General features: G+C 38.6%; 4 protein-coding genes across 5 annotated transcripts; 1 reads left to right on the top strand and 3 right to left on the bottom strand.

Annotated features, from left to right (window-relative positions):
- Positions 1 to 5,124: 5,124 nt before the first annotated feature.
- Positions 5,125 to 10,597, bottom strand: LOC149142970 (uncharacterized). Its single transcript, XM_089451636.1, has 2 exons — positions 9,908 to 10,597; positions 5,125 to 9,261 (listed from the first exon to the last, which is right to left on the bottom strand). Exons 1-2 carry the CDS (start codon positions 10,595 to 10,597, stop codon positions 5,125 to 5,127), a joined length of 4,827 nt encoding a protein of 1,608 aa, XP_089307762.1.
- A 69,582-nt stretch (positions 10,598 to 80,179) lies between these two features.
- On the bottom strand, positions 80,180 to 207,203 carry LOC149142969 (uncharacterized). The gene is made up of 5 exons (XM_089451635.1): positions 207,084 to 207,203; positions 205,947 to 206,000; positions 84,663 to 85,251; positions 82,315 to 84,213; positions 80,180 to 81,897 (listed from the first exon to the last, which is right to left on the bottom strand). The coding sequence occupies exons 1-5, from the start codon at positions 207,201 to 207,203 to the stop codon at positions 80,180 to 80,182; spliced, it is 4,380 nt and encodes a 1,459-aa protein (XP_089307761.1).
- Positions 207,204 to 238,300: 31,097 nt separating this feature from the next.
- LOC149142968 (uncharacterized) lies at positions 238,301 to 238,693 on the bottom strand. The gene has a single exon (XM_089451634.1). The coding sequence runs from the start codon at positions 238,691 to 238,693 to the stop codon at positions 238,301 to 238,303; it is 393 nt and encodes a 130-aa protein (XP_089307760.1).
- Positions 238,694 to 244,716: 6,023 nt separating this feature from the next.
- LOC149142967 (serine/threonine-protein kinase 54-like) lies at positions 244,717 to 273,368 on the top strand. 2 transcript variants are annotated; one of them, XM_089450185.1, is made up of 7 exons: positions 244,717 to 245,208; positions 245,343 to 245,830; positions 247,696 to 247,817; positions 248,091 to 248,299; positions 248,547 to 248,721; positions 272,561 to 272,695; positions 272,809 to 273,368. In XM_089450185.1, the coding sequence occupies exons 2-7, from the start codon at positions 245,515 to 245,517 to the stop codon at positions 273,013 to 273,015; spliced, it is 1,164 nt and encodes a 387-aa protein (XP_089306311.1). In that variant the 5' UTR covers positions 244,717 to 245,208; positions 245,343 to 245,514; the 3' UTR covers positions 273,016 to 273,368. The 2 variants fall into 2 exon arrangements, with proteins under 2 accessions (XP_089306311.1, XP_089306310.1); XM_089450184.1 differs by having other exon boundaries at positions 244,717 to 245,830.
- The last annotated feature ends 14,990 nt before the right edge of the window (positions 273,369 to 288,358 follow it).

Here is a 288,358-nt window from a genome sequence, read left to right as displayed (position 1 = left end):
ACCTTCCATGTGAGAACGACTTACTACTAATTGATCACTAATACTCCAAATTATATGAAATTTATTCTATTCACCCTTAATTTCCTTCAATTAGCCCCAATTGACCCTATTTTTCCTAGTTGACTATCACTTAACATTTATTGACTTCTATTTTTTTCCACAAGTTTTTTCTTACAATTTGTATTTTTAAAAGAGAATGGAAATTACATTCTTCAAGTGCATGTAGCATAACACACATATACATTTTTTAAGTATTCCCAAATATCCAACCATATGTAACCTATTATGGGCCAAAAAAGAATTCAAAGAATCAAGGTTTGAAATGATCCTCAATCTTTCCTCCCCCACTCTCCCCGACTTTTTTTTTTAAATATCCACCCCCTTGATGAAGGAAATATAACTACCTTCTACAAATCAACTTCTAAAGGCCCATTGTTCACTGGAAATGCTTGCTCCTGAAAAATCTGGTTGGGACAATTAACAATGCATGGAAAAGAGCCTACCCAGAGCTCCACCCCGCTCATTAGCCCTCACCCAGTTCATGGCATATCATGATCTATCTAAATGAAAGGAACTAGTGAATGATCCTACCTTGATGAGCAAGAAACTGCTATACCTTAAAGGGGTATTGGAATATATCAAGCAAGTTGGTAACCCAAGTTATGCAAGAAAGAAAAATAGGAATCATTGAAGTAAAGGGTGCACCCAAGGGGTGGTAAAAATTAGTTGAGAAAATGCGTAACTAAGGTCCCACAATTGTTCCCTCTTCACATCATTACACTCAATATGTTGGACCTCCATTAGCTAGTACCAAGACAATGGAATCTTCCATGATGTCCATCTTTCCATGTCCACTTTACTCACATGAACCTATTGATTGGTGGGTCAACCTAATAATTATTCCTCCCTTTAGGGTTAGAAGCACCTAAAATTGCATTGGGATAGCCCTCCCATACCTAAGTGGGGTAACCTATTTAAAAATCATTAGTTAGAGATAAATATGAAGGAAATTCTTGTGTGAAGTACTTTTGTGCCTTTAGCATTAGATATGGTCCATTATGGTTTCATTACCTAATGTTGATAATATCATTTTATTTTTAGGGTATGTCTTAGATGTTTCTTTTTAGGTACATTTTATGTACCTTTAGGGATTTCTTGACACTTCTCCAACATCTTGATGAAGATGTTTTTCCTAACCTGAAAGCACTTATGGGCATTGAATCTACAATGTTGACCACACTAAGATGAACACTAGAGGAATAGTATTGTATGATTCCTTCACACCTGTAGAAGTTGAAACGATGCACAAAGAAGCTAGGATGTTGCTATTATTGATGATGTACTAGAGAGGACCCAAGATGCCCCTATGATGGCCTTACATGTTCTTGATGGCAATTGCCTTGTTCCAAGACCCTATTGAGGATGAAAATGACTTGGGATCCTTTTATAAATATAGTACACTACTTGATGACACTATCATGCCACATGTTTGTAACATCAACCTTGCATGCCCCTTGGGTGATGATGTGGGCTTATTGATGGTGAAATGTGGTAGAGGAGTTGTGTGTTGGGGATGGACATTTTCATGTTGATGAGATGACTTGGAGTGAGTAGCACTCTTAGACCATTTCTAGCACATTTCTTGGTTGAGATACTCACCTTTGGAGGATGACATCTTGATTGGAGAGCCTTTTGACCCACATGTGTGGAGTAAAATTAGGCATTTTATTATGTTTTATTATTTTGAGAGCTATCTTCTAGGTCAACTTGTGACCTATAGAAATTGTGAGCAGTTAAAAGTCATTCTTTTAGGAATTTCATTAAAAAATTAATGGAAATTTGACTTGGTTACCCTCCTATAAATAGAGGGGAATAAAATTCCTTGGATCATTGAGAAACACTCTCATATCTTTCTCTTGCAAAGAGTGCCCACTAGTTCTCTGTCTTTATCTTGAACATAATAGATTACTAAGGTAACACATTTGTTCTGGGGATGATATTTATTGTATGGAGATAATTTTTTGGATTGATGAAGTTATGTTTGGATGAATGGTGTAAGTTTATTGTTATTTGATTCCATTTTTTTATAATTGTTGGGTTAAGGTTTTATTGAGCCTTCTTAATAGATTTCTATATATTTTATGAACTCTAATTCTTTCATATGTAATTTTTTTCATCGAGTATCCATAAAGGAAACCAGATTGCATCCCTTGAAATTAAATCTCCTCTCAATTAAAGTTGCTAGGGTTTGGTGGAAAACTACTTTCTCTCTACGCCTCTCTATCCAAGGTCTTGTACCTTTGACTTCACCCTTTTGACTCCATATGCCCAATTGATTGAAGGCGCTGGTCTATGAGTGTCAATCATAAGAAATTTATTTTATCTTTCTTATCTAATGGTAGACTAAGGTTAGGGTTGGGAAAAATGCATTTAGTAGCTTAAATTAACATATATGTTAATGTCTTAGAAGTAGGGCTTGGATCTATTAATTTTAAAAGGAAAGAATGCATCTTGCACTCATGATTCTAAGGCTGACGCTAAGGTTGTTTTGCTATTTTGTACATTTTCAACCATTAGGAAATTTCTGTTAACCTATCTCTTGTTTACCTTTTCAATTACCTTGGAAATTTCGCTGATAGCATCATTAATATAATATTTTTCAATTGCTATCATAAATATTGCATGCCATAAAAGTGGGACTACCTCAAACCCTAATTTATAACAACAATATTTTAGTTGATGGTGGCATGTAGGAGAAGTGCCTTGAAAATCTATAAGACTTAAATCAGCCTCCTAGGCTATAGCCAGTGGTTTCCTCATATCCATCATCTCATTTTCACCCCGATCCTTTCTTTATTGGATACCTTTATTAGGTGTATAAATTAACAAGAGCCTTAGAGATCATTTGGCTTAGGAATCCTTGATTTATTTATCTTTGATTCTTTTTGGGGAAGCCTCCCTCATGTCGATAACATTCAATAAAAAATAATGGGGTACAATCCACTAAGGTCATAGTGGTGGCTAATCTCCTTGCTTTCATAGGTCAAGAGTGCATAGTGAGGTTCTACACTAGGATACTAGATTTTTTGGTAACATTTTTGGCATCATTGTCGGGGAGGAATTAAGTCCTTCTCTTCATGATTTGAATTCTATGCCTCAAATTAATTGGATGAGATTATCCAAAATCCAAGGTTAAAATTGCTCATCCAATGACTCCATTGGAAGAGAAAAAACCTAGTTCTTCATTGATCTTCAAAGATTTTATGCTTGTAGGTTGAAGCAAGCATCTTTTAAGGAATTTAAATTCATCATGATGACTCCACTAGTGTTATAAAAATTTCAAATGATATAAGATGGATCCTTGGGAGTTGCATGAAATGCACACTACTTTGGATGTTAAGAATATTCTAGAATATCCCAATAATTATGGTACAGATTATATAAGTGATGTTCCAAAATTTGATGGTGATCCTTCTTCATCTATTTTTCATGTGGTAAGATTCCTAAAATACACTTTAGAGATTCATATGATTCATGAATACACACTTATGAGGTTGTTCATTGATTCACTTAAAGGAAATGAGAGGCAATGGATTAAGTATTCTTGTGGTCCAAAAAGCACACCTTCTATTGAAGTGTTTATTGAAAATTTTTCTCAAGATTTGGGGGCCATAATTTCAAAGATATGAAGATACCCTTCAAGACTTAACCAAGGCCCTTCAAGAGGAAGGTTTTATATGCCTTTATAAAGACAAAAAAAGAGGAATTTTATGAAGAAGATTTTTTTTTTAACAACGTCGTCTACTTTTGTATTATAAAACTTGCGATTCGAAAACTATTACAATAAGAGGAAGATTCCAAAAGCTGAGATTCAAAATTGGGCTCGCAGACCCATAGTTCTCGAAGCTCTTCTTAACTATACTTAATACTGAATTTAAACGGCTATATTGCCTTACAAAGGATCCTCCTATCCATTTATAACTACACTGCATGAGTTAGGGGGAGTGTTGGGTAACCGAGTCATCCTGGAGAGGTTCCCTCTTGCTCACTCTTGTTGAAGCTTCTCCTTGCTGGCTTTCAGTTAAGGTGCGGAGGTGATCAATGACTGCCTCCATGTGGATGCAGCGATCCTTAAGTTCTTCAATTTCTTTTTTCCTCTTCTCCAGCTTCTTCCTCTTCGAGTTTCTGTCCGCGTGAAAGTCCTCAGTGAGTTCTTTCACCTGCTTCTTCAGAGCATTGATCATAATGACATGTGCCTTGCACATATGGCAATCTCTGTTGTTGAATATGTTATCCATCGGGTTCCTTGGCTGCTGCTGGTTAGCTTGCTGGTTGTTCTGGTCATCCATCTTGCTGGGAGCGGTGAAGGCTTTGTCAAATGCTGAGGAGTTGGGAGACTTGCCGCTTGTGTAGCCGGATTGCTTTGGTGAGGCAGAGTTGAGGTGAGTGCTCTGTTGATGAGTGAGAGCGGTGCTGGGAGCACAGAACCAACTGTTAGTATTGAAAAGAACACAGATAAAGGGAAGATTGTTTACCCAGGTCAGATGGAGATCTGGTAAGTCCGCCCTCGTGGAGTTTGCTTGCGCTCGATGCCTGGTGCCTCCGTGAACAAAGGAAAGCCAGCTATTGCCGTCCACTAAGAAAATCTCAGAGTGTATTTGGTCTCCGGTGCTAGCCTTGCTACTGCAGAAAAGACCACTTTGTCCCTGCCTCCGATCCAGAAGGGCTCTCCTGCGCGCGCTATGGTTGTGATGAGTAGTGAGGGCCTTAGTGTTCTTGCTGAGTTTATAAAGGATGTAATGGGCGTTCTCCCACTCATGAATGGAGGCGGAGTGACTGGTCTTATCTGTCCTCAAGTGATCTGAGGTGCTCTGTGGCCGTCCTTGTATTCTGTAACAGGTATGGGCGTGATCACGCCTTCCTTTGATTCCGGGAGAGTGTCGAAGAGAAATGCTGTTGTTTTCTTGCATGTTCAGGTCCTGAGACCGATTCCCTGTCCTGTACCCTCCGTTTTGGCAGTCGAGGTGGATTTGTAGAGCAGAAGATCTCATTTTCGCTGGCCTGTTGTCTTGAGTTAGATGCCTGAGGTGACTAACGGTCAGATGCATTGGGATTAAGATATGTCTATGGGATATCATGGTCATATATTTTCTCATTCTCCCTCACCTGGCCCGTGGGTCTTTTAGTGGCCTTGTTGGCCAGCTCGTCAGCTGTCTTATTATGTATTCTGAGGACGTGTTTATAAGTCACGTTGTTCATGCCCCTGGCTTGTTCAAAGATTCTGTCTTTTGTTCTGTTCAGGGCACATTGGTTGAAGTTGTTCCCCTTGTTTAAGGCTGCTATTAGGATTGCTGAGTCTCCCATTACTAGAAGGTCATGAATTCCCCTCCTCCGCGCTATGGAGATCCCCAAAAGGAGGCTATAAGCTTCTGCTTTGTTGTTTGACAAAGTCCCCAAGCTCCATTCATATGTAACCATCGTTTTTCCTTGAGGGTCCTTTAAAACTCCCCCTGCTCCAGCTATGCCTGGATTGTTCTTTGAGGCCCCGTCGAAGTGAAGTGTGTGCCTCTTTTGCCTTTGAATCCAGTTGTTAACTTCCTCTTTTGACCCTCTGATCTTCCATTCGCTCTGTCCAGATCCGTTGATTGTCTTGAATTTTGGATTTGGCTTGCAATTGAATCTTTGTACCCATGCTTTCACTTGCTCAGTTGAGTATTCCGGGTCAGCTTGTTGAATCCCGTTGGCTTCAATAGTCTCAGCTATAAGCGCAACAGTTTTGGCCAGGATATTTGAGATCCTAGGTTTTTTGTCTTTGAAGATGCTTGCGTTTCTGGCGAGCCATATCTGCCAGCAGAGGTTGGAGGGAATGCTGGACCAGAGTCTCTTGGCGAGGGTTGTGTCTTTGGTTGCAAAGGGAGAGAGTTTCCCCCAGCCTTTCTGAAGGAGGGAGACCTGGTTGGGAACCTCCCCTGTCTCTAGAGGGCTGGTTATGAGCTTCCAGCATGTCGATGCTATTGGGCAGTCTATGAAGAGGTGATTGAGGCTTTCTTCCTCTTTTCTGCACATAACACAGATGGAAGGCCCCTGGATCCCCTTTTTTCTCAAATTCTCAGCTGTTAGGAGCTTGCCATGAAGCAAGGTCCAATTAAAGAGTTTTATCTTCGGGATACTTTCGATTTTCCAAGCGTTCTTGTGATATTGCCAGTTATTCAATGCAGCTTGGTTTTGGAGCGCTTTGTAACCTTCCCTAACCGAGTAAGTGCCTCCATTTGGATCCCATATGAAACTGTCCTCTTTCCCCTTGCTTGTGGGAGCTGCTCCTGCTAATGAGAGTTTAAGATTGTTCCATTGCTCCTTTAGTCCATCGGGAAGATGCCTGATTTTCCAGCCTTTCCAGCTGTCATGGTCCCAATTTGAAATGTCGAAGAGAGTTGTGAGATTTTTCTCAGACATCCACTGCTGCAGCTGCCTCAGTTGGGGAAGCTTTTCCTTGGCTTCCTGACCCATTATTTTGTCTTTCCATATGCTGATTTGCTTCCCATTGCCTGGGGCTTTGGAGATATGAGATTTGAGGAGAGTTAAAGATTTTTTGATCAGCTTCCAGACCGGGGTGCATTGTCTTTCTGTGATTGTGTCGGAGAGGATATTGCTGTTGCTTCCACTTAGGTATTTTTTTTTCAAGACCTCTGCCCACCAGGAGTCCTTCTCAGTTAGAATTCTCCATATTAACTTGAATCCCATTGCCAAGTTTGCCAATCTGGGCACTTTGATTCCTAACCCGCCTTTTTCTATGGGGAGGATGACCTTTTCCCACTTTACAAGACTGAATTTCTTCGTTTCTTGCTTTCCACCCTTCCATAGAAAGCTTCTAAGGATGAGCTCCATGTGTTTGTGGATGCTTGAGGGGGCGAGCATTATGGCGAATTGATAAATAGGGATGGCTGATAAGATGGACTTGATAAGGATTGTTCTTCCAGCTAGATTGAGCCAGTGCATCCCCCAACTTTGAAGTTTGCCTCTAAGCTTCTCGATCAAATTAACCCATACTTCGTGTTTGATTGATTCTTTGGCCAGCGGGAGTCCTAAATACATGAAGTGAGACCAACTTGATTGGGCTGGAATTTCCAGAATCATAGCAATCCTTTGAGTTATATGTCTTGGAACATTCCAGGTATATATTTTGCATTTGTTGTTGTTTAGTTTTCCCCCCGATGCTTGAAGGAAGAGATCAAGTGTGGCCTTGAATCTCCTTGCCATAAGGCTTGAAGCTCCACCTATTAGCAGAGTGTCGTCTGCGAATAGGGAGTGATTGATCCCTTTAGCTCCTCTGATTATGTCCACTCCAGTGATTTCCTTCAGCCTTCTCTTGTTTTCTAAATGCAAGCTTAATGTTTCCGCCATTATAATATAGAGAAAGGGGGATAGAGGGCAACCTTGCCTCAATCCACGGGTGCTTATGAAGGCTCTGCAAGGCCTCCCATTGATGAGCGGAGCTGTCCAATTCTGAGAGACACATTCCATGACCTTAATGATGAAATTCCTTGAAACCCCAAACTTTGCAAGCACAGTCTCCAGGAAGGCGTGGTTTACCCTGTCAAAGGCACTAGCCATGTCCAACTTGATTATCATGCCTTTCTCGTTTCTAGCTATACTGCTGTGAATTGCTTCTTGAATCATAATTACATTATCAGTTATGTGCCTCTTGGGAAGGAACCCACCTTGATTGTCAGAGATGATAGAAGGAAGAATTTGTTTCAGCCTATTAGCTAGGATTTTTGAGATAATTTTATATGACACATTGCAAAGGGAGATGGGTCTGAACCTATCAAATGATTGGGGGCTTGGATCCTTTGGGATGAGGGCTAGAAACGAAGATTTGACACTACTTCCCAATTTGCTTTTTAGGTGGAAGTTTCTCACCATTCTGAGGAAATCCTTTTTGATAATATCCCAATGAGTTTTGTAGAAGCTTACCGTGAAGCCGTCCGGGCCTGGAGCTTTGTCCAGGGGCATGCTGTTGATGGACCACTCCACCTCTTCTATAGTGATTTCTTTATCCAGATTGCTGTTTTGAGCTTCAGTAACCTTCCTTTCAATAATGTTGGTGAAGTCCGGGTTTTCTTTGTACTGAGGGTCGGCTGAGAGCAGGGATTGAAAATGATTTGTTGCGGCCTCCTTGATTTCCTCGCTCTCTGTTAACTCTTTCTCATTGAACCTTATCTTACCTATATTATTTCCAGCTCTCCTTAACTTGAGGCAGTTGTGAAAGAAAGAGGTATTTTTATCCCCCGACTTGATCCAGAGGCATCTAGACTTTTGCCTGAGTTCTTCCTCTTCTTTTCGATGCTGGTTGTATAAAGCTTTGTGCATCTCCGCTTCTGTCTTTTGATCTTCTTCTGTTTCTTGAACTGTCTCCCTTTCCTGATTCCATTCCGCCAAGCTTCTTTGCAACTCAGTTTTTGTCCTCCTTTCCTTGTTTGCATGGTTTTTTGCCCAATTTTTTATTGCGATCCTGAGTTGTTTTATCTTGGATTCCCAGACATAATGCGGTGAGCCTGTTATCTCTATCCTCCATGTCTCCTTGATCAGAGTTTTGAAGTCCTCGATGGCATCCCAGGCCTTGTTATATTTGAATGGGAGCGGGCCCAAATTCTCCTCTTTTTCCAAGTGCAGCGCTACAGGTCTATGATCAGAAGTGAAGCCCAATAGGATTGAACTGTGAACCCTTTGAAAGCTGATTGCTACACTCTCCTGAACAAGAATTCGGTCGAGTCTTTCTTTGATATTGTTTCTGCCTATCCTTTTGTTAGACCATGTGAAGCGGCCATTTTGAGGGGGGATGTCTATAAATTTGTGAGCTTGTATGATATCCTCCAATTTGTCTCTGAATGGATCTATGAAGTACTTCCCTCCAAGTTTTTCTTCTGCATTCCTGATTAGATTCAAATCTCCTCCAAGAAAGATCTTCCTCCCTTGTAAGGCCTCTATGTCTGCTTTCAATGATTCCCAGCAAGTGGCTTTGTCCCTGAAGTGGGATGGTGCATACACATTGTAGATTGTGTATTCCTCCCTCAGATCTAGACTTTGCATGTCGATTCTAATCCACCATCTGTTTGGATTGTTGTTTATGAGATTCCATTTGCTTTTCTTCCATAATACACCTATGCCTCCTGATGCTCCTATTGCACTCACGGCTGTTCCTGCATACCTTTTAAACTTTGAGGTGATGATTTGGAATTCTTGTTCACTAATTTTGGTCTCCTGGAGTAGGAGGAAGTCTGGTTGTTCTGAGTTCATGAGATCACGGACTGCGTTTAATTTGAGGGAGGAGCCCATCCCCCTACAGTTCCAAGAGACCAAATTCATCATTTACCTATTTTGTTGTGAGGCCCGATTTTCTCCTTCGTTTTTTCGCCACTTCCCTTGTTCTTGTCAAGATATGTGTCTATTGGTTGCTGTGTTCCTGTGGTCATCTCTTTTGCTGCGTTCTCATCTCTTATTTCCTTATTCGATTTCCTTCCCACTTTCCTTGGTGGATCCGTGGCTGCAATATTTTCCTTTGTTTTGTTCCTTGTTAGGATCCTTTCCACTGTGCGAGGGGGGGAAGCCTGGAGGGGGGAGGAGGGGGGGGTTCTGTTGCCCTTGGGGGATGGAGGGGGGATGAGGGTTCTTCTGAGGCTAGGGTTTCGAAAGGGTTGGAGGATGAGGGAATGGAATGATCCATGCTTGATGGGACAGCGGAGATGGGAGGGATTTCAGAGTGGGGCACCTCTGGATCGGGGGGAGGGTTTGATTTCTTTTTTTTTTTTACTACTTCCCATGTTTCCTCTGGGGGTTCAGAGCTGACATTGACTTCTGTTCTAGCTTTAGAGCACCTATTAGCAAAATGACCATATTCGTGACATACCTTGCATTTGAAGGGAAGTTGCTCGTAATCCACTTGCTGTATGTGTGTCCACTGATCAACTCTGAGCTTGACGGCCTCTGGTAATCCTTTGCCCAAATCCACTTCCACGCAGATCCTCGCACAGGCGTGCATATTCTCTTTTGGCTCCGCTCTGTCCACATATTTCCCTATTCCGTTTCCAATTGCTCTAACTGATTCATCAGCCCAGCAGTGAAGCGGGAGATGCGGAAGGCGAACCCAAACCGGGACTGCATTGGGGACATCCATTTCTGGGTCGAAGTCCGGGGTCCATCGGTTGAGGTAAAGGCCTCTGGTGTCCATGAAGTATGGTCCATTCCTAAAGATTAGGTTACGGTCCTCCACAGTTTCGAAGAGGAAGGTGAAGAAGCCTCTTCCACAGAATCTTATCGCAATTTTCCCCTGAACCATAGCGTTCCAATTTCTTTCCACCCATCGTTGCACAGTTCGGGAGGACGGCCATAACCCCGTGAACTGCCCAACGAGTCCTCGTTCTGCCAAGGCAACGGCGGATCTCCTTGGGAGAGATGGGGGGAGAGGGATCTCCGGTATTTCATCAAGCTTCTTGATAAATTTTGAAGCCGTGGGTCGGATCCGTTCTGGATTGTTCTCTGGGATAAGTGATGCAAAAGACTTCTCCAAGTCGGCCTGTCCTGTATCAGGAGATCCCATCATGCCAGAGGCGATTCTCAGGGGAAGGGAAGAGGCAAAAGGCCCAGCAGAGGGAGCAGCAGGCTGCCCTCGGCCGCAGCACGAGCAGCAGCGGGAGACGGGGCAGAAGGCCCAGGGAGGGGGGAGCAAGCGGAGCAGGAGGCTCGCAGCGGGAGCTGCGATCCAGCAGCAGAGCTGCCGAGCGCAGTCAAGGGCTCGGGGGTTTCACCATCGCCTGAGAGAGATCGCGCTCCGGTCGCATGATTGATTCTTCATTTATGAAGAAGATTACCATGAGTAAAAACAAGAGATCCTTGCTGATCACCAAGAGGAACATATTGAAGAATATCCAAAGGAAGATCATGATATTGATTACGGTTTTATTATTGAAGATTATATCTATGAAAAATATAACAATAAAGATCATGATCTCAATGAAGATTCTAATATTGATGAAGATGATCCTATTAAAAATGATTCCTTTTCCCATAGAGACGAGGTAATATCTATCCCTTACAATGCTTTTGAGTTCAATGATACATATTTTGAAAGCTTGGAAAAGGAAGAAACTATTAAGCCTTTATAAAATGAAAAAAAACATTGATGAATTTCTACATGTGGAAAAAGGGTAAATGGGATGCGAGTATTTATCATTTTGATGGTGATTCAATATATGATATTAATGATGATTCAATAGATTCTTTCCATTTAGGGTACATTCTTCATATGGACATGTCAAAAAGTTTCTTGTGATCTCTTCTAACCATACATTTCTAGTGATGATCAAGGTTTTGGGCATAATAAGATCATTGAATGGCTTGATTCATCCACTAATTGATCTTCAACTATCCACATATTTAGATTCAAGTAATTGTTAGTATGATTTAGTGCACCATTTTGAATATGATATTTGGGAAGTGCAACATGTTTCTCAAAATAGTGTCCTTTAGATATTTCTTCCTTCATTTCATCTTCAACTTGTCCTTAAGGATGCAATTTATAATTGTATATTTGGTATTGAAATGGTTATGGTACAAGGATATGTTCAATTCATAATTTGTTGCACTAATTTCAAGTTTAAAGGAAAGATGCAACAAGCCTTTAAATTTGAGCAATTTTTTTTCTCTTGCGTCTATCCTTCCCCTTTCATCCTCACTTTGTTTGAGAAATTTCACATATTTATTTAGATTCGTAATGATCCCTTCCTAGTCTATTGAAGATGATAACAAGGAAATTCAAATAGGCCATATTGATTACCTTGTTGGCACCATGAGAACCTCACTTGCAAAAAGGGTGAGCCGTTATTGTTTTATTGTAAACCTCCTACAAGCCACCCTTATGGCTTTAGTACTATACTTGAGCATTATGAGATAATGATTTTTGAGTGTGATACTTGTTTTATATCATGGTTAAGAAAAAAGTTATAATGTTTGGTTTCAATGTGATGATATGTTGGCTTCATTGTTTATATGACCATACTTATCCCTTGTTTGGAATTTTAGGTAGGTAGTTAGAGTAGGATTGTGTGCCTTTTGTTTTTGATTTTGCATACTTCCTTTATTGATGTATTCATATTTATTTGACCACATAATTAGATATATTTATGATTTTATTTTAGCTAAAGTTCTTAATAATCTCCTATATCACAAGTGCAATGATAAACACCATGCTCAATTGTTATCAACTAATTTTTTAAAGTGTTATAGGTAACATGTCTATGAGAAAAAGAGATTTTTTGGATTCTTGTGCACTCTTCATTCGAGCATATATATCATGAAATTTATGGTGATCACATGTCCTTGAGTTGGAGCCAGATGTTACCCACCCAAATAGGTTTAAACCCCAAGTAGAAATTTTTTCTTTGATTTTTTCAACTTTCTATCTAGTAGCCCCATGATGATACAAAAATAGTTGTGCCTCATAGTCCTCCACATATTCCCTAGTTAGTGCTTTCCATCATCTAGATTGCTTCTTAAAGGAAGGTGGGTTGTCTATTATAAGATACATTAACCATTTATATAACCATGTGCTTTCATTTAATGTAAATGGAATTCTAGTATGAATCACAAGTTGAGTTAGATAATTAACCTCTCTTGATCATATCCTTGTTCCCACATTTCGCCTTGGTGGTTTATCCCTTACCCCTAGTTTACTATGACCTTCCTTGATGCCTTTCTTTCCATTATTTAAGAGAGGCACATAGAATTGATGGATTGTACCCATGGTAATCCATACTTATCACTTTCCATGTGTCCCTTATATCCACCTCAATCATCTGAGTTGATTATTGATTGTCATTTATCATTGGTACTAGCACCATTTATCCTCATATTTAAGTGAGGGTCTAATTTTTTTTTTGGTTAAGAGGTTGATGCAACTGAAATAAAGTTAAAAGCATATATAGCCACAAAAGAAAGTACATGTAAAATGAAAATGATGGGTGGGATAATTGGAAAATGTGTGGACAAGATCCTAGCTTGAGCTCTAACCCCCTCATTAGTTGTCACCTAAGTCATGGGATATCACGATCTAGCTAAATTAAATGAACTAATAAATTTATTGACCTTGATGAGCAAGAAACCACTACATCTTTAAAGGGGTATTGGAATATATCAAGGTAGTTATTAACCCAAGCTATGCAATAAATAAAAGAAAGGATAATTTAAGTAACTTGGCACACCAAAGAGGTGGTAAAATAAGCCGAGAAAAGTGGTAACTCAAGTCCCATGGTTTCTCCCTCTTCACATTATTACACTCAAGATGTTGACCTCCCTTAGTTGGTACCAAGATAATGGAATCTTCCATGAAGTCCATCCTTTCCATGTCCACTTTACTCACATGCACCTATTGACTAATGGGTCAACCTAGGAAATGTTCCTCCACTTAGGGTTCGAAGCACCTAATAGGGCCTTGGGATAGACATCCCATACCTAAATGTGGTAACTTGTTTACAAATCATCAACTAGAGAGATACTTGAAGTAAATGCTTGTGTGAAGTACTTTCATTCCTTTAGCATTAGGTATGGTACACTACGACACTTTTATGGCTTATTCACCTAATGATGATGATCTCACTTGTCCAACATCTTGATGAGGACATATATCCCAACATGAGAGAACTTATAGGCCTTGAAGCCATAATATTAGCCACATTGAGATGGGAATTGGCCATTGGGGATGACTAGCATTGTATGACACCTTACACACTTGCAGAAGTTGAAACACTATATAAAGAATCTAAGACATTGCTAGGATTAATGATATACTCTAGAGTACCCAAGGCACACCATGATGGCCATAGACCTTCTTGATGGGTGTTTACTTGTTCTAGGACCCTATTGAGGAAGATGACGACTTGTTATCTTTTTAGAGGGATAATACACTCCTTCTTGATATGACATCATGTCATAGGGTTACACTGTCACCCTTGCGTGCCCTTGGGTGATGACATGGGCTTATTGATGGTAACACATGGTTAAGGATTTATGACTTATGGATGCACTTTTTCATGTTGATGAGATTATTTTGAGTGAGAAGCACTCTTGGACGACTTCTAACACATTGCTTGATTGAGATGCTCACCTTTAGAGGATGATGTCATGCTTGGAGAGCCTTTTGTCACACACTTGTGGAGTAAAAGGAGAGATTTTCTTATGTTTTATTATTTTGAGAGATATCTTATTGGTTGGTTTGTGACCTATTGAACTTGTGAACACTAAAATTATTTTTTTTAGTGATTTTATTGTAAATAATGGAAATTTGACTTGGTTACCGTCTTATAAATAGAGGGAAGTCAAACTCCTTGGATCATTGCGACAATCATATTTTTCGCTTGCAAATAGTGTGCACGAGTTATATATTTTTTTCCTGGATGCAATAGATTACTAGGGTAGTGAATTTGTCTTAGGGAGGATATTTATTTCATGGAGATACTTTCTTGGATTGATGAAGTGATGCTTGAATGAATGGTGTAAGTTTATTGTTACTTCCTTCCATTTTCAATAATTGTTGGATTAGGGTTTTATTGGGCATTCTTAATAAATTGATATATCTCTTATGAAATCAAATTATTTCATATGAAAAAATTGTCATCAAGTATCCATCAAGGAAACTAGATTGCATTCCTTGAGGTTAATTCTCCTCCTACTGTAAGTCACTAGGGTTTGGTGGATAGCTAGTTTTTTCTCTCACCCTCTGCATCCTAGGTATTCTACCTTTAATTTTGTCCTTTTGAATCCATGTAAACAATTGATTAAAGGCACCCATCTATGTGTGTCGATCATAATAAATTTATTTTATCTTCCTTATTTTATGGTAGAATAAGGTTAAGGTTTGGGAAAAATTGTATTTACTAGCTTAAATTAGCCTATATGTTATTGTCCTAGAATTAAGGCTTGCATCTATTAATTGTAAAAGGAAAAACATATCATTTGATGCATTTTTCACCCATGATTCTAGGGCTAATTTCTAGGGTTTCATAGTTGTTTTGTGCATTTTTAAACATTAGAAGCTTTGTGTTAAGATATCTCTTATTTACCTTTTAAATAGCCTTGAATATTTTGTTGATAACATCATTAATATGCTATTTTTCATTTGCTATCATAAAATTTTCATGGTGCAAAAGTGAACCTACCTCAAACCATAATTTATAACAACAGCCTTTTAATTGATGGTGGCATGTAGGATATTATCTTGAAAATCTATAAGATCTATATTGGCATCCTAGGCTATAGCTTGTGGTTTGCTCATAGCCATCATCTCATTTTCACCCTGAGGCTTTCTTTATTGAATAATTTTCTTGGGTGTATAAATTAACAAGCTCCTTAGAGGTCATATGGATTATAAATACTTGATTTATTTACCTAAGTTAGGTTGGGGAAGCCTTCCTTGTAGGGATAATATCTAACTACAAAACAATAGTGGAGAAGCCATTAAGGTGACTGATCTCATTGTTTCTATAGACCTATATTGCATAGTGAGGCTTTGCACTAGGTTGCTAGATTTTAAGCTAAAATGTCTCAAAAAATTGTGATAGTCATGCTGACGACATAAACCTACGTAGAGAAAACATGCTAACCCATAGGAACTCCCATATCTACTCATGAACCCTTTTTCTTCACTAAAAAAAGATAACTTATGCTCATAGTTTCTATACCTATAGATACACATCATCTTAGATATTTTAATCAACATAATTCACTAGGTCTTGATATTTATGTTGAAATAAGTTCTCATTGATGTCAAAGGGTGTCCAAATGAAAGAGAAAGTTACATATTCAAATAACACATTTCAAAATATTGTTTTTGGATTTTTGATGCCCCATTTGGATACTCCATCTTTAAATGCATTTTACTCCATTTACCTAGCTTCAATAGAATTATAACATATATGATTGGAAATATTATTTTGATATGTTTCCAATGGTATATGTCACTCCCTTTAATTCTTCACGGTTCAGGAGAAATGATCTTTTGGATTTTTGATGTCCCATTTGGATACCCTATATTTGAATGCATTTTTACTCCATTTACCTAGCTCAAATGGAAGCATAACATATATGGTTTAAAAGTTTATTCTGAGATATTTCCAATAGTATATGGAACTACCTCTATCTCCTCATGGTTGAGGAGAAACTATTTTTTGAATTCACTATACATTTTGCTAGTTGCACAAGCCAATCTAACAGTGGACAAGTCAGCCCAATATAGACCCCAAATGCACTATAAATAGGTGTGAGAAGGATAATTTCAAGTCACTCATTCAAGAAAATTCGTATCTATTGGAACAAGCAAAGAAAATAAGGATTTCTAAGGTTCATACCTCATGAACTATAAGTGAAGAGGAGCTGATTTGGAGAGACATTGTGGGGAAATATTTTTGGTACGTTTTGTAGGGTTTTCACTTATTTTGGAAATGTTTGTTGGCTTATTTTTAAAGTATTTTTGGCACATTTTTTAAAGTTTCAGTCCTGGTGTGAGGTTTATTGAGGCCAAGTTCATGGATCATTTGTTGAGGGAACTTTTGTTGCTATGAAGGTCGTATTTTGGGAAACTGAGTGTTTATGTAAAGGACAGAGGAGCAACTACTAGGAAGTCATACTTTCTTTGAATAATATTGACTCTTGTACAAGATTTTCTGTCGATAAATCAAGGAGTTGGAGTTTTCTTTCAGTTATACTAGGGAGTTGGTGATTCATTTTAGTTGGTGCTAATAAATCAGGGAGTTAGTGCTTCCATTCAGTTGGTGTTGACAAATCATGGATTTGGTGCTGATAAACTAGGGAGTTGGTCCTTCCTTTTAGTTAGTGCTGACAAATTTGAATGTGTATAATTAAGAAAGAATTATGTGGATTTATCCCACATTAGGCTTCCACTGATCCAGATGGATATTGGCAGCCACCCACCTATTCCACTTGGACCCCCACTATTATACCATTATTTATTTCAGTTTCATTAATTGTAGTACAATTTACTATTGTTGGCAATTTTTCGAGTCCTGAACTTTTGGAGTTGTTATGAGACATTAAATGACGCTTTTTTGGAAAATAGGAAAACTTGAGTCTTTAAAAATGTTTGCAGTCGAAAGTTGTAGTCCTCAAATAGATATTTCTAATGATGTATTGTGCACATCAAATAAATGTCGTATGCTAAAGTTACAACCCCCAGAATTTGATGTACCAATTTACCCCAATGGGGCCCATAGTTTTGGCACTTCATCTCATAGGGTTAGGTTTTTGGATGTTTAGGGTTTTCCATTGTTTCTAAATAATAAGTAGGCCCTCAAGCCTCATTGTAACACAATTCAGAAGGGATATAACTGCCCTATCTCTTCTCAAAGATAAGCTACCATCACTTGAGTTAGTTTATTTCCATTTTGCATGTAAACATCAGTTGTTTGTTATTAATGAATTGAAGTTATGTTTTTGATGTATATATGTGTCTCTATTTATATTTGTATTTCATTTCATTCCTGCATAATTCTAGATCTGTGGTATTAGAGTGGTCTTCTCTTTCTCTATTTTCTGTGCATGTCCCCAATGAGGTTGGGGTATAAGGCATTGGGGCTTGAACAGGTTGAACCTTTGCATGATTGGCCTCATTGAATTTGACGATCTCCTGTGCCAGAAGAAAATAAAGACAAGGGAGTAGGAGATCCTTTCAAAATATTTCTCGAAGAAGCCCTCGAGCGACAAAGGAACAACATGATGGAAAACTTTTCCTAGATCCTTCAACTGATGCCCACAGGTGATGCATCTTCATCCAACAACCACCCTGGAGGCACAAATCCCTCTAAGGTACAAGTAAACTTTGAAATTCCCATATTTGAAGGTCGGATAGATGTAGATGTCATAGATAAATGTTAAATATGTTGGAACAATATTTTTATGTTCATGATTTTTCCAATAGGGAAAATATTACTTTTGGACTTCTCAAAGTCACCCCCCACATTAAGGACTAGTGGGAAACCTACTGGAAGCAAAGGGACAAGAGGGAACCCTCACTGTTTTCAGTTGCACCCACTTGGAACTTTTTCCGAGATGTCATTAAGGAACAATATTAACCTACCAAGAGTTGTGAATATAAGTACATAAAGTGGACCAAACTGTGACACAGAAGAGACCAAGACGTGCCGATGTTCACAAATTTTCATACCCTTGACACAAAGTGGGGCATCAAGGATTCTGAATGACATCTGGTACTCAAGTACTATGACTGTGTACACATATACACCTAGGGCAAGATGGAGTTCCTGGACATCTCCTCGCTTGGCGCTGCCTATCGATACATTGTCAATATCGAGCAGAGGTTTAAATAGAATAAGTGAGACTTTGGATCTACGAATTTGAAGTAAGGGAAAGGCACCCCAAAACTGCATAAAAAAGGACAAATCCAAGGTAGGTTGACCCAAGAAAACCCCTTGAAGTTGCAAGCAAATAACAACACCACGAAGACAAAGAAGGACACGTGAAAGTGGTGTGAGTTCCATAAGAGCCCCACTCACAACACAAGTGAGTGTCGAGCCAAGCAGTCATTAGTGGCCGAGCTGAAGGCTTTAGAGTCATATGCATGTTCTGACACTGAATCAAAACCCAACAAGGGGAATGAAAAAGGGAAGCATATTATTGTTGTGAAGCCCAACACCACTCTTGCCACCGCCAAGATCCAAAAGATTGAGCCCGAAGATCCGGAGGAGGGGGAGTGTGTCTTCCACTCTCTAAATGTGTGTGAAGGGTTCACCACTGCAATTCACTGTCAACAAAGACAACCAAAATAACCTCATTTTAGTAAAGTTCATTGATTTGAAATGGGGGTTTAACATCTTATCATACTTACAAGAACCTCCCACTCCGAAGCTTAACAAATTTATCATCTAGCTTAGATAGCAATATAATATAGGATTTCGCCCCGATATCATGGGCTACATCTCCTTGATCTCTAGTCAACTTGGCTAGGCTCTTTGGGATTATGGTAAAACTTCTTTTACAAGTTCCACACTCAACTCCAAAGGTTTACAATTGAACCAATGGGCTTAGAATACCATCTTATCCCTTACTGTCCTTACTCTGCAGATAGATCTAGTATTTTCTGGACTTGATTCCTTCAATTAGTACTCTGAGATGACTTGAGCTTCTGGATGGCACTAACTCCATCAAAATTTTGCTAACTATCTCTGGAACTCCTTCTTTTGTTTTCAACACACATTAGACACTAGCAACAACCTTGATCATTTGATCATTTGTTGTTCTAAAACTTCACTGTAGCATCTTGGCCCTTAGAAGTCTTCATATGCTTAAAAAAATCCCTGCAATGGATTTAGAAGGTCCTTTACAATTAGAATTGATTATTGGATCATTAAGAATGAGCTCCGGTAGCCCCTGCAATTGCCTCCAACCTTTCGTGGCTTCTGAACTCTAGAATCAATCTTATTGGATGGAATTATCCATGAAGATGTCTTCTTCAACTTCTATGGATCATTCCATTAGCTTCAGAAGGTTTTTTTCACTCTCTCTGAGTTAAAACTAACTTGCGGGTTCTGCATTTGTCTCTCTGGACTCTCTGCAAAACTCCTTTGTTTCTCTGGTCTCTAGCTCTCCTGTAAACTACTATGCCTCTGATTTTTATTTGATGCCTTTAACCAAATTTAGCTATCACACTTGACTTCCACTAAACTTAGCACATTCACTAAACTCTATCCGTTCCGCCAAGCTAACCGTCAGAGTTAGCCATTTTTCTTTACCACGACTGTTGGGCGCACATATGTGTGATATATCCCCAACGGTTAGGGACATTCAGCCATTGAAATTTTGCGGTTGGGTTCATCTTGGACCATCAATTTGTCCAGTTCATCTAACGGCTATTGCATCATTCGATGGCTAACTTGCCTGGACAATCTCCGCCGTTGATGTGGCCCGCTCGATCCAATGGACATCATTCATTTCACGTAGATTTCCTACACGAACGATATCTGACCGTGGGCACATGATAAGAGAAGTTTTGCTCCGCTATGTGTCACCTGTTGAATGGAATCGCGTGCTTTGGGCTCATTACTGCTTCTAGCCTTTCACGCACACGATATACCATTTACGCTTTGACCAATACAGCCCACGTGCCTTATTCAAATTTAATGAAAAAGCACTTTATAAAAGGTTTTATGCTTTATCAAGGTTTTGTGCGTTAATAAAGATTTAGTGCTTTACAAATGTTTTTAGCCCTTTAAGGTTAAATGAACCTTTTTAACCCTTTTACCCTTAGGTCTTTAACCTTGGTTCTTCACTGCGGTTGAAGTCCTGGATAATTTTCTAATCACTCCTCCCCATTGAGAATCTTTTGGACCCCAAAAGACTGATACACTGATCTGAATAGTAGATGAGAGTACGACACCCTCTTCCTTTAGCCTCCATACACTTGCCCTGCATGGCTAGTGCCTCTGAACCAAAACTTTTGAAGCTTTCCTTCCTGGATGTGCTTGTTCTCCTGTTAAGAACTATCCTCCTTGAATTCATGCAGAACTTCGGCTGAGAAGGTTACAGAAGTTAGTTTGAACCTCTCTAACTTGACCATTGATCCGAGGTGGATCACACAAATGTGAATTACATCTTCTTAACGGAAATGTACATTTGTACTTGTTACAAGTATGTTCTGTTGACATATTGTTAAAAACAACGTAAATACATAAAACAATTGGATGGCCTAAACTCCTGCGTCATCAATAGAAACAAGTTTTACATCAGGTGAATCATAATCATAGCTTTACATCTTTGTACAAATTATTGACTAGATAATAGTCAACAAAAACATGCCTTTACAACAATTGACCCTTCAAGTCAAGCATGTAGAAAAAAAGAACTTAAGGTTTCTTTTTCACAGATGAAACACTTCATCACTATCTCCCTTTTACATCTTGGAGACGAAATGAACTTTTCCCAAGTCAATATTACATTACATGCATGTTTAAAAACAAAGCAATCAACCCTTCAAGTTAATTACACATACATGTTCAAAATACAAGGAAATCATCAACATCCCTGTGTTCATGCATATCTTTCTCATGCATGCTCTACATCCTTCAACTTTCACTTAAGCACACTGTACTTTCAAAGCTGAAATGAGTATAATGTTTGCAACAATAAAGTGAGTCTACATACTCAACTTTACCATTCACCTTATTGGTAAACCCTGCAACTTGCATCTCATTAGCAAATAAATGCATCAATTCAAAATAAATGCAACCTTTAATTAGTTAAGAACTCTAACCATTTCTTACCAATCCATTTCAAAGGTGCTTCCTTTGTCTGCACATTGACATCACCCTATGAATCATCCTACAACACATCAATTATGGAAACTTCATTTCCATTCTTGCCATTTTCTCTTTCCACCTTCTTCAGATTTTGTGGAAGCATTGTTGGATGTAGAGTCCAACACCTTTTAGCAATGTGTCCTTGCTTATGGCAGCAAGTGCAACACATGTGCATCTTCTTGACAACATGATTTGCCTTGTCCAGTGGACCTTTGGCTTCTTGCCTCCTTTTCTTCAGTAGTTTCCTGTATGTGGCCATTCTCTTCCAACATCTAGAAACACTATGGTTATACAAACCACAAAAGGAACATGCAATTCTTTTCCCATTCTTATGTGGAAATTTTTCATTCTTTACATGATCAAAAGGAATATGATTAAAATCATATTTATACCTTTCTTTTTCACCTTTATTACCTTCATGAGGAGGTGAATCGAATGAAGAAGTGGCTTCCTTTGGAACACCATCAATCTCTTCAATGCTTTCAGAGCTTTCACAATTCTCTGGTTCAAGTGCCTGCTTATGAACACCTTCTTCCTGCAAAGTATGTTTCAGGCTATTGCATTTCCCAAGAATATAATATTTACACTCTTGAGGTAGAAGACTTGACATGAAACTCCTTCTAGGAACTGTTTCAAATGCCTCCATGGCTGCTTTTGAAATTTCTCCATTAGCTTTTCCATAGCCAAGACCCAAATACTTAGGCCTTTCCTCAACCATTATTGGCTCTATAATTCCCTGTGCATGTTTTCCCAATCCTTTTCCTTCATAGCCCATCTTTTACAACAACTTGGACCCTATTCCTTTTGTATGTTTTTCAAAAGAACCAACATTTACATTATCAAAGGAAATTGAAGAAATACTGGAATTATTTACCTCTTCTGCAAGTTGATACTTGACTAAGGCCTCTTTGGCAATAAGGAGTTGCGTCTCCAACTCATGCATCCTTTCCAGGTTCATATTTGCAATATGAAGTTGGCTTTCCACTTCCTGCAATCGGTCAGAAGGCAACTACTTCTCTTCCTTCATGGAATTCAACTGCTCTCGAAGTATGATGCTCTTCCTTCCATCCTCATACATTTATCTCACCATGTTCATCATGATGAACATGTCTTGCTTTAAGTATTCATCAAATAATCTTGTGAAGGAGGAGGATTTTGAGAACTCACTTGAAGAAGTTGTCATTATAACAATGAACAAAAGAACTTCAACAAAAACAAAGAGCTTATTCAAGAAACCTTTAGCAAACAAACCTCTTGTGCTTCAAGGATTTCCCTGAGGTCCTTGGGGTAAGGAGAATGCCTTCAACCCTTCTTCCTTCTTGTCCTCTCCTGGACTTAGCTATCAATAGCTTTCCCTTCACCTTTGCAAACTCAAACAATAGTTAGTTTACAAACAATCAAACAGTCAAATCCTTTGTACTGTTTAACACCTTTCAAGTCAAACAAGAAATCTATTGCTCTGTCTATCAAGAAACTATGCTATGTCAATCAAGCATCTAGCTCTGATACCACCTGATCTGAAATGGGGGTTGAACATCTTGTCATACTTACAAGAACCTCCCACTCCAAAGCTTAACAAATTTATGATCTAGCTTAGATTGACAAATGCGGAATTAAGGACTTGAAATAGGTGTATGTCCTTGTTTATATTGTTTAAGTGCTTATTTGCTTATGCTGATATTAAAGACAAATAATAGTAAAATGCAGCAAATAGACAGTCACACATAACATCAATATAATATAGGATTTCACCCTGATATCATTGGCTACGTCTCCTTGAGCTCTAGTCAACTTGACTAGGCTCTTTGGGATTATGGTAAAACTTCTTTTACAAGTTCCACACTCAACTCCAAAGGTTTACAACTAAACCAATGGGCTTAGAATGCCATCTTGTCACTGGCTATCCTTACTCTATAAACATATCTAGGCTTCTATGGACTTGATTCCTTCAATTAGTACACTGAGTTGACATGAGCTTCTAGATGGCACTAACTCCCTCAGAATTCTGCTAACTGTCTCTGGAACTCCTTCTTCTATCTTCAGCATACATCAGACACCAGTAACAACCTAGATCATTTGATAATTTGTTGTTCTGAAATTTCATTGTAGAATCTTGGCCCTTATAAGTCTTCAGATGCTTCTAAAAATCCCTGCAATGGATTCAAAAGGTACTTTACAGTTAGAATTGATTATTGGATCACTGAGAATGAGCTCTGGTAGCCCCTGCAACTGCCTCCAACCTCTAGTGGCTTCTAAACTCTAGAATCAATCTTCTTGGATGGAATTTTCCATGAAGATGTCTGTTTCATCTTCAATTGATCATTCCATTAGCTTCAGAAGGTTTGTTTCACTCTCTCTAAGTTAAAACTAACTCTTGGGTTCTGCTTATGTCTTTCTGGACTCTATGCAAAGATCCTTTGTTTCTTTGGTCTCTAGCTCTCCTGTAAAATACTCTGTCTTTGCTTTTTATTTGATGTCTTTAACCAAATTTATCTATCGCACCTGACTTCCACTAAACTTAGCACATTCGCTAAACTCTAGCCATTTTTCTAGGCTGACCGTCAGAGGTAGCTGTTTTTCTTTACCGCAACTGTTGGGTGCACATATGTGCGATATATCCTTGGCGGTTAGGGACATTCAACCATTGATATTTTGCGGTCAAGTTCATCCTAGACCGTCAATCTATCCCATTCATCTAATGGCTGTTGCGTCGTCTGATGGCCAACTTGCCCAGACAATCTCTGTCGTTGACGTGACCCCGCTCGATCCAACGGACATCGCTCATATCACATAGATTTCCTGCACGAATGATATCTGACTGAGGGTGCGCGATAAGAGTAGTTTTTCTCCACTACATGTCACCCGCTGAATGGAATCATGTGCTTTGGGCTCATTACTCCTTCCAGCCTTTCACCCACATGATATAACATTTACCGCTTTGGCCAATACATCCCACGTGCCTTATTTAGATTTAATGAAAAAGCACTTTATAAAAGGTTTTTTGCTTTATCAAGGTTTTGCGCGTTAATAAAGGTTTAGCGCTTTAAGGTTAAATGAACCTTTTTAACCCTTTAACCTTTTACGCTTAGGCATTTAACCTTGGTTCTTGACTGCGTTGAAGTCCTGGATCATTTTCTGATCAGTCATGAAGTGGTTGGGCCTACCTATCACACCACACCCGTAGTCTGCATACACCATCGGGTGGATTCACCAAGGATGAGATCTCCACGTCAGCCAATAGTGTTGCCTTTCCTACAACATTAAGCCCTTCATAGATGAGGTACTGTGTGATATTTCTCCTCTTGCAGTTTGTGATGTATTATTAGGCCAACCATACTTATGGAAGTGTCTTTCTCTCTATGAGTTGCTAAAAATAACAACAAGAAATCCTAATTTAATTTGTCCTTGAATTAAATTAGGAATTAAATCAAAATTCTATTCTCATAGCAACTTGTAATAGTTAACTAAGTTAATTTAACTTATTTGGCCATTACACAATATTTTGTCATACCTCTTGTTCACTTCCTATTCCACATCCCAAAGTTCCAAAATGTTGACAATTTTGAAGTGTATTCATCATGAAACACACACTGAAACATCCCTGAAGAATGGAAGAAAAACTACCTTGAGTCAATTGTGGAGAAGGTTGAATAAAATCCTAAATTTCAGGACCATCACTCTTTGTTCCATTGCCTAGCTGTGATGATGGCAGGCTGTAGTTCTTTGACCTAGCACTAGCATGGGTTTTGATGTGAAAAGTCACGCTGAAGCTCTTATGGTAGGTTTTCTCAAAATGGAGGAGAAGCTTCGTATGCTAGAAAATTTGAGAAACAACGAGATGGATGTTGTTGGGTAGAGATATGGTCAAGCTCTCCCATTTGGAGCTCTTGATCCTAACTTTAAGGGCATTCCCCTTGATATGTGGAACTTCCTCCCTCTTTAGTGGATCCATAGCTCCCTCACTCTTCCTATAAATCAAGTCCCTTCGATCCCCAAATGGTTGGTCATTGATTGCTTACATTCCTATGTCGAGATTATGCCTAAATTCCACCCATCTAACTTGGATAAGGAGTGCTTGAAGAGTCTTGGCTTGGACTTGGACATCCACCAAAAGGAGGTCTCCAACATCAAGGCATTCGTTGTATGCTTCCCTTTTTAGTTTATTAATATATACATTTGATGTTCATTTTCCGTAAATGTGTAAATGTTCATGCATTTATCTTGATACTCCTTGATCTATTAAGTAGTTTATGTTTGATATATGCCATGTATTCTCTTGTATCTTATCTCGTCTTTTGATCTCTCTTGCAGATACTCAGACGTAAAGAACAAGCAAGGAGCGAGCCTGGAAGCTAGGAGATCGAAGCCATCACCAAAGGATTGAGAAATTATCATCAGAGCGAGGTAGGTATCACCTTCTCTCTTTATTTTTAAACATAATCTAGGAGAGTCTACATTATTTTGTTCAGTTTGTTGATGGAACCACTCATTGGGCTAGAGAGATCATCTCTGTTCGTAGAGGGGATTTAATTTGTTCAGTTTGTTGATGGAACCACTCATTGGGCTAGAGAGATCGTCTCTGTCCGCAAAGGGGATTTATCTTCACAACAAAATGGCGAATCCGTTGGGGAAGTTATAGCCTCTTCAATCTCATTTATTGATTTGGTCTTTTGATCACTTTGTTGAGTCTTGAAAATGTCATTCATTTCCATTACACTTTCACTATTATGTCCATTATATCACCTCCATTTCACCTCCATTTCACTACTATGTCACCACGTTCATCCCACTTTCATTATCATTGGGCCACATTTATGTTTTTCCAATATTTATTAATTCTAAGCCTTTTAAGTGAATTTGTGGTTAAAAATTAGAAAATAATGTGCATATGCTTATACCTAACAAATGGGTTGAAATTGTTGACATGTGTAGGTTAAAAGAAGGCTTCTAGAAGAGCCTTATGTAGCACTCTAAGGCCAAATTCGAATTTGGGTGGAAAGAATCATGGGATCATGATATGTGTCACATCTTTTAATTATATTGTAACTCTAAGAAGACATGTGTCTTATTAGTTCATATTTTGATTAGGACTCTAGAGGGAGAGATTCATGGACTCTCATTAATGAGATGGCTTCTCATCTTTTTGTATAAATAGGAGATCTCTCTCCTTCATTTGTTAGTCTTTAGCTTGTGAGTTTTAGCTTGGCTTGGCTTTTAGTTCTTTAGCTTGGAGTTTGTAGTTCTTCCTTGATGGCTTTTGAAAGCTTTGGAGAGCTTTGTTGTACTTTGTAATTTTGAAGAATTTGAATAAAGCTTTGATGTTCTCAACATGGAAGGAGATGTGAAGTAGATGTCATGGAGCACATTAGAATGTAAGGTAGAGTAGATTTTATTTTGTAACTTTGCTTTGATTTCATTATGCCATTTGATTGCTTTCAAGTTTGATATATTAGATTTTTCATTCATGCAATTTTAATTCATGTAAGTGTGTTCAACCGGTTGATTGTAGATTAGTTTTTTCTTTACATGTTTTTGCATCAAATAGTGACATGAGATTTACCTCTCTGCTGACTTTGTTTTTTTTAGCTTTTCAATTTCAGTTATGTTTTGATTTCAGTCTTATTCATTTGCTTTGTTAGTTAGTTTAGATATTAATTTGCTCATGTCATTTTCAGTTACCTCCTAAAGCCAAAGCGAGACGAATGGTGAGGGATTGAAGTATGAATGTGTAGTTTGATATTATTTTATTTTTCTGCAAGTTAGTTATTAAATTGCTCATGTCATTTTCAGTTACCTCCTAAAGCCAGAGCAAGACGAATGGCGAGGGATTGAAGTATGGGTATGTAGTTTGATATTAGTTTATTTTTCTGCAAGTTAGTTATTGAATTGCTCATGTCATTTTCAGTTACCTCCTAAAGCCAAAGTGAGACGAATGGTGAGGGATTGGAGTATGAGTGTGTAGTTTAATATTAGTTTCATTTTCTGCAAATTAGATATCAGATTGCTCAATTTGTTTATGATTACCTCCTAAAGCCAGAGCGAGACAAATGGTGAGGGGTAAGAATATGAGTTGATGTAATTTGATTTTAGCTTTGATTTACTTGCAATTTTTGAATTTCTTTGGGTGCAGTAGCTTAGTTCATTTTTTTTGTATTTAGACAAGTAGCAGAGATAGTGAGTTCATGATCAATATTTCATCTTTTGTTTGATTGAAGTAGCTGCATATTTATACTTTTGTTTAAGTACTAATTCCATCAATAACATGTTTTGATATTTTTTGAAGTGCTAAGTTTTGGAAGTTACCATTAGGGACATAGACTTTGTCTTGAAATCTACATCCATACTTGACCTTTAAAAGTATTCTTAAGACCTTAGAATAGGATTTCCATTTGCATTAGATACTTTAGGAAACCAACAAAAACAAAACCCCAAAACAAAATAAAATCTATAAAACAACGAAGTAAGAAAAATGTTAACTAAGCACATATGGTGCACCACACTTCATCAGTTTACGATACCCGGATTGATAATTTATGTAGAGAAATTTAAGACGTTAAATTGACTAAACATTTTGGCACCGTTGCCGGGGAAGTGTAATTAGGAGACCTTATTTCTTACATCTATAAAAAAATTAATAATTCTTGAGTATGCTCTCCTCCTACACTTTGTGTGATCTGGAGGATCGGAAAACGAATTGTTATGTTAAAAAAAAGGGGGAGGAGACAAAATAAACTTCATCATTTCAATTGATTCAAAAAAGAAAAGAAAAAGAGAGTGCAAATTCGACATATCAAATTGCATGGACTATGGTAAAGAAAATAAGATGAGGCCAATTAAAAAAAAAAAAAAACCCTGCAATAGTCTTCTCTAGTTGTTTCCCTGACTTTTGTAATCAACAGTAACATGTCAATGTTAGTAAAAATCTTCAACACTCATCCATATTCCATCCATTATTGAAGTATCATCAACATTGTTACAACTGCTATTTCTCATCTCAATCATTTCTTCCATTTCTCTGTCTTGCTGGAACATCCCAACTGAGACCATAACTATATGGGGATGTCCGCCAAATTTATAAGGAAATCAGTAACTTCTCAATGAGATGCGAGCCATACAATCTCAAGATCATAATATAGGTTTGTTTAAAACTACAATTTGTATCTTGGGTGGTCTTCTTAGTGCCTATCATCTTAGTGGTGGAGAAAATGAAATGGTTAGAGAATGGGGTTCTAGATCTGTGCTTCATGGACCCAAACCTACGGTATATTTAGAAGGAGCTAAGGACCTCGCAAATCGCTTATTGTCTGATTTTACATCTAGTCCAACTGTTATTCCGTTCTCAGATGTTGATCTTCATGAAAGATCTGCAAATCCAACACCAGATGGGTTAAGTAGCACTTCAGAAATCACTTCCGTACAACTAGAATTTTGGTACCTTAGTAAAATTTCTAGTGATCCAAAATATGGTAAAGTGGCAATGAAGGTGCTTGAACACTTTAAGACTCTCCCAAAGGTGGAAGGATTAGTGCCAATTTATATCAGTCCACAATCTGGTCAAGAGCCATTACACAGCAAATGAAATCCAGAAGGCCGAATGCAACAAATTCATAAAATGCAGAACAGTAAAAGACATTAACTCAGAAAAACGTAAACAGAGAAAAACGTCAAACTTTGAGAGCATGATTTGGCCAAACAGAGATGAATATGGAAAAAATAAAACATGGGTTTTTTCTCCAGCAGGGTCAATTAGATAACCCAGAAACCGTTTTAAGAGATTTGTGGCGGTTTGGGAGAAATTCTCGGTTCTTTGGAGCCCATTTTTGCTTGTCGCGTGAGAAAAAACAGTGTTTTTCTGAACAGTTGCGGCCATATTTCGATTTCTTTGAGAAATCCGCTCAGATCTGATTTCCTTGGCTGCCAGGTCATCCACCGTGTCACTAAATGCGTGAGAGGAAAAGATTTTTATTAAATGAATAGGGAATAGTTTGAACACGTCTTCTGCCACCTGTCTTCCCATTTAACAATAAGATGATCAAATACGACACTTCTCCAAGCACCCATCCAACAGCTATTCCTATGACTCGGTGTTTTACTTGCTAAAATATCGGCACAGTGCTAATACTCATGGATCTTGTCTTCATTAACAAGTTTTGTGTACGTGTTTAATTTTATTATGACATGCTTGGCAGTCTGACCATATTTTCAGCCAAAAACTCTGCATTGTTTTTCTATCCACTCTTCGCAGCATCACTCTGTTTTCAATTGGTGATTACGGTAATGGGCGGCGTGGAGATGAAGAGATCCTCTTATAGACCCGAAGGACTCACCCAGATATACTTAGAACCGCCTTATTTCCCCAGCCTCGACAACGCCAAGGCATTTCTGGGGGGACTACCGCAGGGCTAATTACACTGGTTTCTTGTCTCTAACTTCTACTTTGTCTACGTGTGCAATTGCTTACATCCTCCACATTTTTTTTTCTTTTCCACGCACACAGCCACTCCATTTCACAGTATTTTCTACACTCTGTTTTCATTAGCTGCGGAATCCAGCCACTTTCCGCAACTGATTCCACTTTCCGTAGCTGATTCAACTTTCTGCAGCTGGTTCAACTTTCCACAATTGTTTTTGTTAAACTCTAGGTTGTAGGTGTCATCAAGCAAAACAAGCCACATGGGTAGCTGGGGGAATGTCAGTACATGGATGGTGTCCTATTCATTTGATCCAATTCGATGAAAAAGACCCCGGTCAAAGGGAAGTCAAGTTGTGTGTTATCACTAAGTCGCTGCATGTCAAGAAAAAAAAATAATTTTGAATCAATGAAATAAATAAGTTATTTCTTCACTTTTCTGAAGGTATTGATTAATTTTGGACTGATGATGAAAGATGAATGGCTAACTTTGTATTCAAGATTTTTAGCTACAGAAACCGTGCACACTCTACAGCTGAAGTCCAACTCTGTAGACTTAAAAAAACCTCATTGTTCAAATCAGCCTAACTTTTTCATACGAAATCAGATTTTGATGATTTAAGTACCATTGGAAATATTTCAACAATATCTACACAATGAGAAATCCATCATTAGAGTTTTAAATGGCAAATAATGAAATAAATTGCTGAAAATAAGCAACATCAACTTGAGGCACCAATTCCAAATCAGGTATAAATTCTTTTGATTTTTCCTTTGAGAACTTGTTTCATTAATACAAATTATTAGTTTTGTGTATAAATATCATAACTAGAGAGATTGGCCATCTCTCTCCTTTGATAATCTTACATTCTATTGCAGAAGAAGTATTAGTTTTTTTGCAGGCTCCAGGAGGAAGGACAAATGACTACAAGAAAATGGTGTCTCTCTAAGAGACCAATCCGTTTCATAAGAGGATGATTAGCAACAAAGAGGAATTATGTTGATGCAAAATCAGATCCAAACACTTGAAAAACTTTCAGATACTATTGTATCCATCACATCCATACTTCATAATAAACCATTCACTCCATATTTTCCATTTACATTCACATACACTTTCCATCTCTTTTTCTCCATGGACAAATAAAAGCAAGAGGCTCATTCATATGCTTATTTCCCATTGCCATTTCTACTCTCCATTGCCGTCTTCCATTTCCTGTCATTTTCATTCCGCAAATAAGCCCTGCTTCAATGCAAATTATTGAGTCCATAGTCCTTTGAGTCTAAGTTCTTTGTAAAAACACCTTGAGGCTTGCATTCCTTAATGGAAAGTCCTCATGCTGACAAACAATAGGAATACATTAATGTCCCTTGTTCGTTATATCTTCTAGGTGACTCGACATCGGAAAATTCATTCGTACATAGCAAGATGTGTTTGGGCATCTTGACTCTCATTGTCATTAATGGTGAGGGTTCTCATGTTGACTAGTGGCATCCATTAATAGTCACTAAGTCAACAATTTCCTACTATGTTCGACATCAGAACATCTTTTTACATAGTAGGAATTGTGCCAATAAGTTTTGAAGACGTGAAGAATATTATTTTCAGCATTTTGGAGCAGATTCAGCAAGTTTTAGTAGAAGCAATAAAAATTCATCTTATCTCTCTATCCATGACTCCTCTTGTTTAGCCACTTGAAGAATAATATGATCAGAATTTTTCAGCCACCACACATACAACTCATCCATTCCAAAGGGGTAAGTGAAGGTACGTCATTTTCTAACTTTTGACCATAGAATTCCATAAAAAGCTAGAATGATAATTGTTGGAAAAACATTTCTCTTCGTCATTTCATAAAATTGTCAATACCATCAGTTGGGGGGGGAATACATTCATCTTCATATTTTTCCACATCCATATCATATTCAGGAGCCCACATACTTCCAACATATATTAATTAGTACATTGCTATTATGAGCATATAATGGCTTTTGAAAAAGTGCTTAAAGGATAAACTGGATACAAACAAAATCATGGTTGTCACACAAGAACCAACCATCATGCAATCCAATAAAGATATATTTTGCAACAATAATCAAAATATAATTATGCAAAGTTCAAAGATCAAAATAGAATGCAACAACAAAAAAAAAAATGGTTGTAACACAAGAACCAACGATGTTGCAATTCAATTAAAACACTTTGCAAAAATATGAAGTTATCAAATGATATCATGCAAAGTTAAGCCAAAGCTCAAGGATCAAAAGAGTTAATGTAATATATATTGCATGAGGACATGCAATAGCTTCAGTTGGGGGGTATGTTGAGTCTTGAAAATGTCATTCATTTCCATTACACTTTCACTATTATGTCCATTATATCACCTCCATTTCACCTCCACTTCACTACTATGTTACCACATTCATCCCACTTTCATTATCATTGGGCCACATTTATGTTTTTCCAATATTTATTAATTCTAAGCCTTTTAAGTGAATTTGTGGTTAAAAATTAGAAAATAATGTGCATATGCTTATACCTAACAAATGCGTTGAGATTGTTGACATGTGTAGGTTGAAAGAAGGCTTCTAAAAGACCCTTATGTGGCACTCTAAGGCCAAATTCGAATTTGAGTGGAAAGAATCATGATATCATGAGGATATGTGTCACATCTCCTAACTATATTGTAACTCTAAGAAGACATGTGTCTTATCAGTTCCTATTTTGATTAGGACTCTAGAGGGAGAGATTCATGGACTCTCATTAATGAGATGACTTCTCATCCTTTTGTACAAATAGGAGACCTCTCTCCTTCATTTGTTAGTATTTAGCTTGGCTTGGCTTTTAGTTCTTTAGCTTAGAGTTTGTAGTTCTTCCTTGATGGCTTTTGAAAGCTTTGGAGAGCTTTGTTGTACTTTGTAATTTTGAAGAATTTGAATAAAGCTTTGATGTTTTCAACATGGAAGGAGATGTGAAGTAGATGTCATGGAGCACATTAGAATGTAAGGTAGAGTAGATTTCATTTGTAACTTTGCTTTGATTTCATTATGTCATTTGATTGCTTTCAAGTTTGATAGATTAGATTTTCCATTCATGCAATTTTAATTCATGTAAGTGTGTTCAATCAGTTGATTGTAGATTAGTTTTTTCTTTACATGTTTTTGCATCAAATAGTGACATGAGATTTACCTCTCTGCTGACTTTGTTTTTTTTAGATTTTCAATTTCAGTTATGTTTTTATTTCAGTCTTATTCATTTGCTTTGTTAGTTAGTTTAGATATTAAATTTCTCATGTCATTTTCAGTTACCTCCTAAAGCCAGAGCGAGACGAATGGTGAGGGATTGAAGTATGAGTGCGTAGTTTGATATTAGTTTATTTTTCTGCAAGTTAGTTATTGAATTGCTCATGTCATTTTCAGTTACCTCCTAAAGCCAGAGCGAGACGAATGGTGAGGGATTGAAGTATGAGTGCGTAGTTTGATATTAGTTTATTTTTCTACAAGTTAGTTATTGAATTGCTCATGTCATTTTCAGTTACCTCCTAAAGCCAGAGCGAGACGAATGATGAGGGATTGGAGTATGAGTGTGTAGTTTAATATTAGTTTCATTTTCTGCAAATTAGATATCAGATTGCTCAGTTTGTTTATGATTACCTCCTAAAGCCAGAGCGAGAAAAATGGTGAGGGGTCAGAATATGAGTTGATGTAATTTGATTTTAGCTTTACTTGCAATTTTTGGATTTCTTTGAGTGCAGTAGCTTAGTTCATTTCTTTTGTATTTAGACAAGCAGCAGAGACAGTGATTTCATGATCAATATTTCATCTTTTGTTTGATTGAAGTAGCTGCATATTTACACTTTTGTTTAAGTACTAATTCCATCAATAACATGTTTTGAGATCTTTTGAAGTGATAAGTTTTGGAAGTTACCATTAGGGACATAGACTTTGTCTTGAAATCTACATCCATACTTGACCTTTAAAAGTATTCTTAAGGCCTTAGAATAGGATTTCCATTTGCATTAGATACTTTAGGAAACCAACAAAAACAAATCCCCAAAACAAAATAAAATCTATAAAACAACGAAGTAAGAAAAAGGTTAACTAAGCACATATGGTGCACCACACTTCATCAGTTTACGATACACAGATTGATAATTTATGTAGAGAAATTTAAGACGTTAAATTGACTAAACAAACTTTGACTGACCATTGAATTCTCAATTAGTTTGAGCTTGTATAGGTCTGCACATTCACTGATTACTTCCTTAGAGTGCTAAGTCTGGATTATCTTTTGAAATAATTTTTTTTTTATTTCTTCCCATATTCCTCACCTAGCGCGCTTTTTATTTGAATAGTCGAGTTGCCATCATGTTTTTTATTGAAACAATTGCGATGATATCCATTTCATCATGAATTTGGCTATTACAGCTGCATTGATCTCAGAGTTTTGGAAGAAATTAGGGTTTCCCTATCAAAATCCAGCGTGTCTTGGCCCTTGAGATCCTTTTCCTGTATTTTGTGATTGGATTCATTAGTGTTTTGTCTGGTTTTCTTTGTTAATGAGAAAAATTTTGTCTCTTTGGCTTTTCAAGTGCTTGGAGTGAAATTGGATTGATTCTAGGGTTTTTAGATCATTTGATTGTCACTTGCTGCTTGTGAGTGTCACTGATATCTTTATTTGTTGGTTGATTACATCTTGTTTTCTAAAGAAGTCATTCAAAACATCGATTTACATCCGTTTTAGCATTGTCTTTTACAAAGTTGATTTTCGATTTCATTAGGTCATCTTGCGTTTGGAAACCATCTTTTTTGTTTGTCAAGCATAGATTACATTGTTTGATTTACAAGTTGAAAAGAGTGCATTGCTTATTTGTTCAAAAGGGAAAAAGTGAAAGTTATTTTCACTTAAGTGCTTTTGAATTCGTATTGGTGTTGCTTTGATTGATGTGTTCATTGCATTAGAGGCATTTGAATCAAATTTTGATTTTTCTTTAGTTGATGCTTTAGTTGTGTTAGAGCATAAAAATCAAAGAAAAGCATCATTTATATGAGTGCATCCTAGTAAAAGTAAACGTTGAAAAATGGCAACAAGAAATTGCTAAAAATAGAAATGATAAAAACGGCATTGCTAAAATAGCAGTTTGGGCATCAGTGCTGGATTGGGCAACAGGGAATGAAAAATGGAAGTGCTAAAAATAGAAGTTCTATTTTTAGCAGTTCAAGTTGGATTCCTATTTTTAGACGGTCCCTAGTCTAAAATAGGACGTAAAATTCGAATTTGGTCTTACCAGCAGTTTGAATATTAATTAATTAATTCTCCATGAGTTAATTAGTTAGGGAAAATCAAACTTGAAGTCTTTATGAGACTGCAATAATTTCTCCACTGATTGGGGAATGTGTCCTTGATTTGCTCCACTGATTGAGGAATTAAGGATGAGTTCTATATTGAGAGGATCAATTGACATAGTTTAATTTAGTTAAGTTCAGTTAGGTTAATTTAACAAGTTGTTAAATTAATGAGATACAGTTTGTTGATGCTTGCATGCATGTGACAACTGTTATTTTCAAATAACTGAGTATTCTCTCATGGATAACTGATGCATGGTAGTTCAGACAGAGACCCAGTTGAGATCAGAGAAGGGACAATGTACTATCAGTTGGATGAATATTTTTCCTATAAAGGAAGCTCATCCATGATGAGGATTTATCTCCCTTAGGTTTGTGCAGTTATTTCAGAGGTCAGTGTTGTGTGTGAGGTGAGAATCACACAGGTTGCAACTGGAGGACCCAGGAAAAATTGTGCATAGAAATAGGAGGTTTGGAGAGCAGAGGAGAAGGTTTGTGAGAAGCCTTTGACTGTCTATGAGCAGCAGAGAGATTGTACTAAGAGCTGGATAGATTCCGAGCTAAGGCTTTGTGTAATCCGGACATATTTCTACTTGTATGATAATATAGCGATGGGGTTTTAGGCTGGTGCTTTCCCCTAGTTATATCTTCTATGTTATGTGTGTTTGATTTCTCCATATCAATTATATGTGTTATCATTGATGTTGCTCATGTTCGATTAAGCTTCCGCTAAATTGGTTGTAGAAGTAGATCTAGTATTATGCTTTAGTACATTGCATATATCAGCTTGATCTACAGGTGGTGAAATTTCTATATGGTATCTGAGCTAGCTGATTTGTAGAAAAATTCTACATGGTATCAGAGTTAGCTGATGTGTAGAAAAATTCTACAAAATTTCTACATGGTATCGGAGCAAAGGTGATCAAGGAAGAATAGTATATTGAGAGGAGATTTTAATGTTTTGAGTTTTGGGTTGAGAGTTTGCAGAGCAGATCTGAAAATTTATGTACAAAATTTTCAAAAACAAATAGTAGATTTGGATTCCTTGCGGAAAATACCCAAATTCAATAAAAATTCGGTTGAATCAGAGTTCGGATGAAGGAGATATCGTTGATTTAAAATCAACTCTTTTTCTAGAAAATTTCGTGATGACGGGAAAGTGGAAATATATTGGTGTGCTAGCCAAGAACCTATATGCACTTGAGGTACAAGATGCATGCAAAGCCTTGAGGAGCAAGGCAAAGGATAGATACTTGGTGGTTGAGAGGGAGAGTAAATTACCTCTCAACATGCATACCCATAATAAGTCTCAGACAATTGTGGAGGAGCCACAATTGGAGATGTTGAATGGAGATCGAGTAGAGACATCTACTCATGCAGAGACCTCTAGTAGGGGGGGAATTCGAGCCAGGTGGGCAGAGGGATCACATGCAGCCATACCTTCAGGTAGGAGGCGGGACGATGTGGAGTGATTGTCCCAAGGAGGAGGGGTAGGATCCTTGAGGTACCCAACCTCTTTGATTCGACTTTGCTATAGGAGCCCCAATGAGGAGTAGCAGGACTGACTGATTGGGTAGAGACAGATGTGGATGGAGTGGCGGAGAGAGCTACAGTGCAGGGAATCCCAGGACAGCACAGAGCTAGTAGGCTGCAACAATGCGAGAGGCACAAGTGTGTTGCACAGTGTAGAGTAGCACAGAGAGGTGTGCAATGGTGTGAGATGTTGCAGTAGCGCAGAGGTCAGAGAGGGAGAACTTGTCAGCAGCAGGTATCAGAGTATGTTTCTAGCCCAATAGAGAGGTCAGTTGGGTTTTCTTTTTATTTTTCCCGAGAGTTGTTGGAGCAACCACACTTGGTAGATGTGTTGCATGCAAAACATTCGAGAGGTACAAGATCGGGTTCGAGAGGAAGCCTTTCTTGTTGAGAGGGAGTGTTGAAAAATGGCAACAAGAAATTGCTAAAAATAGAAGTGCTAAAAATAGCAATTTGGGCATCAGTGCTCAATTGGGCAACAGGGAATGAAAAATGGAAGTGCTAAAAATATAAGTTCTATTTTTAGCAGTTCAAGTTGGATTCCTATTTTTAGATAGTCCCTGGTCTAAAATAGGAAGTAAAATTTGAATTTGGTCTTACCAATAGTTTGAATATTAATTAATTAATTCTCCATGAGTTAATTAGTTAAGGAAAATCAAATTTGAAGTCTTTGTGAGAACATGTATTAATTTCTCCACTGATTGGGGAATGTGTCCTTGATTTGCTCCATTGATTAAGGAATTAAGGATGAGTTCTATATTGAGAGGATCAGTTGACTTAGTTTAACTTAGTCAAGTTTAGTTAGATTAATTTAACAAGTTGTTAAATTAATGAGATACAGTTTGTTGATGCTTGCATGCATGTGACAACTGTTATTTTCAAATAACTGAGTATTCTCTCATGGATAACTGATGCATGGCAGTTCAGACAGAGACCCAGTTGAGATCAGAGAAGGGACAGTGTACTATCAGTTGGATGAATATTTTTCCTATAAAGGAAGCTCATCCATGATGAGGATTTATCTCCTTTAGGTTTGTGCAGTTATTTCAGAGGTCAGTGTTGTGTGTGAGGTGAGAATCACACAGGTTGCAACTGGAGGACCCAGGAAAAATTGTGCATAGAAATAGGAGGCTTGGAGGGCAGAGGAGAAGGTTTGTGAGAAGCCTTTGACTGTCTATGAGCAGCAGAGGGATTGTACTAAGAGCTGGATAGATTCTGAGCTAAGGCTTTGTGTAATCCGGACATATTTCCACTTGTATGATAATATAGAGATGAGGTTTTAGGCTGGTGATTTCCCCTAGTTATATCTTCTATGTTATGTGTGTTTGATTTCTCCATATCAATTATATGTGTTATCATTGATGTTGCTCATGTTCGATTAAGCTTCCGCTAAATTGGTTGTAGAAGTAGAGCTAGTATTATGCTTTAGTACATTGCATATATCAGCTTGATCTACAGGTGGTGAAATTTCTACATGGTATTTGAGCTAGCTGATTTGTAGAAAAATTCTACATGGTATCAGAGCTAGTTGATGTGTAGAACAATTCTAAAAAATTCTACAGTAAAGATCATTTTTCTTTCGAAAAGTTGCAGTTAGGATTGTGAAAAGTGAATATTTTTTTGCTTTTGATCATTGCATTTGGAAAGAGAGAGTGAAACTTAGTGGAAGGCATGTTGTTTGATGCATTTTGTTTAATTCATTATTGATTGAAATTTCTTCCCTTGAGTAGTCTAGCATTCATCGAAGTGGAAAATTTTCTTTTTTCTCATATAGTTGCATCTTAGGAATTTAGGTGACATCATTTTGAGCCCAAAATTGAAACATAATTCAAGATAAACGTTAAAATTTACTCAATTAACCTAAGGAGAACTTGGAACCTAACACATACATTTAGAGGTCTAGGTTAGAGACGTGTTCCAGTATCTATAAACCTAGAAACTATTGTTATTTTCCAACATTGTATCCTGGGGGTGAAATCCCAATCCACGTATGGAAGTATATAGGATAATTCTTTAGTACTCCCAGGTATATTGGAGGTGCTCCATGTATCGCAAGTATATGGGAACACTCTCTTCGATTGGTTATGCATTAGACAATGCTAACACAAACTTGTGCTCCTTGTATCGTTGCGTATATATTGGGAGACCCCACTAGGTTTCTATCTTTAGCCACAAATAACTGATTTAGTTTCCTTGTAAATGTGATACACTGAATACAATATTCAGGGATATTTTCTGCCATATGTTAAGTCCTTGGTTTCGGCTAAGGTGTATATAGCGGTTCACGGATACTTGGTAAACCCTCTTGCCTAGATGACCCTTTTTTATTTATGTTTTGTTTGAAGTTATACAATTTACTACCCACGATAACATGTGTTACCCATGTAGTTCTCGTTGGCCTCGGTATACCTTATTAATGGTAAATTTTAATTGAATCTCAAATAAATCACCTCCCCTGTTTTTGTTTTTGAGAAAAGGTCACCATGGAAAAACCACCGAGTTCGCCTTATCTATCCCATTCACAATATGACATTGAAGGGTCACCACAAGGAGTCCACCTTGAGATTTGAGAGTCACTTGAAAGTCAAGGATTTGAACTTGGAATTGTCATAAGTATTCAAACCCTTGCTTCTCTTCCTCCACCTCAAGATTCGTTGTCATCATCTCAGGAATCTGACCCAAAAAGTCCTGAGGAACCTCAACGGTTTTTGTTGTTTCCCTCGAATTTGATTTACGCTCCTTTGATAATATCTCCTCAACTCCATATAATTCGTTTGATATTATTGATGTACCTTTGGAGCCCTCTCCTCAATCATCGTAGATTCCCCCTCGCCAAAATTTTCCACCCATGGCATCAAAAGGTGAGATTCCAACCTCTCCTCGAGATCCTCCTCCTAAAGTCTCGGCCACTCATACTCTAGGTCTTGGTGATGAATCTAAATATCACTTTTTGCCTGAAGGATTTCCTTATGTGTCTTCTCCTCACATGGGGAGTGGGTCAACTCCACCACATGAAAGTAGTGAACCCTTATTCCCACCAGGTTATACCTCTCATCTGGTGTTACGCCTACCTCTGATTCGTTTGCTTCGAACGTGGCCTCTCAAATTCCTATTCCAACTGCAGTTTCTTCGGTTCATGTTCAACCTATAGTCATAGTTGGGACAGTTAATGTCCCTATAGGTTCTTCAACTCCTCTTTCGACCTATACAGTGGTTACGCCTAGTCCATTGAGTGGGAAATATGTACCAACCCCTATCCCACCGCATGGGGAGAAACCACCTCGTCCATATGTACCTCCTGTTTCTGGTGGAACCTATGTGAGTGGATCTCAAACTCACATTATGGGAGAAATTCAAATTGTTGGTAATATTCCTTCTGGATTTGGTCAAATTCCTTATCAACAACCTCTTTTGGTTCAGATACCTTACCAACATCCATACCCTCCTTATGGTTCACAACAACCCCAAAATCCACCTTTCAATCCACATGTAGGATCCCAAACGCATTTTGGTCCTAATCTCTAATTTGGGTCATCTGGTCAGTTTCAGTCTGCTTCTAGAACTTATCCTTTAGGAGCTGGTAATCCTTTGTAGCAAGGACCATTGCAACAATAAGGAACCTATCAATATCAACAAGGAACCTATCAAATTCCACAAGGAACCCATCAACAACAAGGACCTTTTGTACAACAAGGAAATTACATGCAACAAGGGTCTTATCAAAAACCATTGCAACAGCAAGGTCAACACTTGTATCAAGAGGTTCAACCATTACAGCAACGAGGTCAACAATTGCAGTAGCAAGGTCAAATGTTATATCAACAAGGTCAACAATTGCATCAACAACCCTATGCTCAATACTCCTCATAGGATTTTTAACCCCCTTATGGTTCTCAATGGCTTGTAGCGGGTCAATATCAACCTTTTCTTGGTCAAAATTCCTCCCAGTAGGGGTAGTGTCGAAATCCTTATGGTCAAAATCCACCACTATGGGGGGAAATCAATACCAACAAGGTTGGAATCCTCAATATAGGACTTATCAAATGCCTTTCCTGCCTTTTAATCCTCAATTTCAATTCTTAACAACTTTGGAGTTACTGGATGTATTGAGGCTCACAAACGACCCAATACTTCATCCATCGTATTGGCCTCCGGTTCCTACCAAAATTCCTGACGATTGTCCAAAATTACTAACGATTATCCAAAATTAAAAGGAAAGTCTGGAGAATACCCCCAAGCTCACGTCATGACCTACCATTTATGGCATTTTTCTGACTCTTGGGTTAATGATTACATTCAATTGCATCTTTTTCAGGGAACTCTAACGGGCACTACTTCCAAATGGTACATCGAGTTAACTCAAGGTGCCTTTCAAGATTTCAACAATTTGACCATGGATTTTCTTACTCACTTCTAGCTACTGATTTGATATGAAATTGTTACCTATATCCTAACGTCTTTGAAACAGAATATTGTTACCCACATCTCCAATCATATCCATGAATGGAGACATCGATGTCTCCTTATAAAGTTTGATATTCCTGATGAAATTTTAACTAAATGGTTTACCAAATGATTCATTAATAAAATTTCCAAGGATACAGCTATGAGTGGTTATGTGATTGAAGATCAAGCCATTTCCCCTTCCTAGTATCTAGATTTGGTATATTCGCAATCTGACATGTTTTATGATGTCTTACTTGATGCTCCAAGACCTTCAACCAATCCGAAATCTTCTAAACTTTTGGAGACCCCACCCATTGATGGTATTATTGGGTCAGTAGCTCAAACTTCTAGTAATGATTATTCTACTTCTATGAAGCAGAAATCTACTTTGGCTACTGTTATAGACATTTTTGTGCCTTACAGCTATAAGCATGAAATGTCCATAATCTAAGGGATCCAAAGTCCCTAAACATGTTGTTCCTACCCCTAGAGGAACAAGGCTAACAAAACACAGCAATTCACAGAAGTTCTCCACCAGAAACTGCTCAAAAACAAGTCAATTCAGGATCAATTCAGAGGCTCCACTAGCTGTCTGCGTTGAAATGCAGAGATTACACTGGCTAGGTGCACTGCAACGCAGGGAGAAGCAGTACCAGGGTGCGCTGAGCGGGAAGTGACAAATGGCAAGTTCATTCAACGAGGTGGAAAGACCCTGGAAGCTTCCAGAATCTTCTCCAATGACACTTGCCTCAATGAATTCGACTAGTGATGAGTAAGAGGCTCTTAGTCTCCAAGTGGAAGCAAGAACTGACAGAGGGAGAGGACACTAGTCAGATCTCAAGCTGAGTCATCCTCTCTCCAAACATCTATATATGGATCTCTCCTCCATGAGATCCTGAAGGCTGGAATTTTGTTATTGCAAAGAATTGTTGTTGGTTTGAGATTGGAATCATTGGGTGCTTAATGCTTTAAAGGGAGGTGAAGATAGGAATTTCATTTGCTGGGAAGGAGATGCTGGATTGGAACTCTCTTGGTTGTATCTCCTCCTGAACCTTGTTATTCATCAATAAAGCTATCTTGGTTTCTCCTATATGTTGATGTGTCTTTGATGTATGATTGCATTAGTGTATTTGGTTTATTTCTAATCCTGAACTAGTTATGAATATGAATCTATGTATTTGTGTAGTGTTCCCTTCTTGTGACCTTGCAGGAACCTGTTGAAGCTGGGCGAGCGAGAAGGCAAGTAGCTGGGAACTCTCAAAGAGAAGAGAAACTGGATCGAGGGACAAACGGAAGACACCGGTTAGTCCGTCCATCTATCTTCATTCTTAATTCATAAAGGAAGAATACTAGAATAGCTGTTTCTGTTTGTTGCTAAGGCACTGTCACACCTTAGGTGGATAGGATCGTCCTGCATAGGCATTTTTCCCCACAACAAATTGGCGACTCCACTGGGGAGATCTGTTTAGTCATTTTATTTGTGTCTCTATCATTGTTTGTTTCATAGACTCAAAAGCAGCAATCGAACTGCATCTGCTATTTTCAGATGCAAAGTAGACAGCTGCTGCTTTGATCCAATCACTGGATTTGTCTATGATCTGAACAATGGACTCACAAATGATTTGATGATCCTCTGTGATAGATCTTAGTCGTCCCTCAAATCATCCCTTTGATTGTACTTTACTTGTTGCTTTTATTTGGCCTGAAACCGTAGATTAATCAGCAAACTGTAACCCAGAACCCAGAAACAACTCTCGTTTCTGCTTCAGCGCAGACTCTGTGAAGAGGTTCTGCATTTCAACGCAGGTCCCGTGAAGGCTACCTGCGTTGAATGTCAAAACCTCTGTGTTAGGAGTGCGCTGATCCAGTTTAGGCCTTGTGCAGCTGGGGTTCTCTGCTCTGTTTTGCCTTGTTTTGATCTCTGATTTCTACAGCCTGTAACCAGCATAGGTACCTGTCTGATAACTCCTTTTCTCTGCTTAGATTCCGCCTCCTTTTGTACAAAAAGACTGTGAGTGTTTTTATGTGTTTGTGGCGTCATTTACAGTTTTCCTTTGCAAGAGTGAAATAGCCCTCCTGTAGCCCTTGATTCAGATCTGTTGATTGTGATCTTAGGAGAGAGTTCATTGGCTGTTTACAGTTGGTTATACATTCATTTTTGCTTTTGGTTTGAGTTTGTCTCTTTTGAGTGTCAAAACAAGTATTCATTTCGAAAATCGTTAAGTGTTGTAATCTCTTCTACCCTTTCTGATTTCGAAAAACTAAACTTGTTTGTATTTGTCATTTAAAAGCAAATTCAAAGTTGTACAAAAAGCTTTCTTTTTAGGCATCAATATTAAGAAAGCGGAAAAACAAACACTTGCATTGTGCATTTGCATCTTGATAGTTTGCATGCTTGATTTAGGAAAAGTGCATTTAGAGTGCGTTGATTTCTCTTTGAGAAAAGATGGTGTCTTTCTTTTCCCTTTGTAGCTAGGATTTTCATTGTTGAAAAGATATAAAAGCTTGCTTATCATCTTTAGACTGCATTTAGGAATTGTATCATACATCTCGTGGTGATCCAAAAAGGCAAACTTCTAAGAAAGATCAACCTAAAATAAATTGAATGAACTTAACAACGCTTTGTAACTTAACGCACAACATAGAGGTCTAGGCTAGAGACGTGTTCCGGCGTCGTAAAGCCTGGTGACTGTCGATCTCGCTGATGGTGGGTGATTCCTCCTGAGGGACGATAGCACCAGTACGGATTGTGCTCCCACGTACCGTCGAGTATATATTGGGAGACCCCTATAGTCATAAAACCTTTATCCTTAGGAAGCCGTGTCGGTCGCCCTACTGATCGCAATGCACTGAACACAGCATTCAGGAAGATTGACCGCCCGTACCTTAAAAAGTATTCTGCGGTTTTGCAAAAAGTTTGGCACACCCTCTACCTAGAACTCTAGAGCAGTTCCTTTTGGCCTTTTTCAGACTCTATAACGGAAAAATTCCATCCGAGCATTTGTCACTTCGGGCTCGTTAAAACATCGAAGGCGACTAGAGTCATCTTTTGCTTTTTCTCGACTCTTTAAAATTGAAAAAGCAAGTTGTGTCAAAGCGTCTAAAATTTATTTTAAACGGAATAATAATCACCATTCCCTCGTTGGTCTTCGAAGTTAGTCTCTTTTCATCGCAAGTTCTTGTAGAATCGCTAGAAAATCTTTTGGATAGACTAAATATGTCTGAACAACCGTCGACATCCAGGACTGTGTCATCCGACGCAATAGCGGCAAAGCCTCCTGCTGCTACTCCAACGATGTTCGCTGGTATACCATCTGTCTCGGCAAATTGTCAACAACAAGCTGGAGTCCAATCAGAGACTGTTTCGACGACATGGTTAGTTCCTATTTCTTCATCCGGATTATCATTTGGTATTTCTTATGTTGAAACTCAACAAATTGATCCAATGTGTCTTCAAAGGCCAATCTACCCTTTAAGTACTGGATTGCCACCATATGGAGGGCAGTATGCCTTTTCAATGTTCCCTCCCGGAGAATAACCATATGGGAGTTTACAACAAAGTTCAGGTCAAACTGGAATTACATCCAGCGGTTGGGTACCAATACTGCCTCAGCAACCAAGGGTTGTATATTCAATGCAACCAGTCCACCCTGTGTCGAATATTCCCACTATACCTGCTATGGTGACTGTGTCGCAAGTACAAGCGCTACCTGTTGTATGTCAACCCCAACAGCCTCAGGTTGCAATACAACAGCCTCTTGTCTCAACGACTCAATCACAACCTCAGGTTAGTGCCTCCTTATCTGGAGCGACTCAGGATCAAACAAGTACTGTGACTCCTCATCTTGGTCAATCATCCAGTATTGGTCAACAACAAATGGTTCAACAACCAGAGCTGGTTCAAACTCAACAACCCCCATTCCAGCAATCATATCAAGGACCTGAGCAACAAGTCTTTGTAAGTAATGGGCAATCGCATTTCCAAAGCGGTTATCAACAACCATATTATAATGGTTATGCCCATCAACCTTGTCAAAGTTGCCAGCATCAAATACATTATGCTAGTATGCAAAGACCCACTGCTCAGGCGATTCCATCTTATCCTGGGTATGCTTCGCCTAACCTGAATCAACAGTTGCCCTTTGTAGCAACTCTAGAATTATCATATCTAAACCGGCTGACGAATGATCCAATTGCTTATGCCCCTTGGTGGTCAGCGATTCTGCATAAACTTCCGTCAGATATTCCTAAATTTAATGGAAATCCGGGTGAAGATTCGTCGAATCATGTGATGACATTTCATCTGTGGTGTTTGTCAAACACCCTAAACGATGATTCGATTAGGCTTCGCCTTTTTCAGAGGACGTTAACTGGTCCAGCGGCAAAATGGTATATTGAATTGCCTAGAGCTTCATTCGACAACTTCAGTACCTTAGCCACGATTTTCTTAACCCATTTTCAATTACCGATAAGGTATGAAACGGGAACGGAACTCTTAACCAACTTCAAACAGACAACGGCCACTCACATATCTGATCATATACATGAGTGGCGACGTCGTCGTAGGATGGTAAAAACGTACGTTCCCGATCAGCTATTAGCTGAATGGTTTATCAAATCCTTACTTCCTACAATCACGGAAGATGTGGCAAAGGGGGGAGTCGTAACGGAAGAGCAAGTCATCGCTCGTGCACAATATCTGGACTTGTTCTATACTCAGTCTGGCACGCTCTACGACAAAATACCTGACGCCTCTAGACCGGAATTCTCAATTCCTCCTCCTCCTAAATCAAACAATGACTCTCATGTCATCGATGGCGTGATTGGCGCGACAGACACGAAATCGACAAAGGCTACATCTAAAAAGGCCCGCAAGATTTCCAATCAAAATGCAAATGAGGAACTTCTTGCCTCGGAAGTAAATGCCGTGTCGACCGACAAGGGCAAACAACTGAAGCAACCAAGGGGCAAGAAGAAAAAGAAAGGGAGAAAAAGGAAACCCCCTGCGGGGTGTCATATATGCGATGAGGATCATTGGACGAGAGATTGTCCACATATAACTGAAGTTAAGAAACTCTTTAAGAGTTCAAAAACCTCAGCAGTATTGATTGATCCGTTTCCAAGCCCGGGTACCAAAATGGTTGCTAATCAAAATGCTTCCCGATCCCAAGTGCTTAGGTTTTCTATCTCAAAGCAGCAAAATGATGCTTTGACAAGGAATAACGATTACGAGAATCCACAGGTGTCGAATAACAAGGCTAATGAACAACCTAGTAGTTCTACAACAACTTTGACTAAAGTTGTGCCACCCATCATTCCTGAACAAATGATAAAGTCGCCAAAGGTAGTAGTACACAAGTTGACGTTTAATCCTCGTGCAAAAATAGCATAGAATTATAATATAATAGAGGACCTGGCCCAATCGTCGTCCGCTATGTCGACGCTTGAGGTACCGCAAAATTGCCTCTCCCAAGAGCAAGCTTTATTATCAGCAATAGGTGGGATTGACCCAATGGATTCCAATCTTGTGGCCTTTAATCATAAAGGATATGACCCTCAGTTACCAGCTCAACTAGCTTTCCTTATTCAAGTGAAAGCCCTCAACAAAACTGTTCATCGAACAATTATTGATGAGGGGGCATCTACATGCATTATGTCGATGAGTTGCTGGAAAACTTTAGGATCTCCAACCTTGTCGCAATCTTCGACGACATTAAAAGCATTTGATGGACGGACATATACCCCATATGGTATTCTAAATAACTTGAAAGTTGAACTAGAAGGGAAAACAGTAGAAATTGATGTTGAAGTAATCGATGGAAACCTTGATTACAACATCCTATTGGGAAGACCCTGGATATATGCCATGGCTGTAGTTGTGTCGACCTACTTCAGGAAGATTGCATTTCCCTTCCAAGGAGGAATTACAATCGTTGACGAACAAACATTTCTCCCCAACAGTTCACAAGTTACGAGAAGCATTCCAATGATCCATGGAAGCAATCATTCGCTCCAAAATATCGGAGTAGGTCTCCTAAAAGACCCTGCCTTAATGGGTACTTTTGCCCTACCGCCTCCGAGTAATCTGGCGGAAGTGGCCACAGTGGAATATGAAACCTTCTATGTCTAATGGATTTGGACTCCGAGGACAGTTCTTATCTCGTGTCAACCTCGTTAAAAAATGAAACAAGGAGTCATGAGGATAGTTATTTTGCTGTGTCAACCTCATTAAAAAATGAAACGACTCCCTTTCCAAGTCGAGTCTTTCAAAGATCTCGGAGGTAAACCTTCATTCCAACCACCAACTTGAATGCAATGAAGCTTGGGGGGCATGCACCTCGATTTGCATTATTATGCTGGGGGCATGCAAACTTATAACGAGCAGTGTTACCGCAGGGTTCAAGCTTGTTAAAAAATAAACCCGTATCGAGCAGTTTTAGCACATAGTTCATGCTCGTTAAAAAATAAACATAAGTTCGAGCAGTTTTAGCACACAGTTCATGCTCGTTAAAAAATAATCGCAAGATCCGAGCAGTTTTAGCACATAGTTCATGCTCGTTAAAAAATAAACATAAGACTGAGCAGTGTTTTTCCACGTTTAAGCTCGTTAAAAAATGAACTATCTTCCGGTAAATAACCACCGTGAATGTAACATTATCAGCCATTAAAGCCTTGGTCGTGTTTGCCCGTCGCCTCCACTTTTCCATTGGCCGATCGTTCACCTCCATATGATTGTTTACCCATTTTGAGGAACAGCTGCGAAGAGTGATTTCACTAGCCATCCTTGTGACAATGTCGTGATTGGAAAATTCCAACGCGTACCTGGAATCAGTTGCTAACCCGTTTTATCACTCGTTCCTCAGAAGACGAGTATTCTTTAAGATCTTTTCATCTGACTCATAAAATATGAAAATATTGCCGATTTTTGGCCTTCCAGCTCGTTAAAGCGACCGGAAGTGCTATCCCTCCTCTAGATTTTAATCTTTTTGGACCTGAGGGATTATTGCACAAAAAGATCGAGCGCTTGTTTTGTTCGGCTCGTTAAAACTATCGAAAACTCATCCCTTCTGTATTGTTTTATACTTTTTCAGATTTAAGGGATTAGATGACGAAAAAGGACTTTCGGAGTTGACTTTATGTACCTTTTCAAACTCTCTAAAAATGAAAAGGATCGAGTTATCTTTGTCGTTAGACTCGTTAAAAACATTAAATAGTGACAAACTTGTCTTTAGACGAGAACGAGTTTCACTATCGCTAGGCTCGTTAAAACATAGCGATGGGCTTGCCCGAAGGGCAAGTTATAGAACAAGCATATGTTATCCTCCTCAAGCTTGACAAAAATAAAGAGGTACTGGTCAGCAATGACTGGGGAAAAATTGGGAGAAACTTAAGAAAACTTTGATGGTAGCAAGTCGCTCTTGAACATGACACTTTTCCTCTGTACCACAGTCGGGTTGGGTTGTTTCATTCACCGGTCACATCACCATGGTCTCGCCATACCATCCATATTTGGGGTAATGCTACCGATCCATCGCATAAGTGTCGCCATATGTTCAAGAGAAGTCGTTCAGAGAAGTCACCCGTGTCCCATCCACTACCATACATTATCCTTCATTCTTTTCATGACCGCCACCCTGAATCATATATCATCAGATCGTTTTCACCTCCATCAAAATCATTTGCTCCGTTCCGTGTCACTGATGTGGGATACATTAAGGCCCTCCTTTGATGGATCACTTCTTGTCGACATCAGCTCATTATCCAAGAAGTTGATCTAGGAACACCCCTTCAGTACTTTGAAGCTTGCATACCTCAATGGCAAGTTTCTCACTTCCGGCGACAGGTATACATCAATGACCTTCGATCGAAAGATTTTGCGTGGTGTTCGACGCCAAGTCCTTTATTCACACCACGTGAATTGTACTGCAGTACCTTGAGGGTCATTATCATTATCGGTGATTCCTCTCGCGCTTGTTAACGGTTTACCTCATTGACCGGTAATCAAGCGATGTCTTTCCATGTTCGACTTCAGAACATTTCTCGCATGGATCGACTTGTACTTAGAGTGAAGATCGGACGAGATTGAAGACCCCGGATCTAGTTTCATCCATCCAGGCTGCGATATATATTCAGGAAAGATAAAGACATTGACATGTACATCATTGCAGCAGATAATCATCCTACAAAAAGGATGATAATTTCATCAAAATTATCAGTCTACCATCAGACGATTGTCTGTTCTATGTACAGAAAAATGAATTTATAAAGCTGAGCATGGGAATGCCCGCCTCAGCTAGATCATGAAAGCAGTATGAAAAATAATGTATTGTATTGTATCTTATTACAGGTCTCCTCCCAGCATTGGATGAACTTCGGATCCTCCTAATAAAGCATTTCACCCGATAAATGGCCTCATACTTTAGGGGGCAACTGTTATAGACATTTTTGTGCCTCACGGCTATAAGCATGAAATGTCCATAATATAAGGGATCCAAAGTCCCTAAACATGTTGTTCCTACCCCTAGAGGAACAAGGCTAACAAACCACAGCAATTCACAGAAGTTCTCCACCAGAAACTGCTCAAAAACAAGTCAATTCAGGATCAATTCAGAGGCTCCACTAGCTGTCTGCGCTGAAATGTAGAGATTACACTGGCTAGGTGCACTGCAACGCAAGTAGAAGCAGTACCAGGGTGCGCTGAGCGGGAAGTGACAAATGGCAAGTTCATTCAACGAGGTGGAAAGACCCTGGAAGCTTCCAGAATCTTCTCCAATGACACTTGCCTCAATGAATTCGACTAGTGATGAGTAAGAGGCTCTTAGTCTCCAAGTGGAAGCAAGAACTGACAGAGGGAGAGGACACTAGTCAGATCTCATGCTGACTCATCCTCTCTCCAAACATCTATATATGAATCTCTCCTCCATGAGATCCTGAAGGCTGGAATTTTGTTATTGCAAAGAATTGTTGTTGGTTTGAGATTGGAATCATTGGGTGCTTAATGCTTTGAAGGGAGGTGAAGATAGGAATTTCATTTGCTGGGAAGGAGATGCTGGATTGGAACTCTCTTGGTTGTATCTCCTCCTGAACCTTGTTATTCATCAATAAAGCTATCTTGGTTTCTCCTATATGCTGATGTGTCTTTGATGTATGATTGCATTAGTGTATTTGGTTTATTTCTAATCCTGAACTAGTTATGAATATGAATCTATGTCTTTGTGTAGTGTTCCCTTCTTGTGATCTTGTAGGAACCTGTTGAAGCTGGGCGAGCAAGAAGGCAATTAGCTGGGAACTTTCAAAGAGAAGAGAAACCGGATCGAGGGACAAACGGAAGACACCGATTAGTCCATCCATCTCTCTTCATTCTTAATTCATAAAGGAAGAATACTAGAATAGCTGTTTCTATTTGTTGCTAAGGCACTGTCACACCTTAGGTGGATAGGATCGTCCTGCATAGGCATTTTTCCCCACAACAGCTACTGCACCTTCTCCTCCTTCGAATTCTCCCAAAAATCCTGGTGAAACTTCCAAGGTGATTGCTATCAAATCTACCATAGTAGATAAAGCCTCGAAAGGAAAGAAGAAGGGTAAAGGTAAGGCTAAATTTGATACCATAAAATAGGATCCTCCTAAACCATCTGTTGATGATGCATCTGAATGCAAGATGAAATATCCTTGTCTTATATGCAATGAAGATCATTATACCAAGGATTGTCCTTGTTACACTGAGGTTAGTCATTTATTAAAAGGTAGCCAAGGGACATCAACTATGTTGAAAGAACCTTTTCCGTCACAACAGAATTCCCTGGTAGATCAACCTCAATCCTCTACATCTTTGGGTTCTCAAGTTTTTATGAGTGGAATGATACTTGTCTCTGTTGCCACTCGATCAAAATATTATTAGACTCCTACCAAATTGGTTGTGGAAAATGATGCCATGATACACCTTCTACTTCCACTCCACCCAATTCTAGTCCTCTTCATATTGAATGACCTAGTAATGATTCCATTATCCCCCCACCTCCAAAAGGTGTTCTTTGGAAGTCATCATATAATCTAAATGATCGAGTTGCTCAACATTATAATATTGTGGAAGATTTAGCTCAAGCACCTTCGATGATGTCAGCTTTGGAAGTCCTCTAGACTTCCCCGTCACAAAGGAAAGCATTACTATCCACATAATTGATCCTACCTATTCGAATCTGATTAATTTTACCTTGAGAACCATGTTCCTCGTCTCCTACATCAACTTTCTTTCTTAATACAAGTTATTATCTCAGGGAAGACTATTCATAGGATTTTTATTAATGAGGGTGTGTCTACTTGTATAATGTCTCTTTCATATTGGAAAGATATTGGCTCTCCACCTCTCAACCAGTCCCCTAATACCTTGGAAGCCTTTGATGGTAGAGTTTCACATCCATATGGTATTCTCAATGACTTTCCGATATCATTGGAAGAAAAAACGTTAACCTAGAAGTAGAAGTTGTCAATGCCAATATGAATTACAATCTTCTACTTGGTCGTAGCTGGACCCATGCAATGTTTTGCATGGTTTCCACTTTATTCTGAGTGCTCCATTTTCCTCATCAAGGGAAAATAGTCATTGTCAATCATCTTATATTTTTCTCTTCTAACTCTTCAAATGGTAATGTACCATATGTTGGGAATATCGATATCCCTTATGAGAGTGTTGGGGCAGGTCTTTTCAAAGACTCTTCCCTTATGGGAACTTTTTCCCTTCCACCTTTGAACGTCACTTCAATTAACATGATCTCGACTTGTCATGATCCTTGGGTCATTCCCCGTCTTGATCAGATTGATAGTTTTGGCGATGTTATGCCACTTAGCCCTATAGAGAAAGCATATCAAGCTGTCGTTTCGACTTCTACGGCAACTTTTGAAATTCATGATCATTTTAGTCTAAGTCTAGATGCATATTTGTAATCTCATTGGCTTGGTTCTTGGGATTCTCTAGATCCTTTGAATGAGACATTTCCAACTGACGAGAGTATCACAAAATTTATGTCTCTTAAGGAAACTCCATGGAATGATGCTCATCATCGTTCTTCATTTTTCCCAAGCCTTAGTGAGATCTCTTCTTATCTAGAAACACTTGTTTCCGTTGTACTAATTCATCCACTCCATACACCTATTTTGGTTCATGAAGTATTTTCCAAATGAAACACGGTGAACATTTCAGCTACAATGCCTATTGACATCTCTGACAAACCAGGGATTGTCGAAAATATCCATGTTGGGGTTTCTTGTTCTCGGGACGAGATCAAGATTTATACTTCCCTCTTCAAATAATTCTGTGATGTATTTTCTTGGTCATACAAAGAGATGCCTAGCATAGATTTGAGTATAGTGGTGCACAAGATTCCTATTTATCCAGATGTGAAGCCTGTTCGTCAACGCCTTGATCATGTGACCCTAGAAAGGCAACTACCATAAAGGGAGAAGTTGAAAAACTTCTTAAAGCAAGTTTCATTTATCTTATTCCCTTGATAGATTGGGTCTCGAATATTGTTCCTGTGACCGAAAAACAAGGAAATATGAGTGTTTGTGTTGACTATTGTGATATAAATTGGGCATGTCCTAAAGATAATTATCTGACTCCCTTTACAGACCAAATCGTCAACGAATGTGTTGGGAGTGAGATTTTTTCCTTTATGGACAATTTTTATAGATACAACCAGATTAACATTCTTCCCGTCGATCAACATAAAATGAATTTCATTTGTCCTTGGGGAACCTTCGCTTACAAAAAAATCCATTTTGGTCTGAAAATGCTAGTGATACCTTCCAACGAGCGATGTATTATGCTTTTCATGATATTAAGCATATCGTTCAACCTTATCTCGATGACTTACCAACACATTTTGCTAAATTTCATGACCATCCTGATCACCTTCAAGAGATATTTTTTTGCTGTTGACACTACAATATTCATTTAAATCCGCATAAGCATATCTTTTGTCATACCTCGTGTTCACTTCCTGTTCTACATCCCGAAGTGCCAAAATTTTGAGAACTGTGAAGTGTATTTATCATAAAACACATACTGAAACATCCCTAAAGAATGGAATAAAAAATGCCCTGAGTCAATTCTGGAGAACATTGACTGAAACCATAAATTTTAGGACCAACGCTCTTTGTTCCACTACCTGTCTATGCTGATGGTAGGCTATAGTTCTTTGATCTAGCGTTGCCAGCATGGGTTTTGATATTAAAAGTCGCTCTGAGCCTCTTATGGCATGTTTTCTCAAAATGGAGGAGAAGCTTCATATGCTGGAAACTTCGAGAAACAATGAGTTGGATGTTGTTGGGTCTCCCATTTGGAGCTCTTGATCCTACCCTTAAGGGCCTTCCCCTTCAGATGTGGACCTTCCTCCCTCTTTAGTGGATCCCTAACTCCCTCTCCCTTCCTATAAATCAAATCCTTTCCATCCCCAAATGGTTGGTCATTGATTACTTGCATTCCTATGCCGAGATTATGCCTAAATACTGCCCATCTGACTTGGAGAAGGAGTGCTTGAAGAGTCTTGGCTTGGACTTGGACATACACCAAAAGGAGGTTTCCAACATCAAGGCATTAGTTGTATGCTTTCCTTTTCAGTTTATTAATATATACATCTGATGTTCACTTTCCATAAATGTGTAAATGTTCATGCATTTATCTTGATACTCCTTGATATATTAAGTAGTTTATGTTTGATATATGTGTTACATGTAAATTTTTCACCACGACAGTTGATCAGTTTATGGGTCTTTTAACCATCCATGAACAAGTTTGAATGAACTCCCTTAGAAGTCAAAAAACCAAAAATATCTTGAAGTAGATGAGAAATTTGGGGAAAATGGTTGTCACACTTTGTTAAGTTTCACCTGCGCTGATTTTCCTGGCTCTTCCTACTTATTCGCTGGAATTAACTCTAGGAACAACATAGAGTTGTGCTTTGCCTGCCATTATAAACCCGCATAGGTGAATTCAAGAAAGTAAAAATAAAAAGTACATTATAGAAACATAGTTGGTCAAATATTTCCCAATTGAAAGCTTCCAGGTGATGACTATTCGAACTATAACCCTCAGATGATGCATCTTAATCCATTTTCTCATGGAAACCTAATCCCTCAATTAAGGAGTCTCATCCTCCTATTTTGGATCTAAAACTTCTTCCTCTTGGCCTATAAAATGACTAGAGGGTGGAGGGATTGAGGAGGCCAGAACTTAGAGAAGATAAACTTATGATGTTAGTTTGAGATTGGAAATCTTGTCATCTAAGGAGTAGATTGAAGGCATTTGGGAGGGACCGCATGGCATCAAGGTGAAGGTTATAAGGCTTCTCTTTATGATTAATACAAATGAACACTTTCTCCCATTGATTTATCTTATTGGAATGATGAATGGTTTATAATTTTTATTAAGGGAAATTCAATTCCTAATTTCCTTGATCATTAGGTTAAGTTTTGTTTGGTTTATTATATCGCATATGCTTTTGATCCTTTTATGGTCTATGATTGCAGGTCTCGTCAGGCATTGAGGAGCTGCCTCAAATCACAACAAGGGATCTTCATCAAGCATTTCATGAAATAGGTAAGAGGATCATCCATTAGCCTTAACTCTTATAATTCAAACAAGTCCAACTTAGGGAAAGAATTAGTTCAATTGTCTTGCTTATTTCTAGTTTTCGTCAAGGATTTAGGGAGATCTCTCTTGTACGCAAGAGGGATTTTTCTAGTGTAACAAATTGGAAACTCTGCAGGGGAATGTCTCTGATATCTTTCTTTTCCTTATTTTTTCTTTCTGATCCTTTTGATTTATCTCGACCTGAGTCTTTATGAATTAATGAACTTTAGATCTGTGTGGTTGATCCCCTGAATTTTTTTTTTTTTTGGATTTATGATACCTGTGCTATTTTCATTCGCTAACAGAGCGAAGTTCTGTGCCAATTTTTCCTTAGCAATCGGGAGCATGCGCTCTATTTTGTATTGTTGACCTGCATAGACCTTAGGAATTTTTGAAATTTGACTTTTGATTCCATCCGAACTCGAGTTTGTTTTTCTAGATCTGTCATTATCTTTGTTTGGACTATTTTATGTCTCTTCTGAACTCATTTGAGTGCTTTGTTAATATTTTTTGAGAATTAGGTCTCTTTGACGAAACTGGTTAGGATTTTGCTTGGCTGGTTTTTCGATTGATCAAAATAAGATGGGTTGTCCTTTTGTTTGTGATATTCTTATTTTCTTCTGTCAAATACACCAGCTAACCTTAATTTTTTACTTATTTGTGATCAAACTCATTTTGAATTGCAAATTAGGGTTTCTTGAGATCTTGTGCTTTTGTGAAGAAATTGTGATCATTTTTGTTTGATAAAGGAAATTTTTGCTTTCAATTTTGGGAAATTGTCACAATTACACTGTTGTTATCATTAAATCAAAGCATTCATAGGGAAAGTGTATTTTTCATCCAACTCTCTTGATTGATTTCTATGTACTTGAAAGTTTTGAGTGATAAAAGATAAAGTGTATTTTGGTTTATTTTATATTTAGGGAAATCTAGAACTTGGTTTGTTTTCTGCATTTTCATTGCATTAAGATGAAATTGGTTGTGTTATCACTCAGATTTTCCTTAGAAGTTATGGGAAGAAGGAAAGGGGTCCGTGGTAACCACAAACTAATCTTTTAAGTACAGAATCTAGCCAATCTGTACTCAGAGAGGGCTCTCTCTTTATGATTTAGCTTTGCTTGAAAAGATTTTAGGCTAGTTATAAATGTTCCAGGTGGTCTTGTTTGAATTCTAAAACAAATGGGAAAACTAGGCTTCAGGCCATCAGGCTATGGAGTCAATCTGGAAGAATTCACTGGATCAAGTCAAATTGCTGAGGTGGGATTTCAACAGGTAGGATAACAGAGTAAAACAAATTCAGGGCTTAAATGGATGATATTTCTGTCCAAAACAAGAGGGCAATTAAGAATAATCAAGTTAGGATTAGAAAGAAGAAAGGAATATAGGTCAACTAACATAAGGCAATTAAGAATCCTATACCAGGGACTTATAAGAAAAAACTACAGGGATAGAGGAGCAAATAAGAATTCCTTTGTCTAAATAGTTTAGAAGAAAACATGTAAATGGTAGACTATTGATAGCAGAGAGATAGAAAGCTAATTCTGATATACTTTGACTATTTTACCATTTAGTTTTAAGATGCATGAAACATTAAAACATGTATAAAACACATAAATCACAAGGATATAATACTTATTTGCAATTATACTGCACATGAATCTGATGAAATGACCTCAACTTTTATTCCTTTTCCAGCAAAAAATCCAAGCTTGAGTACAAAGCTTTCTCCGCTTGATAGTATAGAGTTACATAAATGTTATAGAATCCACCCAAAATACTTCAAATGAAGAAGTATTTATACAAAATTCTAAACTGAAATATCTTGAAAAAATATCAAGATTGGTTTACAAATATCTCAAACTGTTTTACAATAATAGAACTTAAATAAAGGACATTCAAAACTAATGAATCTATTTGGAACTATTTTTATGGATTTATGGTGACAAAGAAGTGAAATTCGAATTTGATAACAACTCTTAAGTGATGATGAGGCATCCCAGTCACTAATTGCATCCTTCCTTTGTGCATTCAGCCCCAGAAATTTTGCAAACTTAGGGTCCAATGATATGCTTGTATATCTCAAAATTGAAAGAGGTTATTGTATATAAGAATGGTTTTGAGATAAACCTCTCTCAGTTTCCCAAACTTCAGCTCCAATTGTTCACAATATTCTCTACAACAAGATGTCAAAAATAGGACTTTGCACAAACTGAAAAATAGGTTGTGAAGACATGTATTTATCTCCCTTTTAGTAATACCCGTGTAAAAAGTGTGAGAGGTTTTTGTAGATTAGCCTTTTAGGAACAAAAACGTCCTCCAAGTTTTCAAAATACATTTTGCATTAGTCACAATATTTTCTTCAAAACTATGACTTAAACAGGAAATTTTTGAAGAATGTACCATTTCTGCTCTGATTTCATCTTTTAACCTTGAACTTATTTTAACTGTTTTTCACTTTTACTTTGTATAAACTTCATTGTTGCTGGTGAATGTGTTTTCATCTCTATTTAATCCTTACTGTATCCATGTTTACTGTTTATTGTTTACTTTTACCACTCTGTTTTTTCATCTGTCTTCACTTTGACATGAATTTGTATGCTCTGTAATTGTCTTCCCTGTTGTTTATCTTCATACTAGCTAATTTACTTGATTTCATCTTCAATCTAATACTCTTTAATCCTGATACACTTTGACTATTCTTTAAAGTGTACTTTTAACTTCACTGTATATTTTAGGTTTTCACTGTCTGTTTCAACAGTAAATCCTTTTAATTCCATGTTTCCCTCTGCTTGTCTTTTAACTGTACGTTTTATTTTCCATCTTTGTTTGTTTAGACCTGATAACAATCTCGGAGTAAAAAGGTCTTATGACTAGTATTAAGACTATTTATCCAAGGCTGCAGTCTTTTGATCGCTTGTCAAACAAAACAAACTGTTAGGAAAACGTTGGGTTGACAGGGAGGGTAATTAATGGCTTTGGTGAATGCTTTGTTGGGTGCGCACAGTAGTCTGCAGTGGCTTGGAGTTCAGTGACTGATGGTGGTTGGTGGTTGGGAGTAAGTTCCTGGTCTGGACGTACTCTGTGCGTGCATGGAAGGCAAAAGTTTCTTTTCTCGGTAAAAAGGGAAAATAATGAGTATTTTTGTTTTATGCACAAAGTCAATGATTTTTGGTGGGTGAATGAAAATGACAGTTGGCGGAAACTGATTGATGGGACCCTTTGTCGTTTAGCGGAGGCGGTAAACGGGAGAGGTAATGGTTTTCGTCGCACTGCCTTTGGAAGTTTAGTGGTTTTGGCGGAGGGTTGTGCGATGCCATAGATCGAGTGACACGTAGCACCTGCGAAAAGTCAAAACCGCTCGTATCGCGCGGTTAATGTTTGGCCCAAAGGTATATGTGATATGGGCGAGAGCTGTTGGATGTGGGGAGGTTGATCGGATGGTAGTCAGCAGCGGGAAGTGACGGGGATTTAATGGAGGGGCTTGATGATAATTAGAATGAATTTAATTACATCGGGGGTGATATGATTGGCGGAGAAGTTATTAATTAATCCAAGTGATTAATTAATCCCTTTTTTAACGTGTCGAGGGGTTTTGGCTCTTAATTAATTACAGTTCGATTAATTAATCCAACTTAATTAACTTTATTTATGGTTTATTTTTCAAACCATCGGGAAGGGATATTTATTTATTTTTGGATTTTTATTAATAATAATACGGGGAAGGGTAATTTGTTTCGGGAGTTAAATAAATTATAAGAATTAAAAGTTAATATGACCATGGGAAAAGAAAATGCGCTAAGTAAATGTTTCCAAAAATACATTCATCATCCAACATTATGACTTAGGCTAAAATGTGTTTGGGGGGGGTTTTATAAAGAACCATTTATTTTTCCCAAGTAAAGAGTGATTTTACCTTGGAAATGGATTTGAAGGGAATGAATGAATTATGGAAGGGGTGAATTTTAATGAAGGGGCTTTAGCACTTAGGCCTTACAAGTTATTGGGCCGAGGGTCCGGTCCCTCCAGAAGTCAGAGAAACGCTCTGAGGCCCTTTAGCTTTCAGGTTGTTGGTGTCTTTAGTACTTATGGGAAATTATTAAAATTTAGGGAAAAGATGAGTGAGGAGGTTAATTAGTTTGACTTTTGTCTATGATGTAAATGTCTTCATTGTCGTCCATATCTTTAATTGCTTTTGATGATGAAAGTATATGACTTGATATCTGGATAATCATTCATCATACATAATTTTGCAACCATTCATCTACTTACCCTACCTACTTATCCTACCATTTTTTCTTCTTTTATTAGGATGCACTTAAACTGGAAAACCCTTATCAAAACCTTTTCTTTTATTTTACAATGGTATTCTAACTAAGTCTAACCTTATTACATCCAAGGGCTCAGATTAAACTGTTGAGCTCCTTTTATTTACTCTACCATATCTACTTATCTGCCAAGATTAAACAGTTGGGTAAGATTTTATTCTCTATCTCTAAGCATGAAATTCAAAACATGGAATAACCAAGATTAAACTATTTGGTTACCATGGATTGTGGCATAAGTAACAAGTTGCAAACAATCATTATTGTACAAAAAGTGAAATACTAGTGGCATTTTGACTTGTACACTTTCATGGTCTTTCTTCTTTTTCTTGGGGTTCATTTTCTTTCATTTTTTGACCTTTTTTTTATTCATTTTGCCCTTTGATTTTTCTTTTTGGGCATACCCTCTTTACATTTTTTAATTTTTTGATTTTTTACAAATATGGAAAACATTTGCAGAAAGCAAAGGTATGTACATATTTCAGAGCTAAACCAAGTCAATCATGATATATGACACCTATTGGTATAGGAACATAACAGGTTGTTTTAAGAAAGTTGGAAAAGTTGTGAGTTCTGCACTTCATTTCAGAAAAAATCAAAGAAACTCTTTTTTTCCTCTAAATAGGATTTCATCGAATTTGAAAATTTCCATTGCATTTTTGAGTGCTTTAAGATTTTGAGTCGTGTCATAACATCATGAGTTTCACCTTCATTACCTATTGAGTAAAGAACAACTTAATAATACAATGTTAATTAAAATTTATCTAGAATTTTACATTTTTAGGGCTCTTTCCACCTATAGTAGCTTAAGTGTAGGGATTCGTAATAGGGAAGGAAGTAAACTTTACAAAGATACAAACAAACAATAGAATCTTGAGTTAGTGAGAGAAAATCCAATTATTTCTGTTTTTCTCTCAGAAGCTCTTCTTGTACATGAGTTAAGCATGAGATCATGTCAAATCTAGTGAAGTGACCGTACCCACTTCATCAGCCTAGATATAGTGATTTGCATGTATTACAATGGTACCAAAAGGTACTTGGGGTCTCTTGAAAGTAAACCTCTGATTGATCATGCGGAGGAACCTTCAAGGGGATTGAGCTTGTTACTCTGCCCTTGTGTGCTTGTTCAATCTGTGACTGTCCTCCGAGATAAAATTGTTGTATTTGGTAAACTTAGTGACTATAATCTTGAGGTTCTACCTAAGGTGATGGTAGAGGGAAGGTCTTCCTGTACCTGGAACAAATTTTGACTAGACTCACTTGGACTTTTTGGAGGGTAATATTTGCTTGAGATAGTTATAACAAAGTTACTTGCACCAGACTGTTTCATTAAGTAGGTTGTCATGGTAACTAGTTACAAACACTCATTTCTATAAAGATTTTCACCTTGGTCACCACGGTGTTGGATTTCATCACCAACTAGTAATTATTGATCTCTGTGAAGAATCAGTTTGTATGGTTTGAACTCCTATATTTTTAGTGTGTGTTACTTTCTGTGTTGTTTTTACTTTTTAGAGACCTTAGGTGTAATTTAGATATTGTGAGATTTATTAATTGAAAAATTTTCATTGTGACAGAATTACCAAGACAATCAAGTAGGATACTCGGGGAACCCCTTAAGTATACACCGAGTCAGTTAGAAAAGAAAAAAGCCTAAAAATATAAATCACCGAGATCCGAAACATAAACAGAAATAGAAACTTCTACTATTATAGACTCTGATGTAAAAGGAACTAAAGTTAAAATATCTTAGGCCTTGAAGTGACAGAAACCGAACTAGATCAAACTCATAAAATAATATCACACTCAGGAGGAATTGATTTGCAAATTATTGAACTCATTCAAACTAAATTAGATACTGGAGACTTTTCAGATACAAATCCCATTTCTAAACCAGATATTGACGAACCTAAGTCTGATATTTCTGAAATTGAATCTTATTCGCCTGCTATAGTGCATCTTCTAGATCCTCCACATTCACCATGTGTGAAACTCATTATTACTGATAGTCTCCCTCCTGGTCTCATTAACATCAAAGAATTTTTTTCCGACAAAGAGGAAGAACCAATAGTTTCTACCACTGACCTTCAGATATTTGAGATCTTTTGCTTAGATCTCTTCTCCTCGACCCTTGGTATTTCACACCCTTGAACTTTTTAGGACAAGGGATTCCACGATACATGACTCCTTACTCTACCGTACCAGGTTTTGACTGGTCTATGATGGCTTCTAGAAGTACCTCATCAGACACATCTATGTTTTCGACTTCTTCGTAGTCAACATTATATGGTGGCTTTCTACTACCTGGATATCACTCTCTCGCTGGAGCTTAGTCAAGACGTTCTTCCTCAAATTCATCTTCAAACATGTCAATTAGTGTAATTAATCCTACCAATGAAGGTTTGACATATGAACAATTTATTAATATGATTTTCGGTCAACCATACCCAGGTCATATGTTTCAAGTACTTATGCAATCGAATTATGGTATTGATCATCCTGGATATCCAGAAGGTATGCATATTCCAATTGCTTAGGCTATTCCATGATATCTTAGGTATTCTCCTCTCGGTATAGGACTCGTTCCTCAGGGTTATCAATATGCACCTTAGGATCCTAATCACCAATTACCTTTCATTACAACTTTGGATTTTTCTGACCTCCCTCGGTTAACTAATGATCCTCTTCTTGATTTATCGTTTTGGCCAGCCATTCCTACTAAGTTTCCTAGTGAAATTCCTAAGGTTGAAGGTAAGTCGGGCGAAGACCCATCAAATCATGTTAGGAATTATCATCTCTGGTGCGCATCCAACTCATTAATCAACAATTCTATTAGATTATGAATTTTTCAATGAACCTTAACTGGTTCGGAAGCCAAATGGTATGTAGAATTGTCACGAGCTTCCTTCAGTACATTTAATGCCCTTGCTACAACTTTTTTGACCCATTTCGAGTTGCTCATTTGATATGATAATGGAACTGAACTTTTAACCTCTTTAAAACAGTCAACATCAACCCATATCTCATATCAAATTCATCAATGGAGAAGAATATTTCATTTGGTTAAAGTTTAAATTCCAGACCAGATTTTGGCGGAATGGTACATAAAATGTCTTTTACCAGAAATAACTGAATATGTTGCCAAAGGAGGTGTTGTAACTGAGGAGAAAGTAATTTCTCGTGCTAAATACCTTGATGTTATTTATACTCAGTCCGATACTTCGTATGAAAATATCCCAGATTTACCCCGCTCTGGTCAAACTAATCAAGCCCTTGCAGGATCACATGTCGCTAATGGTATGATTGGTTATGTGAGCTAGAAATCTAAGAACAAAAAGAAAAATTCTAAGAAAACTCATATTTGGGCTCTATCTGATTCCCCTGAAGAAGATATACCTCCCAAAATTTCTTCGTAGATTAACACTGTAGAATCATCTATTGGAAAAGGTAAGAAATCTGGAAATAAAAAAAATAAAAAAAAAGCTAAACAAGAGACTCATTCTGGATTTAAGACATCTGTGGTTTATATCTTTTGACTTAGTTACCGGAGAATCCACAATACGAACCATTTTTCATCAACGTTTCAAATCCCAACCAGGATCCATCATCAGGACTTTATGAATGATGATATAAGAAGAGCTTATTTGAATGATAAATAGTTATGAGGAGAATAGATTTAAGGATCAGCTGAATGTCGGCTTGATTTTATAATATTTAATTGTAGATTTTTGAATAAATTATTTTTATTTTTACTACTGAGTTTAATATATTAATTTATTAATTTTTACTGATGAGTTAATATATTAATTTAAATTATTATTATTAAAATCCTTAACCTTAATGCTAATAATAATCTTAATAAAAACTCATTTAAGCATTAAATATTTAATATATGTTAATATAATATTATTAATTTTATTTTTGTATGTGGAATGTTTATTTATTTTTAATATATATTAGTATTTAATGAATAGAATTTTTTTTTCAGTATATTGTATTAATATTTAAAATTATTTAAATTTTATTTAAAATTTTTATTTGAAATTATATTAATAATAATAATAATTAATATATTAATTAATTGCTATATTAAAATTAATTAATATAGTAAAATAATTAATATTAATAAATATTAATAATGTTAATAAATCAATATTATTAATGTTAATAAATATTACAAATGTTAATAAATATTAATAATAATTAATTAATAATCACTTAATAATTAATTAACAATAATTAATATTAATTAATATTATGACAACATAATTAATAATTAAAATAGTACCCATTATTGTGAAAATTTATTTATTTTTTTTTTATTTTTTTTTTAACTTAATAATAAAATTTTAATAATAGTTAATGATATTAGTAATAGCTATTATGGTAATTATTGTAAATGTTGTAATTAAAAGTTAATTATTATTACTATTATTATTATTAAATTATTGTTAATTAATTATTAAGTGATTATTAATTAATTATTAATTATTATTATTATTAATACCCAGATGCGGGTGGCATTAATAGTTATTTATGAGGAGCCGCACTACACAGGCAGCTGGCCTGGCAGACGGCAGGTGGATGGCTCTCATGGTACGCGTAGCAGGATGGCAAATGGATTTAAAAGCAGGTGAAATCAATACTGGGCAGTCTCGAATGTTGGTCTTGCAGTCAGGCATTAATGCGAGCATGGTTGATCGGCAGACAGATTGGTTTATAGGTATGGATCTGATCAATACGCCTGTCTCAGTCACTGGTTCTTTTTATGGTGAAGCAGAACCGCTTCAGTACCCCTGTTTGGCATTCCGAATTTGGCTGCTAGCCTGGGTTTGTAAGTTCTCTGAAACTATCTGCGTTCCTCCGGTTATTGGTTTGCTCTGCCTCAATCCCTCTCTCCGTCAATTTGCATTTCTGAATATGCCTCGACGTCGAGGTATCCCTCACAGAGGCAGCCATATTGGGAACAGAGGCCGCCCTTCTCGCCCTATTCCTCAGAATGTTGTCCCTATCGCCTCAGCGTCCCCTTCTTCTCTGCCTCTGGAACAAGCTAGGCCTATACCGAATAATCCATTCCAGACCTCCAGGTTCACTTTTCAAAGCCAGCTCAACAGGCCTGTTTTGACAGCAAGTATCACCATCATTCTCGCGGAGGAAAGTAATCAGGTCATTCCAACTACCCCCTCTCGATCTCAGGGAGACAGTGTGCTTCTAGGGGACATGATAGGGATGGTGTTCCAAGCGGACAACATGCAAGAGGATGCCCATGTCTTGGAAATGCCTCAACAGCCCGTGGATCCGACTCAAAGCGATATTCTGGCCTGTGGCCCGACTCAGAGTGCAGGTGGGATTTTAAATTTGGTGACCACTCCTGATGGTGGCGCACCGGCATTTGATGAAAGCGGTTTTGTGACCTGGGTAGCTTCTTCCAGCCAGGTGGATAGGGATATGCCGGATTCACCAAAGCATGCAGATTAAAACTGTCTCCTCACTGCCGGGTGGCCTATGCAATTTTGGTTTTGTGTCGTCAATTTTGAGGTTAGGTGTCTCTGTCTGGTTCATACTCTGGTTACAGATTGTGGCAAATGCCATTATAGTCTCTGCTTTTTGTTATAAAAATGGCTATGATAGTTGCTTTTCTGTTTTTGTGGTCAATGAAGGGCATGACGAAATCAGTCCTGGTAATCTCTTTCAATGTGTCAAGGCCCGAATACAAAATTTTGTAGTTTGTATTGTAAATTCGGGAGGAAGCCTGAACTGTAATGTCTCTGAGTTTTTGGTTGAGGAATGGCCGCGGCCTCCTCTGAGGTTTTGACCTCATTGTATATACCTTTTTATTTTCTTTAATAGAATTAGCATTTACGAAGAAAAAAAAAATTATTATTATTATTATTATTATTATTATTATTAATAATTAATAATTATTGTTAATAATAATAATAATAATAATAATAATTATTATTATTATTATTATTATTATTAAATTATTGTTAATATTTATTAATATTAATTATTTTAATATATTAATTAATTTTAATATAGCAATTAATTAATATATTAATTAGTATTAATAAAAAAAATTTAACTAATTTTAATTATTAATACAATATACTAATTTTTTTTCTATTCATTAAATACTAATATATATTAAAAATAAATAAACATTTCACATACAAAAATAAAATTAATAATATTATATTAACATATATTAAATATTTAATGCTTAAATGAGTTATTATTAAGATTATTATTAGCATTAAGGTTAAGGATTTTAATAATAATAATTTAAATTAATATATTAAACTCAGCAGTAAAAATAAAAATAATTTATTCAAAGATCTACAATTAAATATTATAAAATCAAGCTGACATTCAGCTGATCCTTAAATCTATTCTCCTCATAGCTATTTATCATTCAAATAAGCTCTTCTTATATCATCATTCATAAAGTCCTAATCATGGATCCCGGTCGGGATTTGAAACGTTGACGAAAAATGGTTCGTACTATGGATTCTCTAGTAACTAAGTCAAAAGAGACTCATTCTAAGGAGAAATAAAACAAGAACGAATTGTCTAATGAAAAGAAGAAGTCTCGTTATCCTTGCCTAAATTTTTATGAATATCATTACACCAAGGAGTGCCCACATCATGCCGAAGTTTCTAAATTTGTCAAAGGTTCACCCAACCCTGCTGTTTTGAAGGACCCATTTCCTCCCAAAGACAACAAAATGGTTTCTCATGACCAATCCTCCTCATCCACATCGACATATATCATGATGATGTCTTCCAAAGTTATGATAGCAATGAGATCTAAAGATTATACATCAAAGAGTCTTGTTGAAGATGGAGATGACTCCAATCCAGTTGGTCAAACTTCCACATCTACTACTCCTTCTTCTGAATCTTACATATTGAAAAACCAAACCTTGATATGATAATTTGTCTGCCTCTTAAGGGTATGCTTTGAAAGTCAACATTTAACCCTCATGTTAGGGCTGCTCAGAACTATAACATCGTTGAAGATTTGGCTATGTCAACTTTGGAAATGTCGGCTCTTGAAGTGTTGCATACTTGTCCAACAGAAAGGAAGTTATTATTATCATCCATTGGAGAAGTAGATCCTTGTTACACATTAATTTTTCACTGGCCTTGCATTCCCTACTCTTGTACAAATGATGGTCTGTGTTACTAGTATCTATGTCATGTTGTCAAACATAAGTCAATTCCTTCCTTATGATCTCAGGAAGAAAATGTTAGTTCATTGTCCCTGAAGAAAACCTCTTTTTGCCTAAGTTTATGGGTTGTCGCAGGTAGCCAGTTATCCTACCCGCAAACATCGTCAAAGATTACACTGACCCAGATGTCAATGCTCTGTCTCTGTGTCCGACTCATGCCGATCCACTTTTGGCAAATTTGTTCAACAAACCGTTGAAGCTTCGACATGAAACTTCTTCAGAAGTGGTTCCTGGGCTAGTTGTTGGGTCAAATATGTTCACTTCTCTCTTTTTGGGTAGTTGTTCCACCTTTTGGGCTAACTCCCTAAGAGATAAGCTCCTCCTCCCATCATTTTTGGAACCTCTCACTCCTATATATATCTCCTCCATGAATGAGATCTGGTAGCTGAAGAATAATCCAGAAGAGAGCTAGTTGTAACTTGATAGCTTCAGAAATCTAAGAGAGGAGTAGAGGTAGAGAGTGTGATTAGAGTGTGGAGATAGCCTCACATGTGTTTGGTTTGAGAAGATGTTTGAGTAGAGTTGGCCTAAGAACCTTTTGGTATCAACCTTTTGATCCAAAGAGAGAGTCATTTGTTCCCCTGGGAGACGGTTCACAAGCGAATGCTTACGGAGACATACCGACGGAACCCTTCAAGGAAACTTACGACGTCAAGGCTCGGTTGTAAGTTTCACTTTGTTTTATATTAATACAAATCAACAGCATGTTTCCTATATTGCATGTTTAATGTCGATAGCTTGAGGTTCCTTGACTCTTCAAGTAGAATGTATGGTTGTTTTTATTTGCGTTTGTGGTGTTTCTCTGCGTGTTAGTTTCAGGTACAAATGATCGAAAGAACAAGAGTTGAAGCGACACGATGAGGACTTCATCAAACGTTGATCTGAAGGTAAGTCTTCATTACACCATCTTTCTAAGGAAATACACTTTGATATTGTCTTGCTATGACTAGACCCACTCTAGGGCTAGAGGGGTTGCCTCTGTCCACAGAGGGAACTTGCCTGTGTCACAAGTTGGTGACCATATTGGGGACTTAGTCTTTTGTCTTCTGTTTCAATCAAGTTTTGTTTGTTTGTCGTATCTCTCATTTTTGGGTAGTAAGATTTGTTCTGGGCTTTGTTTGATTACTCCTGTAGTCTTTCCACCTTAGGGAGTGGTAGATCTGGCCTTCTCTTAGCCAATTTTCCAATTTTTACCTCTATTCTGGGTCGTCGCGTTTTATTGCTTAATAGTCGCGAAGCAGTCACTCTTGAACTGTCTTTTGAGTTGCGTTTTTTACTGTTCGGTGTAACAAAGTTGTCTAACAGTTGCGACGAGGCCTGAAATCAGCTCAGCGTAGTTGTTTGAAGTACTTTCGCGATGACGTCGCGAGGTTCTTAGCTAGCAAGGTGCGACAATTTGCTATCGGTGCAAGTTGCTAATTTCTTACCTGCGACGATTCCTGTAAATTTCAAAATTTGGGATTTGTCTGTGTTTTAGCCAGTGTGTTCTATCCTCTGAGTTTGTTTTCTATCCATTAAATGTTTCAAAAGTGTTGATTGTTCGATATTTTCGTTTTGCATTCCAAATCTGTTGAAATTCTTCGTTTTGGATTATGTGATCGAAATACCTTAGGGTTTCTTGATTGATCAGTTGGTTTGAGTCACTCATTCACTGAGACCTTTAGACTCTGTTTGATCTTATCTCAACTTTCATGTGAGGCTTCTTCCTATCCATTTCATGTCACTTTCTTGATTAGTGTGTGTTATTTGGTCACCCAACTTCCTTGACTCGTTTGGTTTCCATTCATCATTTGGCATAGATTACATTGCCTTTGGTTGGTGAGACAAGCTTTTCACTTTGAAAAAAGAACATCTCTTTAGTTATGATCTTTTGATCCATTTGCATTAAGATTGTTTGTCATATTTTTGAGAAAAAAAAAATTGCATTCATCTTGTATTAGGGCTTGAAAGACATGTTTGCATTAGTAAATTCTTGCAATTAAGATATTGAAAAGCAAAAAATGTGTTTTTTAGTTTCTCATTTGATTGCTTGCAAGTTCTAGGAATAGTTCTTTCATTGCATTGTCTTCTTGTCATTTGATTGTTGTGCACTGAACCTCTTACTCTTCCTTAACTAGCTCTTCATCCAATGAAAATGGTCTTTTCACTCATTTAGCTACATTCTTGGAATTTTGAAGATACATTGATAGGGCCTTGAAACCGAAACTTAATCCAAGATAAATTGTTAAAATATACTGAATTAAATTAAATACGCATTGGAACCTAATGTTGATATATTTAGAGGTATAGGCTAGAGACGTGTTCCGATGTCGTTAAACCTAGTTGATATTATTTTCACTAAGTTTGAGTGATTCCTCCTTTTGTGATTCAATAGGTACTAGTACGGATTTGTGCTCCTCATACCATCGAGTATATATTTGGAGACCCCACTAGGTTATCATCCTATTATCCATAGGAAGTCGAGTCTGAAGCCTTAGAATCGTAACACACCGAACACAGCATTCATGAAGATTGATTGTCGTACGGAAAGTCCTTGGTCATTTCTCTTTCATTTTATTACCAAGGTGTATATGCAGTTTTTCGATTTGTCTGGTAAACCTTTTGTCTAGTACTCCAGAGCAGTCACTTTCATTCCTTTTCGACTCCTTAAAAGAAAAAGGATCATCTGAGCACTTTTCCTTTCAGGCTCATTAAACTTCGAAAGCGATAGAGTCACCTTTCGTCCTTTTCTCGACTCTTAAAACATGAAAAGGTAAAGTTTGGTTTCAGTGTTCTAAAATTAATTTCCCATGAAATATTCTTGTTCAAGTCTATTTGTCTCGTTAATTCTTTAGGGTTGGTCCCAATGGCAACATTTCCAGCATCTACCGGTCAAGGATTCCCCTCGGATGGACATCCTAAGTATTTTCCTTCTTTTGGAAATGTTGGTGCTCCTTACATGGCAACGTTGTCCCTTCTTGGGTTAACCATTGGCTTACCTGTTTGGTTATTTTCAACCTTAGTCATCCCGAGTGTCTCAACTCTTGCCCTGCCATCTCCTTTATTTGAATCATGTCACGATGATTCTAAGGCTAACCCCTTACCTTCTTCCCCTATTTCTTTACCTTCCTCTTCTACCTCGCCTGGTGAAAGTTCCAAACCTAGTAACTAGGAGGCTAAGAGGACGAAGAAGAAGAAGAAGAAGAAGTCAGCTAGGCAAGGAGTTGACCATGCGGCTACTACATCAACTGTACCTCTTGTAGGTGAGCCTTCTGATCCTCCACGGACGGTCGAATTCCCTTGCAAGTTGTGTAAGGGTGACCATCTCCTTCGAGGTTGTCCTAGCATTCCTAGGGTCTTAGAGGTATGGTTTACATGTCTAGATCGACCATCCACATCAACCTCTGTAGATCATGTCGATGATGCACTCTTGACTAGTGATGGTAAGAAGAAAGGGGTGATTCGATTTCCCTGTAGGTTATGTGAAGGAGAGCATCTTCTTCACCTTTTTCCATTTATGGATAAAGCTTCCAAAGTTTTGGAAAACCTTGCAGTTCCTCGACACCACCTTCCTGTTGGTTACTAGAAGCTTTCTTCTAACCCTCTTCTAGTTGTTGAAGAGATTGACTTGGATTCATCTCTTGATCCTCTTTCTCTTTCTGAGCATGTTTCTCTTGTGTCTGTTTTCGACCAACCATTGGTCAAACAGAGTGTCAACTTGACTCCGCCTCCAGTTACTCACTCTGTTTTGAAAGAGCGTAGTGGTCCTGCTGCTCATGTTCTTCTCATCTCATCATATTCTCATGAATTGGAGAGTGACCCTGCCATCCCAGTTGTTTAGGAGAGTGCTTCTTCTATTCCGACAGAGCATGGGGGAAATCATATGATACCCCCACCATGTAGTTCTATAGTATCTTTCGACTGGAGTCACTTGACTGCTTTCTGCCTCCCATCTTATGTGCCTTTCCAAATCCCGGTACAAGCTTATAAGAAGGTGTTTAGTCAATTTAGTGTTGTCTAAATTGCTATCATAAATTTTCAACCAGGAGCTCGTAAGCTGATGAAGTGAAGGTGTACTATATGTACTTAAGCAACCTCTTAGATCTTTTTGTCGTTTGGGGGGTGTTGTTTATGGTCAATTTAACTTCCTAAGATGGAGTGATGATTTTATAAACAGATGAGTGATAGTGTGTGTAAGGTGATTCCTAAATGAGTGAGTGTGTGTAACTGGTGTTTTCTAACTACCTTCTAAACTTTGCAAAGAAAGATATTGAAAGAAATAAATAACTTGAAATGAACTGAAAGCAAAGAACCACTTTCTAATGGCACTAGTCACTACTCATGTTGCTGCAAATAAAAAGGTAAGAAAACCACTTTAAAAACCAATGATAATGTTCATCTCTTCCTAACTCTCTGCTTCCAACATATAGTACTATGTAAAACACGATTAGGAAGTAGTTAGAGATAAGTCTAAAAAGTGATAAAGCTCTAAATGACAAATTATAACACCACTGTGCCTTTCTCCAGCATTCTGCTTCCAACATACATTGTTATGTGTAACAAGTGAAGAAAGAGTTAGTGATATAAGCCAAAAGCTACTCAAAGCAAGCTGTAATTTATTAGTATTCTGATCTCTTAAAGATGAACAACTTATGATAAGGAGACCATCAATGTGTTAGCATACAGCTTGAGAAACTAAACTAGAAATTAAGCTAGAAAAACAGAGTAAAGGCAGCAACTATGAATATGACAACTGAAAATACCATCAGAGATAAAGCAAATACACAAAGACAAACAATCCCGGGTTAAAACCTGCAGAAAACAATACTGATCAGTTTAAAATAAATGTTGGAAATGAAATGACATGAAATCAAATGGTACACTATTATACATGATGAAAGAAATAAAAATTGCTGAAGGCAGGAAAATGAAATCAAACACTATGTACACAGGCTGTCATAGATGGGGGCCCTCCATCCACGCAACCAGCTAAAGATCAGCTACGAAAAGGTGAACAGAAACAGTCTTCTTTTATAAAACCAGCATGTCAAAGTACAGTGAAAAAGTGTCGTAGAAACAGCCTTCTAAAACAGAGTTTTTATAACAAAATAAGCGCAGCACTTACAATATTCAAAAAAACTAATCTATAAGCGTTGGCACACGCTTTATTTATAGGCGCAGGGACAAACTACCCTCTGCGTGAACTAAGCAACTACAACCTAACTAATTAACTACACAGCAACACGCAGTCTTAACTAATTAACTTATGCAGCAACACGCAGGCAACTCCGTGCACATTTGGAGGAAACGGTCATCATGGGAAGTAAATCTATGTTTGGATCCTGTCTTTTGCTGTCTTCGTGGCGTGGAGGAAGTGCCAGCTACGGTTCCGTGTCTCAGCTGCTCACGGCTCCCGTGCCACCGTTTAGAACTTGACCGTTTGACCGAGGGAACACCTGCGTTGACCAAGGGCATACGTGACTGGTTTGGCTCAACCAATAGCATACGATCCATGTGTACATCCATCCCAACGTGCCCATGTGGCCCGTTCCTTGAGAAGACACGTGGAGTATATCAAACAACAAAAAGGCTGCGGAATCTCTGAATAGCTGTGGAATTGCTGAACAGCTGCGGAATTGCTGTATATGTTCCAAAATTCTAATCAAACAGTCAAACATTAGCATAGTTAACAAACCATGATAAAAAGACATGTAATGCAATAATTTGAACAAGTTAATGGAGAAAAAGATGGAAAAAGGAAGAAGTGAATGGGAAAAGGTTGTTGGGAAGATAGCTAAGTGAGTGCAAGGTTGAGGCTCAACATACCCCCACTCTGAGGGTGTTTCATGTCCTCATGCAACCAAAACTTTGCATAATCCTTTAATTCATATGCTCGGATGCCTCTGCCAAGACATCCAACCTTCTTCTCTTCCTCTTTGTTGCCAAACTTGTTCTCGGTTTCTTTACCAAGCACCTGAATTTTAAGTTGATCAATGCCCCGTTCAACTTCTTGCATTTTCTCTTCAACTTTCTGTTCTTTCTTTGCCAAAGGCCCAAATGAAGCATGGTATTGTCGTGGATCATCTTGTCCACGTTACCTTGTTGTTTCAATTTTTCATTTTCATTTTTGATGTGGCGATTTAAGACTTCTAGTTCAAATATTTCTTGCTTCAGAGATTGAACTTGCTGTTCAAGGGGCAAGACTGTGCTAGGACCAGCAACAGATTGCTCCAATGTTTCTAAATATTCATATGCTTCTTGCTGAACAGGGTCAATATCTGGAGTTTGCCTTGGTCTGAATTCAAACCCTTGAAAGTTGCTCTCTCTTTCTTGTTGAAAAGGGCTTTCCTCTCTTGGAGGACTTGAGTCAATGTCTAGCTGAATTTGCCTCTTCTCAGGTGTGCTCAAGTCAACAAAATGGGACTATTTTCCTTTTATTACACTTTTCCTTTCTATGAGCCTTCTACTTCTTCTTACCTATATGCTAGTGCTTTTCTTCTTGGAGATGGCAGTTTCCTGAAGCTGAGCAAGCCTATGAGCTAATGTTTGAGTATCTTCTTCGGTTGAAGGCTCAGGTGAAGGGGATGGTGTTTGTAAAATAGCTTTTCCCTTATCCCTTTTCTGTCTTTTTGTTTTGCTGCCCTTTTCCTTCTCTTTTTGACCAGTTTCCAGGACGGTTTCTTGGGCAATTTCTTGAAGAGTTTCTGCAATGATTTCTTGGACAGTTTCTTCTACATCAGTATCTTGGGCAGCAGTTTCTTTTTCTTTTCTTCTACTTCTCCGGGGCACTTTAGGAGAGCTAATGGAGGCTGGTACTTTAGGAGAGCTGACAGAGGTTTCAGCCGCCTCCTGAAAATGGTTCCTAATAAGGAATTTCTCCCATGTGTCCTTCCTGATTTTTAACTGCTCTTCAATTAATATTTTGATGAGGCCATGGTGGTATAGGTGTGGCTCAATGTTACCCACATGTTTTTGCACAGTAGCACTCATTTTCTTTAAACTAGACAGCAGGAAATAAGGGAGATTGATGGTATGTTCACCCATAAAATGCATCATTATCTTTGTGTGATAAACATACATTGTACCAAATCTGCCTTCACATGTCAAAAATTTCTGCACTAGCAAAAGTAAGGCAGTCCATTCCTTTTTAATGTTACTTACAGGTATTCCTTTGGTGAAGATAGTAGTATCCATACCTGGATTTTTCAATATGTTCTTCCACTCTTGGCTTTCAACAGTTCGATTCTTGAACCATCGTTCTCCAGTACGAGGCAAAGCAGTTGCTTGAGCCAAGCTGCTTTCTGTTACAGTGAATTACAGGTCCCCAATCTCCACAGTGTTTGTTTTCCCATCAAACGACCGAGCAAAGGCCTTGGTAACCTCTTTGTGGTATCCTTTGAATTTCTGAATAAATTTTAACCACTTGGCCTTCTGCAGGGCATTCCTTGTTTGTGGGTAACCGTCTAGAAATTTAGAACCTTCCGGCTCTGCTCTTAATAGCTTGCCCATTTCGGTTACCAACTTCTCTTATTGCTCTGTCAATACTGTTTGGACGCTAGAGGAAAGAGACTTCACGGAAAAACAGTGCTCCTCAGCGTAAATTATGGCTGGAACAGAGAACTACATGGCTACAGTAGAATGGCCGTAATGGAAATTGGGAAAAAAGTGTTCAGTAGTGGGTATTACGGCTACAGTAGAATGGTCGTGATGCAATTGCGAGCCTGTTGGTCAGGGTTTTAAGCGGAGAGATGAGGAGAATGGAGCAGCGTAGGTTTACGGTGAGACAAAGTAGTGAATGAACCGAGAGTGAAATTGATGAAATCGAGGGAGTGAACAGCGATAGGAATGAAGTTATGCATGCGTAGAAAGATATTAAAGGATAGAACGGCCGAATCCCATCGACGTCGGGTAACTGTATACACCTGGCTGCGGAATGATCAGTTGAGGAGCCGTGGTACAACAGGACACGTCATTCTGGTACGAAGAATTAATGCAAGGAAGCGGGCCGTATCAGGTTTGAATCACAACGATTATGGGACCGTTAAAACGGAGGTGAGGTGGACTACGTAGCATAATGGACGAGGAGTGAACGGAGATCTTGTTCAATCATTACACTAGGTGCCTAATACCATAATCCGAAAACCATACATAATGATATAACTGTTAGTTAGAGGTTTAGAACATACCTTTGTGTATTTTGATTCCTTTGCTAATCATGATGCTAACCTTTGATTTATTGCTGCCTTTGTATATGTTGTGTGTCTTCACCCTTTAATGATGCTGGTACTTCTGACGGCAGATTTTTTTCTTTTTGAAACAGAGTTTTTTTTTTTTTTTGTTGCAGGGACAGAGTGTATTAGCTGCGGAATTCGGATATCAGCTGCGAAATTGGCTCCTAGCTATAGAATTTGCAGCAACGTTTTTCTTCTTGCACCAAGAGAATTAAAACAACTTGACTAAATGAAATAGTCCTGATAGGGACTTTATTGATGAGAATGAGATGGAGTGAATGGACTGAAAAAATGGAATGGAATTAAGATGATGAGATGGATGAAATGAATGAGATGGATGAGATGGAAGAAGGGGGATTTTTTTTTTTTTGGAAAATATAAAGTGTCAGGTGACCCTGATTTTCACCTTACATTTTCTGCATAAGACTGCCAATCCAAGATTGGTTTTCAGGCTTATACAAGAGATTTTTTTTTTCTTCTCTTTTTTTTTCTTTTTTGTATTTTTTCTTCTTTTTTTTTTTAACTGAAAGAAACAAAGATTAGGCTGATGGAGGAGAAGAATTCTTCTCCACCAGCCTCATTGCAGAATCTTCTTTGAACAACTTGACAAATTCCTCTTTTGAGAGTGGCTTCTGGTAGATTTTCAGGCGATGGCCATTCACAATAAGAGGAGTATGAAATTCATCAATAGTTTTCACTCGAACTGCTCCATTACTAAAGACTTCATCAATCTCATATGGCCCAAGCCAATGAGTTTGAAATTTCCCTTTGATGTCTTTAAACTTTGAATCAAACAATAGAGCCCAATCTCCTTTCTGAAACTTTCTTTCTTTGATATGACGATCATGCCATTTAGATCTTTGGTGCTGAACTAGATCGGTCCTTAGAATTGCATCTTGTCTTATTTCATCTAGCTCATTTAGCTGGTCCATTCTGTGTTTTTGGGCTTCTAAGAGGCTCATTCCCAATTGGACTGCCATCTTGAAGGTCTTGATTTGGAACTCAATGGGGAGCAGGACTTCCTTCCCATAAACAAGTTCATAGGGAGAATGTCCTGTTGTGTTCCTCCATGTAGTTCTATAGGCCCATAAGGCTTCAGGAAGCCTTTCCGCCCAATCTCTTCTATGAAGATGAACAGTCTTGGTGATAATGCCTTCAAGAACTTTATTGGTAGATTCCACTTGGCCATTTGATTGCAGATGGTATGGAGTAGATGTTCTGTGCTTGATCTTATATTCCTCCATCAGCTTCTCCATCAATTTAGATGTAAATTGGCTGCCCTGATCTGTCACAATTTCCCTTGGGACACCAAAACGAGTGAAAATATCCTCAAAAAGAAATTGAACAACTGAATTTTCAGTGGCAGAAGGCAATGCTTTTGCTTCTACCCACTTAGTAACATAATCAGTACAAACCAGTATATACTTCTTTTGCTTTGATGGTGGATTAATTGGTCCAACGAAATCTAGAGCCCATTTCTCAAAGGGTTCGATGCATACCTGAGGCTGTAGTGGCATTTCATTTGAAGGAGTTGGTCTCGCAACTCTTTGGCAACTGTCACACCTTCTAACATACTGCTTTTCATCTTTAAAGAGAGAAGGCCAATAATATCCTAGAGAAAGGATTTTATAGGTTGTCCTCTTGTCAGCAAAGTGCCCGCCGCATGGTTCATCATGACATGCCTTAAGGATGTCAGGCATTTCATCTTCCTGAACACACCTTCTGATTATACAATCTGGCCCTGTTTTGAACAATTCATTAGAAATCCAAGAATAATGTGAACTCTCCTGAATGATTTTCCTTTTCTCATTAGGAAATAAGTGTAGAGGTAGCTTCCCTGTAACTAGATAATTAGCCATATCTGCATACCAAGGAGTCTTGGTAGTTACTGCAAACAAGTATTCATCTGGAAACTTATCTTCTACTGGAGAATCTTCATTAGTGTTTTGGATTCTAGACAAGAAATCAGCTACTGTGTTTTGCTTTCCAGGTCTATCTAACACAGTAATGTTGAATTCTTGTAAAAATAAAAGCCATCTTGTAACTCTGCCATTAGTAACAGGTTTGTTCATTAAATATCTTATGGCAGAGTGATCAGTATGGACAAAGGTTTCATAGCCGGTTATGTAGTGTCTAAACTTATTGATCGCATGTACCACAGCTAAGAACTCTTTTTCTGTAACAGTATAATTTAACTCAGTGGGAGTCAAATTTTTACTGGTGTAATAAATGGCATAAGGGATCAAATCCTTTTGTCCCAAAACAGCTCCTAGAGCTGTATCTGAAGCGTCAGTAGAAATGTGGAAAGGGAGTTTCCAATTTGGCCCCCTTAAGATGGGTGCTTCAGATATTCTAGTCTTTAAAGCTTCAAAGGCAGATTGACATTCAGGATCCCATTTGAACTCACAGTCTTTGATAAGAAATTTGAAAAGAGGAGATGCTATCTTAGTGAAGTTTTCAATAAACCTTCTGTAATATCCAGTGAACCCAAGAAAACTTCTAACATCTTTCTGGCAATTTGGAACAGGTAACTTAGAGATGAATTCTACTTTGGATCTATCAACCTTAATCCCATCTCCTGAAATATGATGTCCTAAAACAATCCCTTCAGTAAACATCATAAAACACTTTTCATGACTTAAAGAAAGATTTGTTTCCTTACATCTTATCAGTACTTTTTCCAAATTTTCCAAAGCTTCTTCAGATGTATTACCATAAACTGTGAAATCGTCCATGTAAACCTCTACACAATCATGAATTAGATCTGAAAAGATTCCTAATACAGCCCTTTGAAAAGTAGCAGGTGCATTGCATAATCCAAAAGGGAGTACTCGGTAGGCAAAAGTTCCCCAAGGACAAGTAAATGTGGTTTTGTCTTGATCTTCAGGTGCTACCTGAATTTGATTATACCCACCAAAACCATCCAGGAATGAGAAATACTTTTTTCCTGCTAAAGTGTCTAGTACCTGATCAATAAAAGGTAGAGGGAAATGATCCTTTAAGGTTGCCTTCTTCAATTCTCGATAATCAATGCAAACTCTCCATTTACCATTCTTTTTGGGCACTATAACCAAGGGAGAAACCCATTGGCTATCTGAAATGGGGTAAATGAAGTTTACCTTAAGCAATTTCTGGAGTTCTTCTTTCACGATTTCCCTAAGGTTTGGATTCATCCTTCTTTGTGGTTGCCTAATAGGTTTGCTGTTTTCTTCAATATAGATGTGATGAATACAAGTCTTAGGATCGATTCCTTTCATGTCAGTGTATTCCCATGCAAATGCAGTGGAATGTTTTTGCAAAAGTTTGGTTAATTCTTCTTGTTGTGGTCTTTCCAAGTTTCTGTTAATGTTCAATGTTTTTCCTGGAAGGATTTCAACTGTAGAACTACCAAACTCTTCCATTGAGAAGAGAGACATCTGTCTAGAGGAGAGATATTCAATGTCTGCATCTAACTGAAACTGTGTAGAGTCATATTCTAAAGGTATTTCAAAATTTTCTAATGTATTTAGAATTTGACTATCTTCACTGATCTCAGAGATGGTTAGAACAGGTTGAATAGTATCCTCATCATCAACCCACTCATCTTCTCCTATTTCTGTTATTGCCTTTGCTGGAGGATACAAGTTGAATTTCTTGGTGGAATTACCATCTGATATATACATGTCCCCAGACCTACAACTGATAAAAGCATCAGCTGTTGCTAGCCAAGGTCTTCCTAAGATAAGAGGATGTCCTCCTAGATTGTTCTTGGGAGTTAAAATCATAAAATCAACTGGATATTCCCAAGAGTCTAGGGAGGCTGGAATGTCTTCCAATACACCATCAGGTTTAATGATTGATCTATCTGCAAGTTGCAGTAAAGTAGGTGTAAAGAGAAGGTTAGGAAGCTTTAACTGATCCATGGTCTGTCTACTCATGATGTTGATAGCGGCTCCTAAGTCAATCAAAGTATTTGGGATTTCAACCCCATTAATATGAGTCTTGACAATAGGGCTACCGGGATCCACATACTTTTGCATGGTAATCTTACCCATCATAATGTCTCCAATTTTTCCAACTAGATGTATCCTTTTGGTATCTCTAGTTCTCTTTCCTGTTTTCTTCAAACTCAACTCCTTTATTGTCTTTGCTAGAATGGGAATTTCCTTAATGGCTTGTAACAAGGGGATCTTGATACAGACATTCTTCAATTCATCTAGAAAACTATAGTCAGGCAACCAAATTTGCTTTTCCACTCCTTTGTCAATTTGTAATCTTTTAGGAAAAGGAGGCATGGCTGAAGATGTCGGTTGCTCAACTATGGGAGTTGTAGAGGTTGATTCTTTTTCTTTTTCTTTTTGGATATTTTGGTTTTGAAGTGATACTTCAGAACCCTTATTGACTTTGAGAGATTCTTCCTCAGAAATGCTTGGTTGATGAACACTTGTAGAAGGTTGGTCTAGGATTCTACCTGATCTGAGTTGTACTTCATTGAGAGGAACAACCATATAGGTAGGGAATGGTTGACCTTCCATCATGTAAGCATTTTGAGGGTTCCTATTATTTGGATTTGGTAATGGCTGAGAGGGAAGTTGATTTGACTTCTGCTGGGTTTGAAGCAAGAGTTGAGAATTTTGATTTTGTGAAGGAGGTTGTTGTTGTTGAGGGTATGGCAATGATAGTTGTTGACCTTGATTTGGAAGTTGTGGAGCCTGCTGATTCTGAAATGATGGAGGATATTGATAGAATTGAGCAAGTCTCCCATAAGGATTTTGCATGCTTTGCATCCATGCTTGAAAAGAATTTTGAGGTTGAGGCCAAGGTTGTTGCCAAGGATTCCAATTTGGTTGGGATTGAAAATTCATAGAGTTGTTAAACCCTTGATTCTGTTGCCCTTGCCAAGGTCTCCTTGCATTAAAACAGAGAGATTCAAGTGTATTTGGATCCTCTTGAAAGACTGCTTTGAGGCCAGGTATTGAAGGACAATCCTTTTTTTTTTTTTGTAAGTAAGCTTTGGTATTAACAGTAATAACATATAGTACAAAAAGTCTGCCGAAGCAGATGACTGGCCGCTATGAAGCAGGCCTTACCAACAGAAACTATTTGGGGCAAAAGACTAGAAGAATGCTGCCAAGAGGTACTCCCCAAAAAAGACATAGACTGAGAGAAGGACGAGAAACTGCCAAAAAGAACACCACGCAGGGTGATTCAAGCATACAAGACCGAGCCATCATAGGCAAAGCAGAAAGGGACAGAAAACATAAATCCGAGCCGACATAGGCAAGACAGAAGGACGAGGAAGCGAAAACAGAGGAAACTTCGAGGGCAGCTGAGAGTCTCTTTTGGCAGTGGAGCGCAATTTCCTGCTAGGCCTTCGACGGGCCACCCTGCTGAGGCACAGGAGGCTTGCTGTCAGACTGAATGACTTTCTTGAGGAGCTTAATCAGTTCTGTGAGCTTGGTGATGACTGTGCTGACTGTGCCCAGCGGCTGAGGGCACGCCAAGTGTCCCACTGTCCTGTGGATCGGCGGTGGCCTATGTCACCCCGGATCCCGATTCTGTACAAAATTGTGAGAGCTGCAATATCCATTATTGCCCTCAACCACAAGGTCCTTTGAGACTTGCTGTGTAATGAAAGGTCGCGTCCCGTCGTCCTCTCCATATTTTTGAGGGATGGAAAAGGGCGGCCAGTCATTCTGCCGCGTCATCTGCCACCAAGTCCAAGCGTGCGAGGTGAGAGCACCTCTCCTTGAGCTGATTATGCGTGACCTGGTGCCAACAACTGTCCACCATTCCGTTTGGGCTATCAATCCCATGGTTTGCCAGGTGGTCTGCTACCGAGTTTGCTTGCCTTCTTATCGGCTGAAAGACGAGGCCCTTCATTTTCCCAAGCAAATTTCCTATGCTCTCAGTAACCATGGCCAAACGCCAGTGTTTGGTTGCTTTGCTAATCGGTGTGCCTCCATAGATTTTCCTTGCCACCAGAATTGCAATTTCAGAGTCGCCTTCGATGATTGCGTTGTCTGCCTGCTTCCTTTGCAATATTTTTAGACCTTTCTCCATTGCGGCAAATTCCATTTCGTTGTTGGTGGCTTCTCCCAACGCTTGGCTGAAAATGTGGAGAATTTCTCCTCTCTGGTTACGAATGAGGCCTCCGATGCCCGCTGGTCCCGGGTTGCCTCGTGAGGCCCCATCGAAGTTCAGTTTCAGGAATCCATCAGGAGGGCGAGACCATCTATTAGGCGTGTTTCTGGAGTGCGGCTGATTGGCAGGGATTTGATGACTTTGCTCGGAGCGAATGTTGAAAGCGGTCAGAATTCTTTGATCTTCCTCAGAGGGTTTGTTGGATGGGTCGAAATGACTCTTAACTAGAATCAATTGACGAATGTTCTCAATTAGGGTAATTTTCAAATGCTCTAGATCCCTATGATCATTTTGAAATATTCTCCTGTTCCTTTCTTTCCAGATTGTCCATGTGATGAAACCAGGCAAGATTTTCCAAATACTATTGATTTGAGGGTTTTCTGAGTAGTTGCTTGGCCAATTGGTGATGGTGCTTTGTATTGATTCTAAATCCCTGTTCTGTTGCTGCATGATGGCCTCAAACCCTAGCCAAATATGATTTGCCCATTCACATGTATTGAATAAATGATTCATTGTTTCTTCGGCTTGCTTACACATTGGACAGAAGGAGGGGCCCTCAAAGCCTTTTTTCCTCAGGTTCTCCCAGGTGAGAGTCTTTCGCCGCATGAGGAGCCAGAGAAAGGTTTGGATTTTTGGCCAGAATAGGGGATCCCAGACCTTGTTGAGCCACGGGGCTGGCTCCCCCTGCTCTGTGTGTTCTAATTGTTCTCTTGCCTCTTTTAGAGTGAAGTTTCCATTACCCTTCATACCCCATCTCAGCTTGTCTGCCTCTGCGGTTTTCCTGATTTTTCTTTGATGTATAACTTGGAGCAGATCATGAATTCTGTTGTGTTCCTCGTTGGGGTTTCCTGTGTCTGGAAGAGTCCATTCACGCCAGGTTTGGTCGAGACCATTGGGGATCCAATATTGATGTACTGTAAAAAGTCCCCTGTTTTGACAGTGTAATTTGTAATTTTCAAGATTTGGATTTTCAAGCTTTGGGTGCTGTTGCCATGCATCTTCCCAAAAGAGGGCTGATTCCCCATTACGGATCTCCCAGAAACTGTGATCCTGAATGATGTTTCGGTTTCTTTTAGCGAGGTTCCAGATTGGAGATCCTTCTGGCAACTCCTGGAGTCTGATGAGGTCATGGTCCCTGCAGTTGGGGGTGTATTTTTCCTTCCAGTGTCGGGCCCAGGGGAGGCTGGTCTCTTTGAGCCATCGCCACCACAGCTTGGCACCTCCTGTTTTGTTGTTGATATCAGGATCTATTAGGTTTAATCCTCCTGCCCTTTTCGATTGACAGAGCTTATCCCATGCTACGAGGACCCATTTCCTTTTTTCTGTGCTGCCACTCCAGAGGAAGGATCTTTGAATGGATCGGATTTGCTGAAGGATGGCTTTAGGTGTCGGGAGGATAGAGAGCATGTACTGAGGGATAGCCTGGAGGATAGCTTTAGTTAAAACTAAGTGCCCCGCAAATTTTAGGGCCCTGTGGGTCCAATGTTTGCTCCTTTTTTCCAGGTTTGCTATGAGCTTTTCCTAGTGGGTCTTTTGCCACGGCTTGGTGGTGAGCGGAGCTCCCAGATACTTCGAGGGGAGTGAGCCTTTGCGAAATCCTAGGATGCCCGTGAGATGGTTCTGAATGGAAACATGGGTGTTAAAGAAAAAGATAGTTGATTTAGAATGGTTGACTTCCATACCTGATGCTCTGCTGAAAAGAGAGAGAATAGCTTTGACAGCCTTGGCCTCTTTGACTGTGGGAGAGCAATGCAGCATAGTATCATCGGCAAACTGCTGATGAGTAGTTGCAGGGGTGGAAGGGAAAGGGCGCAAACCTTTAATGCTTCCTTCTGTTTTGGCTTTGTGAATATATCTGCTAAGCCCTTCCATGAGAATCACGAAGAGGAAGGGGGATAAGGGGTCACCTTGCCTTATGCCGCGAGATGGCGAGAAGGTTGCTGAGGGGGATCCATTAACCAGAATAGAGAAATTTGTTGACTTGATGAGAGCGAGGATCCAGTTGGTCCACCTGTTGTCAAAACCAAAGGCCTTTAAAGTGGCCTCCAGATAATTCCAATTAACTTTATCAAAAGCTTTTGAAAGATCTAATTGAATCATCATTCCAGGGATTTTTTTTGACTGAAGAGTGTGAATCATCTCCTGTGCCAGGAGGATGTTGTCCAGGATCTGTCTACCTTCCACGAAGCCCGACTGTTCCTCCGAGATGATATTAGGGAGGATAGATTTAAGTCTGTTGGCGATGACCTTAGAGATGATTTTATAAATCACATTGCACAGAGCTATGGGGCGGAACTTTTCAGGAGTTCGGGCTTCCTCCTCTTTGGGGATCAGGGCTAGGAAGGTGGAGTTCAGGCCTTTGAGAATTGAGCCAGAGCGCCTCGAGTCTTCAACAACTTCCCAAATCTCAGTTTTGACAGTTTGCCAACATGCTTTGTAGAAATTTATTGTAAAACCATCTGGGCCAGGGGCTTTATCATTTGGCATGTCTTGAACTGCTTCCTCTACCTCCTCCAGTGAGATCTTTCTTAACAGAGAGGCATTCTGTGCTGGAGTAATGAGTTGGGGAATGGCCTGCGCTATTTCCTCACATGCTGCCACTCGATCTTCTTGAGATTCCTGAGCAATTTGCTTGAAGTGGGTGGTAAGGAGAGATGAGATCTCATTGTGATTCTGAGTGACTTCGCAAGCAGCGTTGGTGAGCTTGAGGATTTTGTTTGCTCCCCTATAATCCATTGTCGATCTATGAAAGAATTTTGTGTTTCGCTCTCCCTCCTTTAACCATTGGATGCGGGATTTTTGCTTCCAAAGGATTTGTTCCTGTTGGCAACGAAGATGCCATTTCTGCATTAGAGTCCTTTCCTGTTCGATGGATCTTTCTTTGTTAATCCCTGAGACCCAATCCTTGTGAATTTCACTTAGTTGGTCCTCTATATTATGTTTATCCTTGAAGATATTGCCAAATTCGGTTGTATTCCATTCCTTTATTTTGAGTTTGATGAACTTCAGTTTGGACTGAAGTTTAAACATTTTGGTCCCTCTGATAGCCCTGGGCTCGTCCCACCATTTTTTTATCAATTCCTGGAAATTTGGGTGAGTGAGCCAGAATTTCTCAAACCTAAAGGGTCTGTTTTTGGGGGTCTCAAGGAACGCAGCTTCCAGGGCAATGGGCCAGTGGTCTGATCCCCCACTGGGGAGAATGTCAGAGGCGACTGTTGTTCCTTCCAGTAAAATGTTTTCTGAAATCAAAAAACGGTCCAGGCGAGAGGCTATCCTGTGCTCTCCTCCTCTTCGGTTGTTCCAAGTGTATAGCCCATTGTTAGGAGGGATGTCAACGAGCTTGGCCGAATCCATGAAGTCGACAAAGAGCTCTGAATCTTTATTGAGGCGTCTGAGACCTCCTTTTTTTTCCAGAAGGGTAGTAATCATATTGAAATCCCCTCCCATAATTATCTTGGAATGCTGGTATCTCTGCTTTAATTTTGTTAACATGCTCAGGAATAATACTTTATCTTCTAAGCGTTGAGGTCCATATACATTTATACAGAGGTAAGTTTCAGAGTTATTTGTTAGTTGGAATTCTGTAGCAATGTATGATCTGGTAGCTTCCATAGAGGTGATTTTGATGGTTCTGGAATCCCAAAGAGTTGCGATGCCTCCTTCCCATCCTTGGCTTGAAATGTCTATGTATTTGACAGAGTTTCCTAGCTTTCTGGATATGTTCTCTAGCTGAGCAGAGGTGCATTTTGTTTCTTGAATGAACATGATGTCTGGCTTTTCTTGTTGTAACTTCCTTTTGAGGAGTCATTGCTTGTTGAGGTTGTTGAGCCCTCTTACATTCCACGAGGTGATTTTCATTGGAAACAAGGAGGTTATTGGGGGGATAGGAAGGAATGCAAGTCCTTCATTTTCCCTGAATTGATCAAGAAAATACCCAAGTCATGGAGGACCTCTCCGTTTGTCCTTCTTCCTCTTCTTTTATTCTGCTTGCGTCCTAATGAGTGAATAAACAGAGTTTTAGGATGGTTACCTGTGCCTTTCATGATTCCCAATCTTTTCTTTTGCTTGTCCAATGCTGCTTGTTGTTTTGCAATGAAGAGATCTCTGATTTTTCTGATTTCTTCCTCGGGGATGTTGTCCAGCCCGTGGGTTTTCCATTGCTTTTCCATAGCTGGTAAATTTACTCCTTCTTTTTCTAGAACTTCGTTGAGTTCCAGGTCTTCACTTCCCCCATCGCTTGTTAGCATGTCTATGTCTTCGTCTCTGTCCTCTGTTGCTTCCTGAGTTTGAGTTTCTGTGTTTTCAGTGAGCTCCTCAGCATCCGTGGTTCCATGGTCGGTATTATTTTGTTGGGGAGCTTCCGGAAGCGTAGTTTCTTTTTGGTTGCCTTCTGAGTCTGCTTCTGAATCTAAAATGATGAACGGATTGAGGGTTCTGCTAGGATCCGTTGCTGCTTTATTATTTCTTTTCCTGAATGCCCTTTGGCGAGGTTTTGGCTTTTTGAAGACCTCTTGGTCCTTTGCTGGCTGCTCAGTTTTGGCCTCTTCTACTGGTTTGTTTAATGGACATTCCCTGATCAGGTGGCCGTGTTCGTGACATTTCTTGCATCGGAAAGGGATCTGTTCGTCTCATGAGTTTCTGAGCAAATTACACATGTTTCTACAACGTGTGCATCCAAGGGACATTCCCTTAAAGCATGTTTCTTTCTACATTTCGGGCAAAAAATGGCCAAAGCCTCAGCTTCTGCTTTTTGTTTATTGTGAATCTTAAGGGTATCTAGTTGTTCACTAAGACTCCCTAAGATGTCGGTTTTGAATTCATCAACCATATTGCCGATTTCAGCCCTACTTACTGATCCTGTTGCAGATTTATTTGCTCTAAGGAGAGAAGGATCTCTAGGCCCTTTTTGAGTTTTTGATTTGCCCCTTGAGAGATGGATACAGAGTTCTGCTATATCATTGAGTGAAAGTTGAGAAATATCCCCTTTCCCCATCATGTTTAAGATATCTATCCATTCATCCCTAATGGCTTTTAATAAGAGGGCTTTTAAGGTCTCTTCATCCAAGCTACTCATTTTTGCTCTTTTCAAGTTATATTGAAATCTTTCAAGTAAATCTTCTAAACTCTCATCTTCTCTTTGTATCATTTTAAATACCTCGTCCTTGTGATTAGTAAGCATACAATAGTCCAAATACCTATCCAAAAATGTCTGTTTCATTTCATCCCAAGACCTAATGGATTGAGTGAGTAACCCCATGAACCATTTCAAAGCTTGATCTTTCAGTGTTGAAGGGAACAATTTGAGTTTCTGAGAGTCATCCAGGTAGTCATAGGTTCGACACACAACTTCAAACTCAAATAAAAATGTTTCAGGGTCCTCAGTTCTTAACCCGTGGAAATTTGGGAGGACAGATGGCGATATGTTTTTCATAGTGGCTCGGGAATCCTCATTAACAATGGGAAACCCAAATGAATTATCCCCATCTCTATTTCCTCCTCCAAGGGGACCTCTACCTCCTCCATTGTTATTGTTATTTCCTCCTCCTCCTCTACCTCTACCTCTACCACCTCCTTCTTCCTCTGCCATGATGGTTCTCCTAGGGATTTCAAAATGTTCTAGTTCCTCTACAAAGGGTGAATGAGAAGAGATTTCTCCTTCTTCTTCAGATGATTCTACTTCCTCAATTACAATTGGTCTTTCTGTAGGAGAAAGAGAAGAGTCTCTTCCTGGTTCAAATTCAATAGAAGGTGTGGGAGAGTCAACTCTTGGCTCTTGAATTCCAGGAATTCTAGGACTAGGAGTGTCGGTTGGAGATAAGGGAGGTGTCTCTTGTCTATCCCTTGAAGCAGATGGACTTGTAAAAATTGAACTTCGAGCTCTAGCTAAAAACCTTCCCCTAGAATCTCTAGCTCTATGCATGTCATTTTTTTTTTATTATTTTTCTTCAAGTCAAGTTAATAGTTCTTTTTCTGATCTTCCAGGTCACTCTAGGTGCAAGAAGAGAGCATACTCAAGAAACTACTAAATCAATAACTTTCTCTTTTCTGATCCTCCAGATCACTTTGAAGTGCAAGAGGAGAGCATACTTTGATAGGTTATCAACTTCTTTCCTTGAAATTTTATGTTTTTTTTTTTTCTCTAAGAATATGGCTACTTAATTTCACTTCCCCGGCAACGGCGCCAAAATGTTTAGTCAATTTATTGTTGTCTAAATTGCTATCATAAATTGTCAACCAGGAGCTCGTAAGCTGATGAAGTGAAGATGTACTATATGTACTTAAGCAACCTCTTAGATCGTTTTGTCGTTTGGGGGGTGTTGTTTATGGTCAATTTAACTTCCTAAGATGGAGTGATGATTTTATAAACAGATGAGTGATAGTGTGTGTAAGGTGATTCCTAAATGAGTGAGTGTGTGTAACTGGTGTTTTCTAACTACCTTCTAAACTTTGCAAAGAAAGAGATTGAAAGAAATAAATAACTTGAAATGAACTAAAAGCAAAGAACCACTTTCTAATGGCACTAGTCACTACTCATGCTGCTGCAAATAAAAAGGTAAGAAAACCACTTTAAAAACCAATGATAATGTTCATCTCTTCCTAACTCTCTGCTTCCAACATATATTACTATATAAAACACGATTAGGAAGTAGTTAGAGATAAGTCTAAAAAGTGATAAAGCTCTAAATGACAAATTATAACACCATTGTGCCTTTCTCCAGCATTCTGCTTCCAACATACATTGTTATGTGTAACAAGTGAAGAAAGAGTTAGTGATATAAGCCAAAAGCTACTCAAAGCAAGCTGTAATTTATTAGTATTCTGATCTCTTAAAGATGAACAACTTATGATAAGGAGACCATCAATGTGTTAGCATACAGCTTGAGAAACTAAACTAGAAATTAAGCTAGAAAAACAGAGTAAAGGCAGCAACTATGAATATGACAACTGAAAATACCATCAGAGATAAAGAAAATACACAAAGACAAACAATCCCAGGTTAAAACATGCAGAAAACAATACTGATCAGTTTAAAATAAATGCTGGAAATGAAATGACATGAAATCAAATGGTACACTATTATACATGATGAAAGAAATAAAAATTGCTGAAGGCAGGAAAATGAAATCAAACACTATGTACACAGGCTGTCATAGATGGGGGCCCTCCATCCACGCAACCAGCTAAAGATCAGCTACGAAAAGGTGAACAGAAACAGTCTTCTTTTATAAAACCAGCATGTCAAAGTACAGTGAAAAAGTGTTGTAGAAACAGCCTTCTAAAACAGAGTTTTTATAACAAAATAAGCGCAGCACTTACAATATTCAAAAAAACAAATCTATAAGCGTTGGCACACGCTTTATTTATAGGTGCAGGGACAAACTACCCTCTGCGTGAACTAAGCAACTACAGCCTAACTAATTAACTACGCAGCAACACGCAGTCTTAACTAATTAACTTATGCAGCAACACGCAGGCAACTCCGTGCACATTTGGAGGAAACGGTCATCATGGGAAGTAAATCTATGTTTGGATCCTGTCTTTTGCTGTCTTTGTGGCGTGGAGGAAGTGCCAGCTACGGTTTCGTGTCTCAGCTGCTCACGGCTCCCGTGCCACCGTTTAAAACTTGACCGTTTGACCGAGGGAACACCTGCGTTGACCAAGGTCATACGTGACTGGTTTGGCTCAACCAATAGCATACGATCCATGTGTACATCCATCCCAATGTGCCCATGTGGCCCGTTCCTTGAGAAGACACGTGGAGTATATCAAACAACAAAAAGGCTGCGGAATCTTTGAATAGCTGCGGAATTGCTGAACAGCTGCGGAATTGTTGTATATGTTCCAAAATTCTAATCAAACAGTCAAACATTAGCATAGTTAACAAACCATGATAAAAAGACATGTAATGCAATAATTTGAACAAGTTAATGGAGAAAAAGATGGAAAAAGGAAGAAGTGAATGGGAAAAGGCTGTTGGGAAGATAGCTAAGTGAGTGCAAGGTTGAGGCTCAACAGAAGGTAGTACCTAGCACTATATTGGATGAAGGTGCATCTATTAGCATCATGACTTCTACAACTTGGCAAGCTTTGGGTTCCCCATAGCTTGTGCCTGTCACTCAGAATCCGTTGGCCTTCAACAGAGGAACCAACCAACCCTTGGGGATCCTTCTGAAGTTGCCCATTACTTTGGGAGGAAAGACCGTCTATATAGACGTGATGGTAGTCTAGGATCCCCTAGATTTTAATCTTCTCCTTGGACGTGACTATGTTTATGTCATGGGCACTCTTGTTTCTTCCCTTTTCCATGTGGTTTGTTTTCCACATGAAGGGAGAATTGTGACTCTTGATCAATTGTCATTCATTGGTCACCAGGCGCCTCCTTTGCAACCATCGTCCCCCAGCAGCTCTTGTTCGCAAGCAACACCTCCCCCGCCATAGGTTAATTATGTGGCTACCCGTTCCATCTCCACCTCTACTGATGATCATGCAGATAGTATAGTATATTATGTACTAGGGGCATTGGAACCCGATCTGTCTTTAGTTCCAAGTGACATGTATTCATCCCAGAGTGTGGTTCTTCTATCTTGTGAAGACATCTTGGAATCCATGTTCTCATATGATCCATGAAACAAACTCATGAGGAAAGTTTGCCTTGTGTCAACCTCGTTAAAAAATGAAACTATGGCGCATGAGGACAGTTCTTTTACTGTGTCAACCTCGTTAAAAAATGTAACAAGGGTCTGGAGCGTAGTTCTTTGTCTTGTGTCAAGCTTGTTAAAAAATGAAACAAGGATCTTGAGGATAGTTCTTTTATTGTGTCAACCTCATTAAAAAATGAAACAACTCCCTTTTCCAAATCAAGTCTTTGATTAAGATCTCGTAAAATCCTAGTCGAGTCTTTCCTGGGTCTCAAAAGTGAACCTTCATTCCATACACCTAGTTGAATGAAATGAAGCTTAGGGGCACGTATCTCGATTTGAGTCATTATGTTAGGGGCATGTGAACTTATAGTTTTTCATTTCAAGCTTGTGAAAACATGAAGCCGAATCCAAGCAGAGTTCTCCATGGTTCAAGCTTGTGTAAAAATGAACCCATGTCCGATTTACATCTTGTGATTTCCATTTTAATCAGCTACTTTATGCTAGATGAGCCTTGGTTGTTTCATTCCATTGCCACCATCTCTCTGGCCGATCATATGCTTTCACTTGGTTGTTTTTCCCTTTCTTGAGGGGCCGCAACAATGAGTGGTTTTGTTAGTCAGCCTCTTGATCGTTACATGTTTTGAGCAGTTCCACCATTATTAGAACCAGTTTCTACCCTTTATACCACTCGTTCCTCTAGGACGAGTCATCTTTAAGCTCTTTTCTGACTCGTAAAAGATGAAAAGATTGCCGAGTATTTTTCCCTTTTTGACTCGTTAAAGAGAATAAAAATGGGGGGGGGCGCCTTTAAGCTATTTTCTGACTCTCAAAACGTGAAAAGATTGTCGAGCTCTTGTCATTTCGAACTCTTTAATGGTTACGAAACATCATCTACCAAATATAAGTTTACCCCTTTTTCGGGCTGGGATAGATTATTTACGAAAAAGGTATATGTTGATCTCTCACGGTCAATAGGTTCCCTTGGAAAAAAAATTCTACCTTTTCAGGTTCAAGGGACAAATTTACTAAAAGGGACCTATGGAGTTTTCTTTTCTTTTTTTTTTCAAACTCTCTAAACGTGAAAAAGACTCCAAGTTTTGCCTATGTCGGACTCGTTAAAACCTGACGACATTGGACTTGTCACCATGACGAGATTGAGCTTCTCCTTCCTAGGGCTCGTTAAACATTACTAGGTCAGATTCATCTGAAGGATGAACTTATATTGCAAGCATATGCTATCCCCTTCAAGCTTGTGTTTAAAAAATAATTGGGGCACTCGCCAGAAATGGTGGGGGAAAATTTGGAAACATTCTGTTGGTTATAACGACAGCTTGTCGCTCTTGGACATCGACACTTTTTTGCTTCGTGTCCGGTTGGGATATCCTCCTTCTGTCATTCAGCCTTCCAGGTTTTGGGTTATTCAATTTGCCTCATTCCATTTGATCCTTGTTGCTTCATTATGACCTTTGATCCCTTGGTACCAAATTGCTGCCAAATTCCGGAGTCGTGTCACCGATATGTTCAAGAGCTTAATCCTTCTGCAGTTTGTGTCATTTCATACCATCCTCTGATTTGTTGTACTATCCACCTCATCTTATTCCTTTATCTCCCGTCGATGATGTGGGAAACATTATGGCCCTCCTTCGACCGGTTGCTTCCTGTCGACTTCAGCTCATTATCCAGGAAGTTGACCTAGAGATTCCTTTCTGGTACCTTGGAGCTTGCATGCCTCAATGGCAAGTTCTTCGCATTCGACGACAGGCTTACATCATTGGTCTTCGATCGGGTGATTCCACGAGTGTTTGACTTCAGCTCATTTTTCACACTTTGTGGATTGTACTAGCAGTACCTTGGGAACCATTGACATTACTGGTGGTCTCTCTAGCACTTGTTAACGGTTTTCCTCATTGACCAGTAATCAAGTGATTTTCTAGTATGCTCGACTTCAGCACATATATTTGCATATTAGAAATTGTACCATGATCATGTCGGGAATTCAAGACCTTGGGCTCAGATTACATAAGTCCAGGTTGCGTGGAATGATTCATATATGAATCTTTTGATTGGATGGCTGCGACAATACCTGAGTTTTTTTTTATTTGTTTTGGATGGCTGCGACAATACCTGAGTCTTTTTCTGATCTGTTTTGGATGGCTGCGACCATACCTGAGTCCTTTTGTGGTCTTTTTGATTGGATGGTTGTGTCCATGCCTCAGACCTTTGTGATTATTTGGATGGCTGTGTCCATACCTTCTACATATATGTATTCATGTATCACAAATATCAGTTGTACTTGCATCTGCAGGTTCTCCGCGAAGATGTTCTATTTCGGTTATGGATTCATAAAGCATTTCACCCCTCCCACTCTCTCAGCCTTCATGCTTTAGGGGGCATCTGTTACACAGTAATTTGTCACCGGCCCTACATTCCCTACTCTTGTACAAATGACGGTCCATGTTACCAGTATCTGTGTCATGTTGCCAAACATGAGTCAATTCCTTCCTTATGATCTCAGGAAGAAAATGTTAGTTCATTGTCCCTGAAGAAAACCTCTTTTTGCCTAAGTTTTTGGGTCGTCGTGAGCAGCCAATTATCATACCCGTGAATATGGTCAAAGATTACACTAACCCCGTGATGTCGGCGCTCTGTCTTTGTGTCCAACTCGCGCCGATCCACTTTTGGCAAGTTTGTTCAACAACTCGTCGAAGCTTCGACATGAAACTTCTTCAGAAGCGGTTCCTGGGCTGGTTGTTGGGTCAAATGTGTTCGCTTCTCTCTTTTTGGGTAGTTGTTCCACCTTTTGGGCTAACTCCTTAAGAGATAAGCTCCTCCTCCCATCATTGTTGGAACCTCTCACTCCTATATATATCTCCTCCATGAATGAGATCTAGTGGCTGAAGAATAATCCAAAAGAGAGCTAGTTGTAACTTGATAGCTTCAGAAATCTGAGAGAGGAGTAGAGGTAAAGAGTGTGATTAGAGTGTGGAGATAGTCTCACATGTGTTTTGTTTGAGAATATGTTTGAGTAGATTTGGCCTAAGAACCTTTTGGTATCAACCTTTTGATCCAAAGAGAGAGTCACTTGTTCCCACGGGAGACAGTTCACAAGCGAATGCTTACTGAGACATACCGATGGGACCCTTCAAGGAAACTTACGATGTCAAGGCACGGTTGTAAGTTGCACTTTGTTTTATCTTAATACAAATCAACAACGTGTTTCCTATATTGCATGTTTAATGTCGATAGCTTGAGGTTCCTTGACTCTTCAAGTAGAATGTATGGTTCTTTCTATTCGCGTTTGTGGTGTTTCTTTGCATGTTAGTTTCAAGTATAAATGATCGGAAGAACAAGAGTTGAAGCGACATGATGAGGACTTCATCAAACGTTGATCTAGAGGTAAGTATTCATTACACCATATTTCTAAGGAAATACACTTTGATATTGTCTTGCTGTGACTAGACCCACTCTAGGGCTAGAGGGGTTGCCTCTGTCCGCAGAGGGAACTTGCCTGTGTCACAATTCTCATGAATCCAATTTGATTGTTTTTTATCTCAAAAATCATGTCCCTTGTCTCCCGCACCAACTGGATTTTCAGATACCATTTCATGTCAAAACTCGACGAGTTTTTCAAACAATGATTGATGAAGGAGCATCAACATATATTATGTCCATTGCATTTTGGAAACCTTTAGGTTCTCCAACAATCAATAGATCTCCCACAAATTTGAAAGCTTTTTATGGAAGAGGTTTTCATCCTTATGGTATTTTAAATTATTTACCAATTGAATTAGAGGGTAAAATGTTTTCAATGGATGTTGAGGTTGCTGATTCTCAACTTGACTATAACCTTTTACTTGGTAGGAGCTAGAATTATGCCATGGTGGGAGTAGTCTCGTCATATTTTAGGATGATAATGTTTCTTCACAAAGGAAGAATTATGAAGGTAGATCAAGTATCCTACTATACCTCATACCCTAATTCCACTGGTAGTGTTCCTTTTGTTGGAAAATCAATGACTCCATATGAAAATGTTGGTGTCAGTCTTCTTAAAGACTAATATTTGATGGGAAATTTCACATTCCCTCCACCCAATTTCCCTAATGATGATGCCCAGATTAACATGATTACATCAAGTACTTTCGAATCGGGAGATCCATGGAAAGTACCTTCAAAGTCAGAAATAGTATTATATGGCAGTGAGATGCCTCGTAGCCCTTTTGAGTTGGATTATAAGGCAATTCGGTCCTTTTCCAACTTATGAACATATGAAAATAATTGAATGAATACGATTATTGATGAATATTCTCATTTTTCACACTTGTAACCAATCTCTATGCCTGATCCTTTTAACACAAATTTCTTAACTGATGAAGGTATTATGGAAGTTATGACCTTAGACAAAATGTCGTTGGATGATACTCATCATCGTTCAACCTTCTTTCCATCTTTTGACAAAATTGAGAATAATTTCTCATCTATGTTTTCATATGAGACTCTTAGTGATCCTCAATGTCCAATATCTACCCTTTCTTCCAATTCTGAACAAAATTTAGGGAACATATCGACAATGATACCCATAGATATCTTAGTGAAACCTGGGATAACTGAAAATATTCATATAGGAGATTCTTGTTATTTAGAAGAGATTCAAACTTATAAAGCCCTATTTTAGGAATTCCAGGACATCTTTACCTAGTCATATGAAGAAATGCCATGAATCGACCCTAGTATAGTTGTACCTGAGATAAAAACTTATCTGGATGCTAAGCCTGTCAAACGACGATTACGTCTTATACAACCATGAAAAGTTGCCGCTATCAAAACTGAGGTTGAAAAATTGTTGAAAGAAGGATTCATTTACCTTGTTCATTTAACTGATTGGGTATCAAAAAGTGTACATGTTAATAAAAAATAAGGAACTATATGAGTATGTGTTGATTACAGAGATATTAATAAAGCTTGTCCCAAGGAAAATTATCCAACCCTGTATATCGACCAAATTGTTGATGACTATGCTCGGAATGAATTTTTTTTCATTCATGGATGGATTTTCTGGCTACAATCAAATAAACATACTCCCTATTTATTAGTACAAAACCATGTTTATATGCCCATGGGGGACTTTTGATTATCGAAAACTCCCATTTGGCTTAGAAAACGATGGTGCAACTTTTCCATGAGAAATGTCTTATGCATTCCATGATATCAAGCATATTGTTAAGCCCTATTTAGATGACTTTCCGACTGATTCAATGAAAAGGCAGGATCACCCATTTCACTTAAAATATTTTTTTATTAGGTGCAGGCATTACAATATTCGCTTGAATTCGCACAAATGTATCTTTTGCGTACAATGAGGTTGGCTTCTAGGTTTCATTGTTTTGAAAGAGGGCATTCGTGTTGACCCCATCAAGGTGGAGGCAATTCTAAATTTTCCTTCTCCTTCTAGCTTTACACAACTCCAAAGTTTGCAAGGGAAAGCAAACTTTTTGTGCAAATTCATTCACAATTATGCCAAACTAACCTAGGGTTTTACTCAACTATTGAAAAAGGGCTTCCCTTTTTTCTGGGATGAGCTTACCGATAAATCTTTTGATGCATTAAAACATGCACTGACCAATGCACCATTATTGCATCCACCTGATTATCATCGAGATTAGTTCCTGTACTTAGCTGCGTCTGATGCGACTATTGGCATGGTGTTGGTCCAAGAGGATGATTCTAGAAGCGAACATGTGATTTATTATTTGAGTAGAAATCTCACTAAAACTAAGATTAAATATGCAAACATTGAGAAGCTAGCCTTGGCAGTTGTTCAAGTTGTTTAATGATTCCATCACTATATACTTCTCTCAAAAAGAACTGTCATTTCATATTGTAACCCTATGATGTATATTATCACTAAGCAATTTCTAGGGGGGAAATACTCCAAATGGATAGCTATATTACAAGAGTTTGATTTATGATTTGAAAAATCTAAATCAAATAAATCTTTGGTTTTTGCTGAACTATTGTGTGAATTTCCTCATACTGATATAGAAATTGTAGCAGAAGATTTCTTTGCTGATGAACCTCTCTTTCTTATTAGTACGTTAGATCCATGGTATGGTGATATCATTATATATCTCCAAACGTAAAAGTTTAGGCTTGATTTATCTAAAACTGATCATTGTCGGATCTGATACCAATCCCAACAATACAATATTATCGGTGACCCTCTTTACTGTAGGTTTTAACCCTGTACAAAAATTACCTGCATACAAATTCTAAAACACAGAAAATAAACAATGCAAGAGCATAACACATAAAACACATATACACAGAGATTTTCTCTTGGATCCCAAAACCGGGACTACCAACTTGATTTTTCATTGAGTTCCTTTCAATGTTATAATAAATATGTATACATGCTGAAGCATCCAATACCATGGACCGAAAACCATTGCGTCCAATACCATGGACCGAAAACCATTGCGTCCAATACCATGGACCGAAAACTATCGCGTCCAAAAACATGTGCGAAAATCATCCACAAAACCATAGGTGGGTCCGCCCATCCTAACATAGGGTCCAAAATTGAAATTTTTAAAGTGGGGTTACGAGTATGCCTCAAACCCCCTGTGACCCCCCCTGCTACACAATCGGCGCAACGAGGGGGGGCTTTGCCCCCCCTCTAACCCCCTGGTTAACTACGTGAGCTAGTCGTGGAAAGAATATAACACAACCCAACATTCTCCCACTTGTTGTTTTCTTTCCACAAGGGGCCACAAGAGAGCTTAGTCATTTTTCCAACCCCGAAACATCCATTGTCTCTCTACACCAAGAGAACTTCTCATAGTTCACAGATTTTGTCAATGCATCTGCAGTATTCTTCAAAGTGTCCACCTTTACCAGAAACACCTTTTTGTCTTCTATCATATCCCTCACAAAGTGATACTGAACATCAATGTGCTTTGTCTTTGAATGATATGTGGGGTTATTTGACAAGAAAATTGCACTTTGGTTGTCACAGTCTATCCTTATAGCTCCCTGTACTAACCCCATACTTGAACACAATCTCTGCAACCAAACTGCTTCCTTGCTTGCATGAGTGGCTGCCATGTATTCTGCCTCTGTAGTTGATAGTGCCACTATAGATTGTTTCTTACTCATCCAACTGACTGCACCTAAAAATAGGTTAGACACATACCCACTTGTAGATCTTCTTTGATCCAAATCTTTAGCCCAGTGTGCATCAATAAAGCCATGAATATCCAACACTCTATCCAATCCTGGTCTTCCTTGGTAGCACAAACCATAATCACTAGTGCCACGCAAATACCTGAAAACCCGCTTCACTGCTGTCCAGTGTTCCTTCCCTGGTTTTGACATAAACCTTCTCAATACTCCCACTCCATGTGCAATGTCTAGTCTAGTACAGACCATTGCATACATCAGGCTACCGACTACACTTGCATATGGAACACGGGACATATCCTCTTCCTCTTCTTGTGTCTTGGGACACTGTTTAGCAGATAACTTTACACCTACAGGAATAGCAACCTTCATCAGTTTACTATCTTGCATATTAAACCTATGTAGTATTGTCTCGACATACTTCCTCTAGTTTAACCAGAGCTTCCTCTTTGCCCGATCTCTTTTAATTTCCATGCCCAAAATATAGTTTGCAACACCAAGATATTTCATGTCAAATTTGGAGGACAATTGGGTCTTCAAATCTTGGACAATTTCTTTGTAATTTCCAACCAGCAACATATCATCCACATACAAGACCAGATAAATAACACGGTCACCAATTAATTTAAAATACACACAGTGATCTGCTTTGCTTCTGGTGAAGCCAAGTCCCCGTATAAATGTATCAAATTTCTGATACCACATCCTTGGTGACTGTTTTAACCCATAAAGGGACTTCTTTAACTTGCATACCAGTTCTTTCTTACCCTTCACCACAAAGCCTTTAGGTTGTTTCATGTATATCTCCTCTTCCAGATCCCCGTGAAGAAATGTTGTCTTCACATTCATCTATTCTACCTCAAAATCAAAAGCAGCAACAACAGATAAAAGTAACCTAATAGAAGTTACCTTGGCAATAGGAGAAAAAATATCACCAAAATCAATTCTCGACACTTGGGAATAACCTTTTGCTACCAACCGAGCTTTGTATTTCTCCACCTTTCCTTCTGCATTTGTCTTCTTCTTGAACACCCATTTGTTGCCAATGGGTTTCCTTCTAGCCGACAACTCCACCAGATCCCAAGCCTCATTTTTGTGCAAAGATGCCATTTCATCAACCATGGCCCCTTTCCAGAGTTTTCCATCCTCTGAATCTACTGCTTCCTTCACAATTATAGGATCATCGCCAGTAATAGATAAAGCAAAATTTGAACAGAAAGTAGATGGACTATACCTTTTTCGTTTCCTTCTTTCTTGAACTGATCTTCTCACACCCAGAGTTTGTGGCTCTTCATCTTTTGATTCCTCCTCTACTGTAGAGTCTGATTCTTCCTCCTTAAGCTCAAACTCTATCTTCTTAGGTTCCTTTGTTTGGACTTCATGTTTAATAACATCTTTTACCTCTCTAAACACCACATCTCGATTGTACACAACCTTTCGTGTGACTGGGTTCCAAACCTTATAACCCTTTAAACCATCCTTATACCTAATAAAGATGCACTTTTCAGATTTACTATCCAACTTGGTTCATTTCTCCTTTGGAACATGTACATATGCATCACATCCAAATACCCTCAGATGTGAAAGAGAGGATTTCTTACTAGTCCATACCTCTTATGGAGTCTTATCCTCCAACGCTGATGAAGGTGACATGTTGACCAGGTAACATGCAGTATCCACCACCTCTGCCTAGAATTATTGTCCTAACCTGACACCACTGAGCATGCTTCTTGCCCTTTCCATCAACGTCTTATTCATTCTTTCTGCAACTCCATTTTGCTGAGGTGTATATGGATTAGTCTTCTGTCGTGCTATACCACACTTCTTACAAAATTCTTCAAATTCCTTGCTACAAAACTCTTCACCATTATCTGTCCTCAACACCTTTATCTTCTTCTCTGTCTAATTTTCCACGAGAGCCTTAAATTCTTTAAACCTGTCAAAGGTTTTATATTTCTTCTTAAGGAAATATATCCATGTATTCCTTGAGAAGTCATCTATAAATGATACATAGTACACAGACTTACCTAGTGATGGAACCTTTACAGGTCAAAACACATCACTATGCACAAGTTCTAATATCTGTTTCGCCCTCTTACTACCAGAGGGGAAACTCACCCAATTCTGCTTCCCATATACACAATTTTCATAGAAATCAAAATTCAGAGAGCTATTACTCATACCTTCTACCATACCTTTACCATGAAGTATTTGAAGGCCCTTCTCTCCAATATGTCAAAGCCTTTGATGCCACAACATGGTCTTCTCTCCAAAGACCTCTAGATTTTCTGCTCCACTTTCAGGAACCACAAAACTGTTGCACCCATCAATAACAGTTCTACCTTACAACTTGTACAGATATCCAATTCGAACTCCCCGCATCAATACCAGTGCTCCCAGAACCATTTTGCAGGTATCCTTCTCGAACACTATTTTTACACCTGCATCATCCAGCTTGCTTACAGAAATCAGATTTCTTGCCAATGTAGGAATATGCAGAACACCCGGAAGTGTTCTAACCCTTCCACCTTGCAACTTCAACTTTACTTTTCCACGACCAATGATTCTAGCCTTCCTATCATCCCCTAAGAATACATCACCACCATCATATTTCTCATACTCGCAGAACCACTCTCTATGGGGAGTGAAGTGAAAGGATGCACCTGAGTCAATCAACCATGCCTCATGATCTACATGTGTACTTGAAGAAGCAAAGTACACATCCCCACCTTCATCTGAGGTGGTTTTCGCCTCTGCAGAAGGAGCATCATCAGATCCCTTTCCTTTATTAGGAGCTTTAGATTTACAGTCCCTTTTGTAGTGCCCTTCATTTCCGCATTTCCATCACACCACCTTTACAAGTTTTCCTGGAGATTTAGATCTCCCACTCGATGACTTATTTTTGTTTTAGTGCTGGGACCATCCTTGTATAGACAAGGCATCACCATTCTGGCTCTCCATATTTTTTCGTCTCATCTCCTCCGTCAGCAAGGATGAGACTATTTCATCAAACTACAAGGCAGTTGCATTGCTACCTATTGCAATAGCCAGACTATCCCACGAATCTGGTAGAGAACACAACAAACTACTGCACTTATCTTCATCTGAAATTTTAATATCAATAGATGCTAACTAACTTACCACAGTATTAAATGCGTTCAAATGCTCTATCACCAAGTCTCCATTTTTCATCCTCAGGTTATATAGATTTTTCTGCAAGAACAGTTTATTCACCAGAGACTTAGATTGGTACAAAGTCCCTAACTTGTCCCACAAAGCCTTCATCGTAGCTTCCCCTGATACATTCAGCAATACTAAATCTGAGACACACAATAGTATTGTGCTTTTTTCCTTCCAATCCAACTTCTTTCATTCGTCATCGGACACTCTCGTTGGTTTAGTACCCGGATCTACCATGATCCACTGATCTTTATCCACCAACAGATCCTCCATGTTGAGTTTCCACAACTCAAAACTCTCTATCTTTCCACTGCTCGCCATCTTCTTTCACCACCAGAATCGATCTCGTAGATCTCCCACTGAACAGGGTCTACCACAGGCCCGAGCGAAACCCCTCAGTAACTAAGGCGTCCCCTTGAAGCCAAAACTACTCCAATACCAAATGTAGGTTTTAACCCTGTACAAAAATTACCTGCATACGAATTCTAAAACGCATAAAATAAACAATGCGAGAGCATAACACATAAAACACATATATACAGAGATTTTCCCCTGGATCCCAAAACCACGACTACCAGCTTGATTTTTCATTATGTTCCTTTCAATGTTATAATACATATTTATACATGCCGAAGAATCCAATACCATGGACCAAAAACCATTGTGTCCAATACCATGGACCGAAAACCATCGCGTCCAAAAACATGTGGGAAAATCATGCACAAAACCATAGGTGGGTCCGCCCATCCTAACATAGGGTCCAAAACCGAAATTTTGCAGGGCGCTACCCCGGACCCCATAAAGTGGGGTTACGGGTATGCCTCAAACCCCTTGTGACCCCCCCCGCTATAGAATTGGTTCAATGAAGGGGGGCTCTGCCCCTCTCTAACCCCCCGGTTAACTACGTGGGCTAGTCGTGGAATGAATATAACACAACCCAACATTTACCATCGCGGTGCTGATTCTATATTTCGACCTTGTTTGATTCTCCAAGAGGTTGAAAAAACATTAAATGAATTCCATTATGGAGCATGTGGCGGTCATATGTCTGGGTATGCTACTACCCAAAAGATATTACGTGCTAGTTATGTTTGGCCTTCAATGTTTAAATATTGCATTACTGTAGTCTAAAAATGCCATAATTTCCAAATCTATGATCAAGAAATACCAACACCTCCATCTCCTCTTAATTCTATCATAGTTGTTGGTCCTTTTCCCAAATGGGGCAGCGATTTCGTCACCTGTAACCCTCACTCAACCGAGGGGCATGGGTATATTATCCTTGCAGTCTATTACTTTATAAAATGGGCCAAGGCGATGCCTACATATAGAGACGTCGGCAAAACTGCAATAGTTTTCATTTTCAATCATGTGATTGCTCGGTTTGGTGTCCCGTAAGCTATTGTTACAGACCATGGTAGTCATTTGCGTAAATTTATGATGGTTGAACTACCCGCACCGCTCTGTCTATGCCTTGATAGATCTACTCTTTACTATCTACAAGCTAATGGTCAGGTCAAAGCTGTCAATAGAGTTTTAACCAATATGATTAAATGGATAGTCAATATTCATAAATGATGTAAGTTTTAACCCTGTACAGAAATTACCTGCATATGAATTCTAAAACACAAAAAATAAACAATGCGAGAGCATAACACATAAAACACATATACATAGAGATTTTTCCCTGGGTCCCAAAATCGGTACTATCAGCTTGATTTTTCATTATGTTCCTTTCAATGTTACAATACATATTTATACATGCCAAAGCATCCAATACCATGGATTGAAAACCATCACATCCAAAACCATGGACCGAAAACCATCGCATCCAAAACCATGTGCGAAAGCCATGCACAAAACCATAGGTAGGTCCGCCCAACCTAATATAGGGTCCAAAAAAAAATTCCTCGCGGTGCTGCCCCGGACCCCGTAGAGGGGGGCTAACCGCCCCCCTCAAACCCACTGTATAGGGGGGGCTGCTGCCCTCACTATGTAGTTGGCACAACGAAGGGGGGGCTGCTGCCCTCACTATGTAGTTGGCACAACGAAGGGGGGGCTCCACCCCCCTTTAACCCCCCGTTAACTAGGTGGGCTAGTCATGGAAAGAATATAACAAAACCCAACATTCTCCCACTTTTTGTTTTCTTTCCACATGGGGCCACAGGAGACCTTAGTCATTTATCCAACCATGAAACACCCATTGTTTCTCTACACCAAGAGAACTTCTCAGAGCTCACAGATTTTGTCAATGCATCTACATTATTCTTCAAAGTGTCCACCTTTACCAGCAACACCTTTTTGTCTTCTATCATATCCCTCACAAAGTGATACTGAACATCAATGTGGTTTGTCTTTGAATGCTAAGCAGGGTTCTTTGACAAGAAAATTGCACTTTGGTTTTCATAGTCTATCCTTATAGCTCCTTATACTAACCCCATACTTGAACACAATCTCTGCAACCAAACTGCTTCCTTGCCTGCATGAGTGGCTGTCATGTATTCTGCCTTTGTAGTTGATAGTGCCACTACAAATTGTTTCTTACTCATCCAACTGATTGCACCTCCAAATAGGTTAAACACATACCCACTTGTAGATCTTCTCTGAACCATATCTCCAACCTAGTCTACATCAATAAAGCCATGAATATCCAACACTTTGTACAATCCTGGTCTCCCTTGGTAGCACAAACCATAATCACTAGTGCCATGCAAATACCTAAAAACCCACTTCACTATTGTCTAGTGCTCCTTCCCTGGTTTTGACATAAACCTGCTCAATACTCCCACTCCATGTGCAATGTCTGGTCTAGTACAGACTATTGCATACATTAGGCTACCGATTGCACTTGCATATGGAACATGGGACATGTCCTCTTCCTCTTCTTTTTCCTTGGGACACTGTTCGACAGATAACTTTACACCTATAGGAATAGGAACCTTCACCGGTTTACTATCCTGCATATTAAACCTCTGCAGTATTGTCTCGACATACTTCCTCTGTTTTAACTAGAGATTCCTCTTTTCCTGATCTCTTTTAATTTCCATGCCCAAAATATAGTTTGCAGCACCAAGATATTTCATGTTGAATTTGGAGGACAATTGGGTCTTCAAATCCTGGATAATTTCTTTGTCATTTCCAACCAACAACATATCATCCACATACAAGACTAGATAAATAACATGGTCACCAGTTAATTTAAAATACACACAATGATCTGCTTTGCTTCTGGTGAATCCAAGTCCCCGTATAAATGTATCAAATTTCTGATACCACATCCTTGGTGATTGTTTTAACCAATACAAAGACTTCTTTAACTTTCATACCAGTTCTTTCTTACCCTTCACCGCAAAGCCTTCAGGTTGCTTTATGTAGATCTCCTCTTCTAGATCCCCGTATGGGTTAAAATAGAGTCTTAAATTCTTTAAACCTATCAAAGACTTCAGATTTCTTCTTAAGGAAATATATCCATGTATTCCTTTAGAAGTCATCTATAAATGATACATAGTACACAGAATTATCCAGCGATGGAACCTTCACAGGTCCAAACACATCACTATGAACAAGTTCTAATATCTGTTTCGCTCTCTTACCACTAGAGGGGAAACTCACTCGATTCTTCTTCCCATATATGCAATTTTCACAAAAATCAAAATCCAGAGAGCTATTACTCATACCTTCGAACATACCTTTAACATGAAGTATTCGAAGGCCCTTCTCTCCAATATGTCCAAGCCTTTGATGCCATAACATGGTCTTCTCTCCAGAGACCACTAGATTTTCTGCTCCACTTTCAAGAACAACAAAACTGTTGCACCCATCAACAACAGTGCTACCTTGCAGCGTGTACAAAGTTCCAATCTGAACTCCCCGCATCAATACTAGTGCTCCCCGAACCATCTTGCAGGTATCCTTCTTGAACACTGTTTTTACGCCTGCATCATCTAGCTTGGTTACGGAAATCAGATTTCTGGCCAATGGAGGAATATGCAGAACACTCGAAAGTGTTATAACCCTTCCACCTTGCAACTTCAACTTAGGGACGAGAAAGTTCGAACCCATGTGGCATGGCCCTTACATCATAAAACATGTATTAGATGAAGGAACCTATGAGCTGGTTGATTACGTTGGTATTCCTTTGGGAAATCCTAGAAGTGGTCTTTACCTAAAGAAATATTATGCATAAAATTTTGGTGGAGATTTGTACATTATTTACCATTTTTTAGGTATGTATGATAGTTAATGTTTTTCAAATTTTCTACTACTTCTCCTGCTTATCTTGTTTTGCACTTGATTTGTAGATTTCGATGTTCCCTCATACTTACATTGGATTTGTTAATGGCGCTAGTCGTAGTACTTGAAATTTATCTTCCGCAACCTGGGTTATCTATTCACCCAACAATGAGCTAGTCTCTATTAATGGGATGTGCCTCGGTCAAACAACAAATAACATAGTAGAATATAGCACAGTCATTGAGTTATTATCTAATGCCATCACATTTGGTATTTGACATTTGAAATTAGGTTAGATTCACAGCTCGTAGTATTACATTTAAACAATGTCTATATAGTAAGAAGTCCAACAATGTTAAAAATGTTTTTTATGGGTTTGTCTTTTGCAAAGGCAAATTGGTTTTATTGAATATCAACACATTCCAATATATTTAAACACATTGAAAGATGCATTGGCTAATCATGTGTTAAAATAAACATTTGCAACATTTGTAAATTAAAAACAATATCCATTCATATATTGATAAAGATGGATTGTAGGTAAAAGTAGTATTTTTTCATTAAAATAGAGTTTGCATAAAAGTGTGTCTACAAAATATGTCATCCAAGGACATAAGGCCTCGTGGCCTTTTATTTTCTGAATATTCTGGAACCAAAAATAAAAAAATGTGGTCCTAGAAACTAGAACAGCTAAGCATGATGATGTTGATGATAGCAAACAATAGCACGAGCAACTCAATGCAATAATTGTCTAAGTGGCCCTGGAACCCCAACTGCATGTCTCTGATATCGGAGAGGAATTTCATCCATCCCAGTCTCTGGGATATCCAAATTCAACCTCTCTAGGTTGTGTTCCATCTCTGTCAAAATATCTTATGTCTTCGGGTTAGCTGCCGCAGCTGCTATAGGCCTCTTGCCTCATCTATCAAACTGCCTCAGCCCTGCTAGTTGATTTGGGCCCACATCTGCACATGCATTTCAGATAATTAGACTTTGAAGAAAAAACACATAAATTTTTTAAAAACTGAAAACATGTTAAAATGAAAAACTTCACCTAGATCACCCCACTAAGTTCTGGTTGGAAGTGGGATATCGGGATCACCGTTGTAATCCATCTTGGCATATGGGAAGTCCTTGATTAGAATATCTGTTGGCATAACCAATAAAAAAAAATCAGGAGTATGCCTCACTATTGGTCCATCGCTTCCATGATGTGACATCAGTGCAACCCACCTCATCATGCGCGGATCCCTATGTTCCCCCTCATCTGCTAGAATCTGTTGTGGCTGGAGAAGAGGAATCCTCTCTAGGGTGAAAGCAATAATAATGGCACCATAACCGAAATTCTTCAGTTTCTCATTCTTGCATCTAGTCAATTGTCCCTTCATGTTTACAACCACTGCCTCACCAATTGAACACCATGGATTCCTAGCATTCCACAGTAGTCTACATCTGTGCGCATATGGCTAAATGAAGGGTGGAACTGCCACACAACTTCCTAACGTTGAAAGTAATGGTCCTTAGGGGCAAGAGCTCGATGGTATGAATATCAATTATGTCATCCTTGGGTGGTGCACCCCTGAAAAAGAGTTGTAGATACCCATCGGTAGTATCTTCTCCTGTCCTCTGTCTAAATAATGAGATATCGGCTCCCCGACGAGAAAGCCTAGTCAAGAAATATATGTCATCGGTGTCAATGGTAACACGATGATCTCCAATCACAAAACACTATTCCTGGACATTCCAAGTTCTTACCAACCATGTCATCAGATCTACCTGATCTTTCATCCCAGGAATGAGCTAGTACTTCAGGAGGCCATAAGTTCTGAGAGCTTGCATGGTAGCTGGATCTGCCAAAGCTACCAAATCATTGGCTTCATGCTCTCTTTCCCTCCACTCCATTTTGAATAATCAATTATCCTAAAATGACCATAGTAAAAATATTAGAATCATTTTTTAGATTAATATCATGTTTTTTAGGGCCCAAATATTTCAAAAAAAAAAAACCCTCACTGCTTGTGATGTCGTCGTTCTATAGGCAGGGCACAACTACACGGATTTTTCCAGAAAAAATTTGTGCAAGCCGCTATTTTCAATGTGGAAAATTTTACGCCACTGCATGGGTCTGAATGAAGGAAATACGCACAGTGCTGAGGGTGCATTTTTTGACATAAACTTGCCCAAAAAAATTAACTGAAAGCTTGAAATGGAAATTTGAACGAATTAAAAGCTAATTTAAGGAGAGATCTTCTACCTGGAAGAAGCGGTTTGTGATTTCGTCCACCGTTTAGCTCGGAATCAGTCCTGGAAGTCTGTGGTAAAACCTCCTCTCTCTGCTCTCAAATGGTAAAAATGCAAATGGTGAAAAATAATTTACTTTTCCCACTTTTATAGGGGTTTTAAGTTTTATTTATTTATTTTTATATTTAAAACCTTTTAGGAGGGAAAATATTATATTTGTGAGTAGTTATAACTATTTATTGAGTTTAAATGTGCAGGATAGGTTACGAAGCGAGGACAAATAATTTTGACTATTTAGCAGACTTTGATCACTTTTCATGCTCTTAAAAGATTACGAAAAGCGAAAATCATAGAGTCCTCTTTTAAGCCCTTTCAGAGTCTTTTAAAAATGAAAAAATTGTCGAGTACTTGCTTGTTAGAACTCGTAAATGTAAATGAACAACCATCCACTCGGTATAAGTTTACCCCTTTTATGGACTGAGTTAGGAGTATTTACGAAAAAGGTATACGTTGATCGAACATCATCAATAGAGTTCTATCTTGTATAATTTTATCCTTTTTCGGACTCGAGGGACTAAAACTTACAAAAAATAACCTGAAGGAGTATACTTATGTTTCTCTTCTAGCTCTCTAAAAATAAAAATCACTGAGCTTTACTTTCTTCGGGCTCATTAAAATTTTACTATAAAAGAACTAAATGAGTTTCCTTTTTGTGTATTTTTCAAACTCTTTAAAAGAAAATGACATCGAGTTACTCCTTTATTGGAATCGTAAAAAATAAATAGTATAGGACCAGTTAAGCATAACAGGATCAAACCATTCCTTCTTAGGGTTCGTTAAAAATACTTCGATGGACTCATCTGAAGGATGAGCTTACAGTCCAAGCATATGTTATCCTCCTCAAGCTTGAAAAAAATAAAGAGGTACTTTCTAGTAATGGTGGAGGAAATTGGGAAAAGGTGTCCATTTTACATTTTCATTTCTAAAGGTAGCATGTCGCTCTTGAACACGACACTCTGTCAAATTTATGTCCAGGTTGGGAAATCCATTTGTCTTACAATTAATTGAACCTCATTGAAAGTCTTCATGGTTTTTGGTATTAACATTAAGTCAAATTGCTCCAAGTAAATTGTCGTGTCGTTATGTGTCCAAGAGAAGTTCAACCTCAGTTAAAGTTCCTTTGAAAATTCTAGCCTTCAATCCTGTTGGCCATCCTTGAGTCAGTCCTTGCATACTATTTTCAAAACTTGACATTTTGTTTCATGTCATAGGATTTCCTACGACGGGTCGCTTGCTATCAACTTCATATTAGTATGTAGGAAGTTGATCTAGAAACCTTCAGTGCCTTTAGACCTACATGCATTAATGGCATGTTTCTCACCTTCGACAATAGGTTCTCATCATTGGCCTTCGATCGAATGATTCTATGATTGTTTGAATTCAGATCACTTATTTGCACTTCATAGATTGTACTGGAAGTACCTTGAGAACCATTTTCATTATTGGTGGTTTCTCTCACACTTGTTAACAGTTCACATCATTGACCGGTAATTAAGTGGTTTCTGCCATGTTCGACTTCGAAACATTCACTCGCATGGTCAAATTCGTACTGTGGATCGAGAGATGGAGATCAAGACCCTGGATCTAGTTTCATCAATCTAAGTTGAGAGGATATTTTATATTCATGATTATGTATACCCATTTATGATAGATGGATCCGTCCATCCTGTGTCTACTATCTATATGATTTTAGTTTTTCCATGCTTGTTCATTGAGTTCCCTTTACTCTGAGTATGGGAATTCCTACCTCAATGTTGATTATTGATATGCATTTGCATTGAAATCCTTGGATGTTCCTTGTAGGTTTCCAACCATTATCTCTAATCCAATCCTTGGAATGATAAAGCACTTCAATCTTTTAAACTTATTTTACAAACTTTGCACTTTAGGGGGCAATATGTTACATGTCAATTTATCTCCATGACACTTGATCAATTTATGGGTCTTTTTATCGTCCTTGAACATGTTTGAATGAACTCCCTTAGACTTCAAACAACCAAAAATATCTTGAAATAGATGACAAATTTGGGGAAAATAACTGTCACAACTTGTTAAGTTTCACCTGCGCTATTTTTCCTAGATCTTACTGTGCATTCTTTGGAATTAACTCTAGGAACAGTACAAAGTAGTGCTCTGTCTGCCACTATAAACCTATGCAGGCGAATTCAAGAAATTAAAAATAAAAAGTACATTCTAGAAACATTTTTGGTCAAATATTTCCCAACTGAAAGCTTCTAGGTAATGACTATTCGAACTATAACCCTTAGATGTGTTAGAAAATTATATATTACAGAGCAATGGAACACATAAAATATTGCAGAAATATAAACACAAAAAAACGCGTAAAACAAGAGAGACACAGATATATGTGGTTCTCCCAGTTTGGGCTACATCCACGGAGAAACAGCCAGTCCTTCTTTTATTATATTATCCAGCAAACAGAAGAGATACAACCTACAACAGTTCCACTGTAACATCCTCTTCGCTCTCAATCTCCTCTCTCTTCCTCACTCAAAATACAGATCTACATAGATGCAATACAATTCCTTCATATATATAGTGAGGGGTTGCCTTCTCGGGAAAAAAACCCTGAATTAAACACAACTTCTATCGTCAGATCTCCGCCTAATGAATGGCCCAGATTGACTAGAAATTACTATATTTTTACAAGGCAATTTTACATCTACTTCCAGGGCATTTCCCCCGAAACCCCCTGCTAGGGGGGATCTCCCCAAAGGTCGCAGCTGCCCCCCCCCCCCCCCCCCCGGACCCCCCCTGCAACGAATATTTTATGGGTGGCAACGAACTGGGGTCCAATGCGGCGATACCTTTGAATTCAAAAGATAATCAGGCTCCACACCCAACAAGATGATGCATCTTAATCCCTTTTCTCATTGAAACCTAATCCCTCAATTAAGGAGTCTCATCCTCCTATTTTGGATCTGAAACTTCTTCCTCTTGGCCTATAAAATGACTAGAGGGTGGAGGGATTGAGGAGGTTAGAACTTAGCGAAGATAAACTTATGATGTTAGTTTGAGATTGGAAAACTTGTCATCTAAGGAGGAGATTGAAGGCATTTGGGAGAGACCTCATGGAATCAAGGTGAAGGTTGTAAGGCTCCTCTTTATCTTTGATTAATACAAATGAACACTTTCTCCCATTGATTTGTCTTAATGAAATGATGAATGGTTTATAATTGTTATTAAGGCAAATTCAATTCCTAATTTCCTTTATCATTAGGTTAAGTTTTGTTTGGATTATTATATCACATATGCTTTTGAACCTTTTATGGTCTATGATTGCAGGTCTTGTCAAGCATTGAGGAGCTACCTCAAATCACAAGAAGGGATCTTCTTCGAGCATTTCATGAAATAGGTAAGACACTCATCCATTAGCCTTAATTCTTATAATCCAAACAAGTCCAACTTAGGGAAAGAGTAAGTTCAAATGTCTTGGTTGTTTCTAGTTTTCGTCACGCATCTAGGGAGATCGCTCTTGTCCTCAAGGGGGATTTCCTAGTGTAACAATATCCATGTATGCTCTTGTATCTTCTATCATCTTTTGATCTCTCTTGTAGGTACTCAGACGTAGAGAACTGATCCGGATCTTGGGGGAGGCCCCCAAGAACTGAAAAAAAATTGAAATTCTAGGAGAAAAGAGGAGAATACACAATAACAAAACCACAAAGAAACTATTTTATTAAAGTAGAGAATAACTATAAAAGCTACATTGTGGTGGACAATCTGTCCTTTTACAAAATGTGACTTGTTACTTATAGTCGTTTTTGGTTATAATACCACAAGTAAATTCCATGGGTGGTAAATACCATGGGTGAATGAATACAATGCGTGCATGTCACAATACCATGGGAAAATACCATGGGTGAATGAATACCATGGGTGGATTTCACTTACAATACCATGGGTGGATGCCACTTACAATACCATGGGTGGATGAAGAACATGGGTGGATTCCATTTTCCATTCGGATCAAGAGCAAACAAGGAGAAAGCTTGGAAGCTAGGAGATCAAAGCCATCACTAAAGGATTGAACAATTAGCATCCAAGCGAGGCAGGTTTATCATTCTCTCTCTATTTTTAAACATAATCTAGGAGAGTCTGCATTATTTTGTTCAGTTTGTTGCTAAACCCACTCATTAGGCTAGAGAGATCGCCTTTGTCTGCAGAGGGGATTTATCTTCACAACATGGCTTAGGAAATTCAAAATTCGAGTTTGAAGTCTATCTAGAGTCATATAGAGTGATCCCTAAATTTTAGGGGCCTAGGTTGAGTTCTTTTGAGTTGTAAATAATTAACTCAGTCTAATTGAGTTATAATCAATTAAACTAGTTCCAACTGTTGGAGGAACTAGTAGGAAGTTTAGTAGAGGGGACGGGAACCAATGTAGCTTCACTACTCCACCAGTTAGCTGAAGATTCACTCATAAATATTTCATGCATGTTAGTTCATAGGAATATCTAGTTGAGATTAGAGTTCAGGGCAGTGTACTATCAGTTGTATAATTTTCCGAGTTGTACAGATGGTGCATGCAATCATGTTAGGGCCTATGGATGGATTTCATAGTTATGGAGAGAGAATTTCCCAATTAAATATGGGCTAATTCTCTCAGGAATTGCACAAGGAAGTAGGGGCTTGGCAGGAAATAGATTTGGCTAAGTGTTGGCTTGAGCTGGTTTGTGAAGTAGAGAGATAGATTATACTTGTGTAGGAATTGTTCGGGTTGAACAAGCATTGTATTTTCTTCTCAGATCTTCTGGTTAATGCAATATAGATAGTTGGGGTTTTGAGCAGTTTCTTTCCCCAGAAAAATATTGTGTTATGTGTGATTGAAATTCTTCCTTTTCTTCTTATTGTTTTCATCGATCAATTTTGGTTTCCGTTGAAGAGTAGAGTAGATTCTTGTCTTGTGTTTTATCATATCACATAAGTTGTTGAATCTATAGTAAAAATCTACATGGTATCAAAGATGAATGCAATAAAGAAGAGGATAATACGAGATTGTTGTGCAGGTGAAATCGAATTTGCAGGTTCATACTTCAGAGTTAGCAATATGTCATTCTACGGTTTGAGACTTGAGTATTCCTTGGAGGGAAACTTGAATTACATAGCTTGGAAGGAAAAGATGGAGGTAATGCTGGAAGAAAATGGGCTCAAGGAATTCATAGATCATGATATTCTGAAACCTCCAGCATATGATGCTAAAGATCTAGAAGAATGGAGAAAGTGTGTGGAAAAACCGAGAAGGATTTCCCTAGAAGGAGATTGAGATCACATTGTCTAAAATCTCCACGGTAAGGAAACTCCATTTGGAATGTGGAAGGCATTGATGAACCTATTTCAAAACAACAGTGACCACACTGAAGGACAAACTCAGAAATATTAAGATGGAGAAGGGTGACTCTACTTTGAAGTACTTGACCAAGTTCACCCAATGTCAGGATGAGCTTGGAAGTGTTGGGATTATTGTTATCAAAGATGATCTGGTGATCCTAGCACTTCTAGGAATTCTCAAGAGCTAGAATAGTTACCAGGACTAAGTTAATGGGGGGGAGAAGCTACCAGAGTGGAAGCAATTGTGGTTCGACTTGGTATAGGAAGAGATTCAATAGAACAACAGAGAAGGATCCTCATCAAAACATGATGATGAGGATAAATGTGCCTTAGCGGGTCAGGAAAAGAAAGGGAAGGGGAAGTCATCCAATTCCATATCAAATCATTGTCATGGTGGTAAGAAGAAGTACATGCCTAAAGTCAAATGCTTTCACTTTCATGGGCTGGGACACTTTGCCACAAAGTGTTTGCTCAAGAAGGCCGATAAGAATCCCTTAGGAGGAGTGGCAAGGTGAATCTCTTGCTTCATAGTTCGAACTGGACTTTATCCTCATCGCTTGTATGGTGTCATCGATGATGGGTAGCATGTGGTACCTGGACAGTGGTGCTTCTTTCCACATGACTGGTAACAAAGAGATCTTTAGTAACTTGGAGGAGAAGGATCTCTGGATGCATATTGAGATGGGGGATGATGGGAGGTATAGCGCTACCAACTCGATGCAATTACCTTTGAGAGGGAGTCAGGTTCTCTGCTCACTTTGCGAGATGTTATGTATGTTCCTGGTTTGAAGAATAACTTGGTATCTATTTCCACGTTGGAGGATAGAGGCTATGATGTGATATTTAGTAAGGGAAAGGTGTTCCTTTATCACATAGCCATAGGAAAGGTGTTCCTTTATCACATATCCATAGGAAAAGTGAAGAGGATAGGGGTTTGAGTAAATATCTATACAAGTTGGAGGTAGAATATTGTGTTGCCTTGAGCACTAAAGCATAGAAGGTGTAGAGCCGAGACATCAATGAGTTGTGGCACATGATATTGGGTCACTTGCATCATGGCATTTTGAAGATCATGTAGAAAATTTCTACCAGTATTCCCAAGGATACACTAGAGCAGGTAGACACATGCAAAGGGTGTACATTGGGAAAGTACACCAAAGCTTCCTTGCATGACAAAGAGAGTCGAGCACAAGAGATCCTCAATCGAGTTCACTCAGATGTGTGTGGACCATTCTCAGCAACATCCATGACAAAATAGAGGTATTATATGATATTTTTTGATGACTTTTCTCGTAAGTGTTGGATATTCTTCATGTAGAATAAATATCATACTTTTGCTAAGTTTTGTGAATTTAAAGCACTTGTGGAGAAAGATATTGGTAGGAAAGTTAAAGCTCTCAGGTGGATATTATGGGTTGAATGAGTTCAAAAACTTTTATGCATCAGAAGGAATTTGGTGGGAGTTGATAGGACCCATAACTTATAGTAGAATGGGGTGGCTAAAAGGAAGAACATGAGTATTGTGGGAGTGGCACGAGCGATGTTGCATGATCAGGGCTTACCATTACACTTGTGGGTTGAAGCATGCAACACAACTGTTTATTTGCAGAACATAATCCCTCATCAAATTCTTGGGATCAGTACATTGGAAGAGGCATTTTCAAGGAAGAAACTAGATGTGGCACACTTCAAGATTTTTGTTTCATCAATCTACTGCCATGTAACTAAAGTTGCATTGAAAAATCTTGAGCCAACAACAAAGTTGGGCATATTTGTGGGGTACACCAATACACCTCACAACTATTGGGTGTACCAACCAACCAATAGGATGACAATTGTTCATAGAGATGTAAAATTTGATGAAGATAAGGCCATGCGATGTTCCCTTGAGACGGAACTTAAACTACATGCAGTTGAGGATATTTTAGCTCCAAAGGAGGAACCTCGGGACGATGTGGATTAACCACATGCAGAGGAGATGGGAGTGGAGACATCCACTTATGTAGAGTCTTCCAGAGATGGGAGAAAGTGCACCATAGAGGATGACAGGTTATTGCATGATGCTAGAGAGAATGTGGGAACACTCACATCACAACGCAGGCATAGGAGGTCACCAGAGAGGTACACAGGTTACATGGATCTGATGAGTGGATGTGTAGAGATTGAGCCATCCTATTTTGAGGAAGGAGTGAAATAACCAGTTTGGGTTGATGCCATGGTTGAGGAGTATGACTCCATCATTAGGAAAAATGTTTGGCATGTGGTCCCAAGACTGACAGACAAGTCAGTGGTGAGTTCTAGATGGCTTTACAAGGTAAAGCAAGCAGTGGATGGTAGTGTGGAGAAACAAAAGGCCAGGTTTGTGGCCATAGGGTTTTCTATGGTGGAGGTGATTGATTACCATCATAATTTTTCTCCTTTAGCAAGGTACTCTTCAATTAGATCCATTCTAGCACCGTCAATGTAGATGAGCTTGAAGATACATCACATGGATGTAAAGAAAACATTCCTCAACGACATGATTGAGGAAGAGGTGTATATTGAGTAGTCTAAAGTATTTTATACCTTAAATAGAGAGTTCATGTGTGCATACTCCAGTGATCCATGTATGGACTAAAATAAACACCCCGTGCTTGGTACACCAGGATCTATAGCTATTTCATCAGGTTGGGCTTCACGAGAAGTGAAGAAGATGCGAAACTTTACCATATTATGGTTGAAGGTAAATTGTTGATTATTGTTTTATATGTCGACGATTTGATTCTGATAGGTGATGATAAGTTGATCAAATCTTACAAAGAGGATCTTGCAAGAGAGTACAAAATGAAGGAATTGGGGCTCATGCACTACTTTCTAGGGATGTAAGTATGGCAAGTAGATGAGGAACTATTTGTCTCTTAGGGAAAGTATGCCAACAAGATAATCAAGAAGTTCCACATGGAGAGCAGTAAACCCAGGGAGACTCGTCTAGCTGGTAACTGGAGGAAGCAGGATGCTACATTCGGTGAATTAGTGGAGGCTACTATTTACAGGAAACTTGTGGGTTCACTCAGTATTTGGTGAACACATGACCGAACATGTGTTATGCAGTTAACCAACTTAGTCAAGAAACAGTTAAGCCGACCAAGTTGTGTTAGAAGATAACCAAACACATGTTGAGATACCTCAGAGGCACTACTCAATATGGTATTTGGTAGAGGCAGATAGAGGGAGTGAACATTCAAGGCTTCACTGAGGTAGATTGGGTAGAGATTCCATCTGACAGGAAGAGCACATTAGGTGGGGTCTTCAGTATTTGGTCAACAACTATTTATTGGTACAACAGGAAATAGAGATCAGTTGCACTGAGTTCAGCAAAAGCAGAGTACATGGCTGCTAGTCAAGCAACTTGTTAAGCTATCTTGATGACGAAGATTCTTGTGGGTTTGTTTGGTCATCATATGGATCAAAGTGTGGTTTATTCTGACAATCACAATTGCATCAAAATTTATGAGAATTCATTTTTTCATTATCTGTCCAAGCATATTGATATCCAGTATCATCATCTTCAAGAATGTGTGTAAAGAGAATTATATTGTTGGAATACATTCGAACGGAGGAGATGAAAATTCAAGTTTCACAGAGGTAGGATCGGGGTAGCAGATAATCCATTTCTTGTTGAGAGGGAGTGTTAAAAATAGCAACAAGAAATCCTAATTTAATTTGTCCTTGAATTAAATTAGGAATTAAATCGAAATTCTATTCTCATAGCAACTTGTAATAGTTAACTAAGTTAATTTGACTTAGTTGGCTTAGGAAATTCGAGTTGGAAGTCCATCTAGATTCATGTAGAGTGATCCCTAAATTTTAGGGTCCTAGGTTGAGTTCTTATGAGTTGTAATTAATTAACTCAGTCTAACTGAGTTATAGTCAGTTAAACTAATTCCAACTATTGGAGGAATTGATAAGAGGTCTAGTAGTAGGGTCGGGCACCAGTGCAACTTCATTGCTCCACTAGTTAACTGAAGATTCACTCATAAATAAGTCATGCATGTCAATTTAGAAGAAGACCTAATTGAGATTAGAGTTCAGGGGCAGTGTACATTAGTTGTACAGATGGTGCATGCAATCAGTTGAGGGCCTATGGATGGATTGCACAATTATAGAGAGAAAATTTCCCAATTAAATATGGGCTAATTCTCTCAGGAATTACACAAGGAAGTAGGGGCTTGGCAAGCATCAGATTTGGCTAAGTGCTGGCTTGAGCTAGTTTGTGAAGCAGAGAGATAGATTGTACTTGTGCAGGAATTGTTCGGGTTGAACAAGCATTGTATTGTCTTCTAAGATATTTTGGTTAATGCAATATAGATAGTTGGGGTTATGAGTAGTTGCTTTCCCCAGAAAAATATTGTGTTATGTGCTATTGATATTCTTGATTTTCTGATTATTATTTTCATCGATCAATTTTGGTTTCTGCTGAAGAGTAGAGTAGATTCTTGTCTTGTGTTTTAGCTTATCACGTAAGTAGTTGAATCTATGGTAAAAATCTACATGAGTAGAGGCCTCACATTATTGTTATTTATTTGGGAAATAATTTATAAAGGATACCAGGGGTAGCTTCGCCTACCCCCATCTCTTTGATATCTACTAAGACATGTAGTAAAATCATCTCCCAGGCTGGGAAATTTGTTTTCTTTCTAATACACTCTCAAAGTAAGGGGAAGATCATGGACACATCCATGACCCCTGAGAAGGGTTCCTCCACACAACATAATCAAGTGAAGTCATGGAACAATATAGGGACATATTCTCCTCATCCACAGGGGTACCCTTGTACTATCACGTCAAGCATTCAATCGATCCAAATCCTGGAGCACCTCTAACCAAAACGTTGATATACCACTGCTCCATTATGGAAAATGAAGAAATCAAGTGACACATCCAAGAATTTCGGCAAAAAGGGCACATCCAACCAAGTTCCTCACCCTGTAGGATCCTGATTGTACTTGTACAGAAAAAGGATGAGGCCTGGAGGCTCTACATTGATTATTGAGCACTAAACAAAATCATTGTCAAGAACAGGTATCTAATCCCACGGATTGATGAGCATCTAGACCAAATCAAGGGAGAAAAGTATTTCAACAAGATCAATCTGATGTCTGGCTATCACCAGGTTCCAATAGATCCCACAGATGTATCGAAGACTACCTTCAAATCCAGGCAAGGCCTTTTTGAATGGTTGATCATGACCTTCAGGTTGAAAAATTCCCCTGCTACCTTTATGAGGTTAATGGATGGCATCTTATGGCCCTTCACCAACACATTCATGGTTTTTTATTTGGATGACATTCTCATCTTCAACAAGATTTGGGAAGAGCACTTGCAACACATTTAATAGGTCCCTCAAACCCTACGACAACACAAACTGTGTGCCAACCTGGAGAAATCCACCTTGGCATAAGCCAGGTCCAATATCTGGGTTACATCATAGATGAGTGAGAAATTCATGTGGATCTAAATAATATCCAAGTCATTTGGGATTGGCCAACCCTGACCACTCTAATAGAGCTTCGCAGTTTTTGGGCCCTGCAAATTTTTATCGGATGTTTGTTTTGGGATTCTCTCATATCACTTGGCCTTTGAGTCATATTACCAAGGGTGGAGTGAAAGAAAATTTTTACTGGTCTGAGTCCCAACAAAAGGTGTTGGTTGAGCTGAAGCAAAACCTTTTCTTTTCACCAATACTCACATTTCTAGACTTGCACCAGCGATTTGAAATTGAGACATACACCTCTGCTATGATATTGGTGTATTCCTCACACAACATGGGCATCTAGTGGCCTATCATAGTGAGACACTTTATGATACAATTTAGAAGTAACCCACCTATGATAAAGAGATGTATTTGATCATGCGAGTGTTTCAACAACGAAAGAAATACATTTTGGGGAAGGAGACGATCACCCTCATTGATCATTGACCTCTTCATTTTATAGAGACACAAAGGAAGTTGCAGAATGATAACCATTAGAAGTTGTCTACATATCTACAACAATTCCACTTGAACATTAAATACAAAAAGGACAACACTAATCATGCTATAGACTTCCTCAGCCGACCTCCAATTGCAGCACTAACTACTATTCTCAACTCTTGTGGCCGCGAGGCCTCTGGATGGGTGAAATTGTACAAAAATGATCCAGAGTTCACCTCCAAATACCAGATGCTAGTGGATGGCAACCAAGTTCCTGATTTCCACATCCATGATGCTTTATTATGCTACTTGGGCCAACCTTTTGTTCCTTCGAGTGAGCGTGCCAAGATGATTTTGGAGGCGCACTACAGTCGGGTCACAAGAGACTTTAGTGTGGATAAAAATATGGTCGTTATACAAAAGTACTTTAATTGGTCAAAACTATGACAAGATGTTGGGAAATATATTAGATCCTACAGTGATTGTGTCATCACCAAGCCAACAATTAAGAACTCTCATTAGCAGAAGATCCCACTATATTGGATTGTCAAATTTGGCCAACTCCTGCACCAAGGCAAGTGGCTTACCAGGGACCAAGTTCAACAAAAGTTTCCCCATCTCATGGAGACACTAAATACGATGGGGACCATTGCTTCCTAAGGGGGCAGGACTAATCCAGGTGGATATTGGTGGCCACTAGCCTATTCCTCTTGGACCCCCACCATTGTACCATTACTTCTTTCAGTTTTTGTAATTGTAGCACAATTTACTATTTTTAGCAGTTTTTTGGGTCCTGAACTTCTGAAGCCGTTTTGAGGCCCTAAACGATATTTTTTAGGAAAATGGATAAACATAAGTTTATAACCAATGTTTGCGATCAATATTTTTAATCCTCAGATATATATTTCTAATGAGGTATTGTGCACATCAAACAAAGATCGTATGCTAAAGTTACAACCCTGGGAAGTTGATGTACTAATTTACCCCAATGGGGCCCACAATTTTGGCGCTTCATCTCCTAGGGTTAGGTTTTTGAATGTTTAGGGTTTTCCATTATTTCTTAATATAAATAGGCCCTCAATCCTCATTGGAACACAATTTAGAAGGAACGTAGCCACCACATCTCTTCTTAGAGATAAGCTACCATCGTATGAGCTAGTTTATTTCCATTCTGCATGTAAACAATTTTCAGTAGTTTGTTATTAATGAACTGAAGTTTTGTTTTCGTTGTATCTCTATGTTTTTGTTTATATATGTACTTCATTTCATTCTTGCATAATTCTGGATCATCCACATAAAAATCTATGTGCTTTGCTTTATATATGTGGATGCATTTACATGCTTTTGAAGTTAAAAATTGTTAAAACTAACTCACCCCCCTCTTAGTATTAATGAATATTCCAACACTTTGATATTTTTAAAACTCTAATATCATCAAAGAATACGAAATCCCCACTCTCGTTGAAAAAATGAAATGCAAGGAAATGAGATAAAATCTTATGATCCCAAGCTCCACATTCATAAGCTACCACTGAAAGAAAATAATATTGAAGCCTACTTCTGCAAATAATTGTATGACATCTAATATATCTTGGTTCTTGTTTTATTTATATTGATGGACAAGGAAAACCTCCAATTTGCTCAAAAAAATGTATAAATAAAGAGACAAAGGAGAGGCTCATAACACATGAATGAGAAATATTTCATTGGTGTGGAGAAGGCTAGAACGACTTAGCCAAGACATGAAAAGGAGTCACAAGAAATCTTAGAAAAGAAGCCATAACAAGTTGATCTATTCAAGAAGGAGCTAAGTTTAGTTATAGGATTAGTCCAATAAGAGGTCGAAGTCAGCAAGGAGAGACAAAGAGATTTGGGATTGACTGAGATTAGTTCAAGTCTATTTGAGGTTGGTCTATGGTAATATTCCAGAACCATAAGTGGGTTTAACGTAGCCAAAAGAGACTACCCACATTCAAAGATCTAAGGTCTTGTTAGGCCTAGATCAGGTGGCCAAGTTGGTTTGATAACACTCTATAGCAAGGAGCCTTGGTTAATACCATCCATAGGATAGAAAAGGTCTAATAAATCCATCCAAAGATTGGTTAAGGTCCACAACCCTAGGCCGAGGAAGAATAGAGCTAGGCCAATATCCTTAGTGCTTGAGTGAATGTCAACAATGGATTGTAGGATAAATTGGAGGTTGGCCAAGAGCATCGGGTGACCTGTTTAGGGCAAAGGCTAAAAGAAAGAGGTCATGGGATGTAGATCTCCTAAGAAGAATGAAAAAGGGGTTAGTATCAATTTTAGGCCCATTTGTAAGATGTTTAGAGAAGGCCATGACTCTATCTAGGATATAAGGGTGTTGTTATTGTAGCACACTAAAGAATAGGGGAAATTGATGTGCTTAGTTCAGTTGAAAAGGAGGCCAAGGGTTTTTTGTAGGATTTTTTAGGTGACTAAAGTTGAAAAACTAGGAAGAGATACAAGTGAAGCCTGCTAAGTCAAAGGAAAAACCTAACAACAGGTGTTCATAAGGTTGGATTCATATAGAGGATTGAAGGACAACCCTTCTGTGAGCAACATGTAGACAAAGGAAAAAATGATTTATTCTCTATATAATATTGGAGGTAAAGGAGAACCAAAAGAGAAGTGGACAAAGAGGAATAAAAGGAATGAGTATGAAGTACTGCCTTCAACAAGTAAGCCAACACTTGTCTCTATATTTTGCTAGGAAGATTGCAGATCTGGTGGGATAAATCGTAAGCCCTAATTGTATACTATGTATTCTAATTGTATCAAGGTTTTATGAAGGGTCATGGTACATAGAAGGGGATCCCTAATGATTATTTATTAATGGACTAATAAAGGTAAATATTGGGCCATATAATAATGTGTACTTTATTGATTTCACTGTTGTGTATTTCCACTATGCAAAGTGATGTTAGTGTTGTGTATCTTCAATGTGTTTATGATCAAGTCTAAACACAGACCAAATCTAGGTTACAAGGAAAATTTCAACATGGTATCACAGGGTATTTGAAGGGAAGCTATATCAAAGTGTGGATAGGGATCAACTCAAGAAGGGAGCTTTGAAATTGTTGCAGAAAGCAGTGTGTTGCCTGGACATGGAGCAATAGGTTCAATAGAGAAGGTGCTCTTGCTTGGACGAGGTAGCTTCATGTGGATGGCTAGTTGATGGTGAGATAATGTCTTCATTGGTTGTGGAGTTTCACGTCTTGCAGAGGATCCATGTGCACATGAGGTATTTGACTTAGGGGGATGAGAACCCATGTAAAATTGAGTTACAATGATCTAGAGTGGATTAGACCTAATGTTCAATCAGAAATCAAGACTGACTTTGGAAGGACACAAGTTCAGTAGCAACAATTTCAAGGAGGGAAAGTAGAGTGAGCTAGTGGAGGTAATGTATGCTCAGAGGGAGTCTAGATTCAAAGGGATATGGTGAAGGAAGTTCAACTGCCCAATGGAAGTATAAATCTTTAGGTTCAAGAGAGAGGAGTTTTCAACCCATTCGAGGACAATCATGAACCATGTGAGGACACTCATGGTCATGCAAGGAAAACTCATGTTGCATGAAAGGAAATTCATGCACCATGTAAGATAAAGCTTGATCAAGTACAAAAGAAGAAGTGGTGCATGCAATGATAGATATGGCTACGCAAGGGAAAGTCATGACTCACGTGAGGACATTGTAACGCCCTCCTCCCACATCTACCAAGTAACCAACCGACCGGGGTAAACATGTGATGAGAAGCTACTATGATGGGATTCAACCTCCTATTTGACCTTAAGGAAGTGGAATCGGCGGAAACATAACATACATAGCTTCCACAATAGCTACAAGACTTCTAGGAACCATCCCAACCTTTCCGACAACTAGCCCCTGGGTCCCACTGAGTTTTTAGACCAATAAACCCCCAGACTCTCCCATGCTATGGGCATGCTAGTGACCATAAGGCTTCAAATTCTCCCACAACATTGCATGACAAACTCCATGGACTATTTTCTTAGTGTTGTGCCAGTGTCCTTGGGATTTGAGCCACTTTTTTAGGCCCAAAGCCGAGTTCATTGTCCAGAATTAAATGACACCTTCAAAACATAAAGATAACAAGGTAATGATGATACAAATGCAATTACTTGAACAAGGGATTGATTGGACACATATTAGACATGACATCCATTTCATCAATCATATCACAAATATGTAATCTACAAGTGTAAACAACAGATTTAAGAATATGGGTCTCATACTTATATGAGAATCGCTAAGAAACATTGTTCTGTTATATCATTAGCTACATTATCACCTATTATGTCGTAGATATATTGTTCATTCATTTACCAATCAAAACATGAGGAAATCCATACATCATCACTGTCATAATACATGCTTATAACCAACATAATAACAATAGAAATATCAAGGATACATCAACTATAAAATCCACATATCAACCAATACATTTATACATAAGATATCAAGCAGTGAACCTCTTATTAATGAATGAAAAATCCAATCCAGGATGGGACTACCACATTCCACTCGACCATAGAATGGTTGAGCCAAATCTCTCTTCAGTCATTCACCTCCTTGCCATATTCCAAGCATGAATGTGGGACTCAAACCAAAAGAACTAACTAGGGAATCCCAAGGCTAAACCACCTCACCCTCATCAATATAAACTAGGCTTTACCATTACCCATCCTAAATCACTAGGCCAACACAATAAATGTGTAATAACATACTTTAACATGATCTCCACCAGATCACTAGGCCAAAAATCATGGATTCCACCAGATTTCTCCACCTACACCATGAGGAATTTTCCCGTCTCTTAGTCTCTCAGGCTTTAATACAATCCACAATCTGATCCAGGGATCACTAGGCCCTAAACTAAGACACCACCCTCTAGGATTTACCGTATATCACGTCATTCATCGGCAAGGATTCATAGGCCTAATCAAGGGCAAACACCTCTTGGCTTTACCATATATCCCTACATTCACCGACAAGGATTCCTAGGCCCATCGAGGAAACACAAAATCTATATTTACTACAACCCACGGTCCAGTTTAGGGGTTACTAGGCCATGTGTTCTATCATTCGGAGATCCACCTCACTTAGCCTCAAATCCATCTAACAATTTAGCTTAACCAAAACATGAGAACCCATCACACCATCGCTATCCGGAAATGGAAAGGCTAGCTTGAAAACACTGTCACACCTAGAAAAACCCATGCCATAACAACAAAAGAACCACCTGCAATACCATGCATGCCAAATCTAGCAAGGAATACACACATGAAAATCGTTACTTACAAAGAATCATGTTGTAGATGCTTGATCATGCTATTCCTTACTTACTGCTTCCTTCCTCTTGCCTTCTTTGCCTTTCTTGATCCAATGCCAAAGTGCTCCGAGAAAACTCTAAGTGTCTAAGAGTGAGAGAGAGAGAGAGAATAATGAGAGAGCTCCAAAGATGAACTAACAAAAGGTTACAAAATGATCCTCAGGAGCCTTTTTAACAATTAGGCCTCTATTTTCTTCATTTTCCATTATTTTCCTTCATTTTCCTCTTCACATGCAACCTGTGACCTTCCACCTTCGTTTTCTCCTAATTTCCATTATTTTCATAAATAAATGTGCCAAAAATGCCATTTTTCCTTTCCAAAGCCTTAGCCATTTCCTTTGCAATTTCCTTAGTCATAATACACCAAATGAACACCCACACTAGGATGTCTTGCCCAATATTCATCTTGGAATAAGTGTCCCATCAACCGTGGTTATTATTTTTACTTTATTTTTTATTACATGGAGTTTTCACTAGGGCTGTTACAGAACCCTCCCCCTTGGGGGACACCATCCTTAGTGTTCAACCACACCTATAACTCAGCAAAACCGCTAAAAGAAAACATACTGCCCATGGAGATTTATAACATAGTTCGACACAATATCTACAATGATCACCTTTCTAAAAAGAAAATCAACATGACAACATAAAAACATAACAATTATAATGACATGACACCCATACCACTTATTGGAGCTGTTATCACCTAAATCTGCCTCAGGCTTAAGGAAGGAAAAAATTAGGGTAACCACAAACCACGCTCAGTCTGGTAGCTATCCCTACTAGAGCAGGAGAGGGCTCTCTCCGAGTCACGCTCAGTGAATGGATAAGCAAAAATGGTCTGAGATGACTTACAATGCAATATTTACCTTAGGCTAGTAAGTGAAAGTGTATACAAGAAACGATTTTTATGAATGACCGAGCTTCTGGGATGTTATGGAACTGGCGCTCAGCAAAGAAACAGAGAACTTAATACAAAGGCACAGATTATTCCGTGAGGCAAGGTAGGCGGAAAATGTAACAATTTAGTTTGAGATACCACGGCATGAATAGATTGCTGAAGAAAGTGAAAAGGGCATAATGACATGAACCCTTTTCAACAGAAGAAGAACACTGGACATGAAATTTTCCCACAGGCAGAGCAATATAAATTGAATTCTACCTAATCTCACTCAGAAAATTTCAGAGGAAATGAGCATGAAATGAATTATGAAACATAAAAAAATACATATGAACACATAAGAAATACATTTGCTACACTCACAACCACAAGAATCTCATGAAACAGAGCCGCTGCCTTTCATTAATTCTCTGTCAAAAATACACAGTGAAGAAACAAAGTTTCTTTCCCATAGTCTCCCAGAAGTTACAAGCCAACCAACCCTTTGCAAATAGCTTGCATACAATATATATAATGTGTGAGGAAGAGATAGAACACCCAAGGGTTGGGGAGTTACTCGAATCATTACAAAATGGAGATGGAGAGCCAACCATCAGCTACAGGTGCAGCGCTGCAAACATGACATTTGGCTTGGGGTGACCATTTGCCTTCTTTCGCCACTTGGATAGAAGCCAATCTGGATAAAGAACACTTTAAATGCCACCTTTGGTGCCAAAAAAACCGAAGTGTAGATGAGCGGGCCCACTTGGAGAAGTCACGAACCGAAATTTCATGAAACGGAAGCAAATTGGCAATTTTTCCTCTGTGCGTCGCGCTACTTTGGGGCCTGTTTTGGGGCACTTGCAGGTGTCCAAAATGTGCCCAAGTGGGCTTGTTGGAAAGCATGTCCTAACTACTTTCTAACCCAACTATAATTTTTTAATTTGGTGCTCATTTTCCCCTCTAAATCTCCATTCTCCCGGGACTACTTTCTGTGTGTCAAAAAAGTGGCAGAGAGGCCATTTTTTGGGTGTTTTTGACCTCTAGGAGGCTCAGATCTTGCCCAAATCTCTTGCCCAGACACCAGTAGTCGTAATTTTCCATGCTAAATCCAAAACTAGAAGCCATTCCTCATTTGGAGCTCTAGAATTTTAGGGTCGCGCCAGTGGCGCGGCGCACAGGGAGAAAATCCTTGTTTTTTGCCCAAAAAATTTCCATGTGACCAAAATTTCCCCAAATTTCTTGAAATTTGGGCTGGAGGTTCTCTATGGGTTGCCATGCTGAGCCAAGGAAGCCTTAGACAAGATTCTAAGCCTATCTTGCTCTTCTGCCTCTTTTTCCCTCCTTGTTGCTTTCCTCAATTTTTCTTTTAAACTCTTTATTCGGGCCTTGGCGCTCATGTTTCGTGCCCTGTAATGAAATGCCATGTGTCTCAACAGAGTAAGGTCTTTGTCGGCCTTATCTAGCAGCCTCTCCAAATGCATGTTGACCCTCTCAAAGTTGGCCTCCCTATCCTCATTGATTTCTTGCTCCAAATATGTGAGCTCAACCCTTCTTCTTTGAGCAGCTTGGCGATGCTCTCGAATGTTTTGCAGCTCCATGATCGCCTGCTGGTCCTCAAGCTGCTTGTTTCTCTGCTCCATGTACTTCATGTTCCACTTGGCCCTCTCCAAGTCAAGGGACAAGGCCTCAATCTCTGATTGTTGTTCTTGGATGACCTCTCTAAGCTCTATTTGTTGGCTCTGTATCGATCTCATCATCGTGAAGGAGAACAAACTCGGTCTATCGTTCACCTAATGACTCTCCTGAAGGCCCCTCATCATGCGCTGGCTCCTTACCTCTGTTTTAGGAGAAAACACAATCCTTCTACCTCTTTGATATGTATTGGTCACCTCAGTCCTAGGTGCCTTGGAACCTCATCATTCTTTCTTGATGACCCAACCTCCATTGACTGTGCTGACATAGTTTGGTGCTGGCTTAGTGAAGTAGTTATATGCATGTTCAAAGCTGCCTCAATGAAAGTTTCCCATGTCATGTTATTTTTTGTCAACTGATGGAGAACCATAAACTTTATAAAGCTATGATTAAATAGACTAGGATAATGCACTTTTCCTTTCAATTTCACCTTTTTAGACATCTTGGTTAAGCTCTTATACAAGTAACTACTCAAATTGAGCGACTTGGTTGCTGTAAAGTGCATGAGCAGCCTTATGTGATATTGATGCAACCTGGAAAATTTTCCCTCACATGTGAAGAATTTCATGACAGCCTTCATTAATGGTGCACATATCTCCAAAAAATATCTGAATGGGAAAACATGTGAGTGATTTTATTTATATTATCATTTCAGTTAGGGTTTGTACTCTTCTAGGTCTAGGTTCATGTCTTTGAACCAATTTTCACCATGGTTTGGCATGCCTGTAGCTCGAGAGATGGAATCTACTGAAAACATGAAATCATTCCCTCAATCGTGATTTTGTCTTCCATCAAGGTGAGGTAAAATATACATCTGAGATGCTCATGGTGAAAAACTTGTTCTTGGCCTTTTTCTTGCCACATGTTCTTCATGGTGCTCAATGTTATCATGGTCCACCAATTCCTTTCCCTTCATCTCTTGTTTCTTGACTTTGAATTGTTCTTTCTCCATAGGTAGATGTTGTGCTTTAAGCTCACTGTTTTCTTGATCAAGGAATGAAATGATAAATTTGGCCCTTATCAAATTGTCCTTGACCTACATGATCTGAGAATAATTCTCATTGATGACTTGTTGTATGGATTTATGCTCATCTTGTGCCTCCAATTCAACTAGGTCAAAATCATGCTCAATGAGCTCCTCATCATGCAAACAAGCCTCATGATGTGATGGTGATCCCTGTTCTTGTTTGCTTTCGCCAACAGCTTCTCTGAGTGGGTGTGGATCCTCTCGAGCCAAATCTCTCAATCAGCCTCTATCTCCTACTGAATAGGTGTCTTCTTGTGGTTGTCTTTATGAAATTTGTTGCATTCAATCATAGGTATATAGCCACCATATCACTCATACAATTTGATAAACAAGTGATGTTATATATCCTACCTTGCAATTTGATGGGTTTCACAAGAAATTTGAGGCAAAATGCCATAATTTCAGGCCTTCTTTTCCCTGTGCGCGCTCTCTATGTGCGTCGCGCTCTTTTCTAGGAAACTTTTGGAGGCCTTCTCGATGTCCAAATTGGGTGCAGGATAGCTCATTGGAACGCTCTTTGAGTCTACTTTCCAACCCAACTTGAATTTTTAATTTGCAGTTCATTTTCCCTGTCAAAAGTTAAATATTCCAAGACTAGTCAAAATCTGCCAAATGAGGCTACCTAAAGGCAGAGTGCTGTTAAAGACAATTTTTGAATGCCTTCCTCAACTCCAAATTAAGATCATGATATCTCATTGGAAAGATCGTTGTATCTAGTTATCATTTGGCTCATCAAGAAAGTCATTTGGCTAACTGAGGTAGGATAAAAATTGATTTTCCCAAGGTCACTTCAGAGGTGCATCAATTCTCCCGAGGCGATTGTATTTTTGACATTTCTCCAAAACCATGACACCTCTGTAAAAAGTGAAGGAGGTTTTTATTCCTTGGCATGTTTTGGACAAAAAAATCTCTCATTTTTCAAAAATTCATCTTTTATTGCTCAGAAAAATCATTTGAGTGAAACCTATCCCGATGTGTGGAACAAGGGATTTGTCGAAATGAAGCGAAATGAAGGGGATAGAGAGCTTCTAAATTCTTGAGGAAATTTTGGGAAGTAGGGAGGGATTTTAGGAAGTAGGGGAAGTTGAATCTCAGAGATTGAGGGAGGGGAAGGGGTCCAAAAAGGCAAAACACGGGTCCAACCTAGAAAATTGCCAGGTTGTAGCAAGAAACTAGGGTTTGTGCGAAAATGAGGAATTTGGGTGATCTCAGTGATGGGAAGTGTTTGATAAGGTACTTTAAGGATAGGGGAAGGTGTATAAACATTAGGATACAAGTTTTGCCAATGATTTGACCGTCCAACAGAAATTGCCTTTCAAAACCCTAAGAGAGGGAAATGACCTTACCTAGGCGCAACTGAAGCATGAACAAGGTGTAAAATGACCCATTAGAACCTGACATGATGATGTCAACCCTCTGAATGATGGTAGACTCAGCTGAATAGTGACATAGACCGACATTTGGACGACTTTGGAAGGAGTGAAAGCAAACCCTAGACCTAATGCCTAGTGATCAAATTTTATTTGAAGACTCACTGAAATGACAAAATTTGACCTTGACACCTTAAAACCACTTTGTAAGAGCATGTTTGATCACTGGAGGAAGGCTGCAAAGACTGACACTAACAGGAGCTTTATAAAATAGCTCATGGTGGTATTTACATCCATATACATATGTGCGTATATCAAAACATCACACCAAAACATATGCCAAAACATATACCAAACATCATACCAAAATTATTTTGCCTCAACCGACAAACTATGAACGATACATATCTTGCATTTGATCCACCATCCCCCATGTAGCTTCATCGAGCCTAAAGTGCTGCCACTGCACTTTAAGTTGTTCGATTTCTCGGTTCCGAAGCATCAACACATTTTTCTGCAATATACACTAAGGCTCCAGCTGGAATTCTCCATCTGGCTCCACCTGCAATACAGACTATTCAATCACATGATCAACATCTTTAACATACTTCTTAAGAAATGACACATAGAAAACATCATGGAATTTCACTGTCATAGGCAGTGCAAGTCGATAGGCTACTCGCCCAATCATCTCAATAATACAGAAGGATCCACAAAACTGGGGTGCCAACTTGACATATGATCCAATCCACAAGGAGCTCTTATTTGGTTTGATGCGCATGTAAACATGTTCCCCAACCTGGAACTCCTTGAACAACATGTTCAGATCTACATATCTTTTCTACTTATCTAGTGTGTCTTTCAAATTCTTCTTGATTGCCTACATCTCCTTTTCTATTTCTGCCAACATGTCCAGCCCAATTAACACCCTATTAACTGGATCACTCCAAGTGATGGGAGTATTGCAACTCTGCCCATACAATGCCTCAAACAAACTCATCTTTAAAGATTCTTGATACCCATTGTTGTAAGCGAACTCTACCAGTGGAAGGTACTCTTCCCACTTTCGCTATTGATGCATCACATACATCCTCAACATGTCCTCCAATATCCTATTGACCCTCTCTATCTGTCCATCTGTCTGTGGATGATAAGTTGTACTAAAGGCCAACTTTGTGCCCAAACCTTCAAATATCTCCCTCCAAAACATGGAAGTGAACTTCGAATCCCCGTCTGACACAATTTTCTTTGGAACACCATGCAATCTAACCACATCTCTAATGAATACATGTGCTACATCGCTAGATAAGAATGTAGACTTCACTGGAATGAAGTGTGCTACCATTTTCAATCTATCCACAACAACCATGATGGAATCATGTTGTCTCACTATCCTTGGAAAACTTGTAATAAAGTCCATGGAAATGACCTCCTATTTCCACTCTGGAATTGCAATCGACTGTAGTAGTCCACCTAGATTCTTACACTCTGCCTTTACTCGATGACAATCAAAATAGCTAGTAACAAAATCTGCTACATCCTTATTCAAATTCGGCCAATAATAAAATTTATTCACTACGGTCAATGTCTTCTAATATCCTGGGTGACGTGAATATGGTTATACATGAAACTCCCTCAAGATCACCTTCTTGGGCTCAATGTTGTCTGACACATATATCCTGCCTCTAAACCTGACCAATCCATTTGTGGTGAGATGATAGTCAAAAAACTGTGCACCTATACTTGCACATGTACCTGTACCTGTACTCTACTGCAACCTGTGCACAATCTCCATATACCTGACATCCTGTTGAGCTACCTACAAGACCTTATCTTGCAGATCTATCCCATAGGAACTCATAGTTGTTGTATGATTTACCTGTATCCACCTGCTAACAGCATCTGTGACCCTTTTCTCCTTTCCTTTGATGTACCTAATCTCGAAGTCAAACTCACTGATCATGTCCAACCATATAGCCTACCTAGTATTTAGATTTGGCTGGTCAAAAAAGTATCTCAACCCACTGTGATTACCCATCAGTACAAACCCCATGCCAAGAAGATAGTGCCTCCACATCTTCAATGCATGTATGATCACTGCTAGCTCAGGATCATGCATTGAATAGTTCTTCTCGTGCTCGTTCATTTTTCGTGATTCAGAGCACACTACATGTCCTTCCTCTATAAGGACTCAACCAAGCCCTCTCGTGCAATCATATGTACATACTAGAAACTCTTTGTCCGGATCTACAATCTTTCACACTAGTGCATGTGTCAACAACTGCTTAAGATGCTCAAAACTGACCTCACACTCCTCTGTCCATTCAAACTTCTTACCTTTCCTTTGTAATGATGTAATAAGATAAGAAATATGTGGGAAATTCATGATGAACCTCCTATAATAGCCTGCCAACACCATGAAATATCTCACCTCATCCACATTCTTGGGGGCTTCCCACTCCATGATAACTCTTATCTTATCTGGATCTACTGTTATTCCCTCCTTGGATACACCATGCCCCAAGTAATGTACCTCGGTTTGAAAGAAATTGCACTTGCTAGGCTTAGCATACAACTGATGCTCTCTCAACAATATCAACGCTATTGCAAAATTCTCAGCATGATCTTCCTCATTTTTAGAATATACCAATATATGATCAATGACAAACAATGAAAAAACTATCCAAATACAAACACGCCGCACTATTCATAAAGCACATAAATGTACCTGGAGCATTAGTCAAACTGAATGGAACTACAAAAAACTCATAATGCCCCTACATGGCTCAGAAAGCTATCTTGTAACTGTCCTCCTCTTTGATGCATACCTAGTGGTATACTGATCTCAAATCAATATTCGAGAACATTGTTTCTCCCTTCAAGTGATCAAACAAGTCATCAATCCTCGACAACTGATACTTGTTCTTGATAGCCACTTTGTTCAAATTCCTATAATCAATGCATAATTTGAGAGTACCATCCTTCTTCTTCACAAATAATATCAGTGCGCTACAAGGTGATACACTTGGCATAATGTATCCCTTGTCCAACATTTCCTTCAACTGCAACTTAAACTCTTCCAACTCATGTGTGCTTGTCCTGTAAGGTGCTTTTGATGTTCGAGCTACCCCTGACACTAACTCAATAGAAAATTCTACCTCCTTGTGAGGTGGAAGCTTTGAAATGTCCTCAGGAAATTCATCCTGAAACTGCTGTAGAACTAGGTAGCTTCTCAAAACATCTGCATCCTCAACTTCCTTACCTTTGTCACTAGAAATGTGCACTGCGAATAACACACCCTTTTTTGTGACTACGTTTTTCCTGTATAGTTGTCACCATCTTAACTAATGTGGCTTTCTTCTTTCCCTGCAAGACTCTTGGTTCCCCATTGTCATCCACACACTCAACTACATTGTCATAACAATCCACCTTGGTTCTATAAAGAGACAACCAATCCATACCCAAGAACATAATGTATGATTCCAATGGTAATACATTCAAATGTGCTGCAGTAGGCATACCATTCAAATCAAATGCACAACTCTTACCCAATGATGAACTCGCTTCTTTGTACCTGTAGCCAACTACACTAACTAAGATTCTGCATGCACTTCTTTATTCAAACAACAGTTATCCACCAAGTCAAGACAAACATAACTATAATTAGATCCAGGGTCAATCAAAATAGGAACAACTTGCTCACAAATCTTACTGTACATCTCAATGATAGATTCCTGACGGTCTGCCTGTTTGTTTTCCAGTGCTACATAGATACGAGGAACACTCGAATGAACATCCCCAACAATATGCGCCTCCTATGCACCATAGATCTGATGCCTACCAAGTTGATTCTATGGATAATCTCTCTTAAGGTCTTCCTTACCGCATGTCCAACACTCCAACCATCCAATACCATCACCTCTATGTATTGTTGTTATCCATGTGCTTGTGTAGCTGCATTGAACTTATTTTGTGGTGCCACATTTTTTTTCTCTTCTGCATTATGAGGCCTTGTTCTTTTTAGCTTCCATTTACCTTTACCTTTATCCATATCTTTCCCTTTCCATCCTTGCTGAGATTCATTATTACGATTTGACTATTCATATAAATGCTTCAATTTCCAAATAAATTCCTCAACTAATTGAGGATCATCATACTCAATCTGATCTCTAAATTCTAATGGAAAACCACCAAAAAATCATTTAACTTTAGCCTTCTCATCTTTAATACATGGTACATACCTCAATAGCTCTAGAAACTTAGTCGTGTACTCTTCATGTGTCATTGATCCCATCTTTAGCTCATAGAATTCTTTGGCCTTACTGTTGTAGTACCTTTCTGACAAGTACTTCTTCCTGAAAAGCCACTTGAACTCATGCCAACTCAAGTCCTCTATCATGATGTATCTGACCCGCTTCACATATTCCCACCATATATCTGACTTACCTTTCAAGCTGAAGATAACAATTTTTTCCTTCATGTTTTTTGTGTACTCATGGAACTCAAAGAACTTGCTCATCCCAAGTATCCGAGCCTTTACATCATTTGGTTTCTTCAAGTCTCCATCAAAAATAGGTGGATTCACTTTCTTAAATTCACCTGGAATGTATCCCCTATCACTCCTCCTGTAAGGATGATAATGATGACGATCATGATGTCTATCAAAACCAAAACTAGAATAATACATGTATCCATCACCTCTCCTATCCGAAGTATCCAACAGTCTACCATCTCTAATCTTGTCATCTCTATACGATGTGTGACCACCATGAGACCTACTTCCATATGTCCCATTAGTTATGTCCTCATGTCCATGGTTGATCCGAAGTGGCCCCTGTCATTGCAATTCTAACAAATTTTGAAGAAGTATTGCATTAACCTTTGCTTGCTTCTCTTATTCCTTCATGATTTTTTCATTGTACGCATTAAAACTCCTTATTTATTTCCTCAAGCTTCTCAATGTGTCTACTAAGTCAGAACAATTCCCAACACCACGTTTCTCATCTAATTCATAGGGAGAATATTTGTAGTCTACCATCTTTCTAGTCATTTTGATCTCTTTCCTGCAAGGAATACTATGTCAGCTAAACCAAATCACAGTAAACCAACATAACTTCGCATAATTTGGGGAGGATATCTCATCTGTAAGATCAACCAATCAACGTAATACATGTATAACATAATCATAACAAAATATAGACATATAACACATAAGCATATAACCATGTAACCATTAGTCTAGCTAGAGTCCAATCATCGATGCATGACGATATAAACTATACATACCATGACCTCATGCATGACAACAACAACCATACCAATGTATACTGAAAATACATAAGCATAAAAATATGTAACCAATCATACACTCATGATGACACACTTCACAAGAACAACAACATCCTCTTCCACACGGAGACACCACTGCAACCATGACCGACACCATGCATATACAACAAGCCTATAGACCACAAGAATGATTAACACTCATGAAAATGACATGAATACATGACCAACAAACACTTCCCATCTAGTCCAAGGGGTGAACCATGCTCTGATACCACTCTGTAAAATCCTCCTACCACATCTACATAAGTATTTGGCCAATCAGGGTAAACATGTGACGAGAGGCTACTATGATGGGATTCAAACTCCAATGTGACCTTAAGGAAGTGGAATCGATGGAAACACAACATATAAACCTTCCACATGAGCTATAGGACTCCCCGGAACCATCCCAACCTTTTCAGAAACCAACCCTTGGTCCCAGTGAGTTTTTAGACCAATAAACCCATGGAATATCCCATGCTATGGGCATGCTAACATCTAAAGGGCTCTGGACGCTCCCACATCATGGCATGCCAACATCCAGGGACTATTTTGCTTAGTGATGTGCCAACATCCTTGGGATTTGAACCACTTTTTGAGGCCCAGAGCTCAGGTCACTGCCCAAAATTAAATGACACCTTCAGAAAATAAAGATAACAAGGTAATGGTGATACAAATGCAATTACTTGAACAAGGGATTGATTGGATCCCTACTATACATGACAGACATTTCGTCAAACATATTACAAATAATGTAATCTATAGGTGTAAACAACACATTTAAGCATAAGGGTCTCATACTTATCTAAGAATCGCTAAGAAACATTGTTCCCTTATATCATTAGATGCATTACATCTATTAAGTCATACATACATTGTTCATTCACTTACCAATCAAATCAAAACATGAGGAAATCCCTACGTCATCACTATCACGATACATGGTTATAACCAACATAACAACAACAAAAATATCAAGGATACATCAGCCATAAAATCCACATATAAACCAATACATTTATACATAAGATATCAAGGAGAGAACAAATTATTAATGAATGCAAAATCCAACCTAGGATGGGACTACCACATTCCACCTGACCATAGAATGGCTGAGCCAAATCTCTCTTTAGCCATTCACCCCTGAGCCATATTCCAAGCATGAATGTGGGACTCAAACCAAAAGAAGCAACCAGGGCATCCTGAGGCTAAACCATGTCACCCTCATCAATAGAACCCAAGCTTTATTGTAACCCATCCCTGATCATTAGGCCAACTCAATAAAGATGTAATAACAAGCTTTACCATGATCTCTACCAGATCACTATGCCAAAACAAGCATGGATTCCACCATATTTTTCCACCTACACCGTGAGGAATTCTCATGTCTCCTAGTCTCTTAGGATTTACCACAATCCACAGACTAATCCAAGGATCACTAGGCCCTAAACCAAGACACTACCCTCTATGATTTACTGTATATCCCACCATTCACCGACAAGGATTCCTAGGCCCATCGAGGCAACAAAAAATATGACTTTACCACAACCCACAGTCCGGTTCAGGGGTTACTAGGTCATGTGTTCTATAATTCAGAGATCCACCTCACTCAGCTTTAAATCCATCCAACAATCTATCTCAACCAAAACATGGAAACCCCATCACACAATGGCTATCCTAAAATGGAAAGGCTAGGATGAAAACATTGTCACACCTGGTAAAACCCATGCCATAACAACAAAAGAACCACATGAAATACTATGCATACTAAATCTAGAAAAGAAAACACACATGCAAATCGATACTTGCAAAGAATCCTATATTAGTTACTTGATCCTGCTCTTTCTTTCTTGCACCTTCCTTCCTCTTGCCTTCTCTTCCTTTTTTGATCCAATGAGAAAGTGGTCCAAAAAAGGTTTAAGTGTCCAAGAGTGAGAGAGAGAGAGAATAATGAGAGAGTTCCAAAACTAAACTGACAAAAGGTTACAAACTGAACCTTAGAAGCCTTTTTATCCATTAGGCCCCTATTTTCTCCATTTTCCATTATTTTCATTCATTTTCCTCCTCAGATGCAACTTGTGACCTTTCAGCTTCCTTTTCTCCTAATTTCTAGTATTTTCATAAACAAATGTGCCAAAAAAGCCATTTTGTCTTTCAAAAGCCTTAGCCATTACCTTTTCCAATTTCCATAGCCATAATAAACCAAATTAACACCAACACTAGGATGTATTTCCCAACATTCAACTTGGAATAAGTGTCCCATCAATTGTGGTTATTATTGTCCCTTTATTAACTTTTATTACATGGAATTTTCACCAAGGCTATTACAACAATCATGGGTATGCAAGGAAAGTCATGGTGTTGGATATTTTAAAGTGTGAAGGAAATACCTTCCTCACTATGAGGGATTTTTTGAGTTTTGGGTAGTTTAGAAGTTATTTTCGAGAAGGGAAAACCCACCCAAAGTAGTTGGTTGGTAGATTTGCAAAATATGGGGCTTTGGAACCAAAGCTATTTGTTTAAGGCCTAAGTAATTAATATTTATTCTAGTTTTTGCTTGATTTGTTAAATGTGGGTTTCTTGAGGGACAAGGAAAACCCCCAATTCACTGAAACAAAAACAAAATAAATATCCAGAGGAGACGATCATAACACATCAATGAGAAGGATTTAATTAGTGTGGAAAATGCTATAAGTACTTAGCCTAGGCATGCAAAGGAGACAAAGACAATATTAGAGAAGAAGTCACAACAAGTTGATCTATTTAAGAAGGAGCCAAGTCTGGTTAGAGGATTGGTCAAGTAAGATGCCAAAGTCTAGCAAGGAGAGGTCGAGAGCTCTGGGATTGATCGAGGGTCAGTTGAAGTCTTTTTTGTTGTAAATAATACTGGGGGGGGTGTATCAATATTAGCAATTTAACAATTTTTTATTTCCATAAACAAATTGATATACGCTACTTATGTTAATTAAACCTACGTATATATGCAACTGTGTTTAGAGAAACCCGTGTATATCTTGTAGACTTATAATTTAGTTAGTTGATCTTAATCTGTGTTTCAGAACCATAAAAACAGTTATCAAGTGCAGTAAATAGTACAGGCAATCACACGCATGAACACAAGATATACGGTGGAAACCCAATGTGGGTGAAAACCACCTGCTGCAATTCGTCTCTATCTTTTTTAATAATAAACTTCTTTTTACAATATTTCTGTACTGGTGCAGCCTTATACTAGTACACAGGCTTCTACCTGCGGAAGGCTACAACCTTCTCTCGTTCTCAGCTTCTCCTAGAAGGGAGCTACAACCCCCTTAGCTCTTGTACTAGTTGATGTACTAGTACGTAGGTGCTGACCTACAGAAGGCTACAACCTTCTCTTTTTCTTCCAGGGACCACGTTTCATAAATTTTCAGATTGGATCCATCAATAACATTAATCAACCATCAAATACATCTGCATCAACCAATCTCCTTTGTACCAACCAAAACTGAATCAAACAATCACTTCTCTAAAAGTTGTAACCAGAATACAGTAATAGCAACCAGAAATCAATCGTGAACCCATAACACTGTAGCAATAAACAGAAGTAGCTAAAACATATTTCAAGAGACGTACACTACTTCAATATGTATAACCTGGGTGCATACGTTGTTATATTAAAGCAAACCTACGTATACGTAGTTTTAGTATACCAAACCAGCGTGCATATGCACCTTTTCTATGCGGAACCTGTTATATACCTAGGGGGGATAACATGGGGTACAAAGGGAGGTATCCAAGGGAATAATATAATAATGGGATGGGCCATAGTAATAAATAAGGTGGTTAACCCATATCATGTAAGGGACCACAAGTAGTTAGTAATAATGTAATGGGCCCATGGTATTAGATAGAAGGTATTGAGGGAACCATGGTAATGACCCATGGTATTATATGTATGAGGCCTATAAAGAGGCTAGAGACTCCACATTAAGGGATGTCAAGGATTATTGTATGAATAGGCATATGGCTTGTGGAGTGTTCTCCTTCCTTAAGGAGTGAATATATGGTGTTGCCCTACCTTAAGGGTTTGATCAATAAAGTGAATCATTTCCATCTATATTCAGATCTTGTTATTTCTTGGGTTTATTTGCATTTTTTTTTCATATCAGATCTATAACAAGTTGTATCATAGCACTTTCTTGGGCAAAAGTGGAGATTTTTTTTTTTTTTTTTGCAAGAATTTTCTGGGGTAGTAAGTTTGCAGATCAGATCTGTACATTTTGGGGGAAAATATACAAAATCTAATTGCAGATCTCGATTCTTTGTGAAAAAATACCCAATTTCAAAAAAACAATTGGCAGAATCGGAGTCCGGATGAGGGAGATATCATTGATCTAAAAATCAATGGTGTTGCAGACAATTTCTTGGGGCAGCGAGTTTGCGGCACAAATCTGGACGTTCTGGTGCAAAATTTGCAAAATCTAATTGCAGATCTAGATTCTTTGTGAAAAAATACCCGATTTCAAAAAAAAAAATTGGCTGAATCGGAGTCCGGATGAGGGAGATATCGCTGATATAAAAATCAGTGGTGTTGCAGACAATTTTTCGGGCAGCGAGTTTGCGGTGCAGATCTGGATGTTCTGGTGAAAAATTTGCAAAATCTAATTGTAGATCTAGATTCTTTGTGAAAAAATACTCAATTTAAAAAAAAAAAACGAACGAACCGGAGTCTGGATGAAGGAGATATTGCTGATCTAAAAATCAGTGGTGTTGTAGACAATTTTTCGGGGCAGCGAGTTTGCGGCATAGATCTGGACATCTTGGTGCAATATCTACAAAATATAATTGCAGATCTGGATTCTTTGTGAAAAAATACCCGATTTCAAAAAAAAAATCAGTTGAATCGGAGTCCAGATAAGGGAGATATCGCTGATTTAAAATCAACTATTTTTAAGCAATTTTTTGTGACGGTGGGACAGTTGCAGCGTGGATCGGCAATTCCAGTGCCTAGATCGGGATTTCTACCACATGGGAAGATGCAGAATGGTTGTTCCATTTCCGAAAATAGCTCATAATAGGGATTCTGAGCAATATTGACAGAATTGTGGCCATTTCAAACTTTCGCCAAGTAAGTGAATTTTTTTCAAAACCCTCTACATGGCGGTTCTATGTTTTATAGGGAAAGATAATGGTCCTACTATTGAAGAATACATAGAGAAAACTAAGTCGGTATGGGCAAGAAATTGGAAGGATTTAGTGTGGCTTAATTTCAAAGATGAGGCTCATAAATGGTATTTCTCACTTGACGACAAGCAGTTGTCCAAACTTTCAGATGCAGAATTTGAAAGAGTCCTTTTAGACAAATGGTCTCGGACTAGAAAAAAGGAGAATGAGACATGTAAGGGGTTATTTTCTAGGGGTGTCTCCTTATTGCAGGTTCATGGATTGATTCAGAAGGAGAAAATCATTGTATCTATAAATCCTAGTTGCAAGCATAATTTTATGAATGTTAATTTGGCAAAAAAATGCAAGTTCCAGCAAAATACATTGAAAAACACAAGTGGATGATGAGGATGTTCAAGTGTATAAGGATTTGAAGATTTCTACGGATAAGTATGTGTGGCATGGTGATTTTTATACTTCAGAGGTGGATAATATGGATGTTTTTTTGGGATATCCTTGGATGGAATCTGTGGGTACTATCAATATTAATGTGCAGAAGAAATTTCTGAAGCTCTGGTATAAAAAGAAGAAAATTACATTACAGGATATTTCTATCAATAAACATGTAGAGTCCATTAAGGTTGGCGCAGAAGATGTTCCAAGGACTAACATATCAGATGATGAGCCATTGATGGTCGACAATCAAACACAAATAGAGGCTGAAGCAGAAAATGATACAAGTGTTGATACATCAAATGAGGGCTCAGTGGTTGAAGTAATATTGGAAGATAAGACACCACAACAGGGTGAATTAAGTAAAAAGACACCATGGGTTAAAAATTCAACATATCATCACCCACATCACCCCGCAAGAAACCAACCAACAAAATGGCAACCAATTAGCGACAAGGACAACAACCCCCGCATGACAGATAGAGAGGAGCGAAGATCCACCTACTACACATCAACACAGAAGCGCTGCCACGGTCAACTTCCATCTCAAGCGAGCGAGGCACCAGCGAGATCAAGGGTTCACCTTTCTCTTGGATGGCTAGATGCACGTGCATGGTACCAATGGACTACTCTTTTGAGTAGATCTTATTATTTGTGTTCTTCTCATGTTTCGGGGACGAAACATGTTAAGGGGGGTGGAATGTTATATACCTAGGGGGGATAACATGGGGTACAAAGGGAGGTACCCAAGGGAATAATATAATAATGGGATGGGCCATAGTAATAAATAAGGTGGTTAACCCATATCATGTAAGGGACCACAAGTAGTTAGTAATAATGTAATGGGCCCATGGTATTAGATAGATGGTATTGAGGGAACCATGGTAATGACCCATGGTATTATATGTATGAGGCCTATAAAGAGGCTAGAGACTCCACATTGAGGGATGTCAAGGATTATTGTATGAATAGGCATATGGCTTGTGGAGTGTTCTCCTTCCTTAAGGAGTGAATATATGGTGTTGCCCTACCTTAAGGGTTTGATCAATAAAGTGAATCATTTCCATCTATATTCAGATCTTGTTATTTCTTGGGTTTATTTGCATTGTTTTTTTCATATCAGATCTATAACAGAACCTGTGTACAAATCTATAAAGATAATTTACCCTTTTTCAAATATTCATACATCAGTTATACCTAGATCATCAGATCTATAGATCAAGTCATGTGCCAAATATAACAGATCAAAGTCACACAAAGATACTTCTCTTCAAGCCTTGAGATCTTGACCCATCAATAGAACTTATCCTTCTTCGAGCGCTCAGGTTCCTCCTTGATTCAGATCCAACTATGCACCATTACCCAATAACTAGTATTCTAGATCTTGTTCTTCATAAGATATCCAATCCTTGAAGCCTTTGCCTAATGATCTTCTTCCCCTTTTATAGTCTTAGGCCTTACTCAAATCCATGGTCCAAAACCATATAGAATCAATACCTTGGACCCAATACCTAGGGTTAATACTTCAGACCAAATACCATAGACCAATACCAAAATACCATGGAGCAAATACCACGGACCAAAACCAAGTTTTCCAAACTGTACGCACTTTTCTGAGCATGAAACTGCGTGTATACACATACGCACCTTTTGGTTTATGAAATCGCATGTATACGCGTCTTTGTTAAAAGGAACTTGCGTATACCTCCTTTTCCTTTATTCTGAGAACTTGAACTATGATTTGTCATTTGAGTGAGTTGCAATCAATGACAACACCTGTGTCATAGTGCCAAACCTGTGTCATAATGCCAACAATCTACCTCTTTGGACTTGATGGCAACCCCAAGTCACTCAAAGTCATTCTCCCCCTTTGTCATCAAGGGCAAAGGGTTATGCTCCCCCTAAGTACCTGCAGAATTCTCTACTCTATTGTGATGTCCATGCTCCCCCTAACTATAGGCAAGGTCTGCAAAAAGATGTTCTACAAGAAGAACATGATTTTATACATCATAAATGACCTTCCTATCACCAAAGAGTCATACATACATCCATCTCCCAACCAAGTGGGGATATACCAAGATTGACTCATCCACCCAACCAAGTGGGAATACACCAAAAGTTTAAGAACATTACATTATCCATCCCAGGCATAGTGGGGAAACAAGATAGGTCGTTACATGACCTTGATAATAAAAGAAATACATGACATAGAGACAAAATATCTAAAACAAGACTGTGATAGTCATCAACAACTATTATCAGCAGCATTTGTCAATCATCATCCAGACCAACAACCATGATCTCCCTCTGCACCTGTTCCACCTGAAACAAAAACAGTTGTGAAATTGAACCAAGATCTTCTAAGATAATGCCAACAATGCATTATTAGAAGTATATGCTCCCCCTGAACCTGTTCCAGATGGTCTCTGTCAGACCCATATCAGACTCTTTTCATCTTGAGTCTGGCCCACTGTTTTTCTTCAAACCAACATATACACGACTATATCCTCTAAAACTTGCTTATGTACGTGAATACTCTTCCTAAAACTCGCGTACACCCACTTTCTTCTGAAAAAGATAAGTGTCAACAACAAGATGATGCATCAACTACTCCCAGCTTCTGTCTAGGGTATTCAAATGTCTCCTTGGGTAGTGATTTGGTGAATATATCAAAAACCTATTCCTTGGAGGGGACATACTCCAATTTGACCTTTTTTTCAAGCACTTGTTCCCGGAGAAAATGATATTTGATAGGAATGTGCTTGGTCTTGGAATGCATGACAGGATTCTTTGAATGTTGATTGCACTTGTATTATCACATAGAATGGAGATGGGTGGAGTACAAGTGATTTGAATGTCTTGCAGTGTTTGCATCATCCAAAGGAGTTGTGTGCAGCGAGATGCAGCAGCCACATATTCTGCTTCAGCTGTAGATAATGCAATTGAACTTTGTTTCTTGCTGAACCAAGATACTAGTCTAGAACCCATAAAGAATGCACCACCATTAGTGCTTTTTCTGTCATCCACGCTTCCTGCTCAATTTGCATCTGTATATGCATGAAGTGTGAGATCTGTGTCTCTAGGATACCATAAGCCATATTTTTGTGTTCCTTGAAGATATTTGAAAATCCTTTTAACTGCCTGAAGGTGTGCTTCTTTTTTATTTTCCTGGAATCTTCCAACTATTCCCATTGCATGCATGATGTCTGGTCGGGTACCTGTTAGATAGAGAAAACTACCAATCATGGATCTATAGGTTGGTTGATGTAATGTTGTCGATTCATCATTGGCACTAAGGCTGCATCCTGTTACCATAGGGGTACATACTAGTTTCAAATCTTCCATGCCATATTTCTTCAAGATTTGCTTGAGGTACTTGGTTTATGATAGAAAGATACCGTCTTTGTTTTGTTGGACTTGTAAACCAAGAAAATATGTGAGCTCGCCAAGTAAGGACATTTCAAATTCTTTCTGCATCACCAAAGCAAAGTTTTGACTCATGGTTTCTTCATTGCTACCAAAGATGATATCATCAACATACACAACAAGTATTAGCAATTTATCATTGTCAATTTTTATATATAGATTGCTATTTGTTGATCCTTTTGAAAAACCTCATTGATGGAGATATTTGTCCAAACGAAAATATGAAACCATTGGAGCCTGTTTAAGGCCATAGAGAGCCTTTTTGAGTCTGCATACAAGTTTTGGATCATTTCCAAGGATGAATCCATCTGGTTGCTCAATGTACACTTTTTCTTCTAAGTCTCCATTTAGAAAGGCAAATTTCACATCCATTTGATATACTTTGAACTCCTGAAAGATAGAAAGAGAAAGGAACATTCTTATGGCATCAAGTCTAGCAACTGGTGCAAAATTTTCTTCAAAGTCTATACCTTCTTATTGAGCATACCCTTTACAAACAAGTCTAGCCTTGTTTCTAATAACATCTCCTTTTTCATTCAACTTGTTTTTGAATATCCATTTTTTCCCTATGACATTCTTATCATTTGGTCTAGAACCAACTCCCAAGTGTTATTCTTTTCAATCTGCTCAAGTTCTTCATTCATGGCCTTGACCCAGCAATCATCTTTGCATGCTTCACTTACATTTCGAGGTTCGATGGAGGAAAGCAATGCTAGATAGCTTGAAGCTTATGAAATAGTTCTTCTTGTTTGTACACCTGCCTCTTTCTGCCCCAAAATTTGAGTCTCTAGATGATTCTTCTGGACGTACCTAGATGGAGTCTTTTCTTCTACCCTTATCTGTTCTTCTGGTGCCTCATAGGTTTCTTCTTCATTATTAGTCTGATTTGATGTTGAAGGATAGTCCTCATCATCTTTGAAATCTTCTGATTTTACCTGTCTTGGATTGTTTCCTGCTTCATCAACCACCACATCAATACTTTCAATACTTTTTCCAAGTCTTTTATTGTAACACTTATATCCTTTACTTCAGGAAGAGTAACCAAGGAGAATGCCTTCATCTACTCTAGGTTCAAACTTGCCAACTTTTTCATCAGTCCTTTTGATGTAACATTTTCTTCCAAAAATTTTGAAGTATTTTACTGTAGGAGTCTTACCATACCAAATTTCATGAGGAGTTTGAGTGTTGTTCACCCGGACGTTTGTTTTGTTGAGAATAGTAATGGCAGCAAATGCAGCTTCACCCCAGAAGGTTGTGAGAGTTCCAGACTCATCAAGCATAGCACAAGCCATTTGTTGAACCGTTCTGTTCATCCTTTCCACTACTCCATTTTGCTGAGGAGTCCGTGCAGTAGAGAATTCCCTTCTTATTCCATGTTCTTCACAAAAGTCAAAAAATTCATCTGAGGTAAATTCCCCTCCTCGATCAAACCTGAAGCATTTGATTCTGCAATCTGATTCATTTTCAACCAAGGCTTTTAAAGCTTTGAACTTTTCGAAAGCTTCGTCTTTATGCTTTAGAAGTCCTATCCAACACATCCTAGAAAAGTCGTCAATGAACAATATAAAGTATTCTTCTCCACGAGGTGACTTTTTCCTTGATGGACCACATAAATCAGTATGGACAAGTTCAAGTGGCTTACTAGCTGAGCCTTCCTTCTCAGGGAAGTGTGTTCTGGTTTGCTTACCAAACTGACATGATTTTCATATTGTATTTTATAGAATTTTGATGTCGGGAAGATCGCAAACAGCCTAATATTTGCATGCTTTCCTTATCTGAGGGAAGCTTAGATGCCCCAATCTTCTGTGCCATAGCAAGTGTTCATCATTCTTGCTTAGATAGCATTTTCATTGTCCTCCCTTGAGTATGTATAAATTATTTGGAGTTCTTATGCCTTTTATCATTGTTTATCCTTTATCAAGCTCACGAAAAATACATCCATTTGATCGAAATATTACCTCATTTCCTTGATCACAAATTTGGCTAACACTCAATAGATTATGCTTTAAGCCATCAACATACATAACATTTCTAGCTTTGACTTTTTCTTTCAAAATAACATAACCTTTACCTTTTATGAGTGCAGGGGTGTCATTTCCAAATGAGACCTTCCTTTCCTTTTCTAAGGCACTATATGACTGAAGTTTTTCTTTATCACCTATCATATGTTTCAAGCATCCACTGTCGATGTACCACTGATTTTCCTGTCCTTCCGCATATAAGGCTATACCACATATTTTTTTATTGTGGTTCTTTCTTTCTCCATGTTTTGGGACCCAACGAAGCTTGCTTCTTCTAAGATGTTTCCCGAAACCTACTCCTGCATTCAGAATCTTCATGACCGAATTTGTTACAAATAGAACATTTTATTTCATTTTCAAGAGCCAAAAAGTTATTGTAGGTCCTTTTTGTGATCCCACTCACACTCCTTTGATTTCGTGCTTCTCTAGTCATGATGGTCTTATAGGCAACACATTGAGCAGCTTTGTGTCCAAAGCTATGACAAGAGAAAGATTGGCCATTGAAGAAATTCCTGCGATTATCAAACCTACCGACCAAATGATTATAGTTTCCATTGACATTCATTCTTGAGGCAAATTGAGAATGATTTACCTGCGGTTGGTTGTAGCTTCTTCTCATCTAAGAAGTAGATTGACCCCAATTTACTTGGTGATCTGCTTTATGCCTTTGCTAACGATTGTCAACCTATTCACTTCTCCTTGCTGCATCAAGATAACTTTTGGAGGTGGATGGCTTTTGTGCTTGATATGCTTCTTCACTATATCCAAGACTTGTCTTGATTAGAGGAGAACATTGTACTTTGATAATTTTATCTAAAGTTTCAGATCCTTTAGTAAATATAAGATTAAGAGCTTTTTTTTTCTCAATATCTTTTCTAAGTCCCACAATTTCACATTCTAACTTTTCATTGTGTTTTTCCCTTTTAACAAGTTGGAATGTCAGAGTATCTATGATCATACTCTTTTCTTCTAAACAGACTTTAAGTTTAAAAATTTCTTTATAGAGATCATCTTCATCTATAGCATCCAAGAAATCATCATCTTCAAAAGCCATCAAAAGTCTATAATCATTACCATGTTCATCTTCATCACTATTTGATAATCCATCGTTGTCTTCATGTGTATAATAGCTCTTCTTACTTATTTTTTGTTTTCTGTTCCATTTAACTGGTTTCTTACCTTTATCAAACTTGTCTTTATGAGGACATTTGGCTGCATAATGACCGACTCTTCCACAAGCAAATCATTCGAAAGGTAGCTTACCTCTGAATCTTCCAGAACCCCGTTGAAGGTTCTTGACAAAGTTTGATTCTTCCTCTCCTTCTAACGTATGTCCTGACTCATTGTATTCTCCTTTTCCTGAAGCTTTCAATACGGCTTCTTTTATGTCTAATGGACCCCTTTTTCTCATTTCGAAAGCAGTTAGGATTCCGTGCAGCTATGACATGGTAATACTCTGTAGATTCTGCTTTTCTTCTATGGCAGAAACTTTTGATTCAAACTTAGAAGACAAAGATCTTAGAACCTTTTCAACCAAAGTAACTTCTTTTATCTCTTCACCCAAGTTTTTCATATGATTAACAATCTCATCTATACGTAAGAAATCATTAGCCACACTTTCATCATTGTGCATTCTGAGAGTTTCATATTGAATTTTGAGAGATTGTAGTTTTGCACGCTTTACCTGATCATCTCCTTTATAGCTCAGAACAATCTTGTCCCATATTTCTTTGGTGGTTTTGAGTTGCATAACCTTAACGAATTCTGATTGAGATATACTCCCTAATAGTGTATCGACAACCTCTGCATTTGTTTCATACTGCTTCTTACCAGCCGTATCTGTAGGAGTTGCTGATGGAAATGTGTATCCTCCTTCCATGATATCCCAAACTTCTGTACCAAGAGATTGAAGATAGGCTGTGATTCTTACCTTCCAATAGACGAAGTTTCTCCCATCAAAGATTGGTGGCCTGATAGATGCCTCTTTTTCGTAGTTTCTCATGATGATAGATCTTCCTTCAAGCGATCAAGCTTCTTCTGAAGGACTTGATCTGATACCAATTGTTGGAGATAATACTGAGAGGGTGGGGGTGAATCATTATTAGCAATTTAACAATTTTTCATTTCCATAAACAAATTGATATACGCTACTTATGTTAATTAAACCTGCGTATATACGCAACTGTGTTTAGAGAAACCCGCGTATATCTTGCAGACTTCTAATTTAGTTAGCTGATCTTAATCTGTGTTTCAGAACCATAAAAACAGTTATCAAGTGCAGTAAATAGTATAGGCAATCACACACATGAACACAAGATATAAGGTGGAAACCCAATGTGGGTGAAAACCACCTGTTGCAATTCGTCTCTATCTTTTTTAATAAGAAACTTATTTTTACAATATTTCTGTACTGGTGCAGTCTTATACTAGTACACAGGCTTCTACCTGCAGAAGGCTACAACCTTCTCTCGTTCTCCAGCTTCTCCTGGAAGGGAGCTACAATCCCCTTAGCTCTTGTACTAGCTGATGTACTAGTATGTAGGTGCTGACCTACAGAAGGCTACAACCTTCTCTTTTTCTTCCAAGGACCACGTTTCATAAATTTTCAGACTGGATCCATCAATAACATTAATCAACCATCAAATACATCTGCATCAACCAATCTCCTTTGTACCAACCAAAACTGAATCAAACAATCACTTCTCTGAAAGCTGTAACTAGAATACAGTAATAGCAACCAGAAACCAATCATGAACCCAGAACATTGTAGCAATAAACAGAAGTAGCTAAAACATATTTCAAGAGATGTATGCTACTTCAATATGTATAACCTACATGCATACGCTGTTATATTAAAGCAAACCTGCGTATACGTAGTTTTGGTATACCGAACCAGCGTGCATACGCACCTTTTCTATGCGGAACCTGCGTACAGATCTATAAAGATAATTTACCCTTTTTCAAATATTCAGACATCAGTTATACCCAGATCATCAGATTTATAGATCAAGTCATGCGCCAAATATAACAGATCAAAATCACACAAAGATACTTCTCTTCAAGCCTTGAGATCTTGACCCATCAATAGAACTTATCCTTCTTCGAGCGCTCAGGTTCCTCCTTGATTCAGATCCAGCTATGCACCATTACCCAATAACCAGTATTCTAGATCTTGTTCTTCATAAGATATCCAATCCTTGAATGCATTTGCCTAATGATCTCCTTCCCCTTTTATAGTCTTAGGCCTTACTCAATACCATGGTCCAAAACCATATAGAATCAATACCTTGGACCCAATACATAGGATCAATACTTTGGACCAAATACCATGGACCAATACCAAAATACCATGGACCAAATATCATGGACCAAAACCAAGTTTTCCAAACTGTATGCGCTTTTCTAAGCATGAAAGTGCGTGTATACGCATATGCGCCTTTTGGTATGTGAAATCGCGTGTATACATGTCTTTGTCAAAGGGAACCTGCGTATACCTCCTTTTCCTTTATTCTGAGAGCTTGAACTGTGATTTCTCATTTGAGTGAGTTTCCATCAAGGACAACACCTATGTCATAGTGCCAAACCTGTGTCATAATGCCAACATGTTTGAGGTTGGTCTATGGTAATAGGCCACAACCATAAGTGGGTTGAAAACAACCAAAAGACACCACCCATAGTTAGAGATCCGAGGTATTTTTAGGCCTAGATCAAGTGGTTGAGGTAGTTAGGCAAACATTTGCAGTAAGGAGCACCGGTTAGGACCATCTAGAAGGTGGACAAGGGTTAAGAAAGTCATCCATATACTAGTTATGGACTAGAACCCTACACCAAGGAAGAATAGAGCTAGGCCGAGAGCCTTAGGGCTTGAGTGAAGGTTAGTCGTGGATTGTAGGATAAACTAGAGGTTGGCCAAGAGAATCAGGTGGTCTGGTTAGGGCCACAAAAGGCTACATGTAGGAGGTCATGGGCTATAGAGTTGCTAAGAATAATGGGCAAAGGGTTAGTAACTTATTTAGGCCCATCTGTAAGTTGTTCAGAGAAGGTTGTAACTCTGCTTAGGTTATAAGGGTGTTTCTATTGTAGCACACTGAAGAATAAGTGTAACTGAAGTGCTCAGATCAGTTGAAAAGGAGGTCGAGGGCTATTTGTAGGTTGTTGTAGACAACTAAAGTTGAAAATCTAGGAATGATTACAAGTGAATCCTGCTAAGTCAAAGGAAAAGCTTAACATTAGGTGTTTAGAAGGTTGGATTGATACAGAGGAATGAAGGACAAACCCTCTGTGATAAGCATGTAGATAAAGGAAAAAAAGAGTTGTTCTTTATCTGATCTTGGAGGCAAAGAACATCTATAACAACAGTGGACAAAGATGACTAAAAGAACTGAGAATGAAGGTCTGCCTTCAACAAGAAATTCAATACGTGTCTCTATATTTTGTTGGGAAGATTGTAGATTTGATGGAATAGATCATAATGCCTAATTGTATAATAATTATATTATGGTTTTATGAAGGACCATGATCCCTGGTACGAAATCCCTAATGATTCTTTATTAATGGACTAATAAAGGTTGATATTTGGACCATTTAAATTTGTGTACTTTATTGATTTCACTATTGTTATTTCCGTTGTGCAAAGTGTTGTTAGTGTTGTGTATCTTTAGTGTGTTTATGATAAAGTTTAGACATAGACTATATCTAAGCTACAAGGGGAATTTCAACACCAATTATTTCCTATTAACCTGTATTATCCCTAATTGACCCTTAATCACTCATAATTCACTAATAAGAACCTATAATTGACCATAAATTAACCAATATTTAACATTTATTAATTATTAATTACCCTTAATTAACCATTAGTTACCATTAAGTACCACTAATTACTCTTATTGACCCTTAATAAGCCCTCATTGATCACAAACTACTAGTAAATACCCTTAATTAACCACCATTTAATATTTATTAACATCTAATTACCAACAATTAACCCCAAATTTCCCTTAACCGCTAACTACATTTAATTGATCATTGTTTATCACTTGTTGACTTCTTCTAATCAATTAACCCTAGTTACCACTAGTTCAGTGTGAATCCCTTCGTAAGGGCCTTAGATAACTTATGCACAAGCATTGACATTTTAATAGAATTTATATTTTTCTTATATATTTTTTTTTGTTTATTGTTTCTCTAAGAAATTCAATACTTCCTATAATAAATTAACTATTATAATATTGTATTACATCGATATCACTTTAGATCATATATATATATAGATATTGCAACCATGTAAACCATCTAAATTAACAATTTATCCATAATATAATTAATAATTTATATAGAACTAAATTAGGGATTGGGAGAGTAAAGTACCTCATTGGCTTATGTCCGATCCTATTGTTTGAACTTTGTCAACTACTTGAAATGGATTTTATCCTCATACCTAGCTAGGTGTAGCCTCATTGGATCCTTAGCTTCCACTAAACCATTGTGGGGTTTCCTGGCCCTCCATGTCCAAATTCTCAAAACCACAATGCAACTATGTCAAGAATACTAGGTCCGCATACCAAGTCAGAAATCCAAAAATATCATACCCTAGTCCTTCTAGATTTTGTTTCTCCTACTATCCAAACCAAAATCCCTTCCTTTCCAAGCTTGGAAGCTTGAATCTCTCAAATCCCCTTCCCGTTGTCCCCCTTCCACCATCTTCCCTAAAAAACATCCCCGCTGGTCAAATCTCTAACCTCATTGATATATATTCAACAACCTATCCTTACTAAATAAAATAATATTTAAGCCATTCGAAGCATAACTTATTTATTTTTAACACAAAAATTTTACACACACACACATTAAAAACTAATAAAGTAATTAAATTAGCAATAACACTAACCTTATTAAATCAATTAAATAACATTATGAAATCAATTAAACTAATAAATCACATTATCTTTAATCGATTTAGTTAAATTAAAATAACACTAAACTTCAATAAATAAATTAACATGATAAATATATTAAGATATGGTACACCCATGAGAACCAAGGGCAAATACTATCATAATATTGTCGGGTAAGTGTTATATTCTTTCCATGACTAGTCTCATTTGTTGTTATGTTACACGAGGTGCAACGAGGGGGTTGCCTCCCCGATTTTTTTACTTATTTACGTGGATGCAATAATGGTTGGGTGGACCCAAGGTTGGTGGGAGAACCCACCCATGGTTTTTGTGCATGGTCTTTGGTATGATGGTTTTTCCCATGGTATTTTGTATATCCAGTCAATGGAACTACGATTATGTTCTCATCTAGGGTTAATGGATTGGGGTTTATGAATGCTCCGACATGTATATAATGTTTTCTAACATTGAAAGGAATATAATGAAAAATCAATTTGGCCTCTTGGTTTTGGGTTCCAGGAGAAAAAATCCCTGTGTATATTTTATGTTCTCACTATTATATATTTTCTGTCTTTTAACAATTCAATTGTAGGTAATTTTTGTACATGGTTAAAACCTACAAATACATCATATTAATACTAGCATACATACATAAGGTATGAAAATGAATACCTAGCACATACATACTTTCTGTGTACAGTAATGACAACAACCATCACACCTAATGCAAGTTTCATGTATGGTCACGACTAAATTTGATAATGAAATAAATCTCATAATCAATTAATCAACTTCATACACCAATCATAATAGTAAAAATTAATTGATCACGATAGTAGAAAATAAATAAGACATTTGTCTATATTATCGTAATTGAATGGGGTATTTAATACAAAAAAGTAGGGAATAAGTTAATCACTACAGTTACATGATTAAAACCCAACAAAACTCTCAACTACTATAAACACCCTACCTCCCTTACCTACTTCCATCTTCTAGATCTTATCCCTCCTTTGCTGGAATATATTGGAGTGTCAAATTTATTGACGTATCTCAAGATAGAACCTATAAGTGAAAGTGTCAACTACCTTGACCAAGATTCCATAATAGGCAATTGACAATCACTATCACATGTCTAGGGGAGCATAACTTAACATCATCTACCACGACTCTAGGTTTCAAAGGATACATGGTGGGTAATGCCTTCGCTCTTCTTAATAGACCTAGGGTAAACACCTTATATGTAACCATATATTATTTTCAAGTGATTCCATTTAAAACGTATCATTAAACCTAATATCCATGTACCAAGATCCTTCCATTAAAACTTGCATCCAAGAAGTAAATCACATAACACTCATAATTGACAACATAACATTAATCATTCAATAATTAACATATATGTAGGTTCACATGTTCGTAATTTGAAGTGCTAATGTTTAATAATATTTCATAGATGATGACCAATGAAAATAAAATTAGACCACTAGTAAGTGCAACTTGCTAGGTCAAAGTGGAACACTACATTGACCATTAATTACACCTTTTTACCCCTCCTTACCCATAATTAACCACTACGTACCACAAATTAATTCTAATTAGCCATTATTTAATACAAGTAAATCCCTAATAGCTCTTAATTATTCACTATTTAACACTTATTAACCTCTAATTACCATTAACTAACCCCTAATTAAACTTACTTAATTGCAAATCTCTTAATTGATCACTATTTTTTCCAAGGAAACCTTTATGGAAAATCCTTTGAGCACTTTCCCATAATCCAAGGATGGTAGATGGAGTAAATTATTACACTAATTATGGATCCCAACCCTGAGGGAATTAAGAAAGTCAAACTTGTGATCTCCTCAACTTTGAGAGATAGGAGGTCTCATGTCTGGTTCAAGACCACTTAAGCTAACCATTAGGGCTCTTTAATTTACCACTATTTATCCTTAAGGAACCCTTAATTACCTTTTGTTGATCATTAATTACCCCTAGTTAACCACTATTTAATACTTATTGACTCCAGATTATGACTAATTAACCTCAAACTACCATAATTTCCCATGATTACCACAAATTACCCTTATTGACCACTAATTATTCCTAATTACCACTACTTACCCTTTATTAGCCCACAAAGATCATTATTTGACATTTATTAACTCATAATCATCCTTCATTACCCCTAACTAACCATTATTTAACACTTATGGTTCCCTTAATATTTCCCCCAATCCCCACCCAACCTCATATTAGGGGTGGGGGTAGATATTAGGGGAAATATATTGTGTTTCCCCTAATATCTTCCTCCTCTCCACCATCTACCTTTGGGGTGGGAGAAGATATTAGGGGAAACATCCCCCCAACCCCACCCTCATATACACCCTCATATGAGGTTGGGGGCGAGGGGATATATTAGGAGAAATATATTAATATAGGGGTGGCAGGAGATAATAGGGGAAACATTGGGATCCCTAATTGTCCTTAATCAACTACTTCCCATAATTGATCACATTTTAACACTTATTGACCCCTAATTACTACTAATTAACTACCAAGTACAATGGATTACCTCTAATCGACCATTATTCGATCATTAGTTAACCCTTAATTAACTCACACATTACCAATGATTAACAACTAATTACCTATAATTAACTTACGATTAAATTAATGTGGTAGTCCCATTTACATGGATTTATTTTTTATAATCATAACATCTGGGTTTAACATGCAGATATAGTTTCTTTTCTCCATGCTTATGGGTTGTCATGATTGTCACACCCTTCACCCGAACTTGGATGTAGTTTTTAATAGAGTTTGCAAGTATTACAACTTGTCATTAAACCACATCTTAATAGAACATTTAGAAGGATACATTTACATGACATGAATTTACATAATAAAATACCATTTACAAAGTTTCATTTACATGACACACTTTTACATCATATATTATAGGATAATTAAAATATCCTTCTTGATGGACTTACTCCTCTTTGAACCTTTGCTTCATAATGAAAACAACATGTTGAAAATATAATGAGTGATTTTATAATGCTCACATGCATCTTTGAGCATTAGGGTTTTTTGGTTTGTTCATTTGAGAATTAGGGTTTGAAGAAATTTAGGGTTTGTTGGTTTGTTCAATGGAGTTCCCCTTCTTCATTTTTGGATTTCAATAGTTGAACTATAAAGAACACTCTAGTTGATGCTCTCACTAGAGAAATGGTCTCTGCCATGATGATTCCAACCCTAGGAAATACATCAAATTGGGATTAGATCCAATGAATTTGGTGATATTTGCAAACATTTAATAGTCACTTATTAGAATTAAACACAAAAACCTATGAAGCTATCATGAATGTATTTTCACTAAATTTTTATTATGCAATAGGGCCTCCTTTTGATATTTATATCAATTTAGGCCAACCCTTCACTATTGTCATCAACCATGGATAATGGGAATGTGATACCAATTTAATAGTATACATTCTTTTGAATATTTGATGCACTCGTATATACATCATTCACAGATTTTTCAATTCCCCATTAATTTAACTTCTTACTATCCAATTTGATAGCTATTTCCCTATCCAACTGGAAAAAAATGGTTAGAAAATAAATGCTCATGCCTAATAAAATTACATGTACCACATGGAATTATTTCAATTCGTCCATTAAACCCAAAGAAAATCCTCCATTTGATAATTTTCAGTCATCACATTCCATGACATAACGAAGTGGAGACATAACCATTAAAGTTTACGAGATGGGATTTGGATGTGTTGGGAAAGGACCACACCCATCTCATCTCCTCCACAATCGAGGATTGAGCACGGATTGAAGATAGAGACGACTGCCTCAACTGAAAGGAGGGTGATATAGAGGAGAAGACAATCAATGGTCAAAGAGCAGTAGATAAAAGGGCAGAGAGTTCTTTCCCGGTCAAGGGTGATAACAAAGTAGAAAGGAAGGTAGGAGAGAGAGAGGAAGTGAAAGGAGGGGAAGAGTGTTTGTTCTCTAAGACATAGTAGAAGCCACATTGGGAGAGGATGAGGTGAGAAGTGCCCTACATAGAGTGGAGAAGCCCCTCATTACTGGAAGCAGAGGGTAAGGAAGCCATGTGAAAAACTCAAAGAAGTAAGTGAGTTTTTGTGGGGTTTTCTTCCAGAGGTTAGAAAATAAACCACTCAGGCAATGGACTCCATATCTTGAGTTTTTATTGAGCCTTGAAGTGAATTTCTGGGAGCAAGCATCCCCTTGGACATTGGGAGCAAGCATCCCCTTGGACATTGGGTCCAAGCGGGGGTGGTCAGTTGCAAGAAAGTTGTAGTGTAGCTAGCCTATGGTTGGGTGGAGAGTGGAAGTCCCTCCTTCAATTCCCAACCACCTCTACATACTCAGATAAGTTAGATTCATTGATATATTGAGTTATGAACTGATATGTTCCATGAATTTCATATATCTCCATGAGCTCTTGTATATTTTTGAATGGTAACCATAATTATTGAATGGTGAACATCATAATTATGTTCATGATTTTCATGATATCTGAGATGTTATGAATTTAATAGATGTTTGGACTATGTTGTCTAATGTTAAGTTCATGATGGATGTGATAAATTGTGTGTTTATGCTCACCTGGATTACTACTAAGGCTTATGAATAGTTATAGTTGAGCATGATTAATGGATTTGTGATGTCTGCTAGATAGACTATATTTATGCTTATGCAGTTATTCAAGTCAATGCTTTTCGTGTTGGAAAATTAGTAGATCCCATGTCTTTAAATGAGTTTACCCAACCCGCTAGAGGTTATTAGAGCTCGAATGATTGGTACCTTACTCAATGTACAACATCTCAAAACTATGAATTTTGGTGTTGGGGCCACACCTTCTTTCTTGTCTCAAATACTTGCAAAATATGGAGTTGTCAACATCTTACTTCTATCACTGGTTATCATGAAAAAGTTGAGGTTTTATGACTTCAAGCTCGTGTATCATAAATGCTCAAAGATAATTAGATCCTTATAGAAGTAATCCTCTCCCTTGAAAAACCCAAAATTATTTGTGATTGGGAAATCATCATGTTGTATGAGAAAACTTATATTGGGCGTCCCTTTGATTGTTGAGACCAACAAGGCTAAAAGGTTTAAAATGCATACCCATGGGATTGATCTGATGTTAAGGAGCAGATGGAGGAACTTTGTTCCAAAATAATCATGCCAAGTGACCTCCACATAGGCCTTCAACTATCATCATGTTGGCCTCAGGCTGAAACATAATTTACATGTGCAAAAATGAAGAGAGTAGGACTATGTCATAACTCTAGTTACTGGAACTATGCCATCGGACCATTAGACCTCAGGGAAAATTGTAAGAGCCAACCTATGGAGAGATTTGATGTTGGTGGTTTGATAGTGGTCCTCGTCCATCAATGTTAAATTTCTTGTATACAAGGAAGCTTGGTGCTGAGATGATGTGGCTTAGGGGTGACATGGCTCAGGGGTTGACCCCACTCTTAGATCTCTGACCTTGACACTTTTACTTGAGACAATTAATGAGGGAGAAAAGGAGGAAAACCTCGATGTCGAGGAGTTAATCTAATGGAGGTTCCAATTGTGGAACCATGAGGTTGATCCATCACCCACCACTAACACCATTATGGCTTAACTCCTCATAAATGGGTGATTTGATGAAGAACTATCTAATTCGACCATAGTTTCAGCCCCTTGAAATCTTGTCACAGGAAGACCACCTACTACTAAAACTTTGACATCTTGTCAAGTTGCGAATGTGAGTGTCGATTCAAGGTTGTCCATATGGTTGTGGTTCCAATGGTAGAACCCTACTTCCAAGAGACTACCTATCACCAAATTTTGTAACTCGTTAGCTTGCAACATGGGAGAACATGAAGGAATGGCCACTTTGACATGACGTGGACCTAGATCTCCACTAGATAAGTACCTGTGGACCTCATTTTAATGACGTGATAGGGTCACAAGAGCTTGGTGGAGGCCACATGGGTACCACATGGGTATCGGGATGACTTGTCATGTTTTAGTAGTAATGAGTTTTGAATCTATAACAGGCCTAGGATGTTGGGACTCGATCAGCAAACGAGTACACCTTGGAGTGTTTTTTTTATTTGGTTAATTATCCCTTCTTTTTTAGAGACAGATAATTTTCTGGGTTTTTTCACTCAATTTTAACCCCAAATAAAGGGTGATGTTTGAAGGTTGAGCCCATAACACATCTTAGTGTCTAGAGTCGATGTATCACTAAGAGTCGATGTATATTACATACTAGATCACACAAAAGAAAACCGTGGAATTTGGCTAGGTCTAAGTAGGATTTTTTAATAATTAAAAATTTCCCGCAAAACAAGATTTTTTTAATTATTTTCTACGTAATGATGTAAATAAGTGGCATTGGGAAACGTCTGAGGCGTGTGACTACTCGAAATTCATCCTCAGAGACCCAGCATTAACCTAGGACCTACTTTGAGGGTCAAAAAATGACTTATAGTCCCTCAACAGCTGATTTTCCTAATGTCAGTGGCAAAAATAAGAAAAAATTAAAAAAAAATGGAAAAAATAATTATTTTTTCCAAAGTCAAAAAAGAGTCAAAGGGTGACATGGAAGTTCATAGGAGAAGTCAAAGTTGATGTGGCAAGTATGTGGGGCCCAAGTCAAAGTCAAATGTGCCAAGTGCCAGGTCAAAGGCAGTCAAATTGTTTTAAGTTGAAGTCATGAAGTATTACGTATGGCTAAAATTTCATTTTGGATTTAATTTAAACATGGTGTAATTAAAGTGCAAGGCATATTATAAAATTGAAACTTTAACAAAGTTAGTGGGGGACAAAAGGTATGAAATGGCAGCCACATTGGAGCTCGAGTTAGCCAAGTCAACAAATCAATGGTATCAACCACTTGTACAAATTCGGTTTTTACATTGGGATGATCACCTTTGCCACTTGTCACTTGGTGTTTCCATTGGGATTTTCTCACGTTTTCCTATTGATATGAGCCTTTGGCTCTCACTTTGAATCATATTGTTACTAGCTATTGTGCTTGCGGAAGCGCTGCTGCCTTGTACACTTTTAGAAATATCAATAAAGACTTTGGGGTTTCATTCATGAGGTGTCCTCATTTTCGAGTGTGATGAATTGTTGATCATTGGTATAATTCCTTTTATTCATGCTTTGATCTAATTTGTTTTCATATGCTCTTGTAGATTTGTTAAATGTAGAGCTATCTTGCATTGACATTTGATTTAGAAGTATGCTCTAGGTATAAAATGCTCTATTTGGTTTCAAATAAATCTCTAGAGTTTCTTATCATTGTTTATTTCTAAATCTATATGGAACTAATTACTGGTTGAAGTTTTGTAGAGGGAACATCTTGTTGCGATCAAAGAAGCAAGCGTGGGGGGAAGTTTTTGGAGAGACCAACCCACTCTTGATACATTCTCAAAGGATCTCTCATTTTTTCTTTGGGCCTTCATAGTCCTATCTTAAAAAGTGGTTTTGCAGGGATTTCGGGCATAGCTTGTACACAAGCCAAGTCAATTTTATTTAAATCATTTATCTCAAACTCTTGTGTTCATACTGATTTTATTTTGCTATTGAAGAGCATGTTGAAAATTAGGCAATAAGTGTCTTGCTCTAACTCCTTGGTCTAATTTTGTAGAATATTTGTAGATATGATTTGCTAACATTTCTTGTTAGGATATTCTGACACATAGGAAATAATTAAGTATAACTTGGTCTACCGTATAGTTAGGTAAAATGTTTTTTTTAGTATGTACTCTTTGTAACTTACAATCCGACGGTCACGATATGTTCTAGACATGAAGTCATCCGACCATTCATTCTCTCCTCAGTATTACCGACATTTGATATGTGGCTTAACACCCTATTGGTCCGTGATCTCTATTTAAAGAGCATGGAGGGTCATTTGTCTCGTGACCGTTCATGAGAGAAGCTTATGTAAATTTTCTTTCTTTTACATTAATAAATTGTCTGAACTGGCCACGTTGGCTCAGGCCGTGGATTGTTTTCCTCTTTAAGGGTTTTAACCACATCAAAAAGACTGGTGTACTAATCTATGATCTATTTTTGAGCGGTGTCCTTTGGTGCTCTATCTAAGGAACTTACCCTGTAAATTCCTACATGGTATTAGAGCTATTCGAGGGCCGCATTCGTTGGTGATCCAAATTCGAAGCTAGTATAACTGCATTTGACTGTCGTTTCCTAGATCTATTGTTTCTGACCGCTTTCGAGCCGAGAGGACTGCTCTATTGTGTTAGGAGCATCTGTTCTAGTGAGGAACCCCTTTCATTTCACGCGAAAAGGTTTCTAGTAACCCTAGCTACATCATTTTCAAGATCTGGAGGTATACAGTCTTTATTTGTAGTTATAGTTATTTATCTCTTTGTTTATTTCGATTTATAGTCCTCTATAAAAAAAAAATATTACCGGATCTATACCTTTGATTTCGATGTATGTTCTTTGCCCTACAACTCTGTGCGATCTGAGCAAACCAGAAACGAAAAGAAAGGTTTTTTCTCATGCATAAGCTCTTTTCCGCTACGATTTAGTGTGATCTCGGAAAATCAGAAACATTGAGGAAAATATCTAGTTTCCGGCCAAATCTAACTTTAAGCCTAAGGCTTGGATACTTTTGCTTGTTCAGTTGGATTGTGTGGTTGTTTTTTTGTTTTGTAGGCAAAAGGGGGTTTTTCAAGTAAGCATGCACCCCAAAACTTCATTGAGCAAAAAAAACCCTTCTTCCTTTCCAACAATTACTAACCTTTTAAACTAGCTCACTTGGTCTAAAGTTACTTTATGAGAATAGAGGCCTTGGGTTCAAGCCTTTCTTTTTGTTGAATTACTTTTTCAAAAAGCACATGTAACTTACGTTTTGAAGTTACTTTATGTAAAAGTGTTCTCACCCATTATAAAGAGTGAGTTACTTATAATTCTAAAGTCACTTTATCTTTTATTTAAGTTACAATTTAGTGGATAGTTCATAAAGTACCATTGTAAAAGTGATTTTTACTTATTTAGAAAAGTGGGTCACATAAAGTAATTTTTTTTTAAAGGTGAGTTGATTAAATTAAGTTTGGAAAATTAGGGATTTTTTTTAAATATAACATTATCATTAACTTCCCAACATTCACGTAGTTTGTTGGCATCTTCAACAACTTTTCTTCAAAAGGCCATAATTTCTTCATCCAGAAGTCGTTTTTAGCGCCGTTTTTTTTAATCAGCCTAATTTTTCAAGAACTTTCCATTGGAACACTTAGTTTCAGCATTTACATCTTCAATTTCTTTTAAAATAGAAATTTCATGAATAGTTATTCTTGACAGCACCAACTACTTCCAATGGCTATCCTACATGGTGGATTTACTTAGAAGTAAAGGTCTTTATAGAATAGCCTCAAGCCAAGAGTCTAAACCTCAAGATGAAGATAATAAGATCAAGAATGTGGGTTGATAGGGATGTTTATTTCTCCAGGCCTTAGATTCCATATCGCAGAAATTGATACCCTCAATAAAAAAGTTTAGTACTATTTTTGGAATTAAAAATGAAATTAGAGCCCATCAACTCGAAAATGAATTGCTTACTTTGGACCCCAATAACTTTTCTTCCATTGGAGATTTTTTGTCCAAGTTCAAGACCCTTAGAATTCTCTTGGAAGGTGTTAAGGTTAAGAAGGAAGATGGTAGCCTTATCTATTCCATTCTTACTAAATTAGGACCAGCCTACTCTGTGTTTGTTTCTACCTTCTATTCCAATAGAGAAGCCTTTATTTCTCAAAGACAAGGCTACAAGTCACCCTCTTTTAATGCCTTTTCTGATTCTTTAATAAGAGAACAAGAAAAATTCTTACATCTTGGTCTTTTTAATACTGGAAACTCTTCTAAGAAATCCTTAGCAGCCCAATAGCAACCAAGTTCAAAGAATCCTAAGAAGCAGCATCCTAAAAAGAATGGTCCTAAACCAAACAAGGGTCCTAAGCCATTTCAGTCTCAAAATGAAAAATCAACTCAACAAAATGATAAGCCAACTAAAAACAAAGGGAAGAGACTGATAGACATTGTAACTTTTGTAATCATGATGGCCACTTAGAATCCAAATGCTTTAAGAAGATAGAATCCTTGGCAGCAGCAATGAAGAAGCATAACATCCATTGGGAGCACTCTTCAACTTCAACTTCATCTTCAGGAATAGCACCCTCTGCATGTGGTTTTCAAGCATCTCGATTTGGTTATGCACTAAATGTATCTTCTTCTTCAAATTCTCATGAGTGGCTCATTGATTCTGGATCTTCTTATCACATGGTCAAAAACAAAGCCATCTTTCCTTCTTTAAATGATTGTACCACTAAAAATATATATGTTGGTGATAATAGATCTCTTAGTTTTGTAAGGACTGGAACTATTCATCTAAAAAATGGTCAATTTAATGATGTATTATGTGTTCCTACCTTATCCTGCAACATTATATCTGTATATCAAATAACTCACTCAGGTGAAGGTAAAACCGTTGAATTTTCACCTCATGATGTTGTAATTAAGGACCTAAGAGATCCTAGATAGATTTTAGCTATTGGCATTGTTGATGATTCTACAAGGTTGTAAAATTTTAACAACTTTGGATCATCAACTCTTCCCTCAGTATTTGTTGTTCATAATGAAGAAGTGAGCAAACTTTGGCATGAGCGATTTGGTCACTTAAACTATCGCTCTCTTCAAAATCTATCTAAAGAAAATATGGTGACAAGTCTTCCTATGGTATCTTGCAAAGATGGTGTTTGTTCTGGATGTGTACTCGGAAAACAGCATCAGGATAGTTTTGAAAAACGTACCTCTTGGCACGCCACAACCCCCTTACATCTTGTGCATAGTGATTTATGTGGTCCACTTCCAGTTGTTTCATTCTCAGGTTACAAGTATTTCTTAACTTTCATTGATGATTTCTCCAAACGCACTTGGGTATACTTCTTAAAACTCAAAAGTGAAGTCTTTAACATGTTCTTGGCCTTTAAGGCCTTTCTTGAGAAGCAATCTCGACATTAAATTCTTAAGCTAAGATCTAATAATGGCAGAGAATATATTAACAACAAATTCATCAACTTTTGCACTGAGCATGGAATTCAATTGCAACATATTGTTCCATATACCCCACAACAAAATGGTGTAGCTGAAAGGAAGAATCGCACCTTAAAGGAAATGGCTAATTGTATGCTTCAATCTAAAGCACTCAAACTTAATTTTTGGGCAAAAGCAATTAACTATGCAAATTAAATAGTAAATCGCACTGCTACTAAGGTTTTAAAGAATATCACTCCAGAAGAAGCATGGAGCTCAATTAAACCAAATGTAATTCACTTTCATGTTTTTGGAAGTGAAGCATGGGCCCATATTCCAGATGAGAAACATAAAGCCTTAGAACTTAAGAGTGAAAAATGTATTTTTGTTGAATATTATGAAGATGTCAAAGGATATAGAATTCTTCAACCTAAATCCAAAGATGTTATCCTAGAAGAGATGTAAAGTTTGATGAAAATATATTGGCCTACAAGCCTAGTTCAGTGGATATGCCACCTCTCTCTATCTCTTCTACTTCTGAAAATATTCCTTCTTCAGATGATGAAAACGATGATGACAATCCTCCCCCACATTCTGGGTAGCTTCCTTAAGCTCCTCAGCTTCCAAAATGGGTTTGCGCTACTCAGGATGCAGCAGGTACTCTTGCAGGTGATCCTACATATCAGCGTCATACACGTTCTTAGTTCGATAGAGAATCTTCTTTACTGGCTCAAGTTTCAGCGAATTATGATCCAGACACCTTTGCAGAAGCTTCAGGCCATCCAAATTGGGACACAGCTATGAATGAAGAATATCGTTCATTATTGGAAAATGATACATGGGACCTTGTTCCTCTTCCAAAGGGACGAAAACTTGTTAGATGCAAATGGGTTTATAGAACCAAGTTTGGACCAGATGGAAAAGTTGATAAACATAAAGCTCATCTTTTTGCTAAGGGTTTTTCATAGGTTAAAGGCATTGACTATACTGAAACCTTCTCCCTTGTTGCTAAAATGAACTCTATCCACCTTGTTCTTTCCCTTGCTGCCTCTTTCAAATGGGAATTCCATTAGATGGATGTTAAATCCGCCTTCTTGCATGGGGACTTGCATGAAGAAATCTATATGGAACAACCTCTTGGCTTTATACAAAAGGACTCTAGCCTTGTATATCGGCTTAAGAAATCCCTTTATGGTATCAAGCAAGCCCCTCAGGGTTGGTATGCCAAAATGGATAGCTTTCTTTTAGGTACTAACTTTTCTAGGTGTCATTCTGACAATATTGTCTACACCAAGAAAGTGGGTAAGTCCCTTATCATTCTCGTTCTTTATGTTGATGATCTTATCCTTACTAGTAGTGATCCCAACCTTATAAACCATGTGAAGTCTAGCCTTAAAAAGAAGTTTGAAATGACAAACTTACGACACTTGCATTATTTTCTTGGTCTTCAAGTCTTGCAATCCAAAGAAGGCATTTCCCTTTCCCAGTCCAAGTATACATGTGATCTTCTACGCCACTTTCACAAGGAAGACTGTAAACCAACCCCTTCTCCCTTTCAGTTTGGAGTCAAACTTTTAGTCACTTGTACTTCCCCTGAAATTGATGCTACCTTATACAGTCAACTTGTTGGAAAACTTTTGTATCTGACCCATACCCATCCTGACCTTTCCTTTGTTGTTGGCCTTGTTGCTCGGTTTATGCACAAACCACATGAAAGTCATTGGAAGGCAGTTAAAAGAATACTTCATTATGTTCAAGGTATAGTTCAGTTTGGGATTCATTACAATGCAAAAGCATCTCCTCTATTGGTTGGTTTCACTGATTCAGATTGGGCTGGTGGGCTTGATCATCGGAAGTCTACTGTAGGTTATGTCTTCACTCTTGGTTCTAGACATACTACATGGGCTTGCAAGAAACAAAGTGTCATTTCTCTTTCTCTAGCAAAAGAAGAGTATCGTGGCGTCGTTGAAGCTAGTAAGAAATCCATGTGGCTTTGTCAGATCCTGTCAGAGTTTGGTTTTCAGCAACAACATCCGACTACACTTTGGTGTGATAATCAACGTGCCATTCAACTATGCAAAGATCTAGTCCAACATCAGCACTGCAAACACATTGAACTACACATGCACTTCATCTGAAAGCTCATTCTTGACCATGTTCTTGAAGTGCAATATTGTTCAACTGATGATCAAGTTGTAGACATCTTTACAAAGACTCTCATAGAGCCGAAGTTTACTAAACTTCGATTTATGGTTGGAGTTCAGAAAGTTGTCACTAAGGGGGGATAGGCTCTAATGCCGCCTTCTTTCTCCTATTGTGTCATCTTTGTACATCCTTCAATCATATCCCAAGTTGTTCTTAAGGGGGGATGTTAGGATATTCTGACACATAGGAAATAATTAAGTATAACTTGGTCTAGTGTATAGTTAGGTAAAGTGTGTTTCTTTAGTATGTACTTTTTGTAACTTACAATCCGACAGTCACGATATGTTCTAGACATGGAGTGATCTGACGGTTCATTCTCTCCTCGATATTAACAACACTTGATCCATGGCTTAACACTCGATTGGTCCATGATCTCTATTTAAAGAGCATGGAGGGTCACTTGTCTGGTGACCGTTCATGAATCTAAATGTTCTTTCTTTTACATTAATAAATTCCCTGAAGTGGCCGCATTAGCTCAAGCAGTGGATTGTTTCGCTCTTTGAGGGTTTTAACCACATCAAGATTACTGGTGTACTGATTTGTGATTTGTTTGTAAGCAATGCCCTTCGGTGTTCTATCTAAGGAAATTACCCTATAAATACTAAAATTTCTCTCTATTTTCCACTAATTTTGACGGCTGGTTTTGCAGAGAAAAATCAGATTATTTTTTTTTACACCCTTTTCTCATCTTTGTTGGCAGTATTGAGGGATTGAATGTTCAAAAATTAGTATCACTTGTTGCAGACCCTTAGTGCTGATTTTGGAGTTATTAAAGATTGATTTTTCTGTTGGTCGTGAGCTAACAAGGGTCAACCTTCATCTCTATTGGGTCCTGGGCATTTGGAAGAAAATTTCACCTTATTTCCCTTGCATAAGGGCTACCATATATCTCTGTTGAAGGGAAGATCATTCGTTGTCCCAAAATTCTGTCATAACAACCATCAAATCTATCTTTTTCTCTTCCTTTTTGGCAGATTTCATCATCTCAAGAGCCTAGATTTCCAAGACACTATTTTGAGGAATTTCTCTTGTATTCCATTGCCAAGGTTTTATGAAATCATGTCATTACTTTCTGAAGAAAGGAGGTCTAGTGTCAAAGTTTCAAGCAATTGTTGTGAAGACTCTCCTTAAAGTTTAGTTGAGGACTTTGAAGAGCCCTCTTCTCATTGTAATATTAATAAAAGATATAATTTGTTTGGGAGAGCTTGGGATTTCTCCCATGGTATCCTATCTCCCCATTTAGAGGAAGGCTTCTCTTGGGTGGATTGACTTTGCATGGTTTAAACTTTCACACTTCATTCATTTGCATGCATCTTTAATGTTCTAAATTGCTCAATGCTCACATTAATTCTTGGGATTAACATATCTTTCTCATTTACTTTTCCATTTGCAAGTGAACTTATTGTTGATTTTGGGTAGCATCGCATGTGCTCTAGCCTTGAAATTGATGGAGAGACTAAGGCACATGAGATCTCCAAGACCCAAAAATCGTTTGGAGAAATTCCACCGGGATGAGGAGTTATTAAAATAATTAATATTTTTTACGGGTTCCTAAGTCTAAACTCGGGAAAATAAAAATATTAATGTGTATTAATAAAATATGCGTGAGAAATTTCTAGGTGACGAGGATCAAGCTAGTTCTAATCTTAGTCGTTGATTAGGAATGTAATCTCAGACGTTGATTCGTCAATAGGAAAAGTATAAGAGGCTTGAGGGTCATTTGGAGACAGATCGAAAAGATCAAAGAGTTCGATTTTTCTCGGGCGAGGTTTGCTGAGGAAATCGAGTTAGTGATCAGAGTTACAGAGAGGGGCAGTTCAACAAAGGATTTTCATCTGAGGCTGAAAAATAATGGTAGAGAGGCAGCGCAGTGCTAGGAGGGACAACGCAGGCCCTAAAAGGATTGATGCAGCGGTTTTAAAGCTGACGCAGAGGACGCAAAGGGCTGACGCAGTGAGACACAAAAGCCGCAGAGGCTTACGGTGAGCCTCAGAGGCAGTGTTGGGGAGATTCTGTGGGACAAACTGGGAGCAAATCAATAGATTTTGAGCCGAGAGAGGGTGACACAGCTCCTGGAGGAGTGACGCAGTTCCAGAGTAGTGCTTGGAGTAGCTTTCACTGTCCAGCATAGGGAATAGTCGGAGTCACTGTGGGGTTTGATCATTCGTTTTTTGATTTCCTAAAAAATTTCTCCAGATAGAGGTACTATTGCCAAGGATATTCTCTGTTGGGTGAGCCATTTCTGGCACCCTAGTTGTATTCATGAAATCTGCTTAATAATACAAACCCTCTATATGCTGCACCAGTTTTACCGAATTGGGTTTTTCCACGGACAATTGTCCAAAAATAATGGTGTCCCTTGTGTTATTATCTTAGTTTATTTCATTACATGATCTGTATATTTGTGAAGGTTGCAATAGTGTTTACTTTGATGTTTATGCAATTAAATAACTTGTTAATGTAAAGAACAAGTAGGAGATTGTAAACCAATAATTACAGTAGGGGTTTCTTGTTGATTTGGGGTAGCATCGGATGTGCTCTAGACATGAAAATTGGTGGAGAGGCTAAAGCACATGAGATCTCCAAGACCCATAAATGGTTTGGGGAAATTATACCTGGTGAAGGAGATGTTAAAATAATTAATATTTTTAATGGGTTCCTAAGCCTAAGCTTAGGAAAATAAAAATATTAATGGGTATTAATATAAAACTGGGTTAGAAGGTTCTAAATGACATGGATCAAGCCAAATCTAATCTTAGCCATTGATTAGAGATGTAATCTCGGCCTTTGAAGAGTCAACATAAAAAGTATAACAGGAGGCTTGAGCATTAGTTGGAGATACACTAGAGTGATAAGTCAATTCGATTTTCTAGAGTGAGGTTTGCTAAGAGAAATCGAACCAGTGATCAGTTGCAGCGAGAGGTAGTGAGTGCACAACAGAGAGGCAGAGATAGTGTCGGAAGACCAACGCAGAGACATAGAGGCAGAAGCAGAGCAAGAAGAAGCCACGGAGAGGCCAGCAGTGACTGTGCAGAGGGATAGAGGGCATGTGTGAGTGACGCGGAGGCTACAGAAGTGACGAAGAGGGCTAGAGAGGTTGCGTAGAGCCTTAGAGAGCTAATGCAGAGGGTTTCAGGTTAACGCAAAGGCTAGGAAGGCTAACGCAGTGCCTCAGAGAAGCATTGGAGAGGGTTTCGTGGAGCAGACTTTCAAAATATCTACTTCTGAAGAGAGGTATTGCTGCCTGATTAACTTCTCTATAGGGTTAGCCAGTTTGGCACCTAGTTGTACTCAGAAAAGCTGCATAATAATAAAACCCCGGAACTGCTGCACCGGTTTTCCCAAGTTGGGTTTTTCTGGGGACGATTGTCCAAAAATAACGGTGTCCCTTGTGTGTTTGTCTATTTCTTTAACTTGTTGATCTGTAGATGGTTGAGACTGCATTATGTTTATTTCAATATTTATATGGTTAAATAACTTGTTCAGTAATTAACAAGTAGGATAAATAAACCAGATAATATAGAAAATTTCTAACGGGTTAGACTTAGAAATTTCAACATGGTATCAGAGCATTATAGATCACAGGAGAGTTGAAGGCACCAGTTGAGTCACAGAATTTGCAGCAAAAACGGCTGTCTCGAGTGAAAGAAATTGTTCCTAAAAAGAAAGCAGCAGAGGGTTGACACAGAGGGCCTACGTCATCAGTTCGAGTCAGAGAAGGGGCCAGTGTAGAAACAGAGAGAGGTAGAAGAGGCTCACGAAGAGCTACGTCATCCTGCTTAGCCAAGCAGGAGTGACACAGTTGGCTAGTGGAACGATTCAGCCACGGTCGGGATTGCACAGAGCCTAGAGGCTCAATTCTTCATTCGTTGGGGCATAGGAAGCTATGGGCAGATTGTGGAGTGTGAAGCTGGTAGGGTGCTTTTGTTGTTGAGGCAGAACAATACCTAACAGGACAAAACCAAGGTAGAAGGGAGTCGCTACCTAGGCGGATTTCTAGCCAAAAAATCTAGATCAGTGTTGCAGGAGCAAAGGAGATCAGAGAGGTGTGATTCGACTGTTGGCAAAAGGATTTCCAGGAGGGAAATCGAGACTCAAAGGGAGTCTAGAAGAGGACTTCCAGGAGGGAAGTAGAGACTCAGAGGGAGTCTAGCAAATAACTTCCAGAAGGGAAGTAGAGCCTCACAAGAGTCGAAAACAAGAGCAGAGATTGCCATGAACGGATTAAGGGATCATGACAGGCTGGACAGGGCATCCAACTTTGTCATATGTAAGGCTAGGATCCTGTATGTTCTAGATAGACATCACATCAAGGCCTTCGCCTTGAACACTGTGGCTATCCCAGTTGACCCAGATGATAACGAAAGGTATAAGGATGCGATGGCCAAGGCTAAGTGCATAATCCTTGATGGGGTCGAGGATCATGTAGTCCAGCATATTGTCGAGAAGAATATGGCAAATGAGATGTGGGACACCTTGATGACATTGTATCAGGGCACTTCCGTGTAGAGGAAGATGCTACTAGAGAATCAGCTATGCTTGTATCAGATGCAGAAGAGGGAGCAGATAGATCACTTCCTCAGCAGGTTGCAGGAGATCCGGGACCAGCTTACTTCCATAGGGGCCATGCCGGATCAAGAATTAATGGTGAAGGCCACCCTAAACGCAGTCTCCGAGGAGTGGGAGACATTTGTCCAAATCATTTTGGGCAGAGCGAATCTTCCAAATTGAGAAGAACTGTGGGCAACTCTTCGTCAAGAAGAGATCAGACGGTTGACCAAGGAGGGTAGCAGTGGCAAAGCAGCCCGAGTCAAGAAATAGGAGGAAGAGGATGCAACTCTAGCATCTGCAAGGTAGTAGGGGAAGAGGATGAAAAAGGACATCTCCATGATAAAGTGGTTCAACTATGAGGAACTGGGCCATTATGAAACCTAGTGTCTAAGGAAGAAGAATAAGGGAGAGGCGTCTGACTCCAAGGCAACACCAGGGAAGGCAAAGAAGGAGGTAGAGGATGATGATGATTGTTCCATGAGTGCTCATGTACCTCTAGAAAAGAGGTGGGGTGACATTGAGCTGTAGTCAGGAGGACTACAGGAGATGAGGGGCAGGATCCTTGAGGTACCTAAACTCTTAGATCATATCTGGATACGGGAGCCTCGAAGTGATAGTAGTTGGATGGCGAATGTCGGTAGTAGCGGATGCGGATGGAGCAGCAGAGAGTGCTAGAGTGCAGTAGTCCTTGGCAAAACAGAGAGGATTGCAGCAGTGCGAGAGGCACAAAGGAGGTTGCAGTAGTGCAAGAAGGCACAAAGGTGTTTGCAGCAGTGCGAGAGGCACAAAGTTGTTGCAACAGCACAGAGGTAGCAGAGGGAGCACAAGATAGTGGCAGAGAGAGCTTCAACATAAAGAGGGTTTCTAGCCTGACAAGGATGTCAATAGTTGGGTAGATCAGTTACCATCATCTCAGTAACTGAGTTGTAGTGCAGCAGTAGCAGTGGTGGTGCTATGGGCAGCACGATGCAACATGATGAGCGAGGGTTGCAGTGCAGATGCAGTGTTGGGAGGAAGGACTAGCAAAAACACGGATGTAGAGGGAGTTGTCATACAGATGTAGCAGTGGCAGTAGTAGAGCCATGGGCAACAGTACAGGATGCAACAATCCAGAGGATGTTGAGTAGGAGGCCAAGAATCAGCATAGGTACCAATGTCGGATGACCAGGGTGATGCTCAATGGTGGAGTATTACTAGAGCACATTCCTTGCTAAGAGGGATTGTTGATTTTTGGTAGCATCGGATGTGATCTAGCCATGAAAATTGGTGGAGAGGCTAAAGCACATGAGATCTCCAAGAACCAGAAATGGTTTGGGGAAATTCTACCCGGTGAAGGAGATATTAAAATAATTAATATTTTTAATGGGTTCCTAAGTCTAAACTTAGGAAAATAAAAATATTAATGGGTATTAATATAAAATTGGGTTAGAAGGTTCTAAATGACATGGATCAAGCCAAATCTAATCTTAGTCATTCATTAGATATGTAATCTTGGTCGTTGAAGGCTCAACAAAAAAAATATAAGAGGAGGCATGAGGGTGAGTTGGAGATACACCAGAGTGATCAGTCAATTCGATTTTCTAGAGCGGGGTTTGTTAGGAGAAATTGAACCAATGATCAGTTGCAGTGAGGGCAGTGAGTGCATAGCAGAGAGGCAGAGATAGTGTCGGAAGACCAGCGCAGAGGCAGAGAGGCAGACACAAAGACAGAGGAAGCCACCCAAAGGCCAGCAGTGACTGCGCAGAGGGCCAGAGGGCCCGTGTGAGTGACGCAGAGGGCCAAAGAGGTTGCGTAGAGCCTCAGAGGGCTGACACAGAGGGTTTCAGGCTGACGCAAAGGCCAGGAAGACTGACGCAGTGCCTCAGAGAAGCGCTGGAGAGGGTTTCATGGAGCATACTTTCAAAATATCTGCTTCCGAAGAGAGGTATTACTGCCAGATTAATTTCTTTGTAGGGTGAGCCAGTTTGGCACCCAATTGTACTCAGAAAAGCTGCATAATAATAAAACCCTTAGAACTGTTGCACCGGTTTTCCCAAGCTGGGTTTTTCTGGGGACGATTGTCCAAAAATTACGGTTTCCCTTGTGTGTTTTTCTATTTATTTCAGTTGTTGAACTGTAGATGGTTGAGACTGCATTGTGTTTATTTCAGTATTTATATGGTTAATAACTTGTTCAATAATTAACAAGTAGGATAATTAAACCAGATAGTGCAGAAAAATTTCTAACAGGTTAGACATAGAAATTTCAACATGGTATCAGAGCATTAGAGATCACAAGAGAGTTAAAGGCACCAGCTCAGTCAGAGAATTTACAGTAGAAACAATTGTCTCGAGTGACAGAGGTTGTTCCTAAGTTGAAAGAAATAGAGAAGGGTTGACGCAAAGGGCCTGTGTCATCAGTTCGAGTCAGAGAAGGGGTCAACATAGAAGCAAAGAGAGGCAGAAGAGGCTCATGAAGAGCCACATCATCCTGCTTAGCCAAGCAGGAGTGACACAGTTGGCTAATGGAACGAATCAGCCACTGCCGAGATTGCGCAAATCCTAGAGGGTCAGTTCTTTAGTTGCTGGGGCATAAGAAGATGTGGGCAGATTGTGGACTGTGAAGCTGGTGGGATGTTGTTGTTGTTGAGGCAGAACAGTACCTAACGGGACAAAACCAAGGTAGAAGGGAATCGCTACCTAGGCGGATTTCAAGCCAAGAAATCCATATCAGTGTTGCAGGAGCAAAGGAGATCAGAGAGGTGTGACTCGACTGTTGGCAGAAGGATTTACAGGAGGGAAATTGAGACTCAGAGGGAGTCTAGAAGAGGACTTCCAAGAGGGAAGTAGAGACTCGAAGGGAGTCTAGCAGAGAACTTCCAGAAGGGAAGTAGAGACTCAGAGGAGTCGAAAATAAGAGAAGAGATGGCCATGAATGGATTGAGGGATCAAGACAGGCTGGACGGGGCGTCTAACTTTGTCATCTGGAATGCCAGGATCATGTCTGTTCTAGATAGACATTGCATCAAGGCCTTCACCTTGAGAACCGTGGCTATCCCAATCAACCCATCTGATAACGAAAGGTATGAGGATGCGATGGCCAAGGCTAAGTACATAATCCTTGATGGGGTCGAGGATCATGTAGTCCATCATATTGTCGAGAAGAATACAGCCAAGGAGATGTGGGACACCTTGACGACATTATATCAAGGCACTTCCGTGTAGAGGAAGATCCTATTGGAGAATCAGTTGTGGTCGTATCAGATGAAGAAGGGGGAGCAGATAGATCACTTCCTCAGCAGGTTGCAGGAGATCAGGGACCAACAGACTTCCATAGGGTCCATGATGGAACAAGAATTAATGGTGAGGAACGCCCTGAATGCAGTCTCCAAGGAGTGGGAGACATTCGTCCAAATAATTTTGGGCAAAGCGAATCTTATAGATTGGCAAGAACTATGGGCAGCTCTTCTCCAAGAAGAGATCAGATGGTTGACCAAGGCGGGAAGTAGTGGCAAAGGAGCGCAGGTCAAGAAAGAGGAGGAAGAGGATGTAGCTCTAGCATTTGCAGGGCAGTATGGGAAATGGAAGAAAAAAGACCTCTCCAAGATAGTGCTTCAACTGTGGGGAATTGGGCCATTATGCAACCTAGGAAGAAGAATAAGGGAGAGGTGTCTGACTCCAAGGCAACGCTAACAAAGGCAGAGAAGGAGGTAGAGGATGATGATGATTGTGCCATAAGTGCTCTAGTACCTCTAGAAAAGAGGTGGGCTGACATTGAGTTGTAGTCAGGAGGACTATAGGAGATGAGGGGCAGTATCCTTAAGGTACCCAAACTCTTGGATCATATCCGGCTACGTGAGCCCCGAAGTGACAGTAGCAGGATGGCAGATGTCAGTAGAAGTGGATGTGGATGGAGCGACAGAGAGTTAGAGAGTGCAGTAGTCCCTGGCAGCGCAGAGAGGATTGCAACAATGTGAGAGGCTAAGAGGATGTTGCAGCAGTGCAGGAAGGCACAAAGGTGTTTGCAACAGTACGAGAGGCACAAAGTTGTTGCAACAGCGCAAAGGTAGCAGAGGGAGCACAAGATAGCGGTAGAGAGAGCTTCAGTATCTAGAGGGTTTCTAGCCTCACAAGTATGTCAGTAGTTGGGTAGATCAGTTATCAACGTCTCAGTAACTGAGTTGTAATGTAGCAGTAGCAATGGTGGTGTTATGGGCAGCACGATGCAGCATGATGAGAGAGGGATGCAGTGCAGATGCAGTGTTGGTAGGAAGGACCAATAGCAACATGGATGCAAAGGGAGATATTGTACAAATGTAGCAGTGGCAGTAGTAAAGCCATGGGCAGCAGTACAGGATGCAGCAGTGTGAAGGATGTTGGGCAGGAAGGCCAAGCATCAGCACATGTACCGGTGCTGAATGATCAGGGTGATGCTCAATGGTGGAGTATTACTAGAGCACATTCCTCGCTAAGAGGGAGTGTTGAGTTGGAGTAGCAGTGGATGTGCTCTAGCCATGAAAATTGGTGGAGAGACTAAAGCACATGAGATCTCCAAGACCCATAAATGGTTTGGGGAAATTCTACCCGGTGAAGGAGATATTAAAATAATTAATATTTTTAATGGGTTCATAAGTCTAAACTTAGGAAAATAAAAATATTAATGGGTATAAATATAAAACTGAGTTAGAAGGTTCTAAATGACATGGATCAAGCCAAATCTAATATTAGCCGTTCATTAGAGATGTAATCTCGTTCGTTGAAGACTCAACAAAAAGAGTATAAGAGAAGGCTTGAGGGTCAGTTGGAGATACACCAGAGTGATCAGTCAATTCGATTTTCTAGAGTGGGGTTTGCTAAGAGAAATCGAGCTAGTGATCAGTTGCAGTGAGGGGCAATGATTTCATAGCAGAGAGGCAGAGATAGTGCCAGAAGACCAGCACAGAGGCAAAGAGGTAGAGGTAGACGCAGAGGCAGAGGAAGCCACACAGAGGCCAACAATGACTGTGTAGAGGGCCAGAGGGCCTATGTGAGTGACACAAAGGTTGCAGAAGTGACGCAGAGGGCTAGAGAGGTTGCGCAAAGCCTCAGAGGGCTGACATAGATGGTTTCAGGTTGGCACAGAGGCTAGGAAGGCTGACGCAGTGCCTCAGAGAAGCGCTGGAGAGGGTTTCGTGGAGCAGACTTTCAAAATATCTGCTTCTAAAGAGAGGTAATACTGCCATATTAATTTCTTTGTAGGGTGAGCCATTTTGGCACCCATTTGTACTCAGAAAAGCTGCATAATAATAAAACCCTCAGAATTGTTGCATTGGTTTTCCCAAGTTGCGTTTTTCCAGGGACGATTGTCTAAAAATAATGTTGTCCCTTGTTTGTTTGTCTATTTCTTTCAATTGTTGATCTGTAGATGGTTGAGACTACATTGTGTTTATTTCATTATTTATATGGTTAACTAACTTGTTCAGTAATTAACAGGTAGGAGAAATGTACCAAATAGTGCAACATAAAATTCTAACGGGTTAGACTTATAAATTTCAACATTTCTAATGTGTTGGATTCAGGAATTTTCACATGGTATCAGAGATTTCAGATCATAGGAGATTGAAGACACTAGCCAAGAAATCTGAAAAATTTCCAGCAGAAAAGCAGTTGTCCCAAGTGACAGTGTTGTTCCAGAGCCAAAGACACAAAAGGAGGAGTCACGAAGTGCAGAAAAGGTGACGCAGAGGCTCACGTAGTGCCTGCGTCAACACTCTGATCCAGGTGAGGGTGACGCAGTAGCTGAGAGGAGTCGACACAGTAGCTTCGTCAGCTACCCAGGCCAGCGTGGAAGCAAAGGGGGGCAGATCAAGCTCAAATAGTGCCATGTCATCTTTCTGAGCTAGGAAGGATTGACACATTGGCCAGGAGGAGATGATCCAACTCACGTAGTGATTGCACAAAGCCAAAAGGGCTCAGATTCTTCAGCGGGGCTAAGGGAGCTGATGAAATTTCGATTTGAGGAGCTGGTGGGATGTTGTTTCTATTGGTGCAGAACAGTGTCTAAGGAGACTAAACCAAGGTAGAGGGAATCACTGCCTTGACAGATTTCTAGCCAAGAAATTTAGATTCGGGTTGCAGCAGCAAAGGAGGATTGGAGAGGAGCGATTCAATAGTTGGCTGGAGGATTTTCGAGAGGGAAATAAGGACTCAAAGGGAGTCTAGAGAGGAACTTGTTCCTTAGAGGGTTTCTTGCGCCCAAGGAATCCAGATCCAAGTCCTGCTAGATTGACGGCAGGAGAGGGAGAAGAGAACCAGTCCTATTTTTTATCAAAGATGGCAATGAATGGGTTGAGGGATCAGGACAGATTGGATGGAGCATCCAATTTTTTCATCTGGAAGGCTAGGATCCTGGCAATCCTAGATAAACATCACATCAAGGATTATGCTTTGAAAGTGGTTGTTGTTCCAATTGACACTGATGCAGCAAAGAAGTACGAGGAGGCCCAGGTGAAGGCAAAGTGCATGATCCTAGACGGGGTCAAAGATCATGTAATACCACACATTGCTGAGAAGGAAATAGCAAGGGGGATGTGGGAGACCCTGACCACCTTGTACCAGGGCTCTTCCATGCAATGGAAGATGCTATTAGAAAATCAGCTAAGACAGTACCAGATGAAGAAGGGAGAGGAGATAGATCCCTTCCTTCTTAGGTTGCAAGGGATTCACCACCAGTTGACTTCCATGGGGTCTACTCCAGATCCTGAGTTCATGGTTAGCACTACCCTAAATGCAGTCACTAAGGATTGGGAGACATTTGTCCAAAATATTTTGGGTAGAGCGACTCTCCCCAGTTGGGAGGAGATGTGGGCAGCTCATCAATAAGAAGAGATTAGGAGATTGACCAAGACAAGGGTAGCAGCAAGGGAGCCCAAGTCAAGAAGGAGGAGGAGGAGGATGCAGCTCTCACATCGTCGGGACAACAAGTGCAGCAGAAGAGGAAAAAGAAGGACATCACCAAGGTCAGATGCTTCAACTATGGGGAACTGGGACATTATGCCACTCAGTGCCCCCGAAAGAAGGGCAAGGGTGAAGCTTCTGAATCAAAGGTTGCTCCAGCGAAAGCGGACAAGGAAGGTGACTATGGCAATTGTGCCATGAGTGCTCATGTGCCTCTAGAGAAGAGATGGGGCGATATGGAGTTATAGTAGAGAGGACTACATCGGGGTAGGATCCTTAAGGTGCCCAACTCTTAGATCACATCTAGCTATGGGAGCCCTTAAATACAGTAGCATGATGACACGTGTCAGGGGGAGCAAGGTCTGATGGAGCGACAAGGCAGTGCTAGAGTGCAGAAGTCTGTAGCAGCGTAGTGGAGGTTGCAACAATGTGAGAGGCACAGAAGAGTTTGCACTAGCGCAGTGGAAGCAGAGGGAGCACAAGATACCAACGGAAGTAGCTTTAGCATCACGAGGCTTCCAAACTAACCAAGATGTCAGTTTTTGGGTGGAGTCAATTACTTACTTCTCGGTAACTGAGTTGTAGTGCGGCAGTTAGTAGTGGCAGTACTATGGGCAGCATGAGGCATCATTTTGAGAAAAAGCTATAGTACAAATGTAGTAGTGGCAGTGCCATGGGCAGCAGTATAGGAAGCATCAATGCAGTGTTTGTGGGGCAGCATGCCAAGCATCAACACAGAGGACCAATGCAGAGGATTAGTGTGATGCTTCTATGGTGAAGCATTGCTAGAGCACATTCCTCACTAAGAGGGAGTGTTGATTTTGGGTAACATCGGATGTGCTCTAGCCTTGAAAATTGGTGGAGAGGCTAAGGCACATGAGATCTCCAAGACCCATAAATTGTTTGGAGACATTCCACCCGGATGAGGAGTTGTTAAAATAATTAATATTTTTAATGGGTTCCTAAGTCTAAACTTAGGAAAATAAATATATTAATGTGTATTAATAAAATATGGGTGAGAAATTTCTAAGTGACGACGATCAAGCTAGTTCTAATTTTAGCTGTTGATTAAGGACTTAATCTCAGTTGTTGATTCGTCAACTGGAAAAGCATAAGAGGAGGCTTGAGGGTCAGTTGGAGACACATCGAAGAGATCAAAGAGTTCGATTTTTCTGGGGCGAGGTTTGCTGAGGAAATCGAGTTAGTGATCAGAGTTGCAACGAGGGGCAATTTAACAAGGGATTTTCATATGAGGCTAAAGAATACATAGCAGAGAGGTAGCGCAGTGCCTATAGAGACAGCGTAGGCCCTAGAGGGGCTAACGCAGAGGACGCAGAGGGCTGACGAAGTGAGACGCAGAAGCCGCAGAGGCTAACGATGGGCCTTAGAGGCAGCACTGGGGAGATTTTGTGGGGCATACTAGGAGAAGATCAGTAGATTCTGAGCCGGAAAAGGGTGATGCAATTCCTGAGCAGTGCTTGGAGCAGCTTTCGGTGCCCATAATAGGGAATAGTCGGAGTCACTATGGGGTTTGATCATCCGTTTGCTGATTTGTTGGAATATCTGTCTCTGAATAGTGGTACTACTGCCAAGGATATTCTCTATTGGGTGAGCCATGTCTGGCAACCTAGTTGTATTCATGAAATCTACTTAATAATACAAACCCTTTATATGTTGCACTGGTTTTCTCGAATTTGGTTTTTCCGGGGACAATTGTCCAAAAATAACAATGTCCCTTGTGTTATTGTCTCAGTTTATTTCAGTGCATGATTTGTATATTTGTGAAGGTTGCAATAGTGTTTACTTTGATGTTTATGCAATTAAATAACTTATTAATGTAAAGAACAAGTAAGAGATTGTAAACCAATAATTGCAGTAGGGGGTTCTGATGTGTTAGATTCAGGAATTTTCACACTTATCTAGTTTGTTATTGCAATTTTCAAGTGCTTGCAATTGTGAAAATTTCAATTTCTTTTTCATTTATATGTAATTTACTTTTGCTCAAGCTATAACTTGCAATATTTGTTTATGAGCAAATTTTCTTTACATGCATTCAAGTTACAAGCAAGTACTTACTTTAATTTACAAGCTTTGATTAGTTCACTTTCTCATTTCCTTCTCTTTACTTGACAAAGTGATTCATAAGTTATTTTGGAGCATGTTTATTTGGAAGCAATATTGCAATTTCACATTTGGTTACTTGCTTTCAAGCATTTTGTGAAGTATACAACTCCATTTAAATTTCTTGTCAAGTATCATTTAGATAATTCCATTCTAATTTTCCTTTGAACTTGCTAATACAAGTTACTTTAAGCATGGTCATTTTACATTTACTCAAGCATCTTACTTAGGCTCATTTTCAAGCATCTCATTAAAATTTTACCTCCAACATAAGTTGGTTGAAGTAGACATCTTAGGGGCCCTCTACTCCTCTATTGACTCCTCACTGTGAGATCCATATTTTTGGGCGAGGGTGAGGTCTGAAGATTTAAGAGTTAAATTGTAATCTTGTTGTAGAGTTTATTAATAAAATTAACCAAGAGCACTTTCCATTACATTTACTTTACTTATTTCTTGATGGTTTGAGTTTTCATATGCAAAGTCTATTCCAAAAGCAAGTATCATAACCCTTTTAAACAAGTGTTTTTTTTCATGCTTCAAGTCTAACTGCGTATTGATGTCTTGGTTTAGCACTTCCTTTCTTTTGCATTTCCAAGTTATTTACTAATTTTTGGGTTTTGGCAAGATATGTTTCACATGTTTTGATCTATTAATTATATATGTCAAAAGCATTTTATATCTTGTGCTAACAATTTTTGTTTACATTTCAGGGTTACTTTGCTTTCTCTTTTGAGAGCATTGTATTTCACTTTGAGCAAATATATATTTAAATTGTTGAGAAAATTCCTTATAAGGCACTGGTTTTATGGTTTTTCTCATATTAATGATTGGCATTGTTATTTCAAGTTGTTTACATCCTATTTGCTCATAAATCCTTAAAAGTAATCCATTTTCACCATAACACTCTCCTAGAAACTCACATCCTTTAACTTAACCTTTCATTAGCGACCACCCCCTTAGCTAACCTAGGAGATGGCTCAAACAGAGAAAGTCGGGATTAGTGTGACAACCCCTTCTCTGAGTTCCCTACCACTAACCACACCTTGTGGGGTTGAAGGTTTTTCCTCACTAACTTGTACGTAAGTGTAGGCAGTAGGTGATAACATTTACAAAGTCAGAGCTCCTGCAAAGAGGGTCCATCTACAACAAGGAAATTGAGACAGAGATTGTTGTCCTGTTGAAGCACAGATGTTTAATGTCGGGGTTGAACAATGAAAGTGTTGAGATTATGGAACTAGGGTTTCAGTTGTAGCTTTTGTACTGACACCCAAAAGTCAAGCAGATGCATCACATCATATTTAGTAGCATTAAAGTGCAACAATAGTGGTAGTGGACAGTGGTAACGGCGAAGTGCAGCGACAGAGGCAGCAGATTGTGACAGCAACAGATGAGGAGCAAATTGTACCTGGGTCATTGTCCTTGGTACGGGAGCCCAAATTTTGTCTTGATCTTGGATCAGGGAAAGGGGATTGAAGACCCCTTAAGATTGGATCTGTAAAACTCTTCAAGACTTAGGGAGCATTAGCTTCCTTCCAGCTCTTGCTAGTAATACCCTTGGGGAGCTTTGATGAAAAGTGTAACTAGGTTCGATCTTCATAATTTCTAATGTAATCATGATTTTATGTATTTGATAAAAACAAATATTATTATTATTATTTTGAAGCATGGGTTTCATGCTCAAGTTCATTTTATTTATAAGTCAAGCACCCATTGAGTGCTTCTAGGGCTTTGTCATAAAGTCTAGGAGTTAATTGAGTCATTGTAATATGTAAGACCCCTTTGGGCATCTTGTATTATGTAAAAGGAATTTATTTGAGTCATAAAAGACCCTCCAAGGCAAGTCAACCTAGTTGCAACAAGTCGGCCTACATGAAAGATCAAGTCGGCCTCATGGAGGCAATTCGTACCCCTAGAAAACATATATATAATAGGCATTCGACCTCATTTTAAACATACATACAAGACATACGAAGAACCAAGAGAAGAAGTTCGATATTAAAAGAAGAATTCCTAAGGCAAGTGAAGTTCAAGAAGGAATCTAGAGTCAAAGTTTTTGGGTCTCTCTCTCTCTCTCTCTCTCAGGTGCAACGAAATTCTGAAACTGTTAGGTCGAAGTTACTAGAGTTGCTGGAATCGAAGTGGCTAGAGAACTTGTTGGGATCAAAGTTGTTGGGATCGAAGTTGTTGGAAAAGTTGTTGGGGTCAAAGTTGCTAGAGATGTTGTTGGAAGGTCGAAGTTTGTTGTTGTAAGTTGTGTAAGGAAAGCTTATCAAGAAGGAAGGTTGACTGATCTTGGAGGGGTCTTTGTCAAGGGTCATGGGTATTGGAATTTGTCATATGAACATTCTATAAGAATAGAAGAACTCCTGTGGGTTTTCCTCTCAAGAGGAGAGGTTTTTGCCCTAGCTAGCAGCCTACCTCTTGTCTCATTGATCATTGATTGGTAGTTGTTTGATGATAGAGAACACAATAATAATCAAGTGAAAGAAAAATTTAATAACAATTACTTCAAGTTAAGTAAAAGAACATCACAAGTAGTTATCAAAGTAAGATAAATCACCTAATCTAGCTGCCCCTAGATTTCTCAACATGGTATCAGGGCTAAGGTGACAAGACAAAAAGAAGCAGCTTGAAGATCATTCAATTGAAGAATGATAAATAAGGGTCGAGCACAACGAGATCATCAAGGAGAACTAAGAAGCATCAAGGAGGACTAACCATCTCATCTCAAGGATCATATCATCTAGAAGGATCAACACTTTGTGGAAGAAGAAGACCTCAAAAACCCTAGCTCATTCAAAGAAGGATTCTACACTTGAAGCATTCTTGGGAAGCTCACACATTCTACAATCATCATCCAAGGAAGCAAAAAAAACCATTGCCATCATCATCAAAGGACTCAAGACCATCTCCCTCACATAGAAGAAAGAATCACATCTCCAGCATCATTGAAGAAAGGCATCTCCAATTATCAATATCATCAAGAAGGCATCAGGTTGAAGATATAATCTTCAAAGGAGCATCTTCACTTGATAAGTAAGTATCTTTATATTTATGTCTAAATCTACTATCAACATGACTTCATTCTACAAGGAAAGCAACAAACTGGTTGGGTCATCAAATTCCTTGCATGGAAGAAGAGGATAGATCTGATCCTCATAGAGAATGAAGTTATTGAATATGTTAGCAGTTGAATCTTCAAACGTTTAAATAGCAATCTCAAGCACTATTGAAGTACATTTAAGGGGAAGTAAGGGCTCAAAGAATCCTTAGAGAATCAATTAAGGACTCACTCATCCTTTATGTAGCTAAGATGGAAACATCAAAAGAAATCTACGAAAAGTTGGTAGAATTGTTTTCTGTAAGAACTGCAGGATAAGTCATGTCATTAAGAACCGAATTGTACAAAATGATGGTATCAAAGGAAGAAGGGGTAGCCTCATACCTTACGAGGGTATCTCAAATAAGAGATCAACTACAATAACTAGGAGAAATAATGTCCGAGGAATACTCGGAGGAAATAAAAGAAATTTCTGTTTGGTTTTTTCGCCCTCCACGGACACAATTCTGTGGCACATGTTAGGGAAACAAATTCATGTGATTCTGCCTCTGATCAACACCTCTTGGCCTCCACATCTGAGGCAATTTTATTCTTCTTCTAAACAAGTGCTGAAGCAGACCTTGACAATGAAATCGGCCTCATCCGAAGCTCTATATTGACACAAAATTATTCCATTGGCTTAATACTTCTTAGTATTGTGGAACAACATATGATTTGTTGATATTCAAAGTTTCTCCTTCAGTTAGGAAATGGTTCTGGTTGTTTTTCATTAAATTTTGGGTTCTGGCTATCGCTACCCTATAAGGGTTTGATCTAATTCAGGAATAGCGATTCTCCAAGATGATTGAGATATATCCTTTGTTCGCTATTGGCATTCGACACTAAGAACAGATCTGCGGCTTATGGCAGAAAATTGGGAGTCATCTAACTGATCTTTTTAGGCATTCATATATCCATGTTTGTGGCCTTCTCTAGAATAGTTTATTGACCTGTAGTAGAAAGTAAATATTAGCACAGAAATGCAAATAGATAGATCTAGAAGCTCTCTCTAATCTCTGGTTTGTATAACAATTTATTTTTTGATGAAGTCTTTGTGTTCTAGGCCTTAGGGCTCTTCCGACATCATCCAAAGGTTTACAATAGCGGATCAAGGCCTTAGCCATGGAAGGATTTGTATTTATGAAGCGTAAAGCAAAATCATATGTGCTAAATGAAAAAATGAATCTGAGGCAGCATTTTGTTTCTAATGGTGGTAATTCTTCAAAGATTTATTTGAATAATCTATTGTGGACTATTATGGTCAAGAGGCAACTCATTTATAAAGAGGACATCATCAAACATATCCAAGTTGAGATACGGATGATTGAGATCTATGGATCTGAAGTGTTATTTTGTATGCTCTCATAGATGCATGATGGATTCACTGATAATATTTGAAGACTGTTGCAGTCCTTGTTCATTCACTGAGTAACGTTATTAAAGACTGTTGTTTCCATTGGTGTGGACATTAAACATTAAGCCGTCATCCCATTGCAATCCAAGCATCTTGTTGAACAGATCTAGCACTAGAATAATTTGTGTTTGTTGAGGCAGTTTCAGTGATGCAACTAGTTGAACTTGCATTGAGAAGTATTCATTGTCTAAGGCTTGTAGAAGATTTACTCCACAATTCTGAAGCTAGACATTGAAACCTGATCAAAAGTTTATATTTGTGGCATCACTTGGAACAGTGGAGTGTGTGTTGGTAACTTTGTGCTTAAATCTGTTGAAAAGTGTAACTAGGTTCAGTCTTCATAATGACATGCAATTATGATTTTATGTAATGAGATGTAAAGAAGAAAAAAAGATTATTATATTGCTTGCTTCATGGGTTTCATGAGCAAGAGGTTTTATTTTTGATTCAAAACTTCCATTGAGAGTCTTTAAGAATTATTTGTCATCTAGTTATAAAATTATAGAGTCATTGTCATGTAATGAAGTCATGTTACACTTTGTAAAAGGTCAAACTTGTCTATGTAAAGTATCCTCCAAGACCTTATCACTTATCCTCTTCAATTCGGCCTACAACGATGGAAGAACTTCCTAGAAGAAGTCGTCCTAACTACTTGTGATCATGTTGGCCTAAAGGACATGTAATGAAGTGTATAAATAGCCACACTCAGCCTCACTTAAAGGGAAGCAACTCGACAAGCATTTGGTGAAGAAGAAGTACGAAGAAGAGGCCACAAAGAAGAAGTGTGAAGAAGTGATAAGAAGGATTCTTCTGGGCGTTGCGAAGGAGAGTTTTCTTCTGGGCATAGCAAAGGAGAAGTTTCTTTTGAGGTTAGTGAAGGAGAGTTTCTTCTCGGGTCAGTGAAGGAAGGATTCTTCTGGGATACTTGTTCTGGGTAACCGAGCTAGAGATCAAGATCATAGAGACCGAGATTCTCTAGGAGAAGTAGAGAAGAAGCAGTGTGAAGGATAGAGGCCGAGTTTCTCTAGAAGGAGCCTAGGAGAGCAGTTCAAGATCAAGAAGAAAGTTGAGAAAGGGTAGAAGAAGAGCATCAAGGTTAGTGACAAGGTTTTTGGGAGGATACTAGAGTCAAGGGTCTTTGTCATGCTCTTGGTACTCATCAATTGAAGATCTAGAAGAAGAATTTTGATCGGGTTTTCCTCTCAAAGAGGTGAGAAGTTTTGGCCCTGGCTAACAAGCCTACATACTATGTCACTTGTCTTCTATTGTGCATATTGGTAATTGTCTTGATGAAAAGAACACAATAATAATATAACGAAGAGAAGACTATAAGCTAAGAAGTAAAAGTATATCACAAGAAATTATCAAGCAAAGAAATCTTTTAACTCCTTATGCCATAAATTTCTCAAGAAATCATCAGTGGGATGTTTAGTAGTAGATTTCTAAAGTCTAAGTGGAAATTGTTTTGATCTGTATAATACTACTTCTCAAGATTCACACTTGGATATATTGTTGGGACAACATTGGATACAGACCATGATGTTCAATGATTGACAATGTTGATATGTTTTGTTATGCTAGGGCTTATTGATGCATTGTCCAACTAGGGTTTCTATATTGAATAGAGAATGATGTCAAGCAATTTCGTGTAAAAGCAGATTGATGACACCAAAATCAGTTTGTGATCAGCATTTTAGGGTTTGACAAAGATAAACAACAGCGATGTATGTGCCAGGTTTTTGCGCGGAAGCGGATTCGTCTGATGTGCAGATTGAGTAAAGGGAAAATCGTGTATGACAATGGATATTGACAACTAGGGTTTGATTTGCAGAGGTAGAGTCAATTGACAGAGTGTGTGTAGCAGTTACTTGTATTGCAGTTTCTTTATATTGATTTTGAGCACAAGTGGATCTAGTCTAAAAATTGTGAAATGTCGTCTATTGGATGATCAGCGTGGAAAGGTGGTGCAAAGCAGGAGAGTGGAGTATCCTTCAGGGTGAAGCCCAACAACACATTGTGGCGGCAACGGTGGTGCTAGGCTGGGTTATAGCCTGCATAAGGCGTTGGATTGCCCGTCCAATAGCAGCTGGTAAACAGGGTGTTGGAGTATCTATCAGGTTGGAGCTTGAAAACTGTTGAAGAATGTAACTAGGTTTGGTCTTCATAATTGTATTTGAGTCATAATGAAATGTATTTATTAAAATAAAGAAAAATAAATTTTATTATTATGACTTATTAAAGCATGGGTTTCATGCTTATGTCATCATGTTATAGGTCAAAGTCCCCATTAAGGACTTCTAGGTTTTGTCTTGAGTCATTAGAGTCATTGTTCATTTTGTGAGACCTTTCTTGGGCTTTTGAATCATGTGAAAAGAATTATTATTGAGTCAAATATGTAATTTTCCACCTCCACACCAAGTCGCCCCTTACCTAATCAAGTCATCCTAAATAAGGGTAATTTGTTAAAATTGGAAACTAGGACCAAACTCCATGTGGGTCATCTTATTTATGGCAACTGATAATTTTCTTGGATTCCTCTCATTGAGAGGTGTAGGATTGATCTAACAATCATCTGATTCCGACATGTATTTATGGATATATGAATTTATTTGTATTTTCTTGACAAAATATCAAGGTCAACTAGCAGTTAAATGTGTGGCACACACCCTCAACGTTTCATATAAATACAAGGGAGGTTGAGGCATTATTCACTCATCTCATCTCTCACATACTTCTCTCCTTAGTTGATTGGTTTTACACACAAGGAGTAGCACACACGTGGGAAGAAGGAGGATGCAAAAGAACGAAGTAAGAGGACGCAGAAGGACATAGATTTGAGGACACAGATCTATTTGACTGCATTGACCAGGGCTGCAAATGTATCTTTGACCAACGCAGGCTTTTCTTGAGTGCAGTTTTGGTGTGGATGTCTCTCCTAGGCAAACCGCAGATTTTGGCATGCAAACAGAGGCATTCTGACCTCAGGTTTGACCAGCGTTGACTGCCCTAATTTCTGGCAGTAGGTTGACTTCAGTTGTCTTCATTTGACTAGGTTTTTCTGACTGTTTAAGGTTTGCCTCTTATTGTTGTTGGAGGTTGAGTTGACTGGGATATTGACCAAGCTAATTGGAGGTCAATTCTATCTTGTTTGACTAGCTTTGACTTTGTTGGTTAGGGTTTGTTGTTGCTATCATAAAATTACACATTTGTATATTTGTACTATTTCTCTCTACTGAACTATTGAAGATAATAGAAGAATTGATCAAAGGGTTTCCCCACATTAGGGTTTGTCCCTGGCTAGCCACCACATCTAGTGTCTCTTGTCTTGGCTTGTTTTCTATCGATCTATTAATGTTCTATCAACATTTTACTTTATGTTAATGTGATTGCTAAATAATGGCTAATAAGAAGAATTTGAAGTAAACTGCTCTAAGCATAGAACATACCATAAATTAACATGGTATTAGAGCTAAGGTGAAGACAAAGTCCAAGCAAGAGCAAGAGCAAGAGCAATCACCGAAGACTGTTGGAAAAAGTCTATAGACTCCATGGGTTCCTCGTCACACTTCCCCGCCGAAGATAAGCTCCGTGAGAAGTCTGACTATCACAGATGGAAGATGTCTCTCGATCTGACATTGGAAGAGCAGGAAGTGTTGAACCATGTGAGAGGCAGAATCATTAAGCCTCCATCAAATGCATCTATTGTTGCAAGGAACAAGTGGACCAAGGGAGAAGTCAAAGCAAAGAAGATCATTTGGAACTCTATCGACAAGCGCCTGGTGGCCTATGTTTCCGAGCTGAACACCTCCAAGGAAATCTATGATATACTGGTAACACTGTTTAAAGTTACTGATGCAAATCAAGTTTTGTTCCTTAAGAATAAGTTGAAGGAAATGAAGAAGGGCAAAGATGAGAATATGCAAGCCTACTTCTTAAGGATCATCGAGATCAAGAATGATCTCCTATCGATTGGGGAAATCATTCCTGACAGGGAATTGGCCATCACAACTCTTGGAGGGCTCCCATCTGAATGGTATGTATTTAGAACCACTCTTCTCAACAATAATGTAATTCCAGGATTTGAGGAATTGATGGCGAGATGCATTCAAGAAGAGACAAGGATGGAAGAGTAGGAAATGCCTGCATTTAGAGGCAATCCCGTTGCTTTCTCCTCTCATGCTAAAAGGAGAAATAATTCTGGGTCAAAATCTAAGGGAAAGGCCAGACCGAAAGGTGGAAGGAAAGGAAGATGTTTCATTTGCAACAAAATTGGCCACTATGCGAGGGAGTGTCCTGATAGAAAGGACACATCTCATGACGATGATCAAAATCACTCCCGAGGCAATTCCAACAACAATCAAAGGAAGGGCAGGTTCAATGGCAAAGGAAAGAGGAATGTCGGAAATCAAGGAAGTGGTCAACCCTCCAAGAAGGCAAGAAACTCCAGGTATGAATCTAACATTGTTAACAATAAGCAAGATGAATATTATTTGATATCAACCCTCTCTACTACTTCTCCTTCGAACTCGTTGGGCAATTGGCTTATTGATAGTGGTGCCTCAAGGCACTTCACTGGTTACAAAGAAGCTCTCTCTAATCTGATAGAGAAGGAGACCAACCTGGAAATTATTCTTGGAGACAACTCCAAATATCCCATGAAAGGTGTAGGGAATGTTTCTCTTCAATTGAATCAGGGTAACACAATTCATTTGCAAGAATTTCTATATGTACCTGATCTCAAGAAGAACCTAGGCAAGGTACATGTATGAAAAATAATTTTAAATATGCTTTCACTCTTGGGTTTCGAGTTGACTCTTTATATCAAGTCGGAGGAAGTCCGTTGGGTGTCATGTCTTGTGACACATCTCTTCAGTTCGAACTATGGCACCAGAGGTTTTCTTACCTTCATTGTAAAGCTCTACCCCATGTGAGACAAATGGTGACAAGGATGCTCGAGTTTAAAGTAGAGAAAGAAGGTGTATGTCTAGGGTGTAACAAAGGAAAACTCAAAAGGGGACCATTCCCCTCAAGCCATAGCAAGATCTCTGGTATATTGCAGTTGGTTCACTCCTACATATTTGGTATGATGCCTGTGAACTCTTTGAGAGGATATTTATATTACCTCATCTTTACATATGATTATTCTAGCAACACTTGGATATACTTCTTGAAAAAGAAGGATGAAGTGTTCTCCTGGTTCCGTCATTTCAAAGCCTCGATCAAGAATCAAACTGAGAAGAAGATCAAGATCTTAAGGACTGATAATGGGACCGAGTATGAATCCAATGAGTTCCATGACTTTTGCAAAGAAGCTAGCATTAACAGGAAGACCACAACACCATACACTGTTGAGTAGAATGGTGTGGCGGAAAGGAAGAACCGTACAATTTTGGAAGTTGTTTGTTCCATGCTCCATCATCAAAGGCTTCCAAAGTTTCTATGTGCCAAAGCTGTGAATACCATTGTATATGTTCAAAACTAATGCCCTCATCAAGCATTGGATTCCAAGACTCCCGAAGAGATGTTCACTGGTAAGAAACTTGATGTATCTCATTTTAGAATTTTTGGAAGTCCTGTTTATTTTCATGTGCAGAAAGAGAAAAGGAATAAACTAGGTGCATCTGGAAAGAAGGGAATCTTCGTGGGCTATAGCGAAAATACTAAGGGCTATAGAATCTATGTGGCTGGTCAAAGGGAAGTCGAGATTAGCCATGATGTCACCTTTAACGAAGATATGGCTCTTAAAAAAGTTGACAATCTTCCCATACTAAGGAAATCTGGAGAAGTTGACACCAGCAAACCGGAGGAAAAGCAAGATGAAATGATGCCCGAAGTAGAAGAACCTATGAACCCTATTGATCCCCCTCTGGCCCTATTGATCCCCCTCCGCAAGAGCCTTCCTCTTCTAGGAAGAGGTCCTCATGGCTTAGGGGGACACTTGATGATGCTGAAGGACACATTGCACCCAGAGGGACTTTTTGGGAAAGTAAGAAGCTGACTAGGTATCATGGATACTTGACCATTATGAGCACGATCATTCAAAATGAGCCTTCATCTTTCGCAGAAGCCGTGAAGTATCAAGTATGGAAGGATGCTATGATTGAGGAATATGAGTCCATCACGAAGAATGATGTTTGGGATGTGATCCCTAGACCCCAGGACAAAACTGCTGTCACTTCGAAATGGCTTTACAAGATAAAGCATGGAGCTGATGGAAGTGCTGAAAAGTATAAGGCTCGTTTTGTCACTTGTGGCTTCTCTCAAAAGGAAGGTATAGACTATGACGAGATATTTTCACCTGCTACTCGATATACCACCATCTGCTCGATCATAGCCCTTACTGCTTCACAAGGATAGAACCTACATCAGATGGATGTCAAGACCGCATTCTTGCATGGTTCGATCAAAGAGGAAGTCTATGTGGAACAACCCGAAGGATTTGAGATTCATGATCGAGAATCTCATGTGTGGAAGTTGAATAAATCCCTCTATGGGCTGAAGCAAGCACCCTGAGCTTGGTATGAGAGGATCGATAGCTACTTGATGAAGCTGGGATTCACTAAGAGTGAAGTTGACTCTAAAATTTACTTTAAGGTTGAAGATGATAAACCTCTCATACTGGTGTTGTACGTTGATGACCTCTTTTTGACATGTGCAGACCCTCTCATTCACAAATGTAAGAGGGAGTTGGATTCTGAGTTTGAGATGAAGGACCTAGGACTGATGCACTATTTCCTAGGACTAGAAGTCTGGTAAAAGCCAGGGGAGATTTTCCTATCTCAAGGAAAATATGTGGTGAAGATATTGGAGAGATTCAGTATGGTGGACTGCAAGCTCGTGACTACCCCGATGGAGCTTGACTTCAAGAAGTTAAGCGGTAGTGCTGCCAGACCTGTTTTACAAAATGCTACAGAGTATCGTCAACTCATAGGAGCATTTATGTTCTTGGTGAACTCCCGTTCGGATATATGTTTTGCAATCAACACATTGAGTCAACATATGGTTGAGCCTTACCACTCACATTGGATTCGTGCCAAGAACCTGTTGAGATATCTTCATGGCACAATCACTCATGGGTTGAGATACACTGGCGGAGATGTGAGCCTACATGGATATACCGATGTTGATTGGGCAGGCAGTGTGGTGGACCGAAAGAGCACTTTCGGGTGTTGTTTCTCTTTGGGGACTGCCTCGATATCCTGGATGACTAGGAAGAAGAAGTCGGTGTATTTGAGCACCGCTGAGGCAGAGTACATTGCTACAAGTATGGTCTCTTGTGAGGCTGTCTGGTTGTGAAAGCTCTTCAATGAGCTATTTGGATTTACATTGGATACTATCGTGATCCTGTGTGACAACTAGAGTGGGATTCGTTTATCAGAGAATCTCGTATTTCATGATCGCTCCAAACATATCGATATTAGGTACCGCTTTATCTGGGATATGGTACAACGGGGAGCAATAAGGCTCCATCATATCGATACAGATGAGCAGGTCACCAACATTTTGACGAAGCCCCTGGGAAAGGTCAAATTCTTGACTTCTTGAGAACGACTTGGAGTCATTGAGAGACCCTCTTATGAGGGTCCTGCATGATGCATGCATTGAGCTCTGGGAGCTTCGAGGGACTTGGGGTACTTCTTGCAGTGACAAGCGACCATAAGGCGACTCACCCTCCCCTAGTGGTGCGTTGTGTACAGGGTGAAAGGTTCAACCTTCCCCTGTGATACCCCGTGGCGACTTATGAACAAGATGAATTGTTCTCTTGTCGAGGCATCCTACCCATGCAGTCTGGGACTCATGGGAAATACCTCTTATCAAGCCAATGAGTAGGGAAATGGGGTTAGGGACCATAGTAGTACTATTGATGGATGAATCGTTGTATCTACCATACTCCCTATGCTAGGATGACCTCCATTGATCTGGGATCAATGAAACTGATCTGGGATTAGTATGAGTGATTTGAGACACTCTCTTCTGGCACTGATCTGGGATCAGTAAGAGTGGTATGACACACTCTCTGAGACTGACTTCGGGTTAGTGGAGGATGGTATGATACATCCTCAATCATTTCTTCTTCTTCATAGTTCAACAGAGCAGTGCAGGGCAGTGCATTTGATGGCAGAGATAGAATTGAAGGTCAAATGGATTAGTAGATGGAGTTCTCCCTAGTTGAGAGGGAGTGTTAAAATTGGCAACTAGGGCCAAACTCCATGTGGTTCATCTTATTTATGGCAGCTGATATTTTTCTTGGATTCCTCTCGTCGAGAGGTGTAGGATTGATCTAACGACCATCCGACCCTGACATGTATTTATGGAGATATGCATTTATTTGTATTTACTTGAAAAATTGTCAAGGTTGGCCAGCAGCTAAATGTGTGGCACACAACCTCAATGTATCATATAAATACAAGTGAGGTTGAGGCATTATTCACTCATCTCATCTCTCACATTCTTCTCTCCTTAGTTGATTGGGTTTACACACAAGGAGTAACACACACGTGGGAAGAAGGAGGATGCAGAAGGACGAAGTAAGAGGACGCAGAAGGACGTAGATTTGAGGACACAGAACTGTTTGACTATGTTGACCAGGGCTGCAGATGTATCTTTGACCAGCGTTGACCAACGTGGGCTTTTCTTGAGTGCGGTTTTGGTGTGGCTGTCTCTCCTAGGCAGGCCACAGATTTTGGCATGCAAACAGAGGCATTCTAACCTCAGGTTTGACCAGTGTTGATTGCCCTAATTGTTGGCAGCAGGTTGACTTCATTTGACTGGGTTTTTCAAACTGTTTATGGGCTACCTCTTATTGCTGTTGGAGGCCGAGTTGACTGGGATATTGACCAAACTAATTGGAGGTCAATTCTATCTTGTTTGACTAGCTTTGACTTTGCTGGTTAGGGTTTGCTACTACTGTCATAAAATTACACATTTGTATATTTGTACTATTTCTCTCTCTGCTAAACTATTGAAGATTATAGAAGAATTGATCAAAGGGTTTCCCCAGATTGGGGTTTGTCCCTGGCTAGCTGCCACATCTAGTGTCTCTTGTCTTGGCTTGTTTTCTGTCGATCTATTAATGTTCTATTAGCATGTTACTTTATGTTAATTTGATTGCTAAACATTGGCTAATAAGAAGAATTTGAAGTAAACTGCTCTAAGCATAGAACATACCATAAATTAACATAATTCAACCCACAGAAAAGGGTATATATAGAAGTGCAGTTTGATTCATTTGGAGTATCACACACAAGTTTGATATCCAAGAGAAGGAAGCAGAAGAATACGAAATTGCAGAAGAAATAGAAGGAGATTTGTTGGAGAAGGAAATCGAAGTTTCTGGGTTGTTTCTCTCTCACACGTGTGAATTTACTAGGCTATTTGCTGAAAGGTCGAAGTGTTGCATCAAGGTCGAGTTTCTGTTGTTGCATCTAGGTCGAAATACTATTGTTGCTCCTAGGTCGAATTATTGTTGCTACTAGGTCAAAGTTGCTACTAGGTCGAAGTTTTTGTTGCTGCTACTGGATCAAAGTTTCTGATGTTGCTACTGGGTATTAGGTGATTTCTCTTCAATTAGTAACTGCTTGTGAGTGAATTTTACTTCTTTAGATTAAGATCTTCTTTTACTTAGGTTATTAGTGTTCTTCTTCATCAAACAGCTACTAATGCATGAACATAAATAGACAAGAGACGTGGAATGTAGGCTTTCAGCCAGGGCCAAACCTCCCACTGTTTGAGAGGAAGACTCGCACAATTCTTCTTATAGAGATTCCAATTGACGAATACCAATTCCACGACCCTTGACCTATTTTCCACTCCAAGACCAAGACACAAGTTCTCTTGACAGTCAACCTTTTGCTCCTTTCCTCTTCTCGATTCCTCTTCCACTTCGACCTTCTTAGCACCGAGACACTATCACCACCGAGATCTTCTTACTGTGGTAGTACTGAGATCTTATTCACTATGGTAGCACAAAGATCCTTTCGCTATGGTAGCACCGAAATCCTCTTGTTGTGGTAGCACTGAAATCCTCTCACTGTAGTAGCTCTGAACCCTTATCACTGTGATAGCACCAAACTTATTTGCTATGGAGGCACCGAGATATAGCACTGAAACATTTATTGTGATATATCACCGAAGTTCTGCCTTCTTGATCTTCACTGTAATCTGCTTTCTATCTCAGAAAATTATGCAAAGAATATCCTTGTGATCTATCCAAACTTCACTCTGAAATTATCCGAAATTCTTTCTGCAATAAGGCCAAGTTTTTGTACCCTTATCCGAGCTCTTTCACTGAATTTTGTCTCTACAATTGTCATCCGAATTTCAGAGGTGATCGAACTACTTGACTGTGGAATAGGCCGAGCTGCCTATTTATAGTAGTCTGTCCATGTATATTAGCCGACATGACCATATGAAGAGTTGTGTCTCCGTATTTCATCTTGAAGCTGACTTGAAGAAGTATAACTTGTGCTTGTCTTGGAGGGCTACTTGACAATCCTATTGACTTATATACATTTGTAACATGCCCAAGAAGGGTTCTTCATACATGACATTGACTCTCTTTGACTTTTATGACTAGATGACAAATCCTAAAGGCTCACAATGGGAGCCATCTAAACATAGAATTCCTTGCTCATGAAACCCATGAGGCAAGCATTACAATAATAATTTCATTTTTCTTATTTACATCGTTTACATAAAATCACAATTACACGTCATTATGAAGACCGAACCTAGTTACTTTCCAACACTCTAGGCAATAGATGAGATAGTACTTGAAAAAGAGCTTGTAAGCACTACACTTCTAGGATTATCAACATCTTGGAGTGGCTTTTCATCAGGTATTAACAGTTGGAAGGAAATTCCTACATTCGAACAATTATGGAATGCATGTAGTCAAGAAGAAGTCAGAATTTCATTAGTAAGCAACAAAGGGAATGATAAGGATAAAATTTCAAATGCCTATTCCGCTCATCACAAGAACAAAGGAACCTTCAAGAAGTCTAAAGGGTCTAGAAAGAAGGTAGACCTATCCAAGATAGAACGTTACAATTGCCACAAGATGGGTCACTATAGAAATGATTGCCGTGACAATCTAAGGAATAAAAAGAGAAACATGGATCAAGCAAATGTTGCCGAAGAAGGATCTCCACAGAAGAAAAAGACTAAAGAATCGGAAATAAAGGACTTATACTACTAAGTCCATCTACTTACGTTTTTGAATTGTTTTCCTTTGTACTTTGATTCTTAGTACTTACAGGTTTAACATGCTTTGGAAAAACATTTTTGAATTGTTTTGTTAAATTTTTAGGTATCCCTCATGATTGGATACGAAGGGAACCCTCACCATTTTTCCAAAGATAAGTATCTTTTATATTTGGTTTTCCTTTTCTTATGTAGATGTGTTTGTACTAGATGTTAATAATGTTTCTTTTCATATTTTCCTTGTTTAGGAAAAGCTTGCTAAATGCTCAAGGGCTATTGAGAAGACCTCACGAGACAAAGCATGATAGAAGTTCTATTGAAATTGATGTCCTATATGGTTTGTCTAACTCAAAGGTATGCCTTAGACCATAAGCTTTGTTCTCTCTGTGATAAAGGTATATTCATTCATTCTAATAAATTTGCTTTACATTACTAACAAGTGTTATGCTTAGGACCTTTGAATCATAAAGATTATTATTTGGGTGATTAATCATTAGATTGAATCTACCCTCATTAAAATCATCATGTTTCTGGAACCCTAAGTAAATAAGGGTTTATAAGCAAAACCCCTATATATCGAGAGTATGCTCCTAAGAATGAAACCCTAGGTGTATGTTTGTCTGTTTGATCAAAACCCTAGCCTAATCAACATTGTTATATGTCTGACATTAAATGTATTGATATTTGTGTCTTGGGCTTACCTTATGGATATTGATATGCTTGTGCATGATTATAAAATCCTAGATATGTGCTAACCTAGTTATCGATGCGAAATGTGACATTCTAGGATATGATTTTTAGCCTTGATGATGAATCTAGGGTTTACAACAAACCCTAGTAGAAGTTGATCATATTAGATTGTGTTTTTATTAGTTTTATTTGTTGACATCTAAGGCTGAGTGTCTCAAAGATGGAATCTAGGAATCCTAGTAGAAGTCTAACGTATAAATTCTAAAAATTGTTAGATGTATTTATTGCTTCTAGGGTTTGCAATATATCATAATAGAATCTTTCATATTTCTAAAAGTAATATTGAGGCCATAGATATAATGAGACTGATATCTTGATTGAGTTACTGATATGATCTCGGGTTTGTGACAAAAAACCCAAGCTAGAGGTTGAAGTATGGAAGTATGTGTTTCTTACTAATTATGAGCCTAACTAAGTTTAGGTATTTGATGCCTAATGCTTCCATTATTATATGATTCTAATATAGTTAACTTCATGCTTCTATTTATGTATTTGGTTGTGTTGATTTCTAGTAGCATCGGATGTGCTCTAAGTCTCAAAATTTGCAAGGAGGCTTAGACACATGCATTCTCTAATACCCAGAAATCATTTTGGGAAATTCCACCCAGAGATAGTTTTATTAAAATAATTAATTATTTTTAATGGGTCCCTAAGTCTAAACTTTGGAAAATAAAATAATTAATGGGTATTAATCTAATTGCAGGTGAAACTTCTAGAAGAAGACGAGGATCGAGCCAAAATGATCTAAGCGATTGATTAGAAGTTAATTTGGATCGTTGGTTGTCCAATAGAAAGATATAAGAAGAGGCTTGAGGGGCACTTGGAGAACACATCGAGCAAAGATCAAAAGATCGATTTTCTGAAGCAGAGCAACTGCTGGAAAGAATCTCGAAGTGATCTTTTGCAGTGAAGGGCAGGGATAGTTTCGGTTGGAGATTTCTCTTAATCCAAGAATACTCAGTAGAGGAGGCAGAGAGAGATTCGGGGAGGCAACGCACAGCCAGAAGAGTATGACGCAAGGCCATGTAGAGGCAGCGCAGAGCTTTGAGGAGGTCCGAAAATTTTCTCGAGGAATCGATTTCAGAGGCCAGAAGCCGGGGTGTGAGACCGGGAGGTGAAAATCGAAATTCCTAAGCAGCAAATCAATCAGCAAAAGGGGTGACGCAGTCCCTAGAGGCTGTGACGCTAGGCTGACGCAATGACAATGCAGAGGCAGCCATGGATCGTTCATTCAATGGCTAAATCAGTTAGATCACTAGCGATAGTGTGAGGTAATCTCACTTATCTCTCTGTCAATGATATTCTTTGTACTGGATACCCAGGAGGGCATCCAGAGATTGTATTCATAAATTTCTACTACATAATAATAAAACCCTCAGCTATTGCACCAGTTATCCCGCATTGGGTTTTTCCGAGGACAATTGTCCAAAAATAACTATGTAGATGTGTTGTGTATTTCTTTCTTGTTCAGTTTCTTGTTTCTGCATTTAATTTAAATGGCGAGGCTGCAGTGTATTAGTGTCGGTGTTTACTATACAAAACAGTAAATAATTTTGTTCAGTAATTAACAAATAGAAGAAACATAATCAGTTGTTGCAGTAGAAATTTGGGCATCCAAATTTTCACAGGTTGTACTTGCGGTTTAAGTTGTGCAGGTACATAATCTTTAAGAGGTTGAAGATATTCGTAAGTAAAGTTGATTTGATTGTTAAGCATGAAGAAGGAAGTTATATGAATGATGATGACCAAGATGACTTTGATAAGAAGGATTGAAGCCATGAAAGATTCTCCGATGCTATGGAAAAGACGTTGATCTCTCTAAGTTAAGAGGGAGCCTGGATAGAGGAAATCTCCCAAGTTGAGAGGGAGGAATATAGTCATGATGGATACCTTAAAGAAGAAATTGGAAAATGTATATTGGGGTGTTGCTAAAACAAGGAAAGCAGGATTCGATTGCAGGATATGTTGTTGCGTGTGAAGCAGGAAAGAAAGTTGTATGGTTGAGGAAACTTCTGTCAAGATTTGTTTGGGAAGCCTCTAAGTCCTATTGTGATAAATTGTGAAGCAACATCAAGATGTTTGAAAACCCCAAAGGTTTGTGTTTACTTATGTGTTTGAAAGTTTTTAACTGATTGGGGTTGTGATTGTTCAGGTAAATCTCTCTGAAGTTTTGGAAGTATGCTTGATGTTACTAATCTATTTGATCGGGAGAGATTTGATGTGTTGAGGCATTATGTGTAATACAAAATGCCAGGAAGGACATTTGGTCGGCCTATTTGTTGATATCTAGTTCCCAAAGTAGGGAGGGTGGCGTTGGACATAGAGCTCCGCCCTTACATTACGCACCTAGTCCCGTGGGTTGGTGGTTAGCAAGTAAGCCAAATGGTACTTAGAGAGGTTGAAAACTTAAGTCCATCTTAGTCCCACCCAGATAGATTGCCCTAGTCAGGAATCTAATCCGTGGCACCATGTGTACCTAAACTCTTCATGGTTCATGTGTTTTGAGATCTTCCATGTACTTTTGTAGGTGTATGTATGAACACCTCCCCAGTTAAGAGGAAGTGTTGAAGAATGTAACTAGGTTTGGTCTTCATAATTGTATTTGATTCATAATGAAATGTATTTATCAAAGAAAAGAAAAAGTTTTTTTTTTATGACTTATTAAAGCATGGGTTTCATGCTTGGGCCATCATGTTATAGGTCAAAGTCCCAATTTAGGACTTTTAGGTTTTGTCTTGAGTCATTAGAGTCATTGTCCATTTTGTGAGACCCTTCTTGGGCTTTTGAATCATGTAAAAAGAATTAATATTGAGTCAAATATGTAACTTGTCACCTCGACACAAAGTCAGCCCTTACCTAATAAAGTCAGCCTACATAAGTTTAATTCAATCCACAAAAAAAGGTATATATAGAAGTGCAGTTTGATTCAATTGGAGTATCAAACACAAGTTCGATATCCAAGAGAAGGAAGTAGAAGAATACGAAATTGCAAAAGAAATAGAAGGAGATTTGCTGCAGAAGGAAATCAAAGTTTATGGGTTGTTTCTATCTCACACGTGTGAATTTATTGGGTTATTTGCTGAAAGGTCGAAGTGTTGCATGAAGGTCAAGTTTCTGCTACTGCTGCTCCTAGGTCAAAGAACTGCTACTAGGTCAAAAAATTTGTTGTTGTTACTGGATTGAAGTTTTTGTTGCTGCTACTAGGTCAAAGATCTACTGCTACATGTAGGTCGAAGTTGTTGTTGGAAGGTTATCATCTGCAGAAGAAGGGAAGGGTTGACTTGGTGGTTCGAGTCTTGGATCATCTCGTGAAACTATTGAAGGAAGAGTTGTTAACTGGGTTTTCCCCTAGATAGGGGTTTTTCCCTAGTTGTCTGCCTACATCTGGTGTCTTTGATATTTGTGTTATGGTTTCGGTAATTGCTTGATGAACTAAGTTAAAAGAAGAACACAAGAAAGTTAATAAGAACATAAAAATATCACAAGTAATTATCAACATAAAGAAAACATTTCTACCTTTTTGATTTTCTAACAAAAACTAGGGTGTTAAAACGTCCTTCTGGTTGTAGTTGATAAACAGTGTGTAGGAGCGTCCTATAAGTTGGAGCCTGTAAATCAAGGGGTTGGAACCTCCTTTAGTTGGAGCTGAAAACTTGATGTAAATCTTTTGAAGACAAATATTAAGAAGAGTTTGATGGTGTTTGTCCCAGAGGGGTTTCCACCTAAAAATCTATGTGTTTACTATCTCTATTGTTATGCATTGTTGAATGGTGTTGATGAATGTTTATGTTTATATGATGCTAATAACAATTAATGCTCTGTGAAATTAAAAATATACTAATTGATAAGAAATACTGATTCACCCCCCTCTTAGTATGTCCAAAACTATCTTTCCCCTTAGGCACTGGGAACACCTAATAAGGTCATTTATTAACCACTCCTAGCTAGGGAGGTAACACTACTTCGAGATCAAAGCCCCAAATTTGGAAGGGAAACCCCATATGAAGTCTCAATGTGCCCTTGATAAACAAGCTTGGTTCACTTAGATGCGCTAATGAATTATTGTACCTGATGGTGAGGATGCAACACTAGAAATTATATCTAATTGGAAAGTGGTTTCATCTAGGGCTAAGCAACTTGATTGGGGCCCAAGTCCACCAGAGGATCATATTGACACCCCCCAGGTGAAGCGTTGACAACTATGGGACTCCCATCATGTGCAGAGCATCATTTCACGCCATGGGCACCTTGAGCACCCTTAGCAGTCTATTCATTGCCCCACATTATTCACGAGATGATGCAATTGGACCAATGTGCCCTAGTGGGCTCAGCATTTACCACGTGGTGTGGCAACTGATCCAAGGCACAAAGGAGGTTTGTCTCACTCCTTGAGACATGCGAGAGCAAGCACCATCGTCAAAGCCCTCAATATTGGAGCATCACAGGCTATTTTATCATCAAGAGACCCATGAGACCAGTTTTTGTGCCCCAAACACAAATGGGGCCCCGCATAATGATTTACTTGGAGAGTTAGGGGTCATCCCCTAGTTCGAGATTTATGGAGCCCTCTCGCACATTTTGGCACCAAGAGAACTCAACGTTGTCTTTCAATGACCTGTCATCAACAAGACTATAGAAAAATTATGATCTGCACCCTTAACCTAGCTTACAAGTTTGCATGTGTTGTTTAGGCCCAACCCACATGTTTTGTCATGTTGATATAAATTTTAGAATGCATTAATTGTAAACACTCAAAGAGTACTTCTACTATTTCTTACTTTTCCTATCAGCTGAAATTAATACAAAATTTAGGCAAGCATTCAAGCATGTGAGACACTCGTTTTTGGTCAAGGTGACCCCGAAAAAACCCCACAGCCTCTTGGGGAAAACTAGTCTTCAAAGGAGGATTTTATTGCTTGAGAAAATTAGTCTAAGTACATAAAATTAAACCCGTGCTTATCTCCCTTAGTGGCAGAAACACTAAATGCAATCTGGAAATTTGTGCCCATTGATAATTTTCAGATTTTGCAAATTTTTCATGTCGAGAATTTTTTGCACTTTCCCACAGCTCAACTCCTCAATTTTTGTGCCCAAAAATCTACCTCGAAATATGTGTTAAAGCAGCCTCGATTTCTATGCCATAACAACCTCAATTTCTCTGCCAAATCTGCCTCAAATTCTATGTTGAAGCAACGTCAAATTATGCGCTGGAAGTGATTGGAAAACCTCAAAATTTGTGCCAGATGATAATAGGGACCCTCCTCGAAAATCACGATACTTATAACAACAAACCAGAGAATTCTGCCTCAATTTTTGGGCCAAGTCAACGCTGTACTAGACCTTGAAATTCATGCCCAACAACCTCAAAATTCATTTTGTTGCCCTCGATTTCTATGCTACTGTTTGCCTCAAAATTCGTGTTGATTGTCTCCTTGATTTCCGTACTCCTTGGAATTTGTGCCTCCTATCGCTGCCTCCCTCCTAGAAAATCGAGCTCTCCTTCACTTGCTGCAAATTCTCCTTGAAGTTCTCATCTCCTCTTCTCCTCATGTTCTCTCAAGTGTTAAGTGAAGAATGAGCCTCCCTTTTCTCCTTTTGTCTCTTAGAAAAGATTGAATCCCTAAACCTAGGATCCAATGGATGAGATTTAATCTCCAAATTTCAAGATGTGTTGTTGAGATCAATTCTCCCAAATGACTCCCTCATACATTGGCCCCATTACTTAAAAGCCTCCTAGTACCTTTTTCAAGTTGTGTACTTTTTTCTTTTTTTCTCATAAAGTGATTCTTCAACTCGCTTTAATATTAGAAAAGTACACTATGTATTTTACACATAAAATCACTTTATAAAATATAAGTGACTTTAATATTAGAAAAAATACATGGTACAACACTTCTAAGTACTTTTTCCACCCATGACATTAAATTAACTCATAAATGTAACACCTCCCCTTGGTACTATTTCCAACAATGACGTTATCATTTCGGTTTGCATTTGGATGGCTAATTCATTTTTTTGGAAAGCTACTTTATCAACTTGTGACCAAGGGATGTATCTTGCCCATTTTTATAATGTTAGGGGGCTAGTAGGCATAACTCGACTTAGTAGGATGCATATAAATAAGAGAAAGATCATTTCTAATCTCTCATCATCATCACTTGGGAATTTCGGCCTCTTAGACTAATTCCCACTTGTTCTTGAATTGGCTATTGGAGTATCTTGGACGCATTTCAATATTTGGAGTTGAATTTTGATCTTCTTTTGGAGCTATCTGTGGATGGATATATTACATGTCATCTTGTAAGTGTCTTTTGTTGAAATTTTGCTCTTAAAATATGTCTAATGTATTGAATTGCTACAACTAGATTAATGCTATATTGTGCCCTAATTTTGTCAAGATAAATTTTGAAAGCTATTTGGTTGACAATTGCATATATTATTCATGGTATGACATGTGATGAATGTTCATAATGGTGAAACACTGTTTTTCTCCATAAAACTCCATAATTATTAAGTGGGTAATTATTGAGGGTTGGTACCTAGGGCATCAATTCTTGACCTCCTTAAGGACAATTTTGGCTAATCTAAAGCATCTAGGACTCCATATGCCCAAAGGACAAGGCATTGGTCCAAGCCTTTGGTGATCAAACTAAAATTTTCTCCATAAATTTCTTCTCCCAAATTTTCGTCCCCTAAAGTAGGATGGCTAGGCTAGGGCATAGAGTCAATTCCATTTAGAGAGTGAATTGGTGAATTCTAGGAGCATAGACACCAAGCCTAGAGTCTTATCTACAAGACTTAAAAGTTTAGTAAGCATCCAATTGGTTTTCATCCATAAAATCTCTTGTACTAGGTGTGTCCTAAGAGGGAAACCCTAGCTTGTATTGCCTTAACTTGGGGACTTCTTTCAAAAATGTTAATTTAGATTTTAAGGAAAGTACTCCATTAGAGACAGGCGAGAAACCATTTGAAAGTGAAAAGGGGAATGGAAGCGATGGAGATTTCAAAATGGGGTTGGGTATCCCTACAACCCTCATAGGGAAAGAAAATGAACACATTATGAATTCCAAAGACAAAGTTGTTACGTGAAGGCCTTATTGACTCTTTTATTATTCCATCCAAATCTAATTAGGAGGAATTTTCTATAAACTGCACCAAACCTAGACAGCACCCAAGGGTGAGGAAGTGATAAAACCAATGGAGATGAGGGTATTGAAGGGGGCTTGGGTTTGGATCCAGTGAGAGATATGTCTTCATCAACTATAGGGAGAAAATATTTTCTCCAACTTGCACAGGAAAAAGCTTTGGAGGAAATTCAACAATGAAAAAAAATCAATTTAAGAGATCCTTAAAGTAGGACAACACCTACTACGATAAATGAATGATTATTTTCTACATTAATATCAAAGGGATGGGCAATCCCTCTCAAAGACTTGTCATTACAAGATTGGTACTATTACATAGACTAGATTTAATCCTGTTATAACAGACAATCGAAGAGGGCCAAAAGATTGATAGGTTTTTGGCTAAGTTGCATGGTATGGGGAAACGGAAATGTGTATATAAAAGGGGAACACACTGGAAATATTACCCCCAAAAAATCATAAAATTATATTGAAACTTAAAAAAAAAATCATCTAACTTTAAACGTTATAGTTTAGAGTACAGATACAAATTCATGAATAAATGAGCAAGTGTTGAGGCCGAAGGCCCAAGAAAATCATGGTGCAACAAATACCTACATATCATCGAAATCATTGCCTATATTGGGATCCTCAAGATCAATATCATCCTTTAACATTAAAATAGGATAGAAAAAGCTTAACATGTCAAATCCAAATTTTTTTTGAGAGATGGGTTCACTTTTACTAAGGTCATGATAGAGGAGTTCAGCGATCAATGCCACTAACATCAAGGTACATATAGGGTTTGGTGCTCTTGATTAAATGCTAGTTCCATACCCTCATACACAACAAAATCTAGTGGAAATATTGCAATTCCCCCAATCCTGAAATCCTAAAATCTGTTATGTTTGTTGGATTTTGAGTGGGATCCATTTTTTTTTCTCCGCATGAAATCCAATGAGCTTGGAACCACTCTCAAACATCCTGAAACAATTAATGGCAATGTTAAAAATTTAAGTAAAAGTGACATTCTCCTCTATCTTTTAGCTTCATCCTTTTGGTGTTTCCATACCGAAATGTGCTTGATACGGGAGGGCATGTTTCCTACAACTTAGTTTTGGTAATGTCCCTTTTCCGAATGGTCGTTGACCCAGCAACGTATTTGATTCCCATAAGTTATAGAGAAAGAAAAGGGACCAATTAATCTAATTGTTTAACTGTCATTCAGGTGAAAAGAGCAACATTTAGCAGTGATAGTGAATAATTAAATAAAAAGGGTGTCATTAAGTGACGACGAAAAAAAATAATAAAAACTTTATAAAGTCACTCTATTAAAAAGGGGGTAAAAAGGAGCCCGTGGTATTTTAATAGCCCGTGACAATGAAAGGAAGACTAGAGCTCTCTCTTGGGCATGAATTGGTTATTGATGTTGATAATTGATTTGAGAGCTCTTGGAGCTTGAAAGTAAGGGTGAAACCCCGAGTAATGATTGATCTTCGGTGATAAGACACTCACCTTAGCTAATTCTAAGATTAGTTTCAGTGGTGAAACCCATCCACCCTAGTTGATCAAGATTGGTTTTGGAAGTGAAATTATCCACCCTAGCCAATTAAATAGGGAGGGATCATCCAAATTCCTCACAGGTGCTCAATTGGAGGAGTTTATTTGCAGGTAATTGTCCAAGCTGGGCGGAGGATTGATCATCACAACAACATCCCCTACTTTATTTTAAGGCCAAGTTAATTTACTAAGAGAATTTATTTGCAAGGGCCAACTTAGCTATGAGGCAGAATTATTTCCTAGGAAGACCGAATTCTCCTGGGAGGCCAAAATATTGCAATAGCTGAATTTATTTGTGGGGAGGGGGGTGTGGGGGGGCTGAGTTATTGTAGCAGCCAAATTTATTTGTGGGGAGGTTGAGTTATTACAGCAGATAAATTTATTTGTGGAGAGGCTGAGTTATTGCAGTAGCTGAATTTATTTGTGGGGAGGTCGAGTTATTGCAGCAGTTGAATTTATTTGTGGAGAGATCAAGTTATTGCAGAGCAGCTGGATTTATTGGGGGAGAGGCCAAGTTATTGCAGTAGCTAAATTTACTGGTGGATAGGTCAAGTTATTGCAGCAGCTAAGTTTATTTGTGGAAAAGTCAACTTATTGCAACAACTGAGTTTATTTGTGGAGAGGTCATGTTATTGCAGTAGTTGATTAAATTTGTGAAGGTCGATTTCCTCTGAGAGGCCGAATTGTTCTGGAGGGGCAAACTCATTATGGAGGCTAAGTATAATTTGTGGGGGCCGTATTCTTCCTAGGGAAACCACATTTTCTCTTGGTATAGCATCAGTAAATTTCCAGAAATTTCTGGGGCTATTTACTTCAACAAAAATCTTCTACCAGTAGTTCCATTTGCAGGAGCAATTCACAGGATCCAAATTTTGTATCCATGAAGTGATTGGCATGTATTTTCATCTTGTCTAAAACTTTCGGATATGAATTGTGTGCAAGTTTTCCCTTATCCGACGTTTCATGTATTTTCATACTCCAAACTAAATAACTAAATCAGTTGAGTTATTGTTGTTCATGTGTTGAGTAAGAATTTCTGATTTGAATGCATGCAAAATGTTTGAATAAATGTCTCTACCACAAAAGTTTTCTTCTTTACATACAAAGTGTTTGAAGAAATGTTTTCATGCAGAGTGTTTGTGAAAATGTATGAAAGAATTTTGAGAATTATTGCATTATTTATTTGCATATTTTGGTTAGGGACACTACAGTTTTTGGAAAAAAATTATGAAGGAATGGAATTTTCTAGATATAAATGCAGTAGGCAATTCGCGAGTGAATCTAACTAGGCGGAAGGGGTCCATACCGTTAATATCTCTTTTCTTGCATTGGGTGTATTTAATAATTTTAATTTCAGGAGATAGGGCAAAAGATCTTTCTAAGCAACTATTATGGTCTCTATGGTGATAGGATATCTTTTTGGGAGGAATTTTTTTCTTTGGACTACAAATAGAATGAAAGAGTGATCATAGGAGGAGATTTAAATTTTATAGTTAATAGATCTTAAGTTGGAGGGATTCAACATAGCTGGATACATTAGCACATTTTTTCGGGTTCAAGATAGAAGAGGCAGGATTTGTAGATATGGATCCCATAAAAATGCCACCTAGCTAATGGAATAATAGATCAGGTGATGCTAGAGTTTCAAAAAGACTTGATAGACTTTTGATAATTGAAACTCTAATGAGTGAATCAAATAGTTGGATCTTGGGTAGAAGTTGGAGGGGCTCAGATCACTTGCCCATTTCAATCCAAACAAAGAAAGAAGACGTGAACCTCGCAAGCCCATTCAAATTTAACCATATTCAGTTAGAAGACAAGGAGTGTCTGAAACTAGTAAAAGATGAATGTGTTGGTTTTGATGATAACTCAAGAGACTCAACAAGATACCATTTTGCAGCAACTTTGAAAAAGGGGAAGAAGGCAACATATGCTTGGGCATCCTATGAAATTCAAAGACTTGGACAAGGAACTAAAATAAGTGAAGGGAAAAATAGTTGAACTGTATGAGGACTCAGAAGTATGGGAGACTTTCAGTGAAGAGGAGAAAACGGACTTAAGGAGTTTAGAAAGCAAAGACACAAACTGTCGGATTGGGAAAAAGTAGAGTGGAGAATGAAGAGTAGGGTAATAAGGCTGGTGAAGGGAGATGAAAATACTAAATATTTTAATAACTATGCAAAGTATAGTAAAAGAATCAATACTATATGGAAAATGCAGAAACCAAATGAAGGTAAAATGGGAAAATTCCATGAAATAGCAGAATTGGGGGTCTTACTCACTTCCAATCTATTTACACAGAAGCAACAAGAGCTAATTTAGCCAAGGATAGCTACTTTCTTTCCAAGATTTGTGACTAAGGAAGCAGATCAAACGTTGATGGAAGAAGTCTCAAAGGAGGAGTTTATATCTATAAATTGTTCAGTGTAAAGATTAAAGCTGAATTAGGGGAAGGAACAAACATGTTGAATTCATGGCCCTGAGATTTCTATTACAATGTGCATTAGAAAAAAATGTCAACAAAATTTAGATCTTTGGGGATTTCATTTTGGTCATTAATTGGATGAAAATAACAATTCAGCTATCCAATATCACTCTCAGGACAATTGGAGATCAACTGAAAGAGGTGGCTAATCCTTTTGAAGTCATATCTTTTACTCATATCTATCAAGAGTTGAATAAGGAGGCAGATGCTTTGTCAATGAAAACTTGGCATATACCAAAAGGTACCTTGATCTTGGAGGAAGTCAGAGAGGACACTTCTGCCATCTCTTCCACAAATAGCTGATATACTCTCTGCTTTGAATGAAGGGTTATAATTTTAAATTCTGTTTCTGGTCCTTTTCTGGTTAATGCCAATTCATAGGTTATGGTGATAGGCTTTTCGGTGATGCATTGTCTTATTATCAGACTGGTTCATGGATCTTTTTTTTAACTAACATATGGACTTTAATGGGACTATTTTATTATTATTTGGCTAAAGATGAAATTCAATAGGACAGATCAAATATCCATGAGAATTAAGTGCAGTGTGCACATAATTAATGTAATTTCCATTAAAAGCGTGAATAGAAATGGCAGCTTTTTCTTTGGAAAAAAAAAGAAATTCATATGACCAATGAGGAAAAAATAGGCTTTGGTACCAACTAATATGAACAATATGAAAGGCATCGTTTCTTCTAACTTGAAAATAGTAGTGACATCTTATAGAAGACTAAAGATATGGACATGATAACCAGAAATCTTCTAACAGCAAAAAACTGGCAGGATTTATCAATATACGTCGAGAAGAAATCTCTTAAACAACTCTACCTTCCCTTAATGATAATTTGGCGGCCTTTTATCACAAAGAGACTCAACTCATGATATGGATATTTTGTTAGCTTTCCAGACTAGGTATTAAAAACACCTTAGCTAGACATAACTACTCCTAACCACGTCAAACTCTATTAAGTGAGATACATAGCCTACTCGAATGTCTAATAATTAATTATTCATAACCATTGAGGACATCTATACATGATTACGTAAAATATCTATTAATCCACATCCAGGACATACAAGCTCATCAAGTAGAGTGCTGCTACAAGCTTCTCCCAAAAATATATGAATGTTTCAAATTCGCAACATAACTTTAGCTACATTCATCAGCACAAATTGCCAGAAAACATTATATGGCCCAATAAAACTCCTGATATGTTCATGTACACGGTATACCCTAAATGATCACTCCACCTTCAAGAATAACATGAAGAGTTGGTACCTTAAAGAATAATTGGAAGAGTAGCTTCCTGCGCAACAGTCATTTGCACATACCCTGCTTCTAAAAGAGCCTGAAGTGAAAGCAATGAGATATTGCACTGGTCGAACCTGCAAACACAACATAGAATGAATTACATTGTATTTGAACTATGTTTATTGAAAAAAGGTATGCTTCAAGATAAATAAGAATTTTATTAATGTCCACAAATGACTAAAATAGGTCAATGAGACTAGAGAGTACAATCATAACACGAACATAGTTGTGCCAAGGCAACTCCCAAGTGCCAAAAGGAAAGAAAGGCGAAAGAAAAATAAAGAAGAGAATTTGAACAGGTATACCAAGAGGCTACACCCGAATAGAGTGAAAGAGACAACACTGTAATCAAGGTTTCCAGCATATAAAGCAAATCAAATTATAGCTTTCTACAGTTGCCACCTAGTATTAATGAATTAAGGACATGTGAACTGAAAAATGCATATATAAGACACTATCATCAACTTATGACTAGCTCTGAGGGTTAGCTCAGTTGGTCGAGTCCCTTTCTAAAAGCACATATCCTATTGCGAGGTCACGGGTTTAATTCTTTCGACATTCTAGGGGTCACGGGTTTAATTCTCTCGACACTCTAGGGGTCAGGTTCTGTAGTTGAGCCACCAACAGGAAGTGATCCTTTCAAGTAGATCTGCATGGTACAATTATTCTGTGGACATAGCAGTCACCGATCTCCAGGGACGGTGAACCACATAGAAAAAAAATCATCAACTTATGACTCTATTTTGAAGGATATGCCTCTACTTTTCATGAAGAGAAACTCACACAAAAATCTTTTCATGACAAAAACCAGTGTTGAAAAGATCAGCATCAGCAAAAAATTGGCAAGGGTCCATAAAACCAGTGTTACAGGAGTCTCCGATCACTCGCGAGTACTCACGATTCCGACTCTGATCTTCAACCAAACGAGCCGATTTGAATCTCGGCGAGTCAAACTCATGTTGACCAAGTTTGACTCATGGTTAACATGAGTTTGACTTGCGATTTCGGTGATTTGTAGAGGACTCAACGAGCCACTCAGATTCATAGGTTAAAAGTCCGCAGGGTTTTATTTTGTGGTTTCAATTTCACTTCTTCTTGCCACCTGTCGCGCTTGGAGGTCACTTTCATTTCTTCTTGTTGCCTGCCTATCCAGATACGTCGTGGATCAAACGACGCCCATCACGTTCTTTCTTCACTAAGTGCAATTTGGCTTCAATAAGCATGAACCCTTTCTCTAATTCATCAAGATCGCAATGGGTTTTGCTGGTCGACTTCATGTATACAATATTAGGCAGACGACTTCATGTATTAGGCAAAAACTTTAGCATTGGTTGGATCGCTCGTCTTACTAGACTACGCTGCTTTCCAGGTTTTCTATGCCTTAGGTCCAGCCACGCCGCCTTCACCCCGCCCAAAGAGTCACCTAAGTGAATTATGGGTCTACTTATCAAACACGACTTACTTGCCTCGATGCTCATGCAAGTAACTATTGACTTGGTTCAATGGTTGGTATACGTACATATTTGTGGCTACTCCCCAATGGTCGAGCAACGTTCTTTTCCTTTAAAAATGTCATTTTGAATAAAAGAAACTAGTTGGAGTATGTTAAAGCTCTATATCATTTTGAATAAAAGCAAATCGTTGCAGAATGTTGGAACTTTACAAGGACCTATAATAATGAAACAATTCCTTAAATTCATTTGTTGTCGTCGAGTGTATAAGTGATCTACCAATGGGTATAATGCACTACCAATGCAAACTTAACCCAATTTAGAAGTCATGCTACTGTAACCCCAAGTAAGATTTTAGTAGGTCCGTGGTGTTGGTTGACAAAAACTTGGAAGTTCCTCGTCTCGTTTGAATCTTTGTACATGTTTTTAAATGTTTTCCAATACTAAATATATTTTATACTTGAAGTATACACATTGCCCTCATGATTTTTTGGACATCTATTGATATTATGCATTGTTTGGACATGGCTTTATTGAATATCAATGAAAAATGTTTTTTTTAATTCAATATATGTGTATATATTTATTTATTGTATCCACCGATTTTTTCCCGATTCTTTCCCGATCCGATTAAAACTCTTCGCTCTTTTGCCTTGCCGATTTATTGCAGATTCCGAGTCTGGTAACATTGCATAAAACATCTTTTGAGAAACATTGACGAACAAATCAGCAAAAATCGGCAAACTGTGGCACATATTAAAAAATACAAAATATATTCATTTTTTCAAAATCAGAAAAAATCGATAAAATTGGAAAAAAATAAAAAAATCGCGATTTTTTGGGACATCGCCGAAAAAATCAGCAATATTATCAACACTGATTAGAACCTTAGAAATTTAAAGGATATACAAGATCCATTGAATAAACTATTGGAAGGAGGATTTTATGAGTTTGAGGGGTTTTTGCATCCTGTCGTCTTTAGGTGCCTTCAAGCAATTTTTATTCCTTGCATGCTTCAGATCCACTAGATCTCTGATCTAGATTTAGCTTCTTAACGTCTTTTAGTGCCATTTCCTGCCAGTGAGACAAGGGACTCATAATGAGCCCTGTTACCACTCCATTTCAGCAAGGGTACCTATAGCAATTTTTTCTTTTTTGGCAACACCATTGTAAGACTAGAGAATGCAAGTCAAAAGCCTTGTAGGCCATGTGATGGTTATGTTTTATGGTATCCTAGGCCTATTGTGGTTGGCCATGCCTAGTTCTTTTCCTCTTAAGTCCTTGTATCCTGGATAGTATTGGAGGTCATAAGATGGACCTACTTGGACACATACTTTAGGGGAGCCATTGGTTTTGTAGGGGTGATTGCACTATTTAGGGCCACTCCAGCCCATGTCTTTAACGCACCTATGCCTTTTCCACATGGTCATATGTTATAGACTCAGAAAGCATTTCTTTGGCTATGGTGTAGTATTCATTTTATAGTTCTTAACATGGCAATCTCACAATTCACAGCATTTCATGTTTCATGAGGCAGTTCACAGCCCCCAATGCATAGGATCTAAGGTCCAAAACTTCAATAGAGGCTCCTAATGTTCGAAATAATATGCATTTGAAATGCCACATACAAATTTTGGCAAAAGGTGAAGGCATCAAGCAAATATTGCAATTCAAAAGTGGTTGTATCCTTTCTTTTTGCACACGTGGATAAAAGTGGGCAAATCAAGGTCCATACTTGACAAGTTGACATGCAGGAGCAAATGTTATGTCAAAAGTTTTGTAAATTTTTATCTGGGCAAATCCCATGTGTCAGTTTCCTCAAATCAGCAAGAGGATTGGATGTCTAGCAAATCAGTCATCCATGCAAGGTGACATCCCACACATGTGAGTCAAAACTAGTTGTCTAAACGGGCAAACTAGCCATTGGGGGCCAAGTGACTATTGAAGATGGTCAAGAACTCAACAAAAGTCAAGTCATCAAGTCAACAAGGTGAAGGCATTAGACATCAAGCCTCATTAAGCAATTCAACCCTCCTCTACTAGCAATTTTCTCCTCCAAGGTGAACATTGGGGTGGTTAGGTTTAACCAAGATCGACATTGGACCTTTGATGGACACAAACTTGCTATTAGAAGCCAAGAAAGACCTCATGGAAGCAAATCGGACCACAAGTGAACCAAATCGAACCAAGTTGAGTCAAATCTGCCTAGCATGTAGCCATTTTTTCTCATACAAGTAATTTGACCCCCTTTTGTCGGCAATTATATGATGTAAAAATTATTTTCTCATGAAGTGACTTAGTCTCTGGGTTGTGTAGGACAAATCAAATAATTATTTCTTGGGAGAGGGTTTTCAACTAGCCATGACAGGAAAAACTATATGGGAAAATCCCATGTGTCAGATTCCTCAAATCAGAAAGAGCATTGGAGATCTAGCAAATCAGTCATCCATGCAAGGTGACATCCCACACATGTGAGTCAAAACTGGTTGTCTAAAAGGGCAAACTAGCCATTGGGGGCCAAGTGACTATTGAAGATGGTCAAGAACTCAACGAAAATCAAGTCATCAAGTCAACAAGGTGAAGGCATTAGACATCAAGCCTCATTAAGCAATTCAACCCTCCTCTACTAGCAATTTTCTCCTCCAAGGTGAAATTTGGGGTGGTTAGGTTTAACAAAGCTCGACGTTGGACCTTTGATGGACACAAACTAGCTATTAGAAGCCAAGAAAGCCCTCACGGAAGCAAATCGGACCACAAGTGAAGCAAATTGAACCAAGTCGAGTCAAATCTACCTAGCATGTAGCCATTTTTCCTCATACAAGTAATTTGACCCCCTTTTGTGGGCAATTACATGATGTAAAAATTATTTTCTTATGAAGTGACTTAGTCTCTGGGTTGTGTAGGACAACTCAAATAATTATTTTTTGGGAGAGGGTTTTCAACTAGCCGTTACAGGAAAAACTATATAAGGTTAGTCCCTCTTCCCATATTAGTTGTTGAACTGTGCAATCATTATGACATAATAGTACTATCATTTTTGGGTGCAAACTTTTTGTGGGTTGATTTTTCTATTGTTTTTGTTTTTAGCTTTTGTTGAGATTGCGCTTCATATGATATTTACAAGTGCATTAAGTCACACAAAGCTTCTTGGGTTAATCCATTGACGGGATACAAGTCACGTGGAAGGGAAGACTATGATGCTAGTCCTCATCTTCTTTGTTGGTTATTGGGGTTATCAAGATTCAAATCCATTTTGCTAAGCAAGCCCTTATTAAGGGTTCCTTCAGTGAGCACAAGATCTCACTTAATACCATGGTTGACCCAATGGACAAAGGTATTTCAAGAGAAATTTCTCCTAGTTGAGTTTGAGGACCCGTACAATTATCCTAGACTAGAGTGGGTGTGATGGTCTTTTCTAATCCAATCTCACTCACTAGTCCAAAATCACAAGGTTGATCTAAAAGGGGTTACAATCACAATATAACACTTTGAAAAGGTAATTTGCAAGGCCAAGATAAGCCTCACCGCAGCAACAAATATATTTAAAATCCAAAACCTTCTTTTATTTTTTTATTTTACAAAAATAAAAATACAAAAAATATCAAGTTCCTAGCTTGTGATTTAAACCTATCTTTTACCTAGTTTAATCGCCTGGGTTTTGCTAGAATCGTATCCATTTGGCCCAAGGAAGGTATGGCTCTCTTGTGTTGTGCAGGGAAACAAATCTAAAGCAATTTTAAAGAGTTGTCCAAGGGTTTTACAGATCTGCCATACAATTTACAGCAGCAATATTTAGGTGGTAAGTGAAACCCTTACTCAGACATTTGATCAAAAAGGTATGTATTCATGAACCCTTGTCTTTTCTTGTAACTTTCCCAACTTCCTATGTCACTTAGCAAAAACTGTAATTTTTTACTCTTTTGAGTTGGTGGCAATTTTGGGTAACAATTTAGGAGCAAAAGGGAGAAATTGCAGCCTCAGTGGAATGTGGGGGCTACTAAGGAAGGGAATTCGCAGTACATGAGGATGGATGCAATTTTGATACGACGTGGGGGCCACCAAGAGGGAAATTTGAACTCCTCAAGGAGGGAAGCAGGCTAGTGGAAGGTGGGGACCACTAGGAGAAGAGGGAGCAGCAATGATAAATGGAACTTGCAGGCCATTGTTTGGGACTTTTTGCCAATTTGACATCTGAACCAGATATCCTCTTGAACTGCGTTGCGCAAAACGATAGTGCTGCTTAGCACAAGGAATTCCAAGCGTAATTCCACCTGTTCCTTCAGAGAACCTTGAGTGCGTCCCCAAGGGAGAAAGTAGGAGTCCATTCCGAGCTTTTTCTGGAGCTGCATATACAAAAATACTTCAGCAGTGTGATTTTTCTGGGCGCAGGAGGCAAATATAATTGCAGAGACTGGGCCGGTGCTGGGGTGAATTGGGTTTGGGAATTTGCAGAAGTTATACTACCATTTGGGCTGAATTTTCATACCATTTGCAGGGCTGGAAAAAAAAGGCTTTGTTGAGGGACAAATTTCTTCATTTTGCCGGTGCGCAGAGGCCACTGGACAATTGTTGCGCAAGGGTAGAGAGAAGGGAGTTTGCTAGAGTCCGGGGCTGGAAGAAGTGAGGTGTTTTGGGAAGGAATTTTGCAGGGGGTCATGAGATCGATCCTGGGTTCCTTTGGAATATAATTCAGTAGCCCATTTCCTGTAGCTCGCTCTGGCAGCTAGTTAGAGCAATTTGCATTGTTTGGGGGTCACCGGAGACCGTTGGATTCTGCCAGACCGTTTCTGGGTTTTTGTGGGGTTATTGAGGGGATGCTCCAGCAAATTTTTGCAGAATTTTCTGAGCACTTTTGAGGGCTGAAACTCCAATTCTACTTCAGCTGCAGAGCCAGAATTTATTGGGCCAACATAGAGATTTCTAGGAGAAGACATTCCAGCACTTGGGCATCACAACACCACCTGGGGTTTTGCGTAGCTTGCAGAAGCAAGCCCAAGTTCTATTTTTCTTGTTATTTGATGTATTCAGTTTTCATGATCAATAAAATGGCTCAGTACTTTGCCCAATTCCCTGTGGTTCACTGATTTTGCTTGTGTGTTAAATTTTAAATTGTTGTAGCTTAGTTCATGGTTTGATATTTGCTGTGAAATTCCTTGTTAGAATATTACATTTATTCACTTCCAGGTTATATTTTATCATTATTTGAGGTGATAAACAATTTTCAACTTGTTGGAAATCAGAAAAACTGCGTAGAAATAAATCTAGGTTTTGACCATAATTGGATTTGACCCCAATTGTTGAGTAAACAATTTCCAGATTGCATTATAACTAGTTTTACTAATTATTTTCAGTGTTGGGATGTTTTTATTATTATTATTTCATTGCCCTGTCTTGACTCTTCCCTACCAATTGATCCAACATTTTAGAGTGTCTCTACACTTGTGGGTGACCCCCAAATGAGGTTTAACTTGTTGTTTTCAATGTTTTTCCATGTTTTTCAGATCTGAAGGTGCAGAACAACAAGTAGCTTTATTATTTACAGTCATTTAGGAAGGTATATAGCAAGGTATTCATCTCCCAATTGGCAGGGCTTCTAACACTCAACTTTGTGCTATTCTAAGAGCTATCTCTTATATTTTGAGTGCCTTTTGCTTGCTGGTTTGCATTTTTCTTCAGTCACATTTCATTTCTAGATTAACAATAAAACAACAATTAACTCCTATCATCCAATGTTTTAAAACTCCGGTTCGGAAACGGCCAAGGGTCAGCTTTGACTTTGACTCCTACTAGGTATCAACTTGGCTGGTTTGATTTCAATGACTTGATTGTCGTAAAAATACATTAAATATTTATATTTTTATAAAAAACAGTTTTAAAGATTTTCATTCATGTTTCCAAACACAAAGCTTTAGAATATAGAGAGAAGACAACATATGATCCAAGTACGCTCATGAATATATCCGTTATATCAAAATGGCACTCAGTGCACTGTCCAATACATACATGAATGATGATATAGAGATCAAAACAAAAACACATAACCAAGGAGGCTAGAAATGGCCTCTACAACAAAAGTAAACTGTGAAACATCACTAGTCACCAGTACTACTGGCTACTGCTAGAGGAGCCAACATCATTTGGCTCAGACTCTAAATCAGAGTCAGACAGGGAAACCCATGGCTCCTCCTCATCATCATCTCCAACTGCAACTATAGAAGTGGTAGCACTAGCAGGTTGTGCAGCAGTTGCACGCTGAGATAGACGAGATATGCGCTTCCATCATGGCTGAACAGAGGAAGCGCTTGCAACTGGAGGACTTGGGGTTGGGCCTGAGGCTGGTACAAGTGGATCTGCATTCAACTGAACATTTTGTTCAAGTAATGCCTCTGTCTGTAAATCCAAATCAAGATCTTCATCAGAATCAAACTCTGCTGGATGACTCTCCACTACAAAATTTGATGTTGAATCAATATCTTCCAACACAATGGGCTTTGAATTAGGTCTTTTGTTTAGCAATTGGTTGTGTCTGAGCCGGAGGTTGTTTTGGACATAGACTAGATCATTTAACTGTTTTTTATCCAAACGGTTTCTCTTCTTCGTGTGAATCCTCTCAAAGACAGACCAATTGCGCTTACACCCAATAGCACTGCAAGTTTGACTCAAAATACAAATTGCAAACTTCTGCAATTGAGGACAATGGCTATTAAAAGCCTCCCACCATTGTGCTGCATAAAACATAGTAGTGTAATGAGTTAGCTCAACAAATTATATCCAACTTCCAAATTATAAACAATTTAACAAAACAAGAATTTGAAAACTGAAATCTTTGTTTACCTGGCTCGTCTGCTTCCCTTGCAATCTTTGCTAGGTTCTTGCCAAAGGTACATGTGGCTTTGCTAAAAGTTGTGACCTATCGATGTATCTCCAGTTGAGCACTCTCCAATGGGATCATGCGATCAATGCAGTCAATCAATCCATCTTTAACCTCCCCACCTAAAGCTCTTGCCTCCATAGCTTTATAATGATACCATGGGTTCAAAAAATAACTAGTTGCATGTATAGGAAGATGGAGTTGATTGTTCCATACTTAGCCACTCTATCCTTGTATGCCCTCTTTCTTTGCTCCTTTGCTTGATCCATAGCCTCATAAATGAAGCCCATAGCCAATCTTTCCCCATCCATCAATTGCAACACCTTAACCAGTGGCTCAACAACCTTCACAATCTCTGTTGCCTTTTTCCAAAATATTTCTTCATTAACTTTTTTTTTAAATCTTTGCCTTCATGTTTGTTAGACAACTGGCTTTGATTCCAATCATCACTGGAAAACATCTTTTGCAAGTTTCTATGTTGGGAAAGCATAGATTGCGATGTCAAATAATGAGTTGCAAATCTAGTGATGGCAAGCCTAATAATATCTCTGTCCCCTATGTGTCTCCTCATCAAGCTCAAAATCCATAAATTATTGTAGATAAATTTTGTTATGCTTTTGGCATGATTTACAATGTTCTTGACCCAATCTAACTTGCCAATATCCTGAAGCATGAGGTCTATGCGATGTGCAGCACATGGGGTCCAAAAGATGGTTTTGTGTTTTTCCTCTAACAGTTTACTAACAAGAACATAGTTAGGGGCATTATTTGTGATGACTTGAAAAACATTAGCCACCCCCACCTCCTCAACAACCTCATCCAATAGCTGAAACAACAATTGTCCATCTTTCATCCTATCAGATGCATCAACTGATTTTAGAAACATGGTTCCCTATGGGCAAAAGATAAGAAAGTTTTTGATGGTACGGTTCCTTTGATCAGTCCATCCATCTGACGTGATGATACATCTTGTTTTTGCCCATGAGCTTTTGAAATCTTTCAAATACTCATTAATGGAGGAAATTTATTTCTGCAAACGAGGCCCCCTTAACTCATGCATAGTAGGGCCTTTGAAGCCCTTTCCAGTAGCAAATATGGCATCAAACATAGGCTCATAATATGGTGAACAAGAAGCATTAAAGGGGATATCAACATCATACCATCATCTAGATATGTAATCACAAGTAGTCTCCCTCAATTCTTTCTTCCAATGGTCATCTAAAGTGGGTTGCAAAGTTCTCCTAACTTGAGGACCATGTGCATCTAATGGAGAGGAGGGTGTGATAGTGAAATAACTTTTGATATTCATATCACCCTCTTTTTCATTTTACCCTTACCCTTTTTTTCTTGCATGGAATCTAAAGAGGGAGGAACATAGCAAAAGGGGTTGGATGCATCAGTGAATCAATGAATTCCTCAATATCGTTGTCAAATCTTTTATCTCTGGAGAATCCCCTGTTCCTTCTCTGATCATTGTAATCCTCAAAATCGTTGCCAAATCTCTGGTCCTTGGCTAGTCCCCTGCTCCTTCTCCGATCACTGGATTTCTCTTTAATGTCGCTAATTTTTCCTTCTCTGTCAAATCCCCTGCTCCTTCTTCGATCACTAGATTGATCCTTATTGTCACTAATTTTTTCTTCTCTGTCAAATCTCCTGCTATTTCTTCCGTCACTGTATTCCTCCTTATCGTCACTAAATTTTTGATCTCTGTCGAATCCCCTGCTCCTTCTCCCATCACTGTATTCCTCCTTATCGTTACTAAATTTTCAGTCTCTGTCAATTCCCCCGCTCCTTTTCTTATCACTGTATTCATCATTATCGCCACTAAATCTTTGCTCCCTCCCAAATTCTCTGCTCCTCCTCTGACCACTGTATTCCTCGTCGCTAAACCTCCTACCTCTGTCCACTCTCGTGCTCCTTCCAGAGCGGGCTGTGAAACCTCTAGAAAATAAAATCGACCCTGAGCCATACTTTCTCTGACTGTCTTTAACGCTCCCCTTCAAAGACTCTTTCTCCTTATTCCATCTATGAACTTCTGTAGTGTTTTCAGCTCCATCGCCATGAGCAGATGGTGGTGGTGGGGATGGATCACTAGTCAGCAGTCCATCGTCTTCATTCCACAGATCTTCGGCACCCATCTTCATAAATCTATCAGAAAGTGCAGCAATTTGATCCTTGGGGGTCATGGGACCATGTGAAGGATCTTGTTTGGCGACGTTAATATTACGAGTGTTATCATCATCGTTTTCGAGTATCTTACCTCTAAGCTGGGACCTGATTCGGGCCAAGTAAACCTGCCTATCTTGCTGCAAGAGCGTTTTTTCTTTCTGTCTGGCCTTCTTCTCGTGCAATCTCTTCCATTGCCATTTGCTGAGCCCTCCCAGGAACGTCCTCGGTCCGCCTCCCATGTTCCGACATTGCTCCAATCGTCCACAAGTCGATGACGGAATACTAGAAGTGGGATAGATGGAGTCGAACCCACGACCAAATCCATGTGCATTTGGGCTTTTTATTAAACTGTGAGTCGATGATAAACGATTTCTAACCAAACATAGTGCCAGAAGACTTCCTGACATTGCAGGATTTCGATGAAATCTGCTGCGAAAATATCAAACCAGAACAAAAATAACCAGGAAGAAGGATTCTATAATCGGGTAGTGGCGGATTTAAAATGTAGGGTTTAGGGTTTAAGAAAGAATGTTGCATGGTGAACAAGAGTAGACATGGTCTGTATTGAGCATTCCGGCTTTTCGATTATTAAGAACACGAGGGGCGGGAACTGATTATAGATTAAACGCAAAAAGAGTTAACATTAAGAGACATATTTATCAAAGCCTTCCATCCTCTCCTTTTGAGGGAGGGGACAACCTTAATTTTGATGGTGTGGCTTCTACTTTGGGCGTTAGTTAATTGTGATGGTGTCATTAATTTGGCAAATTGGGAGATGTGCGTTAAATTGGCAGATTTATAATAATTTAAAAGGGAGTTTTTAAGATATTTATCCGAAAAACAAATTTGTTATTAATATGGTTCACAAAAGTCTAAGATCTAACATATTTATTTTTACAAATGAAATGAGAAAAGGTAAAATTACAAAGTGAGTATTACTTTTATATTACAAATTAATTTTATTATTTTTACTCATATTTATGTGAGAATATCTATCCCCGAAGTTGTATGCCATTGTTCTACATAGGAAGCTCTCTAGTGACTTATAGAAATAATTATATTTCTTTATAAAATTATTTATTTAAAATATTAAACTTATATTAAAGCATTGCAAAAATATTATTGGGCTTATAACCCAATCTCCAAGTGTATTTCGACATTAATTTTCACCAACGACTCACTATGAGAGTTCAACAAGTGTGAAAGTTTATCAACTAGCGAGTAAGCCAAATTAATCCCAATGCTCAACATACAAGCACCAAGCCAAAGGGGGGAGTCCACAAGGGGCACATATGTTCAACGCGTCAAAACAACAATCAACCGATGGTATACATAAACTCCAAGATTTATTTTTATGTAAACAATATGGGATAATTACCATATATGGACAACAAAATAAAAGCATCGACCATAATTCGTCCACCACATCAAATGACAATTGAGAGGAGGAGCTATGGCAAGGGCATTTTATATATTTTCAGTACACATCAATGAAAGCAATACCACTTATAAAGATTGATATGAAAGCATTTCAACTGTTGTAGTGCAGACAATGTTGAGAAATGGAAACAAGAAATTCCAGTTTAATTTGTTCTTGAATTAAACTAAGAATTAAAATTGAATTCTATTCTCATAGCAACTTGTAAATAGTTAATTAGGTTTAATTAATTTAATTAGCTTAGGAATTTCGAGTTGGAAGTCTTTTTGAAGTCATGTATATGTTCTCCCTAAGCTTTAAGGATCCAGGATGAGTTTAATTATGAGTTGTAATTAGATAACTCAGCTAACTGAGTTATGCTCAATTAAATTAGTTCCTAACTGTTTGTGGAACTAATAGAGAGCTAACAATCAGTTGGTGCACTAGTGCATCCATTCTAATTAATTGAAGATTCTCTCATCAGAAATTCATGCATGTTGATTCTGAGAAAGACCCAGTTGAGACTAGTGTGCAGGGACAATGCACTATCAATTGTGTGATTTATTGAGTTGTAAATATCATGCATGCAATCAGAGAAGGGCCTATTTTTGGATTGTGCAGTTTTGGAAGCATGAATTCTCTTTAAATATGGGTTATTCATCCTAGGAATTAGGCAAGAGATTCGGGACTTGGAGAGCTGGTGAATGGGCTAAGGATTTGGCTTGAGCTAGCTTGTGAGCTGAGAGAGTTGAGCATACTTGTGCGGAATTGTTCTAGTGAGAACAAACTTTGTATCTTCACTCATATTTTTAATATATGCAATACAGATAGAGGGGTTTTGAGCAATGGCTTTCCCTAGATACATTTTGTGTTATGTGCCATTGATTTATCTTCTTCTTGTTTTTTCATCAATCTATGGGCTTTCGTTGGTTGAAAATAGAAGTAGATTCTTGTCTTTTGCTTTAGTAGATTGCATGAGCTTGTGAATCTACAGGATTTTCTACATGGTATTAGAGCTGAAGACAATATAGTAGAGGAGATTTCAAAGTTTTGAGTTTTGGGTTACAGGTGAAATTCAAATTTGCAATACATACTTCAGGATCGACAAATGGCATTCTACGTTTGCGGCTCGAGTATGCCTTGGAAGGCAACTTGAATTTTATAGCCTGGAGGGATAGAATGGAGGTTGTGCTAGAGGATAACGAATTGAAGGAATTTGTTGATCAAGAAATTCCTAAGCCAACAACATTGGATGCATAGAATTTGGTCGAATGGAAGAAGTGTGTGGCGAAGGCGAGGTGGATAATCCTTGAGGGAGTTCGAGACCACATTGTCTCGAGTCTCCATGGCAAGGAAACTCCGTATGCTATGTGGAAAACATTGATAGACTTGTATCATAACAACAGTGACCAAAGGAAATTGGCATTGAAGGAAAAATTTCGAAAAATCAAAATGGAGAAAGGCGAGACTATTCCAAAATACTTGACCAAGTTCACTCAATGTCGTGATGAACTTGGAAGTGTTGGAATCACGGTTTCCAAGGATTATATGGTGAGTCTTTCTCTTTTAGGAATCCCAAAGAGTTGGCATAGTTATCAGGACTCTATCAATGGTTGAGAGAAGCTGTCAGATTGGGAACAACTATGGTCAGATTTGATGCAGGAGGAGATCTGGAGAAACACCAAGTATGGCTCTTCATCAAAGACTAATGATGGAGAGAATTATGCCTTAACGATTAGGGTGAAGAAAGGGAAAGGGAAAGCTTCCCATTCCAAATCGGATTATTTCCATGGAGGTAAGAAGAAAGACATGACGAAAGTTAAGTGCTTTCATTGTCATGAGCTGGGTGATTTTGTTACAAATTGTCCACTCAAGAAGTCCAAGAAGAAGTCCTCAGGAGGAGCGGTGGATGAGGCTTTGGCCTCTCAATTCGAATTGGATTTTTCCCTCATTGCATGCATGGTGTCATCAATGATGGGAAGTGTATGGTACTTAATCCGTGGAGCTTCATTCCACATGATTGGAAACAAAGAGTTATTCAGTGACCTAGAGGAGAAAGATCTCTAGATGCATATTGAGATGGGTGACGACGGGAAGTATAGTGTTACTGGATTGGGCACAACTAATTTTTAGAGGGAGCACGGGGCTCTGCTCACCTTGAAGAATGTTATGTATGTGCCCGGGCTAAAGAAGAACTTGGTACCCATTGCCATGCTTGAGGATAGAGGCTATGATGTGATCTTCTCGAAAGGAAAGGCATTCCTTCAACACATAGCCACAGGTCAAGTAAAGAAGATAGGGATTCAAGTGAAGAATCTCTATAAGCTGGAGGTAGAGGAGTGTGCTGCTTTGAGCACAAAGGTAGAAATGGTACAGGGCTGAGACATTGGCGAGTTGTGACACAGGCGATTGGGTCACTTACATCATGAGGCTTCGAAGATAACGCAGCAGATCTCTACTGGTCTTCCCAAAGGTATGCTTGAGAAATTTGATACATGTAAGGGGTGTACTTTGGGAAAATACACCAAGTCTTCCTTTCATGACAGAGACAATCGAGCAGAGGCTATTCTAGAGCGAGTCCATTTAGATGTGTGTGGACCATTCTCGACAACATCCACAACCAAACACAGGTATTATGTTATATTTGTTGATGACTTTTCTCGAAAATGTTGGATATTTTTTCATGTAGAAAAAAGATCAAACTTTGACAAAGTTTTGTGAGTTTAAAGCATTGGTGGAGAAAGAGTCGGGCAAGAAGGTTAAATCTCTACGAAGTGATAACGGTGGTGAGTATGTCTCAAACGAGTTTAAGAACTTCTGTGCAACGGAAGGGATTAAATGGGAGTTGACGACACCCCATAACCCTCAGCATAATGGGGTGTCCGAGAGGAAGAACAAAAGCATAGTAGGGGTAGCAAGGGTGATGTTGCATGGTCAGGGCCTACCACTACACTTGTGGGCTGAGGCATGCAACACAACGGTTTATGTTCAGAACCGTAACCCACATCGGATACTTGAGATGAAGACACTAGAGGAGGCTTATTCCGGTAAGAGGTCAGATGTTGATCACTTCAGGATTTTTGGGTCATCTATATATTGCCATGTGACCAAAGATGCATGGAAGAAGCTTGAGTCGACAACAGAGTTGGGGATATTTGTGGGGTGCACTGATACACCTCACAACTATCAGGTGTACTTTCCGACCAACAGGATGACAGTGGTTCGCAGGGATGTCTGATTCGATGAGGAGAAGGCCATGCGAATTTCCCTTGAGAGAGAGTTTGAGCTACATGCAAATGAGGAGATTTTTGCTCCTAAGGTTGAGGAGCCTCAGATTGATGTGGAGCAGCCACATACAGAGGATCCGGGTGTGGAGACATCCGCTAAGGCAGAGTCTACTAGAGAGGGAAGAAAGCGCACTAGAGAGGCTAACAGATTGTTGGATGATGCACGGGAGAATGTGGGAGCACCCACTTCTTAGTGCAGGCAGAGGAGGTCACCTGAGATGTACACTGGATACATGGCTCTTATGGACGAATGTGTTATGATAGAGCCATCTTCCTTTAAGGAAGCAATGCAGTAGCCGGTTTGGGTTGATGCCATGGTGGAGGAGTATGAATCCATAGTTCGTAACAGTGTTTGGGATGTGGTCCCAAGACTGGAGGACAAGTCAGTGGTGAGCTCCTGTTGGCTTTACAAGGTAAATAAAACTGCAGATGGTAGTGTGGAGAAGCATAAGGCTAGATTTGTGGCCTGTGGATTTTCACAGGTAGAGGGGATTGACTATGATGAGACCTTTGCTCCTATTGCAAGGTACTCATCGATTAGATCTATATTGGCACTATCAGCACAGATGGGTTGGAAGATACATCAGATGGATGTGAAGACAACCTTCCTTAATTGCATGATTGAGGAAGAGGTGTACATAGAGCAACCTGAAGGTTTTGAGACCTTTGAATGTGAGTCACATGTGTGTCGGCTCAAGAGAGCGTTGTATGGGCTGAAGCAAGCACCCTGTGCTTGGTACACCAGAATAGATAGCTACTTCATCGGGTTGGGCTTCACGAAGAGTGAAGCAGATGCGAACCTGTACCACATAGTGGTGGAAGGTAAATTGTTGATCATTGTACTTTATGTTGATGATCTCCTAATAACATGTGATGATCATTAGCTGATCAAATATTGCAAGGATGACCTTGCAAGAGAGTTTGAGATGAAAGACATGGGGTTCATGGATTACTTTCTTGGCATGGAGGTATGGTAGGGTGATGGGGAGTTGTTTGTGTCTCAAGGCAAGTATGCCAATGAGATGCTCAGGATATTCCGCATCGAGAGCAGCAAAACCATGGAGACTCCTCTAGCAGTTAACTGGAGGAAGGAGGATGCTACTTCAGGGGAAGTAGTGGAAGTTATTGTGGAAACTTGTGGGTTCACTCATGTACTTGGTGAACACACGAACGGATATGTGTTATGCAGTTAACCAACTGAGTCAAGTGATGGTTAGACCTGCCAAATTGTATTGGAAGGCGACAAAACATGTGTTGAGATACCTCAGGGGCACTTCTTAGTATGGATTATGGTAAAAATGGATAGAGGGAGTGAAACTTCAAGGATTCACCAATGCAAATTGGGTAGGGAGTCCATCTGACCGTAAAAGCACATCAGGAGGGATCTTCAGTATTGGGTTAGCGACAATTTCTTGGTACAATAGGAAACAAAGATCGGTTGCACTCAATTCGGCAGAGGCAGAGTACATGGCTGCAAGTCAGGCAACATGTGAGGCCATCTGGACGAGGAAGATCCTGGTTGGTTTGTTTGGTCAGCTGATGGATCCAATTGTCATTTACTGTGATAATCAGAGTTGTATCAAACTCTCTGAAAATCTAGTTTTTCATGATCGATCCAAGCATATTGATATCTGATATCATCATCTCAGAGATTGTGTATCGAGGCAGATTATGTTGTTAGAGTATATTCCCACAGAGGAGCAAGATACTGACATTTTGACAAAGGCATTATCAAGATGTAAATTCGAGTTTCATAGAGACAGGATCGTGGTTGCTAATAATCCCTTTCTTGTTGAAAGGGAGTGTTGAGAAATGGCAACAAGAAATTCTAGTTTAATTTGTCCTTGAATTAAACTAAGAATTAAAATTGAATTCTATTCTCATAGAAACTTGTAGATAGCTAATTAAGTTTAATTAACTTAATTAGCTTAGGAATTTTGAGTTGGAAGTCTTTCTGAAGTCATGTAGATGTTCTTCGTAAGTTTTAAGGGTCCAGGATGAGTTAATTGTGAGTTGTAATTAGATAACTCAATTTATTGAGTTATGTTCAGTTAAATTAGTTCCTAATTGTTTGTGGAACTAATAGAGAGCTAACAGTTAGTTGGTGCATTAGTGCATCCACAAGTGTCACTCTAGTTAACTAAATATTCCCTCATCAGAAACTCATGCATGTCGATTCTAAGAAAGACCCAGTTGAAACTATAGTGCAGGGATAGCGTACTATCAATTGTGTGATTTACTGAGTTGTAAATATCATGCATGCAATTAGAGAAGGACCTATGTTTGGATTGCGTAGTTTTGGAAGCATGAATTCCCTTTAAATACAGGCTATTCATCTTAGGAATTACACAAGAGATTAGGGGCTTGGAGAGTTGCTGAATAGGCTAAGGATTTGTCTTGAGCTAGCTTGTGAGCTGAGAGAGTTGAGCATACTTGTGCAGAATTGTTCTAGTGAGAACAAGCTTTGTATCTTCACTCATATTTATGATATATGCAATACAGATAGCGGGGTTTTGAGTAGTGGTTTTCCCCATATACATATTGTGTTATGTGCCATTGATTTATCTTCTTCTTGTTCATGTTGTTTTCATCGATCTGTTGGCTTCTGCTGGTTGAAAGTGGAAGTAGATTCTCGTCTTTTGTTTTAGTACATGACATGAGCTTGTGAATCTACAAGATTTTCTACAAACAAAGTAATGTATAGCTTAGTCATTGAGATTCAAATGCAATTGTCGCACTTCAAAAGTTGTCTCACTGTTGCAGGGAACTGGTTGACAAGAAAATATTTTGCCAAAGCATTTGATGCAACTTGTTTACCCCTTCTTATAGTTCAAGATGATCCAAACGCAATGTTAAAGAGCTAAGATTAATGATGGAAGTGCACATGGTAAAGGTCAAGTAGTTTTTAGTGGATGGTATTGGTGCTCATAGATCAATGGTCTCAATTTAATTGTGTGACCCAAGATATCCGAAGTTTAATGGATGGGGGGGGGGGGGGGTCGCAATTAGTGGTTTCACCAAAACCGCATTTGTGACATAGCAACCGTTGGTGAATTGCGCACCCCCTGCACCAAAACCACATACTGCTCAACACCTCGCCCCCCCGCATTCCACCCTGGTTTACAACCTCCACAAAAAGTGATTTTATTATGGTAATGGTTTAAGTTGCAATGGTGTAAAAGAAGAGGGTATGCTACTGAAATTTTGCACCAAAAACCGAATTCAAATACCACATGTAGTAGGGAAATGGGATGGGATGCCCACAGTTTGGACCATGGAACCCAAAGGTAGTTTTTCCTCTTCAGTGGTCTAAAGGAGACATATGGACAATAGAAGTGGACATTCCTGTTGGAAAGCATATCAAATACAAGTTCATACTAATTGGTAAACATAGAGGAGTTTTATGGCAACCTGGTCCAAACCAAGCATTTGAGACGTCAGGATCTGCCACATTAGTGGAAGTTTCTTCAAGTTGGGAATTGGATGAGAAGATAACATCTTAGGCTGGAAATGAGATGGAATTTTGTGAGTACTACAAGGATCCTGGATCTTCAGGAGAGATTTGAGCAATACAAATTTTTGCTTATTGATTTGCCTAATATTAAGGCTCTAGATTTAGTTTTTGATATAGCTCAGTTGGATCCTATCTTTCCAACCTTTATTGTTACAAAATGTGTTCTTATATATTTGGAACCAACATGATATGATCAATATGCCTGTTGAGGAGTATTCAGTTGAAATGATACAAAATTGAGGGTGGCCGAAATTTCTAGTTAGTTTGTTTAGGCTTGCAAGTCCATCAACATCAAAGGAAACTATTACTTTCATTAATCCAGAACATAGGTCATTGAATGACATGTTTATCATTTTTTCTAATGTTTGGGTTGACAGAACAACGATTATAGAAAAGCTAACTGCAATCTTGAATGGATACAAATCATAGGTAAATTGTACCTTTTTTGTTTATTCTCCCAGACAACTTTTGCTCTCAACTATGCAATCTTGCTTTCATACTTTTCCGGACTTATGAACACAATTTGGCATCCTTTGCCAAAATAATTTTCTGAAGAGCATACTAATTATGTTAAGAAATGGTTCTTGTTCCAACAAGATACGTTATATCCTGTAATGAAGTGTGAGATGTTGGAGATGGGATTGGAGGTTTACTAAGAGAAATTGCTAAGTTGAGTCAGAATTCAATCACAGGATTAAATAATGATGCTTATTAGATATCAAGAAGAAAAGACTCGATATTTGGCGTAATTGGTTTATGTCACAAGACTGTTATATAAATTCTTATCCTTTTCCAATTTAATAATTAGCAGCTACATGTTATCTCAGATTAGAAGGCAACATTGAATCTCTCCAAATTGCACTTAGAAAATTCATGACTCCTAAATATTGGATGGCTCAAATAAGTATTAATGTGACAGGTGTAAGTGTTATGTGAAGGCTAGAAAACAATTGATTGTTCATGAAGCTTCCAACATTTTTACCATTTCTCTCAAGAGTTTTCAGTCTGGAAAGTTTGGAAAACTTAACAAGCGTGTTATTTTTCCTGAACATGAAGCCACACGAGTGGAATGGGTGACAAATTGCCATTATACCAGCTTGTGACAATTGTAAGGCAGATAAGTTGATTGCAAAATGACAAAGATAGAGTGCACAAAATTGATTTTCAGATTGCTCAAGGTAAACAGTGGATATCAATGACTTGAGCATTTGCAACAAGAAAAGGTGGCTCACTTTATTTTCAAATTACTAATATGGATGAATCTGTATCAAAGGATGCTTAAGGCCATAATTCTTGTAATTTATGATTAATAGTTTAGACATAACAATGTTACATTAATTGAACTATACTGAATGCAAGCCAATTTGGAAAGCTTGAAATCATGTTCATTTTTTAACAAAACCAGTAGCCTCGTTTCCATTCTCCAATCAAGCATTGGAGAATACAACTTTGTTCATTACAAATCTAGATGAGGGCATAATAATGGTTCTTTATTATCTGGTGGTACATCTATCTTTTGCATACGTTGGGCATCAAGTTGAGTTCACCAAATTCACATTTGCAGTAATAGCTGTGACTAGACAAATGAAACGTTTGTTTTGGCATAAATGATATTCATACGACAATATGTAAAGAAACCTGTGATGTTGCTCATATATTATGAAGGTATAATTACCTAAGTATCATTAACTAGCAAAGTGGGACAATGTATCTGTTATCAATATCTGGTCTAGTTATAAACTTCTTCATCAAATCATTATTGGTGCTCTTATTATTATTGATTATCTTGGTAGTTGGAAGATTGAAACAATTTTACAGTGTTGCAGTCCAGAAGGAAGGGTTGGATCTTATTGAGATGCATGGGAGGAAGTAAAAGTGTTTATCAAGGTCAGATCAGAAATGGAAGAAATATTGATGTTAAAAAATTTGTCTATTGAAATAGACCTAATACAAACATCGAACTCCTACTTGTGGTTGAACTTTTATCCAGGCTTCATCATTTTCACCTAGGGTTACTCATTGGCTATTGCACAAAATACAATGGGTAGGAAGTTCAAAGACTACCAAAATATGCCTAAATATTAGGGATTATTTGAATGAAATAGGCAAAAAAATGCAGATGAAAGAAGCAAGTTGGACTTTTTAGTAAACTCTGCTTTAAATATCATTAACTCTGGTAAAATCAGAAGAATGTTTGACCATGGATAATAAAATAATAGCTAGAGGATATAAGTGGCAAAATTTCTAGGTTTAAAGGGAGACAAGTGGCAATCAGTTGAACAAAACCAACAGATCAAATATTATTCTCAACCTTTATTGCAGGCAGTTAAGGCTTCATATCAGTAAGCCATTAAGTTCTAGATTTGAGGGAACAAAATCAACAGCCAGTGAACTAATTTCCATATATCAAGGGAAAGAATTTTCTATCAGTTCCAAATTTCCTATAACAAAACAAATATTTTATTTATTTTTAGTTTGTTGTTAGGATTTTATTCCTGAAAGTTTGTAACTGCTTCAGGATGGATGTTTTCCTATGTATTGTTTTATTTGTAATGTAAAAGGGTTGGATTTTGAGCCTAGAAAGACCCTCATATTTTTGTAAATGTTGTGATTACAAAGTTTTTAATCAAGGGGCATGGCTACAGTTAATGACATAATTTGTTTCTTATATATATCTTTTCCTGTAATTACATAATATGTTCTGCATATATTTGAGGTAGTGGAGGACATTGGGAAGGGCTAAGCTGAGTATCAACCCCCTTGACATCCCTAATGCAAATTTATTTTCTCTATTGAGTAAAAGATGGAAAAATTCGTTTAATTCGTCACCCATAAATCATTAGATTGTTGCTTCTATGCTATACTTGAATGTATTTGTGTTCACTATAGAGGTTCTTTTGTACATTTCTGCTCTTGTTAGATGATTAGGTATTCAGGGAGGATACTTGATTATCTAATTTCTCTTCTATTCCTCTATCAAAACCTTTCTAGCTATGTTTCTCTGCTATAGTTAAATGTTGGAACTTTGATCAAACCTCTGCAAGAGAGGGCCTTATTTGTTAAGCAAGGATTTATGACTCATTAACAACCACTTATACAACAAACCCTAGATCTGGCCATTGTGCTTCATAGGTTGTTGTTTAGTGACAATAAACAACATTAAGAATCTCATAACACTTGACGGATCCCCCTCTAGTTCGAGGGCCAACTTGAACCTAAAGTTGGTTGATTTGGTTTCTTGACACATTTTCTCAACCATTAGACTACCTTCGAGAAACATACACAACAAGAATTGAAGAACCATGACCTTCCTAGAATTAACCATATGCTTACCTATTGCTCAAATAAACTCTTGAGTTAAATTCCTCCTCCTTTTTATATTACCTTATTTTAATGTCTTCCCTTTGTCATGTCCACCTTGCGTTAGAACTCCTAGGCCCTAAGTTGACGACGTGGCTTTTCCACTAACTAGTTCTATTTGATTAAATTGTGTGGTGAAATAGATAGGAGTGCATAACTTAGCTAAGGTAGATACTTTTATGGAGCATCTAGATCATGTCTTATTGTTTAAGTTTATGATACATCTAAATCATACACTATGATTTCAATTATGGTTTTAATTAACGGTTATGTCAAAATAGGGTTGTTGAGTATAATGTTGGGATGATGTTTCATGATATGATGGTATGAGGATAATGATGCACATGTTGTTCTTATTTATATAGATGTTACGATAATGATGTTGTATGCTGATGATGAATATGATATGCATAGGGATTGTGATGTTATGATATGAGGTATATCGACATGTGGTTAATTTATTATGTGATGGTATGTTTTTTATGCTGAATGTTGTTGTTATGACTTAGGAGGATATTATGAGGTGAAGCATGTGGTAACTTTTTGTAGATTTATGACATGCAAAATTTTGTGATAACAATGATGTTATGTTCCCATGATGACATGCAAGACTTGGCATGTGGATTATTTTGAATAATACTATGATGTTATATCTAATTCACTGGTTGCATGTTGAGATTGGTGCTTGGCAAGAACTCCACAAATGGGCGGAGACGGCCAATTTATTCAATGATCTCGTGGGAACCCATACTTGCAAGGGAGAATATGTAACACCATATGGGTTGGGGACAAACTCAATCACCACTACCTATGTCAGTGGTTCCTTTTTCTTGTATAGCTCTTGATGGATAGCTCTTGAGCGGCTATGGGATCATCTTGAGGAGGCCAAGTGCCTGATATTGCAGACGAAGTGCTTGATATTGGATTGGGATGCCGAAGTCTGGTGGGGGTGTAAGGACTTCGATGAATGAGGCTCTGCACCTTAGTGAGTGTAGAGAGAGTGGGCCAACCTTTCGAGATGCCTGGAGTACTGAGTCGGGTCCCTACCTTGGGGAAGATGAGGTTTGAGCCGGGTGCGATCCTTGGGGCTAGGTTTGGTCCATAGTACTGATTGATGAAGCTTATGCGTGGTTCCGAAAGTGGGAAAAAGGACAAAGATTCATTGAGATTTCCCGGGTGTTGTGGAAACTTTCGATGCCTGCTAGTTATACTAGTTCAACAGAAGGTGTGGGGCAAATGTGAAGTAATAAATAACTAAATAAAATAAAATGTTAATAATTCAACTTATCTTCGGGACAAAGTTCCTTAAAGTGGGGGAGTATGTAATGTCCCCTAATGATAATAAAAAAGTAATAATAAATAAATAAATAAAATAATATGATATCAAAATATAAGTAAATAAATAATAAAGAATAAAGACAAGATAAAAAGCAGTTGTCTATAACGCGACTTTTTGAAAGCCTTTCCGGTGGGTTTTTTCGGTCGAAATCCGGCATGAATTTATTGGAATCGCAAGTTTGATAGCTAGTTTCTGCACAATGAAAGCGTCCCAGGGGTTTTTCAAGGTGCTGAATCCAAATATGCAGTTAAAAAACCATTTTAACTGCAACAAATCAAGATTCAACCTCAATTTCTTCCGCCGGATTCCGTCACCGGAATCTCCAAAAAGTCGCATTATAGACAACTCCAGATAAAAATGGTAAATAAATAATAAATAATGAAGAGAATATAATAATAAAAAATAAATAAAATAATAACCACTCCCAACACTGGAGGTTGGTGGAAAGTGGGAAAAAAGAAAGGTAGGAAAGCATAGATAGTTTATAAATGATGTTTCTTTTAGATTCTGTGTATCAGGACAAGTTTATACAACATATGCTAATTTAGCATCTACAACATGTAATTTTGCTCAATATGAATAAAATTACGATTTTTCCATTGGAAAAAAAAAAAAAAATACACTGGAATTCTAAATATATATATATATATATATATATATAGTAAATTATAAAAATAGTAAAAATAAGTAAAGTTAACAAAAAATAAAAAAGAATAAAATAAGAAATAGTTAAATTAAGAGAAATATTAAATTAAGTAAAACTTAAAATAAAGAAATAAAAGTTACACGTTGACATAAGGAATGTGTGCATGCGGACCCCTTTCCATTTTTTGGTCTATTTAATGGACAATGAGGAGGATGAGATTCATTCATTCCTGCATCCATTCTCTTGAGAGAAAAGTATTGTGAGGCAAAGGATCCCTTGGCAGTAGTACATTGATTGAGGGCTCGGGGGTGGCCACCTGTAGAAAGATTATGTGCAATTGAGCTTATGGTTGGGTGGAGAGTCGTTCCCAAAAATTTGTTGCGGTTAGCAGGATTCAAATAACATTCAACTTCGAAACCAGAAGGAATATCATCGCCACAGGTAAGTCGTCTTTGCTCGTGTTTTTGGAAATTCTATGTTAATTAGTGGAATAGTTGTGTGTTGATTATTAATCACATGATTGGTCTAATTAGTTACATATTTTAATTTTGAGGTTGTTACAGCTCACCTATTGCTCGAATAGACTCTTGAGTTGTCCTCCTCCCTTTTATATTACCTTATTTTGGCATCTTCTCTTTGTCCTATCCGCCTTGCATTAGAACTCTTAGGGCCTGAGTTGGCGACGTGGCTTCTCCACTAACTAGTTCTTTCTGATTCTTCATTATAAGATATGTTTGAAGGAATTTATGAAGTTGGGGCTTGGTAACAGTAGATAGATCTTTATTCCTCTAATCATGCAAGAAAAATTCCAAAACCTATTCTTCATGATTGATAGTCTCAGTGCCCTTGTTGACCTCCATATCCACTGGATCTTGCTCTTGATTTTCTCGTGTAGCCAATGTTTCTTGCAAATCCTCAGTGGATTTCCTCTTGGGGTTGGCCCTAGGTTGATTTTCTCCTTCATCCGAGTACAGGTTCATGATATGCTTCAACAACTCAATATCCTCAACAATGTTCTACAACGTCACCTACTTGTTTTCTTCTAGATGTGGATTCGCCTTTGGTAGAACCTGCGAGCTTCTTGGGTTCCTTCGTTTAGCGACCGTTAATTGAAATCCGTCAAGACTGACTTGTGGGGTTTATGTCTGTTGCTTAGTCTTGCTAATCATAAATCCCTAAATAAATGCCCATACTCATGACACAGACGACACTAAATTGGCACATGCTCGTAGTCTAACAATTGATTCCAAACCTCATCTTTGTAGGAAAGATCAATATAATCCAGGATAGGTTGAGATATGTTCATATACACATAGATCCTTGGATATGAAACATATATACCTCATTTGGTGACCTCAAATATCTTTACAAAGGATCCAATAGCATTCCCAACACTTTCTGAAATCGCAGGTTCCCAAATTCCCCAAGGAGCGAGAACAATTGTACATAGACTGGGGCAGCTAAAAACTTCTCCATCTCATGATTATAACGCTCCTCCCAAAATCATATAAGCAACCCAACACTGTTAAAGAAATCGAGGCCATTTTTGAATACCCTCGTTCGATCTTCCAAGTTATGGAAAATCACCATAAAAAAACCCTTGGCTCCCAACCTCATATTGATCTGCCCTTTTGGTTGCCATTTGATTTGTATCCATTTGACTAGGTCCTCTAAGGGTCAAATCCCTGCAAATTTTTGAATGAGTGCATGGTCTTTCATGAATTGATTATGGACCCTGATTGTGCCAGACTGAATCACCAATTTAGGATTAGTTGTAGCTTGTAGCATACATCTACTCTTGAGATGGGATTGCCTTTGGGTTCCCATGAATACATTCTCCCCCTTATCTCTTACACTTTGTGCTGCACCAGATTTTCCGACAGTGAAATGGTTCTCCCTAGTCATTGTCTTTTTATAGGAGGGGGTTGCACCCCTCCCTACATGGGAGTTCATAGGGGACACTAGTGATAATTGAATAAGAGATTACTCGAGCTGACACATAAAATACCCAAATATTTCATTTGATGATGAAAGCAGGGTTTGTACAAAATTTTGCAAAATGTAAACTCTAACCCTAGTAGAGCTTTCCCTGATTCTAGAGTAAGATAAAGTATTATGCAATTATATGTATTATCAAAGTTTTAATAAAACTAAAAATAAGAATATTTATATATATATAAAGATGTGAAATTTATTGAGATTGATTAGTAATGTGTAGCAGATGTAAATTTTGGTGCCATCAGTTTATAAAAGTCTATAGTAGTATAAGTAGCACTAGGAGCAGTCAAACTAGAGTCAGAATCAAGGAAGGAAACTGTTTTGTGACTCCTTGGATTCAAAATGCTCTTGAAGCATCTAATGTATGGCAGTCTGCCTTCTTTTTTCAGAATTAATATATAGCATCCAATCTTTGTCTAAAAAAAAAAAAGATGTGAAATTTATGTAAATATAAATAATATTATTAAAATCTAATATGAATTTATCTAAGTTCAGATCTACCAAGTGTTGAGAATAATCAAATCTCTCAATTCAAGTTTTGCACTTCAAAAAAAAATTACATCTTGAAATCTTTGATCCCTCTCAACACTTATAAATAAAAAATTAAAATTATTATTATTATTATTATTTTTAATCTATACTAATAAATTCACTTATATACTCTATTCATTTGTGAATAAATCTCAATGTAAATATCTACTTTACACTTATAAACTTGGAAAACCTAAAAATAAGAAATAATTTTAAAAATTTTAACCAATCTAGAATTCTCTCAACCAAATGTTTTAATTCACTAAATGAAATAAATAAATAATAATAGTAGACAAAGAAATAATTTCCAATAACTATTACTTTCGTAATCTCTCACATACATTTACACTTCTTAATATATGATAAATACTTTCACCCTTACTAATATGATCAAATTAATCAATTATTAGTCCCTGCTAAGGCAAGACTCTAACAATCGATTTGTCTATTAACCACTATTAGTTTAACATTGACCAATGCAACTTATAATGTTTAAGTTTGTAAAACAAATGTTTATTTTTCAATATTATTGCAATTTTTTTTTCAAACATTTGATTGAACCATAAACTTGAATGGTCTTATTGTAGTTTTGCACTATGTGGCTAATTGCCTCACATTTTATTGCCATAATTTTTGGATGTAGTTGCAATATTTATGCCATAACTTTATATATTTGTAAAGTGTTTTAGGAAACCAACCAAAATTAAAAATCTTTGAAAATAGTCCCTAAATAACATATTTACTATCAATTACTACCCACCATTATTTAAGCAAGTATTTGCATTAAAAATGGATAGGAACAAGATCCATAATTTAAGCAAGTATTTGCATTAAAAATGGATATAAACAAGACATAAATAAATATACATACTAAAAGTTACTGCACACCACCATTATTTATGTGTTATTTAACATTTCAATAAGTAGAATGTGTTATTTAACACTTTAATAAGTAGGAGTAAAAATGTAAATGTGAAGACTTACTAATTGCACACCACCATTATTTATGTGTTATTTAACATTTCAATAAGTAGAATGTGTTATTTAACACTTTAATAAGTAGGAGTAAAAATGTAAATGTGCAGGTTTACTAATTGAGCCGAGAGGCTCAATTTGCCGAAGTTAATTCATCATCAAAAGCAAGAATCATAGACATGAAAAAAGAAACATCACACATGCACAAAGATTTATCTAGGAGAAAGCAACTGCTCAAAACTCCTTACAATCTATATTGCATTAATTAGAGAATAAAAAAGAAATACACATGGGAACATGCTACCAATAGTGCACTCCCTTGAAATCTCCATTTCAACTAGGTAATTCAATTCTCTCCATGCAACAATTATTTTGAGCTAATTGATAAGTTATAGGGTTGATCACTGAGTGTGGTTGAAGTTCTATTTTCACAACTTGACCCCCATTAGTTCTTTTGACAATTAAAACTAGTTAAACTGAGAATAACTCAAATTAAATGAAATAGATTGCTACAAATCAACAATTAATCATGTAGAACTGAATTCAAGTGTGTCAAACTTGAATTTACTTAATTAGCTGAGTGACAAGAGCCAGGGCACCTCAATTAACTACTTCAAATATTCCGTTGAAATAAAAATTCGAATTTGAATTTAGTTTGACCAAGGCAAAATCAAAACTAGATTTTCTTGCTGCATTTTCAACATCGTGTTCAACTTGAAATTGACAAGTGTTCAAGGAGAAGTGGTAAAATTATTTCACCCACTCTTAACCATAAACAATATATTTCAGGAATATACATGTTCCATTTGTTTAATTAAAAATATAATAAAATATCAATAATCTTGAGTGTCCATACTAAAGAGAAGTGGTAAAAATATTTGTTTCACTCTTTACCATAAATAAAAGATTGTGATGTCTATATGAAACAATATAATCTTATATCAACTTTATAGAGAAATAAAGTAGTTAAAAGTTAAAAAAACTATAGATCTACAGCTTGGATCTCGGCTTTCTGCGGCTTCCGGTGGTATAGATCTCAACTTGGATCTCGGCCTGAGCTGCGAATAGATCTCGGCTTTCTATAGATCTCCTTGAGCTGCGGCCTGAGCTGCGAATAAATCTCGGCTTTCTTTACTTATATATATATATATATATTTCTTTACTTATCTATTCGGGTTCATCGCTTTCTGCGGTTCATCGCTCATCGGTTCGGGTTCATCGGTTCTGCGGCTCATCGGTTCATCACTCATCGAAATTCTTCTGCGGCTCATCGAACCGTCTCCAAACTGTTCTTGTTCTTTAACCCTGCCATATTCTTCCGTCATTCCTTGCAGCTGCGAATAGATCTCGGCTTTCTGCGGCTTCCGGTGGTATAGATCTCAGCTTGGATCTCGGCCTGAGCTGCGGCCTGAGCTGCGAATAGATCTCGACTTTCTATAGATCTCCCTGAGCTGCGGCTTGAGCTGCGAATAAATCTCGGCTTTCTGCGGCTTCCGGTGGTATAGATCTCAGCTTTGATCTGCGTATAGATCTGCGGCTTCCGGTGGTATAGATCTCGGCTTTCTGCAATATATAGATCTCAGCTTTTGATCTATAGATCTGCGTATAGATCTGCGGCTTCCGGTGGTATAGATCTCGGCTTTCTGCAATATATAGATCTCGGCTCGATCTGGTGCAGATCTGGTAAAATATGGCTCCGAGCTTCGCAAAAATAACTGGTGGCTCATCCGTCTCTGGAGGGCAATCTCCTGCCCATATCGTGAGTGAAGCCCCAGCTCCCACTATCCAAGTGGTCCAGGACTCACTCGATGAAGCTTTGAAGTTCTCCGAAAGTGCCCTAATTTGCCGGTTCAATGGTTTTTGGCCTCGGCTGATAGCACTCCACAATTGGATCTCGGAGGTATGGAAGCCTATCATTTCTGATGAAATTAATATCTACCCCTGTGCTAGAGGTTTCTTTATAGTAGATTTTGAAAATCCTGAAAGCAGACAATGTATTTTAGATTCCGGCCCTTGGTTTTGGGAAAAATCAGGTCTATTCATGAAGCCATGGAACCCATCATTCGATCCCTCTACAGCAGTGATAACCTCAGCACCAGTTTGGGTGAGATTGCCAAGCCTACCCTTGCATCTCTGGAATCTCTCATCGCTAAAAGCCATCGGAAATGCAATTGGTAAATTTTACTGCAGGTGCCCAGAAACAGAGGAATATGCCAAAACCACCTATGCACGCATCTGTGTGGAAATGGATTTCAGCGCCGGATTCCCAGCTGAAATAAACCTAACAAGTAAAGACTATGTGTGGAACCAGAAGCTTGATTATGAAAGTGTCCTCTTCAGATGTCGATCGTGCTTTGAGACGGGGCATCTAGCCAAAAATTGCCCAAAAGCCTCTGAGAAAAATTTTGCTAGAAAAAACCACCACAGATCTACATGGTGGGAAGGAGCACAAAAAGAACACTACACTGTCATCAAAGAAGACTATTCTAGAGAAAACTCTGAGTCACAAGAAATCAAGGAAGAAGGAAACAACTCTCAAAGCAAGCAAGGAGAAAGCCCGCCCCAACAGATCAACAGTTATGAAGATTTGAATACCGTAGAAAATAAATCTCCATTTAACAGCAAAGCAGATCTCCTAAACCAAACTTCTCCGACTATAGATCGCGAAGCTAAGACACCAATGTCCCAAGAACCAGAAGAGATGAAGGAGATGCAAGACAAAGGAAGTTGGAAGACCGTAGAGAAAAGAAAGAAAGCTACAACACCAATCTCGCCAAGAAAGACGAGGAGCCAGACAAATAAAAATTAAGAAAATTGTAGGTCCGATAGACCAATTTGGTCTCAGTGGACGTTAACCACCATCATCATCATCATCATCATAAAGCAATTGAAAAAAATGTTTTTTCATGGTTGAAACATTTTAAGTGCTTAAGAGTATCAAATTTGTTGAGGTGCAAACATTTTATTCAAATTTTACACTCTACACTCTAGAAGAAGTTTTCACCTCAAGAGATTTGATCCCTTTCGGCTCTTGCTAGGGGATTAAAATGGATCTATACTAGTGATTACTACCCACCAAAAGTTATTCAATCCTTGTCCTTAAGTTGACAATTAATTTTTCCATTTCATATATCAATTTTTTTACTTTGTTATTTGTAACTACCACTATATTTATTTTCTAATAAAAACAAATGCACAAACTTAACATCCCTTTTAACATCTAGTTTTCAATCATGAAAATTCTATTTAAATGCTTTATAACTCTAAAATTAAATTATTGAACAAATTATTTTTTTGTATTGAAAAACATTCTCCAACCCAATATGGTAGATAAATTGAAGTTGCGATAACATTTTTTTTTGTAAACTATGGTGGGGCCTTTTCTATTAACATCAACCAGCGAAACTATATACAGAAACATGGATCCTCCTCCCGCCCCGAAGGGAAACCGGGAAGGAGGGCCACCTCAAGTCAGAAGTTTTCAGCATAAAGCTGAGACAGTACAAAAACAAGTTTAAAACAAAACCTTCAAACTATCTGCCATCCAGATCTATACCCTATCATCTTATGCATTCCATATCCTATGCCAAAACTGATACTATTGGTCCTATCAAGTGAAAATTGAAAGCAAAACGAAGACTTATCAATCATCCATAATCTCCGGTTTCACCTCTTCCTCGCGGTGCTCCTTGGTTATCAGCTTCAGAGTGTTTTGGATATCCTCCAATTTTCTATCATGTTTCAGCATTGCGACTTGCAGACTCTTCATTTCCTCTTTCAGGCTCGGGTACCCTTGCGCAATCTCAGTCATTTCTTCCGCAATCTGTTCCATTTCTTTGGCCAGCAGACACTTCATCACCCAATATATATGCAGGGCCTGTTTATACTGGGAGAGGCGACCCCTGGTGTTACCAGGATCCGGCATAAGAGGGCTCCATTCATTCATCTCAGGGTCCGAGGCCTCCTCCAGGACTCTCTCTTCCAAATTCTCAATAATTCTTCTTATCTCCACATTGCCCTCCTTGTTGTACACGCGCTCCGCATCTCTGGCCATCTGGTTCATGGTGCGGCGACCTCTTTTCCGTTGGTTGGGAGACTGAGGTTCCGAAACATAGTCCCCAGCATGCCCAGTATTTCCTCGTCCCCTGCTTCCTCTGCCCTTGCCTCTCCTTGAAGGCCGACCACGGATGAAACCCTGGCTGCCTTGTCCGACCTCGAACCTCCCTCTCCCCCTGCATTCCTCCTGCATATTCCTCATCTCGCCTTCTCGGTATATTCCCCCTTCTGCCGACACCTCCTGGTCCTTCCTCCTTAACCTCTCCACGCTTTCCTTTACGTTCTGGTGGTTATCAATCCCCTGAGAGCTATCTTCCTCCTGTATCCTCTATTGCCTCGTCGTCCTCTTCCTTCTGCCCTCCTCTTCGCTATATACTCTAGCCTGCCTGCCACCCTAAGCCATAGTCTCTTTCTTTTTACGAAAACTGTCTCCAGGAAATTTACTCCAGGTATCCACCGTCCTCGCCACCTTGCATGTCCTTAAATTCTTCGCATCAATGTCTGCTGTTGCTCCCTTTAAATTATTGCCACCTCTTCTATCCACTACCGCCTGATCGCCACCATTCCCATCCCTTCTGCTGCCATGATGATCTTGGAGCCATGTCTCGGGGTGCTCTCCTCACAGTAATCTCCCTTCACGTCCTTTATTATGATTGCCCACAAGTGAGGCTTGTACTGACAAGCCCTACCCATTATCGTTAAGCTACCCGAAGTCCTTTCCTTCACCCCGATCGGGGACTGCTTGTATCCTTTAACATATCTATACTCTGTCATTATTGTCCTGGTTGGTGATGGAAATTAATTCCTCCCAACGAGTCCCTTCCAGCTGTGGTGGTCCTATGCTATCCACCCTGCCATTCAATTCATTGCATCCCCAGTTCGCCAAGTAATCAGCAGCTCTATTGCCTTCTCTCCTAACATGATGTATGACCTTGTACTCAATATGATTCATTGATTCTGCTATTTCCTGGATGAGGCCCGCCGTCCTCCAACTTCTAGCCACCTGATCCCAAGCTTTTCCATTATTCAATTTTCTTATTGTTTCTACAACTAGAGTTGAATCCCCTTCTATTTCTAGATTCCTGTAGCCATTTCTTATTGCAATCTTAATTCCTTGGTACGCAGCCATGAATTCTGCTTCATTATTACTCATCGTGCCTCCTCGGTCAGCATAAATCCACCTAGTTTGGCCTTGACTATCTCTGAAAATCCCACCGAATCCAGCAAGACCTGGATTTCCTTTTGAAGCTCCGTCAAAATTAAGTTTGATAAAGCCTGCCTGAGGTCGGATGAACACCGTTGGACTTTGGTTCTAAATAATTTGGGGTTTTTGCTGTTGGGGATAGACCATCCCTTGGTCTATCTTTAGCTTACTTAGAATTCGATTCTCTTCCTCCGTGGTATTCCAATCCTCCTGGTTCCAGGATTCCGAAAGGATTGTTTCTCTTATAAGAGTTTGAGTTCTATTCCAAAGCTCCTCCGGAGAGATAATCTTGTCTTGGAATATCCTTCTGTTTCTCTCTTTCCATATGGTCCATATGTTGAATCCTGCAGCCAGGTTCCACGCTCTTCTCACAACCGGACTTTGAAATTGTCCCTTTCCCCATTGGAAAATAGTTTGGATCACATCCTGGGGATTACGATTCGTCTTTCCAAAGAGGCTTCTAGTCTTTTCCCACTGATCCTGAGCTATCGGGCAAGAGTTTAGAATGTGTTCTTGATTTTCTATGTTTTGTTTGCATAAGCTACATCTTGATGGCCCTTGGAACCCTCTTTTCTGGAGTTGATCCCATGTCAGGATGCGTCTTTTTCCCACAAGCCAAGTGAACAATGTGACCTTTGGCCACCATTTGTTTTTCCATAATTGTTTCCAGTCTTGTGTCTATTCTTCCATCGCTTGTTTAGACTTTATGAGGTATGCTTCCTTCACCGTGAAGGTGCCTTTTGTAGATCCGCCCCATCTGAGAATATCCGGCCCAGTTATTTTTTTAATCCTTCTGGAGTCCATCTCTTTTGCTATCCTTGTTTTAAGATCATCACTAATATTATTATCCCACTCTCCAGGGTCTTTCCATTCCCTCCACATCTCATTTTCGCCTCCTTCCTTCCAATAATCATTTACATAGGTTAAGCCTTTGGCCTTGGCTGCTCTATAGATGGTTTGCATCCCCTGAATTTCCACCATTCTTTCCCGCTGCTGCCAAGCTTCCTCCCAGAATTTTGTTGTCCTTCCATTTCTGACCTCCCAAAAAGCCTGCGAATTTATAATGTCTCTGTTCTGGCATGCCAGATCCCAAATCGAGGATCCTTTTGGCATCTCTTCCTTTCGAATGATTCCTTCAGTTGTAGTTGGCATTGAATATTTCTGCATCCATATCTCTTTCCATAAGTCTTTACCCCCTTTCAACTAGCGCCACCATAGTTTCGCCGCTAGGACTTGGTTCAGAAGAAGCGGGTCTCTCACTCCTAGTCCCCCTGCCTCCTTTGCCTTTGTAAGATTGTTCCATGAGATTAAGGCCCACTTCTTCTGCTGCTTTGGCCCTCCCCAAATGAAGTTCTGGAAGATTTCAATCATTTTAGTACATACACCTTTCGGCACTGCCATGACCGAAAGAGGGTAGATTGGGATTGATTGAAGAGTTGATTTGAGAAGAACCACTCTAGTTGCTATATTGAGAGTCCGGAAGGACCAGTTAGATAAACGGTTCTTGAGCTTCTCCAGAATTGGTTGCCAATTAGCAATCCTTAGCGGACTCACATCAAGCATGGTGCCCAGGTATTTTGTTGGAAATTCTCCCTGTCTGAACCCCAGTGTTCTTGTCAAATGGGCTTTGACCATTTCAGGAGTGTTAAAGATGAAGGTGTTCGACTTATCCTTATTAATTTCAGTACCCGAAGCTTCCATGAATAAGTCTAAGACCTCTTTGATCCTTTTCACCTCTCTCAGGGATACCTTACAGAAAATCATGATATCGTCTACAAACTGTTGGTGGGTGACTGGGATGTTGTTTCCCCACAGCCTCAACCCTTTTAGCTTCCTCTCTCTAAGCTCTTTTTTGATGTATCTCCCAATCCCTCTGCCGCAATTATGAACAAGAATAGTGGCAGGGGATATCCTTGGCGCAGGCCTCTTGAAGCATTGAATGTCATAGTTGGGGTACCATTCAAAAGAATGGAAAAATTGGGCGTGGAGATCATGCTGAGAATCCATTTCACCCACCTGTCACAAAATCCATAAGCCAGAAGAATTGACTCTAGATATCTCCAATTAAGACGATCATAAGCTTTAGAAAGATCTAGTTTTATCATCATGCCTGGTTCCTTTTTCTGTTTCAAAGAGTGTATTACTTCTTGAGAGACTACTAAACCATCTAGAATTTGCCTCCCTTCAACAAACCCGGTTTGTTCAGGGGATATTATGTTGGGGAGGATTGGCTTCAATCTTTTGACCATTAAGGTGGCTATGATCTTGTAGATGACATTACAAAGGGCTATTGGCCTAAAACCCTCAGCAGTTTCCGACTTAGCTGATTTAGGAATTAGAGAAATAAGAGTAGAATTGAGACCTGGCCAAACCTTTTGCTGTCTGCGTGCTTCCTCTACAACTTCTAGGATTTCCTTTCCTATGAACTTCCAGCTTGCTTGGTAGAATTCTGCCGTAAATCCGTCGAGGCCTGGGGCTTTGTTTCGTTTCATACCCATCACAATTTCCTCAACTTCCTCCAAGGTAGCTGCTCTCATCAAGGCTAAGTTTTGGTCCCTGGTTACCAAATTCAGAATTTCATTGCTTATCCTTCCTATGGCCTCCGATCTATTCCTCTGAGGTTCAGTGAGAATACCTTTGAAATGTCCTACCAGCTCCTGCTCCAAATCGTCATGCTGGGTTATGCGTTGTCCTTCCGTGTTTTTGATTGAGAAGATCCTGTTTCTCTGCCTGTGCTGAATCATGGCCTGATGGAAGAACTTCGTGTTCCTTTCTCCTTCTCTAAGCCACTGAACATGTGACTTTTGTTTCCATAGGATCTCTTCCTGTTTTCTTCTTTCCTCAAGTTGGCTTATTACGATCCCTTCCTCTTTACTTCTTTCTTCATTTCTGCCCTCCATTATATCCAGCTGTTGAAGCTCATTCATTTTTTGCTCTAATCGTTGTTGATCCCTAAATATGTCCCCGAATTCTTCTTTGTTCCATTTTTTTATTTTCCCCTTAAGTTCTTTCAATTTTAGCTGGAAAGTTTGCATTTTGCTTCTCCCACTTTGCCTACTCGTGATCCACCATTCTTCAACTTTTGGCATAAACTGATTGTTCCTGAGCCAGAATGCTTCAAACCTGAACGGTCTTCTTTTGGGGCTCTGCTTGAGGTCGATTTCTAACTTTATTGGCCAGTGATCAGAGCCGACTGCTGGCAGAATCGTTGCCTCTATGAATACATCTTTCATCATGATTTGTTCTGAAACTAAGAATCTGTCCAGTCTAGAGGCTATTTGGTTTGTTCCTCCTCTTCGGTTATTCCAAGTGTGAATACCATTTATAGTTTGTATATCCACCATTCCCTGTTCCGTTATCATCTCTCTAAAGGCTTCCATGTCCTGATCTGTTCTTCTTAATCCTCCTCTCTTCTCTGTTAGTGACACAATCATGTTGAAATCCCCACCGATTATCCAAGGCATTTCAGGATAAAGTCTACGAATTGAGCTCATATTCTGCAGAAAGCCTTTGCGCTCATTAGGTGAGTGTGGACCATACACTCCAGATAGCGCAACCCATTCAGAATACCCTATCAGATTGAACATACCTGAGAGGATCCGCGGGAAACTTATCCAGTTCCTGAATTGTATTTCCGCAGGGTTCCATAAGATTGCCAAACCCCCTGCGCTGCCTGCCGCATCCTGCCCCATAAATTCATACCTAATTTTCCACCTGCTTATTATTTCTTCCATTTTTTGCATGCTAATATTTGTTTCCTGGACAATCATTATGCTTGGCTTGTCTTTTTTCAGTCTGTCTCTCAAATGTCTTTGCTTACCCTTGCTATTAAGGCCTCTAATGTTCCAGCTTGTAATTATCATTTAAATAGTTTTGAGGTTTGATGAAATACCTCTGATAGAGGTATTACCCTTCCTGAGTTCACCAGTGTTTCTCCCACTTCTTGAATTGTTTCACTTAGTGAGCGCCGACCTCTTTTTTTCCCTGCTTTGCCAGAGCTGCCCGTTCCCAAGTTCTGAGGCCCTTGCTTACCAGTTTGATCCATTTTATTTGCTGCATCTACCCCCGCTTTCTCTTTATATCTTTGAAACGCTTCTTTGTAAGCTTGTTTTTGTTCCTCGGGAATGAACCTTTCATCCAAATATCTCCATTCCTGCAGCAGTTTTCTCATTATGCGCTCTTCTTCCTCTCCTTTCTCTTTCTGGGAGTCTACCTCCATTTGTATTTGTTCCTCTGTCTGTTCGCCCTTCTCTCCTGCTCCTCCTTGTGGTTCTTCTCCTTGTCCTGTTTCCTTTTTTTTCTCCTCTTCATTTAATAACTCCATTGGTTCCTCCTCACTTTCCTCCTCTCCCATTTCTATTTCTTCTTCCTGTAGGGTTTTGAACTTATTTTCCGTCTCCAGGGGGCTACTTTTGCTGGACTCTTGTCTCTGTGGTATCTTTTTTCTTGCCTTTCTTTTGTTTTGTACCTCTTGAAAACCCTCTTCTTCCCTTCCTGCGACCTCAGATGTGGGAATCGCCTTTTCCTTCCTGTCTATTGGTTCCTCTGTTCTATTTAAAGGGCATTGTCTGTAGAGATGGCCATATTCGTGGCATCTTCTGCACCGGAATGGAATGTGTTCGTAGTCTACTGGTTGTTGCCAGATCTCATCATGATACTCCAGCTCAATAAATTCTGGGAGGGGTTCAGTTATATTCATATACACGCAAATCCTGGCGTAGGATGTGTACCTCCCTCTTTTGGTGGATTCAGCTACTTTCACAAATGATCCTATTGCATTACCTATTCCTTCTAGGATTTCCGGATCCCAAAATTCCATTGGAAGCCCAAAGAGTCTGATCCAGACTGGTGCTGCTAACATTTTCTCTGTATCTGGGTTATAACAGTCTTCCCAATGTCGGATGAACAGACCCACATTATTCATGAAATAGGGGCCACCTTCAAAAATCCTTTCTTTATCCTCTACATTTGAGAAGATGACTGTAAAGAACCCCTTGGCTCCCAGTTTTAATTCTACATGTCCTTTCGGTTTCCATTTCTGCTGTATCCACTTGGATAAGTCTTTCTTAGTCGGCCAAAACCCTACAAACTTGCATATTAAAGCATAATCTTTCATATAGCTCCTGTATTCTTCTAGTTTATTGTTCGGAATCACAAACCTGGGTTTTTTCGTTGCCCTTGGATGGCATTTTCCTCTTAGTCTTGTCTGCCAGCTGTTTCCTTTTGCATGGTTTTCCTCATCGTTTGCCCTTGGTCCCGTCCTGTTCCGTTCCTTACTAGATTCCCCCTTTGTTATATTCTTGTAGGAGGGGATCTCTCCCCTCCCCGCGCTTGCTTCCATTTCTCCCTCAGTTCCCTACTGTTTTCTACTCTCTCTCCTCCACCGCAGGCAGTGGGATTCCGGTTTAGATCGTCGCAGGCGAGCTCTTTCTCCCCGCGATTAGTCCTCGCTCCCAAGCTGCTACCCAAACATGTAGGATTCGGCCTCTCTATCGCTGAAACCCTAGCTTCATTGCAGCGGCACTCCCATTAAACCTGTTTGCTCCTAGGTTTAATTTTTTTTAATTTTTTCAAAATTGCGATAACATTATGACTGAATCAATTATATAAAAAAATTAATAATTGTAATTATAATTATCAATAAAACATTTTGATTATGTTAAGTTACATAAAATTAAAAATAAAAAATAATATTATTTATAATTATAATTAATAATCAAATTAAAGTAAATTTATTTTAATTTTAGATTTATCCAAAATTAAAAGACATCAAATCTCTCTTCACTCTAAAAAAAAATTAACACTTAATAAATCCAAAATTAAAATCATATTGCTAATATACCCACTTAACCAATTAACCAATTAAGTAACTAAACCTAGACGACGACTTATTAAAATATTTTTAAGTAAAGTACATACGCGAATTAAGAATCGGTTATTAGACAGTTATATCGATATTCGGAGAAACAACTTAGCGGTTTCCAATATCGCTGTCCGCACTTTCCGTCCCGACGACTCCAACTCCCTTCCGACCTAATTATTCCGCTGCAAGGGAACGATGATCGATGAGTCAAATCGGGGGGATTGTTGAAAAAGTCAAGTCTGGCTTTCGCAGAGCTAGATTAGATCCCTCACATGACCCGCCACTGCCAGGAAAGGATTCATCCTAGTGCTCTGGCACTGCCTTTACATGAATGATAACTGGCAGTTCGGGGGTTTAATCAGTCTGTAGGGCATGTGCACTGTTTGCGGGATCAGAGCCTTCATTCAAAGAATCACCAGTCAATTAATTCCAAATAGTCGGTTTGAGAGTTAATGATCTTAGTCTAATTACCATATGTAAATATGGTGTTGGTCTTGTGTTGCTGCCTCAATCTTGACCACCAAACCCATAGACCCCACAGCAGGACCAGGTGAAGCAGCACCTGCAAATCACTATAGTCCAATTGGTATATATGCATTGGGTATATTCATCCAGCCTTCCTATTACAATTGCCAATAATAGATAGATCGCTATACATACATTAGATCTATAAAGAGATGCCTGGTTATCTAATGTTTTGTCAACGTTCCCCACTTTTTTTGCGCCACTGCACAGTTCACAGATTTGGCTTCCACCTTACATCGGTACTTGATTTTCTGTCGCGAGAAATGTCAGCTCCATCTTTATTACACAAGATTTATTGATTTATCAGCTGGGTTGCACAATTCAGGAGGCAGGTGTGGATCGTTGAGTTGGGTTCTAGATTGGGTTGTAGGATCCATTGTTCATGATGGACAGGGGTTCGAAACCTCAGGAGGAAAAGGAAGCCAAAAAGGGCGGTGCTAATAGCAGTGGGAAGTCCTATGAATTTGAAATAAAAGGGAAGGAGGGGAGTCCAAAGAAGAGTGAATTTTTCAGAGCAGATCAGATCGATCTGACGAATCTAGACAGGCATCTGAGCAGGGTATGGACGAAATCGGAAGCCCGGAAGCCAAAGGAGGAGTGGGAAATTGACCTAAAAAAGCTGGATATCACGAGTATTATCGCCCAGGGCACGTTTGGGACTGTTTACAGAGGAGCTTACGATGGCCAAGATGTTGCCGGTAATGTTTATTGCTTTTTCTTTTATGCCCTAAGTTCATTTGTTTGATCAAATTTCGTCTGTTGGAAGCTAAATTTGAATCAAATTACTTCATATAATTGTAGTTTTTTGGCCTAAAGATAATTTAAGAGCATGTACAGACCTCGGCATCTTTTAAAAGGAAGTCTTCAAATATTATGTCTATATCAAAAACAACCATATTCTGGTATTTTAAAAAGAAGGTAGTTTCTGTAGAATCTTTCAGTGATACTTCTCGTTTTCTTAGCGATAGCAATACCTTTCCTTTATACATCTTGCTTTCTTAGCTATATCGATATTTTTTTGGCCTTTCTCATTCTGGTTTATACTACAAGGAACCTCCCAGACCGAACGAAAAACCTGATGGTCAAGTTTGATCCCCAAAAGGGATCTGTCTTATCCAAATCACAGATACTTATCTCAGCCGCGTATACAATATGATCGTTAAGGTTTTCTGATTAACCCAATGGAGATTCAGTGAAATGGTATAATAAGACTGGAATCTTAGTCATGTTCTTGGAATAAGGCTTGTAACTTCCCCATTAGGATACAGTCACGCGGGATTATTCATCTAATACAAGAAATTTCCATTGAAAAATCAGTCTTTTCTGACACGTATGAAAAATGGGACCAAAACTAATTTAAGATTTCTGAAGTGATTGGGCATCTGTTCATTATTATTGTGTGCACCTAACATTTTGCTTGTTTGCATGTCATCTAAGTATGCAGCTATATATGGAAAGTCAAACATGACAACGATTATAGTTTGTCGGCATGTATGCAGATTGCATGATGTATATGGTTCATGATTATAGAGCAGATCTCATATCATCTTATGCCAACATTTTTTTTTAATGTGGTTCACCGTGGAGGTCAGTGACTACTACGTCCATGGAATATTTGTACTATGAAGATCCACCCAAAGGGATCACTTCTTGCTGGCTCAACCACAGAACATGACCCTGAGTGTTGAAAGAATTGAACATGTGACCTCTCAATAGAAAAGGTGCTGGGATTTGATCAATTAAGTTAACTCTCCAGGCTTGTTATGCCAACATTACATACATGAATAAATTTCATATCTTTTCTACCTCAGTTGTCATGAAAAAGTGATGTCACTTTTTGAGAGTAAGCCATTGCTTTGGGAGTAAGCCATGCAATTATTAAAAGAATACTCTATATTCATATAAGATGTCTGCCACTATGTGGTTTTCGAGTTCTTCTCCTGTACCCTCAGGGCTTGTTATGCCAACATTACATAGATGAAAAAATTTCATATCTTTTCTACCTCAGTTGTCATGAAAAAGTGATGTCACTTTCTGAGAGTAAGCCATGCAATTATTAAAGGAATGCTCTATATTCATATAAGATGTCTGCCACTATGTTGGTTTCGAGTTCTTCTCCTGCCCCTAGATTTTTATTTTTGGCTTCTATTTTTAATTATAATGAAACTTCCATTGGATACCTTATGACAAGTAAGAAGCTTTAGAGTCATGCTTCATAGAGTAATGTTTTTGTAAGTTGCTTCCAGAAAGTTAAGACACATCCTGAGGTTGGGAACTGCACTGCATGACACAGATTTCCTTGGGCTCAGGCACCAGATCAGGGGGTATTTATTACACCAAAATCACCCAGAATTTGTGCAATGCCTTATCCCCATTTGAAACATGTCATTCGGGTGGCACAGATAACAGTGAGCATGGAACTTTTATTTTCTTTTGAAATAGTGATGACATTTCCTTTTCACAGTGACTACCCTTTTTTTTTGACTTATCTCCCTATGCTTTTTTGTTTTTTTTTCATTGTGGGTGTTTTCTTTGAACTCATTTCGTTATGTTATCTATATAGTGAAGCTGCTGGATTGGGGAGAAGAAGGCACCAGAACAGAATCTGAAATTGCTCAAATAAGGGTTTCATTTCAACAAGAAGTGGCAGTCTGGCACAAGCTTGACCATCAAAATGTTACAAAGGTTATATTCGTTTGGCTCACATTGGTTCATGTTCACTGTTTGAGCTGTTGATTCAAAACATTACCTCTCACTAGAAGCCTCAAAGAAACTTGTGAATGCATATTCCTTGCATTCATTTTGGCACTCACATGTTTAAGCTGGAAATTTGCAGTATTAAAATTGACTTATTATATTGGGTTTTCAAGAATCAAAATGGAAAAGTTATGAATTCATACAGAATATGATGCTTATGATGCTTTCCTACGCTTGTATTAATATGATTTGGTGTTGCAGTTCATTGGAGCTTCAATGGGAACTTCAGAACTTAGAATACCTGCACAAAATTCTCTCAATGGTAACGCTATTCAGGTCCCATCAAGGACTTGTTGTGTTGTGGTAGAGTATCTTGCTGGGGGAACACTCAAGAACTTTCTCATCAAGAACAGACGAAAGAAATTGGCCTTTAAAGTTGTTATTAAGCTAGCTTTGGACCTTTCAAGAGGGTGATTTTTATTTCCTTAACCTCCAAAAGAAGAATACAGTTTTTTTAGAAGTCAACTTACTGTACGCACAGTCTAATTTAACTTATTGTGGGTGTTAAAATCAAAACTATCATTTAGCCTACTGTGTGTTGGCATAAATAGCGATAGCAGTCTTGCTTGTTGGATTGTATTCACAGAATTGTATTGGCAATTGCATGGTGTTTACTTTTATTAACTGTTCTATCATTTATGTCATTGAATCTTGCAGATTGAGCTATCTTCATTCAAAGAAGATTGTACATAGGGACGTGAAAACAGAAAATATGTTATTAGATAAATCTCGAACCGTCAAAATAGTTGATTTTGGTGTAGCTCGTGTGGAGGCACAGAATCCAAAGGACATGACCGGTGAAACAGGCACACTTGGATATATGGCACCAGAGGTATTTTGTAAAACTGATACATTCCATTCCACTGATGTCTGGAAGTTTAACTGGTTTATAGTAGCAATAAAAATGATATTATGTACAGAATATGCTGGAGATTGACGACACACGCCATGAGAGAAGCCGCATTCAAATATTAGATAACCTTTATTCCATAGGCATTTTAGTTGCAAAAGTTCAGTACTTGAACCTTTAGAAATGTAAATATAGCGGTATTTGTGTTGTGCCAGTTAAAATATAATATCAAGAGCTACCCAACAATCTCTGACTTCGGAAGAGGTCTCCCCATCTGTTTCAGCAGAACCATCCTCTTCCATTAGGTTCAGTCTTAGCCAAATTGAGTTTTGCAATTTAAACTCCCAAGGTTAAAAGCCATAACTAGCAACAGTTACCCCAAGTTGGGTTTGTTTTATTTTGGCTTTACATATGTAGTACTATGCAACACCTCTGAATTCTACTCAAACTAGCATTCATGCAAAAACATAAATCAGAATTCTTATCCATGATAGGAACTATTAGAGACCATTGCAAGTGTTGAAGTGCAGGGATCTACCAAAAGGTTCCTTTCAAATTCAAGATGAACCTAACGTAAAAGAGCATATGTTTTTACTGAACACATTCAAACCATATTTAGTCTTTATTGGACCTATGTTTGTGCTGCCAACTACTCCCCAACTATTAGCATGTAGCATCTTGTTAGTGCATGTATCCTTAAAAGATCTTGCATACTATATTATGGATGCCTATCACGTAGCCTGATCCCTAAACGACCTTACATGCTATACTATGGATGCATCTTACGTGCTCTAAAGTTTAAACAAGTGTCATTGGTGATATATATTCACAACATAAATCCAAATATAGCAAATGGGATTGTAACAGCTTGATGTCCTTTCTAATAAAATTTGTTTTTCTAACATGTTTTGCAATCTTCATCATTTCTTATACCTGCCATGATACATATCTGAAAAGAGATGGCTTGCTTTCTTAGCTGAGCAATTAAGTATGTAATAAACTTTGAGCATGCAATGTTGAAACTATTCTGGGGACCTTGTATTTTTTCTATACCGACCAAATTATATAATGCCTTACATAAATTTAAATCTAATTGACCCTAGATGAAGCACAACCAACCTTTTAAGACCTAATACCAAACTTAAAGAGTGGAATTTGTAGAATTTCCTTGAAAATTCTGATCTGCTTGAATGAACAAATCTGAAACTAACTTGGAACCCAAGACACAGAATTTTATGTACTTAATTTGCAGCGGAATAGAACAGAAATAAAACATAGTCACACGATAGCAAAACACAATATTTTTCTAGGGAACCGAACTGGGAAAACCCTCTGCTTGTTTGAGAATTTTATTGATAGAAATTTTGAGCAATAGATCTCTTACAATACAATTGTTTCAATCCGAAAACACTCTTGTCTTCCCTGCTTGTTCTAAGCTTGAAACCCTTGCAAGAATTCTGATCTCTGCACCTTAATTTCCTTGCGTCGCTGAGCTCCTAAATCCTTGCTCTGATCCCTGGAATTAGCTCATATTTTCTAGTGCACGAGGAGCTCCTATTATTTAGGAAATACCTCCTAAATCCTAGCGCATTCCTCGAGGAAATTGTCTCTATCAAATTCGCACAAGCTTCTCCTTGGCTTGTCTTTCTCTCACAAACTCCACACACAAACTTGTGCTCAACTATGAAACCAGATTCGTCCCCCAGGTTCTACGTGGTCCGAATCCAGCGAATCGGACACGATTTGGGTGGATTCGTGTCCGAAAATCAGGCCACGTTGTGTCCGATCAAGACACTTCGAATCAGGAAGCCATGTCTTGTGACACATCTCTATAATTTGAACTATGGCACTAGAGGTTTGCCCATCTTCATTATAAGGCCCTGCCCGATGTGAGACAGATGGTGACAGGTATGCCCGAGTTCAATGTAGAGCATGAAGGTGTATGTCCGGGATGTGCCGAAGGAAAACTTACAAGGGGACCATTCCCCTCAAGTAATAGCAAGACAACAATGTTTTTTCTAATTGATCCACTCCGACATATCTAGTATGATGCCTGTAAACTCTTTGGGAGGATACTTATATTATCTCACCTTTACATATGATTATTCTCGCAAAACTTGGATCTACTTCTTGAAGAAGAAGGATGAAGTGTTCACCTGGTTCCGATACTTCAAAGCCTTGATCGAAAACTAATTCGAGAAGAAAATCAAGATATTGAGGATTGATAATGGGACTAAGTACGAATCCAATGAATTCCAAGATTATTGTAGAGAAGCTAGCATTAAGAGGGAGACTACAAGGCCATACACTCATGAGCAGAATGGTGTGGCTGAAAGGAAGAATCGCTCTATTGTAGAAGCAGTTTGTGCCATGCTTCATGATCAAGACCTTCCGAAGTTCCTATGGGTTGAAGCTGCTAATACCGCCGTGTATGTTCAAAACCGATGTCCTCATCAAGCATTGGAATCCAAGACTCCTGAAGAAATGTTCACTGGTAAGAAATCCGATGTCTCTCATTTTAGAATTTTTGGAAGTCCCGTATATTTTCATGTGCCGAAAGAGAAAGAATCAAATTGGGTGCATTTGGGAAGAAAAGAATCTTTGTGGGCTATAGTGAAAATTCTAAGGGATATAGAATTTATGTGGTTGGTCAAAAGGAAGTTGAGATAAGCCATGATGTCACCTTCGACGAAGATATGGCCCTCAGGAAGAGGAATAACCTTCCTATCCTAAGGAAGGACAAAGAAGATGACACCGGAAATCAGGGTGCAAAAGAAGACGAAACGATGCCTGATGTTGATGAACCTATGGATCCTATTGATCTTCCTCCTCATGAGCCCTCCTCCTCCAAAAGGAGACCCTCATGGCTTAGGGAGACTTTCGAAGATGCCGAGAGACACATTGCACCAAGGGGGACTTTCCGTGAAAGTAAGAAGCCGAACAGGTATCAAGGATATTTGACCACCATGAGCACTATCATTCAAAATGAACCTTCATCATTTGAAGAAGCCGTGAAGCATCAAGTATGGAAGGATGCTATGAATGAAGAATATGAATCAATTATGAAGAATGATGTCTGGGATGTGGTCCCTAGACCCCAGGACAAATCGGTTGTCATCTCTAAGTGGCTCTATAAAATCAAGCATGGAGCCGATGGAAGTGCAGATCCTCATATTCACAAATGTAAGAGGGAGTTGGCTTCTGAATTTGAGATGAAGGACCTAGGACCAATGCACTATTTCCTAGGGTTGGAGGTCTGGCAAAAGACAGGTGAAATTTTCCTCTCTCAAGGAAAATATGTTGTGAGGATATTGGAAAGATTTTGGATGGTGCACTGCAAGTTGTGACTACTTCGATGGAACTTAACTTTAAGAAGTTATGTGGTAGTGCTGCTGGACCTGAATTGGTAAATGCTTTTGAGTATCGTCAACTCATAGGAGCACTGATGTTCTTGGTGAACTCCCGTTCGTACATATGTTTTGCAATTAACACATTGAGCCAATATATGGTTGAGCCTCATCATACACATTGGATTGGTGCCAAGAATCTTCTGAGATATCTTCGGGGTACAATCACTCATGGATTGAGATACATTGTCGGAGATGTGAGGCTGCATGGTTATTCTGATGTTGATTGGGCTGGTACTGTGGTGGATCACAAGAGCACTTCTGGATGTTGTTTTTCTTTGGGTTCTGCTTCGATATCTTGGATGAGTAGGAAGCAAAAATTGGTTGCCTTGAGCACCGCCGAGGCCGAATACATAGCTGCTAGTATGGCCTCCTGTGAAGCTGTTTGGTTGAGGAAGCTCTTCAGTGAGTTGTTTGGACATGTGTTGGATACCACCGTGATCCTTTGCGACAACTAGAGTGGGATCCGATTATCAGATAATCCCGTGTTTCATGATCGCTCCAAGCATATAGATATCAAGTATCGCTTGATTCGGGATATGGTACAATGAGGAGCAATAAGGCTCCATCACATTGGGACTTATGAGCAGGTCGACAATATTTTGACAAAGCCCCTGGGGAAGGTCAAGTTCTTGGCCTTCTGAGAACGACTTGGAGTTGTGGAGAGACCCTATTATGAGGGTCTTGTATGAGATGGACATTGAGCTCTGGGAGCTTTGGGGGGCTTGGGGTACTTCTTGGAGCGATGAGCAACCATAGGGTGAGTGGTTCAACCTTCCCCTAGTGGTTTGTTGTGTGCAGTGTGAGTGGTTCAGCCTTCCCCTGCGATATCCCTTGGCGACATGTAGGCAGGATGAGTGGTTCATCCTTCTCCTGCTGAGACATCCTACCCATGCAGTTTGGGACTCATGGGAAGTTCCTCTCATCTGGTCAATGAGTAGGGAAATGAGGATAGGGACCATAGTACTATAGATGGACGCATCGTGTACTATAGTACTACATATGCTAGGATGATTGATATTGATCTGGGACCAATTGGAATTGACTTCGGGTTTGTAAGAGTGGTATGAGACACTCTCTTTTGATTGGAACTGACTTCGGGTCAGTAAGAGTGGTATGAGACACTCTCTTTTTGGGACTGACTTCGGGTCAGTAGAGAATGGTATGATACGTTCTCGATCACTTCTTCTTCATAGTTAACAGAGCAGTGCATTGTTGGCAGAGATAGTACAGATTGGCAGATGGATTTGCAGATCGAGTTCTCCCTAGTTGAGAGGGAGTATTAAAATTGGCAACTAGGGCCAAATTCCACATGGGTCATCTTATTAAGTTATTTATGACAATTGATATTTTTCTTGGATTCCTCTCTCTGAGAGTGTAGGATTGATCTAAAGATCATCTGATTCTGACATGTACAAATGAAGTTATGAATTTATTTTGATTATGGTCAAATTGTCAAGGTCGGCCAACAAACTTATGTAGGCTCAGAAGCCCAACAATCGCGTCTATTCATCCTCAATGTTGCATATAAGTAGAAGGTGACTTAACCTCATTTGGACACCCTCATCTTCACACTTCTCGCTCTCTCTCTCCTCATTGATTGGGTACGGATTTATGGGCCTCTCTCCACGTCCGAAATTTCAGGGGAGCGAAATTTCAGGTGGTCGAAGTTGACTGAAGTTGACCGATTTGCTGAGGGTCAAATATGCCCTGTTGACCAGCATCGGCTTTTCTGGTTAGGGATCTTTTGCTGTTGTTATAAATTATCAGATTTGTAAATTGTACTATCTCTCTACTGAACTATTGAAGACTAAAAGAAGATTTGATCAAGGGTTTCCTCACATTGGGGTTTGTCCCTGGTTGGTGCCACATCTTGTGTCCTTTTGTCTTGGCTTGTCTTCTATTGTTTATGTTTATGTTCTATCTGCATTTTACTATCATGTTGATGTGATTGCTAATCTGAATATTAATACTATGCTAATAAAGAAATTGAAGTAAAATTGCTCTAAAGCATAGAACATACCATTGTTGCCTAAAATTAACAGCAGAGGAGAAGCTAAGGTGAATGAGCGTATCCATAAATATTTACATGATGGGTATGTTGGGGTTCTGGCTCCAAGCACAACAATGTAAGGTAGGGGCGAGCTTGTAGAGGGGGAATGATGCTACCCTCGTTGACAGAGTAAAGGAATCACATCGAACAGGACTGAGGTGGGAGAAGAAAGATCATTGCATGCTTGGGCCCAAGTGACCTATCAACATGAAATAGGTACGCGGGTCAAGTGACGCTGGGGTTTTGTTGACTCCATGAAATCACATAGTGAGTGGCCAAGTTGTAAAAGAAATATTTTTTTTTACATAACCAATCGAGAACATTCCCCTTTGATTTTTGGCAGGGTTGGGATATATCTACACTATATACGAAAACTAGAGGGTTCTTTCAACGAACTTGGTATGTTGCTGAGATGGCCAAACACAAACATCATGTCATTCAATCATATGAGGGCTTACGTGGAGTCACACTCAGCCATGATGGAAGGTGGGGTACTGTCACGATGTTATGCTTGGTGTATAATTGTGTAAGCAGAGCATCATTAGAACAGCGTTGAGAGAAGAATCATCAAAATGGAGAAGAAGAGCGACAAGCTTCACATATTTAAAACTGTCTTCAAAACCAGAGTATGAGTTGACAATCTGGGTGCCAAAACTGGCTCACCCAACAGAGAATAATCTCGGCAGTAGTACCTCTCCTTCGGAGACAGATGCTCCAGTTGAATCCCCGGATAAACACTCCGGCAACTCCTCAGCTCCAATTTGCTCCATGAAAAACCCCAGTGTCAACCTCTAAGCACTGTGTCAGCCTCTTCTGCCCTCTGCGTCAGCTTTCCCTGTAGTTCCGACAGTTCCGGCAGTTTTGGCTGTTCCTGGCAGTTCCAGCTTCTGCCCTATGCGTCAACTTTCTCGGCAGTGCTGGTTGTTCCCAACAGTTCTGGCTGTTCTCGGCAGTTCTGGCTTCTGCCCTCTGCGTCAGCTTTCCCGGCTGCCGCGCTGATTTTCCCGACACTATCTCTGCCTCTCTGCTTCTGTATTCACTGCCCCTCAACTACAGCTCTAGATCACTCTCCCAACTTTCTCCGCAAACCCAGCCCCATAAAGTCGAAATCTTGATTTCTTGGTGTATTCTCCAAGTGACCCTCAAGCCTCCTCTTATACTTTTCCTGTTGACATATCAACGACCAAGATTAAGTCCTTAATCCACGGCTAAGATTAGATCTGGCTTGATCCATGTCTTTTGGACCATTCTAACACAGTTTCATATTAATCCACATTAATATTTTATTTTCCCTAAGTTTAGACTTAGGGACTCCATTAAAAATATTAAGTATTTTAATATCTCCTAAACTATCTAGAATTTGCCCAAACCCTTTCTGGGTATTGGAGATATCATGTGCCCCAACCTCTCCACCAAATTTCGTGGCTAGAGCACATCCAATGCTACCCGAAATCAACACTCCCTCTTAGCGAGGATTGTGCTCTAGCAATACTCCTCACTTAGTATTACTCTGATTATCCAACATCGGTTCCTGTGTTGATGCTAGGCCTACTGCCCACCATCCTCTGCACTGTTGTATCTTGTACTGCTGCCCGTGGTTCTGCCACTACCACTGTTGCATCTGTATGACAACTCTATCTGCATCCGTGCTGTTGTTGGTCCTTTCTCCAACACTACATCCGCACTGCACCTCCTCTCATCATGTTGCATCGTGCTGCCCATTGTTGCACTGCAACTCAGTTACCGAGAAGTAAGTAACTGATCTTCCAACTGACCTCTCTGTTGGGCTAGGGACACTCATTGATGCTAAAGCTCCCTCTACCGTTGACAAATGCTCCCTCTCTGACCTTTGCGCTGCTGCAACAACTCCCCGCATCTCGCAACATTGCACACCTTTTTGTGCCATCCTGCACTGGTGCAACACTCCTGTGCCTCTCGCACTATTGTAGCCTGCTAGCCTCGCACTGTCTCAAGACTCATGCAATATAGCTCTCTCTGCCACTTCATCCGCATCCGTCTCTACTAGACTCAGTTAGTCCTGCTACTCCTCTTCGGGGCTCTTGTAGCAAGGTCTAATCCAAGAGGTTGGGTACCTCGAGGATCCTGCCCCTCATTGCCTGTAGTTTGCCTGACTATAGCTCGATATCTCCCCACTTCCTCTCAAGTGGTGCGCGTGCACTCATGGCACAATCATCATCTGTCAAAACTTCCTTCTTTGCCCGTGCTGGCACTGCCTTAGTCTCGGAAGACTCTTTCTTACTCTTCTTCCTTGGACACTGGGTCGCATAATGACCCAGCTCCCCACAGTGGAAGCACTTGATCTTGGAGAGATCCTTCTTCTTTTGCTTTTCCTGCTTTCCCTCAGATGCTAAGGCAACATCTTTCTCCTCTGCTTGACTTTGATCCCCTTGCTGCTGCTACCTGTCTTAGACTGCCATCTGATCTCTTCCTGGCGAAGAGCTGCCCACATCTCATCCCAAGGTGGAAGTGTCCCTCTGCCCAATATACTCTGGACAAATACCTCCCAGTCTTCTGAGACTGCATTCAGGGCCATCCTCACCATCAACCCCTGATCCGGCGTGGCTTCTATAGCAGTCAACTGATCTCGGATCTCATTCAGTCCTCTGAGGAAGGTGTCGATTGGTTCTCCCATCTTCATCTGATACGACCTCAACTGATTCTCAAGTAACATTCTTCTCTGCACAGAAGTATGTTGGTACAATTTCTTGAGGGCCTCCCACATCTCATATGCCGTTTCCTTCTCGGTAATGTGTGGTACTACATGGTCCTTGACCCCGTCAAGGATGATGCTCTTGGCCCTCGCCATTGCCTCCTCGTACTTGTCGTTATCATTGGGTTCGACTGGGATAGCTATAACTTTTAAGGCGAAGTTCTTGACATGATTTCTGTCAAGTACGGATAAGATTCTGGCCTTCCAGACTGTGAAGTTCGACGCTCCGTCTAGTCTATCTTGGTCTCTTACTCCGTGTAGTGCCATGATGCTCTTCTACTTCCCTCCTCGAAGTTCTCTGTTCGACTCCTCCGAGTCTCTACTTCCTGTCTGGAAGTTCTCTTTTGGACTCCCTCTAAGTCCTGATTTCCCTCCTGGAAATCCTTCTGTCGCTGTCGAGATGCCCTCTACTCTGATCGTCTTGTGCAACTGCCCCACTAATCCAGGTTCCTCGGTTAGAAACCCTCGGTAGCAACTCCCTCCTCTTGGCCTTGCTCTGTCAGGTACTGTTCTGACTACAGTACCTCACCAGCTCCACTCTGCAATATTCTGACAGCCTTCTAAACCTCAATAACTAAAGGATTAAGCCACTTGGCTCTGCGCAATCTCGGCACCGGAAAATCAGCTCCCCCAGCGAACTGCGTCAGCCTCCTGGCCTCTGCGTGAGCCTGATTCTGCCTCCCTTAGCCTCTGCGTTGTCTTTCTCTGGCCCAGAATGATGACGCAGTCACTCTGCGTCACTCCTCCTTCTGTTGCCTTCTGCAAGGATCAGCTCTGTCACTTGGGACCGCTGATTTCTGCTACTGTTTCTCTGCTCGACTGATGTCTTCAGTTCTCCTATGATCTACAACCACGCTCTGATACCATGTCGGAATTTCTAAGTCTGACCCATTAGAAACCCTTCATATACTTTCTGATTTATTCCTACCTACTTGTTCTGTTAATTAACAAGTTATTTACCATGTAAATACTGGAAATAAATACAAGTACATGCTCAACACATTACAGATCATCAATTGAAGGAAACAAAACAAGCGCACAAGTGACACCGTTGTTTTTGGACCAATGTCCCCATAAAAACCCAATGCGGGAAAACCGATGCAGCTATATGAGGGTTTTATTATTATGTAGTTTTTGAATACAATCTGGGTGCCAAAACTGGCTCACCAATAGAGAATAATCTCGACAGTAGTACCTATCCTTCGGAGATAGATGCTCCGGCTGAAACCCCGGATAAACACTCCGGCAACTCCTTAGCTCCAATCTACCCCACGAAAAACCCCAGTGTCAGCCTCTTCTGCCCTCTGTGTTAGCTTTCCTGGCAGTTTCGGCTTCTGCCCTCTGCGTCAACTTTCTCGACAGTTCCAGCTGTTCTCGATAGTTTTGGCTTCTGCCCTCTGCGTCAGCTTTCCAATTGCTCCAGCAGTTTCGGCTTTTGCCCTCTGCGTCAGCTTTCCTGGCTGTTCTGACAGTTTCGACTTCTGCCTTCTGCGTCAAATTTCCCAGTTGTTCCGGCAGTTCCGGCTGTTCTCGGCAGTTTCGACTTCTACCCTCTGCGTCAGCGTTCCCGTCTGCTGTGTTGATTCTCCCGGCACTGTCTCTGCCTCTCTGCTTCTGTATTCACTACTTTTCAGCGGCAATTCTAGATCACTTTCTCAACTTTCTCAGCAAACCCAACCCCAGAAAGTCGAAATCTTGATCTCTTTGTGTATTCTCTAAGTGACCCTCAAGCCTCCTCTTATACTTTTCCTGTTGACATATCAACAACCGAGATTAAGTCCCTAATCAACGGCTAAGATTAGATCTGGCTTGATCCAGGTCTTTTGGACCATTTTAACACAGTTTCATATTAATCCACATTAATATTTTATTTTCCCTAAGTTTAGACTTAGGGACTCCATTAAAAATATTAATTATTTTAATATCTGCTGAACTGTTTAGAATCTGCCCAAACCCTTTCTGGATATTGGAGATCTCATGTGCCCCAACCTCTCCACCAAATTTCGTGGCTAGAGCACATCTGATGCTACTCGAAATCAACATTTAATAGGTCGAACAAAATCCTAACTTGCATAGAAGCTTGAAAACATACTTCTTACAAATGTGTTTCTCTTCAAATAGGTTGCAGCGATTTCCTCTTGCCGTTGTGGGCACCAAGGAAGGTTTTGAGCTTGATTTTCCTCTCAAGAATTGAAATGTGCAGGAGTAAATTACAACTTTTTTCTTAAATGCTTTACTTTCATTGTTGTTGATGTTTTCGCAAAATCAAGCATACATTCTCCCACGGGGTGACGCTGATTTGACTAGTGGGGGAATGATACATTCACCCAAAGAAGCCATGCTGATTTGGCTGGGCCATGTTAATTTGGCCAAGGGTGAATGGCCCAGGGGCAGACATCTCCCATGGGGTCATGTTGATTTGAGTAGGGGAGATTGATACATTTACCCATGGGGCCATGCTAATTTGGCTAGGAGTAAAAGACCCATGATACTCACATTTCTAGCTCTATGGTGGAGTGATCTATTTTATAGAGCGGGTTTGAATTGTTTATCTAATGGGGTTTTTACCCATTAGTGGGGTTAACAATTCTAGTCTAATGTTGAGTTGTCATGTAGGCTCCATAAGTGAGGGGGTGAAGAGCCACCTCTATGGGTGTCCACTCACATTAGAGCTCTATATAAATAGATAGACATGTGAGAGGCAAATCAATCAACATAGCAAGCTCATTGATCTTTTCTAGTGGAGGAGAAAGTTAGCAAAGGAGAAATCTATTTTGGAGATCATCTTTTCTTCATTTCTATCTCTTTCTCTTGGCCACATGTGTGAAGAAGCTTTGACCAAGTTTTGGACGAGTTTGACTAGGCAAGTTGACTACAGTATTGACCGAGTTTGATTGAGGGTTGATCGCTTTTGTTTGATCGAGATTTGATTAGGGCGACAATTGATCGCACATGAGAATTGATCACAGTTGCACATGCTGATTGTTGACTGTAGATTGTTGGTTTGACCATAGTGTTGAAGTTTGACTAGCATTGACTTTTGAGTATTTTGGCTAGTTTGCTCAGTGTTGACTTGCCACTGTTGACTAGGTTTCACTGGTATTTGACTTGGATTATTGGCACAAATTTCTGTCAGGCCAGGGTAACTCCAGAATGAGCGGGAGAGAAAACTGATGTTTTATTCATTAGCTAACTCATATTTATATACATAAATACAACGGATCAGTTCATCTTCTAGATGACTGTCCAGTTCACCCATCCGTTTCGGATTAGGTGTCCACATTCCCCCCTTAATCTGAAGGGATGTTGGTGAGTCCAAGCATCGTTCTGAATCTTTCAAGCTTTTCTCTTCCAAGCGCTTTGGTGAAGATGTCTGCAATTTTCTCGTTTGTGGAACAATGACAGAGATGGATTGTTTTGGCCTCAACATGATGTCGGATGAGATGATATTTAGTATTGATGTGCTTAGTACGATCATGGAACTTTGGGTTCTTGGCCAACTTTATTGCAGAGGTGTTATCAATCATGAGTGGAGTTGATTGTATTTGTTTTACCTGCAAATCTTCAAGAATTTTCCTGAGCCACACAATTTCTTTCGTTGCTTCAGCTGCTGCCACATATTCTGCTTCTGTTGTGGAATCTGCTGGTACTGATTGTTTGCGTGATCTCCAGGAGACAGCTCCTGATCCAAGACTCATAGCATATCCTGGAGTAGATACCCCAGTTTCTTTGTCTCCATCGAAGTCTGAATCAGAGTATCCAATCAAGTTGAAGTCGTCCACCTGTGTATACTTGATTCCAAGGTCTTGAGTTCCCTTCAAGTACCTTAGAACTCTTTTTGCAGCAGACCAATGTCCCTCACAAGGCTTTTGCATAAACCTGGAGAGGATTCCAACAACAAATGAAATGTCTGGTCTGGTAGTAGTGAGGTAGATGAGACTTCCTACAAGCTGTCTATACTTTGTTGCATCCTCAAATTCCTTTCCTTCAATAGATGTGAGCTTCAAGTTTTGTTCCATTGGAGTAGAAAGGGGATTGCACTCTGTCATGCCAAATCTGTTTAACAAATCTCCAATGTATTTCTTTTGAGAAAGAAATATGGACTTTGGATGTTGGGTTACTTCAATGCCAAGATAGTAATGAACATAGCCCAAATCAGTCATTTCAAATTTTTTTCCTAATTCTTTCTTTATGGATGCAATATAGCTTTCATTGTTCCCTGTCATTAAAAGATCATCTACATATACCACAAGATATACAACTGTTTTGCCAACTTTCTTGACAAATAAAGTTGCATCGTCAAGATCAAAATGATTGAAGTTGAGTTTCAGAAGATGCTCAGTTAGTTTTTCATACCAGGCTCGTGGTGCTTGTTTGAGGCCATACAAGGACTTCACAAGTTTGCATACTTTGTGTTCATGTCCTTTCACAGCAAATCCTTCAGGCTGGGACATAAAAACATTATCTTTTAGATCTCCATTCAAGAATGCAGTTTTTACATCCATTTGATGGACTTTCCAACCGTTCTGAGCAGCTAGTGCAAAGAGTGTCCGGATGGTTGCCCATTTTGCCGTGGGGGCAAAAGTTTCCTCATAATCGACCCCTTCCTTCTGTGCAAAGCCTTTTGCCACAAGCCTAGCTTTGTGCTTGTCAAGTGAGCCATCAACTTTGTACTTGTTCTTGTAGACCCACTTGCAGCCAATTGGTTTGGTTCCAAATGGAGGATCAACCAGCTTCCAAGTGCCATTCTTTATGAGGGCATCATACTCCTTCTGCATTGCTTCTTTCCATTCATCATGAGAAGCAACTTCTTTGAAGGAAGTTGGTTCAAAATCTGTAGACAAGTTCAATTCACAATCATAAGTAACATCCATATCAACAGGTGAATTAGAGTTATCTACATCACCTCCATCTTGTCGGTTTGTATTTCTGGTTCCTGTTTTTCCAATTTCATCAGGATGAACACTTTCAAGTGTCTTTGTCAGCCACTTTGGGGGACCTTTCTGAGATGGTCCAGGCTGCTCTGTTGATTGAGTTGGGTCTGAATCAAGATTGAGTCTCCCAATTCTATCAATTACATCACTTAAGCATCATCCGTTGTTGGAGTGTCATGCAGGGGAGATTGTTCTTCAGAAGAAGATTCCACATGTTGATCTAATATAGGAATCCCCCCTTCAAGATGTGGAATCTGATTATCAAACTCTTGAAATGATTTCGGTTTTGTGAATCTATCCAAGCGATCAAGTTGCCGCTCAACAACACTGTCAGATTTGGATGATTCAAGAAAAATGACATCTCTAGATAAAACAAACTTTTTATTTATTTCATCATAGAGGCTGTATGCTTTAGATGTGTTTGAACTTTGAATACCCCAGGAAGATACACTTACGACTTCTAGCACCAAGTTTGTTTCTATGTACCTTTGGTATTAAAGCATAACACGTGGAACCAAAGATCCTGAGATGTTTTACCGAAGGAACATGTCCATACCACAATTCATAAGGAGTCTTGTTTCTTATAGCACTAGATGGACATCTATTCTTTATATATGCAGCACATAGAACAGCGTCAGCCCAAAACATTGTCTTTACATTTTTGAAGAAAAGCATGGATCGTACCATATTCAAAATTATTCTGTTCATTCTTTCAGCTACACCATTCTGTTGAGGATTATAAGGCACAGTTGTTTGATGTTTAATCCCATGTTGGCGAAGATAGTGTTCAAATTCATTTGATGTATATTCTTTTCCATTATCAGTGCGAATAGACCCAATATGAGATTGTGCATCATTTTCAATCCATTTATGAAAATTCTTGAATGTTTGAAAAGCATCAGATTTGTTCTTCAATAAATAAACCCAACACATTCTGGTGTAATCATCAATAAATGTCATGATATATTTATTTCCATTTGCAGAAGAAACAGGCATTGGACCACATAAATCTGAATGAATGAGTTCAAGCTTCCTATGTGCTCTTGAATGTGAATCATGAAAAGACTGTTTGCTATGCTTTCCTAGAATGCAAGCATCACATTGCTTATGTTTTCTAGGAATTGTAGGCAAACTAGCAACACCATTTTTCTTCAACAAGCGGAGACTATCATAGTTTAAATGTCCAAATCTAGCATGCCATAATAAACTTGATGGAAGTGTACCTTCTTCATGATGAGAAATATATGAAAAATGTTGTGCATGAGCAGAGGTTCCTTGCAGTTTAAGAAGTCTTTCTTCTTCTATACCCCTCATGACAAGTGAATGGTCAGATGCCTCTCTTACCTCAAGCTTTCCATCAAACATATGAATGGAGTGACCTTGCTGGCGGATGTGGACCAGGGACATCAAGTTTCTCTTGAGCTGTGGGAGATATAGAACATGGTCCAGAAGAAAGTCTGGAAGACCAGGCAGTTTAAGCCTGACTGTGCCAAGCCCTGATGGCTTGATTTTTGACTGATCTGCAAAGTATACTGCTCCATCAACATTGTCAGTGAAGTCTTCAAAAAAATCTTTCCTATGAGTCATATGACAGGTTGCTCCTGAATCAAGCAACCAGTCATTTTTCGAAGAAGCAAGTGAAGCATTAAACAAGTCTTCATTTACTCCAATGTTACATTGTGCCTCAATATAGTGAGCGGATTCAGGTGCTTTACCTTTGTCTGTGTCATCAGTTTTACCTTTCTGCTGGTTTCTTCTCTGCTCAACCTTGTCCCATGGTAGCTTGCATGTAGAAGCATCATGTGATCCATTTCGTTTGCAGCGAATGCAATGCAGATCTGCCTTTTCTGCTTGAGGATGTCTGCCCCCCCTGCCTCTGAAGTATCTTCCTCTTCCTCTTCGACCACCTCTTCCTCTTGTAGAATCTTGAGCAGGATGCTTTTCTTTATGAGCAAGGCAAACAGTCTCTTCGGAAGATTCAGGGACTGTTTTCTTTCCAAAGGCTTTCTCTCTTTCAACAAACTTTTTCACAAGAGAGTCAAAGGTTATATCTTTAAGATTTCCATTTGCTTGTAAAGACTCAAGATAATTAGAGTAGGTAGGATAGAGTGCGTTGAGAAAGGCAATAAGAGAGATATCCAGCTGAACCTTAGTGGATTTAATATCATGCATTATAGACTTTATTTCAGATGCAAGAGCAAGAGGATCATTATTTTTCAGTTCAAGAGTGAAGAGTTTAATCATGAGCTGAACAACTTCAAGTGCAGAATGTGTATCATAGAGTTCTTTCAGCTTTTGTAAAGCTTCAAAGGCAGTGGAATAGGATGAAATATGACGACTTACTTCCTCATTTACAGATGCTGCGATCAATGCATAGGCTTTGCTGTTCTTGTTTTCCCAAATGGCGAGTTCTTTGTCTGATGTAGGCTGCACAGGGTCTTTGTCTTCTTCTCCGACACACACTCCCTTCCACAACTCATTGTAGATGAGGGTGTGTTTTACCATCCGAGACCATTCAGAATAGTTCTCCTTTCCAGTGAGAACTATTCTGACCATAGAGATGATTGAATGCATTCTGTAAAAAAATACTTTTGCTTGATAAAAAAAAACTTCCTTACAACCTTATGCACTATATTTTCTACAAATCCCTCTAATGTGTGACAGAAGGCATCAGAATTTCATTGAAATATTATATCACTTTATGCTTCAATACAGCATTACCAAAAATAAAAAACTGTGCAATATCACTATATCACCTCCACAACTGCTCTGATATATAAAATGTTCTAACTGATATGACTTTGAATGCTTTTGAAAACTGCTTATATAACCCCTTTGAAAACTGCTTACAACACAATACTTAAATCTGCCATCATAAATACATATCGACAGAACAACATTATACCGCCATTAAAATCATCTTTCTTGTCATTCTCAAACTTTTGAGATGAATCAGTTAAAGTCATATGGTTATATGCATAAACAAACTGCGCAATTACACTGCATAATCAAACTGCGCAAATCATTTGGTTATATGCATAATCAAACTGCACAAACCAGCTACCATACCATACAGAGGTGCGATGGGGAAATATTTGAGGTGTAGACAGAGGTGGCATCGGCTTCAGGCTTCATAACGATGGAGATGGAGGACTTCGGTCCCAAAAATATCCTTCATTTGCCTACAATCTCTGCCAAGATCTTGCGCCTGGTGATTCTCATAAAATCAAAACGGTCAAATAATTATCTTGAAAAAACCGTAATGTTGCCTCTACTCTGCACAATATGGACAAAATACAGTCATTACACGTTTTGGGTCGCCTATAGATCACAAAAAAAAATCATGGTATCAGCCCGTAAGTGAATCAGCATTCTGGAGAATTCGAAGAGACTCCGCAAAAGAAGTCGGACTTTGCAAAACGATTTCTTGGCCTTCGACTGGTGTGGCGGCGGCCCGGTCTCCTCTCTTGCAAGGGCCAGCTTCCTTTTGCATCAACATCTAGTCGAGGAGCTCGACGGGTCGACCTCTTATGGGTATCGGCGGTTACACGCTCTCAGTCTCGGTATTCAAGAACAACTCACTTCGAATTCAGAGAAATTGGGCCTTAAATCCACTTCGCATTCAAAGAACTCGAACTTTGCAAAACGATTTGACATAAAAAGGCTAGAGCCAAGACGGACTTCGAATTGCAATTACGAATTTGCAGTCAATGGCACATCTTGGGGGAGGAGCCGAGGCTCACGTCCGTTTCAAAAGGATTATGGATGTCGTCCAGCTCGCAGTCGAATACTAACACATCTCTCTTGCAGCTCTGTGCAGATAGAGAAACATTAACGCAAACCCATGCAATGTGCTGCCGTTTGGAGGTGGAGGCGGAGAGGACAACAAAGCCCTCAGTTGCCGGCGCTTCTTCGCCCTTCCAGAGAGCAGATTTGTCAGGATAGAGAGCAGATTTGTCAGGATAGAGAGCAAAGAGCGTATGCAGCGCTAGTGCGCCAGGGAGCAGAGGAGCAGAGGTGTGTCAGGCAAACGCTCAGGCAATGCGCTCAGAGAGCAGAGTAGCGCTCAGCACTGAGCAGCTCTCAGGACAACAGGAGTTACTACTATTTCTGGGACCTGTGCTCTGATACCATGTCAGGCCAGGGTAACTCCAGAATGAGCGGGAGAGAAAACTGATGTTTTATTCATTAGCTAACTCATATTTATATACATAAATACAACGGATCAGTTCATCTTCTAGATGACTGTCCAGTTCACCCATCCGTTTCGGATTAGGTGTCAACAATTTCTAGACAAATTTTGATTTGTAAACCTTATTGAAAGACAATTTCTCCTTAAGAAAAAATTGCTAGGTTTTCTCCCAAGGTTGGGTTTCTTAGGCTAAAATTATTGTCTCTATTGTGCATGGTTGTCTTTTATGATCTTTACTATTTCCATTTCATTTGCTATTGAGGTTTTCGAAGTATAATTATTCAATGATAAGAGTGGTATAAAAAAATTGTGTGAAAATCATTAGGAAGTAATTATCTGGCAGAAAATTGTATTCTACTACACTTGCCATAGAATTTCAACATTGAATTAGAGCTTTGTTGAAAGATTAGCCATTGAAGTCTACCTAAGAGATAGTATTCAACAACTTGATTGGATTTTAGATCTCTTGTCAAAATGGTGCCAAGTCTCAGAGTAGAAGACAGGTTGGATGGTGCCACCAATTTCAGATTTTGAAAGACCAGCATACTCCTTGTCTTGGAAGAAACTGAGCTTTGGGATCATGTAAAGGAAGTCATTCTAGAGCTAGTGGGAGTTGATGACAAATCCAGGTATAAGAAGAATGGAGCCAAGGCTAAGCGAATCTTGATAGATTCCATAAAAGACCACTTGATTCCACACTTAGCTGAGTTGAAGATTGCTAAAGAAGTGTATGATGTTTTGGTGGCATTGTTTGAGAGTAACAACACTACTAGGAAACCAACCTTGAGGCATCAACTCTGTAGTGTCATGATGATTAGATCATATTTTGTTGTCTCTTATTGTTAGCGATGGAAGGTTTTCTTGCTTGTGCCTTAGCTAGTGAAAACCTCGACTTGTCTTTCTCTAGCATGAATGCAAGTTCATGAGATAGACTTTATTTATGATGGGTTGATTACCAATTTACTAGAATGGTCATCAAGTTTGCATGTGTAGTGTTGGAGCTTCAATTAGTTGGAGTCTTCTTCAGTTTGACTATAGGACAAGGTGGAAATGACAAGTTGAGTTAGAATGAGTTAAGACTCCAATGTTAATTGGAGAGAGTACGAGTTGAGTTCTTAGTTAACTCACAATCACAACTAGAGTAAATGAAGGAGGAACTCGAGCTAGTTAACTAGGACTTGCTCCAATTAACTAGCAAAGGACACACCTGGCACAAGTGTGAATTGAAATTTGACTAGGCCTCCTGCATGCATCTATTTCTATCTATAACGAGAAGGATGGAGGCACAAGATCATAGATCAATTCTTTATTGTGGAGTGCGCATAATTGAGGAGCAAGTGCACAAGGAAATAGGGGCCTAAGTGTGCAAGGAAATATGAGCAAGTGCACAAGGATTTAGGGGCCTGAAGTGCGTAAGGAAATAGGAACAAGGGGATCAGGATTTGTAGAGTAGGTCAAGGCTATTCAGTAGGGGAGAAATTGTGTGCATGGTCGAGATCAAGTAGTGATCAAGGTAGGACAAGATCAATTGTAGAAGATAACATTAGCAAGGAGAAGCTTAGCACTTTCTCAGAGACAAAAATTGTTGGTTGCAGTAGCAATGTGAATTGTAATAGATCCATTTGCTCAAGCACAATTAATAAAATACCACAACAAAGAATACATGTTTTCCCTTTTGGGTTTCTTGGGTAAAACAAGCATGTCAATTTTGTGTGAATGTATTTTTATCTCTATTATTTTCCACTGCTTGTTGAAAGTAAAGAAACTTTGTATCTTGGTGAAAGTGAATTTGGTTTTAGTTTTTAGTTGCCTTGTTTTCAATTGATTCATCTAAGTAGTTGCAGAGTTTCAAGAAAATTAACATGATATCAAAGTAAAGTTTTGCATAAAGACCAACACCAAAATTTTCCAGTTAGTGAAGAGCGCAAATCAACAAGTAGGCTTGAGCTAGAGTTTTTGAAGGGCAGCTTTTGGATAGCAGAATGTTATTCCAAGGACTAAGGTCTGATCACTATTTAGAGGGAGTCTGTAACTTATGCTCATGGAGGGAGCAAATCTCAGTAGTGTTGGAAGATAATGGGGTGCTAGAATTTGTGCAGAATTAGACAGTTCCACCCACAGATCCCCCACAGTTGATCCAACATAGCAAGAATGACACCAAGGCTAGGAGGACCATTCTTGAGGGGGTTAAAGCCCATATTATCCCTCATCTCCATGGGAAGAAGGCAACAAACGAGATGTGGAAAGTCATCTTGGAGTTGTATCAGGGATCTAGTGATGCCAGGAAGCTTGCCCTGAAGGACAAGTTAAGAAATATCTAGATGAGCAAAGGAGAACCCATCATTACATACCTTTCCAAGTTCATTAATGTTTGGGATGAGCTAACTGGAGTGGGCAAGATTGTAGCAGACAATGACCTTGTGAGTCTTATGCTACTTAGACTTCGTAAGTCTTGGTAGAATTTCAAGGATGCAGTCAGTGGTAGAGAGAATCTTCCCAATTGGGAAAGGCTGTGGGAAGACCGTGTCCAAGAAGAAATCCGAAGGGGGACAAGAGTTGGAAGTTCAATAGAGACAGAGGATGAGGAGAACTTTGCCTTGGCAGGCAAAGGTAGCACAGCCAAAGGCAAGAAGGGCCAAGGAAAGGACAATGCCAGTGATAAGGGTGAGAAGAAGAAGAAGAAGATGGATGTAAAGATCACATTCCTCAATGGTGTGATTGAGGAGAAAGTGTACATAAAGCAAGCTCAGGGCTTTGAGGTACATGGGAAGGAGTCCCATGTCTACAAATTGGAAAAGGCTTTGTACAAACTCAACCAGACACCCAGGGCATGGTATTCCAGGATTAATGGATACTTGATGAGTTTGGGCTTCACCAAGAGTGATGCATCCTGACCTTTACTTTCATGGTTGTTGATGGTGATCCTTTGATCTTGGTGCTATATGTTGATGATTTGTTCCTTACTAGGGTAGAGAGGCTCATCATTAGTGCAACATTAGGTAAACATTCTTTCATGTAGTCATGCTGATTTGACTAGTGGGGGAATGATACATTCACCCAAAGAAGCCCTGTTGATTTGGCCAAGGGCGAATGCCCTAGGGGCAAACATCTCCCATGGGGTCATGCTTATTTGACTAGTGGAGATTGATACATTTACCCATGGGGCCATGCTGATTTGTCTAGGGGTAAATGGCCCATGGTACTCACATTGCTACCTCTAGGGTGGATGGAGTGATCTATTTTATAGAGTGGGATTGAATTGTTTATCTAATAGGGTTTTAACCCATTAGTGGGGTTAATAATTCTAGTCTACTGTTGAATTGTCATGTAGGCTCCATAACTGAGGGGGTGAAGAGCCACCTTTATGGGTGTCCACTCACATTAGAGCTCTATATAAATAAACAGAGGTGTGAGGCAAATCAATCAACATAGCAAGCTCATTGATATTTTCTAGTGGAGGAGAAAGTCAGCAAAGGAGAAATCTGTTGCAGAGATCATCTTTTTTTCATTTTATTCTCTCTCTTGGCCACACGTGTGAAGAAGCTTTGATCGAGTTTTGGACGAGTTTGACCAGCCAAGTTGATTGCAGCCTTGACAAAGTTTGACTGAAGGTTGACTGCATTTGTTTGATCGATATTTGACCATGGCTGAGAGTTGATCACACATGCGAATTGACCACAGGGTTGATCGCGACTGCACATGTGGATTGTTGATTGCAAGGTTGAGGGTTGACCACAGGGTCGAACTTTGACCAGCATTGACTTTTGAGTATTTTGGCTGGTTTGACCAATGTTGACTTGCTGTTGTTGACCAGGTTTGACTTCTGAGTATTTTGGCTGGTTTGACCAATGTTGACTTGCTGTTGTTGACCAGGTTTGACTTGGATTATTGGCACAGATTTCTAGACAAATTCTGATTTGTAAAACTTGTTGAAAGACAATATCTCCTTAAAAGATTGTTGGGTTTCCCGAGGTAAAATTATCGTCTCTATTGTGCATCACTGTCTTTCTATGATTTTTACTAGTTCCGTTGCATATGCTGTTGAAATTTTCTGAGTATAATTATTCAATGATAGCAGTGGCATAAAAATATTGTTTGAAAATCATTAGGAAGTAATTATCTGGCAGAAAATTGTATTCCACTGCACTTGCCATAGAATTTCAACAAAATACCGACGCGCTCCTCAGGCTTCAGAGGAGTTAACTCATGTCATTTTCTATTTACTACACTCAATCCTCTGTATGATTTACCCATTGCCTCCACTGGCATTACAAATTACAAGTTGATCAGACTTAATTGCTAACCTCCATGTCAAATAGTTGTAACAGAAACTGCCACCACCCCACATTCTTAAACCATCTTGTGGCACGTTAGTGTGGGCACTTCGACTTAATTCATGTGGTTAAACATGTCGTGTTACATGTAGATTGTGGAAAGGCTACCAACTGTATATCAAGCATGTGCTTGATGCACACCAAGTAGGCGATGATACAAGTCTGAGTTCCGTTTTCATGGCTGCGGGAGTACCATTGTAATCAAATTCTATGGTGCGTGAGCCAGTGCCAGGGGCACATTGAGTTACACAACATGTTTATGTTTTGCATGCCTATGCCTTTTGCCTAGGCCAAGGTCAAAAGATATATCATAGACCACATCCCTGTGCCTGATACGTTATGTTGGCCTTGAGGCCGTTTGTCTTGTGTACATGTTGATCGCACTATGAGGTTTGTTGTTTTTAAATAAACTTGATCGCCATTGTGCGCCCATGCCTTCCGTGGGCTTTGGCATAGTTAAATTTTGTAATCACATATACATACATTTTGCACCTTTGTTATGTCTTCACAAATATGAACACAACTGCCCGGGGAGTAAGTATCCACATCTATTGCATAGCAAAGATTGGTTATAAAAATGATGCCAGGGCATAATAAGACTGTAGCCATTAATTTCAAAAAGTCACCAACACTGTCAATACGATAGCAAGAAAAAGTATATATGCATGGCATTGTAATCATGTAAACTTGATATACTGAACATATTGAGAACATTGTTGTAGTCAAATTCACAAATATATAGCAACATATGTATTATTATAACACCACATGCTGTTATAAAAATATGGACTGTGAAATGATGTCATGTCTATACCCCTTATCTCTCCTGAGCACACCTACTAAGATTACTTTTTAATCGCATTTAGGTTTTTCATCTATTCTCTTTAGGAGGGATAGTCATAGTAATAGCAATTTTTTTAATGAGTGGCTCAATAGTTATTACACCCACCCCACCTACTAAGATTAAGTTTTAATTACATTTAGGGTTTTTCATCTATTCTCTTTAGGAGGGAAAGTCATAGTAATAGCAATTATTTTTATGAGTGGCTCAATAGTTATCACGCCTGCAGTTATATTCTGTTAGGGTCTCGTGATTGTATTCCTTATATTAACTACACATTGTCTTATTTTTTAAATCATTGTATATTATTATAGCTGTTGAATGTACTTTTATTTTAAAATCCAGGTGATATATCCCAGGGGAAACTGCACAGGCACTTCCCCTCCTGAGAATGGATTAGGGTACCTAGGGTTTTCCCCTAGATTTTTCAGGGCAATAGACCAGGTCAACAACTCATGAATTAGATCATTTATATCACTTCAACAACTGGCTCACTAAGAGTAAACATGTCAGAAAGTGGGATTTGAACCCAGGTGGGGTGGGTAACAACTTTCCTCAAAACCACTTGAGTTACACCCGTTAGATCATTTATACCACTTCAACAACTCGCTCACTAAGAGTAAACATGTCAGAAAGTGGGATTTGAACCCAGGTGGGGTGGGTAACAACTTTTCCCACAGCCACTTGAGTTACATCCAATAGACTGTTAGATGTATTCATATCCTGGTGCATGTTTTTATAATTCTCCACAATGTTCTTTTAGAAGACTCTGCCTAGTAAAGGACTTTATCTATAATTTCACATAAATGTATATGTTTTAAGTATGATTTTGACTTGGGTAGACTGGGGGCAAGTGAACGTGGGGTGCACCCTATGCACTGAAAAACAATTAGTCTGACTTAACCTCTGTATGCCTCGAGGTCTTATCGAAATTGGAATCAGTACCCTTGTGATGCTTGATACATTCATTGCCATGGTATTAAGGTTTTGTAGCACAATTATATATATATATATATATATTTATTTATTTTCTTTCTATTTAAATTACTGGCTTAATAGTTATGTATAGCAATCTAACAACATTAATTCTCATTTTTTAGAAATAGTGTGATCCGTTTTTCTTGACCTTTTGATTGCACTAACTACCCGAGTTAACTGCATTCTGTACTGATGCATGCATTTTCTCTTAGTTGTATTGTGCTATTGAAGTAAGCAATAAAGCATCATTTCCAGTAACAAAGAATAGTGTCTTATCAAAATATAACAGCAATTTTGTATCTTGCACCAGCCACTTTTAGATGACTAAATATGAAAACTTGATGGTCGCAGGTCCTTGATGGAAAGCCATACAACAGAAAGTGTGATGTTTACAGTTTTGGTATCTGTTTATGGGAGATATACTGCTGTGAAATGCCGTACGCTGATCTCAGTTTTGCAGAATTGACTTCTGCAGTTGTTAGACAGGTAATGTTTACAGGCTTGAAATTCACTACTCGAGGTTATTAGTGGTTCTATATTTTAAGGCATTTATTGCTGTCAAATAGATAAACTGATTATATTCTTCATCATAATTTCAGAATCTACGCCCAGAAATCCCTAGGTGTTGCCCCAGTTCCCTGGCAAATGTGATGAAGAAGTGCTGGGATGCAAATAGTGACAAGAGACCAGAAATGGATGAAGTCGTAAGGTTGTTAGAAGCAATCGATGTCAGTAAAGGTGGAGGAATGATTCCAGTTGACCAATCCCAGGGATGTTTGTGCTTTGGGAAGTCTAGAGGTCCTTGAATTGGTCCATCAGAAAATAGTTGCAATTGGCATGTTCTGCACCTCTTCGAACTGTGATTCATTAGGTTGCATTTCCAAAATGATATCGTGTTAGGTTGCTTACACAGACTCAAAGAAAAATGAAGATCTGTACCATTTTATTACTGGAATTATTTCCTTTGGCTTGCACATGTTTTTTCCTTTTTGTTGCATAAATTGGAGTACAGCTTGATGTAGATGCATTGGTTTGCTTGGCAACCATCCTGTTCATGGCTATGTTTGCATTTGACATTGAGCCCAGGGTACACTCTTCGTCTTTTGTACAATTCTTTTAAATAAATTAAATATAAGGTACAGCTATGTATTCCCTGACATGATTAACTTGCTGATAACCGTTGGGAGAAGCTATTTATTAGCTATCCAACTTCTGATTCAGTTTTCAATGAATTTGAATCCCTTGTATAATGCCAGCAAAACAATTGAAATTACTGTTTGATTATGCTGTATGATCATGTTCTCATCTTCAGCTAGTAAAGTTGTATACTCCAATTAAGAGCATAAAATATGGTAGCTCCTCGGTAAAAATATGGTAAGAAACATTCTAGAAGATCCCCGAAAATTTGTAAGAAACAAGGATAACCAAAATAAGGCCTCTTATTACTAATACAATAATTTAAGTACATAAAAAACAGAAGCGGGGAGGACACTGTTTTCCCTAGAAGTAGAGAGGGGCTTACCTTGAACCCAAAAGTGATAGACAAAACAGAGAGCATTGTAATAGGAAAAAACCCTTTAGTATTAACCAGTAGATGTTTACCTTTTCCAAGGACTCAGGTGGAGTGTAGATTGGGCATTAAAATTTAACTAGGAGTTTACATACCCTAAAAATCACATGGTTCGATTATTAAGACAATATCTCCCTTCATTGTCGTTGGGTGTAAAACAAATGGAGTAAAACACATGACTACTTCGTTATAATATATGATTTTGACATTGCAACTGCAAGATAAGGTATATTTTGTAGTCTATAAAACTTGGGTAACCAATTGTCAAGCATTATGCCCTTGGGACAATGAAGGGTATTTTGGGCATCATAAATCCTTGTTTAATACATTTTCTTGTATTTAAGATCCCAGTCAAGGTGGTCAGCTATTACTAGGCTTGATAAATGACTGGCCAGTGGCCATATTTATGTTCACTGCAGATTCTGGAATATTCCAGAAATTTGATGGAAATGTGAAAAGTCAACTGTTTGACTTTGCTCATGTTTCATTAGATTTTTGGAATATTCCAGAATATGTAATTAGCATAAAGATGGTCAGTCATTTATCAGCCTAGTTCATTTATGAATATTTTGACAGAATTTACAATCAACATAAAGATGGCCAGTCGTTTATCAAATCTTGGTCAGCTTAGGTAGTTCTTATTCTAAGTTTTTATCCCAAGGTAGGTTGCATCGCCAACTATTATGTGAACTTAGGAGGGGTTTCTTTATCTAAACTATAGAAATTACTCATCCTTGTTGATTGCTTTTTTTTTTATTATGCTGTTGATATCTTACTAATCTTTATAGACACTATCAACTTTGGAGGAAACTATTGAAGGAAACATCTTTATATGGCATCTTCTTCTTTATCTGCATTGATATCATCCTGGATGTCACCCTAGTGATCCTTAACTCCTCCCATATTTTCATTTACATTTTAACTCCAACTTTTTGTTGAAATTCCAATGCAAGAGAGAATTTCTTTAACATGATAATTACTTGTGAAAAATGCTTAGTGTTATGACATTTTCTTTATTATTCATCAAACAATTACCATTCAAATATAAGAAAATAGAGATCATAGTGCACAAGAGCCAAGAGACACCAAAGATTAGGCCAAAGGTCAGGGCAAAACCCATAAGGGGAAAACCCGTCAATCCTTATAGATTTTTCATCAACAAGAGAAATCCAAGTCAAACTAACCAGTGCCTAATCAACCCTCTAAACCCTACCAAGTGAGCCCTCTAAATTTTGTCTTCTTGTAGCTTGCATCATCAGAGATAGTAGCCTTCTTGTACAAAGATTTGGTCCAAATAACTTGCATGTCACAGAAGAAAAGATGTCATAGAGAGCTTGTATTATCACCACAAAAAGTTTGTATAATCACAACAATAAGTTTGCATCATCATCTCAGGAAGCTCATGTCATCATTACAGGAAACTTGCATTACCATCACAAGAAGCTCGCATAATTACATGAAGTTCATATCACCATCACAGGAGTATATTACCTCAGAAAATTCAGGTGTTGCAGAAATCTTTTGCCTTAGAAAGCTCACATTTTTCTTCTGAACAGAGGATTTGAAATTGTATGTCAAATGGTGGAGTAAACATGCCAATATATAGTTGTTTCTTATGTGAAGGGCCACATCCTTTAAGTAGGTTGTATTGTCTACTGGGAGGGCCGACTTGGCAGATTGGAGATACAAATGACATTTACAAAATTCAAAATTTTCTTCTTTTCATAGGGTCACAGAAAACAATCCCTCTACTTTTTCTTTTAACCAAAATTGTTATGAATATAATTTTTAGAAAATATAAAAATAATGTAAACAATAATAATCATAATTAATGATTGAATTAACTAATAGTTAATATTAAAGAGACATGTTCTAAGGACATGTCCGTTTGTGAAGGGGCACCTGCCTAGGTATATAAGCAGACCCTCACCCTCATTTGTAATTATCTCATCAATTCTTTATATAATATTCAATATACAATTACTTTCTCTATAATGGATGTCTTTGTCTTCAAAGTATTCCAAAAATTACTCCGTTGCATATACGAATTTTGTTCATTTCATTTGATATCGGAGCATCCTTTGAAATATACAAAATTTGTTCAGTACATTGGTATCAGAGTTGTTTGATCCTTTGGCCGCTCAATCGTTGCACAACGACAATTTGACCCAACTTGGCTTTTGTCCATCAAACTTTTGTCAACATTGTTGTTGTCAAGATTCAAACATTTTGCTACATAGTTTTCGGAGTTTCTCCATTTTGCGGTTAGATCTTTGGCCATTAAAAAAAAGTAGAATATAGATTTCTTAAAAGAAAATTGAAAAGAAAAGAAGAATTATATATATATATATATATATATATATATATATAAAGATAAAAAAAATCATATAAAGAAGAAACCAAATATAAAAATCATAAAAATATTATAAATAAGAAACCAAATAAGCAAGGGAAAGGGAAATTTCAAGTCAAAATATAAAAGGAGAAATTGTAAAAAAAAATCAATATTGAAAGAAAAATTCAATTTAAAAGATTTTTTTAATTTAAGTATGAAGTTATAAGGAAATATGAATTCAAGAAAAGAACAGAAGATGAGTTCTACACAACAATCATTATTTTGGACTAAATCTCCGTTTTGTATAACATACATTGAATATCCATGGATTCATAAAAATTGCGAATTATGTTGTCCAACATGTGGAAAATTATTCAATGCAGAAGAATGTCAAGATGATGTACTGGTGCAAATGACAAAATGAGAGGAAAAACTTGCAAAATTGGAACGAAAATTAATAGAAAACGACGAGGAAATTTTGCGTCTAAGGGACCATAATAAAAAATTACTTGAGAAAGTCAAGAAGTCCAAAGATTTCAAAAAAAAATTAAAGGAATAAAATGAATGTCTCGAGAATAAATTCAACAAGAATCTATCAGAAAAGGAAGAAGAAATTTTGCGTTTAAAAACCCTTAATCAAAGGTTACTGGAACAAATAAAAAATTTAAAAGATGAGAAATATACTAAGAATAAAGTCAACTATTTAGAAAGAAAATAGCTTTTACGTCTAAGGAATCATAACCAAGCCCTGCTTAGGCAAATAAAAAAGCATAAAAGTGACAAGAAGTCACTAAATGACAAATTAGAGCAACTTACTCAAGAAGAAGTATTGCAGTCTTCAGTCGTAACAGTGCGAGTCGAAGATAAATGAACAAATACCGATCCAGTCAATATCATAACTTAAGAAGTGGATAAATCAATTGAAGTGGAAACATACTCAAAAGTTGCAATCCAAACAACAAAAAAATCAAGTGAATATCTCACAAATAATCAAGTAATTTTTGAACCTTAAAGAAATCAAATAACCCCAACAAAACAAGAAATCACCACAAACAAATTAACGAAACGTCAAACTATAAGAACCCCTTATCGACATCCAAATCACAAGAGCATACAACTAAGTCAGTCTACATATTTGAACCATTCAGAACGAAAACAACAAATCTATGTTCCAAGGAATACCGAAGTTTGCAGAATCCAATCCTATGATAACAATTCATTACAAAATTCTAATGATTGGAAGATTTCACAAAAAATTAATCCAGGATGGTCAGATCTATTCTCAGTCGGACAATTTAGTTTATTGCTCAGAGGATCTTATTGTCTTGTGTCAACAAAGATGAAAGTTCTAAGACAAGAAGATATTTGAAATAGGAAAGAGATCAAACCCTTTTATCAGTAAGCTTTGAGGACAAAGTTTTTTGAAGAGGAAGACAATGTTATGAATATAATATATAGAAAATATAAAATAATGTAAACAATAATAATCATAATTAATAATTAAACTAATTAATAGTTAATATTGAAGAGACATGTTCTAAGGACATGTTTGTTTGTGAAGGGGCACATGCCTAGGTATATAAGGAGGCCCTCACCCTCATTTGTAATCATTTCATCAATTCTTTATATAATATTCAATATACAATTACTTGCCCTAAAATGGATGTCTTTGTCTTCGAAGGATTCTGAAGATTACTCCGCTGCGTATACGAACCTTGTATAGTTGTTTCTTCATGTGAAGGGTCACGTCCTTTAAGTAGGCCGACTTGTCCACTGGGAGGGCCAACTTGGCAGACTGGAGATACAAATGACATTTACAATTTTTAAAACATTCTTCTTTTCATAGGGTCACGAAAAGCATGCCCTTTTACTTTTTCTTTTAACCAAAATAAAGCATGAAAAACATGCTTGACAATAAAAATAAAAATAATATATATATATATATTTTAAAGTTTACAAAAAAACCATACCGATACAAGTACAATGACAATTATGAATACCAAACCTAGTTACAATTTCAACACTCCCTCTTAACTAGGGAGGTATTCATAATGACTTATTAGGATATTCTCGAGTTGAAAACTCATATAAGAAATGATCTAGATTGATAAGCACTAATGATGATAGCATCATCATAACTAACATTGTCAAAATACCAAGGCCTTGAAAAATAAGCTCTATCTCTCCACTAGATCATAGCACAACGCTGGGAGCCATTAAATTGGACACCACTGCCTCTCAATGCACATACCCCACCTAGGTTTTTCGAAGGTATGTCCTCACAATACCATTTCCTAATCTCAAGGAAAAGTTCATCTTGTGGACCAATCTTTACCAAGTCCATATATTCAACTTAGGATATTAATCCTAATCAACCACAATACATGACTCAAAAATGTACATCCCTCATGGTTATCCAATCCAACTTTCTCCCTACTAGTGTCCACGCACTAGGCTTACGACAATTGGTCCTGGCCATAGTACGTGACACTTGGAGAACACAATGTCCATCCTCATTCCTTCTTAACTAGGGAGGAGATCCTCACTCCCTCTCAACGAAGGAGGAGATATCCACAAGCCTAAGCATGTCTAAAAAATACTCCATGAAAATGAACTTCATTAATGCATTGGATACCTGTTCATCAGTGGAGATATACTTGTAGCTTCACGGCTCCATCAAGTTACGAATCATAAAGTGCTTCGACCTTCCTAGATTTTAGATAATCTTCAAATAAATTTGATTAGTACAAGATAAATAGACCATCAAACATTTTATGGAGTCAAAACTGCTTCACAATTGATTGTACCAACTGCCATATCTTCTACCTTCGCAGTGCAACAAAATCCTGCTTCATATTCTTATAGGAAACCATACCAGATCCCAATCATCAATAGTATCTTTCCTAATCATCAACACTGCCAATTTAATCAATGTAATCTCAAGTCCTTCATGTCAACTTCTGCTTCGAGGTCCCTTCCTTTTCAAATTTCAAGGTCTTCTATTATCACGAGGCTCCTTCAAGAATATGGAGTAATTCTTCTATTTGATGCAATCATTCTAACATGTTCCTCTCCTTCTTACTGGGAGAACCTTCTTTTCTTTAATGCTGTCATTTGCTATGTTCTATCAAGGCTTACTCCAAGTTTTCCAGTGCTTTGGTTATCCTTCTAGACTAGATCTAGAAAATCCTCTTGTCTATCCTTCCATCATTCTTCAAAGATTATGTCACCTTAGTCATTTTCCAACAATCCTCACGAGGAGAATATGGGAGAATAAGTATAACCAAGAAGAGACTACATAACAAAGGGACTAACCAAAACTTAAAGACAATAAAAACAATATTAGTAAAAAAGATGTAGAATACTTATCTTTTGAGAAGAGTCAGCTCCCTATTAATCTTGGACTACTTGTATTATCCTCATGATGTCATTTATTTATTTTCCAAGAACCAGGGCTTCTTTTGTCAGTGGAAATGATCAATCCTAGAATTTGCCCCTAGGGTTTTCTATTTAAAAAACTTTGCTAGGGTTTACAAACCCTAGATGCTTTAATATCCTACCATACTACAAAATTTCAAATCCTACACATACAAATGTGTTAGCTGTAAACCCTAGGAATGTTATTGACAAGCCTTTTATGAGGTGGAGTTTCTTGATATTTTGTTCATTGATTTAGTCTTTATGTGTAGGGAAAGGGTCCAAGCACTTATCATATTGATTGTATCTTTGTCCTCAAGAGAGAAGACACGACTCCTTATGTAAAGACCCTTTCATAGCACAAGTGTCAACAATTTCTTTCCTAAGATTGATAGTTCATACTACTTGTTGATTCTCATCTAAAGTGGTTCCTTCATAACATATTAGTAATGTGATAGCTGAGATTTCGTAGGAGCATGCAACATAGATGCAAAAGAACCTAACATAAATCTATGCCTAGTTCTTGAGAAATGAAATTAATATTTATACATGTCCCTTGAGAAACTTTACCTATCTTCCTTGAATACGGTGCCAAATCACAACTTCTTTAGGGTGTTTGTAATGCTACTAGAATGCCACATGTCACTGAAATAACATGCTTCAGGGACTTCTTTAACCATAAAAGAATATGCTTCAAGAGAAATGTTTGTCACATAGAAGTAGTGCTTCAGGTTTCACTATCTTCGAAAAATATGTGTAGCCCTGGACTGTCGCCTAGTCATTCTTTCATAAACTCAGATGAATTAAGTATCATTTAATCCTTCAAAGGGTTATGTGATTAGGTTGATCCTTCAACGCAGTCTTTTAACAACATTATAATTCAGACTTGATTATATGAGCAAAAAAAGTATGCCACAAAAGAATACAAGCCTCTAACATAACTGCCAACCACAAGTTCAAATCTTTGTGCACGAGTGTTACCTCAAGTTCGGTCCTCTTAGAAATATATGCACTTCTGTCACAGGTACCAATCATAGGTTCAGAGTTCTGTCATAAATTGCTTCCACAGGTTTGGAACCCTGTCAGAGATGATCTCTACAAGTTCATAATCCTATCACAGATGACTTCCATAGGTTCAAACTTCCTTGCACATGTAAAATACTATAGAATTTGGACTTTTGCCTCCATCCAATAGTCAAGCATAAATTGTATATGTTGGAATTCAGAGTGTAATCATGCAAGAATTTTGCACTTGTAATTTGATTAAGAAAGCACGGTTTTTTTGTACCATGTAACTTCAGACTTTACATAGATATTTTTCTCAGAACACGGTAGTGTCATACCTCCTACAAGAGTTCTGATAAATGTAGGCCTAGGGCCCTTGAATTAACCAACATTGAATAAAAATGTCATAGACTTTGGTCTCGATCCTTTCTTCAATAGATCATAGACTTGGACTTGATACCTTATGAAGTTAATTCCTTCAAATTAGAGATAATACTCCTTCGTTCTCTTTTCAAAATTCGAGTCTATGAGATAGAGCTCAATTTCTATTTGAGAATTAAACTCAGAGATTCAAATTTACGTGTTAGAGCAAGAGGCAGAGAGGATCTTTTTGTTTATGAGTTTTTCCTAGTCATTTTTCCATAGAATGTTCTTTGATCGTTTTAGCTTTGATACCATGTTGAAATTCCGAAGTAAGAGAGAATTTCTTTAACATGATAATTACTTGTGAATATTTTTTAGTATTCTTAGATTTTCTTTATTATTCATCAAGCAATTACCATTCAAATATAAGAAAATAGAGATCATAGTGCACAAGAGGTAAGAGAGAATTTCTTTAACATGATAATTACTTGTGAATATTTTTTAGTATTCTTATATTTTCTTTATTATTCATCAAGCAATTACCATTCAAATATAAGAAAATAGAGATCATAGTGCACAAGAGACAAGAGACACTAAAGATTAGGGGGGAAAACCCAAAAGGGGAAAACTCGTCAATCTTTTCCTTATAGATTCTTCGTCAACAAGAGAAATCCAAGTCAAACTAACCAATGCCAAATTAGACCTCCAAACTTTGCCAAGCCAACCCTCCAAATTATGTCTTCTTGTAGCTTGCATCATCAAAGATAGTAGCCTTCCTATACAGAGGTTTGGTCCATCAAATAAGTTGCATGTCACATAAGGAAAGGTTCCATATAGAGCTTGTATTATCACCATAGAAAGTTCGTATCATCATAGCAGGGAGCTTGTGTCATCATTACATGAAACTTGCATTACCATCATAGAAATCTCACATAATTATAAGAAGTTCGTATCACCATCACAAGAGTATATTGCCTCAAAAAATTCAGGTGTCACGGAAATCTTTTGCCTCAGAAAGCTCACATTGTTCTTCTCAACAGATGATTTGAAATTGTAGGTCAAATGGTGGGGTAAACGTGCCAATATATAGTTGTTTTTTCATGTTAAGGGTCACGTCTTTTGAGCAGGCCGACTTAGCAGATTGAATATATGAACGACATTTACAAAATTCAATTTTTTCTTACTTTCATAGGGTTAGTGAGAACATGCTTTATTTTGACCAAAATAAAGCATGAACATGCTTGACAATGAAAATAATGATAATAATTATTCTTATTTTGTTTTTATATGAAATACATATTGATATAAGTACAATGACAATTATGAAGACAAATTTTTCTTCTTTTCATAGGGTCATAGGGTTAGTAAGAACATGCCTTTTTACTTTTTATTTTGACCAGAATAAAACATGAACATACTTGGCAATGAAAATGATAATAATAATTTTTCTTCTTTTGTTTTTACATGAAACACATATTGATATAAGTACAATGACAATTATGAAGACCAACCTAGTTACAATTTCAACACTTTTGCCCTTAGTTTCTTTAAATGAATTGTTATTGTTTACCTATATCATGATGTTTCCGGATTGGTTCTTATCACTTCTTTAAAAAGATTTAAAAACCTTGGGAGCGATTTCTTTATTTAAGTTATCTAAATCACTCATAATTGATGTCGATCATTTCCTTTTTATTTATAATGTTGCTCCCTTACTAATCATTTATATGTAATTTTTTAAGGAGTTTACACCATTAGTTGGAACAATTCTATTTGACATCACTTTTTTCAATATCATATTTCATAACAACCTTCTCGTCTTTATCTTCTCCTATGTATTTAGGTTCATTTTAATTTTTGCTCTAGATTTTCTTTAGACAAAGAGTGATTGTTTTATGCTCTCTTGGTGTTTCACCTTTAAATATTTAAATTCTTAGAATATGTGCTTCTTTGAAAGTTTTTACAAGCTAATCCATTCTCTTATTTCTTCTAGTATCTTTGTGAAGATTGACATCTTAGATCATTTTCTAACACTTCATGTGACCTAAACTTTCTTAGAATATGTGCTTCTTTGAAAGTTTTTACAAGCTAATCCATTCTCCTCTTTCTTCTTCTCCTATGTATTTAGGTTCATTCTAATTTTTTCTCTAGATTTTCTTTAGAGAAAGAGTGATTGTTTTATGCTCTCTTGGTGTTCCACCTTTAAATATTTAAATTCTTAAAATATGTGCTTCTTTGAAATATTTTACAAGCTGATCCATTCTCCTATTTCTTCTAGTATCTTTGTGAAGAATGACATCTCAGATCACTTTCTAAAACTTCATCTGACCTAAACTTTCTTCGAAATGTGCTTCTTTGAAAGTTTTTACAAGCTAATCCATTCTCTTTCTTCTTCTCCTATGTATTTAGGTTCATTATAATTTTTGCTCTAGATTTTCTTTAGACAAAGAGTGATTGTTTTATGCTCTCTGTGTTTCACCTTTAAATATTTAAATTCTTAGAATATGTGTTTCTTTGAAAATTTTTACAAGCTATTCCGTTCTCCTATTTCTTCTACTATCTTTGTGAAGATTGACATCTTTGATCATTTTCTAACACTTCATGTGACCTAATCTTTTTTAGAATATCTGCTTCCTTGAAAGTTTTTACAACCTAATCCATTCTCCTCTTTCTTCTTTTCCTATGTATTTAGGCTCATGTTAATTTTTGCTCTAGATTTTCTTTAGACAAAGAGTGATTGTTTTATGCTCTCTTGGTGTTTCACCTTAAATATTTAAAATCTTAAAATATGTGCTTTTTTGAAATTTTTTACAAGCTAATCCATTCTCCTATTTCTTCTAGTATCTTGTGAAGATTGACATCTTAGATCATTTTCTAACACTTCATGTGACCTAAACTTTCTTAGAATATGTGCTTTTTTGAAAGTCTTTACAAGCTAATCCATTCTCCTCTTTTCTTCTTCTCCTATGTATTTAGGTTCATTTTAATTTTTGCTCTAGATTTTCTTTGCTAGACAAAGAGTAATTGTTTATGCTCTCTTGATATTTCACCTTTAACTATTTAAATTCTTAGAATATGTGCTTCTTTGATTTTTTTTACAAACTAATGCATTACCCTATTTCTTCTTTTTACAAACTAATCCATTACCCTATTTCTTTTGGCATCTTTGTGAAGATTGACATATTATATAGATCATTTTCTAGTATCTTTGTGAAGATTGACATATTATAGATCATTTTCTAATACTTCATATGCCCTAACCTTTTTGAAAGTTTTTACAATCTAATCCATTCCCATTCCCATTCCCATCTTTCTTCTATTGAAAATATTAACATCTTAATCATTTTATGTTTGATCATGTGAAAGGTTGCCCATGCAAATTATCAATTACACTGTTTAATATATTAAAATAATCAGAGCTATGTGAGTCAGTGACTCTTTGTACAAACCTATTGTAAATATATATGGCACTTTTTTTTTCTCATTACTGAAAATTTTCATTTTGTAAATATTGTATGAAACATGTTCATGAGAATTAAATATTGTATGAAACATATTCATAAGATGGCCCTAAAGCCAGCCGAAACTGAGCACACAGCTAGAACAGTAGGCCCACAAAAAATACATTCACCAAGGCTCGAAACCCCCCGAAAAACCATACAGGGAACCAAAACCCTAAGGTGACAGGTCATAGGCCACCCCTATAGCCACATTAACAAGCCCAAGAATGGGCAGCATGAAACAGTCACAAAGCTTTCAGAAAACTAGCAGAAACCCCAAAACCAACACCCACGAACCAGGGCGACGATAGGCAAAAACCCCTGAAGACAAGAAATGGCCACGAATCCCAGCATGAAGCCAGCGACGACTCCAAAAACCCTGTGAATAGAGCAACAGAGCAGGGCTCAGACGACGATGACAAGAAGGAACTCCACGCGGAGAGAGAACCTGCATAAGACAGTGACGCTAGCCAAGGAAAAGGAAAATGGCCACGAGCTCAAGGAGGCATATAACCCCACACAACGAGTGACAATTGACGCAACAACGAAGGCCCTGATACGACGAAGGAACGAACAGGGCAACGACGAAACCCCAAGCAGAACCCAACCTCCAAGCAACAGGCACCAACGACAGCTGAGAGGGGACTCCAGCGAAACCACGCACACATGAACCCGCATTAGGGGGCGCACCCACGAAAAGCAACAACGATGACACCATTAATGGAAGGAAGCCCTTGTAGCACAAACCAACAGAGGCACGGACAAGCTCTGAGGTCCCTAGGGTTCTGCCCGCCCTAGCCCACTCCCCCACCTCCTTAGTAGATATATGGTACTTCTATGCTAGGGTAGAAGTTGGAATACGTTTTAATGGTAGTAGTGCTAGAAAGGCATTGTCCTTCTTAGTACTTTCATCATTTTTATCGTTTTTAACACATTTCCTTTCTTGCACCATCTCTTATATATGGCTTGAATGTGAATGGTAAATAACTTGATTATCTATTTGTTTTGTTCTTTTAACAACATATTGGGTTCATTCTTATATATGGATTGAATGTGAATGGTAAATAACTTGATTATCTATTTGTTTGGTTCTTTTAACAACATATTGGGTTCATTTTTGATATATATGAATGCCTAACTTCAATTGTCATAACTTTTCCTTGTTTAATATGGCCTTTGGGCATTATATAATAACCTAAATTTTTGACCCTCCTTTTAAATGGAGTAATGTTATTGTTGTAGTGCATATTTAGATCCACACACAAAGTTTGATGATCGTCTATTCTAACTTTAGGAGGAATTTCTTTATTTAACCTAAATCATTCATTTGCAATGTTGATTATTATTATTATTTTTAGATGATATTGATTGCTAATGAATCATTTATATATGCAAACCTTTAGGGTTTACACTATTAATGACAACGTCTTTACACGACATGTTTGTTGTTTTATTTACTATCATTTTTTATGTCATCTACATAGCTTTATCTTTTCCAATACCCGTATCTTTTCCAGTACCTTCATCTTCATTGTAACTCAAATTTTTGTCTTTGGTTTTGTCTTTATGTTTCATCATATCTTAAACTTTTCATGAGTTTCTTTTAATTATTGGAATACTCCTTACTCTTTAGAATTTTTTAAGGCATCCTTTGATTATTTGGTAAGACTTATTTCTTGTCCTATATAGTCACCTAGTAATAAATTGATATTTAGTAGCTAATGATGTTAATTAAGAAACCATGCAAATAGTGAATTATGTTTGTTAATAGATCGATGTTAATAAAGTTGGTTGGGTTATTTACTAATATTTGACAAACCTATTTTAGTTTTTTTTTTTTTCCAAAAACAAAACCATGCTAGTATTAGGCACTTTAAGATAAAATTTGTAGTGGATTGAATGATCATAGTGATATGAGGAAAAAAAAACCTATTCTAGTGTTATGTACTCTAGGAAAAAATTATAGTCGATTGAATTAAATTCCCATGTTTACTTGATTCCATGATGTGAGGGAAGGTGAAGTGGGAAATATCTTAGGATATGAAGGGTCTCAAGGAAAAACAAGAGGCAAGAAGAAAAATGAGCTGGAGAGAGAGAGAGAAGAGAGTAGAGAGAATCCCGAGGATGTTGGATAGGGAGCATGGAAGTAATATCTGAGACACAACTGAGCTTGGTGCTCAAAAATTTGCGTTGTTTCCCTTGTATTGATGTGTTGAGGCCGTTGGATTGTGTGTGTCCAAGCCTGACTAGCTAGTGGGAAGCTCAAAGGAGGAATAGACCATGAGTGCTTGCTGAGTAAGTTGATAAACCAATAAGTGCTTGCTAAAAAAGCTAATAAACCACTTAATAAGTTGATAAACCAATAAGTGCTTGTTGAAAAAGCTAATAAACCACTTAATGCTTGTTGAATGGGCTAATTAAACCACTCAAGTGCTTGCTGTAAAGATGATAAACTGCTAGACAAGGTGAATTGAGCCATTGTGGTGATTGTCGTGAGGTTGATTGATCCAGGAGGATCCTCAAAATGCTCAAAATTCAACAGTCTCATATGATCATGAAACCAACTCCAAGTCGAAGAGCTCGTTGCGTTGATTCCGGTGGTATATTCAGTTTTCAAAATGGCCTCCATATGAGGGAGAAAATGTGTTTTGAAGTTTTGTCAAAACAAGCAAAAAAGGGGACTGCATAATCAGTAGTGAGGGCCTCAGAGCAGGCCAAGTGGCAGTGCCAGAGTAGGCCAAGTGCCAGCGCCAAAGCAGGCCAAGTGGAAGTGCCATAGAAGGACAAGTGGCAACAGGTGAGCAAGACACGTGGCAGTAGGTGGCACACCCACAAGTCAAACTACCAAGCAAAGAAGTCGTGGGTCAAACCAGTGACTGCTGGGCCGACAACCCAAAATCTTACCAATAGGCCACGAGTCAAGTTTATTAAGCATGGGTGCAAGTTTATATTTAAACAATGTTAATGTTGTAATGGTGGGAAAGGGTTGACGGAGCCCACCATATTCGGCAAGCTCGCCAAACCCTCAGATTGTTTTAACGTGCATCCAACTACACCTCCAAACATAGTGTTACCATATATATATATTACATACCATGTGTTGTAACTATATGCCATAGGCATGTTACATATATATATGTCCGCTGGTCTATGTTAAGACTTTGTTATAACCTCATTCCAATGTTACACCGTATCACAAATGGCGCAAGGTTTTATGTCTATTGTAAAACTATATGATATAGTTTTAACACTATATATGAAATATAGTTGCACCAAACTCCAACGTATTGCTATGTAATGCCAAGAAAATCTTAGGAGGCGCGCAGATTTGACCCCAGAACCTCCCGTGGGTATTATAAAAGGTTTTACCATTGTGCCATTGGCCAAGGGAGATAGAAGGAGTGACTCTGTAATTGTTTTGAACGGTGCCTGTAAATGCATTTTGAGGCATATCTCGACCAATATTGGGCCCTTTTGTAATCTGAAAGTTGCGTTGGAAAGCTGAGGTAGAGACCTTTCAATTGACACTAGCCATTGAAGCCTGTGAGTAGATTCTAGAATGGTGAATTTTGATGTAAAGAGACTTTATGAGCATTTTCAATACATCAGACACCCATTGGAAGCAGACTGAGAGATGTAGTCCAAGAGGGACGAACTTCGTCATCAAATTTGCTGTGTTTTCTTCTTATTTATGCTATTCAGGGTTGATTTCAGATTTCAAGTTTTTAAGTTTAAGGCACATAAAAATCCATTTTCCTTATTAATTCACTTAAAAAGAAACCTTAGTTAATATTTGAAGAAATTGAGAAAATAGTCAATTCTGCTATTTTTGGATAATATTTTGGTATTAGAACGAGGTTGATCACATATAAGTAGGATATTTTCTAATGTGAATATTGACTAGATCTAGGTTGCAATGTCGAGAAGGGAAACTTGAGAGATAAATCCAGATATTGGAA

This window comes from Pinus tabuliformis, chromosome X (assembly GCF_031772625.1).
Source record: "Pinus tabuliformis cultivar Carrire ecotype Pingquan chromosome X, CPIR1, whole genome shotgun sequence".
NCBI lineage: Eukaryota > Viridiplantae > Streptophyta > Pinopsida > Pinales > Pinaceae > Pinus > Pinus tabuliformis.
Note: the sequence above shows the minus strand (reverse complement) of the source record. Positions and strands in the feature narration are given on the sequence as shown.

Excerpts from the sequence above, each read along its gene's own strand:
- LOC149142968 (XM_089451634.1), bottom strand. The coding sequence starts at position 238,693 with ATGAGTAATAATGAAGCAGAATTCATGGCTGCGTACCAAGGAATTAAG.
- LOC149142967 (XM_089450185.1), top strand. The coding sequence starts at position 245,515 with ATGATGGACAGGGGTTCGAAACCTCAGGAGGAAAAGGAAGCCAAAAAG. Across the intron at positions 245,831-247,695 it reads CGATGGCCAAGATGTTGCCG|TGAAGCTGCTGGATTGGGGA; the intron begins GTAATGTTTATT and ends TTATCTATATAG. Across the intron at positions 247,818-248,090 it reads ACCATCAAAATGTTACAAAG|TTCATTGGAGCTTCAATGGG; the intron begins GTTATATTCGTT and ends TTGGTGTTGCAG.
- LOC149142969 (XM_089451635.1), bottom strand. The coding sequence starts at position 207,203 with ATGAAGTCGACCAGCAAAACCCATTGCGATCTTGATGAATTAGAGAAA. Across the intron at positions 85,252-205,946 it reads CAGGCTCTTTTAGAAGCAGG|ATCCCTTTCCGATGCAAGAA; the intron begins GTATGTGCAAAT and ends TGAGACGAACAG. Across the intron at positions 84,214-84,662 it reads GGGAATCATGAAAGGCACAG|AATTCCAACTAACAAATAAC; the intron begins GTAACCATCCTA and ends ACATTGCTACAG.
- LOC149142970 (XM_089451636.1), bottom strand. The coding sequence starts at position 10,597 with ATGGGATCTCCTGATACAGGACAGGCCGACTTGGAGAAGTCTTTTGCA. Across the intron at positions 9,262-9,907 it reads AACTTCCCTTCAAATGCAAG|GAGACCAAAATTAGTGAACA; the intron begins GTATGTCACGAA and ends CTCCTACTCCAG.